This window comes from Chaetodon trifascialis, chromosome 1, assembly GCF_039877785.1.
Source record: "Chaetodon trifascialis isolate fChaTrf1 chromosome 1, fChaTrf1.hap1, whole genome shotgun sequence".
Taxonomy (NCBI): Eukaryota; Metazoa; Chordata; class Actinopteri; order Chaetodontiformes; family Chaetodontidae; genus Chaetodon; species Chaetodon trifascialis.
In genome coordinates this window covers 11,506,636-11,793,389 of record NC_092056.1, presented here as the reverse complement: position 1 = coordinate 11,793,389, position 286,754 = coordinate 11,506,636, and the positions used below count along the sequence as shown (strand labels likewise).

General features: G+C 42.6%; 15 protein-coding genes across 23 annotated transcripts; 9 read left to right on the top strand and 6 right to left on the bottom strand.

Moving 5' to 3' along the window:
* The first annotated feature begins 57,374 nt into the window (after positions 1 to 57,374).
* On the top strand, positions 57,375 to 93,369 carry cbfa2t3 (CBFA2/RUNX1 partner transcriptional co-repressor 3). 7 transcript variants are annotated; one of them, XM_070959597.1, is made up of 13 exons: positions 57,375 to 57,645; positions 80,041 to 80,196; positions 82,490 to 82,731; positions 83,060 to 83,149; positions 83,923 to 84,104; positions 86,501 to 86,784; positions 87,396 to 87,481; positions 88,607 to 88,742; positions 88,827 to 88,895; positions 89,367 to 89,435; positions 90,254 to 90,307; positions 92,052 to 92,242; positions 92,786 to 93,369. In XM_070959597.1, the coding sequence occupies exons 1-13, from the start codon at positions 57,441 to 57,443 to the stop codon at positions 93,161 to 93,163; spliced, it is 2,142 nt and encodes a 713-aa protein (XP_070815698.1). In that variant the 5' UTR covers positions 57,375 to 57,440; the 3' UTR covers positions 93,164 to 93,369. The 7 variants fall into 7 exon arrangements, with proteins under 7 accessions (XP_070815698.1, XP_070815689.1, XP_070815706.1 ...); XM_070959588.1 differs by having other exon boundaries at positions 87,399 to 87,481; positions 88,607 to 88,895; XM_070959605.1 differs by lacking the exon at positions 88,827 to 88,895.
* Positions 93,370 to 103,626: 10,257 nt separating this feature from the next.
* Positions 103,627 to 107,797, top strand: pabpn1l (PABPN1 like, cytoplasmic). Its single transcript, XM_070966900.1, has 6 exons — positions 103,627 to 103,954; positions 104,903 to 105,029; positions 105,561 to 105,628; positions 105,715 to 105,821; positions 105,946 to 106,033; positions 107,008 to 107,797. Exons 1-6 carry the CDS (start codon positions 103,883 to 103,885, stop codon positions 107,335 to 107,337), a joined length of 792 nt encoding a protein of 263 aa, XP_070823001.1. The 5' UTR covers positions 103,627 to 103,882; the 3' UTR covers positions 107,338 to 107,797.
* On the bottom strand, positions 107,745 to 109,797 carry trappc2l (trafficking protein particle complex subunit 2L). Its single transcript, XM_070966911.1, has 5 exons — positions 109,733 to 109,797; positions 109,258 to 109,430; positions 108,749 to 108,836; positions 108,001 to 108,080; positions 107,745 to 107,911 (listed from the first exon to the last, which is right to left on the bottom strand). The coding sequence occupies exons 1-5, from the start codon at positions 109,763 to 109,765 to the stop codon at positions 107,866 to 107,868; spliced, it is 420 nt and encodes a 139-aa protein (XP_070823012.1). The 5' UTR covers positions 109,766 to 109,797; the 3' UTR covers positions 107,745 to 107,865.
* Positions 109,798 to 110,286: 489 nt separating this feature from the next.
* Positions 110,287 to 130,395, top strand: galns (galactosamine (N-acetyl)-6-sulfatase). Its single transcript, XM_070966889.1, has 14 exons — positions 110,287 to 110,418; positions 110,713 to 110,836; positions 112,173 to 112,247; positions 112,394 to 112,496; positions 113,434 to 113,577; positions 114,349 to 114,415; positions 115,872 to 115,999; positions 116,099 to 116,238; positions 116,346 to 116,449; positions 120,113 to 120,255; positions 121,312 to 121,414; positions 124,778 to 124,899; positions 128,827 to 128,944; positions 129,884 to 130,395. The coding sequence occupies exons 1-14, from the start codon at positions 110,311 to 110,313 to the stop codon at positions 129,968 to 129,970; spliced, it is 1,566 nt and encodes a 521-aa protein (XP_070822990.1). The 5' UTR covers positions 110,287 to 110,310; the 3' UTR covers positions 129,971 to 130,395.
* A 497-nt stretch (positions 130,396 to 130,892) lies between these two features.
* Positions 130,893 to 132,283, top strand: LOC139335100 (chemokine-like factor). Its single transcript, XM_070968544.1, has 4 exons — positions 130,893 to 131,016; positions 131,445 to 131,600; positions 131,703 to 131,798; positions 132,107 to 132,283. The coding sequence occupies exons 1-4, from the start codon at positions 130,927 to 130,929 to the stop codon at positions 132,212 to 132,214; spliced, it is 450 nt and encodes a 149-aa protein (XP_070824645.1). The 5' UTR covers positions 130,893 to 130,926; the 3' UTR covers positions 132,215 to 132,283.
* An 804-nt stretch (positions 132,284 to 133,087) lies between these two features.
* Positions 133,088 to 141,370, top strand: cmtm3 (CKLF-like MARVEL transmembrane domain containing 3). The gene is made up of 5 exons (XM_070966734.1): positions 133,088 to 133,299; positions 137,117 to 137,272; positions 137,411 to 137,506; positions 137,605 to 137,722; positions 139,449 to 141,370. The coding sequence occupies exons 1-5, from the start codon at positions 133,186 to 133,188 to the stop codon at positions 139,475 to 139,477; spliced, it is 513 nt and encodes a 170-aa protein (XP_070822835.1). The 5' UTR covers positions 133,088 to 133,185; the 3' UTR covers positions 139,478 to 141,370.
* Positions 141,371 to 142,627: 1,257 nt separating this feature from the next.
* On the bottom strand, positions 142,628 to 159,061 carry cmtm4 (CKLF-like MARVEL transmembrane domain containing 4). Its single transcript, XM_070966723.1, has 4 exons — positions 158,016 to 159,061; positions 151,299 to 151,475; positions 144,317 to 144,415; positions 142,628 to 143,951 (listed from the first exon to the last, which is right to left on the bottom strand). Exons 1-4 carry the CDS (start codon positions 158,199 to 158,201, stop codon positions 143,787 to 143,789), a joined length of 627 nt encoding a protein of 208 aa, XP_070822824.1. The 5' UTR covers positions 158,202 to 159,061; the 3' UTR covers positions 142,628 to 143,786.
* Positions 159,062 to 160,340: 1,279 nt separating this feature from the next.
* dync1li2 (dynein, cytoplasmic 1, light intermediate chain 2) lies at positions 160,341 to 176,875 on the bottom strand. Of its 3 annotated transcripts, none has more exons than XM_070990873.1 (13): positions 176,738 to 176,875; positions 175,839 to 175,912; positions 175,192 to 175,308; positions 174,864 to 175,094; positions 169,910 to 170,073; positions 167,579 to 167,672; positions 167,264 to 167,399; positions 167,014 to 167,125; positions 166,857 to 166,916; positions 166,172 to 166,216; positions 165,925 to 166,042; positions 164,730 to 164,858; positions 160,341 to 163,833 (listed from the first exon to the last, which is right to left on the bottom strand). In XM_070990873.1, exons 1-13 carry the CDS (start codon positions 176,821 to 176,823, stop codon positions 163,721 to 163,723), a joined length of 1,479 nt encoding a protein of 492 aa, XP_070846974.1. In that variant the 5' UTR covers positions 176,824 to 176,875; the 3' UTR covers positions 160,341 to 163,720. The 3 variants fall into 3 exon arrangements, 2 of the variants coding, with proteins under 2 accessions (XP_070846974.1, XP_070847100.1); XM_070990999.1 differs by having other exon boundaries at positions 160,341 to 163,828; XR_011603483.1 differs by having other exon boundaries at positions 163,655 to 163,828; positions 164,400 to 164,858.
* A 4,667-nt stretch (positions 176,876 to 181,542) lies between these two features.
* Positions 181,543 to 186,125, top strand: LOC139336063 (fibrous sheath CABYR-binding protein). The gene is made up of 2 exons (XM_070969936.1): positions 181,543 to 181,764; positions 183,778 to 186,125. Exon 2 carries the CDS (start codon positions 183,786 to 183,788, stop codon positions 185,472 to 185,474), a length of 1,689 nt encoding a protein of 562 aa, XP_070826037.1. The 5' UTR covers positions 181,543 to 181,764; positions 183,778 to 183,785; the 3' UTR covers positions 185,475 to 186,125.
* A 20,169-nt stretch (positions 186,126 to 206,294) lies between these two features.
* nae1 (nedd8 activating enzyme E1 subunit 1) lies at positions 206,295 to 212,032 on the bottom strand. Its single transcript, XM_070967803.1, has 20 exons — positions 211,932 to 212,032; positions 211,392 to 211,495; positions 211,249 to 211,309; positions 211,120 to 211,150; positions 210,857 to 210,928; positions 210,648 to 210,727; positions 210,309 to 210,418; positions 209,894 to 210,003; positions 209,722 to 209,784; positions 209,537 to 209,600; positions 209,353 to 209,444; positions 209,187 to 209,246; positions 208,949 to 209,082; positions 208,685 to 208,760; positions 208,529 to 208,568; positions 207,995 to 208,081; positions 207,761 to 207,853; positions 207,200 to 207,314; positions 207,056 to 207,105; positions 206,295 to 206,941 (listed from the first exon to the last, which is right to left on the bottom strand). The coding sequence occupies exons 1-20, from the start codon at positions 211,979 to 211,981 to the stop codon at positions 206,832 to 206,834; spliced, it is 1,602 nt and encodes a 533-aa protein (XP_070823904.1). The 5' UTR covers positions 211,982 to 212,032; the 3' UTR covers positions 206,295 to 206,831.
* A 1,079-nt stretch (positions 212,033 to 213,111) lies between these two features.
* Positions 213,112 to 221,090, top strand: ca7 (carbonic anhydrase VII). Its single transcript, XM_070959823.1, has 7 exons — positions 213,112 to 213,270; positions 213,836 to 214,033; positions 215,976 to 216,094; positions 216,555 to 216,650; positions 217,209 to 217,271; positions 217,381 to 217,536; positions 219,693 to 221,090. Exons 1-7 carry the CDS (start codon positions 213,234 to 213,236, stop codon positions 219,810 to 219,812), a joined length of 789 nt encoding a protein of 262 aa, XP_070815924.1. The 5' UTR covers positions 213,112 to 213,233; the 3' UTR covers positions 219,813 to 221,090.
* Positions 221,091 to 237,337: 16,247 nt separating this feature from the next.
* Positions 237,338 to 262,293, bottom strand: cdh16 (cadherin 16, KSP-cadherin). The gene is made up of 17 exons (XM_070968429.1): positions 262,228 to 262,293; positions 262,024 to 262,122; positions 260,282 to 260,416; positions 259,876 to 260,005; positions 258,644 to 258,802; positions 257,038 to 257,234; positions 252,600 to 252,725; positions 250,691 to 250,841; positions 249,598 to 249,810; positions 248,530 to 248,606; positions 245,774 to 245,965; positions 242,255 to 242,496; positions 242,042 to 242,172; positions 241,313 to 241,552; positions 238,659 to 238,775; positions 237,929 to 238,045; positions 237,338 to 237,713 (listed from the first exon to the last, which is right to left on the bottom strand). Exons 1-17 carry the CDS (start codon positions 262,291 to 262,293, stop codon positions 237,613 to 237,615), a joined length of 2,493 nt encoding a protein of 830 aa, XP_070824530.1. The 3' UTR covers positions 237,338 to 237,612.
* A 799-nt stretch (positions 262,294 to 263,092) lies between these two features.
* On the bottom strand, positions 263,093 to 266,321 carry rrad (Ras-related associated with diabetes). Its single transcript, XM_070970528.1, has 5 exons — positions 266,231 to 266,321; positions 265,582 to 265,971; positions 264,808 to 264,881; positions 264,486 to 264,690; positions 263,093 to 264,074 (listed from the first exon to the last, which is right to left on the bottom strand). Exons 2-5 carry the CDS (start codon positions 265,952 to 265,954, stop codon positions 263,797 to 263,799), a joined length of 930 nt encoding a protein of 309 aa, XP_070826629.1. The 5' UTR covers positions 265,955 to 265,971; positions 266,231 to 266,321; the 3' UTR covers positions 263,093 to 263,796.
* Positions 266,322 to 269,398: 3,077 nt separating this feature from the next.
* Positions 269,399 to 271,618, top strand: LOC139329686 (ATP synthase F(0) complex subunit C3, mitochondrial-like). The gene is made up of 4 exons (XM_070960006.1): positions 269,399 to 269,787; positions 270,322 to 270,393; positions 270,801 to 271,000; positions 271,241 to 271,618. The coding sequence occupies exons 1-4, from the start codon at positions 269,749 to 269,751 to the stop codon at positions 271,353 to 271,355; spliced, it is 426 nt and encodes a 141-aa protein (XP_070816107.1). The 5' UTR covers positions 269,399 to 269,748; the 3' UTR covers positions 271,356 to 271,618.
* Positions 271,619 to 272,249: 631 nt separating this feature from the next.
* nsun3 (NOP2/Sun RNA methyltransferase 3) lies at positions 272,250 to 277,755 on the top strand. Its single transcript, XM_070962049.1, has 6 exons — positions 272,250 to 272,570; positions 273,496 to 273,599; positions 273,686 to 274,206; positions 275,098 to 275,252; positions 275,921 to 276,042; positions 276,389 to 277,755. Exons 1-6 carry the CDS (start codon positions 272,388 to 272,390, stop codon positions 276,726 to 276,728), a joined length of 1,425 nt encoding a protein of 474 aa, XP_070818150.1. The 5' UTR covers positions 272,250 to 272,387; the 3' UTR covers positions 276,729 to 277,755.
* The last annotated feature ends 8,999 nt before the right edge of the window (positions 277,756 to 286,754 follow it).

Genomic DNA, 286,754 nt, shown 5'->3' with positions numbered 1-286,754 from the left:
GCCACAACCAAATCTGTCCCCTAATGACAGGCAAGAGAGTGGGAACAAAATTTGCACTGAGTATTTAGAGAAACCAACAAACTAAATATCTCACATTACACACCGGTTTGAGTTACCCAAGGACAACACAATCTCCCTGTGATGGTTCATTTTGTCCAAAAGTTGAATTTACTGCACAGGCCCTAAAACCTCACTTCCTATGGTGATAAAGCTTTTGCCAGTCAGCCATGTCTCCTGTGTACCATCACTCTTATATAAGCAATTAAATAAACATCAGTAAACTAACGAGCATACGGCTGCACACAGTATAGCTCTGTGGTAGAGCACAAACAACTACAACAAACTCGAGATTATGAGTAAATGAAAACAGAACAAAAGGCCCACTCATAGAATCCATATTCATTCTTTGCCAGTTCGCGACAATCCAAGGCCATACAATACATGCTAATGAGGTGTCATTGTTTGAAGCCTGAGCCATGGAAATGAGCACACACTGAGCTGCGATGTGCGAGATGAGTGTGAAATCTGATAGAGGAAACAGAGGAGACTGAGCCCCAGGGCCCAGAGATCTCACTGCAGCAGACATGCAGAACAGGGAGGAAAAGGTGTTGCTGCAAACTACTCTGTGCCACTGTGTACAATACGTGTGTGTGTATGTGTGTGTGTGAGGGGTTAGCTGTGGATGGCAGATGTCAGACCTCTCAGCCCCACCCCCACCACAGGACCACCTGTTGGACTGAGGCCATCTGGAGGGTGGGCCATCTCTGCGGATTGATACTGCAAGGGTCTGACCCAGCATGCTGACCAATGACATATGATCACACCACATGACAGGAAACGTCCTGCGCGTCTAGTGCCCGTCTGTCTGTCTGTCTGTCTGTCTGTCTGTCTGTCTGTCTGTCTGTCTGTCTGTCTGTCTGTCTGTCTGTCTGTCTGTCTGTTTTGACTTTATCGTTCTCTGCTGCAGTCTCTCTCCCTCTGACTGTTTTTCTGTCAGCTGAATGCGTGGAATAAGAAGCATGAAAACCAAAATCTGTACTGTCAAAAATCCCAAAAAATATTACCTGTGGCAAGTCTAAAGTAGGGCTGCATAGTGGTGCAGCAGGTAGTGCGCGTGCCTCACAGCAAGAAGGTCACCGGTTCAATTCCCGAAGTTTGCATGTTCTTCCCGTGCATGCGTGGGTTCTCTCCGGGTACTCCAGCTTCCTCCCACAGACCAAAAACATGCTCAGTAGGTTAATTGGTGACTCTAAATTGCCCCTAGGTGTGAGTGTGAGTGTGAGCGCGTCTTTGCATGTTGCCCAGCGACTGGTCCACGGTGTACCCCGCCTCCCCCCCGTGACCCCGAAAGGGATAAGTGACATAGAAAATGGATGGATGGAAGTATAAAGTAAGCATCGAGGAAGTGATAGAACATAAAAATTGTAATTGTTGTCTCAGTAGTTTGAATGATGCATGATTGTGTGCATCACAGCAAAATATTTTTTTTTACATGTACCTGTTCCACCCCTCACTGGAGGATAAATTACTTTTCTCTAATTCTGCTTTGAAATTATTTTACTGATAGCTAAACGTAAGCAGTTAAAATAATCAAAGACTACCCAGAAAGAATGGCCCATATTAATGTAGAAGAAAGAGCAAACGTCCAAGTGTTTGAGTTGTTTTAATCAGTTCATCGCTGTCATCCTCTGCCAGTCTGACTTTGTCCTCAATAAACCTTTTTCGCGGAAGACTTTTCAAAGTGTGCCAGTCGGAAAAGTGCGTGTGTAAATCGTCTAATTATCAATGGTATTGTGTGTTCTGGCTCATGGTTACACTGTCATTGTTTAGCAGGACACTTGAACAAAACTTAAGCCTCCCTAATGGCATTAGTAACATGTGAAAACCTCACTGTGAAAAAGGCTTCATTGCACAAGTCCTCTATAGTCACTGATTTGTGCAGTTAATGTCTCCATCTTACCACTGCATGATGTTTTACCAAATGTCGAATGTGTAACCAGTAACTAACGCAGTGTAGTGTAAATAATGTAGTGGAGTAAAAAGAACAATATTCCCACCTGAAATGATATGCAGTATAAGTAGAAAGCATCAGAAACTGTAGTAATGTAAAGTTCAAGTACTTCAAATTCCTACTTGCACAATACTTGAGTAAATGTACTTAATTACATTCTACCGCTTGTTTGTTAGCCCCCACAGACATCAACGTGACCACAAGCCATACACTCTTTATCATTATTTTAATGTTATTTCTTTGGTTCAGAGTTTTATGACATTGAAATATTAAACTGTTTCTTCTACTAAAAGAAGCATTGACCTGTAGATGGTTTCTTTAACCTTGACATTTAAAGGGAGGATGGAGACATTCATATTCTTTTTTATGGTGTCACGGTCATCCACTTTTGTAGGTTGCTGTTTTCTGGCACTAAACCTTCACACCCCATATTGGAGGGAAGGAATACTGACAGGCTGTGGAGATTACAGAGACATCACACAGGCAGAAGGATCTGCTGTGATTCTGACACAGTCTGTCTTACTGGGTGAAAGAGAAGTGTTAAAAAAGAAGGAGGTGCGTATTTTCCAAACAACTGTAGCACTGTATTGGTGCTCAGGTGGAAAGGTGGTAGATGAGCTTTGAGAACTCCACCTGTCAACATCAAACCTCTGCGGTAGCACCCTGTTGCTGCAAATGCATCCCTGTAGAAAACACTGGATTCATGTGTTGACTCAGTGTCTGCAGGCAGCACAGAGAGAAACACTTCTGAGCAGGTTCTTGCTTTACTTCAAACTTTCAACCTTATGTGTAAGAACACACTCTGCTTTCCTTATGCAGAGGTCTTGGGGTGTAGAGCCGATCGCCTTCTTCCTGCAAGGCTGATGTTTCTCCAAGTTCCTCTCATCCACATGTCAGCGTCTTTGAGAAAGACTTAGAAATTCCTCTCAATGTATCTTTATGTAAATGTAAAATACATGTGGTTGCCATGTTAGTGTCATGTAAAACTTTACTGCAATTCCTCCAATTTCAAAAGACATTACATTGGTTCTTTGTGCCTCTTGTTCAAGTGACAGCTAGAAGGTCCCCGGTTCGAATCTCGCTGTGGGCTGGGTGTGTCCTCCACCATGCCTTGGTGCCTGCTGCTTGAGGAAAAATAAGGGGCCTTTCTGTGTGGAGTTTGCATGTTCTCCCCGTGTTCACCTGGGGTATCATCCGTTTTCATTTTTATCCTCCATAAAAATACCCCCACTAAAAACATGCAAGAAGATCACCACCTGACCAATGGTGACGAAAAGGAACTGGTCCCCGGGCGCTGGTCGACTGGCAGCCCACCGCTCCTGGTCTGCCGTGGAGGAAGGACTGACCATGGATGGGTCAAATAGCGGGATGGAATTTCACATATGCATGGCGTGTACAGTTTCCTCCTCAACTGCATGTTGTGTGTAAAAAATGTGACGAATAAAGGAAATTCTTCTTCTTCTTCTTCTTCTTCTTCTTCTTCTTCTTCTTCTGCTTCTACAAATTAACCTCTCTCTATTTGCAAGTTGTAATTCTGAAGAGAGAACAGTAACTTCACATTTACATTGTCATCATGCACCTTTTCTTTGGTCACTGGTTATGTGCATCATATACAGAAGAGTGTAAAAAAATATGTCTGTTTAATATGAAGCTATAACCAGAAGACAGTTTGCTGAAAACAGGGGGAGGCAGCTAGCCTGGATCTGTCTGAATGTAACAAAATCCACCTCTAAATCTAATTTACATGTTAAATCTTCTCTAATTTATACAAAAATTTAAATGTAAAAACAATACTTTACGGTTTTGCAGTGTCTCCTTTCTTCCTTCCTTCCTTCCTTCCTTCCTTCCTTCCTTCCTTCCTTCCTTCCTTCCTTCCTGTTTCCTCTGTTTTCTGTCTTTACGCCAAGCTAAGCAAGGCTAGCTGTAGCTTACGATTTAGCACAAAGAATATGAAAATGTCTTAGATCATCTCATCTATTTTACTGAGAAGAAGTGAATATTTTTTATTTTTATTTTCCAAAATGTCAAACCATTTCAAGAAGGAAGTGTGTAAAAATCATATAATTATTATGGTCTTTCTCCAGATATCTGTAATCTTTTCATTGTTATGTATTTCCTCTACTAAAATTGTACTTTTGTAGTGTATTTATGGTGCATTTATAACAACTACAGTGCATATTCATTTACTCAGTTTCCGATATTGTGTCCTATGTTAATGATTTGTATTCATAAATGGGTCACTTGTTCTTCTATCCTATTTTGATATCTGTGGCCTTCCCTCTTGGAGTCCTTCCCCAAGGATATCACTGAAATTTTAACTCATCAAGTCTGTTACTGTAATATTGCCAGACTGCTGGGGACTCAGTTGAGTTAAAACTCTTTTTGGTCAAGTGGTGCTTTTCATTTGGCTTCCCTGCTGAGTAAGTTTAAATACCATTCACATCACTGTCAAAAATAAAGGCTACATGAATACCTTGTGAACAATGGCGAGCAGTTTAAGTGAACGTGCCAGACAATTGGCATGGCTCTATTTTTATAAAACAGTGAATGTTTCATAAAGTGGGTTTTAAGTGAAGTGGTGCCAAAGAGTCAGCCATTAAGGGCATATTTAGAGGGCTTTACTATGCAATAGGCTTTCGATTATGTGACAAACATCTTTAGATTTATTACAGGAGAGGTTATCATCTTGTATGATTTTATTCTGCCCTATTTATCTGCACAGTAAATCATTCCCCCATCAGATGTGCAATAATAGGACATTAATGTTCCAGAGCAATAATAGAGCTGAAGATCCTGATCAGGGAGAAATGGGCCTGCTGAAAATTGTTTTTATATATTTTTGGTTACACAATACTATCATGCAGTTGATCTCCCTTGGACACTGAGGCTGAGGAAAAACAATAATAAGAGTTTCTATAAACACACTGCTGAGCTTCGCCATGACTTCAAGGCTTATTGCTGTACCCACTGATTTCCTCTGAACGTGCCTGAGTGTCATAACATTCGCACACACATGCACTTAAGTGTTAGAGTGGGCAAGCATATGTCTGTGTGTACCCTGCCTGCAACTGTACTGTACTTTTTTTAATGTGTGTGTGTGTTTACATATGTCCAAGTGTGCACGTGTGTGTATTATCGCTTGTCTATTTTGGGGTCATATTTGATAAGCCCTTGAGTGATGTGGCAAGATGAAGTGACAGTTTGTCAGAAAGCGGGTCATGGGGCAGTCACTGCGTAGGCGGCCCTCTGCGCCTGTGTACCGGGTATAATTAGGCACTCATTACCATATCAGTCAATTACCAACAACCACTCTGGGTGCTTTCTCTCAGGAATCTGCCCTTCTGGACACCAGCTCTGAAGATTTTAGATCCTGGCTGCAGAAGTAATTATTTTTCTTGTCTTTCTCCCTCCATCTCCTTATTATGATTGCTACTGGTAAAACAATGGCTTAGGTTTTGTTGTGTTGTGCTGCTGCGGGCACCATCTGTGGTGGTGAGGGGGAGGCACAACAATACCCCTCCATATGGTCAGGGCATCAGCAGCGGGCTATATCTGCTCATCAAGTCCTGTCATTGTCATCAGCCTCTCTGCTCATACACTAGTCCATGTTCATCTGTCACACATGCACACAGACACTGGACTGACACAGCAAGATATGGTTGTATACTTATTTATGAGGGCAAGATGAGGTTGGATGAGCAGCTGTCTTGTTGAAGCATATATAAACATTCAGACACTTAATTTCAAGAAACATCGCACAGAGATTCAAATGTTTTGCCGGATGGTGAGCCATTTAGTTTTCAAGGGACACTGCCATCAAGTCTTGCTTTTTGTTCAGAATTGTATCACTTGTCAGAAACAGACACTAATGCGATGTGATTTTGATATCTAATAATCAGTTTTCGTCTGCACCAATGAAATAATTTGCCACCTCAACATCAATCCCAACCAACAATCGCTGATTGGTGTTGGGAGCTTGGGGCTTTTTTAGACATACCCATCTGCTGTCTCGCACCTCCTAATCTGCAACATAGTGTGCACGCACACACACCCAGAAACATACACACACAAAGCCATTACTGCTGCCACCATTCTGTCCTACATTATTTTACTCCAGCAATATGCTTTTTTACTTTTAACTTTTCATTTGTATACATCCGTCCGGGATTGTGAGACAACAAAGACTGATAGAAATTGCATGAAATCTGTTTTCATTTTTATTCATTTGCATCATGGACCTGCCTTACTGTAAGGGACCAAGTCCTTGTAATTCTTCCAGGTGAGAGGCAGGGCTGTGGCTGTGCTTGGTCGAGATAACCAGAAGATGTAGACAGTATGGAGGAGGACAAGGGGAAAGAAAGAAAAGAAAGCAACTTTATACATACACTGCATAGAAAGGAGGTGTGAGGAGATGCTGAGATATGGGTATTAGATGCAACGTACCTAAATAAGCATGTTATATTGAAAGAGGACATGAGGACATGGGCTTGAGGAAAAACAGATTACTTGTGAGAGATCTAAAAGCGATAGAAAGGCAGAGATAGAGAGCAGGAAGGAGGGTAAGGGAAGGACAAAGCTGAAGGCATGTGAAAGCTGAGATAACCGGTTATCCCTGCGTCATCTCAGTCTACGTTTATCTCCGTCTGCCTCGCGCCATATCTTTCCCCATCTTCCAGTCCCACCAAATAATAGAAACCTTGAAACAAAGCCCAGTGTGACTGTGGTTTTTAATTGGTCTTCAGAATCCATAATTAACACAGCGCCTTAACGTGCAGAAAACAATCTGCCTGCCATTACCTGCAGATTGCTCTCGTATTTTCACGTTTAACACTTCGCATTGAAGAAAATTATAAATGTTGCATTAATTCCCCTCCCCGTTAGATTTAAGCATGATTCATTTGTCGGCCTGTCGGATTAAACGTCTAGTTTGGAATCCGTTTTCTAAAAAGAAAACAAATCAATCAGAGTAAAGGAAGTATGAAAATGAATGCAGTGGTATCAGGACATGAAGGGAGAGAGGTCCAGAAGTTGAATGTCACTGTTATGGGAAAATAAGGTTTTTTTTTAATAAATGTGGCCTGTTTATTTTGTCTGCTTTGTGTTGCTGCTAAGCGGGGAGACCCGTATGGACAGGCTAATACTCAGAAGATCACAGGGATTGGGATATTGTTTATAGGATCAGCTGAACAATAGGCAGGGGAGCTCTCTCCTCTGCTCTCTATCTCTGTTTTGCCTCAGGCAGTGTAGAAGACTGCCCTACCCACTTCTCTCCCTCCACTCCTTTAAACCAACACTTCTCGTCATCTTGACCTCTCCCATTCCTGCCTTTCACCCTCTGTCCCTGTCCTCTAGTGCCCTCTCCAATCTCTCCCCTTCTCCTCTGCAGTCAGGGACAATTACAGGGGCTGCTTGTCCTGATTGTTGTTGCAGACCAATCATCCTCCAGTTCTGTTTGCCCTCTGGTCACCTGGTCCCACACCACAGCAGAGGGGATTTTGGGCTGACAGTTGCCCCTGGCGAAGCAAAAACAGACTGAGGGACAAAGTGGGTGATGGGATAGGAGGGAGGAGCATCAGGGTGGGGGTGGGCGGGTGTTTGCATGGCTGTTTCAGTCAGTTCCAGCCCTGGGAGACAGCTGGACTCCCTCTAACCTCCTGGCTTGTGGGGGTCAGCCCTCTTACCACAGCCAGAAGGACCAAATCCTTGGCCTGGAACATGTCTATGGGATTTGGCCAGGAGAGAGTCCCACTACCACAGTCCAATTAAAGTGGATCAGAAAACAGTCCTACAGGTCATTAGCTTATCTACAACGATTAGCATTTGGTTGTTTACAATGGCGATAATCAATATCTAACTGTTACATAATGAAAAAACAACAGGCATGATTTTCTTGTCATTATCTAGACAAAGTGTTAAATGTCCAGAGAGATTATACAAAGAAGACAAAAGACTTTCAACTTGGAGGGAAGAGAGAAAAAAAGAACACAAAGCCCGCAATCAAGACCCCATAAAACTTCTCTTTCTCACAGTATCTAACTTTCTAAGTGCGTAGCTCACACTTGGCAGCTGTGTTTTGCATCTCTGATTGTCTTACACATATTTCCTTTTTATCAAATTTCGTGAAAGGTGTAATTATGTCGGCCCCCTTGAAATATCCCCGGCGTGTTCACTCGTGTTCGTGTGGTGCTCAGCACATATAATTTAATTTGAATTCATTACTCCCCCTCCTGTCAGTTAATATATTCATGACTTCCAATTCCCTCAGAGCTGTCCCACCACCTGGAGTGTCCTCCCTCATCTGTGTCACTCCTCCCCCCTCCTCCCCCACCATCCTTCCTCCTCCTCACCCCTCCTGGCCCTGCGGGATCCCTGGGGGCCCATGAAGGGGTGTTAGGGCCAGGGTCACAGAGACTGGGGGGCCCGCTGTCATTAGGGTGCAGTGGAATGTGTTAGCAGGGACCAGCTGGGACCAGCCAGCTCTGCCCCGGCCCTTTCTCTGCTGGTGCTGCTGGTGTTGGTGTGTGTGTCTACTCTGTGTGTGTGATGGTAGGGGAGAGACGGTGACGCCTGCAAATAACAGTGATGATATGGCAGAGGTGGGTGTTCACACTGCTGAACTCAATATTGTTTTGCTTTTGTTCAGCTTTGGAAAAAGTTCAGCTGAGAACAGCAGAGTGCTGATGTGTGAGTGGAAGTTGCTTTGTTCATATTTCTATTTCTGAGTCAATTTTGACAGATCCAGGGTCAGAGTCTCAAGATTAAGCCTCATATTCATATTTGATGCTTGAATTTAACCACAAAAGAAGCTCACAGCACCAGTCTGTGTATTGTTGGAGTGATTTGATGGTGTGAAGCGTATTTCAATAGCAAACATGCAAGGTGGCAGAGTGAAAGACTGTGGGCCTTATTTGGATGACAGTGAGAACACTTTCATGTTTCATCTGTTTGACTTTTTCCTCCTCTTCCTCCCCTCTTTGGGAATAAAATGCATTATTTATCCTCCACCAAAATATTACATCATGCAATAAAATGCTAACAGAGTAGTCGTGTTTCTTTGCAGTTTCATGGTAGAAAGCACCGAGCTTCAGCTTCAAAATGCTCCTCTCCTCCTTTCATATTCTCTCTGTCTTTCATGTTGCACCTTTGTACCAGCCTCTCGACCAACACTGACTGAATATGTCCCTTCTGTGTGGTAAATATTTCATGGCGGGGAGCAGCTCAAAGTTTGATCGTTGCAGGGTGCCGGTGTAGGAGTTCAAAGGAGACGGTGGGTCTTCTGACAGCCAGCCAGAACAGAGTGGAGGAGGAGGAGAGACTGGGGTAAGACAGAAGGTGGGGGGAGAGAAGAAGAGGCGAGTGGGGAAGGGGGAGAGATGGAGGGAGACGCTGCTGTGTGCTCAGTTTAAATTCAGCACCACCGATTTCCTGGACAGCTCCCTCAGCCTTCAACACAGTGGAAAACAAGAAGTTGTGAAGCTTTTTGTGGGAATAACATCTATGCTGAGACAAAATGTATTTTTATCCATACATATGAATGATTATATAATTGAGGGAGTGAGAGCGACAGACAGATTCTTCATGCCACTCATTAGATTTAGATTAGCACATGTGTACGTGTGTGCGTTACCCATACATGTGCATGCTCATCTTGCAGTGTGTGTCTGTGCGCACATGTCTTAGCATATCTGTGTGTGTGTGTGTGTGTATTAGAGGGAGGGGAGGGGGGGCGCTTCATTATTAATCAGGGCCCTTCCCTTAGTGTGAGAGCTGCTCACACTCCATGGCTTAATGACTGAAAATGAGACGTAATTATGGGCTGTCAGTCCAGCCCCTGGCACCCCCTCTGCTCCTCCATCTCATGGGTCCATGTCCTCCCCTCTGCTGCACCACACCCAGGCTGCCATCACTTACCACCATCACTTATCACGTATATCTGAGTTACATACCTACCCTTACAAGACCCCCAATCCACAATTAGACCCATCTAAAATAGTTGTCACTGGAACTAATTTTAGGGCAGGATTAAGAAATAAATGTCAGCCCGTTTATTCAAATAGTGCCTTCTATCTGGCCTCCAGCACCCTAAACACACCTCACATTATTAGACATGGAGTAGTAGATTGCTAATTAGAATTTCTTTTTCCACCATTCAGCACATAATCCATAAACCCCCTTATTCAGACACAAAGTTTTGCATGACAACATACCTGCTGTCATTTTGCAACGCCTGGGCTGCAATGATACCAACAAATTAAGGATTTGTGCATGATGTTTACCACTGTTTGGTATATTCTGTATGTATACCTCCTGTTTTCCTGCTATCCATCCCGTGTCTCTTTCTTTTTCTCACACCTCCTTCCTCTTGTTCTGTGCACTTAAGCTCATCGTTATGCGGCGTGTGGTTTGTCAGGGCTGATGATGAATCTGTTTATGAGTGGAGAGAGCTGATTTCCCCTGAGTGGTCTCTCACCCTCTCTCTCTCTCTCTCTCTCTCTCTCTTACTCTTTTTCTTTTTCGCCTTTTCTTTGCATCAGTCCATCCAATCAAAGCAAACCTCTTTGCCCTCACTACCCCCTCCAGCCCTTTCCACCCCTGCAGGGTGCTTCAGCCGTCTGACATTAGGATTTAATTCCAACCAATCCTGAGCTGGAGGGGTTACTGACCACTGGACTGTACAAAGGCACATGCAGATACAGCAGATATCCTCATCTCTTTGTAATGTTTAAAGTGTGGAGAATTGCTTGCACAACCTGTCATTTGAATCCATTTAATCAAGTTCAGTAGTTGTGTTAACGTCATGTTTTCTCTCCTGCAGCAGCAGCCGTGAGAGAAAGCACCAGGTTGTACAATGAATGGTCTGTAGGCTACACACAAACACAAACAAGGACAAACAGCACCAGTCAAAGAAACCCACATTCAACAATAGAATCCAACAGTGCCCTGAAAGCTCTCATGCATGAGTAATGTGTTGCTTGTTTAAGTCTTTAGCATCTCTTACAAGCTGGCAAGTTTAAAAATGTAGGCATGTTGATGCTACAGACAATACAAACCATTTTGTCTGACAGGTCCCCCTCCTGGGCCTTTCAATATAAGCATGCTGTTTGAAATCTGCCTGCATACACACATGTAGGCTACTGCATGCATACACTCAGGCGCCTTCACACACACGCATACGCACACTAACATCCCTGTTGGAGGTGGTGGAAGTGCCAGCTATTATCAATTAATCTTTGCTGTGTTTTTTCTCTTGCAGAGAGTGGTACCATATGGTTCTCTGTCAGCCACTGCTTTTAATTTACTCCTTGCGTCTGCTGTGAAAACAGACCAACATCCTATCTAAATATCTGTTTGATAGAGGGAGTACAGGGAGATGCAAGGGAGAGTACTGTGCTGTACACACATAATGTATAATACATGTTGCAACAAGTCTTATGAGTTTGCACACTAAATCTTGTAGTTCCTGATGTGCAGATGCTCATGCACGAATTAAGGAAAGAAAATTCAAACATTCGTAACGTTTATTTGGAAATTATGCAAATGTATTAACAGGAAAAACTGAGCTGAGAACAGAATGGACATAGAACCTCTCAAGACAAAAAAAATTTGCAAAGACGATAAGAACAGAGGTTAGAAGTGAATATTAGTAACTTAATTAACATAATATTTGGAACAAATTCAGCGAAACTCAAACCCGTTGTCCCGTGTCTTAAATAAGCTGCTCTTTCACAACATGTAATGTTCCCGCTTGAACAAGAGTACACTTGAAGCTGTAAATGTTGTAAACTAACACTATTTTATCAAAATTATTGTATATGGCCAAGACTGTAATATATTTGGTTGGCAGCTAAAGCAATGCCAAAATCATCACAAGGTCCTGTGTATTTCCTGAGAGCTTGGTGTTGGGAGGACATCTCTGAATGCATCTTTTGATAAATATCGCTTATTCAAACACATCTACTTGACTGTAAGTATTCCTTTAGCTTCTATAAACATTCAACATTAAGATCCAAAATAAAAGCATTGGATATGTTTTGGATTTTTATAAAATTTTCATATCCAATTAAAATCAGCTTTATGGCCTTTCTGTTCAAATTCACAGTTTTTGTCACTATCACAGCTTGTCATAATTAGTAGAGCTAGATGTGAATAGCTCAAGGTTACATACTTACAACTGCACTGGAGTGCCATACACTGCTTAGACACTTTATGAAGCACTGGCAAAGCCATAGGGGGTGGGGGGCAGAGCTATTCTCCCTGCCCTACTGTGTGTGGGTGTAAAAGGAGTAGAGGTGAAGATGGAGAGGTCATCTCTGCTGTGGAGGAGGGGTAAAGGACAGATGCATGTGTTGTTTTTTTTTTTTTTGTTCTGAATGTGAAGGTCTCAGGTGGAAAAGGAAATATGTGGGTTGGAGTGATAGTAAGGTGATTTTTGTGTGTGTGCGCGCCTGTGTGTGCCTGTGTGTCTGTGTGTGATGGATGAGGTGTGCTCATGTGGTCTCTCACCACAGATATTATGGTCAAACAGACAATCCATCAGTGCATATTGGACCAGAGGATTCCTCCGCTCCCATCAGTCCTGTGCACTGCAGAGCAGATGGGTAGTCTTCTCTCCATACACTCTCTAAGAATTATCAAAACTGGAATGTGTGCCAAATGCTTCGCTCGTAATGGAAACATTTATTGCCTGTAGACGTTTAGCTAATGTTCTTAAAGTTGCAATGAATATAAAAAAAAGCTTAAATCTGATAACAGCAATATATAATGAACCAACAGTGAGCATCACCATGCCTCAAAACAAGCTGCAAAGAAATATTCTTGTTTCTCATGTCAGGGAGAGATGAAAAAGAAAAGAGTGCATTAAGCCAGTAAAGCTATGAATGAGTGTATTTTTGATGTGCATTCCTTATAATTATCAAGGCATTTTAAGCCCATTTCAAGAGGAAGATAATTATTTTTAAGTAGACCAAGTTAGTCCAAAGAAATGAAAGGATTCCCCTTTTTTTAAAAAAACATTTAAATTTGTTTTATTTTTGCACATTTCGATCAGTCAAACACGCTAATTGTGAATACAGCAACAGTACTTCTACCTTCTGTCTGTATTTTATGATAAATGCAACAACATGAAGTGGTACCAACACCTATCAGTCACGGCGGACACACTGGGTAAGATCATTCATGAATCATTCACAGCAGAGGTCAAACCTGGCCGACATCATGAGTGGGTCAGCTGGGAACTCAACTGTCACATAGGAGAACTCCAAGTGGTGCAGTGAGATTAAATACTTGTGAATTCAGCCCGAGGATTTCACATGTACATAGTCTTTGATATTAACCAGGAGATCCTGAGAGGTTTATGTGAATGAACCGAGCTACAGTACATTTTGACATGGCGGTGAGATGGGAAACATATAGTGCACAATGGAGTACATAAGCTAGTGTGACTAAAGGCATGATGATGCTGTTAGACGATGCTCTGCTTCGCAGTTAAATCAACCTAACGCTGAGGATCACACCCTCGCTTCACAGATACAAAACTGTGTGTTTTATGTGTTTGTGTGTGAACTAGCAGAGAGAGACAGATCAGTGCAGATGAGAATAAAAACTAAAATTCTTTCCTCCTAGAAAAACAAGACCACTGTCTTTCACTCTGTAATCTGGATTTAGATTAATATTCAATTTAGATAATCCACAGACATGGCTGCCATAAAATATATTCTCATGAGGAGCAAGTGCTTTTAACATGTATGTTGCTTTATTATGTTCTTCGGCTGATACATCTATTATCTCTCAATAGAATGCATTTACAACTCTTTCAATGACTTTATGTGCTAGTCTTGGATGGGACTCGAGGAAAAGAGATATTGCAACTCCAGAGACAAAACTTTTGAAAGATGAGTCAAAAAAAATAACAATAAAATAATTTCTCAGTTATTTTGTTTTGGTTTCTCAGTTAAAGATGCAGTCAGCAATTTTAATTAAATCTACCTTTTGTCAAATTTAGTGAATATCTCCTGAAATTGTTGCTTCTAAAAAATTAAATATCTGGTGTTACACAGTCCTGGCTCTGTAAATGGGAAACAAACAAACTGACAGCCAGTCATCAACAGGGGAAGCAACTGCACTCTGACCTTCCATATTTTGAAAAACACATTCCACATTAAAGATTTTAATATCACAGATGATGTTTTGATTACAAAGATGTCGAGATTTAAAGATTACTCTGTAATAGTTATCCCTAACAGACTTTAATACCAACCAGCATTTTGCTAGACGTGATGTCATTTTTTGCAAATGGTGCAAAATATTTGGAAAGATTCGTTTTATACTGTATATACAGATAACTAAAGCATACCTGCAACAAACATGCAAGTAATGTACAACTGTCATGATGAAGCCTTCTGACAGAGCATGGCAGGCAGCCGAAACAGTTTTGTTAGGAGCAGTGAGCAGTGCTCAGGTGCTCAGTGGTGAAGGCCAATTATCGCAGGGTTGGCTCTGCCTAATGAGTGGATCTCCATGATTCAGTATCCAGGACTGGGTACCCTGACCCCCATCCACCAGTCCTCTGAGCTCAGTGCTCCAGCTGCCACTACGCCCTCCTGGCGCAGAATGAAAATTGAGGAGGACACATACTCAAGTACCGTCATGTTGACCTTACCTCCTATCATCTCTTAGGAGCTAGAAATTTGATTTTGATAGTAATTTTAATCTGAGTGTTTTTAATTTCAGAGTAGCTGGATATTTGAGGCCTCACGTCTGGAAAAAGCAATTTGTTGCTAAATTTGCTAAATATTCTTACACTAAATATGACCTAATTATCATCATGCATCGGAACAAACATATCCTTAAGTTGATTTTGTGAAAGGTTCTCTTTTGTAAAGGGTTCACTCTCTGAAGTGCTTTCCTATCAGTGCATTAAGAAATCACCAGAAAAGAGTGAAAACATGAATCTATGTCCAAACAGAAAGATGCAGTAATTCTAATTAATGTAAGTCTAATTGATCTTTTGTATGTCCACTGTGACGATCAGGTCTTATGCTCCTTTCTTCTGTTAAACTAAAATTCAATTTTTAAAAAAGAAAAGCGAACATTCACACAAATAAACAGATTTACAAGACCTGAAAACAAACATAGTTTTTACTTTCACTGAAAGTCACAGGTGGAATCACAATGAGTCAGACAAATTCATTAATTTCAGCGCGCTATGTTTCGATTCTTAGACAGTTGCTTTCAACACACAGACATTCTGTCCAGAGTTTTATAACTAACCTTGCAACTACTATATTGCAAAAAGCGTTGGTATTTTTGTTCTTAATGTCAGATGTTTTCAAAAGCAGAAAACCTTGAGGTGTTTCAGTGGAGGGAACTTCATTATACCATTCTGAGCGTTCTCTTCCACTCTGAAAGTTACCATTCACTGCTTTCTCTTTTAATCAAAAACACTGAAATTGCTGCAGAAAATAAGAACTTTTTACCACACAACAGCTGTGTGTGTGTGTGTGTGTGTGTGAGAGAGAGAGAGAGAGAGAGAGAGAGAGAGAGAGAGAGAGAGAGAGAGAGAGAGTCCATGCATTATTTTCATGATCTATTCTTCCATTCTTTTCCCTCAAAAACTAATATTAGAGTTTTCTGATCTTTCACAATTAAGGTTTCTTTAAGATTAAGAAAATAACACTTAACGTATGCTAACAGGTGATGGTTGCTTTCTTAGTATCCATTGACAAAAAATTGGAAAGCTCAGCACACACTGACCTCCTCCCTGAGACTTTTTGTAGCAGTTTAACATCCATCCCATTTTCTGGCATGTCAGTCAGGAAAATGTAATTACAAGCATCTGAAAAAATAACCAGTACTCTCATTTTTCTGGTGGAAATAGTGGCAAAAGATGTATCGAACCCCCTGGTTAAGGTCAGGAAAAGATACTCCTCATAGTTAAAGAAAAGTAACACTGGCTGTTAGTCGAAGAGAAGATATGTCCATCTGTTGTAATCAATTCATCAATATTTGATAACTTTTCACCCAATAACACCCTTTGATTTTCCTGAAAGTTCAAATGAAGACAAAAGGAACATTATATACTTCCTGGTCTGCTGCTGGACAAAATCTATCTACTATAAGTAGCTTTATGCTATTTGAAGAAATGGCCAGCGCAGTTGTTTCAGTGGAAAGGATAGTCAAGATTTGTAGTATTCTAGGAATTACTGTATGCCTGCATCGCTCGATTCCACACTTTGCAATTTATGTCCAAAACCAATGTTCAATGTCAACACAGGAACTGTTGTGTCCTTCACTGAGGCAGAAATGTTAGGGGTGTAATTCAGGTTGTAGCACATTTGACTTTCATCAAGGAGACCACAGTTTGCATCTCATCACAGACGTGCCTTCCAAGTATTTCATTTGCCAAATTAACTCCTTTCAAACTTTCCCTAATTGAACCATACCACAGTTGTCGTGCACATGTTAGACCATGACTGACTGTCTTGTCTAGCAATAGGGTTGATGCTGGTGTGGTCTCTCACATTCTGATCTAGCTAAAGTGTTCCCACCACTCCAGTAATAAAGTTGCAGGAACAAGGCCACAGCCATTGTTCCACTTTGCATTCTGCCATATGCATTACGCTGATGACAGTCCCTCTTTGCCTCGCTTGGCTATTCACCACCTTCACATTTCTATCCTCGCAGGTTTCTTCTCATCATCACTATTGAATCACAGCTTTACATGTTCAACCTCCAACTCCCCCTTGCATACATGCTCATATAATATGGAGGTGGACAACTCAGAGAGTACCAACATAATGACACATGTCATGCACTCATTCAGAGCGGTTTCTGAATAACAGCAAGACAAACAGCTCCTGCACACTGGACATCTACCTATAGCACTGCCAGTTTGAATGCAAATTTATTAGGATTCAAACAAGTGCCTTGTACATAAATTTCAATCTGAAATCCATATTTGATCACGCACAAAGTCAAAGCAGAAAAAAGATGATCCTGATTACATTGGGCAGGATTTATTTTGAAGACTGAATTCATTCATTTGGTTTGTTTTGTACTGGCTGGGGCCGTTGGTCTTAAAATCAAATTAGCAAAACAAATCAACCATATGATGCGCAGGCTTGCTGATTGCTGCTGTTTTTTTTTTCTTCCTTCATTTTATTGGCATTTTTTCCCTCCTTCCCTCCTTTCCTCCTGAAGTTGCAGCTTTCTCGCCACGAGGGTCCCTGTGGACCGGACCAGATGTTCCAGGCAGCACACTTCCCCACTCTCTGCCTCATGGAATATTCATGGGCAACCAGGCACCGCAGCACAGCACAGCACAGCACCGCGCCGCACAGACCAGAGACCACTTATTTATTTATTTCATCACCCTGCTGCCTGGCTGTCTGATGCACAACAACAGTTCAACATACAAGAGCATCTTCTCACCTTCCTGTTTCTCTGAGTCACTCACCACATCCTTTTTCTTTTATAGTGTTTCTTTTCATTGCAACGGTTCCCCTGGATACATAAACATGCCAAACTCCATATCTGTGGGTATTTTGATGGATCATTCCATGTCTTGCCCCTCCTTCCTTCCTTTCTTTTACCCTGCTCTTGATTTCTCTCTCTTTCTCTTGCACTGTTTTTCTCTCTCTCCCTCTCTTTTATTAGGCAGATGGGTGGGGCGTGAATGGAGTGTTGAATAACTGATGTTTGTCTGTGAAGCCTAATGGTAGTGCTTAAATACAATGCCATTATTTACAACCCTGCCTAATGCATTGGGACACTTAAATTCTTTGTTTGGTGGTGATAATTGGGCTAAATGCTCTACAGTAATGCATCCTGTTGGGCTGTTAGTGGCATGTTTTCCATGATGGATCGGCTTGTTGTTTGGACAAAGGTTTGGAGGCCATTACTTATCAGCAGATGCCCAAGTAACATTTATGATTTGCCTCACTGGCCAAATAGTGGCACTCCAAATCCTGGGAGGAGGAACCTGCAGCGGACATGCTGTTTTCTGAACCTGGATCTGTATTTAAGAGAGTCAGCGTTAAGAGCAAAAAGTGAGAGGAGGGCTGAGGGAAGGAGAAGGAGCTCATTTTCAGAGCAGTGGAAATACAAACCAGCTTTCTGGGTACAAAGGAGGCCGGGAGGCAGGGAGCCAGGCGGTACCTCTGCTCCACTTGACTGCGGTCCAAAATGACAGCTGACGGCTGCCGCGCAGACATCATGGACGAGCAGATGTGGCGGCAGCTTTCCAAGTGCAGCAACACTTAATCCCTCCGTTCTTAGTTTCTGTTCCTCTCTTCTTCTCCTTCTCCCGCTTGTTGTTGTTCTTCTTCTGCCTACAAGTAGATGCTCTTCCTACCTGTCTGTCCATTCTTCGATATATCCTTCCACCCATCACTCTTTGCCTGTCTCCTCATCTGTCTGTCACTCAGCAGTTTGCTTACTGATTCAATAGCAAACCATTTTTCCCTTTGACTTTTCTCTTGCCTGCCCTGTACACTGGAATTTCTGGAACAGGCACCAGGAATAGGCTTGTGCCTGTAAAAGAAGCTGTTCTGATGCCAAGCGGTTGTTTAGCTGCAGACACTGATCCCCCTGCAGTCTCCCAGCATGCACCTGTGGTAAAGAGGTTATTCAGCTCTCTCTCAGCTGAGGCACAGCTGACTACTCTCTGGCCCACATCCGGCACTATTCCCACTCTAGCTAATCAAATTGCTTTTACATCATCAGCTAATTAGCAGCTAATATAATTCTTCTATTAGCTACTCTAAACATTTCATTTCTAACATTTGGCTATGAATGTTATCCTGAATGTCCTTCTCTTTCCCCTCATTTCTTATTTTCATTTTTTCTGCAAGTGTGTGTATCTGTATCTGTATCTATCATCTCTTCCCTGGTAGACTTTATTTCGATCACTCAATGTTTATGGTCTCCTCTGGTCCAGGAGATAGTAATCCCCCATGCAGCAGCAGGGAAAGAAAAGCAGGGATCCTCAGTGGGATAAGTTTATCAGGAGTGTAGGTCAACTAGGCCAGTTAATAATGCTGTTATCTTTGAGACGAGTAGGAGGAGGGAGCAAAGGAGAGCGATGTGGGGTAAGAGAGAGAGGGAGCAAAGGGTGAAGAGAGAAAATAAAAGAAAATAAAAGAAGAAGAAGGGGCGAGAGGGAGGGAGGTTCAGTAGAGGGAGGACAAGAAGTGCAAGAGGGAATTAGCCCATGGTTCAAAAGGAGCTGTGCCCACAGAGAGAGAGCCCTGCTGGGCTTATGGGGGGGGGGGGGGGGGGGGGGGACTGTGTATATGTGTTTTGTGTATATGTGTGTGTATCTGTGCATGTGGCTGTGTTTCTTTGTGTGCAGTATGCAAAACCGGGTTTGCCATATTCAATATTCCTGTCAGCCTGGACTTAGAATACCAAAACAACCTGTCTGGGAGTATACAGATGCTCCTGCCTCTCCGCACCTTCCCCCCCCCCACCTTTCCCCCTCCACCTCCTCTGCTCTGCTTTCTCCCTTCGCTCTCCTCACACATATGGTCCACCGTTTCAACTGCTATTCCTCTGACAAAACTGATATTTGCTTCTAATGGGGGTTTAAAGTTTGAATAAAACATTTGTTTGGAGAGATCGCTGATGTGTGCTAATAGATAAATAGTACTGCTGCAGCATTTTGTCTAAGGCGACATAGATCTCAGCAGTTGCACAGATGCTGGCTGTTGTAACAGAGACAATTTACACATTTTGATCTCTGTCAGTGCGGGTGAGTAGAGGCAAAAGACCGTCTGTTGCTGAAGGCACAACTTTGCAGAGATAAGAAAGTAACAAGGTTTGCAATCTCTTGTGTAAAAAATGAAAAAAATACTGAGATGCGTTTTGGGCTTGTATCTGCTGTGGATTTGAATAGAGGGGGAAAAAAACAACAACAACATCGTAACATTTCTGTGGATTTCTCTTTCTTGCTCCCTCTCACATTTAGACAAACCTCATAAGATATGCTTGTAGTGTTGAGAAGAAGGCATGCTCCGCAGAACAAATGGTGTTAATTTGCCGCGCCTCTCTGAAGCTGCACATTAGAGAGAAGCCTTCAGGGAGAGAGGGAGGGAGGAGGAGACGTGGGGTTGAGGGGGTGGCGGAGGGAGGTGGGGAGAGGATGGAGGGAGGAGGAGGAGGAGGAGGCAGCAGCTGTGCTGGAATTAATGTCTGCATGCCAAATTAGAAACACCATGCATCTCCGTCAGAGATTCACAGAAAAAAATTAGGGAGGGAATGGAAGGAAAGGGAAGGAAACAGAAAAAGAGTGAGATACAGACAGACATAAACATAAATGATAGATAGATAGATAGATAGATAGATAGATAGATAGATAGATAGATAGATAGATAGATAGATAGATAGATAGATAGATACTGTACATGCATGAATACTGTGCAAAGATTGATGGATCCCATAAGCAACCTTTAATCCTCTTTCATCACTTTGTCTCACCTATGTATGTTATTTAGGTATGTGTATCACGTGCCTCTGTGCTGGCAGGTTGGAAAGACCAGTATATATGGATGTGTATGCATGTTCATGTGTGTACTGATGTGTCATTGATGGAACACCCTTACAACAGCAATGCAGGGCTGGTGGGGTGCACCGGTTCCAGTGGTGGCCCCTAGGGACAGAGCATGCATAGCATTATCAGGCAGGGGATCAATAATGAGAGTACAGGCCCTCTCTAATGATAGCTGCAGGCCACAGGGCCAGAGGCCTCAGGGTACCGAGCTGGCAGGACAGCCCTCATGAATACAGGATAAGAGTGGAGGAAACTGTGTGTGTGTGTGTGTGTGTGTGTGTGTGTGTGTGTGTGTGTGTGTGTGTGTGTGTGTGTGTGTGTGTGTGTGTGTGTGTTGTGTACAGGTCGAGTGTGTCTTTGTGCATGTGCATGCGCCTGTATGGGCCAATATGGGTGAGAAGTATGTCAGATGAAGGACACAGAGAGCAGATGGCTGGTTGGAGCTGTATGAACACCTCACCTCGTCTCTCTCTGCCTCTGTGCATCACCCAGCCTGCACTCTTTCCTCTGCAGCATGACTTCATGTACCTCACTGCTCACTCACTTCAATGCCACACCAGCTAAATTCTGTAGTAAACACACAGAGATCATATTCTGTGCTTTCCATAACAATTTTGGTACCCGGAGACTCTAAGTAAGGTTCAATATTTGCACCTTTTCACTCAGCAATAAAGTCCAGCGATGTCTATGCACAGATGCATGCCTGGTTAACAGTTTTCAGTACCGTTTGAGTGCAGGTGTGTAGTCAGAGTTCTATTAGCCAGAATTAGTATCATTGTCACCCCCTTCACGTGATTCCTCACAGACGCAAGCTGCATCAGGTCACATAGCAGAGCGACCATATAGAGCGACAACAAGAACAACAACAACATGCTCATTAGCTCATTTCTGTTTTTTTCTCTCTTTCTCTGCTGAGCTAAATTAACCATCCCATTTCTCTTCTTTGTGTGTCCTCTGCAGAAACAAAGCCACGCATCCCCCCACCCCTTCTCCACATCACCTCTTCCTCCCTCCCTGCCTCGCTTCCCCTCCCTGCTTCCCACCCATCCTGTCATTGTAAAGTGTGCGTCTCCTGTCTGACCGTGCTCACCCCCTCCTTACCCCCACCTCACACCTCCCTCTATACATCCCCCTCTTCCCCCTACAACCATTGCCTTCCTACCTTACCCCAACCCCCTTCCTCCCTGAGCACCCCCCCCCCTCCCACCCTGCCTTCCAATCACCCCCCGGGAGGTGACATCTGCCGGGATGTGCTCGGCTGGTTCCAGATGCACCACCGCCTCTTCCACCACCGCCACCCGAACGAGTGAGCGAGCGAACGACACCCCAGCACTCATTTCAATTCCATCACCCTCTCCCAATCATCTTGCCTCTCCCCAGTGCAACATTAACGAGCCTCTTTCATTTGAATACATAATTAGCCGCCCGAGCACTCTGCTTCACTAATTTTGAGACAAAAGGATGGAGGAGACGAGGGGGGTGGGCGGTTGGGGTGGAGGGCGAAAGGGTGGGGGGTGGCATGTGGGATGAAGAGGATGAGGCAAATAATGATAACAAAAAAAGAAAAACATTTGCATTTTAATTTGGAAGCAGAGGAGGGACTATATTTTTTTCAATCAGGGTCTTTTTTTTCTTTGTCTTTGTCTCCTTTCTCTTGCCCTTGCTCTCCACATCATATCTGAGTTTGGGATTTTACAGTTTATTTTGTTCTGTATGCTGTATGCCAGTATTTCAGTGTGACTACATCTGCCTTCAAGTTGCCCTTTGTGTGTGTGTGTACATATCTCTAAATGACAATGCATGCGTGTGTGTGTGTGAGTGAATCCATCACCAGCCCTTGGGGCATGCAATGCTCCCAAGCCAAAATAAACCCCACTTACTCCTGCACAATAAATCATTCTTCTCAATGAGTCGAAACCAGCTGAGACGCTCCTTAGTGCATTACAATATCATCTACATTCAATAAACATCGCTCCCATTGCCCTCACTGTGGGTGATTTCAGTTTGCTGAAATAACGGCCTTGAGGCTCTTCCAGTGGACTGATGGAAAAGTCAAACACAAATGAACATGCATCATGCGTAAATCATATTCTCGACTTACATTCCCATAATGAACTGGAGTTCCATTAGCTCTTTTGTGTGTTTTGTCAGTATATGTGTCTTATAAAAAAAGAGGGAAGGACAGAGCTACAGAAAAGGAAGAACAGAGATCAAAAGCAACAAAGTAGGCAGGGCCAGTGCCAAAGAGAGAGAGCGAGACAGAGAAACACAGCCAAAAGAAAAGAGGCTGTGTTTGACGATGTGTACTTACGTTGCCTGCGAAAGTGATGTCGTCGCTCTTCCTTCTTGGTGGTGTGCCAGGCCTGGCCTCCTGTCAGCCATCGGGGGAGCCAAATGACAGCTTTGATCCTATTAGGATCAGCGCCAAATCAACACTTTGCTCATTAAGGGCCTGCACACGCCAGCTAACAACGTGCCCGCCTTCCATGGCGACCCTCTGTGCCAACCAGCCATGCCCTGTGAGCGCCAGACTCACCTGTCGTCACTGTGTGAGCACAGCAGTACACAGGAAACACTTTGCTGAGTCAGTGCTGACTCAACAGACTTTGAATTATTTCACTTCATTTTTATGCATTATATGAAGCACATCATTTGTGATGAAAAAGTCTTTAATAGCTACACAACATTGACCAGGTTACTTTTTCCCCATCAGCAGACACCACCAGGAAAAATGCAGAGGGGCAGCCTATAGCACATATATGATAACACAAAGCCTTTAGTTTGTGTTCTGAATTAGACAAAGGCTCACATCGCCTACCATATTGCAAAAGAAAACTGATGCAGGACACAGTATCCTGCAATCATTCTTTGTTCAGCATTAATGTTCAACAAATCCTTCTGCACCACCCGCTGACAAACTTCCATGCATCACCTCACACCAGCTCACACTGTTCCTGTTTCACCCTGACAGTAACTGTACCTCCTCTTCATATGATGCAGAACTTCGCCCCAAGCTGTCCTTGCCCTAGGAACATACAGAGCACGAATGTGAGGAGGACCCACAATGATACTAGAATGAATAGCCGTGGGTTTGGGGACAGGTATATCCAGAAGGCCTAGCTACAAGGTCCAGAATTTTGTGCTACACCCCCGCCTCAGTCAACCAAAACCCCATCCATCCAAAAACACAAGGTTGTTGCTTTTAGATTTTCCTCATTGTTTTGGAAAAGTTTGGTAAAAATACCTGCAGATGCAGACTGACCATCAAAACTAGCATCAAAAGAACCATTTTCACATTAGCCGACACTTAGCCGAGTCTTTGTCTTAAATTTGCTTTACGCTCACTGATGTATTTGACTCCCGTGTATCAGTGCTCACAGATGCTTACACAGATACACTCACTCCACTGCCACCTATCCACCAACTCCCCCCCCCCCCCCCCCCAATGGAACACTCCAGGTGACTGTCATTTTATTGACATGTTATTTGCTATTGACGGGCTGGGGGCTGAGTCAAGGAGGTCAGAGCTCAGGGTTCAGGTTGAGCCGACACACTCTTGGGAGACACACAAACACACACACACACACACACACACACACACACACACACACACACACACACACACACACACACACACACACACACACACACACACACACACACACACACAAGAGATGAAAGCTCAGTTCCATCTTATTTACTGCTTGACCCCAGTCTTTGTCTCTCACCTCTGACCTCTACCTGGGGAATATTTGTATAGATCCTCACTGCTTCACTGGCTTATTGAGCTGTACATACTCCAAACTCTCCACACTTACATATGCGGGCATACACCCATGCACGCACACCCACGTGTGCATAATACACACTCACACATGTCTGTAATACAGACCTTTACTTTTAAGACAGATGTAAAGCATTAGCTCAGGCATCAGATAAGCACAAACAAACAATGCCTAGTTTTGTTGTTGGTGGTGACATTACTGATAATTAACTGTTATAATAAGCTTACATTTTTGTATGATCCAGCAAACACTTGATACACAACAGATTTTTGTCAAGGTGTGTAAGTGTGTCACTGCAGCCACATTGTAATTTCAGTTTCTGATTTGGAGATTCCTTTGTTTATGATTTTGACTTAAGGATTCCCCATATTGTTATGAAAGGGTTAAGTCCATTTTCAGTGTGTTGTCTGCTCCGCATCGATGTACATTATGTACTCCTAATTTGCATACTGCAGCGCGAGCTCAATTAAAATGAACTTTTAATTTCTTACAAGTAAATTAGTTTTGCATGCGATGCGTGCAAATGTCGGGATAATGGGTGCTTTTTAATGAGCTCACAAGCTGAGTGCACCCGATCAACTCCTGGGGTGGAGGAGAATGACGCAAGGGACACAGCACCCAACCAACTTACCTCGCTGTCACCACCCACCCGTCCAATGTCTTTCCCCTTTTCACCACCACCCACTCTAACTCTATTTTAAACCCAATTTTTGCTAACTAGCAAACCCAACCCTGCTCTCACAAACTTTCCTCTCCCTGCATCCCTCTGTCTCCACATGACCAGCCTTTCAACATCCCTCTGGAGACTCTCATTCATTCTTACCTCCCTCTCCTATCATTGCATGCACTTTCCCTCCCTCCTGTCTGCTCCTCCCGAAGCCCTAATTCATCCTCCCCTCCTGCTTCTCCCCTCTGGGGTGCAGAGGTGGTCTTTGTGTGCTGAGTGCTGCTGATGTCAGGGCTGCTGAACAGGTGTGCAGACAGAAAGAGCCCCGTTGTTGTGGCGGGACGGCTGGGTAAACAAACGCACCAGAGGTCTGTGCCACATTGTCGCATGCACACCCACACACAGACACACGCACACACACACACACACATAGGCACACAAACACACACACAAACACACACATAAACACACACACACAGATTCACCAATCAGATGCACACTCACAGATATCTAACATCTCAGTTCAGAGGAGTAGCAGTGCAGAATGGAGTTTAACATGGCTGGGGGGCACACACAAAGCTGCATTACAATGATGAAGGGACACACACACACACACACACACACACACACACACACACACACACACACACACACACACACACACACACACACACACACACCTGTGAGCACACACGCTATTAGAGCAGAAAGTGTGTCACCACAGTGTGACCCTCGCTGTGCTGCAGGTGCTCTCTGTATGAACTGCTACAGGCCAAGAAGCCTCTGAGAGCGGAATGCATTATCTGACAGCCACTGCCCGCACCACACACGCAATCTCACGCACACAAACTTTGTGCCTTCAGTGTTACTGGATGAAAGGTTTCTCTTTTACTCCATTCATTTTTCTATCTTAAGCTCCTCTCGCCACCTCTTTGTTTCCCTCTCCTCTGTCCACATCTGCTTTTCTTCAGTCTTCCCTTTGTCCCTCCAGTGTGTCTCTCCAGGCCACCCTCTAGCTCTCTGTCTCACCCTTCTCCCTCCATCTCCCCTCTCCATCTCTTTCCTCATCCCTCCCAGCCTTTCTCCATTTTTCCATTCTGCCCTTGCTCTCTTGCTGTTTTCCTCTCCTCCCTCCTCCACCGCCACTGCACAGCTGTGCAGAGGCAGATTAGTGTGTTAGTACCTGTGAGGCAGAGGCACGGCAAGCTGCATGCTAAAACCCAATCAGCTAATGCTGATAAAGGAGGCGGGGTGCGGACATCTGTTCACACAAAACACCAAACTCATTTGAATCACAAGATGAAATGACTCACATCTGCTGAATTGGAAAATATCTTTTTGCCCTCCTTGTTTTAATTTGGTTGGAGGTGGGTATACTCCAGATGCCAAGGTGACGTTCTGAGTGACAGGCCTCGAGGATAGCAGAGGAGTATGCCTGTGGGGATTTGTGTTTGTATTCCTGTGTAGAAATGTGCTTTTTGATAAGATAAGATAAGATAAGATAAGATAAGATAAGATAAGATAAGATAAGATAAGATAAGATAAGATGGACTTTATTTATCCCACAATGGGGGAAATTCACGTGTTACAGCAGCAACAAGACGGAGTGCAAGAAGTCAGAGGACAAGAAGACAAAAATAAAAAAAATAACAAGAATAAAAAATATTGCACAAATGTTATATACCTTACGGTAATTTACAATATATACAATACATACACACTGATTTAAAAATGACAATTGCACATGAAAACAGAGGTTATCAGTACAAGTTGCATTTGAGTGGATGTTTATTGTGCACTGTTATACAGTCTGCCCTGTGGGCAGGAATGACCTGTGGTAGCGCTCCTTCCTGCACTGGGGATGTAAAAGTCTTGTGCTGAAGGAGCTGCCCAGGGTCCTCACAGTGTGGTGCAGGGGGTGGGAGGACTCACTGCAGAGGCCACCACAGTGTCATAGAAAGTCCGTAGTAGAGCCCTGCTCACAACAAAGGACCTCAGTCTCCTCAGCAGGTGTAGGGGACTCTGGCCCTTCCTATACAGGGCGTTAGTATTGTCCAGTCCAGTTTATTGTTAAGGTGAACATCGAGGTACTTAAATGAGTCCACCATGTCCACCATATGAACATATTTGTTGTATGTACCACTCTAAATTTCTAAATCCAAAAATGGATGTAATTACACATTTTAGCAGGATGACCATGCTTCCATGTTGAGAGGTGTTTTGTATTGTAAATGTGCTGTTATGTGGAGTGTAGTCATAAAGCAAAGTGAAACAAGACCAAAAGAGTGCTCACCGATTTAGCATTGCACTCCTATAACACTGAAAGATTCACAATAGAATAACATTTTTTTTATTCCATGCATTCCTCTTCTTTGCTGATAGTGTCTAATGTAGCCTTGAGACAGACAGAGTTGACCAGCTTTGCTTGTATAGCTTTTTCACAGAGGCAGTGGAACTCCCCAAGACCTGTGAACTGGTGGAATACCCCTTCACAGCAAGTGAAGCAAGTGAAAACTCATGTGATTACTATCCTCTCAGGAGCTCTCCACCTTTCTACGCAAGCACATACACAACATGTGTTTTTGGCACAACACATACATGCAAGCACGTTTCTATATGCATGTGTTATCTGATATAACATATCCACATGCCACAGAAATAGTCACAACTCAGAACGAAGGAAAAACTCCCTCATCTTCTCTCTATGTCTTTTCCATCTTCTTGCTCTCTTTACTTTCTCTTCCTTCTCCTTGTTCACTATATATTGAGGAACAACACACACCCAAACACTCCCTCTCTGGCCCCTTACCCTTTGACCTGATCGCCACTTACAGGCACTAAACACTCACCACATGTGTCTATGGGCCAAACACTGAGGGACCAGTGGAAAAGGAGGAGCTATTAACAAACTCTGGATGTAGCTGAAAGACAGGCTGCTTGCTTCCTGGAAGGGTGAAACAAGGCTGTCACTAAAGACTTCAAATAGAAATTCAGTCTTAAGTCTCTGATTCTTGTGTGTAAAGATTTGCACTCAGATGTGTTGCAGTAAATCAGAAGAGTATGAAACATAATCAGAACTAAATTAAAAATAACCCTTTGAATTTGATCCATAGATTAATGTTTTTTCTCCCTTGATTAATCTGACTACAAGTCAAAACATTTACAAAAAAAAATGTCAGTTTCTAGTGTATTTCAGCAGCTTTCTGTGAGTGTTTTCCAAATAGAAAACGATCAACAGTTGTCATAACAGTTGTGAGAAATGCTTTACAATAGCATCATCTGAATGGGATGATTTTGTTTGATGTGTGCAATGAGTCGGACCTGCTCAAGAAGGCAGAATCTGTGGGTTGGTGGGTGTTTCACTGCAGTTGTAGCAGATGCTAGCATAAAATGTGTCTGCAGATGTTTTGAAAATCTTTCAAAGACATTTGTTCACTAGACGTTTTTATTGACACTGAATAAAACTGAATGTCTTCAGTGTTTTATTGTCAATTAAATCAAACACACACATGCACATACACAGGCTGAAAGAAGTCAGTAAGTTTCAACTTCTGAAATGAAACTTTTAGCCTTTATGTATTTCACTTGTAAGACATGTGCAGAGCCATTTTCACTCCATTGCAAATAACTCCATTGCTCCCTTCAGAGAATAAAGCATAATAAATTTGTCTCACAAAATTAAGTTGATGTGCAGCCAGTAATAACCAAAGCAATTAGGTATGTTAACAAAATAAATTGATAGTGACAATCACAAATAAGACAGAAAAAACAAAATAACTGTGAAACAATAGCACTGTAAAAACAGAGACTTTATTGAAAACCCTTACATTTAACATTAATAAGCTGTACCTAAACATTGATATAAGTCGTTTTCAGTCTCTATCAATGTATGTTTCACATATGTCATATTTGAAGCACCGATACCTGTGTGATGCCATACAAACACAAAATAAATTAATTTAATATACTCTATAGAGCAGGACAAGAGTTTGATAAGCCCTTAAAGCAACTGATAGAAAAGCAACTCAGAAACACAAAGTAATTCTCTAGAAAGCAATTAAATTGTTTTCTGTGACGTAAGAACAAACAAAAATAACACGCTCTTTGGAGGTCCCTGAACGCACCATGCACGTAGCGGTTACGCTGATTTTGCGTCGACGTCAACAAGCGTCATGGCGACTGTCAAAAGGAGCGGAATGCAGAATGTTGCGGTTTCCAAGAGAAACGGACAAACGGTTATTTATTTATTATTATTTTTGTTGAAGTAAAAGTTCAGCAGTGTGTCGGAGTTAGTGAGGGGACGAGCTCGCAGTAATGAAAAAGGCTAATTTCAGGGACATTACAGCTTCGAACATGCTAAACTATGAGCTAAAGGGACAGACGCGCCTGGATAAAGTTAACGCTCTTCGGTGGGGTTTGGAGGCCCAACAAGCTTTCACAGACCACATCCTGACAGAGACAGTGTTATACAGGCAAGATTTATGGCGAACGAGCTAATAGCTAAGAAGCAGAAACCTTATACAGAAGGAGAATTTATGAAGGAGAGCCTGTGAAGGAGAGCCTCGTTGTTGCTGTGGAGCTGCTAGCATCACACTAAGTAAAATTGTACTTGTTTGTCTGGAATAATTCACGAAGATGAAGGAAAACCTGATGTGGAAGTGCCAGAGTGATTTGTAATTTGAACCAGCTCAAGCTCCAGCCAGCTTCTCAGCTCTCTGCTGTCAAATGTGAAACGATTTAGAGTGAAATTAAAGCTGCAGCTGAAAAGCGATAACGCTACGCATTTTCCTGCACTGTAAGAACAAAAGCCTGCTGTGACATCTGAAAATGGTGGTGAATGTCAAGTCAACCAAAGGAATTGAACATTTTGCTATGTTGCTTAATGTGGAAGCTGCTGATGGTCCTGACAACCCACAACACGAAATCATTGAGCTGAAAAGCAACAACGAGCTCAGATTTACAGTAGATACAGCATCCTCCCTCTGCTTGACTAAACTGAGTCTAAATCCTGAGGATTTTCCCATTCTCAGGAGACGTGCACAGACGTTTCCAACTCTGTTTGGGACAACCTACTACTGTGAACAGCTCTTTTCAAACACTGACTCATGCAAAGATCTGCTTCCACCAAGGACTAATTGACAAAAAACCTGGAAAACCAACTGTGAGCATCGTCGTCATCACTCCCATCTGACGTCAGACGCCTCACCAGAGAGAAGCAGTTCCTGACATCACATTAGAGGTTAGTGTGATATATTGTTCAATAATTTAGTGTGGCCTTTGAGGGATGTTATAGGAAAACGTTTATGTATTCCAAGGAGAAGCTACAATTATTGAAAATACTGTATATTGCTAAACACGTATGTGCTTATACTTACATTATAATGTAGGCAATAAACAATTCATGTACATTCACTGCTTACAGATGTGACTTGTGCAGGTTAAAGTAGCGTAAACAAATTCAAGAAAAATAAGGAGTATAAATGAATCTGAAACTATTTCAGAAAATACTATGAATTATAAATAATGCAACACTTTAAATATAGAAATATATTGGCCCTTGCCTAAATCCTAAAAATAAATGATAGATGAAAATTTAAGCCAAAATTGAGGCCACATGAAAGGCCAAAAGTATGTGGTATGGGCTTCAAATTAAAATAACATGAAAGTATCGTATCGTAATGAACTTAATGGTATTTTACGCTGTTTTATTGTTGGAGTGATCAGTGCTACTGCTTGCTGCTGCTTCACTATTTCTCTGTCGCTCAAGGACTTGCATGTTTGTTCATGCGTTTTACATTCATCTTTGTGCATGCCTGTATCTGTCCATTTTCTGATGGTCTGTTTATCTGAGCTGCTCCCTGTGCACTCGCACAAGCTCGAGGCATGCATATTTTCTTTGTACATGAATGGCGATTAGCGCAGCTCTGCCAATCACGATAATTTACATTAAATTTGAAATTAATTTCACACTTTTTTCTCTCTGTAATTATGTCAACAGCTGCTGTGAAACCAAGCTGCACACATGAATTTTAATAGCTGTTTCTTTTAAATCCCTCTGAACTTTGGAGAGAAAAACACAACATTATGGCAATATTTCTGTTATAAGCTCGCAAGGATTTAGTGTTATGGAGGGAAGAAGAAATTGATCATTAAGTATGCCCTGCTTCAGTCTCACAAAAAACACAGAACTGTCCCTCGATCCATCTGTTCATCCATCTGTCTGTCAACCACTGAACATTGGAAGTTATGATTTGACTTTTTTGAATATACAAATGAATTTTAAATGGCAGCGAGGGCTTAAGAGTCAGCTTGAGTCATAATGTCATGGCATAGCGTTCGCTGACTGTTGTTTTTAATGTAAAAGAGGCCAACTTTATGTTTATAATAGGACTTAAAAATGACAGTGAATTGGATCAAAGGGCAAATGTATAAATGAAAATGGTCTCTCCACCATTTCAAAGCTATTCTTTGCTGCTGCACTGTATTAGATGGTGGAGGAGCCCCATGCAGTGACAATGGATTCAGTCTGCTGTATTTGTCTGCTTCGCTCTTTATCTCCATGTCACTGTTAAGGCTTTAGAGATTGCACCTGCTAGTGCCCCCACGCTCCTGTGCATTAACAAACCTGGCTGATCCCTGCGTGCGTCCACCTCCCTGCTGGGCCGGACGTTATTTACCACAGATACAAATGTATCTGTGCAGTCAGTACGCATATTTCAATGTGCCTGTGTGTGTGAGAGAGAGACGGGGAGACGTGGCAGAGAGAATTAAAGGGATGGGAATTAAGAGAGAGACAGAAAAAGATGGAGACAGGGTGAAAGAGACAGGACGAGACGTTGGATCAAGGGGTCAGGATTGAAGTAGTCAACCTCTCATCTCCACACAGCAGGGACCCACGACCAGCAGCCCTGCAATTACATAGCCATTTAGGACAGGCCCAGAGGGAGGGAGGCCCCAACCCCTTACAGCTCTCAAACAAGATCTTTATGGAGCCAAATGGGCTCCTTTGTTAATTTGGAAGACAAAAATTGTAAATGAAAAGGTACACACAGAAAGCTGAAGTATTGATGTTGAACTCTGAAAAAGACAACAAGACCAAGAAACGTTTCTCACTTCAGGTGTAATTTTGATTCATGTCTCAGAATAATTTATTTATTGTTATTTACATTACATTTTCAAATTTCAGATGCTTTTTTTCAGTTTCAAATCTTATTTGTTGACAGTTTCAGATCTAATTTTTTCAAAATTACATTTGAGGTGAAAAACTTTTGGGATTCCCTGTCAGCAGTTTTGCAGATGTCTCTTTTGTAATAAGTCGCAGTCCTTTGGGAAAACGCTTTCTGGGCTGCAGGGGACTTTTTTGTAACAGAGCTGCAGTTGGTCACGGGGACAAACTGGCATCAAAGTTGGCTCACTGTGCAGCATTCAGTGCTCTGACAATAACTGTATGACTGTCATGTGGTTAAACCTTCTCATACATGTCCAACGTGATCGTACCGGTCAGGTAAAGTGGTTCACGTTTTCCATTGAAGATGTCAGATAACAACAACATTTGACATTGTTCTCTTGATCAAAGGCGTTAATTCAGCATGTTAGCAAAACCATTAGCTTCCTGACATTATTTATGACCCTCACTCATATTGTGGGGATGAGGTGATATGGGATCTGATACCACTCAGAAAAACATGCTATCATTGATTACCAACACAGTCAAATAAGAATTAGAGAGAGAAGATCAACAGATCTAAATCATGTGTCTTGGTGTCTTCATCTCACACAAACACTCACTCAGCCCCTTTTTCTTCTTCATGTGTGCATGTGTGTGTGTGAGTGCAAAGCTGGAGGGGGAGGGATATCGATGTTAAGTCAGTTGATGAAACGAGCAGGTCATCAACTTCTTCACAGACGCCTGCTCCTCTTGAAGAGTCAGTGGTAACCAATCAGACCAAAGATCTATTGATTAGCAGGGTAAGAAAATGAGGTGCTGGTGGTGGTCGTGTGCAGAGATGCCTCGCAGGAGCAAAGCCCAGGTGATAATGACTGCGGCCTCCTCTGCCCTCCCTCCTTGTCTCGCTTCATCTCAATCACACTGGCCCTAAACATCTTCTCCAGGCCTCCCGCTGTTTTCTCACTCAATCGCGCGCTCTGTCTCAGATAAACACACATGCACACGCACGCACAAGACACACTCTTCATGTCTCTCAAAATTAGTCACACTTACTTTCACAGAAATAAGGCACAGAGAACAATGGCCGTCTCCCTTCTTCATCATCAGATTGCTGTGTTTTCAGATCACATCATGATCTCCACCAGAAAGTTAATGAATAGAATAAAGGTACAAATTAGCAGCCACAGACCAAAACAACACATGCCTTCACGTCTTTTCCACATGAAACTGACCCACATTTTCTCATTGTTATATGTATCGCAGTTATTGTATTAAACCTAAACCCCCCATCCAGAGACAGCCTTAATATTAACTGGCACTTGGGCTGTTGTTAATACATCAGACATCACCTGCACCACTCTTATTTCGCCAGGAAAAAGCATTTGTTTGTATCTGTCACTGCATGCCAGGTGAGTTTGCGTGCAAAAAGCCACAAGAAACAAGTTGAACCAGTGTGTTTGTTGTGTTCTCTCTCTCTCTCTCCCCCGGTGCCTTTTAAATTTATTATGAAAAATAAGTAAAAGTTTGATGCAAGCAAGCATAACCTCTCCAGCCTGGTGACATCATGAAAAACAGCCCACGTGAAGTATAAAGTTTTATGGAATTCATAACAAGAAAAAAAGGCTCAGTGGATAAGATCAGAGATTAAAACTATAAAACTAATTAGGGATGTAACTAATGAGCATTTTTCTTAAAACTAATCTGTTAATTATTTTGTCATTTGATTGTTTGAGCTATGAAAGAGCTGTAAAAAAAATACCCATCACACTTTCTTAAAGCCCAGTGCGTCATCTTAAAATTGCTTGTTTTGCCGATCAGCAGTCCAAAACCCAAAGTTATTCAATTTAGTTTTACATTAGATCCAAAACAAGCAGAATATCTTCACAGCTGAGCGGCTGCAACAAAAGAATATTTGGCATTTTTGCTTCAGAAATTACTTAAAGGATTAATCAATTATCAGAGTACTTGCTGATTAATTTTCTGTTGATCTGCGAATCAATCATTTGACTAATTGTTGCAATGACTTTAAATTAGAAAATAAAATAAATCGTCTGATCATTAGATAATAGAAATAGTCTTTGGCTGCAGCCTTACCTTAACTCACAGAGTGAAGAGCATGGCTGGAAGAGGCCAAAACTTTGGTCTAACCATCAATCAAATAGAGCCAGTTGAGTTTGTTTTGGCCTCTAAACAAGATGCCTCGTGGAATTCTCCATGCTGAGGTATTCTGGGCATGTCCGACTTGGAGGAGACCCAGAGTCCACTGGAGGGATTCCACATTATTCCTGGCCTGGAAGCAAGTATCCTGCAGGAGAAGATGGAGGATGTGGCTGGGAAAAGGATATGTAGGCTAGTCTGGAAAATCAGAGGAAATGGAAATTTGTTTTAAATTTGGGATCATCAACTCGACAGGAAGAGGGGGGCAGCCGTCTCTCTCTGTCTGAGTTCTTTCAGCTGAATCCTTTGGCCTTTTCACTCCTGCCTGTCCCCTTGTCCTCACGCCCCCATTGTCATTTTGCGCTTAACTGTATCTGTGTGTTTGTGTATTACTCATATTGTGAAGAGATAAATCTGTTTGTGGGGACTCATCTTCCTTATAGGGACAAAACACAAGTCCCCATAATGTAAATCATTGGCAAAGACTTGGGTGAAGGTTATGGTTAGATTAAGTCCCCAGGAAATGAATTAAATCTACGTAGTGTCCCCAAAAGGGATGGTATATGTATTTGTCCCTCTGTGTGTGTGTGTGTGTGTGTGTGTGTGTGTGTGTGTGTGTGCGTGTGTGTGTGTGTGTGTGTGCGTGCCTGTGTCCTATTGTAGTCTCCCAAATGGTGCTCTGCACAGCAATGGATCCTGAAGGAGTCAGCTCTTTGTTACAGACAATTAAACTGAGCCTTGGTCTGTGCCCCCTGCTAGACAAACACACACTCACACACACACACACACACACACACACACACACACACACACACACACACACACACACACACACACACAAAGAACAAGCAGAGGTGCACAATCCACCTACACACACATACACACAAACAACAGCGAACAGACATTGTACCCACAAAAGTGAGGTTCAAATACCACTCAACCTCACAGAGGAGACTGGTGACCTTTACCACCGCCGCACAGCCTGTCCCTCTCCTCCCGCCGCTCTATAGCGCTTTCCTTCCCTCCCTCCTCCCTTTTTACTTTTTCCTCCATCACTCCTCTTATCCACATCCACCTTATCATGCCTCCTCATCCCTCTCTCTCCCCAGAGAGCTGTGCTCCTCCCTCTGTTCCACCAAACCCGCCCCTTCCCCTTCACATCTCTCTTTTATACCTTGAACCTCTCTGACAGCAAGGGCAAGTTTTCATCTATCCATCCGTCATATCTGTCACAGTCACTTTACGCCCACTACCCCCAATGTAGAGAAAAGGAGAAGCTGGACAAAAATAGAGGCGTCTCAGTATATTTTAAACAACAAGTGCAGCAACAAAGCAATGGAAACAACACGTAACAAGACTTAAGTTTGGGATTGAACATGGCTCTGATAGAAAAAATGAGAGTGGTGCGTCAAGTTTAGTCATTGACAAGTCGATCAGGATTGCATGTTGCCCTCTGGTACTCAACAGAAAACATCTCACCTGCTTCCAAACACCTCCATCATCCCAATTAGTTTGTGAAATCTGGGGGTGCAGGTGCACAAGAAAGCACCATAAGTCAAGGGTAGACAAGTGAGTCTGCACTTTTAACCTTAAGTATTTTGGACAAAAATAAAACAAGACATACTCAAGCTGCTGGCTTACCTGGTTCAAGGAGTATTCAAATCTGACCAACATGATTTCCATTCTGAGCTCAATGGAAATTGGCATATAAGGTAAAAAAACAAAACAAAAACCTATTCATGTGCAATGTGCAATACAAGGCTTTGCTTTAGAAAATGTGAAGTTCGTTTATAAAGAATACTGTAGGGGTGAAACAGTTTAAAAAAATCAAGGACATCTCTGTGGAGGATGCATGCAATTTCTTTTTTAATATGCTTCTGAATAATATTGAACAAGTGGAGAAACAAATATTTCTAGACAGCACATTATTTTTGCATTACTGAGGATCATATTCAGAATTTTTAATGTCTATACTTCGGGCAAAAATTATTCAGGCTCATGGATCACCTGGTTCAAGGCTGTTTCACATCAGTGCAAGTTGACTGTCATTCAGAAATGTAATTTAATGTAAATAAATAAATAAAAATAATTCTAGTAGTGTTGTTATGATTTCCACTAGTCACTACCTTGACAGATGTTGCACACCAAGCACAGCATGGTTATGGTGGTGTACGTGAATCATGTAAATCAAACACTGAGAAACCTTATTTGTATGACAATAAACTTCTCAATCTTCTACTTAAATTTCTAGATAGTTGACTGAGAAAGTTGGTACAACAAACACCCCCGGTGGGCCAAATCCATGCAGGCATTTCCCTATGTGAATCCTTTTGGAAGACTACCCTCCAAGCTTCCCTCTCTGGTTTGCTTTACTAGTCTCTTGTTGTCTGCATATACCTGTAATGCGCCCTGCTCATGATGAGCTGAAAAGAGAGGAGGCCACTGGGGAAGAGAGGGAAGAGGCAATGAGAGAAACTGAAAAAAACAGGCTGAGAGACGATGACAAGGACTCAGACGGAGAGGGAGAGCGAGGGACAGGGTGCACAGAAGAGGAAACGGGAGGGAGGAAGGAGGAGGAGTTGATAGTTTGAGGGGTCGAGCACCACCTGGTATTCCTTTACAACCAAGGAAAATGCCTAGAGAAATGATAATAAAATAGAGAGAAGTCGCAGAGCCTTCTGTTGCTGACAGGAGCTGTGTATGTGCCCTGCGAGAGGCGTGTGTGTGTGCGTGTGTGTGCAAGTGTGCGTGATGAATAATTCATGGCTGTTCATTAAGGAGAGAAAGTGTGAGTGAGTGATTGAGTATGAGTGTGTGTGTGTGCGCGTGTGTCTGTGCACACTTCGTTGCTCTGCGCCACGTCGCCTGCCTTGTGGCTGCCATCTGGCTTCACGCCATCAGAGTGCCACCCTCCAAAGCCCTCGCTCTTGCAAACATGGCAGGAGAGGAGAGGGGGAGAGGGGGGTTGGTAGGTGGTGTGTAGGGTGAGGGTGAAGGGGGGGGGGGGGGGCAGCATGTATGGAGGGGAGGGACGGGGACAGAGCCTCGAGTTAACTTCTCCATTTCACTGATACCATGTGACGTCCACAGTCTGGTAAAGAGAGACGTGCAGTTTGGATGTGAAGCGTAATGACAGTCCATCACATATGATGCAAAGTGATGCACTGTCATATCAGTTAACACGGAGCTCTTCCTCTGTTTCCCTCCTCTTCTGCCTCTATTCACTTTAACATAGGCTTTGACGCTTTTGATATGAAACTGCTGTTGTTTTGTGGCCAGTCTCTGTGTAGCACTGACACACAAACAAGACTGCAGGGTTGGTTGAAATGGCTGAACCAAATACACAAATACTGACTTTTAGATTCTTCACTTTAATATGTTTGGCCCTTGTTGCAACGTTATTCTTGTAAGGAACAGAATGTTGATTTATATTGTGACAATTGTACCTTGACATTAAGAATTAGACCTTGTTTTCATGGATCAGGTGTTTTGCTTTTGTCATGCTGATGAGAGCACCTGTGTGCAGTGTCTCACCTGTGTTAATTAGCTCAACGTGGAAAAGAAGTCATCTCTGACTCTGGTGAGAGCCACAGAGCTGACGATGTTTCCTCATAAGTGGTATTGACAGAAGTATTAATCAAATATTGTTCAAAGCTGTTTTCAGTGTGTTTGGTCATTATTTCTGTTGGTAATGACAACCCACAGAAGGACAAGCACAGGTGTAACTAACAAAATTAACGATAGCTGAATTCCATTTGTGATGCTGGCTCAGTAACTACGTTTACATGCAGTCAGTATTCGGGTTATTGTCAATATTCCGGTTTCTGAAACATTGGGAATAACCTGTTTACATGCGTGAGCAAACAGGGCTAATCAATTGGGATATCCCGATCAAAACATTGACGCACGGACAACGTGTTGACGCACGGAGAACGTCATGATGCAATGCGCGTCATTTCAGCTTCTTCTTCCTTTATCCAACAACAACAGCAGCAGCACGGCGGATAATGAACAGCCTGGGGCTGGTGATGACCCACCACCAGTACTTGACACTATTCTGTCTCACTTTCTTCATTAATGGAAGGCGAGAACGTGAAGAAATAGGAAATGGACCCGGAGCTGTGCCATCCGTATCCATGCTACCTGCACTCAAAAGACCAAGATTCCTTGCGAATAGAACATAGAACAAATTAATGTTCTGTTTGATGGGGATATTCCGATGTGTATACATGACCAAAAATTTGGGTTTGAAAAGGAGTAACCCAGGGGTCATATTTGGGTTTTTAAAACCCTTTTCAAAAGGGTTATTGGTGTTAACATGGCCGTGCGCAACCGGGTTATTGCTGATATTCTAGTTGGGAAAGGGTTGCTTGACTGCATGTAAACGTATTGATTGTCACACTGTCAGAGCACTTATTCATTGTTTTGTAACACCTGTGATTCTCCTGCATGACAAGTCAAAATGTCTGTAGTGAAAATGGCATGTGCAGCATTATTAAATAAATGGAAGCTTGGCTGGAAGGCCATCAGTCAGACGATCATGTTTTAATCAAAGTCCAACCAGGTCACCCCAACTTGGTGGAGGAGAGCACGACAGTTTACAGCCTAATAGCCATGTTGTAACTCTGACCTACTGTACTGGGTGGAGATGTGTTCCCCTAATATTAATATTATCTGTCCCCTCCAATATGCACTAGAAAATATGTTAAATATCTCCTCCTTTTATGAACCTGGTGAACAGGTTTTGTGTATGTGTACATACATACACCTTTCAGTACAAAGAGACAGTGAAGGCAAACAAGGCAGACAGAAAGCAGACTGATAAGAGGTGGGTTCAAGGTGAGCACTAAGATGCTGCATTACTCAAACAGCACTCTCATAATTGATGGCAGCATGTCACATGTTGCATTGAAGTTAATTGTTTCAGAGTTGCAAAGAAGAAAGGTTTGTAGAACATTGGTGATCCATTGGCGATTTCCCCTCCCCCATTTGGCCTCCCTCCTTTACGTTGTGGTCCCACCAGCATTGGTTCCCATATTGCTGCATCCTATGCCAACACATTGCCCTCTGCTCATGCACATGGCGAGTGGCCATGACCAATGATTGAGTATTTGTAAGTATGTACCGTAAGCAATGTGTGTGTAATCAACACAAGCGGCTATGGTTGCAAGATAGTGTCCTAAAATGAGATGCCAGGTGTTTGTGTGCGTGTGTGTGTGTATGTCTGGGTCCATCTGGAGGGGTCCTTGGGGTCACAGTAATCTGGCACAGCAATCTCGCACTGTAATCATCTCAGTGCTCAGCAGGTGGTCTGGCAGAAGGCCGGGGAGAAAAGTTTCTGCACATTTTCTCTCAGCTAGCTAAGGCCATTCTGCTGTATAGAACTACAGGCATAGGCCGGACGTGTACAGTAAGCATGCGTTATATTGCCCCTCGTGAAACCAAACTGAACTTGAATTTACTCTGTGTGTCTGTAAAGAGAGATGAAGAAAATCAAAATCTCAACCAGGTTGAACAGGAAAGAATTGTGCACATCTAAAGATAGATGAGGAATTTTCATATCACATCACTATCTGCAGCAGTGAGATGGCCGTGTTGACAGTGCTGTCCCCAGCTTTGGTGCACTTGACACATTCCCTACGGCTGGTCTACATGTGGAAACTGCAGGGACAGCTCAGCCTGCTCAGGGAATACAGCGGGAGGTGCTTGTAAGCAGGGACAACAGCATCATTATGGCACCAAGTACAACAGTGTGTCCTCGCTACATCAGAAAACATATTTCCCGATAGCTGTTTACCTCTGGGACGAAAGCGCCTTATACTTCTGTAATGGAAGGTGACAGATAACAGAGCAGAGAGGATAATGATATATATTCTACCCCAGGTTCCTTTTTTTCCATTTAGCAGTGGAGGGTCTTAGCTCAATAGCATAGCTATTTCAGGAGATCTAGGCCTTATCATGCCACCACACACAGGGATAATGAACTTGTCCTATTCTGGTACATTATATATGTGTGTGTGCGCATGCGCGTGCATGTGTGCACGCTCTGTTTTAATGCAAGAGGACAGCCTGTGTGTTGTTACATAGTGATGAAGGGCGCTTGGTTATCTCTACCTGGCACCCTTATCACATCTGCACATGTGACACCTTTCAATAACCCTCAGTCCACACCTTTCTCTCCACTGCTCGCTAAAAATGGGGCCCAGACAGATAAAGTGAGAGAGTGTGTGTGTGTGTGTGTGTGTGTGTGTGTGTGTGTGTGTGTGTGTGTGTGTGTGTGTGTGTGTGTGTGTGTGTGTGAGTGTGTGAGTGTGTGTGTGTGTGTGTGTCTATGCTTGTACCTAGTTGTGTGCCTGAGAGAAGAGCGGAGAAAGTGATTAGAAGAAAGAAGGAGGAAAGCCTTCAAAGATTTGAGATGATGTGAAAGACAGGATAGCAGAGCAGTGGTGGAAAGTGAAGTATATTTGCCAAAATAGCTACTGTGTACGAGTAGAGTTTTGATTATCTTGCTGCACTTCAGCATGTCCATTTTATGCATATATATTCTTCAGTTTCCTTGCATTTCAGAGAGAAAAGTTGTACAAAGATGATCTCTGCACATCAGCTGGTACCTCAACAAAGTTCACTGAGACAAATCTGAGTGATGACGTTTGCAGTGCAATGTGCAATGTACCAAAATTACAGGTTAACTCACTTTTATTTAAACCTCCAAATGAAGTGGTTTTGATGATCTGGCAAAAGGGATCACGATTTTGTTGCAGTAACACAGTGCACCCAAATCTAAGCTATGACTTTGGTGAGTGTAATGTTATTTCTTATCAATAGGTGTGGTGGGAAAAACTCCTCTAAATGCAGGAATTTTACTTGTTTACTTTTACTTGTTTGCATGGTGGCATTGCTACTTTTACTTGCAGTCAGTAAATGATCTGATTGCTTCCTTTAGCGCTGTAGTAGAGGACAAGAGCAAGAGAGATGGGGCAGAGAGAGAGAAAGAGAGAGAGAGAGAGAGGAAGAGACAGTGAAATGTAAGAGCAGGAAGTTGGAGGACTGTCAGGAGTGTGAATGGGCAGAGTGTAGAGCAGAGAGCCAGGCCTGTTGGCCAGTCTCCAGTGAGGATAGTGGGTGTCCCTGTGCCAGCTGGCAGCCTGTCTCTCCCATCTGTGGAGCCTAGGAGAGTGTGCAGTAATCTCCTGGAGACAGCAGCTCAGCCCAGGCCAGATTTAAAGGGATATGGCCAGCTGGCCAGGCATGGACAGGTCTGTACCAGGGAGAGAAAGGAAGGGCAGGAGAAGGCCACAAAGAAGGGAGGGGATAAGTGAGGGGGGTTGTGATGAAGCAGGTCAGGTGTATAATGGCGAGGATGATTGGGGAGCTGAGGATTGGTGGTCAGGGAGCAATAAATAGCACTGATAAGAATGATTATAGTCCATCTGCCAGCAAATATATGAATGATAGGCTGAATGTAATATTCCTACCTTTAACAGTGAAAACTATGACGTGTCCGTGCCAGCTGGGTTAATGAAGCTAACCTGTGTCACTCCTGGTTTATGAAAGGCACTCTGCTGCCTTTTCTCACCGCTCTGTCAAAAAACTAATGCAGCTCATTGAAGAGAGAGCTCTCTGCTTACTCCAGCAAAAGAAATAACACAAGCTGTAGGCCAAGTAGCTCTGCTTAGCTTGGTTTACTCCTCTCTGTGATTGTTGCAGATGGTAATCAGAGCCCAGCTGGCCTGTCGGCTGTAGCTTAAGGCCTGCATTTCAAAATAATATCAACCTTAGCGAGACATTTAATCCAGTATTCAACTTTACTTTTAGTGGGAAAATTTCCAGAAGAAAAGGATAATCTCCAACTCAGTGCAATTGGTTTCAGGAATTTCTTAAAATCCTTTTTTGGCCTTATTCTTCTTACGATTATTTGTTTGTGAAATCTTGCTTTCTTGGTGAAATATTATTTCCAAGTGAACCTATGTGGGAAGCAATTTTCCTTGTATTTCGCCGTGGAACTGCTGACTGTTTTGTGATTGAATACCAGCGTCAGTGACTTTTTCTTGCAGTGTGGGTGCCAGGTGAGAGAAGGGGAATGTTAAGAGGGAGACGGGGAGGCATTTAAGTGTACAGCTGGGGCCTGACTCCGTATGTTAACATGCAAGTACAGAAACACCGCTCGCAAAAATGCATAAAACACACGTACCGCAGCAGTCAAAGAAAGAAGTCATACATGCACATCTTGGCACACTCGTCTCTGAAAGACGTCTGGGGACAATATCATATACACATGCATAGACAGGTGTGCTCAACTCGCACACAAATACAGAGACACACACGCCCGCGGCTGTTGCAGAAGAATAAGTGAAGCCGCCATGCAAATCCCCAGATGTGCAGGAAGATGAGGGAGAGGGGATTGGGAGGAGGAGGAGTGGAGTGCCTGGAAGGAGGGGGGGGGTGCTGATGGAGGGGGAGGGGGTGTGTTGGGGACGGCTGGGTGTTTACCACTGTTTAAAAGGCAGTGGGTGCTGTGTGCAGATTAATAAACAGGAGGTAATAGTAGAAGGACTCTATATTTATTTTTTATCTTAAATGTTGCTTGTTTGTCGGGCTGGATGAATATTGACTGTGAAATTGGGATCAGGGGCGACACATGCCAGTGCTCGGCCTTATCTCTGGGATGCAGGCAGGCCTGGGGCCGTTATCGCCGTGCCACAGTGGCGTGCCGGCACTCCAGCGCTCTCAAAGCCGCCACATTCCCTTTGTATCTGCCTGGAGAAGCCTGTTTACCTTTCACTGGCTTGATATTCCTATTAGAGCCGCTGACTATTTACTCACTGCCTCCTCCTCTCCCTCCACCGGGCACTGCGCTGTCTCTCATCTCTTCCTCTTTCTGTTTCCCCCTCTCTGTTTGGCTATGCCCATCTAACTCTTTTTTACTGTTTGTCTCCTTACTGTATATCTTTTTGTCCTGCTTCTGCCTCTGACCTTCCCCATGACATAAAGTTGTGGACACGGCTTTGCCTACCAAGAAGTTAATAGCTAAGAACTATGGGAGTACTTTCATACAGATATTACGTCTATAATGAGGTGGACTGCTTGACACCATGCACAGCAGGAGACTGTCGTCACTAGAGAAAGGACAACACAGGTCATGTGTTCATACACTTACTAAACTATAAAAATGTTTGACTTTAACATCAGAGTTTGTTTCTTTTAATCATGATATGATCAATGGATTTCTAAGCTTGATGAGTAAGTTTTATTGGCTGCACATAAACGAACCTCAGACACAGATCAGAAAACACTCATGATTTTTGAAATAGTTTTGGAAGAAACTAACTAGACGCTGATTCTGTTGTCTAGGTGTGAGAGCTTGCTGCACGGAGTGAACGATAACGTGCTTCAAACTGTATTTTAATGTATTTTTCTCTTGCTGAGACACACACACACACACAAACCAAAATCAATTAGGCACCTAGCATTTCATTGAGAAGGTAAGCCTGTTAAGACAAGCAAATTAACCCATGCAAAAGACAGATCTGGCACTGTGTTCATTTTCTGCTAGTTTGTTTCCATTAAGAAAGGCCTTGCATCGGAAGGCAGGCATGTTGCAAAAGGCATAAGAAGATCACACAGTGGCACACTACAGGCTCTGGTATTCACTCTGGATGCAGTTCAATGAGACACTTCAGTCTATGAATTGGCCATTTGTAGCAAAATCTTATAGTGCACAGTTAGATTTGGCAGAATAGACTCTGAGCAACAGGATTCTGCTCTTTTGCGAACTCATACATGAACATTAAAGGACCAGTGTGTAAGATTAAAGGTGATCAATTGGCAGAATGTGGCAGAAATGTTCTCAATATTCATATTCATTATGTTTTCATTAGCGTATAATCACCTGAAAATAAGAATCATTGTGGGTTTTTTTTAACCTTAGAATGAGTTCTTTATATCTACAGAGGGAGCAGGTCGTCTTCCATGGAGTCTGCCATGTTGCACTGCCATGTTTTCTACAGTAGCACACTCTCTTAGAATTTTTTTGTGCACCACCGTCGATTCTCGCACACACTTGGAATGGGAGGGGTGAGGCAGATTGTTGCAATCCGCAACCTCAATGCCAAATGCTCCTACATCCTTTGCGCCAGTCCTTTAAATTTTACAATTTACAATACCAAAAGCTGAGCATGTAAGGAGGGGGGTGGGGATGCCACAGAGGTATAAGCAGCATATAAAAGTTAAAAGCTAAACAGCTGTGTACAGCTGTGTGAATATAATTGGATGTCACTAGTCAGCTGTAGCCGAGCAGTTGATGAATGACCCAGTGACGGTGACGTATGACTCGAGGAGCTGATACCAATCAGCTAACTTCAGTGCCCTGCCAGAAGTAACACCAGCCTCCGCCCCTTCATCAGTGATTATATACAGTATATCTTTAGCTATTTCTAAAATATATACAGGACAGGGATTTTTTTGAAAAAAAAAATCAGTTTCTGGGATTGCATTATGTTATTGAACTTATTTTTCAGCACTGGTAATAAAAAGGCTGCACGGTGGCGCAGCAGGTAGTGCGCGTGCCTCACAGCAAGAAGGTTGCCGGTTCGATCCACGGGTCAGACGGGGCCTTTCTGTGTGAAGTTTGCATGTTCTTCCCGTGCATGCGTGGGTTCTCTCCGGGTACTCAACCATGACAACCATGCTCATTAGGTTGTCTAAATTGTCTGTAGGTGTGAGTGTGAGTGTGAGTGTGAGTGTGAGTGTGAGTGTGAGTGTGAGGGCATGTGGCCCTGCATTCGGCTGGCGACCGGTTCAGGGTGTACCCCTGTAGCTGGGATAGGCTCCAGCCCCCCGCAACCCCGAAAGGGATAGGCGGTATAGATAATGGATGAATGGATGGTAATAAAAACTGTGTGAGATAAGAATCTCAAACAGGATGGACACATAGTGTATATGCACAAATACTAATACTGTAAGTACTGCATGTGAACTTTGCACAAGAAACCAAACATGACAAGGTTAAAATAATGAAGTAATTCAATAATTCTGGTTTACTCGATCATATCTTTACATTGCCACAAATAGACTCAGACAACAGAAACTCTGATCAGTGCTTACTGTTACATGTTCAACACTCTGACAACACCTGTTTTAGGGCGCTTAGAAATATAAGTTTCTTGCAAAAGCGTTTTAACAATGAAGTGCAACATCAGGCAACGACGAATTTAAGAGAAATCAAATTGCTGAAATTTCACCAGCCAAAAAGCACCAGATGTGGTGCAAGCCCCAAAGGGACGATTCCTTTAAACAAGTCACTCCCTCTACAGCTACAGTACCTACTCTTACCAGGCAGCTGTGTACGCCAGCATTTAACTGCACCGCAACCTGCAGGCAAATACAACTAAAACAAAAATGAAATGGCTTTGGCAGCCAATCCGTCAGTTAAAGCTCTCAGACAATAAACTGGCACACCTGTGACAGGAATATCACTGACATAGCTAAACTCGACTTTTGTGTGTGACATTCAAGTGTCTAGCAGTCTCCTCTCCTAAGGGAAGGGCACTCAGATTCCCCCAGTGATGACTGCCTCCTCTCTGACTGCAATCTTCTTGGCAGTTTTTTTTTTTGTTTTATCTCCCTCCTCCATGCAGGGTACAGTGAGGGGCTCGAGGCGCACTGTGCTGCATGCCATGCCACGAGGTGGGATAAGGAGCAAACAAACATACGGGCAATGCTTAGCAACCCTGATCAGAGTGTCTGCCAGGCTCCTGATAAGCTGACAGGGAGGAGAGGACAGCGAGAGGTGGAAGGAAAGGGTTGCGGTTATGGTGATGTAAGGCTGTTGACATCGGAGGGTGCTTCCCCTCTCCGAACACTCAGGGTCATGAATTTCATGACGGACCCTAAGAATTATTTTTGAAAACGGGATGTCCTGAAGAACACAGATGGAAATAAATAATTCTGACACACGGTCTCAGAGGAAAGTCTGTTTTTGAGTTATTCGAGATTGAATGATAAGCAGATTGTCGCCTTGCTTCATTTGCACAGATTTGACCATCAGAGTGTTTTGCAGTCTGTGTTTATTGCCAATAATTACTGTACAATAGCTGACATTAGATGTAGCTAGCTAACAATATGTGTGTAGGACCATAAGTTGTATTTTTTGTTGAGGGGTGCTCCACACTATAAATCTGGTCAAAATTTCATATTTACTGCATATATTATTCCCATGTGTACTTCTAATATATTAACTGTCTATAAAGTGTGATCTGTCTGATCTCATCCCCTGTCTTATGTGCAGGTCAGTTCGCAGGTCAGTTTGACCTTTGGTGTGCCGAGACCATTAAATCAACAGCATCCCCCGTTCTATGAGAAAGAAGAAATCCTTTTATTCGTCACATTAACACAGCCATGCATATGTGAAATTCTTTCTCCGCATTTAACCCATCCTTGGTAAGTCTTTCCTCCGCGGCAGACCAGGAGCGGTGGGCTGCCAGCCGACCAGCGCCCGGGGACCAGTCCCTTTTGTCGTCACCATTGGTCAGGTGGTGATCTTCTTGCATGTTTTTAGCGGGGGTATTTTTATGGAGGATACCCCAGGTGAACATGGGGAGAACATGCAAACTCCACACAGAAAGGCCCTTTTTCCTCAAGCAGCAGGCACCGAAGGTATAGTGGAGGACACGCCCCCAGCGCCCACAGCGGGAATCGAACCGGGACCTGCTAGCTGTGAGGCGACAGTGTTTCCACCGTACCACCGTGCCACCTAGCCTTATCTCTTCACTCTCACACACGTAAATGAGAAAGGAGGAAAGATAAGACTCGTTATGAGTGCTTGTTTTGGTTAAGCAGATAAAATTGAAAGGATGTCTGCTCTAACTGTTTTCTCTTTGTTTTGTCACTGCTGAGAGGAGGATGAGAGATGGATTTCTCTATAAAAGTTTAAAGCGCTCCTTTTTGGGCTTATGAAGGCATGAACCCCATATGCATAAAAAAGCTGCGATAAAACTCTGAAAGAACTGCTGTTTTGAATTCACTTCATTACAGAAAAAATAGTGGCAACAGCACTTCCAGCCTGTCTACTGTGGCTGCTGCCGGTGAGATGCATGGATGTGTAATTCATCATGCATCTGCCGGTGTGTGTGCCACTGCAGGCACTAGGCAGTTTGAAGGATAATGTTTTGAAATACTCACCTGAATGATTCTAAATTACGTCATGTTCACATAGTGTTCACAAAGTGGAAACGTAGGCACTCAATGTGTGATTTTTTCACTCTAGTTGTAGTCTCTGGGAATTGATCAGCACTAAGCCTTGCAGCTATGACACTACAGGCCCTAACATATAGTGAGTGCCATCAGTTGCTGATACCAAAGCAAGGATGTGGGCCTCACCTGCACCCAGGTGAGCGTGACTCATCTCCCATGGTGTTGCCTCCCTTGTGTGAGTGGTGGAGCCAGCTGGCATCCTCTTGCAACACCAGCCACCCGCTGACGACTCACAGCTCGGCGTTGGTTCCAGTTAATTTGGGTTTTAACATATAAATGCAGACAGACAGTAAACCAAAATACTTCAGGGACATGGTTTTGAGAAAAAAGTTTCTCACTATTCTGCAGCATGCCAACTTTCTTCCGCTTTTACCATCTGCCTCCAGGAGGCTCATATTGGATAAGACCCACCTTCTTTAACATTAGCTGTTTTGTCTTCTTGACATTTGGCATCCAATAAATAAGACAATGACAACCATGTTACCACACATCCTCCATGTTTTGACTTTACGCTGAACTGCATTACATGTTGCATCTGCTCCATAATCTTTTGCAAATAAACCATAACTGATCAAATTTCCTGACCAGGTGAAGCCAGGTGAGATTACTCAGTGCCCTCTTGTAGATACACCCACTAGCCACAGAGTGATAAACATCATGTAGTGTATCTCTCTGAGATATTACAGGATGTGTTTATGTTTTCTGTTCTGGGTCCTCGATGACCCTAAAGTGTATTTTCATCTCACTTTCTAACTATCTGAACATCTGCCTGTCTTTTGATGGTTGGTCAATCCATCTGTCTGCTGATTAGTACACATCTGTCCATCTATCCATCTGCCAGTTTTTGGAGCCAACGTGTGGGGAACATGGGTGATATTACTGCCCTGTTGTACAGATTGGAGAGAGAAGCTAGAGAAAGCAAATAAAAAGCACTAGATGGGCCTGAACAGTATGTTTAACAGATTTAATCAAAGAGGACAGACAGCAACCAGTCAGTGCGCACACACACACACACACACACACACACACACACACACACACACACACACACACACACACACTCATGTAGCCTGACATTTTATCTTGCTGTTGCCAGAAAAAATATGGATTCTGACAGGCATTGATGAAATGTTATTAGTGGATAATTACCATTTTTCACTAATCAAATCTCATCTGGATGCTCCAAACATTTATGATGTTTTTATGAGTTAACTGTCAGTCACAGATGAGTGGGACAGTGACGCTTTACTGAGTAACATCTTACAATAATGCCTTTTGTAACCTTTTGTAATTATTATGTTGAAAAATAATAGCGGCACGGTGGGGCAGCAGGTAGTGCGCATGCCTCATGTGTTTTCATCTTTGCATGTTCTTCCAGTGCATGCGTGGGTTCTCTCCGGGTACGCTCATTGGGTTAATTGGTGACTCTAAAATTGCCCCTAGGTGTGAGTGTGAATGGTTGTTTGTCTTGTCTGTTGCCCTGCGATGGACTGGCAACCGGTCCAGGGTGTACCCCACCTCTCGCCCGTTGACAGCTGGGTTAGGCTCCAGCCCCCCCGCAACCCCAAAAGGGATAGGCAGTATAGAAAATGGATGGATGGGTGGATGGATGTTGAAAAATAAAACACATAACCTGTAGCTGTAGTGACTTTGGATTTTGGAGGCACTTTTGATGGAGGGTGGATTGAGAAGCAAACAAGGCTTTACGTGGCTTTACGATGAAATACCTGCAAAACTAAGCTGTGCTTTGTGTTTGGTGCGAATTAGCAGATATTCGCATACTAACATGCTAAACTAAGAATAACATTTCAGGCAGCGATAAAGTCATAACAAGTTATTCTAAGAAGAACATGACTGTCTGAGCCAAATTAAATACCGATCCGTCTAATAGATGTTGAGAAATGTAACTTAAAAACACAAATGTGAACCTCATGTTGCTGCAGTGGCCATAAATGTCTGTCCAAAATTTCATGGCAGTCCATCCAATAGATGCTGCGATATTCAGTCCAGATCAAAGTGTTGGACCAACTGTCAGACCTTAAGACTGACATTGTTGAAAAATGTACAACTAATTAATCCTGCTTTTGAATAATTGGCAAGGTAATGTGATAACTTTTTCCATGAGTATTAAATGGTTATTAATTGGTGGTATTACGTATTACTTGCCTACACTGCAGGTGAGTTTCCTAGAAGTGTCGAATACTGTGGTTGTCTGAACCTGCATCTGTACTTTACTACCTCCACCATACGGTTCATAAGAAGAATAAACAAAGCATAGAAAGTACTTGCAAATACTATTTGACCCAGGTCTGTTTACAGATCAGTGAACCTTAATTGGTGCTGTCAGCCCATGCTCACTTCCAACCTATCCATTTCAATACTGAGACAATAACAACATTATGGAGCTCAATAGCTCATATTCCTATGTGGCAATAATATCTCGATCCCTCCTCCTCTCAGTGCAAATCAATGGAGTGAGATGGCCTTTGGCTTCATTTTTCATCTTTAATATTGATTGCTGTTCTACTTTGGAGTGCACTGTCAGTCCAATTACAGAGACTTTAATTGATTTTTCCTCACAAGCTGGGTTAGATTGGATTGGTTTATGCAAAGCAGATCAAACAGAAGTACTCCCTGGACTCCCTTCTATGTGTAAAATACAGCTCTAATGAGCAGGAGCACCCTGACGCTGTCTTCATCTCACCCCGTTCTCCGCCTGTTTCTCTCTCTCAGCATAAAAGTGACACACGTGGGCACTCCCACACAGAAAAAAAAAAAAACAATTCAATGTATCATCGTTAGCAGTAATTATTATAAAAAACATTTTCATAATTCCAGCAGCGCTCCATGAATAACCATCTTCAGCTCGCTGAGACTTATTGTGCTCAGTGGAGTGGCTAGCTCCACTGTTGTATTTGAAACTTGGGCAAAGAGTTGATAATTCATACAATTATATGTAATGAATAAAGCAGGTGTCTCTTCATTTGAAAATTCCACAATGACCTTTACAGGAAGCCTCCTCTCATGAAATATACATGACCCTGCACACAATATGTCAGACAGCTAGACAAGGCTAATTAGCTGCAGGTAAATTCTGAAGGCCTCGCTCCCTCTTTTGCTCTCTCTCTGATGCACACGCATACACGCGCACACACATCTTGGTCAAAGCATTTGGTTCTTCTGCACCAAGTGTCACACCTCTCTCACAGGTCTGGTTTGTTTTGGCTGTTGGCTAATCTCACTTTTCTAATAATTTGTCTAACCCTAAGGCAGAAGTTTAGTGTCATATTTAGTTAGCAATAACTATGAAACTTAGTGATACTGGAAAACATATTTGAATCTTTTTGGACATCTTGGATGGATAAAAAAGATTTTGATCAGCAAAGGAAGCTGTGGTCAAGAAATAGTCCAGGACATAACTCCCTGCAAAATGAGAAAATGTCATTTTTATTCTTCAGGAATAAAAAAAAACATGATGTAGATGTTAATAAATGAACTTTGGGGGGCTGACCAGTAGTTTTTGTTGCTTTTGGACAGAGCCAGACGAACTGTTTCTCCTTGTTTGTAGTCTTAATGCTAAGCTAAGCTAACTGGCTGCTGCCTGTAGTTTGAAGTGGTATCAATCCTTTCATCTAATTGTAGCCAAGAAAGTGTATTCATGTGATATCGCATATTTCCCAAAATCTCAAACTGCTGCTTTAAATGCTGACTGAGATGGAGGGTTTTAGCAACCTTGTAAGCATGCAAATAATTGTTGGGAACTTCTACTAATGCCAACATTACTGCTATATGGTCACAATGGGATGGTCCTATAGTGGCCAGCACTTTACGCTTCATTTCCCATTTAATTATTTGCTGGAGGGCAGTGAGCTAATGTTTAATGTATGAGTCTTTAGGCATGTGTTAGTGTCCCTGTTTGTTTGCAGTCTATCACTTGTCTCCTCACTTAAATCTCCACTTTCACATTCCTGCAGGCTGCTATTGGAGCTAACACCCCTCCTCTTTGCACCTTTGCACAGCCTGTGAGTGTGTTTGAGCGTGTGTGTGTGTGTGAGGAAGAGAGTGAGACGGAGATGGTGCTGTCTTCTATGTCTCTGGGTGCCCCCTTGCTGAGCTGTCATCACTCCCTGGCACCGGGTACACAGCACAGCTGCAGGGGAACCACTCCGCGGGGAACCTTCGTTTCCATCTGTCTCCAATTCACAGTGGCACCTATTTAGAGCAGCTCAGCGGCTGTGCATGCCACGAGCCACAAGAGAGGGGGAGAGGCTGGATTTAGGGGGGTCAAGAGAGGTGGGCATCAACAGATCACATGTTTGAGTTTAGGGCAGTGAGCTTATGTGGTAAGTGTGTTTGACAGATGCATGATAAACCTGTCACATATGTCTTTATCATATTAATACATCGGCTTCAGTGGACACATTTGCATTTTTCACTCTATGTAATGATTAGTTTGTCGTCACATTTCTTTTTCCAGAGAGGCATGAAAGAAAAACAACCCAAACACATTAGGTTCACACTTTTCTGTAGTCAAACAGCCAGTAGAGTTTAAAAAACATAACAAATAACAAACACAAAACACGTACGCAGTAACATTATCTGTGACGAAATTATAACATCAATGAGTGCATACGCTGTACAGACAAAACTTTCTGAGTACTGCTACTTTCTACTAAATATAGCCCCAGAAATTGCTATATTTAATGCTCTTTTCAAAAACATGAATATGAATGAACATATTTTTAGAGATTTGTTGGGCTTTAAATACACACACACGCCATGGATAATGGAATACATCTTTAAACAGCATCACCAATAACCCGATCATTCAATATCAGTTTAATATCACCGTGAGCACATATCAGCATCTGCGTGTGTGCTTTCATGATTATGTGTGTCCATTTGTGCATGTGTGTACACACTGTGCATTCCTGAACTCGTGTCTGTGTCGGTGCAAGTATGAGAACGGGCTTAATTTAGCAGGTGTGCTTTGACAGTTCTTGAATGAGCGCCAAGTCTGCTGTATGAAGGATAAGAGAGAGGAGGCGCTCAGTGTGCATCTGTGTGGAGCTCGACTGCGACAGATGGGGACGGTTTAACTTATAGAGTTCTGTTAAGATCTGGAGGTTTTTCTGACGCTGTCTGTGCCAAACAGGTGCATAGTCTAAAAACACCACAGAGAGAGAAGGTGAACAAGCCTCGACTGGCTTATTTGTCTGGTTGTGGTGTTTTTCCCGATAGAAGGAGGTTGCTGGTGTGTGCTGTGTTTTTTTTCTTCTTCTTTGCGTGGGTCCAAATTCGTTGCAGTTACTCCCTACGGAAGAGACGCGACCTTGGAGTGTTTTCATTCATCCTGTCTCACTGTGGCCAAATGGAAACATATCCCCAGTTACATCCATATTCTTCGCTGAAGTCTCCCATTACTTGTTGCTGTTGAAAAAATTGGTTAAGTGGGGCTTTAACTAATTTAATTTAGTTCTGGGGACTGCAAAATCATATTTTGCATCATTCAAACAGGAACACAAAGGAGAATTTTAGCTTCATGTGTGAAAAGGGCCTGTCCATTATTCATGTATTATTGTAGTGTACAAAATAATAGTTCTAAATGTTTCTGAGACATGAGCTTATCAAGTGGATTTGATTTATTTAGGTTATGGTAGGAAAACATTTGTGAGACTTGAACTGGAGTAAAATGTAAATCACCCTCTCAGTTATCGAAGGCATTGTTAGTTTCAAGCTTCAAGCTATTAGCTGTGACTTCTGAGATTTATAGAGCCAGCAAATGTGCACAGTGCAATCATTTCAGCTGCATTAGAAGCAAAACCTTTCAAAACCTTCAAGCGGTGAGCAGCATTGGAGTGTGTGTTGGCTCAAAGTGCTATAACGACTGCTGCAGGGTTGAAAAGTTCAGCCGGTTAGTGGTGGCCAGGTGTCTCACAGGCAGGCACGACACTTCGCCATATGGCCGCTTCTCGCCACCAGACGCCAGCCGTCCCAGCCGCTGACTTTCACATGCTTTACTTGTGCTTTACAAGGTGAAAAGTTGCATCTTGTCTAGACCCTGACCAACATGCTGAAAGAACTCTGTGTGTGTTTATAATCCTGAAGGACAGAAACTTGTTCCGGGAAATTGTGCCGGTATGACAATGAGACAATTAATAACCTGGCTGGAAAACAAGAAAGACAGATTTTCTGCATTTCGTCTGGATTTCTGATACACTAACAAAGTTGCAGATTATTTTGCTTCTCTCTTGCATGCTGATTGGAGTTTTAAAGAGGTAATGAAGTCCTGGTGTGTCCTCCTGCTGGGTTTGTATTTGGCGAGGGGTGCCTGTATGTCGCTGATAGAGGGATCTCTCTGACACGGCTGCTCTGGCCCGCTGCATCTGGGAGCCAGTAGCGGCAGCCGCTGGGGGGAGATAAGGCAAGGCTAGCCGCTCGCCTGTAACACACGTTTTGGCCCCCCCTCTGCCCTGTTCTCCTCTCCTCCCCTGCTCCTCTCTCCACCCATCCTTCCTCCCGTCATCCCCCTGACCTTATCTCAGGGGAGAAGGCACCACTGGGTCGCTACTGTGATAGCACCTGCCAGAACCAGAGCTGGCCTCTGGTGATTATGGGGGAATCATTATCTCTCTCTCCCCAAAAACTCATTTTATACCTGCCAACATCTGAGGGGAGGGGAGCAAAGGAGCAAAGGCTTCTATAACAGGTAACACAGAGAAAATTGTGTGTGTGTGTGTGTGTGTGTGTGTGTGTGTGTGTGTGTGTGTGTGTGTGTGTGTGTGTGTGTGTGTGTGTGTGTATGGAGTGTAGGTTGTACACAGGCAAAAATATGTGTAGCAAAACACATTTGCTTTTTGCCCTGTGGGATTTGGGTTTGATATAAACACGATAAGATAAAGATGATTTGTCATGTGATGAGATGTGATGTGATGGCTGCTCATCTGTTTTCAGCCTGTGACTGAATTACGGTTTTGTACATACGCATGGGGTTACATCATCGGTGCAAACTAGATTAAGTAAGTATAGTGAGGGTTAACTCACTCTTACAAGATCAGATGTTCTTCTGCTTGAAGCCATGTTGGATGTAACTGAAAGAAGTTCCTTGTTTGTATGGGGCTTAACATGCATTTAATAACTCCATTCCCAAATCTGTCGCTTTTACTCTGCTCCCTTTAATTAGTTTAACTACAATTCTTTGCTCTTTCCATCCCTATTTCTTTCCTCTTCTCACAATTATCTGATTAAAACTGAGACAAATCCCTCTTCACATCATCCAGTCAAGTGAGGTTGAAACTTTCCATCCTTCATGCAACCTTAACTTTTTTAACCCCTTTTCTGACCTAACCCTTTATCTGCTCCTTCATCTTGTTTGTTTCTTAACGTGTCATCAACATCCACTCTCCACCTGTCCGTCCACCTGTTATCTTCTCATGGCAGTTCACTAAGTTTTCTTCTTCATTTTACCGACTACTGTTGGTAAAAGTCGTCGATTTCATCCCAGAGGGTGCCGAAATTTAGTCAGTTGCTCCGGGAATCTAAATCGTAAATAGAAATGTTAATTTGATTTCACTGTTACTGAGATTTCTATTGACTTTACCACGAAATGTGAATCTATGCACACAAATGCGGGAAATTGCATAGGTTTAGCCAGTGAAAATAAGAAAGTACCTAACTTTCATGTGCTGTATTTACTGTGGGTTTATAGAGGAATCAGTTCTCTCTCTCTCTGTCTGTCTTTCTGTCCCCCCACACCCAAAGACAGAAAGCAACGCAAGTTTCTCTCACTTCCTCTCTGCTGATGACCATATGTGTGCTGGTTTCAGCCAGGCGCTTGGCACATCTGTGTTCTCACATCCCCTCTCACTTCTCTCATCAGCACACTTCTTGATCCAACAAAAATATGCGGTGGTGCGTGTGCATGTGTATGCGTTGGGGTTAGGGGTTAATGAGTCCTGGGGGGTCAAAGGTCATGGAGGTGACAGCTACAACGTTGCTAGAGTTTCACATGAGAGTCCCTTTCAGCTGTCCGAGCTTTGTAAAGTTTGCTTTGGCATCTTTAAGTCTGAATGCGAGGCAGCAGTGTTTCAGCGTATGTCTGTCTCCAGAACAAGTCCTGTGTGCGTTTTCTCTATTTACAGGGTGTCGCTTGTTTCATCCACATGGTGCAGTGTGGTGGGGATGAGTGACCACACAAATTCCCACCAAGTCACCATCTATGAAGCATGTTTACCTACAGACAGCAAGGTAAGACAGAATAAGCCCTCTTGATAGCGTTCGCATCGTTCTACATTTTGAAATGTGTTACAGCAGATGATAAATAATACATTTTTATAATGAGTAAGTGACTGATGTATGTGTCCACAGAGAAACTAGCTTGTCACCTTATTGAACGGCTTTCAAGTGAAAAACCTCATTCGACATATAAAAATATGATAACACTTTATTAATCCCCTGCAGGGGAAATTTGGGAAACAGTAAAGTAAACAGTGCGAGAATAGGTGCCCACGTCAAACTGGAACAAAACAAAAATTGTGGTGTGAATTTCTGATGAAATGGTAAGCATCATTCAGTATTATTCAACCGCGAAACCACAATAGCTTTACATCCTGTTACGTTTCGCTGTGAGCTATTTTGCACACTCAAAATGCCCCAAAAAAGAAAATGAAAATGAAGAAGAGCTGATTAAAGAAATCATGACAACATGGTAGAAAAAGCCTAAAGTTGGAGCAACTAGTTAGATAGTAAGAAAGACAAGTTTCACACACAAACCCTAAGGATCGGCCCACAGTCCATAAGAAAGATGAGTTTTTAGACGTGGGACAACAGACATCATGTCTTATGTCATGTTGTGTCATTATGGCCACTGAGCAAGGTGCACAGAAGCAAAGGATGCTGGGAAACTTAGAACGGAGGATGCAAGGAGGGAAGGAGTGGCTGCTGGCCGCAGACACAGCTGGTTCCTGAGAGAGGAAGCCCAGACGGAGGCCCAGGTCCTGCTGCCTGCTGCTGTCTGCTGCTATCACCACAGCCAGGACTGCTGCCTGGCCTCCCCTGGGACTGCAGCCCTGCTACACACAGAAACTCACATACGCGTGCACACACACGCACACAAACACTATAACATACTAACACGCACGCACTTCTCCTTTGAGCTGCGGTGGCAGGCAGGGCAGGAGGAGGGTTCAGCTGAGAGCACAGCCTCTCAGCCAGAGCCACGAGACAAACTGACCTGCCGCTGACATACACACAGACCGTCACACACACTGTGCTGGAGGGGAAGGGAGAGAGATCGAGAGACTCAGGAAAACAGAAAAGAAGAAAGAGAGGAAGATATACAGAAAAGATTTGTCAACTACATGTAAAGGAGACAGCAGAAGAGACTGCTGGCTGAAGACTGTTCATCGTGGGACATCTTTCTAATGCAAAGTTGTATCCTGACAATAACACAACAAGGACCGAAACCTTAGACGAGGAGGTGGAAGGAAGAAAAGGAAGCAACTCTTGGCTGTTTTTTGCTTTTTCTCTGTTTGGAGCTTTAACTTCAGCAAAGTCCTTGCCCTTGTGTGGCACTTCAGTGGGTCATACAGTGATCCACTGGGGCCTCAAAGGCAAACTGGCTGAATATTATGAGGAAAAACATGCAAAGCCTCAAGGACACATGGAAGAGAAGGTCCAGCAGGAAAGCCTTCTAGCATTTTGGCACTTGTAGAGATTTTTAACATTGCGTCTGTTTGTCTTTGCTACGCTGCTTGGGTCTAGAGACACTAACAGCGTGTCACCTAACCTTGAAACCCCTCACCTCACAAAGAAAAGTTGAGCTTTTACCAGGTGTGATTTTCTAACATCCAAACATGTCTGCTGAGGTCTACTTGGAGCGCCAGAAGAAGGCTGACCTGAGAGCCGGGACTTCCTCTGCTCCAGTCTTTGTTCCACGTGTCCCCACGGTCACACTGATCAGCCACAGAGAGCTGAGGGATAAACACACTGCCCACAGGCTCCAGCCTGGAAACCTTGATCCAAACCTGGCAACCAGCAGCCTCTACAGATGTAGTGAAGGTAGGAGCTTGTCATCTTACAGGACCTGTTTTTTGAAATCTTTTGGCAGCGTGTTACAGTGATGAGTGATTGAGGGTCCCGCAGCTGTCAGGTCTCCTCATTAAGTTGGAGTGATTGACGGATAATCAGTTTGTGTTGACTTAGCGCCACATGCTATAAGGGCAATGTGAGGTTTTTTCATCTTGCTGTTAGACCTGTTATTTGATGATTGAAATTGGCCTTTCAAGGTTAGAAGGACATGAGACATTACCATCTAAATTACTTTTATGTGTACAATAACCTGTTTCCCTGTGCATTTAGCATGAATCAGGATTACACTGGCCAGCAAGTGCAATTTAACTTTGCAGCATCCTCTCAATGTCATGTATTATGGTCTTCACATGAACTGTCAAGCACAGGTCATGAGCGTTAACAAGCCCGGTGGAGCACTTTCGTCCTGTGGCACTGAGAAGGAAAGGGAAGGAGGGTTTTAGAGCACGGGGTGGTGGGGAGGTCTTCCTCTGGGCTTCCCCATATAGCTGAAGGGAACAGAGGTCGACTCTGGAGTTTTGCTGCTCAACCTCGGTGGCTTCATAACACAAATGTGGGTCATGAGAGCCACAGAGAGCAACCGAGGGAAAACTTTAAGGGAGCATTTTGCAGACAGATGAGGGATACTTGAAAGACATCCTGGAAAAAAGGGAAGGGAATAAAAAAAAAATGTAATTGATTCTTAAAGCTCTGAAAACACTGAAGAAGTGCCTTTAGGTAAAAATGAAAACCTTCACTTAAATCAGCAAAGGGTTCGAGGAAAGAGAGATGCATTAAGAATCAGACATTAAAGGCCCAATTTTATAGACTCTAAATATGTAGAAACTGTAAGCCAGAGCAAGGACTAATACCCAACGGAGTGAATTACCTGCAGCGCCTGCCGTCTCTTGGCAGTAATGAGCTTTGTGAACGTCGCAGCGATAAGGCCTCTATAATTAGGCTTAGTCATAAGCATCCCCCCCTGTAATTCTGTGATAAAAACCCAGTAGAACTCTGGTGTCAATGCTCCAACCCTTTCGACACACACACACGCGCATGCACACACACACACACACACACACACACACACACACACACACACACACACACACACACACACACACAAATACATACACTGAGGAAATCAAAATGTGAACACAGCTCTTTGTCTCAAGTAGTTTACCTGATATAACTGTGTGTGTGTGTGTGTGTGTGTGTGTGTGTGTGTGTGCGCGCGCGCATGTGTGCGTGTGTGTGTGTATGTGTGTGAACGTGGGTGAAGTCCACCAATATGTTCACACTATATGGAGAAGCAGTAGCAATGTATGGGTTCATGCATGTGTGTGTGTGTGTCTGTGTGTCTGCGTGTGTGTGCGTGCAAGGTGTTGTGAGCTGCAGCATAGGCTTCCTGTGAGGGAGCAGATGTCGCAGAGCTCAGGCACAGCTGCGACGGGCGATAACCGCGGTGGCAAGAATATGTCGGCACGCTGGCTCTTCTCCCTGGGTCTTATCAGCCGCACACAGCATACAGACAGACACACACACGCGCGCGCGTGCGCGCGCACACACACACACACACACACACACACACACACACACACACACACACACACACACACACACACACACACACACACACACACACACACACACACACACACACACACACACACACACACGCTCTCATATAGACACTCTACAATAAGGAACTGCCACCCAGCACCAGCACACCCTCACAGCAGGCCCAGATAGAGGGAGGAAGGCAATGAGAGAGATGGAGAGAGGAAGAAAAGGAGCAAGGACTAAATCAAGGGACTTTGAGAGAGAAGGTGCTGTGAATCCCTAACAAAGCCTTGGCTCATGTCTGCTGTATCATAGACTTCATAATTTTGTGCCAATGCTAATCCTCCATACCTATGAATAGGCTATTCTTTACAGTTTTCTCTCACAAAAAGAGATAACTTTTATAGAACCACATAAGTACACAACTTTGTCACTTGATGTCACTTTTTGATTTGTCGTCCAGGTCTGTTGACGATTTTAAGATCCAAAGTGTTTTGTTGCCAGTGTCCATTTAATCTTTGAAGTCTTTTTTACTTATTTATATAGTGATATCGGAGGTAATTTGTCCATCTGAGGTTGGAATAGCTGCCATACATACTGTTTTAAGATTCTCTAGACATTTCATCTTTTATCCCAGCTCTACATATCAGTGGTTTGTCTTGCAATTTTGCCATGTCACCATATCTCAGCAGGTGGCTAAGCTGATGAACAACATTAACACAACCAGAATGACCAACCGGAAATGAGACACATTTTGTACTAAAACTTTACAACCTTAATCTAGATATGAAACTCCAACGTCCTCTTTTTCATTGATCCATTGTGTAATGATGACATTCCTGTATCTCTGGCACATGCACAAGCGAATAATTTAAAAATGTGGGAAAAGATGGATGTTGATGATGATGATGATGCAAGAAGAGGAAGAAAAACTGAGTAAATAAGGAAGGAAAAATAAGGTAAGGGGCATGTGTGGGAGGAGAGGCAAAGTGGTGATGAGAGAGAAGGAGAGAGAAGTTACCCTGTCTATTTCCTCCGCACCAGCTTTGTGGTTTCTATGAGGAACAGATGTTCACAACTTGATTCAGTGCCTCATCCCCCTCTACTCACTATCTCCAGTGCCAGCACCACCAACTGTCTGCAAACACACAAACACACACACAAGCGCGCACACACATATTGTCTCTTGGGAAAGAGAGTCATATATAGCAGTGACTTTCTCATGTAAATGCATGGGGGCGTACTCACCTGCATGCTGAGGAGTTTTTACTGTCCGTTTCCCTCTGCGCTCATGCTGCATATCCTGTTCTTGAGTCAACACTTGATATAATCAGGTGTCACTTCCTCCTTTGTCAGTTTGCACTTCTCTGGGTCAGCTGTGACCCTACGCTCAGCGCTCTCATCCAGTCTGGCCAAAGAAAAGACGCAGATGCACGTGCTTACTGTACATGCATGCAAGTCCAAACACGGGTCATCCTAAAATCCTCCTACAGATAAAAATAACCAGTCTTTTGATATTTTTTGCTTCCTCTCTACTTCCAGATTCGTTTTGGTAGTAAGAACATGAATGCCTTTCATATAATGAAGGAATTTCACTGGAATTTAGCCTCAATTTCCTCATCTCTCAGGAAACAATGTTTTGCTTGGCTCAGAAAATAAAACTTGTAAGCTTATGAAATATTTAAGATGTGAAATATGATTTAGGCACTATATACATTGGTATTAAAAAAAAAAATCTGAACAGACAAATAGTCCTACCTGCTGGAATAGCTACAGTAATGCATTGTGTAGTGCTCTTACTGGAGTTGTTCTGTGGCAGAAACAACCCTGGAAGTCAAGTACCTCAAAGCATATTATTTTTTCCAAAGAGCATGGATTGAATTTTGAATTCCCATCATGTCTGGATGATTCAAACAACTGACGCTTTGCTGCTCAATTGCAACCAAAATGTCAGGGGGTCTATGGGTGCAATTTGTAAAAGCAGCATTCCAGCGTACGTGCTTGAGTGGGTGGGTCAATGATCCGTTACACCACGGCGTATTACAGAAAGACTCTCTGTCTCATCCTCTTTCATAACATTATGGAGCGGCTCGAGGACAAGCGAAGATGTTAACACACAAAGTGAGAGAAAAACATCCTCTTCAGCACGCTATCAGAGACAGGCGCAGAGTTTAAATTACAAAACCCATGTTCACAGAGCGTGCGTGTGACTCAAAGAGAAACCCAACCATTTCTATCAGCCTTTCAATCAGCTTAACACAACTTTTTTTACCCTGTTTTGATCAACTGACATGCGCTCTTTTCTTTTTCTGCCTGGAACCTACACTTTAATGACAACTAACTTAAGCGTGTGGTCTGTTGAAGGTGGAGAGAGGAGACGATAGGAGAAGAGAGAAGAGCGCAGGAACACAATGGTCCCGCGTTCCTTTCAGTCGGCTCACAGCCTTATCTCATTTCAACACACTAGCCTGTGTCTGCCACTATAGGAAAGGATTTACAATGTGTGAGTGGAGGAAATGCTGCAAACTTCTCCCTTTCTCTCTGCTTTTACCCTGACAGACACACACAGAAATAATCATTTCCATAGCAGCACAATGACCAAACCTGGTTCTTGGAGCTCAGATAGTGCTCAACCATCCAGGAGATGCTGTCAAGAGGTGGTGATGGTGGTGGTCGGGGTGTGCTTGTGAGGTGACAGAGAGATAGAGGAGTGAAAGAAAGACAAAGCTTTTTTGTCATTAATGCCATGAAAGAGACTTCCAGTCGCCGTATTATGGCACTGAGAGTTCATCGAGGCGAGTTCCTACCGCGTGTGTGTGTTTCATTGTGCAGTTTATCAGGATGGCCACATGGAGTGTCAGAGCTAACCCAGTGACCGCTCAACAAAAGGCCAAATTAAGAGGCGAGAGAGGCTGTCGTACAGGGAGGCTGACAGGTTGACTGACGCCGTTCCCGAGGAGAATAGCATCCTGTCAATCTTGGAGCCGTCACCTTGACAGGAATCCTTTCTTTGGATGCAACCCCCATCGCCAACCTTTCTGTCACTCAAGGCCACACACACTCACACTCACACACCTCTCGCCTTTTCAGTATGCTGCACAGTAAACAAATAAGCCACCTACTGTAACATACTGAGGAGGCACACACACACACACATACACATACACACACACACACAACCTGCTGCATGTGTATAGGGCCACCGAGGGCCATAACAGAAAAATATAGAGTGAGTTTCATAAACACTCCATCCATCTCTGTGACAACCGTGCTTCTACCACGGTACACTACACACGCTGCCTCTGACAGACCCAGCATGTAATGGCCTGTGCATCTGTTTATGTGTGTAATGTCAGTGTGTTTCAGTGTGTGTGTGACTTTGACCATGTTTACAGCAGCAGCTGTACAGTAAATCAGCATATTGTGGTTTGAACCAGGACCACAGGTTACCTGAAGTTATCCCTTCTCATGGGTCGTGCAGGGATACGCTCCAATGAAAGAGCGCTCGGGCTTCCCCCTGCACGCTCGTTCGCATTATTTAATCAGTAGTGGAGCGTATATAAAAAAAGTCCTCCCAGCTCCATGTGAAGGCAGCATTTGTGTTTGGGGCTGGTGAGGCTGGTGAGACTGGAGTTAGGGCAGAGCAGCTGTCTGTGTGTACTTTACAAGCTGGTTCTGTTTGTTCTGCAGACACAGGAGGGGTCAGGAGGGTGTCAGCTTTGTCTTCTGTCCACCTCTATGGCTATGTGCGTGCGTTTGTGTGTGTGTGTGTGTTGGGGGGGGCGTGTGTGTCCGCCAGAGGGAGAGAGAGGGCAGGTGAGTGGGGCAAAAAGTCCAGTGTGGACAGGTGGAGGATTCTCACTATAGACGAACCAGATGTACCTGCCTCGCTCTCTGTAGACACTGTATGTCTGTCTGTTTTAGTGGTGGCACATTAATAAAGATTACCGGAGAGCTGAAATGGTTAGTCAATTGATAGAAAGTTAATCTGCAACAGTTTTTCTCTTTTTGCCACTTTTCTCTGTTTGGCTTTGGACTGTTGGTCAGTCAAATTAAGCAATTCAAACACGTCCCCTTGTCTTCGGAAACATGTGATGGCCTTTTTACAGTATTTTCTAAGACACTAAGAGACAGATTAACCAATAAATATAGCGGTTGTTATTTGGAGCCTAATTTGTAGTCCTTGGACAAATGTTCCATAGCCACCTTTAAAAGAATGAAAGATTGAAACAGTCAATGAAATAGGATATAAATGCGCAGCAATAATGAAATGGGAATTTTGATATTGATAAAGGTAATATGTTGAATGCACAGAAGGACAACACGATGTGCTACATAGTCAGGGTCTAATTAAAACAAGCAACACAGACGCACATGCGGAGCAATTCAAAGGGAACATCAATGATACTGCTGTATAGTTACTATACAACTGTACTATCTCCCATCCATCCGTCCGTCCGTCCGTCCGTCCGTCCGTCCGTCCGTCCGTCCGTTCGTCCGTCCGTCCTTCCATCCGTCTGCCTTTTGACTGACACTGACACATTCACAGTGATCTTGATCAATGTGCATTGTTCCTGAAAATAAATAAATAAATAAATAAATCAGTCCACCCAGCTGACTGTTTCCTGTATGACACCCAGAAAGCTTTACACATTTTACAAGCTATGTAGTTTTTACTGGTGTGTGTTCACATGCATTCATTCAGCTTTCAGAAAGCTAGTTTTGTATGTTTTGTTTTTTCAAGTGCTAAATAAAATAAATGAAGTCTGCAGTCTGATGGACTCAAGTCTGCTTTCCTGGTCGTCCTGAAATGAGGAAACAGCGGCCCCCACGGGCAGACAGCGGGACAGTGAGACAGTTGGGTTTACCTCAGCTCCCACTGCTTTCTGATTTGACCGTTTTGGTATGTGAAATAATTACACAGGATAAAAATACACTTGAAGCTACATTTTGCAAGCCATGCATGCACACAGTATATTATTTACGCGTTTTTCAGTGCATTTTGAGTGTAAAAATAGACATGTTTAGCCAAGTATATCCATCGCAGCACTGATTAAGTCCCGTAAACATTCATGCATGTATTTTTTTGTAATACAGTGCAGTCTGCTCAGCCTTCTGTGGCAAAACAATCCCCATGATTTTGTATCAGTGTGACATTTTGTACTCTTCACTTTGGATACTGTTCAGTTTTGAGAGGATTCCTGTACAATAGCTGCCAGCTCCTGCGTCTGATGGTGCCCGAGAGAAGGAGGGAGAGAGAGAGAGAGAGAGAGAGAGAGAGAGAGAGAGAGAGAGAGAGAGAGAGAGAGAGAGAGAGAGAGAGAGAGAGAGAGAGAGAGAGAGGTTAGGAGCTCCAGATGGTGTTTAAACGCAGACAGAAGGCTACAGCGAGGACAGAGAGAGAGAGGAGGAGGAGGAGAGAGCCGCGGTTACTGCGTACAGTGTGGGCCCGTTCGCTCCACTCATCAGTGAAGACAAAACAGCAAGTCCGAAAACCCCAAATTGTTCATTGACGGGAAAAGAAAGCTCGAAATGCGCTCAGCTGACTGCGATTTTCCTCGGGAGAAGTGAATCTTGTATCAGCACCATCTGAGGGCAGGTCGGCGGAGGATCGGTGCGTCGGAGGAGGAGACGGACCGTACAGAGAAGCGTGGCGGTAGAGTAGCAGACTGCCCACAGGCTGCAAAGAAACAGTTTTAAAAGAGGAAAAGGGGGCCGAATTGATCCCAGCGGATGTATGAGGACTTGCTCCTGACAGCACGGACCGTGGTTAACCTGTGAACTAAAGAAGAGCGTTTTAAAGTTGCCACAGAGGGAATAATAGACGCACCCTGCAGACAGGAGGAGCCGCATCTTGATCATTTGCGTTTTTCTATGGGAGACGCGTGGATTTGTGGACTTCAGCACACACCGGAGACCGGTGAATAGTTTGGTCTGAAAAAAGGACTGCGAGCAGAAGGGACGTTTTTCGCGGCTGAAACTGTATTTTTGTTCTTTTATGTCTTCTGTCTGGGATGATTAAAATGAGCAGGAGAGCGGATTTTCGTGCCTGGGACAAGTTGTGATTTTTTTTCCACGTAAACACAAGAAGCTGTTTGCTTTAAAAAAAAAAAAAACAAACAAACTGCAAAACCAAAGACATCAGTGTGTTTAAGGACCCCAGAGCCCTGGCTTTGATTTTATTTCTTCCTTTTTCGATTTAAGTGAGAAGAGAAATACCTCATAATTTATTGAACCTGGAAAGTCAAGACCCTTTTGAACTCCCAAAGGAAAGTTAAACGTTTTCTTTTGTGTTCGGCTTCTGCCTCTCTTTCCTCTCAAAACAGAACTAAAAGAAAAAGGGGGATAACACCTGAATAGTTTCCCGCACTGTCTAGTAAAGGCTTTACCATTTTTTGTATCCAAATGATGAGGATTGAGACGCTATACAACCTGGTTTAGAAACTATTAGGTGTGGATTATCACCGCTACAATTACCTCAGCCTGACCTCGACCTTCACTAAGTAAGTGCGACCTGCAAACTCGACTGTATTGAAGCAAATCATGGGGGAACATTTCATTTGTTATTGTTGTGAATTGCCTTTAAAAGCACTCTAAGAGCGAAGGCCTGGTTTCGGTTTTTGTAACAGTCTCGATCGTTTGTTCTAATGGAAGAAGTGTTTCATATTTAAGGGCTTTGGTTGTTGAAATATGTCAAGTTCAAACACATTTTAACCAGCGTGATGTTTGCAGCCCTGTTAGAGCGGCGAGTTAATGTGAAGGTTACTGTTTCTAGACCCTTTAAAATGCTTTCCCCCGTATTCATCTTTATATTTATCCACTTCAGTTTCATCCTGTGACATTAAATTATCAAAAAATGCTTTAGGATATTAAATACATGGAAATGCGTGCTCTGCAAGTGAAGTAGCACATTTCTTATGATTTGTTGTTGAACTGTAGCATTACCCCATTTCTGATGCTGCCAGGCATCTATTAGAGAGGGCAGAAAAGTCAGTCTATAATAATCTTAATATTACTACTATTATTTTCACAACACGTGCACTTATCTCCTTTCATTTGCCTTTTTGTTACTTAGCAGTGAAAGAAATGTGGCGAGACGCCTGAGGTGGAGAGAGAGACTTAGGGGGTTCATGAGTTGTTTGCCTCATCCGTCTGTGCTGCACATCAAAGTGACGCTGAGACAGAGTGATGACACAAAATCTTTGGTCCCTATGAACTTTGTGTCCACCTGGACTGGATGAAGGTGATGGTTGTGAAGGGATGCATTTAGACGTTTATCCGAGCTGAACTCCACCAAGCCTCAGACTTCCACCTTTTGTTGATGATACTGGAGCGCATCACCAGAAACAAGAGAGCGGAAGACCGATCCTCTCCTGTGAGTGCAGGGCGTTTGTGTTACTGTAGTGATTATCAACTTGTGGAGGCATTAAAGGAGGAGGCAGGGGGAGGGTTCAACAGAATACTATGGCAACTGCAGGAAATAAACACAAGCTGAAAAGTGAGTACGAAAGCTGGAATCACAGTGGATAATTTATAGCAACCCTTGTGAGTGTGGGGACACTCCCTGAGAAGAAACAAGTCCAGCCAAAGGTTTCTACCCCCACTTGAACAGCCTCAGCAGCGCACTCTCCTGCCTGTGAGTGCAACAGTAAAACACTCAGGCCATTTTCTCTGCAGGACACGGCCCTGTATAATTGGCCCTGGTAAATATCATCTGAATAATTGAACAGTTGATAATAGTCTTGAACAATGGATGGGTGGTTGCAGAGGTGAAACCGCAGTGCAGACACCCTGCCTCACCGCACATTATACTTCCATCACCACCAAGCGAGCGTCCCTGCCTCTCTCCTTCCAGCGCTGGCCGCCCCATCGCTCAGCTGGGCCCGGCCAGCCGCCTGCTCGGGCAGATGTCCCCACTTCATCATTAAGTAGCTCTCTTAAAAGGCAGACCATTCATTATGACCCCAGCCTGCAGAGTGTTTATTCAGTTCCCATCTACCACAGGTGCATGGATGGGATGTCTTCTGTTTTGTACACAGAAAGAAACATACCACAGGACTTTAAAAGAAAACAAGAGCGCCTGTTTTCCCCCGAAGAAACAGCATCAGGCAAAGCCATGAGCCAGCAGAGAGTCAGCATAGAGTCTCTGTTATTTACTTCCCTTTGCTTCATGTTGGGTTTTTATCATCTTGTTCTGGTATTCTGTGACTCTTTGCTGCTAGTTCAGCCACATCACGACTAATGTTTTACCATCAAGGTATCAAAGGCAATGGTTTCTGTACTCTTACATGTGCCAGTGTTCACTAGACGGTTTATCACTGAGCCACATATCAGGCGTTTGATGGCAAAAATGCAGGAGATGGTCAAAGTCATTCCTGTTTTCCATCATCTCCGTCTAACAGCGCCCATGTCATCTGGTGCAGGTAAAAAAAAAAAAGACGATGCAGCAGGATCTGGGTACTGTGTTTATGTGTTTACTGTATGAGTGTGTGGGCTTGTTGAGTGTGCTTTGTGTGTGTGGTAATTATTGTAATCTAAATGCGGGCAGTGCAGGTGAAACTGGCTCTCTCCTAATTAATGAGTGGAGCAGATGGCCTCGGGTGGGCGGTGAGCTGCGAGCGCACAGCGAGCCGGTCAGGTGGTCAGCACAACACAGACACCTGGGCCATCACAAACAAGGCGAGCCAAGCGGGCGACACAAGCGAAAGACATCAGGCCCGAGTGTGTTCGTGGCTGTGTATGTATGGCTTCTGTGAAAGTTGGCCAACAGATTTATACAGCGTTACTTCAGATGTGTGAAAAAGAGCAGCATCAACTTGATATGGTAGTGGTCAACAGTTGAACCAAAGAGGTTTCAGAGGTAAAACTAAACAGGAAAGAGAAAAGGGAAATATTGGAGAAAAATAGAGTCTTTAGTGAAGCAGATTTTCTTCTTCTTCTTCTTCTGCTTCTTCTTCTGCTTCTTCGTCTTGTTCTTCTTCTGCTTCTTCGTCTTGTTCTTCTTCTTCTATCTATCCAGACATGATTCTTCAGGTTCACTGATGAACACTTAAGGGAAACCGAGCCCCAAGTTAGACATCAGGGTGTTTATAGCAACACAACAACACAGTGTGTGTGTGTGTGTGTGTGTGTGTGTGTGTGTGTGTGTGTGTGTGTGTGTGTGTGTGTGTGTGTGTGTGTGTGTGTGTGTGTGTGTGTGTGTCCTATTTATTTTTATGTTTGTGTATGAGCGACCTCTTCACGGTGCTGCCGTCCTAAATAGAGACTCTGTGTATATATCATATTAAGGAGTGAGCCCAATTTCCTCCTCTAATAACGCTCTATTCTTATAGAAACAGTACACCAAATGACTCAAAATAAGGTGATTTGTGCCTTTTTACATGTGTAAATATGTTTCCGGGATCAGTTCTAAGTGTCGTGTCTCTGCACTCCAAGTATTTATTTGTGTTACTAAAGAATAGGGGACTATTTTTCTCAGATTGGCTGATTGCAGGCAGTCGCACAGCTTCACCTCCAGGTTGAGAACATTAGCCTCTAATAGATAAAGATAGTTTCAAAAGGAGAGAGGAAAGTAGGACCTCTGTTTAGTTTGTGTTGTGGAGAACAAATAGCTACAGAGAGATGAAAAACTGCAGAATCTGAGGAAGCCACAATTGCTGGCAGTATGTGTTCTTGCCATTGCCGCCCTGCGAGCGTGTCTTCATGACAGCAGCAAGAAATGGCAGACCACTACATTGGGATGAGAGGAGAGAGTTGCAGTTGTAGTACTGTGAGGGTTGGTAGTAGTTTTTTGATATTTCTGTTTTCGGGATGACAAATTAACATCAGTCTTTTGCAGCAGAAACGTAGTGCACTGACCGTACAGTTGAAGTGAGTTTAATGAGATCACTGTGTAAATGTGTGCGTTTTTGTGTAAATGTGGGAGCAAGTGAGCGATTTCAGGAGTGATGAAGTTACTTTCCCCGCGCTGCATCTCTATGGTTTCCCTGCTGTTTACCCTAATACAGAGTGGGAAAGACCAGCGTGGTTCTGGCCGCCTCCTGCCCTGTGTGTGTGTGTGTGTGTGTGTGTGTGTCTCTGCTTTGCCCCGGTCTGTTCCACATGTGTTTGACATTACTGTGACAAGGCTGCCCAGCCTCTCAGGGGAGATGGAGAATGTCAGAGACTAGAGCGGAGAAGCGAACAGCTTCCCAACATCTTGATGGAATGAGAAACACACTCGCTGTATGGCTGGCCCGCTGACGCCACAGCGTGGGAGCAGAGCAGAGGGTGGAGGCCAAGTAAAACCCCAAATGTGTGTGTGTGTGTGTGTGTGTGTGTGTGAAATATCACTCTTTCGCTCCTCATCATGCGCACATATCCTCTCACATTCTCAGTAGTAACATATAGTTACACACAAACTTCGTAACGCTGTTTTGCATCCACTTGAATTTTTAGGTTTCTTTTCTCTCGATTCCCGCGCATGCAGAGCAGGTGAAATGCTCCTTATCTGTGACATTTATGGCTGAGCATTTCTAGAAATTATTTGTTGAATTGACTCTTCATTTTACTAAAATTACTTCAACATATGCAGCACTGACAAATTGCATGCTCAATTACGCCTTTCAAAAGGGAGACACATTTCCAGTGCACAGAAATGCTCAACCTTGAATGCAGTTGTAAACATGTCACAACATTGATGATTTCACATGTACCATTCCTATAGCTGAATTGCTGGCTGCTTCACCCAAGAAAAAAAACCCCTTCCTCCTCCTCCCTTCCTTGCCAAGTGCCTGTTTCACCTCCTGCACTCCCTCCTCACCTTTTACTTCCCCACTTACTCACTGACCCCCGACCTTCTGTTGACCTTCTTCTCTTTCTTGTCCCATTCTCCTGGAAGCACCCCCTCACCTCCCACCACAGCTACTTCATGGTAGGAAGTGTGTTCAGATCAGAGTCAGACACAGGAAACAGCTGGGCTAATCTGCAGTAGCGCTGAGCTCTGTTTTAATCAAGCCAAATGGACAGGCCAACAGAGAAAATGGGAAGTCCATATCGCCACCGCTACCTGATATAATGATTCCCTCCCTTTCCCTTTGCCCCACGCTGAGGCCTTTATCACAGGCAGGGAGTAAACAAGCACAAAGGAACACAGGCTGAAGTTATTAAGGTCTCCACTCCAAAGCAGTCCTCTCTGGACGTCTGAGGAAGTGCTGCAACGGAGGAGCATGCATGCAGAGATTGGGAAGGAAGGCACGTCTCTCACATTCGCTCCCTCTCTCTCTCTCTCCATGTACAGTATTTGTGAAATTAAAAAAGCCGTTATCTCCTGGAAACAGATCCTGTGCCACACAGATGGTTCCGTCTCTCTTCAAATGGGAGGCTGAGCCATTGAGTGCCGTTGTGTTACCAGTTAGTTGTACAGACCTTAATCTCGGCTCCAGCCTTCCTTCCTCTGCCTCGCTGTGTCCCCCTACACACACAGACGCACAGACACACGCACACACACACACGTAAACAAACTCTGATAAAATTCAGATAAAGTATGTACATTTTTTCACTATAGGAAATGGACATTTTAGCTTCTCGGAGGTATTTGAAGTGCAGAGAGGGGAAGGTCAGAGACCTTATTGATGTGTCGAAGAGCAGCGGTCACTTTGACGAGCCAGTTATCGGCTGGCATTTAAAGTCACCAGGAGCCTCGGCAGGGTGGAGGGGGTGCGTTTGATGGTTCCCACTCTGCCTTTCAAGTACTGCATCAGAGAGAGATCATCCCATTAGCGATGTGTCTTGACCTCTGTGAGCTATCATTTATTGAGAGGTTTCTACGTGTATCTGTAGACTTCCACATAAACGGGTGTCGTGGTTATGCTTCAGCCTATGGACTTACCTTTCACAGGATCCCCTTCTGGACAGATGACAGGCTTGTCACGGACCTCCTTATCATGTGAGAGTACGCTGCCGACGTTTAAGAGGATGGTGGTAAAGTAAGAACATTGTCCTGCCCTTTGGTCATTTAGCCCCTGCTGTTACAAGATCTCATTTCACAAGCAAGTACATATCATGATAGTGAAACAAAATGCAACAGATGAACGAGGATTGATAGAATTATCATCAAACACATTATGAGTCTTTTGAAGAAAATCAAAACCAGAAACTTGCTTGAGTACATTAACCTTAAGTTTCCTGTCACCAATTGACCTTTTAATTAGTAGCAATATTAATGTATTAAACTGAAGAATGACTGGAACTGTTTATACACTGACTTGTTCAAGTAGACTTCCTCAAACTTCTTATGATTCACAGAACAGTTCCTTCATACCCGCGGCACTGTTTGCTGTCCACGTACTTTGACCACGACTTGACAGCGGGTCAGCTTAATTTGCCAATTAGCTCACATAATAACCATGCTATTGGCACCACAGTCACTCTCTTTCCTCCAGCCGCTTGCTCTGTTTTTGTGACGGCGTCCTGTAGTCAGCTCGTGTCCCAGAGGAGTAGCTGGTATTTATTTCAGCAGCTTCCAGCATGAGCTGGCTGTAGGCTAAATGGAGAAACTGTCAAAGCTTCTCTCTAACCTGTCACATGAACACCCTCCCCCTCCGCCACATTCTGCTTCCCAGTAGTTTGTGTGTGCGTGTGGCAATTTGTGTGTATGTGTGAAACGTATGGGGTCCTGCAGGATAATGCAGAACACCCTGCCCATGCCTGGCTAATGTCAGGAGCTATTGTTACCGTGCCTGCAGGCCAAATGAAGAGGCATGAGAGTGCCGGCTGGCTGGGGAGCAGTTCAGGCTACAGACAGTTTTGTCAGCGCTGACAGCTCCATAGTGACAGAGCAGACATTTAACACAGAATGAAATGAAATACATGACATCAAGCGGGAGAATGACTAATCTGCTGTTTGTTTTCCTATCTCAGCTGTAAGTGACAGCTCAGTGTCAGGTTTCTAACGGTGCACAAAGCATAAGACTGAGAGCCGTGGAGAAAAATAGGCAGCCACAATTCACACATTCCGTTTAACACACACTCACGTGTAAAGAGTGAGGGTTTTTGAGGAGGAAGGACAGAGATGCTGCAGTGTGTGTGTGTGTGTGTGTGTGTGTGTGTGTGTGTGTGTGTGTGTTGCCAGGGTCAAATCTAAGTCTTTTGTGCTCCATAAATCAGCAGGCAGCAGCGGTGACGTAAGAACAAACAGAGCTGCTCTCTGCTGCAGCTGGCTGGAAAGAGGGAGAAAGAGGAGAGAGGAATACAGAGAGGGAAAGAGAGAGCAGGACAGCAGCTGTCAGGCCTCCATCGCACACCTGTCACACAGGAAGTGAGCGCCGGCCACTGTTTCCTGGATACACCTCCTCAAACACTGCTCCTGGAAGAAACGGAGGGAGGACATCTGCTGCGAGGGAGAGACAGACAGGCGGCCAGACTGACACACTGAAAAGATCAATAGATGCAGACATTTGCTATGGATTGAGAGCGATCGCCAAATAACACGAGGTGAAAAGAAAAATGGAAGTTCTCATGCCCGTGTTGCCGTTCTCATGTCAGCTGCCTCGCGGTCCTGCTTGCATGTGTGTGCGTCCAGTTAAGAGGATGTTTGTGTTATCGCAGAGCTCTTTGACAGACAGGTCACTCTGTGGAGACTCCAGCCTAACTCTCCCACAAATGCAGCAAGCCCACATGCCCTAAACTTAACAGTGGGACATTCCCACGCTTGCTCCTCTCACCCACCCCTCCAACCACAACCTCCCCCACCCCACCTCCTTTCCTCCTATGACCAGTATGAACTAATCCAGATGCAGTGTAGCTGCTCACAGATGTACGCATAAATCTCTTTACATGGCCCCACTCCTTTCTCCCCTCAACTTCTTCTCCTCCTCCGTGTCTCTCCATTCCCCTGCCTCTCTCATCACTCCATTCACAGCCTCGACCTGACTGATCAGAACAGGAAGTGATATCACTTGGTGCTGTGGTGCTGCTGATGAAGCACTTGGAGCTGTTGTCTCCTGTTTTGCTTCTCCTCCCAGCCTCCAGAGCTGCTCTGTTGTGGCTGCTGTTGGTAGAAAACCTCCTCTTTGTTTGTCAGGCTTGTCAGATTTGGTCCTCAGGAGGCCCCCCTTGCCCTATTCCCAGGCTGCCCTTCATGCTGCCTGTATGCAATTAACAGAGTAATTAAAAGCCTGATGAGCTAATTGGTGCTGGGTGAGGCTGCAGGTGTTTGGTCGGGGAGCTTATTTATGTAAGTGCACTCATTGTGAACATCCTCTGACAGAGGGACAGAGGGTTTTTTTTTGTTTTTATTGCTATTTAAATATGTATTTATGACTTATTGATCATTATTGGTTATTGAGTAAAGCAGTCAATGCCAGAGATTTGAGACAGTCAAATGTAGTAACTTCCTGTGATTTAGAATGATTTTTTCATACTATAGATTGTTTGGGTTTATAATGCTAAAGTTCTGCTATCAGCAACTTTCGACAAAGCCTGTTGTGCTCAGGTCAGACCGCAGAACTCTAAAACCAAACACTTTGATTGTTCACAACTGTAATTAATTAGAAATTCATTGTTCTCATGCTCGCTGTGCCAAACATGCATCTACCCATGCCAAGTAAATATGCAGTCTTAAGTGAGAAGAAGGAAATAGACAAAGTGTATCTAAAACATTGCATTGCCTGTTGAGCTCATTAATAGATGAAATAAAACAAAACCATACTTGAAGGGTTGGACTCAGGTCTCAAATTTGGCAATACCAGCTGGGTTTTGGTCAGGTCAGATCTTGAAAACGTAGGCAAAGTTTTCTTGTGCAGAATCTTTTTCTCACAGCAGTGTACTGGATATTAAAATGAACTGTGTCATGTCTTATGGAGCCCACTAACTGAGCTCATCTGAGAGAGAAATGACAAAAGAAAGTCTGATCTGATGTTGAAACGTGGCAGCCTGAGGCAGAGCTCTCAGCTGGCAAAATTAGGCACATGGCTGACAGGACGAGGAAAAGAAGATGTCGATGAGAGGGAACAAAGGAGAGTTATCGTGCAGAGCAGAAGCTTCATGCAAATCCTCCTCTCTGCTCGGCTCTGTCTGCCTCTCTGTCTCTCTGACCCGTTCCCAGATGCATATGCACAGTCGCCTCTCCTCATATAGCCGTGCGTGTGTCTCCTTCTTGTCCCCCACTTCCTCCCCCATATCTCCCTCCTCTCTCTCTCTGTCTGTGGCAGCTGTGCTGGTGATGGCTGTGTGCCCATGGTGCAAGCTGGCTGTGGGGTCCCAGGTGGCGCACATGACAGTTATTGATGTTCAGGTGTTCAACTCCTCTCACACAGAGACCCTGGAGCCACACACAAACACAAACACACACATGCAGATACAGATACACACAGAAGCACAATGCACATGCATGCACTCCAATGTAGTTCACATGCATACGCAGAATACCTACAAGTAGTCATGTACTTGCACAATTATGCGTTTAAACTCTGTATTCCTCTGTTGCTGCTGAGGAAGTTTATTCAACACAGAAACAAGTACTACAGAGAATTTGTGCATACAGCTGCCGGCTGCCTGGCAAGCAGCAAGAATTACAGTTCTCAATGTGAAAACAACAAGCTAGCCATTGTGAAAATGTATGCCGTTTAGTTTGTATATGATTCTTATGGTCAAGTATTAGTGACCATTTTCTGTGTATATACATGTGGTGGGATAGCCAGTGTTGGTACTGGTGCCCAGTGCAGTTCTAACACACTCCAGATGTGTCTGGCTAGCCAGGGAGTTGTTCTTGGCACAGCTGCCTCGGCCGAATGTCACAAATACTTTCCTTTATTTAGGAATGGCTCTGGGTTAGTGGCTGGAGAGTTAGAAGGAGGCGAGGATGGATGGATCCAGGGGGAGATGGGAGGGAGCGAAAAGGGGAAAGGTAGATGAAAAGAGCAAAATAAATGATTAGCAATGGAGAGGGACAGGAGAATAGGAGGAGGAGGGGGGACTGAGAGAAGAGATGTAGAAAGACAGAAGATAGAGAGGGAGAAGGAGGAGGGAACGGTGAGGGAGCGAGGCAGAAACAGCTCCAGTCTAGCATCTGGATTTTATTAGCAGCCGTTGGGAAAATCTGAAAAGGAAGTTTTTTCTCTGCGAGCACGTCGGCAGCAGTGATATGCTGCACATAACCACTTCACTGCCGACGAGAGGAGCCAGGCCCTCCCAAAGGAGAACAGATGGTCGCTAGAACTTCAATACAATTACATCAATAACAGCTTTCACAGATATAAGCACTGTATGACAGGATCCCTGCAGCTCAGAGAGACAGAAGTACAACTCCTCTACCCTTAACACCTCTGGCTCTGGATAAATTGCCTTCAATCCATCCTCACTCCCTGCCTGTCTTCAAGTTATCCTTGTGTTTTTTGCCAGTTTACCCATTGTAAAGAAGGTGTTTGAAGCTTTTGACTTGGAAAAACTGGTGACTTGTCATTGATTTGCTCATGGTAATCTGATCAAAGACAGGAGGGCTTTTGTCAGTGCTTAGTAAGGAGAACCCCTCCACCCCCCCACCCCGAGTTTTTTTTTTTTTTTTCAAAGTGTTTGCTCAGCCGGCACTGCATGTGTATTATCACAGGGAATCTCACGTAACATAGGGGAAAATATGTGTTTGTGTCTGCAGCCTGAGCATATGCATCCAGCAAACATATGAGCATGTGTGCATACATCTGTGTATTTGTGTGTGTGTGTGTGTGTGTGTGTGTGTGTGTGTGTGTGTGTGTGTGTGTGTGTGTGTGTGTGTGTGTGTGTGTGTGTGTGTGTGTGTGTGTGTGTGTGTGTGTGTGTGTGTGTGTGTGTGTGTGTGTGTGCACGCATGCACTGTACAGGCCTGTCTCCCACCCTGTCATTAGTGAGGGCTTTAAAGCCTCTGAACTCTAAATCAGCTCAAGATGAAGTGGAGTCTGGGATCTGTCTGCAGAAGCAGCCCATGTGCTGACACACAAATATACACACACGCACACACACACTCCCATGTTACCTGTGACATAGTTGAGACTTCACACTGATAACAAGGCATATATCAAAATATAGACCAGACACACAGAAAGCACTTTTTGTACGTTGCTCTAGGTCACAGGAAGATGACATATTATTCTTGTGCTACTGATCTCAGCAGCTGTTGTCTTTTTAATGGCAGTTGGGCAGGTAGTGTGAGAATGGAGGGTGCTCTAGGTGCTGCACCCCTAAGCCTTAGGTCCAGGGCACAAGGCTACAATCCCTATGTTTTGATATGAAGGCCTGGTGGGAGGCTGGGGGCCTGAGGCTCAGGCTCTGTTTGTGTGGACTCCTCAGCGGCCTGATAGGGAACAGATGTGGGAAGGCAGGCGGCCGGGCAGCCAGCCAGAGCAGCTGGGAGAAATTAAAAACAACAGCATTCCTGGAGACTGGGGGAATTACAGTGGGAGGGAGGGGGGGAGGGAGGGAGGGAGGGAGGGAGGGAGGGAGGGATGTAAGGAGCAAGAGACAGAGGGAGAGTTTTAGGGCTATGTGGTCACTGACAAGAGTCTCTGTGGAGCACGAGAGATTGAATATACAGGGGCGATTTAAAGGGGACTGTTCTGCAGTGGTTAGCTAAAGCTAATAAGTTGCAGCTGTATTTCCAGTGGAAGCATGAACACACATACACACACATGCATGCAGTTAACACAGAGCCGATGCGACCAGAATGCATCTGAATGACATTCTAATGGCATGTCATTACACGATAGTATTTATTTGTATGAGTATGTGTTTCTTTTTAAGGGCTACAGTGAAGGCATATGTCATGAAATCTATAATGAAAGCTCATAATGGCTTTAGAAAGCTAGAAGAAGCACTGTGCACTGCGCGCGTGTGTGCAGTTGTACAGTGCATGATCTGTGGTTTTGTGTGCTTCACAGGGAATTGTTTTTCATCTTGTTTCATCATGGCACAAGGGAAGAGTAAAAGCAGAGAACATTTTTAGAACTCCGACTGCAAACTGTTTCTTTGGTGAGCAATCTTTAAGCCCCAATTACGTCAAATGTGCAGACATACAGCTGTTCAGAGAGTCAGAGAAACAGACACAGCAGCGGCAGAGAGGTAGGTAATGATTGTATCGTAGTGTTTTATTTTCAGCATGATATTCAATAGTGAGTGTTAGGGACAAACAGCAACGTGTATCCTGAGCAGATCTCCTCTCAGCTGTATTGATCACAAAGTGGCTCCTCTCAGAGAGCCAGATAAAAACCTGTGGAGCTATGCAGCCAGGAGCGTGAGCACAACCCAGCCCTGGACCTTAACCACAGCTCTGTTTTACCTGCTATACCAGTGTCTCTCTCTTCCTGCTTTTCACCGTTTGAATGTTTTGTCCTCCAGCACAAAGCACAATGGGAGCACAAATGGCCACAGATGGGGCGGCAGACCGAGCAGACTTCCTAATGTATTAAAAGTGAAATTCAGAGCCTGGTGTGTATGTGTGTGCCCTGTTCCTGGAGCTGGTCAGATTAAACAGCTGTCTATAATCCCACAGTGGGAGCAGTCACAGACAGGACAGTCCCCTTATCCTCCTCCTCTCCTCTCCTCTTGAGGAAGTGACAAAAATAGCTGTGTTGTAAACAGAGAGTAATGAAAGCATTTTGATTTCATGTCACCCACCTTTTGATCTCCGTGTCCAGCACTTGTGCCTTTGAGCGTAGCTTCAGACACCCATATATCAATATGGGGACAAGTGTATCTGGATGCATGCTTTGTCTAAGTCCCACAGTACGCACTGCATACAGTGGCACACTAAATTTGATCAAAGAGGTTGTTTACTGAAACATATGGCCGCTTCCCTGCAGGAAGCAGCCGACCAATTCAGCGGCACAGAGAGCTTGTTTGTGTGTTTAGGGTTCTTCAGGAGAGAATAGCTGCATCTATTTATACCAGCCATCCCCGTCTGCCTCGATCCGCAACCTTGTGTGTTTGTGTTCAGAGCGTCTTGCATGGGGCAAACAGCGGAGGGCCCCTCCTGTTCTTGAGGATCACTGTGTCAGTGGCCCTCGTGCAGCAGTGGCACTCTTTAAATACAGACACCAGCTGTTGAACGCATCTACACGAGCTTCCAGAAATGGGCTAACACCACCGACTGAGGCCAACTGTGGCGAGAGTTTGTGGAGGAAAACACTGGATTCGTAGTCGGCTGGAATTAAAAGCATATTATTTGAAAGTGATGTAATATGTTAGTTTCATGAGTGCAGTACATTTGCAGCTGTATGGGAGGTGTCCAAAAAGTTCAGATGTATTAACTGTGATCTTTGGCTATTTGGTTTGAAGAGTGATGGCAGCATTGTATTTATTATTTTAACAAGGGTTAATCACTTACTAATAACCCCTTTCCCTGTGTCATTTGCAGAAGCCCAGTGTCATGAGTGGGCCACTCCAGCAGCGACCTCTCCTCTGTATACAGTACATGAGGAGTTGTATTAACACTTTTGATTGGCTTATGTTTGGGTTCCATGTTTGAGAGAGCAAATGTCTGTCTCCTCTTCTCTTGTAATCCATTAAGAGTCGACTAAAAGCGAGAAAAAGAAAAACAGAAGAGAGTTACTGAGAATCAATGAATGCCACATTAAGTCTACGATGCGGTTTACATCTGCGTTGCTAGAGCATAGAAGAGGGCCCTCTCTCTTTACGCTTTCATTATGAATGCATATGTTTACTACACTTAATAGCAGTGTGTAGTACTAGTGCAAAAAGACACACATTTCTGTACAAATACATAAACCGCGGCACATATTGATTTAATTGTTTTTCATTGCGCAGTGCACATTTATTGCGCTCTTTGCCAGTTGTACACATGTACACATACTCTAAAGCTATCTCCTCACAGGCTGCGAAAATCATCACACCTCTCAGCTCAGGTTTACATTGCAGAAAGATCTGGTTCCAGCAGCTGCACCGGCAGACGAACACACAGACAGAAAGACAACACTCTCAGCTCACTGAATAATAGCTGCTTATTTATACAATATATATATATTTATAGTCTGCTTTAGTGTGTACAGTTTGGTGCATGGCAGTGTTTTTCGAAAAGACATGTTGTGTGTATAATACAGATTACAGAATACTAATACAGAATGTAAGGCAACAGTCCTGCAACATGCTTGTGGCCATGGACCATCCACCCAGTGTCATGTTTTCTTCTCATGTCCCTTGCTGTACCATCCATCCCCTTCACACCACAGAGTCTGGCCTTGCCTTGTTTGGTCCTGGCAGGGTCTCTGGCAGAGGACAGCGGAGCTCCTGGTAGCAGGACGGAGCTCTTCTGAAAGCCAGTCCACAATGATGGACAGCAGCAGATCCAGCTGCACTTGTCACTGGCTGTCAAGGCGGCTGTCTGAACTCAGGGACGAGAGGGGACAGGCGGGGAGGAGTGTGTGCGTGTGAATTTGTGTGTGTGTGTCAGGGGGTTGGAGGTTACAGTGGAGGGGCACTGATTGGGATGTCAGAGCTACATGGAGTGTGTGTGCGTGAAGGAGAAAGAAGGAGGAGAAGGGGTGGGAGGGGGGCTCTCAGTCAGCAGCAGCTGAGCGAGTGAGCAGGTGTTACTGTATGTCTCCCAGGCCCACGAATATCCAACAAGAGAGACACAATACAAGTTTGGATTCATTTCCACTCCCTGCATTGATTTGTTTTGGTTCTTTTTATGGGGCTGTGGGTTTAAGGAAACAATCGATGTCTCCCAGGTGAAAATACCACTGCTGTCCTCCTAACCCAACTGCCTCCACTTTGAAAGTATGAATTTTTATGTTTCATCCTGAGCTCCATCTTGATGTCTGTTTTTCTCTTTCTTTTCCTCCTGTCATATCACAGGTAGCAGAGTGCAGAAGGTTGGAACAATGCCAGATTCACCTGCGGATGTGAAAACCCAGCCCAGGTCCACCCCACCCACCATGCCTCCTCCACCCCCGGCTGTCAGCCAAGCAACCAATCGCAATGCTTCATTCACCCCCACTACCAGTAAATCAAGTGAGCTACATCTATGTTTGACACTTAGAGTCAACTCTGTAGAGTGAAGGCACATCAACTATAGTTCATACCATAAACTACTTAGCATGATCTATAGTTATTTAGCTTGTATGCTTTTAGATATTTTTTTTTAATTGAAGATGATCGTTTTGTGCTGGAGTCATGTCAGCAGGAAGTAAACCAGGCAGGTGTGAGAAAAACAGTGAGCTGGTAGGCGTGCTGGACCAGCGACCCATCGCTGGAACAGCTCTAACTCTTCATTTCACAGTGAGCGCTGGAGAAGATGACCATAGTTACATGAGCTGGTACCTACATCTTTGCAAATGGTGCTTCTCTACAGCGCTGACATGCATATCTAAGCATCATTTGTAGGTCAGATGCCATTTTGGCAGCCAGATTAAAACTGTACTAAATTGGGGCAACCAGTGGCCTTGAGGTTAAGATGCATCATGTACTATGATCGCAATGTCCGCGGTTTGACTCTGGTCAGGGACCTTTGTTTGCGTGTCATCCCCTGTCTCTCTCTCTGTTTGTTTCCTGTCCACTGTCAAATGAAAGACAGTGGATTCCAAAGTTAAAGTGTAGATTACTCAAAACTCTTGCCACACCAGTATTTCAGTGCATTGTTAAGACCTGCTACATGTTTAAAGAAAAACTATTCACCTATCAATCTGTAATAAATTAGACAAATTAACACACTTCTGCAGTACCTCACAAGCCATCTGCAGCGGACTACACAGTCATTTGTGCCTTTTAAGCCAACTGTCGTGAACACTTTATATGCTTGTCTAAAGGGAGAGAAATTCCAAATATGTGTTTCTTCCTCTTTCTGGTTAACAAGTGTCGAAGCCACTGGTGTGTGTGTGTGTCTCTGCAAGCATTACATGTGTGTGTGTATGTGTGTTTTGAACAGAATGCCCTTGCAAGTGTGACAAGTGTCTCTGAGCGCATGTGCAAGTGCGGCTGTGGCATTGTGTGTGCATGTGTGTCTGTGTTGTTTACCAGCTGGTTGGGCGGCAGTGGCTGGGGTGGCGATGTGGTGTGTAGACTACTTTCTTCCCTATATAGCAATGACAGGCCATGTTGTTTCACCTGTTGTGGCTGGCGGTCAGCAGTGTAGCCCTCTCCTCGCACCTCTCCCTCTCTCTAAAACCAGAACACAAGTGCTGCCTGTTGGGATCACATGGGTCAGCCCATATGTGTTCAGGCCCTCGTCTGAGCAGCGAGCGTGCCTAAGAGGAACCACGGAAACTGGACTGTTGAACAAATAATCCGTTTAGAGTCTCGTTTTCAAGTATGAGCACAAGTATTTTATTTAATTTTATTTTTAAGGGACCATGCACTATATTAAACATAGACGTGAGCATTTGGTGTATTGTGTGATGTATGTGTTGCATAGTTTTACGTTCCACAATGGCTCACTGCAGAGTCCTGTAAATAATAGAGTTGCTGCAGCGGAAATAAATTTAGAGTTTCGATGCCATGCTCAGTGCAAGTGCTTGCATATGCTGTTATAATGAAATACAATTATTTTATTACAGGTGCGTACAAAAAAAGACCATTATATGTTTAAGCTGAGAGAAAACTAGGTTACATTTTGCCATAATTTCTTATTTAAAAACAGATATAATGCACATAAATGTTAAAAAATGACACTGTGATGACAGAGATAGAAAAACTGAGTTTGTTTGTGCCTTCATTATGAAGAATATGGCAGTGATTGTATATGTGCCTGAATGCTCTGTGTATTCTGAACCTTAAAGCTGCAAATCTACTTTCAGCTGGTGGACATGTGTAGAGCCAGATTTAGCTACACACCTGCTATTGGAATAAAAGTAACACAGGCCTCAGGACTATTTTTGGCACCTCTTTAACAAGTTCCTCTTATAGTTGTGTCCTAGTGAGTTAGGGGGAGAGGGTGAGGAGCAGGGTGGAATAGACTGATACAGGGGGAGATAGAGGGGGAGGGGGGTCAAATGGTACCACTTGTGAGACAGCTGAAGTTACTGCAAACACACACACACAAACACACACGCGCAGCTCTCAGTCAAACCGGCTGAAAATTGCACCACGGAAGTCACTTGGTGCATGATATACTGTAGGAGTAGTGTCAAAATTTGAATGCAATGTTTGCGTTACTCGTGTTTAATCTTAACCACACACTCTTCAATCAGCAGGATTTAAGTGCTTCTGCCCTCATCATGCTCCCAGATCTGTCATATGCCCCCCCAGGCCCCTCAAAAACTACTGACCCAGTTCACGTTGCGTCTTCCTTCTGTCTGTTTATCTGCAGTGCTGAATGGGAGCAGCCACTCTCCCACATCGCTGAACGGTGCTCCGTCCACTCCTAACGGCTTCAGTAATGGGCCGGCCATGTCCTCGACGGCCTCGCTTTCCAACCAGCAGCTCCCGCCCGCGTGCGGTGCCCGGCAACTCTGCAAACTGAAGCGCTTCCTGACCACGCTGCAGCAGTTTGGCAACGACATATCGCCCGAGATTGGAGAGAGAGTGCGCAGCCTCGTGCTGGGGCTGGTGGTAAGTACTCATTATATTCATGCAGACTTATTTTGATGGCTCTTTCCAACAGTACTACCCATGAAATCATTCAACAATTTATTTCCTTTAACTTTGTATCTTCTTGTTATTTGATGATAGCATACAGTTAATTAATGTGTTTTACTTACAGTTCCGAAAGCTAATACTTTTTCTCTTGTGCACAAAAGATAACTTGTGGGCACAACATATTATCTTGTTTGCATAAGATATGGACGTTGTCCAGACAGTAATGTTTTTGGGGACTGGTTATTAAAGTTCTTAGTGGCTCTTGCCTCCACACATTGTCTAACTCCACTCTCTTGGGCAGAACTCCACTCTCACCATCGAAGAGTTTCACTCCAAACTTCACGAGGCCACCAACTTCCCTCTGAGGCCGTTCGTCATTCCCTTCCTGAAGGTAAGTACTCACGCACAGATTTTATGGGCGCTAAATCAAGTCTGATGTCTTCAGTTGACAAGTTCAGAGCTCTCTGCTGCTGTCCATATGGCCAGTATTCAGGACTTTGTGTTAGTCAGTGTGCGGATATCATACTGCTCCTTTTCCGCTTCCAAACAGAAAGGGCTCACAGAGAGGCAGGGAGGGAAACCTTGTCTTGATTGGAAACCTCTAGGTGTACTTGTACTTGTAGTACTATGTAGGAAACGGTGGGATGTGCTTTTGAATGCCTGTTAAAAGTGGTGTGTGTGTGTGTGTGTGTGTATGTGTATGTGTGTGTGTCAGACCTCCTGGAGTGCGATGATCCTCCACATCTGGGACATTGCAGCAATGACTGCATTATATCAACCAGACAGGTCTGAGAGAGCTATTTGACAGCAGTGACACACACATACACACACATACACACACACAATATACACATCAGCACACCCTGTAGAGAGAGAGACACATGGCAGGCGAAGGTGTCAAGGGGCCTGTCTTATCTCGTCCTGTCTCTTCATCTATCACTTTCTTTTTTCACGCCCTAATCTGGCATTTTTTCACTCTCACCCCATCTATCTGTTGTTCCCCCATGAGTTTCAATCTCACCTCTACCTCTACCCCTCCTCTCTACATTTACATCAGTTCAAGGAATCTATATCCTCCCTACAACAACTTATTTCCTTCTTAATGCCGACATGTCTGTCTTCCTTGTTTTTTTTTTTGTTTTTGTTTTTTTTTTACCACTGAAGGCAAACCTGCCCCTGCTGCAGAGAGAGCTGCTCCACTGTGCCAGGTTGGCCAAGCAGACTCCAGCTCAGTATCTGGCCCAACACGAGCAGCTTCTCCTGGATGCCAATGCCAGCTCACCGCTCGACTCCTCCGAGATCATGCTGGAGATGAATGAGCATGGCAAGAGAAGGACCCCTGACAGGTAGCGGCTCTCCATTAAAGACAAGCACACGCATAAACACAGACATCAGAGGCGCACATACATTGGCAGACTCTCACACAGCCGGTGTTGTATATGAATTATTTCAGGGTATTTCAGAATGCCAAGCGACAAGGGGAGCCTATAAATCCTCTGTGCGGGAGGTGGAAGTCTGGACAGCCCTGATGCCAGGCCAGCTCTGGGAGGGAGGGGTGAGATAAATGCAGAGTAGGAAACGAGAGAGAGAGAGCCAGAGAAGAGGGTGTAAAATACAGTAGATGTCCTCAGCACAACCCAAAGACCAACTGTGAGCTGTGGTGTGCAATTGTCCCACATTTCTCCTGAGTGCTCTACTTAATGCACCCAGCTAAGAAGATGACACGAGAGAGAATTAGCTGGCATTTCCTTTTCTTCCACTTTCTGCCTTCGTCTCTTGCTGGCCCTTCACTTCTTCACCTCTCTCACTCTCTCTCTCTCTCTCTCTGTCTCTCTCCCTCTCACTTTCTCGGACTGCCTGACCTGCGGGCTCCCAGCAGCTGTCCATATGTCAGGGTTGTGTCCAGATGGTGATGTGCTGACCATAACACAGAGCACATCCTGGGAGGGGTGTGGGGAGGTTGGTGGTGGTGGGACGAGGGGTTGGAGCCGAACGTGCAATCCCACTGTAATCCGCACACCTCCGCCTCCCGACCTGTGGCTTATACACAGCAGGCAGGGCCCAGTGGAGGGGGGGTGGGGGTGGTTTCAGGCTGAGGCAGGGCCTACGTCCTGCCAGCTGTTCCTCTGATTTGTCAGATATTAAAGCAAGGGATGTGTACGAGTGTGTACAGCCGACATGCACAAATATACACAATGTTAACTGTGAGCACACACACACGCCCGCACACATACATAAACACACATCATCTTCATGGTGCTGCATTACATTTATTCTCCTTTGATCCCCAGGATGATAAAGAGAGACTTCCATCCGAATGGGTGGCTATTGCCATCCAGCTAAACAGATTAATATCAACACTCCCATTTAAACTGTCCAGATGGCTTGAAAACACAACCGCTCACACACACATACACACACACACACACACACTCACTTCAAGTACGCAGACACAAATGAGAGTCACCAAACATCTGCCAAACACACAGCATTCAGCCCATATTGCCCCTTAAGCCCGAGAGCAGGGTGGGAGGGAGAGGGGAGAAATACTTGCAATCTAAGTGTGGGCTGAGGGATATTCAGATTAAGAGCTCGAGATGCAGGGTGTACAGTTGGACTTGGCTTTGTTTGGTACATATGGCGTACAGCTGTGCAAAAGCTTTGGAGTGCCGCTGCCGTACTGTAACTGAACAACAAGCAGCTCTCAGCAGGGATACATGTGTGAGAATGTGTGTTTATATACACCATGTGGGAGTTGTTGAAATATAAAAAAACAAGTTTGTGTTTCTTGCCAGAGCTCCTCAAACAGGTACGGTCCTCAGTACTAAATGCTCTAGCCTTTGGAATTAAATTGTTATGACGGTTTATAGGAAATTGTGATTTGTCACTTGACAGATTATCTGTTCACACAAAGATACAAGGCTTCTTTTGCTCAAAACTCATGATTTTTGTCTTCATTTGTTTTAATAGACTAACACCATCCGACGTCCTGAAAATAATTAGCTCTGTCAATTTGTTCTACATGTTTTTACAGCTTTTTTTTGCTCCTTTATCTGATTTCAGGGCATTCTGGTCCTCGCTTGGGCATGTTTTCCTGAGCTATGAAGTAATACGCTGGCATTGTTTTTTTAGCCTGGCAAAGCCATCCCACAGTTTTCACATTACTCATTGTGGTCTGGCCAGGTCATAGATGGGCTAGCTGGTTAATTCTCTCCCTTCAGACTTTAACGTGGTGTCAAATATCTGTTTCTCAATAAAACTGAGAGAGAAATGAGCCGTGCGGCTGCAGATTTTTTTGGAAACGAGGGTAGCCACGTTAGCATCAAAACAAATTCTGATTGGTCCAGCTTTTATATGAAGCAGCTGAATAGATTCTTGGGCGAACATTTGTGGAATAATGGTAAATGTGGTAGTGGAAACAGAGCTTAAGAGATGAAGTCTGACCATTGCATATTTGCAAATAAGCATGATTTGTATGACACAGATCTGTTTTCTTGTAGATCATCACATACCACACATCCCACAGCTGGAACACCGCTGCAGGCCTTGTTTCATGTCCTACCAGCTCAGCTTTCATCCCACGAAGTTCTTCTTGGGATGTTTCATGTTTCATGTCTTTCGATCTACTTTTTCATATTGTATACTGCTAACTGCGGGTTGCTGACATTATGCCTGGTTTTAATTTCTGTTTCTGTGTAACATTCGCTCATGTTTTAACGTACTCCCCTGTCCTCCTCTACAGGACCAAAGACAGCTCAGAGAGAGATGGATTGCACCCGGAGCACCTGGCTAAGAGGCCCTGCACCATCAGCCCCAGCCAACGCTTCAGCCCCAGCACGGGTCTTCCTGCTCACCCACCTCCCAACGGCCTCCCCACACACCCTCCCAACGGCCTATCCCACCCACCCAACCCCCAAATGGGACCCCAGCACTATCGCTTAGAAGACATGGCCCTGGCACACCAATACAGAGACGCTTACAGACATAATGAGCACCGCGATGCCAGAGACAGGCACCGGCAGACAGGTAGAACAGCTGCAGAGCACTCACAGCATCAGATAAATCTACAGGTCTGCAGTCAGATATATGGTCAAGACTGTGGGCTTGTGCATGTGAAAGTGGGGTGCATGTGGAGAACAAAGGCCAGTTGTCTGTCCAGTGTGATAATCCATGTGGCAGGGTGTCTATATAAAGACCACAGCCATACATGCCCATGTGCTACCGCTGTGGCAACCATATATGCCTTCCTTCTGCTTTCCCAAAAGGAAAGAGATGAATTCTTAGCCAAACTGCCTCACTGATTAGACATGAGGCTCTAGCATAGCTGCACAAGTGCCTGCCACCGGTCATTTTCTTTGATATTAAACTTTGATGACTGGATACAACGCTGCATCGTAGACAGTCTGGTGCTCCTACCTGTCTTGTTATAAGGAAGGGTAATTGAATAAACAAGCAAATAATACAATACAAGAAAAAAAAAACAGTAACAAGGAGAGAAAAGAGCAAATGAATCCTTAAAAAAAATGAATAAACCGTCACAGATGCTACACAGACTGTTGTAGAATTCTCTGTTTAGAGTCAGAAACACAGTATACTGTCTATGTGCTCAATCTAACAGAGACCCTTGTGTGTTTTAGCAGTGCATGGAGCCCGCCAAGAGGAGGTGATCGACCACCGTCTTACAGATCGAGAGTGGGCAGAGGAATGGAAGCACCTTGATAATGTACGTATGAGCGTAATAGCTACGCTTAATGTCCTCCACCTCTCTGTTTCATTTCAAAAATAGAGCTAGTGAGTGATTAAAGTTGGTTTGAGTGCTAAAGGTTTTATAAAGGTGACAGGGACAAGAACTGTTGACAGACAGAACAGCCTCCGTCCTTTCTGAGTTAGCAGTTGACGGACAGCTGACCTTAGGAGGTCTGTGCCAGTGTCGTGAATTAACAACAGACAGACACCTATCTGGCTTCCTGGCACCCAGCTCCATGAAGACAAAATCATGTGCGCTAGACACACATACACACATACTGTAGACATGCACACACAGAAATAGGGCCCCAGATGGAGCTCAGGACCCAGCAGAGAGCAGCTCCAGCTGGGGAGAGCAGCTGAGACAAGAGCTGCAGTCATGGAGAGAACCGGCCAGGCCTGGACTCATGCCAAATTAGAAACACTTCACTGAAATAAATATAGCTAACTCAGAGGGGAGGGAGCGGAGCGACAGAGGAAAGGAGGCAGAGACCGAGGGAGGGAAAGATGAATGGGAATAATGATATGGACTGAATGTCAAACATGCTAAACCCATTTAGCAGGCCTGGCTGGGTCTGGAATCGTAGAGCTCTGTGGAAAAAAAGTGACACTGTTTATAACAGTACAGGGGAAAGCAGAGAGAAGAGAGGAAATCTGGTGAGTTGGCAGAGAATGGAGCAGAAGGGTGGAAGGAATTGGCTCAACTTTTTCATCAGCAGCCCAGCTGTTACGTTAGCGTTGTGATGCTCTTAGACGTCGAAATTCACTGACGAGCACACAGCCCATGAGCAGATAGTCCAAGACAGAAACACGCAGCCACACACAAACGCACACATCTGCTGGGAGGTAGATTTACAGCTCAGTGGCTCCCAAACTTTCCTTTTTAAGGGGCTTTGTTTCGATGACCTGTGGAGTTTTATTTATGGATTTATCAATGATCATTTCAAAAACTGGTGTGAAAATAGTCATTTTGGGCGGACCTACGCATGCGTTTTGGAGGAAGGAGTAATGACATTTTCAACTGCATAGAGTACTGTCAGACTTCTCTTCCCGTTCATTCATCATTTGAACTAAATGTTTTAACCCATCCTCAACCCTGCAGCTCTTGAACTGCATCATGGACATGGTGGAGAAGACGCGCCGCTCTCTGACAGTGCTGCGCCGCTGCCAGGAGGCCGACCGGGAGGAGATGAATCACTGGATTCGGCGCTACAGCGACGTGGAGGAGATGAAAAAAGGTGGGAGCAACGGACAGCACTGCCTTCCTCCTCCTCCTCCTCTTCCTCCTCCTACTCCTCACCACAACTCCTCCTCCAACACAGCTAGCAGCAGCGAGTCACTGCCCATAGGAACTTCCTCGGCCGCCGAAAGGCAGACAGGCAGACAGACAGGTAGACAAACACACACAGGGTATGTTTGGCAAAGCAAAACACTCACAGCAAGGTAGGGCTTATTTGAAATGCCGTAATATATCAATTTAGACACCAAAAGTAATTTATATTATCTTATTTTCCTGCAAATTCACAAATTTGGCTCACACTGTGAGGCAATACAAATCTAGTTGCAACATCCTGCATCTGATTGCACCCTTATGCCGCCAGCATGATCATTCATAATTAAGATTTGTATTCACTTCTAACTCCCGTGCTCCCATTCCTTCCCAGAAATGTCTGATAAAAAGTTGATGACGGCTTATTTGCTGCTGTTGCCATACACATAGCTTGAATTGGTCCCAGCTCGTATAGAATTGGAAACTATAGGGGAGACTTGTGGATGAGTGTTTGTGCAAATCAAGAGTCTTATAGCTGTGTGTTTGTGTGTGTAATTGAGACTGAATGTGTGTTTGTGCTTGTGTGTTTCAGAGATCCACAGAGACTTCTTACACAGGCCTCCTTCAGGATACCTGCCAGAAGAAATCTGGAGGAAAGCTGGTAAGAGCCAAGCATCCCCCTCCTCTCTATTGTCTTCATGATTGACCTCACACAGACTAACAAAACATGTACACACACACACACACACACACACACACACACACACACACACACACACACACACACACACACACACACACACACACACACACCATCATCACTCTTCAGGGCCCTCACCCTGGCTACAGAGACAGGCAGAGTAGACAGAGTAGAGGCCTTACAGCAGTAGGTCCGTCAGGGCAGAGGATTGGAGGTCTTCTGTGTCATTAGGGCTAAATGCCCTCCATCTGTCACCACTATGAAAGGCCACTGCAGTTAAAGCTGCAGTGAAAATGCAGTCACCTGGCCCAAGGCAGGCCGCAGCAGCGCAGCACAGGTTGGAGATTAACTGGTCTCCACTGTCTTAAGAACCACACGTGCTGAAGTTTTACACCTCTTTTTTCATCATTATTGTTTTCCAGCCTCATGCACAGCGCACAAACTTATTACTGAGGTGAATCATATACAGACATTCAGATGTACAAACAAAAGAAAATCTTGACCGTTTTTTTAATTCTTGGCTCAGTTTGTAGATAAATGGAAGCAGGTGGGAGTGTTGCATTCCGCTGGCCCTTCTTGTATACTGCATGTTAGATAGAGTCCATCCCAGGAGTCACCTGGCTCAGCCCCTGTTCCACCCCAGTCCCAGCACTATTATGTTGCCGTCATACTCCAATACCCTGCGGAGAAAAGATGCTGCTGCTGTCGGCAAAATACTGTGCTGCATTTTCACCAGCAGAAAAAAAAAGCTATTTTAATTGCAGTTGTTTTTCATACAGGTACTACAAGCATCCCGCTCTCCCCAGCATTAAAGCACCTCCAAAACAGGCAGGGTGAGTAACATATCTCACTCACAACATCTCACCTCCGTGTGTGTGTGTGTGTGTGTGCGCGTACATGTCAGCATGTGTCACCTCTATCTCAGCAGCCAGGTAGTCTGCCTGATGTAGCTGCAGCACCTCTTGCTTTTAATTAAAACCAGACACGTATTCTCTGGTCTGGTTCAGGTTGAGAGACTGCAGTGCTTTTGAAAAACAAGATCTGAAGTGTGAAAAAGCAGACAGAAATAACACGTCTCAGGGACTTGCCAAATCCCTGTGGAATTAAAACGTTAATATTGCTGCCCCCGTGTTTTCCATTAAGTGCTAATTGCCCCAGCATCTGCTATGCAGTCTCCTTGATAAGAATTAATTAAATTTGCAAACTAATCTTAGTGGTGCATGCATTAGGCCAGATAATTGAGAAGCTCGGGATAATGCAGATAGTGTTTGCAAGGGAGAGAAGAAAGAGGAAGAGGAGTGGTGGAAGAGAAAGGAAAAAAGGAGAAGAAATGAAATGAAGGATAGAGAAAGAGAAGGGATGAGAGAAAAGCATTGAGATGTGTCATTAAGTGTGACTGTATGTTGACAGGACTTACAGAACTTTTTAGCCTGTGAGCATAGGAATCAAGCTCAGCCATGCACACACAAACATACATGCACAAGCAGGCAGGCGCATATGCACAGCCCCCCCCCCCCCCCCCACTGCCTATCTTTTTGCACAGTAGTTTGAAACAAGTGGAGTGGAGCGGCGAGGAAAAGTGACAGTTATTTATGAGTTCTCCCTCAAACAAACACTGACTGGAGGAAACAAGGAGCAGTGGAGAGAACGGTATCAGTCTCACCTTCTACTTGGCTGGCATAGCACACCTGGAGAGCCACTCGTGTGTGTGTTTATCATTTGTGTCTCGCTGTGTGTGTGTGTCTACATCTGGGGCAGGAGGCAGAAAAATGTTTGATTTTTAAATGCCTTTAATTGTCTTTAATGGCAGAAGAAAATGCCATTTGTAGAGGAATTCGTATCTTGTGATTACAGCATACCACGTTAGCATTTGATTAATAAAATGTGCATATTTGGGAAGTTATTTCTCAGGTGTGTAAAGCCCTACGAGGAATCATGTACTGTACATTTGTTTTGCACCGTGAGGCCAATAATGAAAGATGGCAAAATGTAATCACTCCTTGCCTCTTACTGAGAAGGGACTGCGGGAAGTTTCTATTTTAGACTGCCATCTGGAAAGGAGTCTACACACCTGCCTGTTGTAAAAACACAACCTCCTCACTCATGTAGTTTGTGTTCGTGCTGGATGAACAAAAGCCCCATGATAAAATCTACATGGTAGGAAGCCCTGCAGCGGAGATTTTCATACCCACCGGTGGGGAAATTATTCACTCTTCATTGTAAACTCTCTCTGTGGCAGTTTCTATTAAAATTATTATTATGACAAGATGACAATCTTGCAAACAGGGAATCCCACCATGTTAGATGAACAAAACTTCATCACATCTGCTGTTGTCAGCACTGGGAATGATTGTGACCAGACGTGTTTGAATTAATTATTGAAGTCTGGCTGTTTCCCTTTTCTGGCAGAAAGTTTTAAATCTTGGATGATGTACATCTGTTCGCTGAAATACAACAAGATGGCAGCTTAAAGAGCCTCAATAAAGGATGATAGAGTGGGCAGGATGGGACGATGGTCACAGGCAGTAACACCTCTCTCTCTCTCTCTCTCTCTCTCTCTCTCTCTCTCTCTCTCAGAGGAGGCGGTGAATGAGGTGAAGCGGCAGGCGATGTCAGAGCTGCAGAAGGCGGTGTCAGACGCTGAGAGGAAGGCTCATGAGATGATTTCAGCCGAACGCTCTAAAATGGAGAGGGCGCTGGCCGAGGCCAAGAGGCAAGCCTCTGAGGATGCACTAACGGTCATCAACCAGCAGGAGGACTCCAGTGAAGTGAGTATCACAGACCCCCCACTCACATTCTGCCTCACTCCCCCTAATTCCTCATTCAGTCACTCACTCTTCTCGCTCCTTTTCAGCGCTCTTTTGCTCCATCCATCACCCTTGGCTTTGTTCCCCTTACCCTCTAAGTCATCCTTTGTTGTGTAATCCACACAGCTGGCTGCACTTGGTTCGGTGCTGCACCATGTTGTCATGATTATTGCAGGAGCAGTCCAGTTGTCTGCGTTCATAAAAGCAGTCAGACCCAGATGGTTTGAGCAGAGTGCCAGGCCGAGGCCATTACAGAGCAGTTGACCACCACCTGCTGGTAACACAAACCAGTGGTGCCAGACCAGGTCTTGAAGCCTTAACATCAAATCACTGCGAAAAGAGAGAGCGAACAAGAGCAGGATCATACAAATATACTAGATTATAGGAATGACTTTTTTTAGGTTTCAACGTGTATTTGTGTAAGAAAGAGAAAACTCTGTGCTGCCCTGGGACAAAAAAGAGACTTATTTTTATCGACCCACTCTCTCCCCACTGTCTCACCAGAGCTGCTGGAACTGCGGGAGGAAAGCAAGTGAGACGTGCAGCGGCTGCAACACGGCCCGCTACTGCGGCTCCTTCTGCCAACACAAAGACTGGGAGAAGCACCACCACGTCTGTGGTCAAGGCCTGCAGGGGCTGCCAGGGGGCAGCAGTGTCCCTCTTGGCACCCCGTCCTCCACCTCCTCAGCCTCGTCCAGTGCGCCCCCCACCCACTCAGAGAGCACTCCTCCAGGACCCCTGTCCCTGGCAGGCCAGAGCAGTATTGCGGGAGGGGCTGGCAGCGGAAGTGTCTCTGCCAGCCCCAAGGAGAGCAGTTCCAGCAGTGCCTCTCGCTCCACAACTCCAGCTACCCCCGCCCTACTGGATGCCACCTCTCGCTGACGTCTGACCCTTGTCCCATCCCTGCATACTGATGCGACAGTGCCCACACTCCACATAAAACCAAACTGAGGAATCTTCATCGCACACTGCTCCCTTTCCTCCTCCCCTACTTACATCCTTATTTCCCCTCTTATCCTAACCTCTTCTTTAAATCTTCTTACTACCTGATGATAGACTTGTTTTCTCAACTTGTCACCCCCCCCCCTAAAAAAAAAACAAAACAAAACAAAAAAAACAACTTTTTCTGTCTTTGTCTCTTTCACAACCACAGCCACAAATACAAAGATTCCAGCTGGGGGTTCAGTATAGTGGAAAGCATGAAAAGTGTCTCCTATCTCTGTGTTCAGTCACAGAAACATATCAGATGTGTTTGCTGAAAACATGAGCTTTGACCTGAAGGTGTGATGTGCCCTCAGTAACGTAAGCACGTTAAATGCTGTCCACATAAGGACACAAGACAAGGGCTGTGGAAAGGCAACATCCATGGGGGGATGACTAGGACGATTAGCACTTGGATTGGATTTCCCTTTAATTTAGCACCAATGAGAGAACAGTGCCCAGCCCTGACGTGTGCACTACCAGTCCAAACAGTTCACTGATGTGACATTCATTCTACAGCGTCCAAATGGAGACACATAATATCTTCTTTCAAATGGATAAGGGAAAGGGACGTGATTAATTCCTCAGAAAAACAGCTTAGTATTTATTAAATGTTTCTTTCTGGCTTTAAGGGAAAATACAGAAAAGTCCAAATATCCTAAATAAGAATAATAGTGATGATGCTGATGATAACGATAATGATATGAAAATAAATTAATTTTAAACTGCTAACTACCTTGCTAGCGAGCCAAGAAAATCTACACCGGACTCACCTCTCTGCACCATTGTGAACCCAAATGAATTCAAAGATGAAAAATAACATGATCCAAACCTTTGTATTACACTGCCAAAGTGAGTAAGTAAGCGATAAGGAGAAGCACTCATAACCAAACGCAAAGCAACATCACCTCCTCAGCAGATAAGCCAGCCCTGAGAGGACCAGGCTACAGAGAAGCTGCAGAACGGGACCCAGAGACAGTCAGACATTTAAAAAGAAAACAAAAACTGTGACCTGCTTTTGCTCTGCAGCTGCCTCCTGCAGTCTGGACGAAACTACAGCAATTCCTCAATGATGGCCCAGACTAGTGAATATGGACAATGCTGTGAACTTGCCTACAAGAAAGACTTAAATGAAAAGGATGGAAACCCTGCCACAGTGTGATTTTTATTTTTTATTTTTTTGTTGTTGTTATTGTGAATGGTAACAGAGAGAAAAAAAAAGAGGAAAGGAAAAGCTACACAGCCTCAAAGGAGATGAAGATACATACACGGCAACGGAGCTGCCAAAAACCTCAAAACAAGCTTGAAAACATCGTCCAAGACGGCATTGCGTACTGCAGAGACATGTGGAAGGTTGTTTGTAAGTCCTTTCTTTAAAGCTCCACAACAAGGCGATATTTCAAGGAATTGCTGTTACCTTTACATTCACTCCCTCCTTTTCCAAAGCATGATAAACAGATGAAAGAGCCTAGTGAAGGGCGGTGTAGACTTGGTTCTCCTCTCTCTTTCTACCTCCCCTCACCCCACACCTCCCTTCTGCGCTCTTCCCCGACTACTTGACTTCAAGTCTGCCCCTGACCCCAGCCCGCTCTGGACAGAGCCTCAGAGCAGTCGCGTGGGAAGGGTTCGAACCTGCTTGTAGATATTGTTCCTCTTTTCAAATTTCAATAATGTCTCTTGTCGCTGATGTCCATTTGTGCTGCCCTTGTGTATATCCAGAAAGACGGACTTTGTTTTAGTTTTGTTCCCTTTTATTTTTCCTCATTTGAGTTTGGGCTGAGCAGTGAGGTCAGAGCAAGGACACTCGTTTATGAGAGGAAGCCCCACATTTCACTTATTGTTTGATTTGTTGTATCTATATTGATGAGATGAAACCCCTCTTGTAGAATATTTTGTACTGCTCGCATTGTAAGACAGTGAGAGGACGGAGGTGCAATATGAAGAGAATTCAGCTACTGAATGGAACCTCAGCAACTGCCCATAGGGTGTCATATAATATAGATACATATAAATATATTTAAAGTAACATCAGTAACTTAATGTGAATGTACATAGTATTTAAAGAGGTCCAAAAATGTGTTTGCCAAATAACAGAAACCTTTAAAGATTAATGTCCAGAATATGATTTTCTCACAGTTTCTTTCTCAAATTTATCAATTTTCCTTTTTTTTTTCTCACATAAAAGTTAAACACTTTCAATTTTCACTCAAATCAAAGTGTCATGTGACCCTGAGTGGAGGACACTGTTGGTAGCAGAGGTAAAGTGGCTCCATACAGGACCACGGTGCATGTAGCTGAAAATGGGTAAAAACAGATTAAGGGTGGATGGACACTACAAGATTTCCAGAACATTTTCTCAATTCATTCATTTTGTTTATGTTTCACTTTAATCTTCTTCATTTGTGTGGGGTGGCACAACTGGGACTAAATGACGTCATTGTCATGTGTTTCATTCATCCCTGGCCAGTTTACATCCTGCAGGAGGGGGCTCAACGGTGTATATTGACAAAAAATATAGTCCAAATATAGTCAACTGTTAGGAGGAAAAAAGAAGTGGTGGCTCAGTTTAGTTGCTTCACACCAAACAATTAGGAATTGTTAAACTTGATATATCACGTCAAGTGTTCTGTTTCTTACCATCCTTTCGGCTCAAGCGCCACTGTAGTGACCCTCTCTCCTGGTCCTCATCAACCTGCGTGTGTGTGTGTGCGTGTTTGTGTGTGTGTTCCCCCGAGATGCAGGACAAGCCATTACTGTAGGTTGAAGTGATATGCCAGTGTTAAGCTACAGTAAACCTCAAACCTAATTTTGATACCCAATCTTTGAAATGTTTCTCTTTTTTAATGATTATCGTTTATTTGTAAAGATGCAGTTTTGAGCATAAGCTGAAGATCTGGGACTGGTCCTCATTTCCAGGCCGAGAGGGAAGCAGCCTCTTTAGGGTTTAGTTTGTGTTGTTCAGCCCTTCCCAGATGCCCCAGCAATATGATCACCTCTGGTAAACACGTTAAACAGGCTCACGGCTTTTACTGAAAGCAACAGCGGGCCTCCAGCAGCCACGCTCACACAAAGCACATTTAGATCTTTGCAAACCTACATAATTGGCCTCATACACACTTGGACCACATTTAGAAAAATGCTGAATCATTTTTTGGACTATCTGAGACTTATAATTCAAATGGGATAAGCTACAAGGTACCCCTGCATTTGTGTTGTAGCATTTGTATGTGTTATAATTACCGTGATATGGTGTTGACCTCAGCCTTTTTGTGCCCTTTTCCCCATTGTCTGATTCCTACTTCTACCACAGACCGCTCTTCAAAACCCCACTCACACTAGCTACCTCCTGTGACCATACAGCTAACCACCAGGAGAGGTTGACCTGGACTTTGAAAAGCTGGGCTGAGAGCAGACACGGCAGCGCACATTCAAAAGCAAAACTAAAGCACTGAAAGGAACTGCCATTACTCCTGATGCAGAAGAATATTTATTCAGACCTCGCCTTTCTGATCACACCCCACCAACCAGACTAATACTGCTGGAATTTTAATAACAGGTACACATGCAGTCAAACCTGCATGTTAAATAACTGAACACAGAATCAACCATGACATGCCATTTGTTGTCCAAAACCAATAAAAGCACAGACCAAAGTACTCCTGCATTGCCATAGTAGGCTTTGACACAGTGTGTATTGACAGACCAGAAATAATGAGGTTGGAGCTCCACTACACCAGTTAACCAAAGTGTCTGAAATACACAAAATCAGGGCACAAGAACAAAGAGCACGCTCGAAGAACCGGCTTAGTCAGATGTGTAGAATCCGCATTCAAGCAATCAAAGCGCTTGTTGTCTACATATTGAATAGTGCTTCTGTAAAAATAATGGAAGCATCTCCTTTGGAAAGGCCTGCTGATTGCGTGTTCTTACAATAACAAAGCCTTGCAGAGATAAAATGAATACATGGTGGGTGGATGTGTTTGCGTGTGAGCCGTGGTGTGTGTGTGTGTGTGTGTGTGTGTGTGTGTGTGTGTGTGTGTGTGTGTGTGTGTGTGTGTGTGTGTGTGTGTGTGTGTGTGTGTGTGTGTGTGTGTGTGTTATTTTTTTTTTTAAATCAATTTTTTCGTGTGTCTATACAAACTACTTGAAACCTTCAGAGCTTTAATGAAACATCCCAGACAGACTATAGTGGCAGATCGATTCACAATACGTAGCAACAGCTAATGTGCAGTAAAATACAGTGTTTGCATCCGCATCAGCACAACCCTGTAATGACAGTTCCTTTCAACTACAAGTGCTTTTGTGTGCCTCCTTGTCTGCGAGTAAGCCCTCACATAACAAAGCCAAACCCAACAGACCTTGTCATAAACGACCAAAATGCAACCAAAAGCTACAACTTTCCTCTTCAGATTTCACTTTGGTTAAGGTGTTTTTTTGTGTTATGTGGGACACGAGGCTGCGGTCCTACGAAAACGGGAGCTGCAGAGGAAAGAGCGAACTTTCCACTTCACTGAGACTCTCCCTCCTGATTTCACCAGACTGGATACAAAAGATCAGATACACGTTCTGTTCAGCTGGCTGTACGCTTCATTAACTCATGAAACGAACGAGATCCGCGTCGAGGTGTCATATGCTTTTCTCTGTGAAGATGTTATAGATGGAAATGTATAAAAGGGCTCTGTGGGGAGAATACCATCCAAGGGTCTCTGAACACTTTACATCAGCCACTTTTCTATTTGTTCAACTATGTACATGATATGGGCAAAACGCATGTTTAGAAAAGACAAATATTAGCAGGTTGGCATTTGTCTCTCCCTACCCCAACCAGTAACTCTACCAATGAAGTTTCAAGGCTCATCTGATGTGATGGTGACACGTCCTTCCTGTGAAACGGGCACTGATGAATAGCTACAGTAGAAAGCTAAAGTGGCAAACAGTGGATACAGCACTTGTTTCCCCAAAACCCATGGCTCAGGATGGTCCTGTTTTTACCTTTACATAAACTGAAAAAAGGTTTATGGTTTTATATGTGTAGGGAAGCATTCTATACTGTATTGTGCAATACATTATTACAGAAAAAACATGTTTCTGTAGGAAAGGTTGGCGCTTTGAAGATCTTTCTCCTTTTCTTTTGTTTCCCTCTTCAAAAGGTCCTGTTGCCGTTTTTAGATGAAGTTAACTGTGCCAGAAGAATTAAATTCTGATTTGTATTTATTTCTTGCATGCTTTCCTCCCTGTTGCTAATACCGCTCTTTAACTGTTCGCTCTGTTGGATGTGTGAAGCTGTAAAACATTCTAATTCAGGTTATTGTCTGTGTTGAACAATGTAACTGTGTAATTAAAACATGAAATGGAATATTCATCACTATTGTTGCTTTTCTTCTTTACATATGGTACAATGAGACAACACCCTCAGAAGAGGAAAATGATCCATTATTACTGAATCATAGCTATTGTGTAAACTTCAGGAGTCATGCGATCGTATTCTCTCTCTACAGAAATATGATAGTAGCACAGCTAAATAACATGCTGGCAAAACAACATATCTATTAAATATCATATTTAAATGTATTCTAGCAGTCCTGTACACTCAAGTATTTATCATCAAATCAAATCAAACTTTATTTATATGGCACTTTTCATACTTAAAAGCAACACAAAGTGCCTCACAGAGGCTAAAAACAACAAAGAAGAAAACCCAGCGTTCCTGCTCCCATAAATACATACAGAGACGCGCACACACCCCTATGGACAAGGCAAGGAATAAGCCACCTTTGGGGGCCATCCACACTGAGAGGACCCTTGGCCCATGAATAGGGAGTGCCGCCCGAGACCACCCTGACCCAATCAATCAATCAATCAATCACACTTTATTTCTATAGCACCTTTCATACATAAAAATGCAGCACAAGGTGCTTGACAAAAGATAAAAACATAACATAGCAATATAAAAGCAACTACCCCTCCCAACACACCCGCAGACATACGTCATGCACACACCCACCCGCACACAACCACACACATACACATACCCACACACACCCACCCCAACGAAAATGGCAGGGCACTGAGGCATCATGAGAGGAAAAAGGAAAAGTAAACCACCTACGGGGAGCTCATCCGCACTGCGAAGGATCACCGGCCGTGGCCACAGGGAGCGCCGCCACAACGGAGACCCCCAACCCAGACAAACCGGGGTGGACTCCACACGCAGTGCAGAGCCCCCCAGTCCTCTGGGCCTGAGGGGTCCCCAGGACGACGCCCCGGCGGGCAGACCAGACACCCCTCCCAGTGTGGATGCCCCCCTTGAGGAAGCACTGGAGCTAAAACCTAAAAGACAATAGAATTATAAGACCTAGAACCTAAAAGACAATAGAATAAAGGACCTTAAACCTAAAATTGAATAAAATAAAAGGACCTAAGAGCTAAAAGACAAAGTACTGGGATAAAACATGTCTGAGTTAAAAGAGTATAAGAAATCAATTGAAAGCTAAACTAAAAAGGTGAGTCTTGAGCCTTCTTTTAAAAATATCAACAGTCTCTGCTGTCCTGATGCACTCTGGCAGGCTGTTCCAAAGCTTCGGACCATAATGGCTGAATGCTGCTTCCCCGTGGGCTTTGGTCCGAACCCTTGGAACAATCAAAAGTCCGGTGCCAGAGGACCTCAGGATCCGCGAGGGCTGGTATGATAAAAACAGGTCAGATAAATAAGATGGCCCAAGACCGTTAAGACACTTAAAAACTAATAAAAGCACCTTAAAGTCGATCCTGAAACACACGGAGCCAATGCAGCGATTCTAAAACCGGTGTAATGTCCTCTCGTCCTCGTCAGCACACGTGCAGCTGAGTTCTGTAGTAATTGTAAGTTATAGATAGTCTTTTTGGGAAGACCAGAGAGCAGGACATTACAATAATCTAGACGGCAGGAGATAAAAGCATGCATCAGCACCTCCGTGTTAGCCTGAGAGAGAAACGGGCGGACTCTGGCTATATTTTTAAGATGGTAAAAACCAATCTTTGTTATATTTTTAATATGAGGAATAAAACTAAGCTCTAAAATGACGCCCAGGTTCTTAACAGATTGTGATGGTATAAAACCTTGTAGTTTTGGTAAAAGTGTCTCTCTCTTGCCTTCAGGACCAATAACTAAAACCTCTGTTTTAGCCTGGTTGAGCTGTAGGAAGTTTTCTGCCATCCATGACTTAATGTCTAAAATACAGTTTAAAAGGTTATCAATAGGCCCCATGTCATCAGGAGACACGGCAATGTAAAGCTGTGTATCATCAGCGTGGCTATGGAAACTGATGCCGTGTCTCCTGATGACATCCCCAAGGGGAAGCATGTAAAGATTAAAAAGTACTGGACCTAAAATTGACCCTTGGGGTACCCCACATTTCATTTCACGGGTTCCGGAGGAACATGTATCCAAACTTACATAGAAACAACGGTCTGTGAGATAGGAGTAAAACCATTTAAAAACAGTACCAGAGAGGACCCAGGCAGACAGGAGGCCCCACACCAAGGTGCAGAGGCCTCCAGCCATCCAGGCCAGAGCCGTCCCCTCGGCAGCGCCCCCATCAGTACACCAAAATCAGCTCCCAGTGTGGTGGGCCCCCATGAGGAAACACTGCAGCTAAAAACCAAGGGACTAAGGCATAAACATAAAATAAAACAAAATGAACGAATAAATGAAATAAATAGTAATTAAACATGTCATTAAAACATACAACTAAAATAAGATACAAATAAAGATTAAATATGATAAGAAGCCTGATTAAAGGAATAAGATAAATCAAACAAATCAATTGAAAGCCTGGTTTAAAAGGTGGGTATTGAGCCTCTTTTTAAAAACGTCAACAGTCTCTGCGGCACTGAGGCTGTTCCACAATGGGGGGCCATAATAACTAAAAGCCGCCTCCCATGTGTTTTAGTTCTTACTTGTGGTATGGTTAAGAGGCCAGAGCTGGAGGACCTCAGGGTCCGCGAGGGTTGATAGGGTAAAAGTAGGTCCGATAAATAAGAAGGCACAAGTTTTAAAAATTAATAAAAGAACCTTAAAATCTATCCTGAAACACACGGGGAGCCAATGCAGCGATTTTAAAACTGGTGTAATGTGCTCCCGCCCTCTGGTCCTCGTCAGCACTCATGCAGCTGAATTCTGTAGTAATTGAAGATTGGAGATACTCTTTTTGGGAAGACCAGAGAGCAGGGCATTACAATAATCTAAGCGACAAGAGATAAAAGCGTGCATCAAAACCTCCGTGCTGGCCTGAGAGAGAAACGGGCGGACTCTGGCTATATTCTTAAGATGGTAAAAACCTATCTTTGTTATGTTTTTGATGTGTGGAATAAACGTAAGCTCAGAGTCAAAAATCACGCCCAGATTTTTTTTACAGAATGTGTTTGTTTAAGATCTTTTAGTTTTGGTAAAAGTTTCTCTCTCTGGCCTTCAGGACCAATTACTAAGACCTCTGTTTTGTCCTGGTTGAGCTGAATGAAATTTTCTGCAATCCATGACTTGATGTCTAAAATGCAGTTAAAAAGGGCATCAATTGGCCCTGTGTCATCAGGAGACATGGCAATGTACAGTTGCGTATCATCAGCATAACTATGGAAGCTGATGCCGTGCCTCCTGATGATGTCCCGCGGGGTAGCATGTAAAGATTAAAAAGAGTTGGGCCTAAAATTGACCCCTGGGGAACCCCACACTTGATCTCATGGGTTCCTGAGGAGCATGCATCCCAACTTACAAAGAAGTGTCAGTCAGTGAGGTATGAGACGAACCAGTTAAAAGCAGCAGCTTGAAAGATGCTTAAAGACTTATATTCATACAGTGTCTCTCAAAGGAGTTCACACAATAAATAAATTTGATACAATTTAATCTATTGAACACTCTGGCCAGGTTATTTATCCTCTCAAACCCCATGAGCTGCTGGTGATTTAGTCATTACAGACTCGAGGTGTGCAGAAAAACCTAAAATTTAAAACTTATTTCTACTTCTTGTGGAGATCCCAGTTTCCATTGATAGTGAACATGTCAGAATGAATTTGCACAAAGTGTCTAGAACAGTGGTTTGGCTTCGGGACCCACCATCATCCCTTAATGACAAGCCCTGACCCAAATCCAGGAAAAAAGACGGCACTCTGCAGCATAAAAAATCCCCTTCAAAATAAAAGCACAACATTTTTTATTAATTTTTTTTGTCCAGGGAAAGGGCCCCGACCCCTCTGAAAACGGGTCCCACCACATGAAAATGACTGCTTTATATGCCCATTCGATGGAACAGTGCAATCATAAAAGTGTTGTGGGTTTTGAGAGTCAATTCACTCACATAAATGTCACATAACTTCAATGATGAGTCGGAACAACTGAATATATGCAATACTGCCTCACACAGTAACCCTGAAGTTAGCAATACTTACTTAATGCAATACTTCTCCCTACATGTTTTTGAATTGGGTTATTTCTTCTTTGTATACACAACGCTCCACCCGTTTACTCAGAGGAGCTGGTTGTCACCAGTTGTGAATTATTGGGACACATAAACAGAGCCACAGTTAATGTTATTAGCAACACCCTTTACTTTTCCTTCAAAAGTCAAACTGTCCCCTGCATGAGACAGTACAGTGCTTAAACAGCTCCTTCGGTAGCAGACTGCTGCATCCAAAAGAATTTCCCAAACTGGGATCAATGAAGTTCAGTCTACTGTAAGTCTAATCCAGTGTACAAGAAAGAACGCCAGGTCCTTCATCCCAACAGCTGTCAGACTGTTTAATGCCATCATCCTGTGATGTAGCACTGTGTTGATGCTGTCTTTTCTCAATTCTACATCATAAACCCACTTTCTTTTTCACTACTGTTATCAGTGCTAATATATGCTCACATTATCCATTCTTTTTTAATACTTGCTGGCTGTAACGACTTCATTTCCTCAGTGTGCGATTAATAAAGTCCTATCTTATCTTATCTTATCTTATCTTATCTTATCTTATCTTATCTTATCTTATCTTATCTTATCTTATCTTATCTTATTGTCTATTTGTTCTTTTTCTACATCTCCTTTTTATTCTTGCTCTCTGTAACAACTACATTTCCCCAGTGTGGGATGAATAAAGCTGATCTTATCTTATCTTATCTTATCTTATCTTATCTTATCTTATCGTATCTTATCTTATCTTATCTTATCTTATGACATCTAAGGATTACTAGAATTTTCCTTTTTTTTGTACCACCATACTACCAAATTTACCAAAGACGTTGTATTTTAATGAATTAAACCATTTACAATAAAAGAATGTATGGTATTATTTATTTTCGTAGTTTTATCATGGGGTGAGGTGTGGGTGCCAGGGGCAGAGGAGGGGATGGACCCCTTGTTGATGCGCCACTGGGACGTGGACACCCTCCTCCAGCGTCTGTCTCACGTGCGCGCTACTGTCAATCAACGGAGCGCGTCGTGAGCCTCATTCACAGGTGTTATCTATTAGCTTAGCTCATATGCTGTCAGGTGTCGCGTCTGTGGACCATCAACCCGTCTCCTTACTGTGAGGAACATTTTCTGTGGCGGTTTCTTGGCAGGCTGCAGTCGGCTTTGCAGATGCCATGTTTGAGCAGTGAGCATGGCGGAAAATCATCTGGAGTACGGCTACCTGGAGGGCGAGTCCATCGGGGAACATTTCGCCGAGGACCCGGTGGGTATCGTTATGTTTGTAGTGGATCGAAAGGCGGCCGTCACGTTTGTTGGTCTGTACGCACGCCAGCAGGGCGAGCAGCGATGGTCACGTTGGACAAACAAGCGCAGAAATAAGCTATGCTATGTGGGATCGTTGTATCACCGATACACGTTATGTGCAAAAAACGACATCAGTGAGTCACATCCCGTTATAACATGCTGAGTGAGTTGTTCGGCATGGAGCCAAGCAGGTGCACTGCATGTCCAGGCTGAGGAACACACAGAGAGGATCTAAGTGATGATTCAGCCTCTGAAATAATGGAAAAAGCCTGTTTTACGCACAGACATGGTGCTAAAATCACAGGCCAGCTACATGACCGTTTACCTGAGCAAAATAAAACGTGTCATTCACATTTGCATATATATTTTTGATTGAACAAGCGTATTTTTTTTTTGGAAGCATTTGGTGCTTTCACGTGTTGTTTGCATAGAGAACTTTTGTTCAGAAATAAATAACATGTTGGCCAAGCAGTTCATTCATTCTGGTTGTTTCACGCTATCACTCTCTATCTTTTTTTATATCAAAATCAATACACAGATGGGTGACATATTAACGGAAAAGCCAGCAGTACATTAAGATGCTGGGCCACTAACAGCTTTTAATGCTTCTCTTCACTGAACACTGTTCATCAAAAATATATTGTCTTATTTAGTGTTTTTTGATCAGAATCAGAATTCTGATGATCCAGAATATCCTATAGGTGTTAAATCGGGTTGAGATCTTCTACTCTGGACAGCATGTGATTGACTTGATTTTCATTGTCAGCCCATTCAGTGACCCCTTACGCACTTAATCCAATATGTTTCTGCACTCATTTCCTTTTAATTTGTCACCAGTCTGGTTTTCAGACCCTGCTTTAGTCCATAGTGACTTCATGCTCTGGTTTCCATGTTTGTTTTTTCTCAGGAGCTGGCAGCCATCAAGGCCAGGGTTCAGGAGCTGGAGATGGAAGAGGAGACGGAGAGACTGAAGGAGGAGGAGGAGAGGTGTGAGGCAGGAGACATGCAGCTCCTGACCAGCAGCCCTCGACCTGGTGAGACAGCCCACGGGTCTTATCCACCTCGTGGGTTGTTATTGTGTCACATTGCTGTGCAGCTGAATGCTGATTATGCATTTTGGAAGCCTGGACAGTGTATTGTTAGCCAGGTGTGTAGCACTGCAGCCTCCAGGCAGGTGAGGTAGCCACATTTCCACCATCTGGCTAACACCTGGGACACTTCACATGTGCCTCATCACTGCCCAATGAGACGGAGCAGTGAGCCCCAGAGAACCAGAAGGGTCCTCCACTCTGCCTGTGGCGATTTTCTGCCTCTGTGCATCTCATCCCTTTCGCTCTCCCCTTCCTCCCTTTGGTTCCTCCTCACAACAGACATGCAATCAGACAGGAGCCAGATTCTTAGATATATATTGTCAAAGGTGGTGCAAGAAATAGATACATCAGTGAAAGTAATCATTATCTTATGTGACCTGCAGTGGCCCCCTGTGTAGACGGTACATTCTTTACATTGCATGCACAAAAGCAATGTATACAATTGTGCAATTACAATTGTTGTATCCTCCACAGGACCTTTCTACAATATGACTCCTGAGGAGAGGATAGACGCAGACAACAGATCAGTCTATGTAGGAAATGTAAGACTTTTATATCTGTCTTTTCTTCATACTCAGCATGTGTTTTTCACACCTCTGATCTGACACTCTGTTGAATAAAATCCCAGGTAGACTACGGAGCCACTGCAGATGAGCTGGAGATCCATTTCAACGGCTGCGGTCCTGTCAACCGAGTTACCATCCTGTGTGACAGGTTCTCCGGCCATCCCAAGGGGTGCGTTCAACCCGTGCATGTGCCTTATACTTGCATCTATCTGATGACGTTCGACTGGAGAATACAACTGTTAGCATGTTGGCAGAGTTTATTTATCGTTGGTCTTTGCTCTCCCCTTTCACAGCTTCGCTTACATTGAGTTCTCTGATCGAGACTCTGTGAATAGCGCTATTGGTTTGCATGAGACCTTGTTCAGAGGAAGAGTCCTTAAGGTGAGGTGCATTGCACTACATGTTAGTCTTGAAGGAAACCGCTCAAACTGCAACTCCGATTCCAAAAAAGTTGGGACGTTGTGTAAAACGTAACTAGAACAGAATGTTTGCTAATTCTTTTTGACATATACTCAATTGAAAACAGTACAAAGACAGTATATCTAATGTTTTACCTCATCGGACATGAGCAGCTAAAGACTGGGAAAGATGTGGAATGCTCCAAAAACACCTGTTTGGAACATTCCACAGGTAAACAGGTTCACTGGTAACAGGTGATAGTATCATGATTGGGTATGAAAGGGGCATCCTGGAAAGGCTCAGTCATTCACAAGCGAGGATGGAGCGAGGTTCACCGTTCACTGCACGGACTCAGGAACACTGTAAAACCTTTTTCAGTAAACACAGTTTATTTGCAAATGATTGCATTGTTTCTATTTATGTCCCACCTTTTTTGGAATCAGGGTTGTGGTTAGCTACTCACAACTGTCAGTCAAATCTCAGAGCACACACACACACACACACGGTTTATAGCACCCTGAATACTACTACTGGAACACTAGATTTTAGGATAGACAGTCAGGTCCAGCCGTTTGATTTGGTCAGGGGAAGGATGTGGGAGGGTGTGTTTAAACTGAATTTTTGTCTGGTGGCGCTCAAGTGATGCCCATAAATAGCTTGCAATTCAGCACTTCCTCTGACCATGATTCATCATCCGTCCTGTTGAATTGAGAAATACCAATTGGGCTTGTGTGACTTGACGTTCATTTTTAAAGCAAACCAGTTACAGCACTCACTTAGTTTATTTTCCTCAGTTTGAGCAGCTCTCATAGATGTGAGTAAATTGCACTCTTTCTGTGCATCACATTTTGGGTTTTCTGTTCCATCACTGTTGAATAACAAACATGCTGGTTCTTTTAAACAATAATCAATAATCCCACACAGTGAAGTAAAAACCAGTGTTCTTTGGCTTGCAGGTAATGCCCAAGAGGACCAACATGCCAGGCATCAGCACCACAGACAGGGGAGGACACAGAGGTGGCCACTCCAGAGGCAGAGGCCGCGGTTTCCGTCCGCCCCGATACCAGAACAGTTCTCGAGGCAGGTTCAGGTACCAGTCAACCAGACCACAACATCAAACACCCCACCCTTACTACGGAGGCCCCTCAGTGGGGAAGAGACAGTGGGGACACATGGACTACCATGAACAGATGCCTAAACGTTACCCGTGTCTTCTTCTCATCACCCCACCATCAGAGGAGTTGGGGGCAGGGTCGAGTGGACAGCACTACCCTCAGCAGCGCTAGCAGTACCCACGGTATACATACTGAAGTGGGCGAATAGAACTGATCATTTTAAATAGGTGTTTCCAGGCATTACTGAGTTGAACATCGTGCAAGAGATAGCAGAGATGACTTAGCATCCCTTCATCATTCCTTCAGTAGGTAGATGTGAAGAATGTAGACTGGGTCAGAGGTGTTGCATTATAAGCTTATGTTGCCGTGAATGCATGGGACAATCCTGAAATTGTTATGCAGTTTTTGTCTCAACATTTTTACAAATCGATGCGAATGTATTGTGTTACTGCCTGCAGTGTTATGTATAAGCCCTCCCTAAGTATAACTTATAAGTTATTTGCTATGTAAGTGAATGAATAAATAAAACAATGATCCGGTGCTCCCTTTGTTGTAAAATGACGATGCATGCAGTGATATGCAACAGCATCAAAGATTTATTACTTATGCATTTCAATAATGAAGGCAACATGTAAACAAACAAATAGGATCGGAGGTGTTCTGTACAGTGGAAGCTCAGGAAAGGGGGTGGATGGGACATCAGCCAGTTTGCACCATCATCCCAGATACAATGCCATCAAAAGCCCTGGAGAATGATTTGTCAACAATTAAATACTGCTGGTTTAGGAAAATGGTGACGAAAATCTTTTTGCAGTTTCAAAAGAATAAACTCACTTGGACTGAATGGGGTCCCCGGGATTGTGGAATGGGTTGCACATTACGTCGGTGAAAGAGTTGTGTATTTTTCTGAACATCTGCGATAGAACAAGTAAGTACATTAAAGCATTCACAAAAATTATAACAAACATCACAGATTGTATTGCGGTTTCATGTATGTGTGAATGCTCATCATAAATTCAGTTTTCTTAATAGAACAGTGTGTGTGGAAAGGATTCTACTCTAGTTGCCCAGATAATGCACTGTGAAAATGTATAGCAGCTTTTCTGGAATTACATAAATGTCATTGTTAATTTTCAAGATCATTACAAGCAGATCTATCTGTGAGTCGACAGTACTGCAGGACAGGCCAACTACATGACACACCCTCCAAACTGTCACAGTTTGGTTAAGTTTAGGCACAAAAACTACTCGGCTAGCTTTAGGAAAAGATCGTGGTTTGGGTTCAAATGAGTGCATTAATCCAGGACATTATCTCAGAAGGTGTGCAGTGGGTGTTGTGTAGTCTGCGAGACTGCAGATAGACCCTTCTCAATCATTAAGTAAAAGATATTGGGGATGACTGAGGTATGACTTTTCTATTTGCTCAGTAAGCTGAGCTGAGGTTTACGGCAACATGGCCGAATCTCACGTACACACATACTGTATAACCAGATCAACATCCTGACAAAAAAACAGTTTGTAGATGTGTATTAAGCAATGCAAAAAAGGCTTGTGGAGAATCATCCCTGTTAGCTCAACTTACACTTCTAATTTCATTGTCTCGTAAAGATGTATTTGAAGAGTCCACAACAATGACAAACTTCACCTTGGAGTTGGTTACATACCCATATCTAGTTTAGCAGTTCAGGATTTTTGGTTTCCATGCAAGAGACTATACACAGTATTGCTCACTCAAATACTTATTTTACAGCAAGTCTCATACACTCAATATAAGGACTTAAACCATTCTACAACAATATTAAAAGAAATGCAATGGTCTACACATCTAGGAATATGGCCATAGACTGTATTAGGATTTCAGCATCTTTCTTGATTAGCAGAGGTGTGTATATTTAGTTCTTCAGATGTAATAAAGATGTGATGGACAATCTTGTTAAAAATATAATTAACCTTAGATCACACTCTAAACCGTGCAAAAGAAAGATGATCTAATTAAAAGATAAGTCAAGTGCTTGGAGCACTGTCTTGAGGGTTTTCCTAGCCCTAAACCTTAAAGGGAGAGAGAGAAAAAAGAAGAAAAAACAAGGATACACTTTGTAGTCTTCAGTGGGATAGAGCAGACCCAGGTAGAGCTCTCTCTGGTCTCCCAAAGATTTGCCCACTGCTGAGATCTTCTCCTCCACAACATCCAGAGACGTGTGCACTGTGTAGTGAAACTTCAGCTCATTTTGAGTGGGCACGCTGCGGATGTACAGCGGGTAGTTCTGGGGAAAGGACATAAAAGAACGCAAACACCCAATAACGAACCTGTTCAGAGCAACACGTTTAAACTATTGGCACAAAACCTCATCAACGATGTGGCAAACAGCCAGTCCAACAAAATGCTAATGTTGTTAGCTGTTAACGTTAGCTCCGTTTGCGTATTTCAACCTGCTGGACCTTCTGGCAAACACAGAAAGCTGACATTTGCTTAGAGACGATTAGAAGAATAAGGGAAATATTTTAGATTTTAAAAAAAAAACAGGCCAAGGGTGTAACCTGGGACATTCTCAACAGGAATCATTACCTCTTTCGCGATCACCGCTATGCACACCGCCATGTTTGTGCTCCTCCTCCTCCGACCTGTCAGATGTTGTCACGTGAGACGCTGCATTCATATGCTGTAGGAAAAGTCGGGATGCAAAAGAGTATCGTATTTTTATATATTATACACATAGTGTTTTATAACTGCCTTATTCATTTAAGTTACTTATATAGTACCCTTTTAATTCTATTGACCAAAAGTGTTTTGTGACTCGGTCATTTCTTTATTCTTTCCTTCAGCATCCGAACCAGCCACAGATTCAAAATTAATCAGAAGTCCCTGAATGCACCTAAAATCAAGGAACAATTTTACGGTTATAAGTTTAACGATTTAATCCTAATGTAAAGCGTTGCCACTTTCATAAATCAACGGAATTAAAATCAATTTTGCACAAATGTATTCCAAAACCGAATTATTAATAATAAAAAAAAACATTGTTGAAAACGGTTGTTTTATTGTGTATGCGCAAGTGTTGCGCTGAAAACCCGCACGAAGGCACACAAGTAATTTCCTCGAAGTTCAAGCTGACGCTCATGTGACTCCAGCACAGCAATGCGAGGATGTACACGGAAACTGTGACTCTCTTCTGTGCAATAATATGTTGTACGTGGGCAAGAACGTCTCCAAATGTTTTTCCTCCAAACATTATCATCATGCTCATGGATGACGTAAGTTACTTTCTCTTTCTCACCTGTTCTCGTGACTTCGGTCCATCACAGCTGCAGCACAGCTCTGTTTGGGAGCCCTAAGTATGTTTCTATGTCTCCTTCCTCCTCTCTGTGTTAGATTTCTCTTTGCCTGTGGGTTGGGAGAAGTCCCCTCTTTCTATACATGTCATTGAACGTTGCAGCCTGTAAATATTGTCTTTGTCTGTGCATAAATGTGTGCTGCACCTTTCTGGGTGAGAATATAAAAGGCAGGAGTTTTGAATATATTGTCAATTCTTTCCCTCTGCTCTTCAGATGGGCTGGGGGGACTTGGGGGTGTTTGGCCAGCCCTCTAAAGAGACCCCCAACCTGGATGCCATGGCCGCTCAGGGCATGCTGCTTCCAAATTTCTACACCGCCAATCCGCTCTGTTCTCCGTGTGAGTGTGAGAAACTGTACCTGACGTTCCTGTTTTGAAAGATGTTAGTTTGCTGACGCCTCATTCAAATGCAGCATGCAAAGTAGAGCACACTCTGTTGCAGTAATTCTATGCAGAAAAGTATGTGTGTATGGCAACATCACTGTTGTTAGAAACCTTTGAACTCCACCTTTATATTTTTCATGGTTGTAGATAATTTAACTGAAGGTATCGATATAAAATCTGCTTTTCTTCTTTTTGAGTTGAAATATGGAGATACAGGTTATTACCTGACTACAAAGATTAGATTAGATAATGGTAAATTAGGCACATATAGGAGATGAACCACAACCATTAAACGCAGCTGCTGAAGAAAGAGTGTTGGTCGTGGTAGTTACAGAGAACAAACTCTCAAAAAGTTGCACAAAGAAATTTAGATTCGATTCAATTCACTTTTATTTATATAGCGCCAAATCACAACAGAAGTTGTCTCAGGACACTTTCCATATAGAGCTGGCACAGACCAAACTCTTTTTATCTACAGAGACCCAACAATTCCTTCATGAGCAAGCACTTAGCGACAGTGGCGAGGAAAAAACGTCCTTTTAACAGGCAGAAACCTCAGGCAGAACCAGGCTCTGGTTCAGAAGAGCTCAGTGTATCTTTGGAGGTCCCCCAACAGTCCAATCCCATAACAGCATATCTAGGGGCTGGAGTTAAAGGACATAAACTGATCAAAGATAACTCCCAGATTCTTTACAGTGGTGAAGAAGAAGAAGAGGTTTTATCAGAGCTACTTTAAAGGACCGTGGTGTGTAGCCTGTTGATGAAGACAGATTGATTATGTCTAATAAAAAAGAGCCAATTAAGGGTAAAACGTCTTTAATCAGCTTAGTTGGGATGGGGTCTAAAATACAGGTTGATGATTTTGCTGATGAAATTAGTTGGTGAAGGTCGACAGGTGAAAAACAGTCTAAAACTGTGACAGGTTTAATGACAATTTCTATGGTTTCTGTGTTTGAAGAAAAAGCATGGCTACAGTGCTGAAGAGAAACCTGGGATTGTTCTTATTTTCCTCTATTAGTGCAGATGAATGGCTGCTCTAGCACTGCGGAGGGCTTTCCTGTATCAATTTTTGTTTATTATGATAGTTAAGTACACATGTTATTTTTTTATTTATTTTTTATTAATTTAACCAAAGTATTTTACGAGGTGGACAAATTAATTTGGATTCTCCGATGAATGTGACGTTGGGTTTAGAGAGGGAACTACAATACATCTGAGTCTTTTTGTCGGTACAAAAAGAAGACCAACATACAGAAATCCTATTAACTTTTTTCTGTCGTTTTATCGACAGCCAGAGCGGCACTTCTCACCGGGAGGCTGCCTGTCAGAAACGGTTTCTACACCACTAATGGCCACGCCAGAAACGGTACAGTCTCAGGAAATCCTTACTGTGCAAATTACCCAGCTGTACATAATTTCTTGCAGGTTTTCTCGTTACTTACACTATAATGTACAGTGTGCAGTTAAGTAATGAAAAGTTTTGTACACTAAATTTTGACCTTTTTTTTATAGCATACACACCGCAGGAGATAGTGGGAGGAATCTCCAAAGATGAGATTTTGTTACCCCAGATGCTGAAGAAAAAGGGCTACGTCAGCAAGATAGTTGGCAAGTGGTAAGCTCTTTATCTTTCTTTAATCCAAGCGTTTTAGAGGTCTCTGAAGTTTTAGAGGTTATGCTGATGATGGCTGGTGATGGTGGCTGTGACTCAGGATGTCATAAACTTTATTTATACAGCACTTCTTAAAACAGAGTTACGAAGTGCTTCATGTGGTTGAACCAGGGTGGAAAAGGCAGAGCAGCTTGTTCACTAATCGTAATCCTCCAGCAAGGCAAGGCGCCCCGCCTCGCTCATGATAGCCAGGCCAGTGCCTTGAATGTGTATGCAGGTGTGTGTGAATGGGTGAATTAGAGACAAATTGTGAAGCGATTAACATAAAAACTAAGTTCTATAAAAGCCCAATGTCCATGAATCAACATTGAATGAGGCGAATGATGCGGATCACCATTATCCACTTGTCTTTCTGAGTCGGTGGAAAAGTAAAACGAATAAATGGAATCTTTACTCACAATCTTTCTAAAAGTATCCATCAATTACCAATGCACTATATTTGCATGTTTTGTCCAATTTATCACAAGTCATATGTACTTAACATTACTGATGATCATTTTCCACAGTATGCAATAATCTTACATACATCTTTCCTATTCCCTGAGCCACCCATTGATTTGCATTCATTTCAGTATGGTATGAAAATCTTCATGCAAAGCTCAGATTTAGGTAACACATCACCCAGAGGATAATCTGCCTTTTTGTTTTGCTCTGTAATAATGCACCAAGGAATGCTCTGCAAGTCAATTTGCTTACTGTGCAAAGTGAATGAGAGCCAATGACAGACTAAAGTAGTCACAGCAATTGAACATGAAAATAAGTATGTTGCGCTTTAGAAAATAGTGTGTATTAGCACAAGTATATGTGATTTGTAGTAATGGTCTTAATTCAAACATGCAAAAACACAGTGTGTTTGAGTGTACTTTGTTTGCCACTACAGGCATCTGGGCCACAGACCAATGAACCTGCCTCTGGAAAATGGTTTTGATGAATGGTTTGGTGCACCAAACTGCCACTTTGGCCCCTACAACAACAGCATCAGACCCAACATCCCTGTCTACAACAACTCTGAGATGGCTGGCAGGTAGTATCACACTCCAGCACTCAGATATACATAACAGCAGGCAGAAACGCTGGCTGAGAATCTATAAAAATCTTCTTCCCCCATGACTCAGAGGAATAGTTTGGCTGGCTGCTCCTCTGGATGAGTTGAGTGTCTCCCCTCCTCTTCCTTCCCTGTACCAGCTGTGCTTGTGTATTCCATTTTCCGCCCATTTGTTTTCCCCAAAACAGCCATATGTGTATTCAGGGTCATTGGAACTGGCAGCCGGGCGTGTTTTTCGCTTAGCCGTGGGTTTAATCAGCGGTGCATACCTGGGCCCTGGACAGACATGCACACACACATAGACACGTATACACACAGACACGCACACACCCTCAAGAGACGGCAGGTTGCGTTGGCTGTATGCGGAGACACCTGGAGGAAGTGAAGCGTAAGAAAGAGAGATGCCTGTCACTGCTTCTCTACTCGCTGCGCCACGCTTCAGCAACACCTCATAACAGTTCCCTCTGCTCAGCTCTGCTGCGACTTCCAAATATGTCTTTCACCAAAATCTCCTGCAAACACAGTCCGCAAGAGGGAAATTTGCTTTCATTGTCTTGATGATATTGTCTGCAGTAGTTTCACTCAATTTAGAGGCAGATTGAAAGCCCTGACAATGCAATCAGGTCATTGGGAATGATTTCCTCTGGTTGAATAAGCAAAGGAGAGGTGGCACGGTGTGGCCTCTGCAGGTATTCCGATGAGAGGTCGGCTATATAATAATGGAAGTTTGTCAACTCACTTGTTTTCTAGATACTATGAGGAGTTCATGATTGACAGGCATACTGGAGAATCCAACCTCACACAGATCTACTTGATGGTAAGTTAAGGCTTGCCTGTCCTTTCTAAGGCTGTTTCTCAGGTGATACAACACTGTCAGTGAGGCCGAGTATGTCAGGTACAGCCAGTTGAGTTTCACAGTTGCCTTGGTGAAGCAATTAATGGAGTAGAGTACTATAGAGGGCTGCACGGTGGCGCAGCAGGTAGTGTGCGTGCCTCACAGCAAGAAGGTTGCCTGTTCGATCCCCGGGTCAGGCGGGGCCTTTCTGTGTGAAGTTTGCATGTTCTTCCCGTGCATGTGTGGGTTCTCTCTGGGTACTCCGGCTTCCTCCCACAGACCAAAAACATGCTCATTAGGTTAATTGATGACTCTAAATTGTCCGTAGGTGTGAGTGTGAATGTTTGTTTGTCCTTGCATGTGGCAACTGGTTCAGGGTGTACCCCGCCTCTCGCCCATTGTAGCTGGGATAGGCTCCAGCCCCCCGCAACCCTGAAAGGGATAGGCGGTATAGATAATGGATAGATGGATGGAGTACTATAGAATACAACTTCATTGTTCATCTTTGCCCCACCAAAACATAAAAGCACAAGAACATAAATCATCTATTTAACAAATTAAAAATGCAATTAAAGCCTGATTTTGATCATTACTCCTGCTTTTCACCAGCAGAAGTGGATTGTTGACTTCTGCGCACACTCGTCTTGATTGCTATATCTCTGCTGCTTACGTCACTCCCTCCCATTCTGTTCCTAAAGGGATCAAAAGCAGCCTGCAGAGACACACTGCATGCTTGAGAGGTGTAATGTGTCATCACAAGAAGAGGCCGGATCTGTCAAGTAGAGCTTTGTTAAGCTCATATCAGCATGTCTAATGGGACTGGTTTCCAGAGCGCACTTATTAATGTGGCTGATTGTTTTAAAAAATGAAACAAAACTTTGAAATACTATCTTATATTTCTGGTGTTAAGTTTGATTTTGCCAGCAGCAGAAATACAGAAATTTGACACTAGTCTACATATGGCATGCAAAAATCCAGTTTCAGTACTATATCCAATACTAAAAGATAAAAGGCGACACAATAAAGTCATTTTTGTTCATCACTGTTTTGACGGTTAGTGTGCAAAGTTAATATAAGGTGCACACCAGCAGATCAACTGAGCTGCTACTTTTGAAACATCGAATCTGAGTTGAAAATAGAAAATGTCACATATAGCCAGTTTAAGTGCTTTTCCATTTCTAAGTATATAAATGTGTCTTTTAAAAGTAAATTTCATTGTCATTTTTCAGATGGACATACACTCAATGCAGTCTTGCACAACTAGTGTACCTAATAAACTGGCAACTGGCTGTGCTGCATGCTCAAAATATGAATTAGTATGTGGTATTCAAGTGACAAAGAGGTTATTACTTTATGCAGCTTGACAGCAGCACTGCGAATGGAGCTGCAGTAAGTCGTTTGACACTGGCAGTGTGGTCACTCTCTCCCACCCCTACAGGAAGGTCAGGACTTCATACGCCGTCAGACTGAGGCCCAGCAGCCCTTCCTCCTCTACTGGGCAGCCGACGCCACTCACGCCCCCGTCTATGCCTCCAAAAAATTCCTAGGGAAGAGCCAGCGAGGCCGGTACATTATGTCGTACCTCACTGTCTCTTTTATTGCACATGCGTATGATTACCAGTGAACGGATCTCCACGGGGGAATGTAATTGTCTCTGTTCTGTAGGTACGGTGATGCTGTGATGGAATTGGACTACAGCGTCGGTCAGATCTTGTCACAGCTGCAGAGTCTGGGCATAGAAAAGAATACCTTTGTCTTCTTCACCTCAGACAACGGAGCTGCTCTAACTTCAGGTCCACGGCAGAGTAGGCACAGCTCAAATGCACATCACCGGCTTGGATTCACAAAGCGAGTTTCTTCCTTGCATATGTGTGTGATTTGATACATGTTTTTTGTGCTTGTGCTTCCTCAGGTGGCAGCAATGGGCCTTTCCTCTGCGGGAAGGAGACCACCTTTGAAGGGGGCATGAGGGAGCCGGCCATTGCCTGGTGGCCTGGACACATCAAAGAGGGCACGGTAAGAACACCCCTGTGATTTGAAGCTTTTACCAAATAAATGCCTCCCTCCAAAAAAAAAAAACCCAAGATGATCATTCACTTAATCCCTGCCATCTTCTCCGGAGAATAGACTGGACTTAGACCCAGGATCCAGTGCCAGTTTTTTTTTCTTCTTCTAAGCATTGTTGCTCCCTAATGTTCTGCCTATCAACAGGTTCCAGGAGCTGAAATGTTCTCTGTAAAGCTGCAGGCGATGTATGGGATTGTAAAGCAGGTTGAGAGCAAGGGAATAATTATTTCACTAATCCTCTCTTTTGAATGATTGTTGCTTTTTGTTTCATCTGTGTATCATTTACCACCGTACTTGTGCACGCTCTACTCGTGCCGTTAACCAGTTAATCTTGACCACGCTCGCCTTCTATTGAGCGTTTGAACCCCAGAAACAGTAAAGACAAACTGCGCACTGTGGCCGCGAAGCGTGTGGGCGCTTTTTTCCACTGTTTCCTCAAATATGTTTGGCTTGAAATAATGCCCCAAACTCTCTCTCTCTTTCCTCCTTCCCCCTCCCCATTTTAACCCCCCACCCACACCGTGATCCTCTAAGCCTGTGCGTTCTGCAAATGACTTTTAATTGTATTAGGGGCAGCTGTGACACGGGGCTGTGACGCAGAGGGATTTGGTGGAGGAGCGAGCGGAGGCTGCAGTCTGCAGTAAGCCTTGCCCCTGGCTCATCTCACAGGGGTGTGCTGGGGCCTGATAGCACAGCAGAGTAGCGAGGGAGAGGGGGATTGGGAGCGTCTTAAGCGGCTAATCTGTTTGTGTGTTTGCTGAGGTTGGATTGAGCTGTAATGAGGACTTCAGTATCTGAATATGCCAGGCGCTCAGGATAAAGGAACGGAGGGGTGGAGTGTGGTGGTGGAGAGTCGGGGGGGGGGGGATACAGGGAAGGAAGCAAGGAAGAAGTAAAAGAGGTGGCTGTGTAGAAAAGAGAAAAGGAAGAAGAGTGCTGCTAAAGACGCTTGTGCTGCCACCGGGCTTTGCTGCACCTGTGCCACATTATTATTGACCGCCGCGTCCGCCCGTGTATACATGTCTGAGTCACTTTTGTTTGATTCTACAAGGCCACATATATATGCATGCTTTCATATGTGTGTTGGATTAGTTGTATACGTGGCAGATAACTTTGTAGACCAGTGGAAGAGACACAGATGTAAGTAATACTACTACCGAAGCAGGACATCACAAAACACCTACTGTGTGTGTGTGTGTGTGTGTGTGTGTGTGTGTGTGCGTGTGCGTGTGCGTGTATTTGCAGTTGAGGGTCAATAGATCCTCCCTGAAGCTCTCTGGGGTTGTGATGACAAAGCTGCTTTGTTGGAGCTACTGTACTCCACAGCTCTGGATTTATCACTCTGTGCTGCTTGGGAGGGAGGACAGACCAGGCACAGGGTTGCCCCCCTTTCTTATTTGTAGTCTTCTGGAAATCTCTGTTGATCTGTGCATTGAAAAGTCCATAAGCTCTTGGAGCAAAATGCTGGAGAAAACAAACAGCCATGCATGCCTTTGTTAAAGGGGGATTTCAGCAGGTTTATTGTACTGACTGAGCGCCGATGTGTCTTTACAGTATTTGAGATCAAGAGACAAGTTTTGGGGGATGGGGGGACAGAAAAACCACTGTGTTTCCCCGCATGTCTTAAACAGACAAAAAGACCTTAATCTGTCAATGCCTCTGAATGATGAAACTTAGTCATTTGCTCATATTTAGCAGGATGGACGGAGATGTACTGGAATGAAGAAGCATAGTTGGTATGAAGCAGGTGCAGATTCAGCATTCTCCCAGTGCCTCAGGGGGAGATGCCATGGTGAGGGGCTTGGTGATGAGGGGTGGTGGCTGTAAGAACAAAAATCGGGAGGCGGGCGGGGGTGTCTGCCCCACAGTGTTGTCGAGCGTCACAATCCCTTTTGTTGGGTTTTATCAGGCGGCGGACACACAGGCAGAGTGGCAGAGACGGGGATGGAAGCCCCTGCCTCCCCAGATAACCAACATCACCACTCACGACACAGAATGAAATAAGAGAAAGAGAGGGAAGGAGAATGTGACATTAATAGAGAGTGATGAGTCAGTCAAAAAAAGAAAAAAACAAAGGCTGAAGAAAGACTGAAGTTCAGTGTAGACTGCGAAAGAGGCCAAAGCTAATAAAGGAAGGAAGTAAAAGATGGCAACTCGTGAGATAAATTCCTCCGTCAGAGCGGCCTGAGTCTGAAAGTTTGAGGTTTTGGCCGTGCGAGTTATTACCAACTAAATGTCAGTTTTGCTTCTTCTTGTGTCCTTTTGTCCTGTCTTCTTTAATGGTTTGTGTGTGTCTGCGAAAGGGGGACTTAAAAAAAAAAGAAAAATGGAGTGAAGGACTAAATCTGTGAGTGTGTGTGTGTGTGTGCGTGTGTGTGTGGATGTGCAGATAGATCATGGAATGCATTGCAAAGCCTTTTCTGTGGCTAGTTCTGTGGATACAGAAGAAAAGGGAATTCATTTCAGTGCTTAGGAGCTTGTGTGTGTGAGTGCGCGTGTGTGTCTGTGCCTGCATGTGTGCTGTCTGCCGATAGGAGCACAGCGGCACATGGCGGTGCAGCTGCACAGGCCTGATAGCGCTATCTGATTGTGAGCGTGCCGTCTCCCTCTAAGGCTCGCTCAGGAGAGAATGGAACGGAAGATCAAGGATGACAGCGAAAAATGGCATTTTATCTGAAAATAGTTCAAAGTTTATAAATAAAATAAAGCTTTTCACTGGGACTGGGAGAAGGAGATAAAACACCAGCTCGCTTCAGCTCCAGCCGCCTGCTTGCCCGGGCCTTGTCCTCTCCCTACTTCCTCTTCTCTTTTTCTTCGCTCCTCCCCCCCCCCCCCCCCCTACAAAAAACTCATTTAGAAAGAGAAGCATTTTGGAGGTTTTTATAATAAACCTGCAAGCAGAGATTAGAGAGGAGACTGAAGAAATGCACCTCTTTCCGACGTGTACACACAACCACACATTCAAACATCCTCATGACTCATGAATGTGCGTTGTCACCTTATCTGCAAGAAAATCCAGCGTAAAAGAGATCATTCTAGATTTGTGAACGCTTGATTATTTGCCAGAAACAAGAAGCAAAATCATCATGAAATACTGCCATGAAAGTGTGTGTGTGTGTGTGTGTGTGTGTGTGTGTGTGTGTGTGTGTGTGTGTGTGTGTGTGCGCGCGTGTGTGCGTGCGTGTGCGTGTGTGACACCGTGGGGATGCACCTTCCTTATGAGGACAAAAATGCTAGTCCCCATAAGGTACCTTGGTTAAGTTAAGAGTAAGTGTTAGGATTAGGCAAATTATGCTTATGGTAAGTCTCCAAGAAATTAATGTAAGTCTATATAATTTCCCCAAAAGTGATGAAAACATGTCTGTGTGTGGCTTTGTTTTTTTGTGTGTGTGTGTGTGTGTGTGTGTGTGTGTGTGTGTGTGTGTGTGTGTGTGTGTGTGTGTGTGTGTGTGTGCTCAGTTTGTTTTTTAGTCCTTGAGACGACACTTGGGAAGTCTTCATTTCTTCAAGGCTCTTCGCTTTTTCCTATCTTAGCTCGCAGGTTGTGTGAAGCAGCTTCTCGTACTGCAGATAGTGGCTGTGCTTTATTTCATTTCTTTGCCATTTTTGCAGGTGAATTTCCAGTTGGCCAACGTGATGGACCTGTTCACCACCAGTCTGGCTCTGGCCGGCATCAGCCCCCCTGATGACAGACCCCTCGATGGACTGGACCTGACACCAGTGCTCCTGAACAACTCAGACAAACTCCAAAACAGGCGAGTACACACACTGCTGTGTTCATGTTCACATCCCTGAGTGGGAGAGCAGTGTCAGTTTTGTCATGAACGGCAGCGTTTTAGCAGCAGTGTCGACTCGACTGAAATCTCAGCTCTTGGAGGGATTGCCTTGAAATTTTGTACAGATTTCCATGGTTTCGAGGCGATGAATCCCAATGACTTCAGTGATCCTGTGACTCTTTCGTGACGTGGTTTTGAGTGAAACACCTTAACAACAATTTCATGGATTACAATTAAGCATTCATGTCTCCACTGGGATGCACTTAACCAATTTTGCCGATCCCATGACTTGTGCTCTCATCATCATCATCATTGTCATTATCAAGTCAAAATTTTATTTTATTTATTACATTTCAAGTGCTTTGGTTAATGCCCAAATACCTGCAAAACTAAAGATATTGTCATCTACCTCAGCTGTACTTTTCATTCAGCGCCAATTAGCAAATGCTAGAATGCTAACACAGCACACTAAGACGATGAATTTAGCAAACACTAAACCTGCTTAACATCAGCATGTTAACATTGTTTTGTGGGCATGTGAGCGTGCTGATGTTAGCATTTATCTCAAGGCGCCGCTGTAAGCCTGATGCTGCAATCCATGGAAAGTCAGAGGTTGGTAGTTCCGAGTCAGTATTCCCAACTTCCAATCTAAATGTGTCAAAGTGGATCTACGCAGGAAAACATGGACACCTGCAGCAAAGTAAGGTTTGTCTGACTGAACTTCACAAGCATATGAGCGCACTGTAAAAGAGACGGGAGGAGTAGGCTAGGACCTCACGCTCAAAGAAGTCTATCAAGCACAAACTGAATGGACATGGCCATTATGAAGTTTTCAGGCTTAGCATTTACCTTGTTTTGGGTAAGTGAGGAGAGTTCAACATTTGAATTTCTGAGTAAAAATCAGTGAGTGGACTGTCAGTGTGAACATGCAAGGAGGAAAGATGCTTTTTAAAACAGAAGCATCCAATGTGTCGCAAATCCACCTGAGAATAAACTTCTCTCAGCATTAGTTGTCCCTCTTCTCATCCTCAACAGGCCAATCTTCTATTACCGTGGGAATGAGCTGATGGCTGTGAGGCTTGGACAATACAAAGCGCACTACTGGACCTGGAGCAACTCCTGGAGGGAGTTCAAAAGCGTAAGACTTCCTGTTAACACACCAACTCTGTCCCATCTCTGTCTCTTCAGTTCCTGATTTACAACGCCACATCCTCCCTCTTTGTCTTTCCTAATCTTACTCAAACACACAAACACTTTCACTGTTGGTGTTATCTTGAAAATGGCTCATCAGTTGACTGCTGTGTACATCAGAGCGTAATGAATATTAATGAGGAGCCCCCACATCAGTGAACTTACATCATTTATCAACCAGTTGACTTGTTTGCTCTAACTCCAGTGGAGATTTTCTTTCCTCGTCGTTTACATACTGACATTGCCGGCTGTGGACTTGTTTTTTTTTGGCGTCACAGAAAGAAAGAAAGAAAGAAAGAAAGAAAGAAAGAAAGAAAGAAAGAAAGAAAGAAAGAAAGAAAGAAAGAAAGAAAGGCAGATGCCAGCAGTGTCTCGGTGGTGATTAAACATATCAGGAGGAATGTGAAATGTGGCACAGAAGCAGGATAGTGCAGCTCTTCTCTCACCCCTCCGTCCATAAAAACATGTCCTCCTGTCCTCCCTCCACAGCTCTGCTTTTCCTGTGATCCAGTTTGTTTTATGCCCCATCGGTCGCTTAAATTGCTCTCTCCTTCAGGGCCGCTGAATCAATAGCAGCCTCCTTTATCAACTCATGTGAACTGAAGTGGAACTTCACAAATAATGGCGTCTGATTGCCTGTGAGTTGCGTATCGATTGGTGCGTACGTGTGTGTATATGAGAGAGAGAGAGAGAGAGAGAGAGAGAGAGAGAGAGAGAGAGAGAGAGAGAGAGAGAGAGGAGGACCAGAGAAAACATGTACACGTATGTTCAGTACTCCAAAGAGATGTGCGTGTCCGTGTTTTATGGAGCAACTGTTGAGCTCTGACAAGATGATGTTCAATTCCCGACATGTTTCTCACCGTTATGGCTGAATCCTTAAACTCTCCATCTCATGTAACCCATAGTGTGTTTCTAAACATGAAAAATGTAAACAAAGTGACTCATGCACTCATATCGAGCTGTTTCACACAGTCAGACAGCGCATGAAATGTTTGGAATAACGCGGTTTAATGATCATACAGGCTTCAGTTTAACCTGTCCTGCAGCAGAATTCCCCATTCAAACCTAAAAAAAACCCTGTTTTTCAGCTTGCTCTTCAGCTGTGGTAATACTTTAAAAATATAATTTGGTTTTCTTGGTCCATTGTGAGAAATAAACAAGGGAAGATGTGTGTCTGTGCAGAAGAGCGAAATTACAGGTTAATAGCTGGGAGACGTATTGCTCTGTCCTGGCGTTCACGCAGCTCAGCCATGAGGAAAATGAGAAATTTCACAGGCTTAAATGGCTCTCATCAAACTCTCTTGAGGCAGCGCAGTGATGTTAATATTGCAGAATATAGTTTGTCATGACTGTGGCTGCTTTGTATCTGGATTGCTGAGTAACCTGTGCTACAGTAGGAGCTCTGTGGCAGCTGTGATAGCTTTTTTTTGTAACCTTGTTGAATACTTCACCTGGTGATAAAAGAAAACTGAAAAATGACCTGTTTCCCAAACACCTGTTAGTTCTACACTGGTTATTTATTTCTGCATCAATTCTACCTTTAGTAACCTTTAGTTAAGTGACTTTATGCTGCTGAGCGTGCAGCTCAGACCTCCTGGAACTGATCAACATTTAGCAAATGGTCCATAGATAAATGCAATTTTTGCACATATTCTATACAATATGTTAGATATACTCATCAAAGTAATGAGATGTGTTGAAAGTATATATTCTTTGAAGTATTCAGCAACAATCAACATAAAATAATTGTTCTCCTTTCCCTTTGGCTCAAAATAGGCACCAAATATTTCCTTTTCCAAAATTCTTCCTGCTACGCCTGGATGCTCCTGCACCTTATCTTGTAATAGCGACTGCTCTGCTCCAGTTTGAAAGCAGCCTGTATCCATAGCATTAATGTCAGAGGAGATATGGATTTCTTGCTGTTATGTCTTCGGTACAAGAGGCAGAGTCAGAGAGATACACACAGCAGGCCTTTCTTGCTGCTCCTCTGGGATGAGTTTTTTTTTTTTTTCTTCTTTCATTCTTTTCTGCATTTCTAAGCCGTTGGCTTCAAAAGACAGGACAAGTCTGGATGAGAGGAGCCTCTGCGGGTTGGGGGGGGGTCTATCCTTCTCAGTCTCTCTCTCTTTCTGTCTCCTCTATATGTATTTTGAGGTGCTCCGTCGAGTGATCTCAGAGGGGGGGCAGCAGCAGTTCCTTACAGATGAATGCTTTCTCAATATTAGTTGTGCTCATCAAAACGTGTCTGTTTGTGTGTGTGTGTGTGCGTGCGTGCTGAAGAAGGAGGCAGATCTCCACGGGGTTCTGGAGGAGCGAGTGTGACTCAATCAGGCTGCGATCTCTGCCAGGCTCATGAGAATGGAGTCAGCGAGCAGGAGAGAAGGCAGGGAGAGATGAAGGCGAGGCAGCACCAAGAAGAAAAGTCCTCTATTTTGCCAGTGACTTGAAGCCCTTTATAATGTGCCAACAATAGATGCATAAATAACACAACATTTTGGTAGACAGTATGCATAAAGGCCATACTACAACAAGATTAAGCACTGAGCTTAGAGTAGCAGGTGGCTGCGAGCCTAAATCCAAACCTCCAGATCTCTTTAGTGGAGCTGATAATACACACTGAGAAATGTCATTGTGTGGATGTGCTTGAACTAAAACATCTAAAAGAATCATATATAGAGCACGGGATATGACCAAATTGGACACACAGTGTGGCAAAAGAAAAACAGAAAGTTAAAGAAAAGTCATTATAGAGAGCGATTATGGAGAAAATGGGATGTAAGGATCGAATTCTTTAATTTTTATTTTAAGTTTCACTCGTGGTGCGTAAAGAGTGAAAGCAAATATCTTGTTTTTAGCAGAGGGACTGAGCTCAAATATAGTGTGAGGTTGTGCTAGAGAAAAGCTGATCGTCATACTCAGCTTGCGGTCAAAGCTCTTCTGCTCTTTCCTGTTTTGGATTGCGGTCTCACTCCAGCATACATACAGATATTCAGTAAAATATGAATGAATGAATGAATGAATGCAAAATTACATCAAATGCTTTCGAAACCATCTGTTTATAACTGATGAGACAACTAATCTAACCCATACGCTGCTTGAGTTATATTATGAGACATATGCAAAGATCTCATACATCTGTATTGTGCAATGGAGGCAGAGTCATTTGTGTGTGAATAAAATTCAACTGGGAGGCGTCAACTTTTCTGAGATTAGCTTCAAATGAACAAAATATGTTCACATCAATATGCAGCCAGTCTGGTAAAAAGCAAAAAATAAAGGTTGCGTCTTTTTCGTGTGTTCTCTCTTGCAGGGCATTAACTTCTGTCCAGGTCAAGAGGTCCCGGGTGTGACCACTCATGACCAGAAAGATCACACAATGCAGCCCATCATTTTCCACCTGGGACGGGATCCTGGGGAAAAGTTCCCGATCAGGTTAGTGCTCCGAAAACTTCAACTCTGCTCACAGCTGATTTCCAGTAGGGGGGTGTAGAAGAGGAGAGGAGAAGGGAGTCAACCAAGAGCAAGTCTTAGTCTAGACGATGGAAAATGAACCTAAGAGAGGTGAGAATCGGAGGGCAGTTTGCCTGTTGGAGGCGCAGAATGTGCATGAGATCAATACTGATTCAGTGCCATGAAAAAGAAGGCGGCGATTGATCCGCTCAGCCAGAGCGCGCCTGATTACACCCTTCTCTTTGTGATTGTAAACAGCTCCTTAAAGATCACTATCAGGCCCTCAACCCTCCGCTGCACCGCTGCAGGTTAAAATTGCAAGATAAATTGTTCAGGTCTAAATTGAGAGCAAATGCTGTTTAATGGAGTTTTGTGTGTCTCTGCCTCAGCTCAGAGGAGAGTTAAGAATCGCAGAGAGGATCGAGCGACGCCAGAGGACACAGACAGCCGAGGCTGAACTAAGACTGTTACTAAATAAGGATGCAAAAATAGAGAAGCATCTTCTTCCTCTGCGTACTGTCAGTGTAGAATATTTAAGTGATCCTTTAGAAAAAAAACGGCGCAAGCTGACGCCATGACTAATATGTTAAGATAATCTCTAAATTGCTTTGATGAGAGAATATTCCTTTTGTTCACTGCGGCTGCCCCCTGCCAGAAAACCTCGTGGGCTGACCTTTCTTTTCTGCCTTCTGCAGTTCAGCCTCTCATATTTTGCTCTGGCCTCCTCATCTCTTTACCTCTTGCTCAGTTCTGAAGTGAGATTGGATGATAAAACATTAATGTTGTTTTTCAATTGGCTACCTTTTAGCCCTGCGATTCACTTGGAAGAATGAAAAAAAAAAAAAAAAAAAAGAAAGAAACAAAAACCAATCAATACGCAGCCATGTGTTGTGCTGAGTGCAAGGTGTGAGCGCGGGCACACACACACGAAACAAAAGTGCACACTCATTTTTCACTGGGGTCATTGAGTTCGTCTGCAAGGTCACCCCCCTCCCAACACCCATCTGCCTGACCCCTTCACTGTTCAGGCTTCTTCTTCTATCCGCTCTAATCTGCACCATCCAGTCCCCTTCCTCTTCAAACTTTTTTCTTACTTTTTCCCTCGTTACTTCTGCTGCTCCACCCACTGCTGTGCAGCTCGGCTCACTCCTCACCGCTCAGCTGCTGTCCCTCTGCATCCACTGGGACCGTTCTCCTCCATCCTAGTTAAGTGTGTGTATCTGTGTGTACACACACGTGTATGTGTGCATTTTGTCCGTGTGCTCCTCGGTCCCCCAGCTGGACTGGCTGCCTGGCCATCATTAATCTCTGTCTGCACCTAAAGAGCCACTTAAGATGATGTAGGGCCTGTCTGCAGACATACCTTCACTACTGTCGCAGCCTGTGATATAGCAAAGAGCATACACACACACACACACACACACACACACACACACACACACACACACACACACACACACACACACACACACACACACACACACAATCCCAAATCCAGAACAGTCACCCAGGAAAACAGCATAGATTCTAATTATGCAATCTAGGAAAACATTTGGGAGCAAAAATACGGTAGTGTTTAGTTTGTAGATGTTGGAGGACGGCAGCGTCCGTGTTGGTGGTCCATCTGTCCACGACAAAACACGGACCCAGCCAGGTGTGCATCTGCCCGACTCTGTGAGTTTGACTCCCCACTGGATTTGTTCGAAGCCTTCCCCTCTGTGACCCCAGACCCTCAGGTTAACACATCCTACTTTCTCACCACCTACCTCAGCTCACGGTCCCAGAGCCCCGGCCGTCCAGCACGTAGTCCCAGCCCTACCACTGCAGCCAGCCCTGCACAGTCTGGCCTCATCTGCTGCCTGCCACCAAGCTCTTGTGTCCCCAATCAATAGTCCTTACTGAAGTGCTCAATTTCCACCAGGGTGGAGAAGATGGTGGAGGGGAGGGGTAGGCAGGACAGATGTATTCGATTGTCTCCTCAATTCCCCCACCTTCTGCCACTGTGTGCTTGTTTGTGTGTGTGTGTGTGTTCCAGCAATAGCGTTATGAATCAGTAATCAGAGTGGTGACACACCTGAGCAATGCCCCCATCCCCCTTGGGTGCCATACATTATAAATCAAAAGACTCCATTTGCATACAGCCTGCTTATTATTCCAGAATTTGCCTCTCCACCAGTAGGCTAAGGGTTGTAATCATGATAATGAGCTGTGCTGACTGTGGGCTTTTTATTATTTGTTTGCAGAGGGGGCATAAACAAATGATATTATTAGTTTTTGATTTAGAGGTCTGTACTGTAAGATTTTCAGTGCATAAACAAAACAATAGAAAACTTAGTGTCCTACACAAGTTTCTCAGTGTATGGCATGCTTCGCTTGCAGACTCCTATGGAGAAACTGAATGCTCAAAGCGGTCTGATACATCTCCCTCACATTTACTTCTATTAAGTTGCTTCATCGCTTATCACAAAATGAATCGCAACAATGAGTAGCGAGTGCAGATAGGAGGGGATTGAAATATCCCTCTTGCTGATCGAAATCTGGCCAGAGCAGAATTTGTGATTTCAGATAGCTGAAGCAATTTAATCTGAATGTCTGATTTGTAACCGAGGGGAGTAATCCGGGTTTTCCCCCTATCAACTGGGGTCACAATGCACAGATAGTTAGCTTATGACGAATGTGGCACACCAAGAGAGAGACTAATTGCAGCCAGCGCGCTACCAGTCGAGTAATTGTTGGGCAAAGTAAAGACTGGGAGTATCAAGGAAAGGAGCAGGTGCTGGCTGATGGAGGAAGCCTTGCTGCCCTGTGGGAGATCTAAGAGGGGAGGGTAGGTGTGAGCTGGACAGGGCCTGGGGTTATTACTCTAATTGACACTTCACCTCACACACATGCACATGGTCTCCAGGGGCCAATCAGAGGGTTGGGTCTGCAGTGGAGGGAGGATGGAAGGCTGGCACAGGTGCTGCTGGCGAGTGTATCAGGGGTGTAATTGCACTGCTGATATTTATCTGTCCGTGTGTCACGCCACCAGACGCCCACTCCCCCAACACACACACACACACGTGCACACACAACCCATTAACCCTACAGGTCCTATTGAGAGCAGCGTTCCTTTGAAAGCCTTCAGGGCCCCTGTGTTTTACACACTGAATATAATAATGCGCAGAGGTGCTCGGGCTCACTGGTGTCCAACAACAGTAATTGAGAGACAGGGGATGAGATGGAGGTTACATAGTTCACCCTGCTGAGTGAGCGTTCCCGAAGGGTGCCCAAGTGGATGGCCTGCATGTGTGTGTCTGTGTGTGTGCGTGTGTGTGTGTGTTGCTGTTTTTGTTGATGAAAGCTATAGCATGTCCCCACTCTGATATAATGAGTAAAGCTTGGACTGGATGCACTACAGTCATTCACTGCAGCACACAAATTTAGGGATTATGTTCATCAGTGTGGTTGTGTGTTAGGTTTTTAGTTTGGAGTGAAACAACTGCAACAAATACACAAAACAGATTGAGAACAAAGACAGATGCTGTGGGTTATCCTCTGTGCACTAACATATAGAGAAAGAACAATTCTGTTTGCATGTGTGTGCATGTATATTTACATATGTCACCAGCAGATTGATTTAAACTCCTTTAGTGTCGTCTTTATGGATGTTCAAGGTGGCTCTTCACATTGAAATGGATAAAAAATAATCAACCATTTTTAATTGTCTTAGTCATTTTATCTCTTTTAATCCGTTCTGGACTTTTGGTCAGACAAAACAAGACATCTGAAGATGTCATCTCAGGCTCTGGGAATTTGTGATGTGTGTTTTTTGACGCCTCATTTTTTCTAAAAAAAAAATCAGATCACAGATAGTGAAAGTTATTGTTCACTGCAGCCTTATTGACATTGTGTGTTGTGTGTCTGCAGTGTTTTGACTGCGGAGTACCAGGACGCATTGAGCAGGATCTCTCCAGTTGTGGAGAAGCATCAGGAGTCTCTGGTGCCCGGTATTCCCCAGCTCAACATGTGTGATTTGGCCGTCATGGTAAGATTTGCATAACATAAATAAGCATATGTTACTTTCACGCAAAAAGCTAATAGTTAAGTTCGTCGTGTGCAGCAGCTACCTCTTTTCCCTCTATAGGCGGGGACATTGGACCAGAGCCACATCAGTTTTCACAGCAGATAATGTGTGTTTCTTTTAGACCAGCAGCCCTCAAAGCCAGCACCTTATCTCTCTGTTCTCTCCAACACTTGTACATCAGATAAATGAAGGCATAAGAGAAATGGATAAAACCTTTATGAAAAAACTGAGAATCAGTAAAAGTCTCTGAACAGAGATCTTTTTTCTGTCTGTTTTCAGGCTGCATCGAGCCTGCAGACTTTCACTGTTCCGCGCGACAGATTTAGCTTTTATTTTCATGTTTATCACCGTTACTAACTTGCTCCAGAATGTGTCATGTTATCACCTTAATTATGACTTTTCCACCAGTGATCCGGTGTCTGTATTATGCTTTTGTCAGAAAGAAAGAAAAAAAAAAGTCTTTTAGGGTTATTTTTAAGTAGCTACATTTTGCAGTGACTTTGTGAACTGCACTGCTGGGGATTCATCTGTGGCATAGCACTGCCCCCTTGTGGTGAAGAAAACAAACACAAACACACGTCCCAAGCATTTATCCGTGAATTATTGTCCTACCTTTGCTTATTCCATCTTTTCTTGTGATAAATCTGAAACACGATGGGACAGTATTTATCTAATGACACGGGATACAGGTTATAACTAAGAAAGGGACAAAGAACCATACATTAAGGACACGGGATGGCAAACTGTGACCACTGAATAGCCCAAGACCCTCATGGCACAGGACAAGGCAGAAACCAGCTCCGCTTTTACAAGACGGTTTTAGATCTTTCTTTAAATGGAATAAGTGTTTTTATAACTTCATATTCTTGTGCTTACTGTGCTGGCCGCTCTCTGTTACAGAATTGGGCCCCTGCAGGCTGTGAGAAGTTGGGAAAGTGTCTCAAAGGGCCCAAGTCTGAGCCCTGGAAGTGTGACTGGCCACACTGAGAGCAAGAAATGAGGAAGCAAAATGTGAAGATGTGCCTTTCTACAGAACAACAAGCAACCATATTATTTATTGGGATATGTCTTTGAACTCTGTGCGTTAATGTTGAAGAGAAAGATGGTTGTGGTGTACAATTAAGGGAATTGTATGGAAATAACATTACATTGATAATGCAAATAGCCTTTACAGCTATGGTTTTAATGAGCCAACACAACTTTTACCCGTTGTGAAAAAATGCTGCATCATTAGTCAGTGGTTTAAGTCGTGTTAGCGATGCAGAGCAGATAGGGGAATGTACTCATTTTGATCATGCCTGAATTATTCAAGTGTACTGTGCCATGCTGGATTATGGGATTAATTCTGTCTCCTTTTTACATGCATACTGCAAAATGTTTGCTTCTTAATAAAAAGTTTTATTACACACTTTATATCATGACTAGTCTTGGGACTGTTAGACCATAGATCCGGTACATTCATAATGCATGCACACATGCAAATGTACTGTACTTCTCCTCATTGGTCTTAAAATACCTGACAGTCAACATGTAATTTCTCTATTAATTCAGTGGGTTAATTCCAAAACCTCTAATGCTTTATTGTTGTCAAACACCTAGTGATATTGCTGCAGCTGATTTGTTCATCACGATGCAACAGAAAGGCTAACAGTATCTTAAATGTGCAGGCTCAGTTTCACAAATGAAATGAATTCTCACAGCTCAGCTCAAGCCACCTGCAGACCCTGACAAATTCTTCTAGGACTCCATCTCTTCCTGTAAAACTCAGAGCACATATCTGTTTATATATGTGTTGCTTAGCTTTTTCAGCAGTGGCAAGTAGCTGCTGGCGTCAAAATATTGCACATATTCTTACTAACAGTCATTTCCTATGCAGAAGGGAAATTGCTTGTTTCAGGAAACAGACAGAGTGAGCTGTCATTTGCAAATGAAATCGTACCATCATGTCAGAGGATCAGAATAAAAATCCACCCGTGGACGTGAACACGACTTTTCTCAAATCCAAGAGGGGAATCCTTAAAGTAGCAGAGTTGGTGAGAGTATTTGCACATCTTCTTAAGTTTGAGCGTGTTTCAGTTTGTAGGAGTGGTTCTGTGACAGCTGAGGAGAGAGCTGCAGGCACCGTACACGAAGAAAGAACGAAGCAGCGTCACAACGCTGCTCTGCAATCTAGTTAACAGTGTTTGTGGAACTAGTTTGTTCATAGCAGTGACCTACATTAACGTACCAAAAGCTTTTTAGAGGCTAAAGGAGCAGCTGGATCAGTTGATTGTGTAAAAAAAATGTGATGTGGAAAACTCAGTTCCTCTTTCTCTGGAATGTGCAGTATGAAGGAAAGAAGGGAGTGAATCAGAAAAACCGGTGTGCTGGACGCACAGTGAAAACTCAAGTCATCTGACGTTTGAGAGCTTTTCCATTCCTGCAGTGACGACTTTTCTGTGTCTCCTTTTTCCTGCTTCAGGTGACCCTGCTTGTAGCATTTGTGTGTTTCACTGTGGCATCCAGACCAACCTACATTGCGGCCACGGCGCTGGAGTTTCTGATCACATTACTTCTGGTGTTGCTGTATGCGCTCAGACTCAACAAGAGGCTGACTTTCTTCATCTGGCCTCTCATTGTGGGTGAACTTTCACAGCACTGCAGGTTTCAGAGGCCTTGTGCTGAAGAGAATAGCCCGCTGACCATGTTTTACTTAAGCTCTTTTTTTTTTCCTCTTCAGGATGTTTTCAATTCAGTGTTCGCAGCAGCCTACTTTATTATCTTGAGCCTGATGGCTGTGAGTACATACGCTGTCACGGGCACACTGGTTGGAGGGGTGAGAAATATTTCTTTAATCTATAATTGCAATCTCAGTTGTGTGGGCCAATTTTGATAAACATCCAAACAATGCTTTCATCTGTGTGCATGTGCTGTGGCCCAACAATATGAAGTCCTCTTGGAGATGAAGCTTTTGTCTCTCTTTCCACGCACACACACACACACACACACACACACACACACACACACACACACACACACACACACACACACACACACACACACACACACACACACACACACACACTGGACCCCGGATGTGTCGACATGCAGGGTGATGCATTTATTTTGTTGCTCTTTTTGCAGATTGTTGGCTTGATGTCAGCCGGGCTGCTGTGTGTGGACAGCTACACCCTTTTCAAGAACATCACCTTCAACAAGTCAAGAAGTGAAACCCAGAATCAGGACAACTAATGAATTAATCAGCATTAAATGAATCCAGTGTGTTAATGTGTGTGCGCATTAACAAATTCAGATCACACACAACTGCAGGGCTGTGTTGGGCAATGTGTCTTGAAACTTTCCTACCAAAAATATGTGCTCGTTTTCTGCATATTTGAGATTCCACTTGTAATTCAGATTGATGCCGCTGCATTTTAAAGAGAGTTTTCAACGTTGTCATAAATATCATGGAAACAAATATCAGTTGTTCTGGCAATTTTGTGTTTTAAAGCACGAAGTCGTTCGGTGTCTTTCTGGGAGTTTATTCTTACACCAGCAGACGGACTCCTCCTTGCCGCCTCGAGTGAGATGGCAAGAAGAGAGCCCAGAACAGGGCAAGTTGTCTGGTTATGTACAATACAATATCTTGTAAATAGGATCATAAATAGGATTCAGTCAGGGCAATCAGCAGCTTTGACCATGCAGGATGTTCCCTTCATCAGTAGACGAGAGTACATCCGTGGTGTCATGGTCAGAAGATGAACGCATACACTGAATCAAATGACATTGTTAATAATTTGGCTTTAAGGTATAGAATACTTACGACTGAGTAAAGAGAAGATGAAATATTTGGTTCACGGTTGAGGAACAGAGAAGATGAATAGTAAGAAATGCCATTACACAATAAAGAGCTTTAATTGTGTTGTGACAGTATGAGTTAGATATTTCCACTGAGCAGCTCAGGACTGTGTTGTGTGCAGCTGGGGGGAGGATTTTTTTTTTTTTCTTGGGGGGGCATCACATTTCACATCTGGAGAAAGCAGATGTTGCGCTTTTTAAGGCTCGCGCTGCGTTTCCGCGCTGTCAATTGTTTCCGTTTCCACCCCCGAGAAGCCTCACGCCCCCACATATCTTTCATCTGTTTTGTTTTGCACTAAACTCGTCACCTTCCGTGAAGTTTGTACTATCTGAAGTTTGAGGACAATTCAATTCTTTTTTTAAGCATGGGGGACATCGAGACTCCCGACTCGAATCGGCCGCGCCAGACTGTCTTGCTGTCTGTTCTTCCAAAAGAGTTCGCCACCTCAAGGAAAGGCATGCTGCTCATAGCCGAAGTGGTAAGAAATGACCAGAGAAGTCTCCTCTGAAACAAATGAATCTGTTACTGTGCCATTGTTTCGTCTGATGCGCAACTAAAGTCAAAGCGCGCTGCGTTTTGGACACCAGTCTTTGCTGTTTTCTACTCGTCGTGGCAGCGATGGAAATGTGCTGCTTTAGTGCACATTTAGAAATATCTTTAACACACTGTTTTAACTGACATTTTGAATATAGGTCAGTCACTTCCCGTCACAAGGTTTCCATTAGTAAAGGGAGGAGCAGTGCGGATTTATAGCAACTATGAGGCACCCTTCTGAAAGCGGCAATAAACGGGGACGCACGGAGACAGTCATTGTTAGGAGTCCTCTGGACTACAATGGTCAAGCTACATAACGGTCTCAGCTTCTCTCAGCCTCTCAGTGATGTGTCAGTGTGTGCTTAATCAGTTTCATCAGTCATCATAGAGGAGCAGTTGCTGTTTCAGACAGTTTTCAAGTGGACTTCAACAAACCAGGAACTGAAAGACTGTCCGAGTGTTTGTGCGGTGGTGTGGGCGGGGGTGCTCTGTAGATCACCAGCATAATGCATGACTTGTACAGATGAGTTTTCTTGCAGTGACTGTGTTAAGACTGATGTATGACCCCTCACATTTGTATCATGTGGCGTTCAGCTCATGTTGGGATGTGAGAGAGCAGTCATCTCGCCCTCAGTCACATCCTTCACTCTGTTGCCATAATGTGTAGCCTGGAGCTCAGTCCTCTCAACAACCCCCTGCACTCACACACACACTCACACACAATACAGCCTCTTTACTGCCTCTTAACAATGTGACTATGGTCCTCAGCCCTAAGCAAAGACACTTCCGTGGAACTGAAGTGAGAACGCACTGGCCTCTACTCACACTGAGCAGCAGAGGTGCATACTGCTATGTACACAGAGGTGAGGGTGCACACCTGGGCTAAACTTGGCACAGGGTGGTGTGCTGATACACTGTGCAGGGTTTCTGAGTAGAAGTAGAGTAGAGGTAAGATTTCACACAGACAATTGCAGCATTTGAAATAAATGTAGCTGCTGTTTAAGTCACACTCTTCTAACTAAGTTGCTCATGAGGCGAGATGTGTCAGCAGCTGCATCTTACCTCCTCTGCTAATGTGATTTCTGGGCAAAACCCTGCTGTGTGTGCGTGTGTGTGTGTGGTCAGAGTGTGAGGTAGCACAGAATTTACTGTGCCATAATGTATGTGGGTTGTGTGGTTGAACTTCCTTTTTCTTTGACCTTTAAAATGTCTGTTTAAATGCAAAATTTTCCAGTATTTACCTACTGTAGTATGCAGCCATGCAAGTTTTGGTTTTATTCCTCCATGTGTTGAGCGATCCATCTCAGAGATTCCTGCCTCCGCTTTATGGAGGTGAATGGAAGTTCATTTGTGGTGCTTACATCATTTAGAAATTGTATTTAACAAGTTCAACTGAATCTGAAATCAACAGAATGGATCAACTTCTCTAATAATCCAGCAAATTCATACCTGATGAATAAAAGTACTTCATCACACTGATGCAAAAATCAAATAAAAATTCAGTTTTGCTATGAAACCATCTCATAGATTTGAAACTTTGCCCACAATGATGCACTAACACAACCACTGTTAGGAGGATTGTTACCACTTGTGTCAGTGTATTGTCATTTCATCCAGCCCTGGGGAACTGCTTTTTACAGAAGAAATAGTCCCTTAAAAACAGCTGACAGCACACGAGATGTGTGAGATAATGTTTGTCTTGTTTTGTTTTTGAGTGAACTGTCCCTTTACAATGCTAACCGGCACACTCAGAAACTAAAGTTGAAGTTTTACTGGTGGTGCGGTACAGTAGTAAATTGGGAGTAATTTGCTTTTCGCTTTGAATTCACTGTAGGGTTAACCACGGTATTATTATGATTATTCATATTCCTGGTATTTCCTGCATATGCACTGTGCATGCGCAGCCTATTCGCTGTGGCTGTGACGCTCTTCTTCTTCTTGGAATATCCATAGTTTTATTGTCTTGATATAATTTAAAGCTTACAGGCAGTGTTATATCAGCCTGATGTTAGATGTGAGTCTAACAGCCTGTAGCTTTGCCATTCTTGGGAGCATTAGTCAGACACATATCCTGCTGAGCATGCGTTATTATACACAGTGTGTCAGACCTCCATGTATTTCTCGTTAGGATTCTCAGTCTCAGACAGCAACAGGCCCTGCTAGGAATGTGAAATCAAAGCATGCCGAATGTGCTGTAAAAAGCAGATTTTTTGTAGTGTTTGAAATGTTTTCAAAAATGCAAACAAGCTGTTAATACACAGTGCGGTAAATGTGCGCAAAGTGTGCCCCCTCCCTCGCTGGTATAACTTGAAAAACTAAGGACGGTCAGAATTCTTAGCACAGTGTGTCGTGTGCTTCTGGCTTTTTATGAGTTTAAAAGCCCACCCAAGTCAAGAAGTAGGATACTTTAGTCTACCAGAAACATAATGTAAGTACAGAAAAGTCATTTACACAAGTACACTTTTACTTTTTGGTCTTAATTTAAGGTATGCTTGACTTCTAAATAGATGTCATTAAATTCTACTTAAATACATTAAAAAGTAATACACTAATTCTGTAGTATTATGTGCAATAGTATTTCAAAGTACCTGAAAGCTGCACTTTCTCATAAGTGTATTATAAATTGTGCTCACGTGTACTTCTAAAAAAGTGTCCTAAATTACAAATACCTTTAGTAGTAGTGATGTGTACTTATTAAAGGTATACTTATTATCGAGTTTCAAGCCTACTTTAATGTCACTTTATTTTGCGTGTTTTGAACGCTCATGAATCATGATTTTCAATGGTGTACTTTAGAATTAGCATTTACACTTCAAGTATATTCTCAAGTATTAGTCAAGTGGTACTCAAGGACCACTTGAGAGCACTTACGTATCCTTGAAGGTGACAAAAATAGTACAACGTGAAGTTAGTTTATTCTTCGCAAAGTATAATTTAAGTATAATATTTCTTCACCTGGGCGCCTGTGCTACCTTCGATACCTTTTCACTGTTTGCCATCAACCAAACGATTAAATGATCAGCAGCTTAAGCAAATGTGTGAGGATCTGCTGAGAAGCTCTGAGAAAAGGGAAAAATCTCATGGATGCCTGACAGGATGCTGCTCAGCAGCGGCATTTTTGAAGAACAGCAGCTGCAGCAGTTTGGGTTCAGTCAGGGGGAGTTCCTAACCTCAGGCCAGTGTAGGATGACTGACTGAGCCAAAGACAAGATGGCCGGGCCTGTGTGAGATTACATTGTCTGGACTTGCCTTCATTCGCCCTGATACGGTGCGTCCGGCCCTTCTAGTGCAGGCCGTCAAACACAGGGCAGCCTCACTTACTTGCATTGTAACTACTCAGCACTTGCAAACACAGAGCTCAGTTTAAAGTCTCCTTTCATTATTACAGCTTTGTGTTTGTGGGTGTTTGCAGAAGTGTTTGTGTGCGAGAGAGGACGAGAAGATTCACTTTGACAGTGTGAATACACGGTGACTTTAACAGGCTGTATCTCCTTACAGGAAGTGGGCCTGGAGCTGCACTTCACACAGACTTACAGCTTCAGGGCTGTGTAACAGTATCTAAAAGGGAGAAGAAAAACTTGCCTTTGGCCTCTAGCATCTCTCTTAGAAATAAATAAATAAATACATAAATAAAGTGGCTTCCTCAGTGTCTCTTAGTTGCCTTCGCTCGAGCATTCTTGTCTCAAAGTTTTCATTGATTTCAACGCATGCTACATGTTCCACTTATTTCTCTCTCTTTCTCTTTTTAATTGCGTCTGTAGGTTCTGTCCTTCGTGTCGTTTGTGTGTTTCGCCGCATCCACAGCAGCAGCCTTCGTGACAGTTCCCCTGCTGGAGTTCCTGGCTGCTCTCTTCTTGTTTTTTGCTTACGCCACCAAGTTCAATGAGAGGTTCAAAGGCTTCCTCTGGCCACTTATGGTGAGGGCAGTTTTCCAATAAAAAAAAATTAAACTTTGCAGTGGATATTCATGCTCTTCCAGTGCTAAAAGAAGAAAATGGTAATATAAAGTTTGACCTTTCCTCTGAATCATGGTGCTTCTTTCTTTTCTCTCCAAGGATTTCATGAGATGTGTGACTGCCTCCATTATCTTTTTCATCGTCTCCATAATTGCAGTGTCCAAATATATAGATGGTGCCTCCAAGGCTGCTGGGGTAAAGCTGAAAATCTCATCACAGCCCTCACCTACTCCAACAACCTTGTTTCACCTGCAGGTTTTCACTGTATTGATATCACGTCTTTCTTTTCACAGATATTTGGCTTCATTGCCACCATTGTTTTCGCTTTAGATTTTTACCTCATATTTAATGAGCTGGCCAATTTCCTAAAGCAAGGAGGGGAGTCCAACGAGGAGACATCCAGACAGCAAGGTAATACCCAGAATCGAAATATGATGTATGGCAATATAGGAACATGTACTTTATGTTAAATAATAAATGTTTGTATGTATGGACGTGTACTTTGATCCAAAATGCATTTTAAGATAAGACAAGGTAAGACTTTATTAATCCCAGGCCGTTGAAACTACAACAGCAAGAATAAAAAGAAGAAAAAAGAACAAATAGATAAAAAAAAAAGATAATACAATTATAGAGGCAATGTTCATAAAAAATATTGCCTTGTTCTCTGTTTTCATATATTAAAAAGTATATCAGCTAATATGTAGCAGAAATAGTTTAGTCTTTCTCTATTTTATGGATAGATATATGCTAATGAATGATGTCTGAATGTAAACTGTACACCCAGACATTCAGTGTAGAAACATACAATTGGCTTATGTGATTTTCATATGTTCATATTATAAAAAAAACAATAATATGAATTACATTTTAAAAATGAAATCCACACACGACAATTCCATATATTGGGATATTTGTCTTCTTTAACTACATATGTTGGCGAACTTATGTGATGAATACACACACACACACACACACACACACACACACACACACACACACACACGTATATATGTGTATATATATATATCATATTTGTGTATATATCGAAAAGCATGTGGAGCATATATGAAACTTATATGAAATATATGAAACCATTTCTGCTACATATTGAGATCTGTGTAACATATAAGTCAGATTCTTTGTACTGTAAGAATCCTCTGCCCTTTGCTGAGGTTGACTTGTTGGCTTGTGCACATTACAAAAAACACTTCTTCTTACTTAACCTCGAGCAGAATGTAGCCCTGCAGATCGTTCTCGTCTTGCTTGACCAGGTTCTGAGATATCTGACTGTGAAATGGAAATTAATTTGTGGTGTTCCTGTAAGTCTGAATAATCAGCACAACATACCGCATGTTTTTCTTTTGTTTTCTTTTTATGGGAAAAGCCACCTTTTAAATGTTGCTTTACACATTTGGGCTGTATTTTTATGCACTGTGGGAAAATGCAAATAAAATTACTGAGGTATGTTGTGTTGATGCTGCAGAGTCATTTAGACCTGACATTGGGTTTGTGTTTTTAGCCCTCTTCTACCTACTTTTGACTATCAAATAAAGTGTACAAGTGACAGCATAGACAGGCATCTAGAACCTTAAATAAACACTACAATTAGCCTCTTTCACTTTGTTGTAGCTGTTTGTACACAGCTGAACCTCTAAATTAACTTTGGGCAGGAAAATTCAATTAAATTCTCATAAAGTTCTCATCCTCAGCACTTTGAGTGCCACAGACGAAACATTTTTGCATTGCAGAGGTTGCGCAAGTTTCCGAGATGGATATTTTAAGAGCTCAGTCATTAAAATTGAAACTACCCGCACTGTTTGATACCACAGGGGTGAAGTGAATATGCTTTTTTGTGATGTGGGTGAACCGACCCTTTAAACAACAAAGTTTATGTGTCATAGTTTGTGTAGTTTTCTGAAAATATAACCCATAAAACTTAGGAGATATCATGACTCAGATACTTTAATCCATCATGTCCTCTCATTGTTTGTGCACCATGTTTTTTGATTTGCTGAAGTGTGTCGCCACATGCCCCAAAGTTTAACTCATTTATGTGACTGGTCTGCAGAAAGCCCACATGGAGAACTAACACTCAGTCTGATACCAAAGGTGTTTTTTCACTTTTGTTTTCTAGATGATTTTTCAGACTCTGATTCGGACTGAGACCAGGGGGATTTTCACCAGCGGACATGTTTGATGATACGAAATCAGCCCTTGCAGGAGGATTTGAGGTGCGACCTGCAAAGATCTGCAAAGATGTTCCAATATGCCACCAGGTTACGTTAACACTGTTTATAATAGAAATCACATCGTTCATGGACTCTCCATACAGTCTTCTCAATGTGTAAAGAGGTCGAACCAGATCCTCTTCACTTGTCCTTCTGTATTATTTCCAGTGAAGACATTCAGGAAACAAGTCTAACTCGGTCTTTTTTTAATACAGGCAGTTCATAAAAACTCTTCTCTGTCATGCCCAAAACTCATATCCAGTGTCTCAGATGATTGGGAATATAAATGCCAACATAAACCTGATGCCTAAAAGATCATGAAGCTGTGAAACTGTTCGGTCTCTTGAATTCTTAGTAATTGATTGTACGATCGACATGTGGAAGCATATGTCTAAATCTGAACTAACTGGGGATGCACAGTGACCCTGTTTATAGACATTAAGCAACAACACTAAATTAACGTCCTTAGTGAACACATTTTTTGGAGTAGTAATAATTAAGTTTTATTGTAAGAATGTTTTGAATGGAGGCGCTTCATGCTGAATCAACATCATTTATAAACTTACAGTTTTACTAAAAAACCATATGTACTGTATACAGAAGAACAGATTGCAGGTTGGCTGGTTTCAACCTCTGTCCAACTGTCTTAACTCTACGGGAGTGCAGAGTTATTGTAATTATAATTATAATTTGAGGAACTCCTTCCAGAGTTCCTGCGGCGTGCTGCACTGCATGCCGTCCTTTTCTGGGTCGTTACATTGTTTATACGTCCCAAACGTTTTATGTTTGAGAGCTGTCGTGAATCTAATCAACAGAAATGATGAGGCATTTTCAAAGCTATTCAATTAACCCAAAGATTGAGAGACTCTTATGTTTCATTCTGTCTGCTGTATGTGCTTCTTATAGCCTGTGTGTCTGAATTACCGTGCGTTGAAGCCACTCCTTGCATTATTGTATTGTTAAATGCTAAATATCCTATATGTGAATGTTTTTTTTTTGTATTGAAAAGCATTTTGCTTTTATTTTGGTCAATTCTGCATGTTTGATTCTTCAGCTCCTCCTCGGCCACTACTGAGAAATGAGATGCACTCGAACGCCACAGTGACTGTTCATGTATTATACACTGCACTACATGAGTGTTACAACAGCACTGCGACCTGGAAATGAATGACTGAAAACTGGTATCAGTGGCCTCTGATTTCTATGTGCAACTTCAACTGGTGTGTTAATATTTACTTCCAATATTGCGACTGCATCCAATAATTACTCACCGCTGCTCCTTTAATGGGATTGTTTTGACTGTTTGTTACTTCTGTGGCTTCATTTATTTATATTAAGATTTTGTTTGAATGGCAGAAATGTGCAGGAAGTTATTTGCCTTGAAGCTAAAATTGAGGAAAAAACCAGATCTGTGCCAGCTGAGAGCTGCGTGTGCTCACGTCAGCGGAGAGTAAATGTTATATAGTGTGACTTAGCTGCCCTGTGAAAACCACGTATCTCCAAAACAGGAGCTTTTCACAAAGCTTTCACAAGATGGGTTTTAAAAGATTTATTTATCCAAAGACGCAGGAGAAATATCACACATAGAGGAGCCGTAAATCCTTCGCGTTATCAGAAAAAACCTGGAGATACGAGGTTTTCGCTGGACGGCAACATAGCCCTTTCCTGTGCACACACAGGTTGGAAAATACTGTTACAATCAAGATGAACGGAACAAAACCATTTTATACACGAGGCCCCTTTCTGAACTATCATGTTAGTGTTTTTTACTGTTTTGCCCTTTTGTGCAAAAAAAAAAAAAGTTTGAATAAAAACCTGAGCTTTTTTCAGCCCTGTCCAAATCACTTTATTTCAATTGTCACTATAAACTAATGTGAAGCCTTTTGTCAATGTTTTAAATACAAAAATACAGCAAAGTGCGGCTCCGTGCTGTTCAAGACAGACCCCGTTGTGATCATTAACAAAGCACACAGAATTAAAAGGAAGCAGAAGAACATCTCAGTCACGCTGATCACGGCTGCTGTTCATAGCACAATCTGGAAACTGGTGGAAAGCATTTCCTCTCTTCCCCATAAATACATAGAGTTCATAACATATGGTAGCATAAACTATATAGAGAGCTGCAGCTTGATAGTTTGTGATGGTTAGTTTATATTATCAAATAGCATAATGATTGCATGATTGTGCGGCAAAGTTTGCTGTACAATTGTTAATGTGAACATTTTTACATCAATCCAAAAACAAACCCATCAATGTAAGCGACAGACAGAACAACAAATATGATTGTCTATTCATAAACCGACTTCCAAATCGCATTGTGCATGATGTAAGTTACAAAGAAGATGAGAAAAGCCTGATTAATCAAGCATGCTGGATAGTGTGGGAACTCCTCAGGCTGCTTAAGAAGCCGTACAGTTTTATTTTCCATTTTAACCCACAGTCCTTCCATTAAACACACACTGCCGTCGGTATCTGGCTGTACAGTCAGTCCACTGAAGTCACGAGGAATACATTTCAGGTGAAGACCAGGAGATGGAGCCATAGAGTCGGTTCAGACCCTGCACAAACTCGCCAGAGCCTGACCATCAGAAAAAGGTGTCAAACAACAACGGAAACACATGTGTGTGAATGTTTTGAGGATTTAATACATTACAACAATATAAAACAGCTAAAATGTAATTTTTTCCATCATCCTAAAAAGAAAATTTGATTTTCAAGATTAAGTGTCTGTTGAGAACACCGGTCGGACAGAAACACATTAAAGGAGTGACTCTGCACTCTGTAAGTGTGAGCTTTGTAAAAGCTGCGGTGTGGAATGATAGAGATTTCATAATACATGAAGTGTGTGATAACATACTGTAGATACTTACACAGACATCTGAATTCAACCAAATACAGAGTGACAATAACGCCAAATGTACCGAATCTCCATCACACCTGCCACCACCTTCACGTGACTCTCCATCATTTTTATCTTAAAGTGTCATTTGCTCGTTTCATGTCTGCTAATTAGGAAGGCGTTAAGAAATACAGCGTTCAGGTCGAGGCACCCTGTGATTTCACTTCAATTTTTTATTTTTTTTTTAAAGAGTCAAAGTTGGAAAGGAGTGTGTCAATACCTGAGATACAGTGTATAGGCTACGGGCATTGATTCTGACCAGGCCGCCCGCTGACGTTTGTTCCAAAATGAATCTTGCTGATGTACCGTCGTCATTGCTGTGACCTGAAGCCTTCGACATGTGCAAAAAGTAACAAGATACCAATTATCATCGCCTGATCTCACCTACAGCTGGCTCGCGGCGCTGACCGAACACAAATTTCAAGGTGAAATTAAAGCTGTAGGAATTCTAGCGTGGATGTTTTTTGGATCACTTACAGGCAAACTGGGGAAAAAGAGATGGAATTAAATACATAGTAATATATAGTAAATGTTTTTCACTCATTTCAAATATTTTTGTCGTACTGCCCGTCTTTATTGCAGTTAAGAATTACCCTGTGCTGTTATAATTATGCATAATTGCTGGTGGGAAATATTTTAGTAGCGGCTAATGGTCACAAAGATTTGTGAAGTTGTAAAGGAGAGACAAACTCTTCCAATCAGCACGTGTTATTTTTAGAGGAACATATCTAATGCTTGTTCACAGGTAGAAGGCTGATGAACGGTAACGTCGCGGTGCTTCTGTTGTGCTGCAGGTTGCCGCGTGTTGCAGGTCCAGTGGCTTCCTGGACCAATGATGGTATAACTCACCACAGACGTCACAGAAAGCAGCGTGATAGAAGCAAACTGTACAAAAGCTGACCTTCTCTTTAACTTCATTCACAGTGAAACACAAAACTTTCTAAAAAGTCAACGCTGACTCCAGAACAGGAGTTGGTGCACAGCTGGGGTGAAGTCAGCCTCTTTTCTTTCCTTTTTTTTTTTTTTTTGGGCTCTTCGTGAAAGTCATCCTTCATGCTGATTAAGAAAGATTCTTCTCTTTAGTGTCTTCATGTGAGGCCTGATACAACAAAGCCGCATAGGGAGCTCCTCTGTGGCTATGGAATGAAGATTTATTCAGCGGCCGGGCAGGCGGAAAGCACAGCTGAGGTGTTGCGATGAGAAGTCAAAAGCATGTGGTGAGCTCGAGACGGCCCTTCCACTCCAGACTTGAATGAAATACCGTTCCGGAGGCGGAGCAGCGTCCGTCTCGTTCAGCTGCCGGTAGTTTGGCTTTCCCTTAGTCCGTCTGCTTGTCCGCCAGCACTCATGCGAGCTCTGGTCTTGCCTCCATTTCTCCGCGAGATGCTGTGCGTGCTCGCATATACTCGCTGGTCTGAGGCGCCCCCTGGCAGCCATTGCCAAGACGCCACCTCCGTACCGCCAGGAAGGTGTTTACTCCATAAACACCTGTCACCAGGAAGCCAAAGATCTGCACACGAGTGGAAACAGGAAGCAGAATAACAATGTCTCAGTTTAAATGGGAACCAAAGGATTAAACGCGGCATGGGCACACAGTTCCTGAAATGTGTCCTTGCAGATATATCGATGTTGATCTGTGCAGACTAATCATATTGGGCTTAAAGGCTAACATGTTTTAAAGTGCAGGATTAGACATGTACAGATAAATGGCTTTAATCACACTATACACACAAACTCTTCTATAGCATCAGTATATTTACACACAAGTATAAATCCTTCGCCTTAATGGCTGAGAAGAGGAGGAGGCACATGAAGATGTCTGCTATGTTTTGTATCTGTGTATTTTGGCAAAAGAGGACAGTCCGGACCACTCACCACTGCTGCTATTTCAGCTCCAGTGTTGTGGTTGATGCAGGCCAGCACAACAGACGACAAGAAGAAGAAGAAGGTGCTGGCAGCAGTGTTAACCAGGTCCTGCAGGAAGACGCAAGAACACACATCATGACACCGAGACTGTTTTTCAGGAGGAGGCAGCTGATGCAGAGTTTTGACATTTATGTTGGTGTCAGCATGAAAAGAAACGGCTACTGTACATGAATGTGTGTGTCAGTCTACTGAGTGCTTACAGTTAGGGCATCATTTGAATCTGATACTACATATGAGTTTTGGGACCAATACCAAAAGTAATACTTTTTTTTAGATACCTTGCCTTACTTTGAATAAAAACAAATCACAGTCTAAAGGTAAAAATCAGGATTTAAATCAGGAATTATCTACAGCTCTCAGGACTTGATGCTCTATACACATTTTGGACAATACCAAAAAAAAATATCCAGTATCCAACCCCAACACTAATGCGCACACACACACACACACACACACACACACACACACACACACACACACACACACACACACACACACACACACACACACACACACACACACACACACACACACACGTTGTGTTTATATCACTTGTGGGGACATTACATAGACTTACATTATTTCCTGGAGCCTTACCCTAACCATAACCACTATCTGCCTATTCCTAACCCTGTACCTAACCTAACCTTACCTAACCTGTAACCCTATCCTCAGTCTGCACCCTAAAATTTAATGATTTACATTGAGGGGACCTGCATTTTGTCCCCATAAGGGAGGTCAGTCCCCACAATGTGACTGTGTAAAAAGATTTTTGTCCCCACAACGTGATAAATACCTGAAAATACTCACTCACACACACACACACACACACACACACACACACACACACACACACACACACACACACACACACACACATTATATTATTATTTAATACTGTTATCAACATGGAAAAGTGGATAGGCTTGCTTTGTGCAAATGTTTTTTATTGAAAACAGTAACGTGTAGTGTTATATTTCACACTAACATTCTCACTTTGAGCAGTCATTCACATTTGAATGAATCAAATCTCACACAATTTAACACTATCAATAAACAGATGACAAAAAAATAAATACTTGGTTACAAAAAAGCCCTTCAACAACCCTTTCTAAGGGATCAAAACAGGGTGATCCAAAATAAAGCTACAAAGTGCACATCATTGTAAACTAGGACTCAGGCTACAGTGCAGTTAAACCATGGCTTAAACTTTCCTTTCATAAGTTTCCTTTGAACATAATAGCATCCATATTATGGATGCTATTGTGTTATGGTATATGACCATGCTATGGCTTTTGACAGAGGCATATTATTCTTCTGTCGAAAGCCATCCATTGTCACCTGGTTTTGACGAGGGGGTGGCGGAGAATTCACGTTCGCAGTGTGTTTGGACAAGTGGCATTTCAGACTGGATGTGCTATGTTGATAATTCACTTCACACCAACAATACACATCAACCCATCTGGCAACTTTTTGAAACTAAACTTTCCATTCAGAATCTTGTTCGCATCCATTTTGCTGTTTCGCGCCACACAAACCGGTAGCCTACTCTTTTACAAGCAGGCAAGACCAAACACGTGCGCGGGGCGTGCCTATTGTTTTGTTTCCGGATCCTGTAGCTTTTCTTACGTTACTAGCAGTGGCCACAGCTTAGAAAAAACTACAAGTTCACTAGGTCACAAAGAGCGTTAATCTCGCAATAAAAAAAATGACGCTGTTAAAATTGATTAGCGCTAACGCGTTAATTTGGACAGCACTAATATCTATCTATCTATCTATCTATCTATCTATCTATCTATCTATCTATCTATCTATCTATCTATCTATCTATCTATCTATCTATCTATCTATCTTATATAGATAGATATAGATACCAACTAGACACCAACTTTACAGATAATTTGAGATATGAGGCCTTTCTGACACAATCCAGGTCTGATGTCTGATGCAACATGCTTCTAGGACATGGAGGATGAGTTTTGCTCCACTCATCTAACCAGCCAGACTGCCTCCTGGTGCTTCACTGTGAGTTTAAAACTACAGGAGGGCAAGAGAGAGCCGACAGCACATACTCACAAGCCACCTAGCACCTCATATTACACACAAACACACCCTCTCCACACACAGCACTCTCTCCATCCCCCACCTTGTTACGCATGAGAAGGAGAATGAAAGAGATACTTCCCTTTGATGTTTTACTCTCCTGTTTGCAGCTGCACAGACAGTTAGTGAAGGGTTAATAATGAATGCTCAGCGTGACTGGGGCACAGCCCTCGTGATCAGATGCGTGATTGTGATCATGGCAGACATGGTCTCTCATATGACACACAACGCTCAGCAGACACACACACACACACACATGTGCACACATACGACAGAGGAAGCAGACAACTCAGCAGCAGAGCATAAAAACTGACAATCCGCCTCGGATGCTGCAGTTTAATCAGTAACATGTTAATATGTAATCGTAACACCTAATGCTAACTGCCACAGTCAGTGTACACAAGGGTTATTATCCTGACCTTCAAACATCATAACCCCGTCCACCGCACACAGCAAACATCCCAGCACACACCGCAGGCACACAGTACACACACACACTCCCATCTATCTTGCCCAACCGGTTAAACAGGAAATACTGCAAATTCAGTGTCCAGATCTCGTGTGCACAAAAGCTTTTCTACAGCTTTCAGATCCCATATTCTCTCCAGATCCAGTCAGTTCAGTCCCTGCGCTTCCCTCTTTTCCACATTCCACGTTTTCACCAGGCCAGCACTCTGTAAAACCTTAAATAACACAAGCACAGACTGGACCAAACCACTGGCTCTCTGGCTTATTATTGGCTCCTATCATTGTTTTACAGTCCTCTCTCTATCTGCTGAGATCCAGAGCATTGAAGAAAACCAGTATGCTTTAAAAATATATGAATTAGATGAGTTTGTTCTGTCTCTTGGAACTATAAATTAATTGTACAGAGGGCCTTACTATGAAGTTACAGTTTCCAGCTGAATCCTCGGGGCACCATAACCAGCTATGCATACACTTCGAAAGCACAAAGCCCATGTTTCTGTGTGTGTAACCCATTTTAAGAAAACACTGTGACACCAGCCTATTTTGTTGCAATACTGCATGTGCAACACAACAGTAAACATAAAGCAATAAAAAAAAGTAAAAACAGATGAGAAAAAACAACATTTTTACTGTGTTTGCGCCTCTGAAAACATGCATCTGTATCACTAATGCAGTCTTTTTGATACTAAACTACAAAGAATGAGGACTCTATGTAAAATCTGTAATGATTTTATTTAGCATTTGTTCACAAAAAGTGGGTTAATCACATGTAAACACATAATGCTCCATGTAACTGAACGCAGTTCTGGGTTCCGGCTCTGCTAGAGATAGAAGCTGGAAATATTCACTGGACTGCAGCTATGGAAACCATAACGGACGCAGCAGAAGACTAATTATGAAATCTCTTGACAGTCCCAGCAAGTCACATGGGGCCAGAAAGCCTCATGCAAGAATAGAAAACATCTCTCTGGCTTTCACATCTAGGCCTCATTCTTTCTGAAAGACAAATAAAGATAGGAAACGAGTCTTTCATGTCTTTTGTCTGCCTGGGTGGCAAACGTCAGCTGTCAAAACCAAGAAAGCTTTAATTGGATTCCACTTACAGGTAAAGTAAATACAACATGAGTTAAGTGCTCTCTGGTCTGAACTGATGACAGATTCATGACTACAGCTAATAATAACCACAAACCTCAGCTGTGTGTGTTTGTGGATTCAGCAGAGAGACGTTACATGAAGTCAAACAGAGAAACAAGGATACTGTACAAAGAGACAACACACTGGTACATGAAGTTCAGGGGGTGAATTCTGTTGAAACCCATCTGGGATTCTAGCAAATTCTAGCTACTTCATTAATGCAGCCATTTGATGTCGTCAACAGACACAGACAGTCGCTTTGTGTTATGCCCTAAGTGTGTAAGGCTGCGACGGGTCCAGTCAGCGCACACCAACGGTCTTCCCTCTCAAGCACCCATTTCATTCATGCATTAACTGTGATGAGATACTGTCTGCTCCCAGAACAAAGCAACCTGAATGTATTGAGCACACTGGATCCAAACAGTTAGTCTCCTTTCAAATAACATCCCTCTCTCCCTCTACCTCCCCCTCAGGCTGTGAATGATCTTCCCTCTGTGTCCTCACGGTCGCCCCATTTCTGTCCCACAACCCCTCAGCGTGGCCGGCAGTCATTTGGCTGTGGGAATTAGGAAAACAATGGACCGAGTGCTCTGCCTTTAACTCTAGCTCTGCAAAGCCCATTCACCCAAACTAAACCCTGAATTTCAACTTCACAACTGAAAATCACCAAGTGGCTTTACAACAAGGTCCCAGAACTGAGTTCGTTTTTGGTGGAGGAAGTGGGGGTCCGGGCCTGTATTTCCCCCTCTGCGCTGCCAAAGTCATCATAGAGGGTGAATTGGAGGAGATGGGATCACGTAGCACATAATTGTATGATCATAACCCTCCTTCTGAGACTCTCGGCCGCATTATAAAACAGCTCGCTCCAGAGAGGGGGAACGGCAGCGTCAGTCCATGGTTAAGAGTTTGGAAACGGAGGAATGCAGCAGAGGGGTTAACAGTTGGTTAATACTCTGACTGAAATGCTTACTCATGGTGAAATTCCCAGGGGTTAGATGTGAGTGGAGCAGATTTGAGCTTGATAGACGTAAACAGCGTGGGGTGCAGCATACAACTGTGGAGTGGAACTGAGCATCGTGGGCTTGTTAGCTACTACAGTTTGGAGTCTGAGCAGAGACTGTGAAATCTGGAAAGCAACACCTCCTGTAAGTCTTTCTTTACTAACCACAAGTGAACAGCAGACGGTTTCTGAGTCGTAAACACAGAATTTGCTGTCCTGCGAATTCTTTTTATTCGACAAAATCCGAAAGACTCAATATCTTTGTGCTTAGCAACGTATTTCCAGCAATACCAGCAAACCAAAGCCACAGGCCATCTGTGCGCACAAACACATAAACAATACATGTAAATTCCGCATTTCTAGACTATTAATCACCTGAGTGGAAAATAATTAACTAGTCAGACCGGACGTGAGGAAGGCCAGTGAGCTTCAGTAAGAGAGAAGAAACAGAACGTCGAACAGGAGGATTTTACATTATACGAACCGCCTCTCAGAGACTGTAAAAAGCTTTCATTTGGTGTTGCACTGCCAAAAGTAGAAGCCAAAGGCACACCCTTTCTCCATGTTTGAGGTGGGATATTGTACCAAGGATAAAGCAATCTGATAGCTATGGTTGGATTTGGACATCTGGCTTAACGTCCACTGCTTACTACGATATGTACGCTGTGTGGCCTCTGGAAATACTGCTTTTTTCCACTCTCCTCTGTAAAGGATCCTTGGCTACAGCTCAGAACACACCAACGTGTGTAGTATGTAGGCAAATATCAGGATCTGCTGGAGAACACCCACCAGCTCATTTGCTTACAGCTGACAATGCAGATCCCAGTAGGCGAACACTGAAACTCTGTGCCATCCCAACCTGCTCCACACTCACAGAAGTTTCACAGCTTCACTGACATAATGAGTCAGACAAGGATTTGGTCTAATTGACAGTAATAGATTCATAATTTAATATTACATTGATGAGAATTGTGGCATGAAAAGTGCGACAACTATGACTGTGATACGTCATGCTAATGGCTGCATTCATACGTTCAGTGCTGCTTTGAGAAAAATGCGAACGTCAGCACGGTGGCACAAGTGGTAACACTGTCGCCTCACAGCTAGAGGGTCCTGGTTTGAATCCTGCTGTGGGCGCTGGTGGCGTGTCCTCCACCATGCCTTCAGTGCCTGCTGCTCGAGGAAAGGGGCCTTTCTGTGTGGAGTTTGAATGTTCTCCCCATGCTCACCTGGGGTATCCTCCATAAAATACCCCCACTAAAAACATGCAAGAAGATCACCACCTGACCAATGGTGACGAAGAGAGTTGGTTCCCGGGCGCTGCTGTCGCTGTCAGCTGGCAGCCCACTGCTCTGCCACGGAGGAAGGGCGACCAGGATGGGTCAAATGTGGAGGAATTAATTTCACGGGAAGCATGGCGTGAAGCATGTAGTGTGCAACATGTAGTGTGACGTGATAATACAAAACACGATTCTTCCTCTTCTTCTTCTTCTTCTTCTTCTTCTTCTTCTTCTTCTTCTTCTTCTAACATGCTCTCAGTGACAATGCTAAGGAGCTGATGTTTAGCAGGTTCAGTGTTTACCATGTTCATTATCTTAGTGTTCCATGTTAGCATGCTAGAAGTTGCTAATTAGCACTAAATACAAAGTGCCGCTGAGGTAGATGGGAATGTCATTAGTTTTGACAAAACAAAATTTTTGGACAAAATGAAATCTGACCCGAGGAAAAGTGATGGGATCTCCAAAGTTCATCCTGATAGAGACATGAATGTCTGTACTAAGTTTAATTCATGAAATTCTTGATCATTAGCGGGTACAATGTTCACTATGTTCACCTTCGTCATTTACTGCATGCTACTGTCGCATGCTAACATTTGTTTAATTAGCAGTAGTTGCTAACTCTCACACTACCACTGTGTGACACACGCTTTCACCTTCAGTCTCACGCTCTCATGCTGTCCAAACAAGTCACACGCCAGAGCACTGCAACAGCAACAGAGACGGACAGGCGAGAAAACTTTGGTTACCTACCATAACCCCTGATTCTGTGAGTACAGGCTCTTAAATTATTCTCTGATTGGGGCACAATGCTTACAGTGCTGTCTTTTTCTTGTGTGTGTGTGTGTGTGTGTGTGTGTGTGTGTGTGTGTCACTAACCACAGATTCCAGTCATGTTAACTTGAGGCATGCAATGGTCTTTGGTTTAAATGTATAAATTTGTACATACCGTTAGGCTCCAGTTGACGTGGGGCACCTTGGTGTGCAGGTTGAGGCTGAAGATCAGGAGGAGGACTCCCGTCACCACGAAGGCACTGCAGCTGACAAACTCGAAGAAGTAGACCCCTCCACAGGGAGAACACATCATGATGGTCTCTATGCAGATGAATCCAATAAGTGATAGGACCTGAAGCCCACAGAGACAGGAGAAGAAGAACAGCAGAAGGAGATGTTGAGCATACTGGACACTGTATTTTATATGTCACACCCACTAAATGATGTAATGTAATTTCAAAATAAATGCTTGCACTGCTCTTAACCATAAAGGGTACTGCAGGTCAAGCCCTTTCTGTAGCTCTATGTGAGTGTTTGTTAGTGCTGAAATTCCAAGTTTTCCAGATGATGAAGTGATTGTCCCAGAGGCCACGAGCCCATCTCATGAGTCCCACTCCTGGCAGCCTGTGAAGATGCCTCCATCCAGCCAACATCCATCAACAAACCACAGTATGGGAAGAATTCTGCTATTTAGGTGTTCTCTTGCCATCTAGACCCCGACAAAACCACACACAGATTACCGATTGGCTCGGAGCGGTCCAAGACCCAGAGACATAACAGATCTAAAGAAAATGCCACTGCGACGTATTAAGACCTGCAGCAACCGAATTCAAACCGGTTCAGACCAGATCTGCTTGGTGCATTAAATGTTGATATAATAAATTGTATAATGATGGGTTTTGAGTTGAGGGATGATTGGAGGTTTAACTGTATGAAAAAAGTCCATGGCAAAGTTTTCAGCTTTTCAAAATGGCACGACCACTCACAGCCATATTCAGCGAGCTTTTCACTCTCTGTATCTGACTCATTGTACACTTGTGTCTGGAAAAGCAGTCTGATTGTCAATGAAGGCATGCCTGTTGTGTTTGTCTGTCCTTTATGCTCTTATTGTACGGCATCACAACAGTGTTTGATTGCATGGGATTTGTGAATGTTCACGCAAAGCAGATCCAATTTTACACAGGTGTAAAGGATAAGGATGGGGTTTTTTTTGTCTTCCTCCCTCATTTGCAGAAGGAAAAACATAGAAGTGCATGAAATAACTGCCAGTGTCTTTTCATGCAAAGTAAATCGTAAGTGTCATGGCTGATTTAGAGAGTGCCTCAGCAGACACAAAAACAACAAATGGCACGCAGTCACAGCCTGAGTGGGAACGTTTGAGCAAAACATTTTGTTGACACATGCTTTCTCTGAAGACCGGGTGAACGGGAGTAGAAAAAAACTAACAGATATTTGTCACGGCTCGCCAAGTCCGTTACAACACTGAGAGTGCAAAAAACACTTGAAAAGAGTCAAAGGCAGAGAGCAGTTTTTAATAAGCTGAGGGAGCCACTCATCGCTTCCATGAGCTGATGAAGTTCTGCTTCATTAGCAGCGTCGTCCTGATCAACAAGACACTGAACATCTCACTGCTGCAGGTTGCTTTGAAGACTCAGTACAAGGTTGCGCGGTAATCATCTGGTCTCTACTTATATTGATTCTTTTAATAAACTCATTAGCAGAGAAGCTAATGAACAGGAGTGGCTGTGTGGTAAGTTTTGCTACAGTCTCAAACAAGAAGTTGGGGTTGATTTTATTCTCACACATTAGTTTGGACAAATGAGAATCCCCGGCTGCAGAGAGGTTATATAATGCAGAGCTATTATTCCAGGCAATGCAGGCAACCTTGAGTTTGGATGAGCACCATTTACACTCAAGCTTAAGGCAAGTGGGCCTCACAAATCATCATTAAACCAGGGCGCCAAGCCCTTTGAAAACCGCTTCCTGTGTGTCGTCAGGGCAACAAAGTCAAAGGAATTGAGCGGGCATGATTCGAAGGATGTGGTGAGATTATCTAAAGAATTCTGGTGGGCAGTGAAAGAAGGAGGGACATTAGAGAGCTGGTCACATGGCTGCTACAAGCATCAGCGTAAGAGACATGAGAACAAGAAAGAAGGGCGACTGAAAAGCAAAATGGTTGCATAAGACAGAACGGACGATTGAGAAGCATCGAGGCCGTGGACTAAAACTGTGCCATGCACCAACTGTTTCAAACCCAAGGCATCGACAGAGTGCATCAGAGACACATGATTCCATTAATCCCCCTACTTGTCCCATTAATACCTGACAAACACTGCTATAATCCGTATCCACATGGAGCTTCTGATGCCTCCACCATCAAAAGAATCTTTAAATCTTGACAAAGGTTTTGCCTCCACGACAAAACACTTGAAGAGAATAGATGGATGCCTTAAAATAAGCAAGAACAAGCAGACTCATATATGACTGGCAAATATGCTCTCCATGTAACGCTGTCACCTGCTGTTTGCATCTGTGCATGTGGGTGCGTGTGTGTGCTAAATAAGCCTCCTTTTTAGAGGTGTAAGAGTAAGTATTGTCTGTGAAGCACAGTGCAGATTAGCATCTGGTCAGAATCACACTAGCCAGTTGGATCTCATTGCTCGACACTGTTGAACAAATGCATTTGAGAACAAACGCAAACAGCCTCATTAGAAGAAGACCCCGCCTCCTCTTCCCGGGCTCCCAGCAGCGAAAGAGCCAACCCTGTTTGTCCAGTTTAATGAGCATGGTGTGCTGTTTCTGACAAGTCAAGTGTTGCTGCGCGATGACTGGCAATGGTGAGCCGTCAGAGGAGAACTCTCCTGTTTGTGACAGACTCTTTCTCCAAGCTTCCAACTCTTTGGGATGTCACCACACAGGAAACACTTCAAGGTCCACAGATAGCAATGCATGTCTGCCAGTCACATGACCACCAGTGACGCACCAAAGCAAAGACAGAAGAAAGCAAAGCCACTCGACCAGCATCATTAAGGCAAAAGTTTCGTTTTGTGCTGCTGCTGGAGCCTCATTAGAGCACATAGTTGGATAGCAGTGCATCTGTGACTGTAACACAACCAAAACGGTTACACCCAAACAGGAGTGGAGGGCTGCCTGGGCTGGGGGATGATGTCATGTCTCTCGAAGAAAACATACTGCGTTCCCCGAGTCCCTGTGTAGCAGGTGTCGGGCAGCCACGGGGGACGAGGCGGGGATCACAGAGCACCATACTGGATAATCTCTTAAGTAATGATTTTATGTCAAACTTCACCCCTGTGCAACCTGTTCACCGCGAATGCACAATCACGCACATCTGCCCTCTTCCTCGCCTCCCTCCTGCTTGCACAGACATCCTTATCTATGGGATTATGCACATTATTAGTTGCCTTTGCAGACCTCTTACACTCAGATCCCCTTCTTATACACCATCTGTTGTGGACAGCAAATTAATGGAGTAGAAAAGGGGCCTCGCCGTGGAGACTGCGCAACATTATATGCTGCACTCCTCGTGCTGTGGGACCTTGTGCACATGAAAAAACCCCCCAAAATGTTGAATATGCTTCAGCAGCAGCCCCCAGTCTATGTGATGGAAAACGTGCCCTGAATGCAGGTTATATTTCACTCCAGAGGATAAGGTGTGTGTAGGCAAAGGCACTCATGTCTCCCCACATGCGTGCACAACATTCTTGTTGTCTTTATGGCTCCCTACAACCTCCGAATAAGTAATGTTTCAACCAGAAGAGAGTGGAGCATGTGGTGTCTCTCTCAGGGCAGGAAGTGCTCGCTGACATTTGGGAGCATCTGGTAACTTCATTACACAACGTCCACAAACTGACAAAAAACCCCACCATGAGATAATATCTAATTAGTACTTGTTAGAATAGTACTTTAAAAAGACAAAGTGGGTTCACACACCATCCTGTGTGAAGCCATAAGGCTTGTGTGGAAACAAATAAGGTTTGATTGGTGTACTATCAGGCCGCACAAGGTATCAAATTGCTGTCAGGGTAGAGGGATGTGAGTTGGATATCGGTTGGACTTTGTTGACCCAGTCACAGCAAAGAGACAAAGACAAGCCGGCTGTCAGGGCGGACACACCTCACTCAGGTTACACCTTACTGGGGGTTGTTTCTGATCAGCGCAGGGTCAGCAGCAGCCTGCGTATCCTCCCATTCATTCAAGGAATGACAAGTTGACTATGGAGCTTCAGTGCGAAACAACTACAAGCAACAACCAAGCACTTGGCGCCCTGGTCTGTGCAGAGGAAAAAACAGCGAATTTCTCAGTAAACATGGGTCAGTGCAAAGGTCAGAGCCGTTTCTAACCGCTCTCTTAGTGCAAACAAGGCCTGGGTGTGGAAGTGATATGGCAAACATTGCCTTGGCAAAGTCATAAGGACATTGCCAGAGGGGCTGTGTGAGGCTTTTTGGGCCAACTAATGTTTGACTGATGACTGGCAAAACAGACATCATCATAAAAGCTTAACATTCAACCAGCAGAGCAGACATTCCTCCTGGATCGCTGAATAAAGCGTGTCCACCATGCAGCATGTAGTGTCCTGGGCGGGTCCACTTTGCACTGATGCTAATCATTACTCCATATAACTGATGTCTGCCCAAAGATGATCCATTAACAATACATGACTGCTGCCCTTTCAGCCACACAACAGCTCTCCGTAGACACAGTGATATAAATAACAGGCACTTGTACAGCACATCACATGCAGTCAGCTTTGCATGATCGTCTATTAGTTCTAAAAGATCATCACGCAGCCTCTGCTGGCACAGAGTTAAACGCTTAGAGGACAGAGCAGTAAAAAACCCCGCCAGTGAAGCTATTACATTTGGCAGCCAGCCTTGCAGGCCTCCTCTAAGATACTGAATGTAAACTTGGATGACTTTCACAGGTCCTGTCATTGCTGGTGATAGAGATATGAAGAGCTCAAACTGGAAAGTCAGTATCAGCCCTGGACAAATAAGCAAATAGAAGGAGAAGATTAGTAATGGTAACTAAGATCATGTTTACACACTGGAACTGAAATTGGCCTTTGTTTTATCCATCCTTCAACAAAGTAATACCTGCACCTTTGCAAGAGTTTCATGGCATTTCTGTCTTACAATGAGATTTTTTTTTTTTTTTTTTGAAAAAAGTAAATATTGTCTGTAAGCCTTATTTACGTTTTCTTTGCACCTGGTGGTAAATGTTCCGAAACTGAAGCTCACCCGTGGAGCCGGTTATTCAATCTAAATACTTTTTTGGCGTTGACACTGTCAAAAGCTGGAATGAAACGTCTCATCAGTGTTTTTGTACAGTTGCTTGTGTTCAGTCAACCTTAAAGAACTTAAACTCAGGTTTCTTAATGTAAGGTATTGAAAAGTATCAGTACTGACATTCAGGTACTGCATTGGTTCAGGTATCAAAACATTTGAAATGAGTATCCAGCCCATTCTTGTCAATACTACTACCAATATGGTGCTGCAGGACTGCATTCCCAGCTAAAGGAATGTTAAAGAAATGCATAAATAAAATTAATTTTTGTGCTGCCATTGAGCAGCCGAGTCTATATTTCATTGCTTGCAGTGAAACAGATGAAGACTACAAATATGAATCTTCTTCGTCAACGCCTCCTCCAAACGTCTCCCACGCTGATGACAGATGGCGTCCTATCCGAACTTCCCACCTACAGAGGCAAACATCACAGGTGTGTGCAACAGCACGAGCTGACTGTGCTCTTCTGTGAGGCCAGCGGGACGCTCAGCCACCCACAAAAAATGGGAAAATCGCCTTCAAACGCTGCTTTTTCTGCAGTTAGACAAAGTTCTTCAAGTAAAGCAGCAGAGAAGCCAGAACTATGCAGTATTATCTTCAACAGTTTGGACATTTTGTTTGCTTGTGCTATCCACAAACATTGTTAGAGGTAATTGCTAGTTTCCTCAACGCCATGGTTTCTCCTTCATGTGAGTGTGCAGGCCTGTGTCTGAGTTTTTTGGCAGCAGAAGAAGAGAAATTGCTCTGACTTGATAGATATTTCCTCTGGTGAATTGTCAGTGCTTTGGGAGTCTTCGTTTCGCTTTGTTGTTGCCTCTGTCTCAGTTCAGACATCTGGTTTAGGTGCACTGATGTGAGTGCAAATATGTTTTTCCAGAGGCCGCTACATCCCGACAGAGAAATTGTGTTAATAATTATTCTCACTCTAAGATTCTCTAACTTGATCAAATATGCAGGTACCGCCGGTGGCACTGCTGAGTTGACCCACAGTTGTTAAACGCATTTAAGGACAAAGCCGTCTCGCAAACGTGCAAACCAAAGGTTCCTTAAGAAATATCAGCTCATCACAAGAGACAGAATATATTACAAAACACTATCAGATAACTATGAAGGGGATGACATCAAGATTTACAACTGGAATACCACCATTTTGTTGGAACCAATGCGTGTCCTTCAAAATAAAAGTCTACTGTAAAATGCACATTCAAGTATTGGGCAAGATGTGCAAAGCATGGCTGAATTGAGGATTCTGGTCCTTAGCATCCTCACTCCAATACCTTATGGCGTAAAGGCAGTGGCTGACCACTGGGGATGCAGTGCAGGGTAAACCAGGACCTGGATCACCACAATTGAATTAACATTTTCCTTTTTGGGCTCATCACTTCGGGGACAGGAGTAATAAGTGAGGTATTAATACTTAGAGTACAGTACAGTAGTTTCAGCTTCGACAAAGAACAGTTATTCGAGTTATTCTGTCCATATGTTAGTGGATGTTGTCCACCAATGGTGCGTCATAGTTTGTTTTACTCGCTTTAATGTGGCTGTGCGTCTACAAACATGGCAGCAACGCGCTCGTGCTCAAACTTACCACTTCAACCACCTTTAAAATCCCAAAGTACGACCTGAGGTACTCCAAGTCGCACCTCATGCCCCCTAAAACGTTCCTCGCGTGGACGGGCTCGGTGGTGGGCTGGTACGGACTGCTGGCCCCGGAGATCATGGAAGTGTTGGAGGCCTCGCCGTCAAAGCCCTCTGGCTCCTCGGTGGTCCTCATGATGGTTTCGTGAGAGACGCTGGACTCTTGGGCGTCAAATGTTACGACACACAAGCCCGCGCTGACAAACCGCCTGGTTCCACCTCAGGGCGCAGGTTATGTTTCATAAAGCACACTTTGTTCCATGCAGGCTGGAAGTGGATGGAGAAAAGAAAGCAGACGGTCCGGTCAGAGGCAGCCCACAGGGAAACGGCCGCGGTAGGCGCTCTTTCACATTACGCGCAGGAAAATCCGGCTGCTCTCCGCCTCATGAAGCCCTGCGGTGTTTCCTCCTGCTCACACTGTTGCGTCTCTCTACAATAGCCGCACTTCTAACTCTGCCAGGCGGGTCACTTGTTCGAGTCCCAGTGTCACTTCACCATGGACGATTCTGGGTAGTTCAGCTGCACCGAAAACAATGCCTACCGGGCTGTGCGGCTCCCCTGTGCGGTGGAAAAACACGCACCCATTATGGCCCAGAAGAACCGAGAGAGAACCGTCTTTTCCCTATTGTAAACTTGGGCTATTCGCTGCTGCAGCCTACAGTGAGGCTGCCGATACGCCGCTTTTACTCGCTATGGATGCAAGGCAAGCTTGTCTCCGCCCCTCTGAAAAGTGCACATTCTTGTGCAGCTCTGCGCCCGTTTCAAGTATTCCCAAACAGCCTGCAAAACGAATCCAGGCGGAACCACGCCAACAGGACCGAGCTCTGCTGCGTCTTTTCCTGCCTCTTCTGTCGCTTCGACCGGTCCTTTGTCACCGTCGATATGCCTCTGCAGCCCGCAAGTTCTCTCCTACCAGGCCTGATGAAATTATTTCTGTATTCTCCAGAGGATTACAGTGTGGCCGCAGCTCTTTTCATGGACTTTATGCTGTACTTTGTCTTCCGGTCTCGCATATCCCTGTGATGATCTTAATAGCTTCTGGTATATTATATGTAAAAGCCCATTATCAATCTAAAACAAAGGCTTAATTAAGAAAAAGTGAGTTTGAATTAACAGAATTTTTGTCCCACCAAGTTATTAAAACTGAAGACTGTGCATCTTAGGGTTTCAACAGTGATCTGTGAGGCATCATACAGTCATATTGGCTTTTTTCCAAACTGATTGATGCAGATGTGACATCCAAACATCCTGCACTTTCAGCAGATGTCATTTCAATCATGTTAAGTCAGAATTCAGGGATAAGCCTGATTTCATGAAAGAAATTAAACTGTGCTTTCCTGTATATCACTGCCCCCCTGTGGCATTCAGTGGTATTACAAGGTTGCCTAGGTGATAGCAGACCGCGAGAGATGCTGGAAAGTCTATCTGATGCCGAGATGTTGCATCCAAGAGCTATTATGCTTTAATGTGAGGGTATAAATCTCTGCTGATGATGCCAGTGGATTTTCAGTATTTTCAGTTTTGTCCTCCTTTGGGTTCCTAAAGTGACCTGACTGAGTTCACACAGTGATTATCTGCTCAATTGTGCAATATGAATGGGCAGATTCACTTTGACAAAGTGTTTGCCTTGCCAACAAAATGTTGCAAACTGGCATGGCTTCCACATGGGGACTCTGGGACAGTAGGATGGATAAAGCAGAAAATGTGTTTGAGATTACTGGATACAGAACAAGAATGGAAAAAAAAAAAAGACTAAATAAATTCAGTAAGTTGAGCAACTTCAGATATGAGAAATCATCTGTTTAGGATATGAAGAGTTTTACATAGTGTGATTTTGGCAGAAAGTGCACATCGAATATTGAATATTACTTCCACCTTTCGTAATATTTGGCTCCAAAGCAAAGGTGGGCTTCTTCTGGCTGTCAGCGCATTTGTTACCGTATGAATATCTATTTTAAATCTGTTCATCTTTAGCAGTGCTCGTGATCTTTCAGGGTTTCACTGAGAGCGCAACGGTACACAGTCTGTCATTTTTCAATCAACATTTCTATTTTTAAGTAAGCCATCAGCACCAAAGCCGTAATTCATTAGTAATGTCACTATTAATTATTGTTTTGTGCTTTAGTGTATGGGTGGAGTTCAGGGTTGTGGAGTAATTAAAGTGGTGAAATGTTAACTTCTGGCAATCCTCAGTGTTGTCATTACAATAAAAAAAAAAAAAAAAAATCAATAAAAGTGGTACAAATAGACGTAAAAATGCAAAAGTCAACCAAAGTTTGGATTTCTTGGTTTTATTGAAGCCAGGGGTCTGATAAACATTTTCCTTATCTTTGTCAGCGTAAGAAGCTAGAGTCCACATGGCAGCTTAGAGGCTACAGAATTGTGTTAAAGTCATACAATCAAACTTCTGAATAATTCAGGACACAAAAATGCAGCCAGCCATGTGCTTACAATGTCTTGATATCCTGAATACAAAAGGACTGGAAGCAGAAGCTCAAAGCCTCGTATACAGTAGATGTAGACTGTCGATAGTGGTCGAAGGCAATTCAGTAAGGATGTGAAGAGGCAGCTGCTTTCAACTGACGTCTGAGTACAAAAGTCACAACATCTGTTCATTATTCCATATTGGGAGCAACGTCTAATCTTTACAAAGAGCGAGTGCAACTTTGAGACCAAGCAGCATGAGAGCACTTCATTCCACTCAGCTAAATGCCAAATTTGAACGAGTGTGGCCATGTTTGATGAAGAAATAACAGTGTGGTCAATCAGGTTCGGGTGACACTTCAAAGCTCTTTCAACAGAAAATGTCTATGGTCAAAACCATACTTGACAACAAAAACAAAACATGCCTAGGTAGGATGTAAAGAAACAAGGGGACGTTTCATGGGAAAAAGGGACAAACCTGATAATGAATGGAAATTTATTTGGTTTATCTACTTCAAGATGGATGTCCCAAAAAACATCCCTAGCAAAGGTGTAATGACAATGACTTCTAGAGGATTGATCTTAAATGTTCAATATCACCAGCAGAGTTATTCCGTAGTTAACCACCGGGGCACCTTCCATAACTTAAGCAGCAAAGGCGGATAAATAATAAAGTTTAGGTTAACTTCTAGGTTCATTGCTAAATGTTCTAAAAAGGCAAGGCAATAAGCAAAATATGCATTCTGTATCTTTAACTGTACCAACAGGGAGGTGATACAAGTGTCCGAGGGAAAAGTGCTCGTTTCAACATGTGGCGGTTCTGCTCCTGGCCGTTCTGTAAAATTGTGCTTCATCCACTTCGGCAACAGACCCTCAGGTGCACATTCCACCCAGTCGCAATAAAAATAAAGGAAAAATACAAACAATAAGAGCTTCATTTTGATCAAAAGTAAATCCAGAACAGATGTGTAGCATCATTTTGACAACAAATCAAGCATAAAGCACACTGTACATCAAACGGTCTTGTGGTTATTCCCTTACAATTTAAAAAAAAAAAAAAAAAAATGAAGCTAAATTGAAGACCAGTTTAGAGAATTTACCATAATCTACTGTACATAATTATTTTTCCTTTGACTCCTGAAACCCCAGACTCGGTCGAGTGGGGTAAGGCATTATTACCATTTATAGGGTGTTATTCACAACAAGTGTTCAAAGGCAGGTCTGATGTTTGGAATGCAAGCGCTCCATGCAAGAATAGAATAAAAATGGCCACTGGTTAATCTTATGGATGATTAGCAACTATAGAAGAAGAAAATAGTGACTAATATGCATCTTTGGTTCCATGTTCCAATTCAGTCCAGTTTTTCCTTTTATTTGCTATTATTTTAATAGCAAATTGCTGCTCTCTTCACACTTGCCATTAATTCTGTGAAAGCTACTGATGTACACTATCCATAGGATTAAGTAGGGCCTGGCATACAGACTTAATGATAATGTACACTTAGTTCATTTTGATTAGATTATGGTGTCATGAAACCATAATTGTCATCACAGATTATCTGATATGGTACAGTATAATTGCTTTGATAAAAAAAAGAGAGAAATTACATAACACAATTAAGCAACCCCTTAAGGACACACAAATTAATTAGGAGCATTCCTGTGAAGGCAGGGTGCTCAGTGTGACAAACTGTTAGCTGTGCATTGAAGGCAAAGGTTGTCATTTTAAATGGGCACTGAAAGAGAGCGAACAAAAAGACTCAAAACTGGACAGGTTTCCTACAGGGATGTGTTTCTACAGCTACTTCATGTAGAAACCGGGAATGTTTTAACTGACATGCGAAGTACAGTGTGAATAAAACACGTGAAACCACGATGGACAGTGCTGTCAGGACACAATATCTCGTTTTGTTCAAACCACAACAAACCATTGTGTCTTTTGGCTGCAAAGCGAGTGGTTTCAACTACAGCAAGTGTTCGTTTGGGGGACCCAGAAGTTCCATCATGTGGTTTTCTTCTTAATATCAGCAGCCTTTACAGTTTGTATGAAGGCATTCGATCTATTGCTCTATTGAACACTATCAGCTAGGCCACAGAAATCTTAATTCTGAAAAATAACAGAGACCACAGGCTTGTTGTACATTAAAAAAAATGTAAAATGAAATAAATTATTTGGATGACAAGAAATGGACAAAAACCTTTTAACCGATGGTGCTACAGTGCATTTCCTCGTATGTAGACAAGCACCTCTACTATGACACAAACAGCTAACTGTGCGAGGCACTTAGGAGTTATAGTAGGAAAGATGCTGCCCAACCCCCACCCCAAATATACACACCTGTAGCTAAAGAAGCGATTCTGCTGCGACCTCTAAGCCTGTCAAATCCCAACCAGTCTCATTTAGTCAAAGAAGCTATTTTCAGAATTTGGACAGAATTGCATTTTATACAAAATCAAAGTTAACCTGAATAGATTTGTTTGTACTTATATTTACAGAATCCTTCGAGATGATTAGGGCTAATGATATGATATGCTATCAGCTATGTGGACTTGTCGTGTTAGTGTCATGACGTCAGTGGCATTTTAACATGTGATACAGATGAATGTTTCCTCAGACTGATAAATGGTGCACAAAATAAAATAAAAAGGAGGAACTTTGTATAAATACATCAGTATCATATCCAACATTTTTTACATACTACATATGTTCGCAAGTATTTTAATTACTTTTCTCAATGAATATATTTAAAGTTTAAATACCTTTCCAATCGCAACCAAATTCCTTCCATGAGATAAGCTGAACCAGATGCCACAGGACCAGTAATATTTCCACTCTTTAAACCCATGAGGAGGGTGTTCAACCCCAGGAACTGGGGGGCCTGCAGCCCAGCACATCAAGCTGGCTGCCAGGGAGTGTGCACGCATTTCCATGAACTGACATCCCTCACAAAATAACATTTACAGTGGAAGAGAGGACAGAAATAAAGCCAAGCCTTCAGCACTTATCATCTCATTAACACCTCCATCCTCTCTCTCTCTCTCTCTCTCTTCCCGTCTCACCAGAACACCAAAATATCTGATAGCATCTGAAACTCATTTTGGTGAAACCACTGTGTGCTGACTGATATAGACATTGGGAATTTGGTCAATTTTTTTTTTCTTTTTGCTCACATGTACATGTATTCTTCCAGAGTATTAATGCAGTGGACGATGCAGCTGTTTTTGTTGCCTTCACGCTTCGTTCTCTGTCGGCGGTGGTATGTTGTTAGCTGAAACCATGGAGTCTTGTTTGCGAGTCATCCTGTCCAACTCGGCCTGGACATCAGTCAAACCCGGCTTCTGCCCTTGGAAACAACGGGAGACAAAGTCCAAAAGTAATCTCCTGTAGCGTCTGTACGTATTCACAAATAACAGTTTTCTATGACCAGCAAGCGGATGGACGGGGGTTGGATGGTGACGCGGTCCCATGCTGGAGATTGGCGACTCGCTGCACACGGTTAACACACATGCGAAACTAATCATCAGACAAAGGGAACATGTACTCATGCATTATCCTTTCAGCTGGGTCTCACAAAGATGTTAACACTGCTCAGCGCTGGAACAAAAAGTACATGTCAGTGGTCCCAGACAGAGAGATGAGTTATGCAATGTTTCCCTCAATGTTTCACTGGGAACATTCAGCCATTTCACAAACACTACTTAACTTTGTTATATTTCAGTAATATAACAAAGCTTAAAAAAGAAGTGCTGTAGCTGAAAATAAGAACTGCTGACATGCAGAACAGCTGAGGTTACACAAGTAAAAATAACAGGTATATACATTAGTAGAGCAAGACAGCAGTGGGATATGACATGGAGTGAGTGACATTAGTTTCCTGGGGGCACTTATGATTGGAGGTTTGGTGCATACAGGCCTGTCACAAGTTTCCTCAGGAGTCAGAAGGTCAGTCAAAGAGGACAACTTTTCTTTTTCTCCTGTTTTAACCTTCTCTCTCAGGCTGTAGAGATAAAACTCCAGACAGCAAAATGGTCCACAGGCTCTATCAACAAAAGGCCCTGTTTCTAACGCCTCTAGACGTAAGTGTGCATGCAGTCCATGCTGAGATGGATCTAAACGCACAGGATGCTATAAGTCAACATTAATGCTTTTATAACTGACAGACAACTGCTAACCTGTAAGGAGGAAGGTTTGAAAGTAGAAAGCGATCAGTGGTGAGAGCGCTGGAACGAGAGGCTGTACCTGTTTTCTTGGCGGACCCTTGCACTCCAGCTCCAACTGCGCCACTTCCTGGGCTCCCTGGGGATCCAGTCTTTTTACTCAACAGGCTGTTGAAGAAGTTGGCCAGCACTCCTTCATTGGCAGCCCCAGCTGCACGAGAAAACATGGAACTTAAAATCACTTCTCTATGCATGAAACCTCCCTTTCTTGTGAAAACTGTCAACAATAAGATTAGAAACACAAGTTTTTATTGGTTGTACATATTGTTACTTGATAATAGCCAACACCCACTACACTTAATGATTGAGATGCTAGTTACCATCTCAACGCTGAGGCTTCTGAAAAAACACAGGCTGACTATTGATCGATTATCTTGCTGAATCCTTCTTTTCAAATACATATCTATTGTTTCTGCTGCATACAGGGGAATCATCTTTTTGCAAAATAAGGCTATGTCTTCATCTTGTTAAGTTGAGGACAAAAGCTCTTTTGACCATATCAACAGTCGGTGTATGTGCACCACCCTCAAACCACATGTTTGTCTCAGAGGGCTTTACAATCTGAACAGCATATGACATCCTCTATCTTAGGATCCTTGATTTGGATAAGAAAATACTCCACAAAGCCTCCTTTATCAGGAGAAAACTGTGGTGATACAGTTGAAATGTGTTGATAAAGTTGCTCCAACCACCTTTTTGAGATTTGCTTTCACACAGAGCAAAGAAAGTATACAAAAATCAGATGCAATGAAAGTATACAGATGAAAGTATACATATGCAATTTCAACTCCGCAAACAACACTGCAATTCAAAACCACAACAGGCGACAGTTAACAGACCTCTATTTAATATAGTTAAATCCAGCATTCAGGTTTTAAGCTGGAATGCATTACCCCCCCACTGTACTTACTGAAGAGGAAAAAGTCAATCTTCCTGCTTAAGGAATCTAGTGTTATGAGAATTATTTCAGTTCTTACCTCTTGGGGGCAATATTGCAGCACTTCAGGAAAAACTCATTACAGCCAAAAGATCGAAAATGAATGTGAAGGACTGCAATCAAAGCAGTTTTTCGTTGGTACTTAAAAAGAATCCTGAATTAAATAGAAAAGACTGTGCAAGGCCCTGTACAAACTATGTAAAGTAGGAAGCACTGAAGTGCAAAGAATGGTTCTGTGTGTGTTTGTATGACAATAACGGAGCACTCATAGAGCTCCTACCTTTCATGTTAGGGTCAGGCTTTTTGACAGCAGCCATTGGTGAGCCACTGGACACTGTGGGTTGGCCGGCGCGACCTGCAGGCCTGGGAGACCCCGAGGCTGTCCGTCCTGGAGACTCCTGCGACATAGAAACCAGAGCTAGACTGTAATCCCAAACAAAGAGCTTAGTTTGTCTGCAAATGTAAAGACAAATAACAAATCCAGCCATTTCTATGATTCCACATTTGAGGGATGTTAAGACACTCACTGTTGCACCTCTTGTTGGCGTGGCTGGCTGCTTTGCTAACAATGACTGGAGAGACAGAAAAGGTACAAAGTGAACGGCTTAATTCAGAGGCGGTGTATGATTGCAACGATTCATTTCTATGCAGGCTCAAAAGAAAAGCACCGCGTCAAAATGGATACTGCAAACAGACATGGTTGACCAATTTGGGATTTTCTGGAAAACTAATTTCAAGCAGACGTATTTACACAATTCATCTAATTTTGAAAGTCTGCCCAGTGGTATACAAGAATATAGAAAACAATTGCCATCTAACTCCTGCACCAGCTTTGATTTAGATGTGCACAAACAGAAGAGCAGTCAGTGGAGATAAAGGTAAAGGGAGTTCTGTTGAAAAGACGCCTCAACTAACACTGAACATTTCTCTAACCTGCAAAACTGAAGCCTCAGCTGAGTGTTTTATTTAGACTGCCTTCCTGATTTATCTGTCTATAAAACAGGAAGTGATGGCAATGTTATGAGGAAGTTTAAGATGTCACCAGCACATGAGTACAGTACACAAATTTGTGTAATCATGAAAATGTCAGTTCAGGATTAGAGGACACTGATAGGGGGGTGACTTTTCTTGAAAGCTTGCTGACACACTGACAGTGTGTCTTGTTGGCAGGTGACACAAATCATTTAATATGCAAGAAAGACTGACACATACCTGTTGCTTCATCAGGAATACCTGCTCATCCTCTGCATTTATCTCTTTGTCATGAACCAGCTGTGAAGAAGAGCACAAGAAGAAAGCATGGGCTTATCTGAATGGACCTTTAAGCTGCACTGTAAACCTTAAAGCGTCAGTACTTGCGTTGCCATACCTTTCGTACTGGAGGCTTTGTGATAAAATCTTCAAATGGATCTTCGGGTCTGACACTTGTGAGGTTTTCATGCAAAATCCCAATTTTCTTCTCATTATCCCATCCAGATGGACTGAAAGAAAGGAAGAGACGATTGTTGACAATTATGACTATTATGTTTCCTTGGAATAAAAATGAGAATTTGCTTTTCGGTATGTCCTATTAAACACTGATATACTAAATAAACATGTGCATCTCTAGCTTCACTTACATGAACACTGCATCCTTCTCCACCACTAAGGCAGGTGTGGTGAACTGGAAGTCATACATCTTATGTACTATATATTTGTAAAGCAGGTCCAGGTTCTTCTCCTCTTTGACTGAAGTATAGATCAGCCCAGCTCCATCTGTTTAATTCAGTTAAGGCAGCAGTCGTTGGGGTAATGAAAGACAGTAGGTGATGATAATCAATAAGACATCACGGGCCACACAAAAAAACAGATGAATGGCCCATTTCTGTCTGAACAGTCAAAGCTACAGTGATCATTGTGACTAATTACAAACACATCGTGTATTAAAAGGATACAGTGTAAGGAAAATCGCCTGATGTGGGACTGGATGAAATCGAAGTGCTCCTCTCTGTAGTCGTGCTCCTTCTCTAGTATGCTGACTGCGTCACACTGAAGAATGAACAATTGAGGGAGTGAGATGAACATTTTAATTACACAGGCAATACAATGTTAGTGTTTACACACAGCGCTCTCTGCGTCTTCAGCCAATTACACAATGAGAGTGTTTTCTGTTGTGATTCTAGACAGAACAAGATTTTTATTTCTAAAAATCTGTCAGTCCACAAGGACAGGGAGAGACGCTGCTGTAATGCATCAATATGTCCTCCTCCGATGCTTTTATGTTCCAAGTGTTGTTTGTACCTAGTAAAGACGTCATAAGAAGTCATTCACAGCAGAGAAATTTAAACAAAACTGGTGAGAGCAAACAGCTGAGGTCGAAGCTGGTGTGGACTTGTTCAGAGGACGTTGGTGCAAACTTGTCTTTGGAGGCTCTGGGCAGATTTTTGGTGTGCTGCCTGCGGAACCTCTGCCACAACCAGACATGACTTCTGCTTTCACCTCTGTGGGGCTGATCAGCAACTAGACATGGTGGCGATGTGGCAGTGGATGCAGTGAAATACAATACTTCCTGCCAGTGGCGTGTACAGACTTTTTTTTTGACTCGGGTGGCCAATTGGGGCACTGACTTTTGCAGGGGTGGCATGAAGTGTGTACACACACACACACACACACACACACACACACACACACACACACACACACACACACACACACACACACACACACACACACACACACACACACACACACACACAGTAGCCTTAATTTACCATTTACTTCTTCATCTACTTTAACTACTAACATGACAGTATCGTCCAGTTCCTTACATATACTTCATACTTTGACATAATGGGATGGTACTTTGGCGGCCAATCAGATTACAGGGGTGGCCAGTGCCATCCCAGGCCCCCCTTCTGGACGAACCCCTGCTTCCTGCCCCTGGGTCTCTGGTGTAGGTCCTATCATTAGTCATAACAAAAGGGGTGAGGTTCAAAACAAAGCTTATAGCAGAGTTTGATGACAAGAAATGAAACGATTTCCTTTCTTTTTGGCATCTATTGCTAACATACAATAATAAACAACAAATAATGGTCTTGAATAATGAGATTCTCTGCCAAGAGGAAAACCTTTTCTCTGACAAGGGCTAGACAGAGACACCAAAGACAAAAAGGCGTATGCCCGATTTTTTCTGTCATAGTTAGCATGTGAAGCTCTGCTGATGGCTACACTGTGTTCTTCAGCACTAATCTTTGCCTGGAGGGTTAGCAAGCAAGCATAATGGCAGCTTTTCATTAGACAACACTGTCTCACAAAGCACAACATAAAACTGGTTCATCTGATACACACATGTACCAGTGCAGAATGGGCAGACTCTACATATGGTCTGTGCTTGTCGTGGTGGCAATTCAAGACATCAGAACCACGAAGTGAGGGTGGCTGTCAAGGTGTCGCAGGGCGCTTTCTGTGCTTGTCTATCTCAGGCTACTCTGAACTAAGTAGAGAGAGATACCTACAGGCTAACAGGGCTGAGGCTGCAGAAGTGTAACAGCAGAGCCCACAAAGTAATGGCAGAGAAGAGAAGAGATAGACCATGACCACAGGTGGCCTAAAACAGATGGCCCAAAAGAGGTTCTGGAAAACCATTCTGCAACTAAAAAGAGGGTGGCAGGACATTACTTAGGGAGTGTACCAAGTTACATTATCCTAAATCAGAATCCCCAGACTCTTCTGAGAGCACTATTAAGTTAAGAGCACTTTGAGGAACTCCTAAACCCAGTGGATACACCCTCTCAACAGAAGGCAATGGCTCATTTGGGGGAAATAGATGATATAATAGGTATCATTTCTAAAAACAAACTTGTTGAGGCTACGTATATGAAATATGGGAAGCTGCATCTATTACAGTGGCGAAATAGTTAACTAAGTAGTGAAAAGTAGTTAACCAATCTTATGACGCCTGTCATAAGGATTAGGAGTGGACACCATATTCGAATGGACACTAGACATACATACAAAAACAGCGATCTTTTGCAGTTAAGCACAGGTTTTTCTCTTTTGCAGCAAATGGAACTAAATCACTGCACTGCATCGTTGTGATTAAGTATGCTGTTAGATTTTATGTGGCATCGATCATTTGGTTCTTTCATCTCAAGGAGTTTGTATCAGGTCAGAGAAGCTTGGATAGATTGGTAATACCTCTCACAACACCAAAACATTAGCTGTCTCTAGAGACTGTCTGGTTTCATACACTTCATAAGGCTTTTGGGACTATAGGAATTACTTACCTTTGTGCAAACTATTAGCACTGGAATGCCCAGGTTGTGTGTGAGTGTGTTGTCCCCAAGTGGTAGCACAACAGCCTCGTCTTCCCCTGCTGGCGCGGCCCGTCTCTGTGGGGAGGATGGTGTGGCATCCTCTGGTTCTACGTACTCTTGAAACGCTTTCACCACTAGTGGAAAGACAAAGGGAATAAAAGATGAGAATTCAGACCATTACTGGACAGAACATACAGCTCTGGGTGAGACCGGTAACGCTGAAGATTAGCTCAGTCCAATACCTTTATCTGCCTAACCATTTCTTAATGAAAAGCTTGGCCTCACACACTCTCCTGTAAAAAAAAAAAAAAAAAATAATGCCAATCATAGACAAAAGCTTTTTCACCTTGTTTTCCATCTCATAGTTGACCTGTTTTAAAAAAAAAAAACAAGACACATACTCGTATTTTTGTAAGAAAATTTAAATCCAAAAGGAGATCTCATTAAGTACCAGTAGGTATAAATAAAAAATTGAAATATCAGCAGCCATGTGGCTCTGCCCTCTGTTCACATGAACGAATAAAATATCTTTCTTTCCCTGACTCATACCCAACATGGTTTGCACCTTTGGATGTTCTCTCTCTGCATTATGACCCATTCTAACATACATTTAATAGGGGTGTTGTGACAAGATAACACAAAATAACACTGTCAGGAGACAACAGGCACATTTAACATGTTAACTGAGCCACTTTGCTCTATGGTGTCCGTAATAACAACATCTCTCAACTCTGGAAAAAAAAGACACAAAAACATCAAGCTGACCGGTAAAGGTTTGTTCATTTCAGTACATAGCAGGGACCCCAGATGTTAATTTTCAGGGCAATTCAATCTTATTCACTAATTCACTTCAGGTTATTCATTTCTATGAAGATAATATTTAGGTTGCAAAATTAATGGATGTACACATCCTTTCCAGGATCCATAGTTCATTTTTAAAAGTTTATATATTCTTAATGTTTGACCATGTGTTGTTGGCTTCCGCCGCCAGGCTGTGCCTTTGAAAGGCGAGAGTTTTGAAGCACAAGCAGAAGAACAACTTCCTCTGTTGCTGATGCATGTTGCAGTAGTTAGCACAAAGCTAGCCAGTTTTAGCCGCAGAAAATATGTTGGCTGAGTATAAGCAATATATACTGCTAAGAAACTGAAAGTTTTATTACAGCCCAGAGTCTCTGGCTGCAACACGGAAATATTTTCGTACAAACATCAAAGCCAGTGTGACAGATAACCCAACAACATTTACCAGCCAAATGGAAAACCTACCTGCATTTTGTGCTTGGCGGGTACTTTCGGACCCTGTCTGTAGCCTAAACAGGTCATTATTTAAGGTGCACATCATCTTTGGTGGCATCGTTGGTAAAGCTACAGAGCAACTCGTAACCTTGGCAACACCCTGACACAGAACTATAAACCTGGTTTTACAGCTCACGGTTAAGTGTTGTGCTCAGCCTCAAACTATGCCACTGAGCTGAGATCATTGGCTACATTTAACTGGCTTATTAAAATATACCCACCCCTGCCCAATGACTGATGCACAAATGTAAATGCACAAACAAGTTGTTACTGTTAACATACTGTATAGTTTAGTATCATTGGTGTTAATCACACTAAATTTCCACCTTTACATTATAAGCCTTGGGTGAAAGGTAGAAAAAGATAAATGGCATCCTTCGTTTTCCTATTGTGCTGCCCCAGCTGTCAAGACATTTACAAAGCTGCGGTGTGAGGTGGTGGTGTTGGGGGGGGGGGGGGTATGTGCAGGAAGCTTTGGCCTACTTCCTCAGGAGCTTCGGGAATGCAGTTGGGGACAGCCCACAAAGCCAGACCGACTTGCTGTTTTGCGCCTCCTTTCCTTTCAAATGCAGGATTTCGTATATGGGGCAAGAACTGGTGTTATAGGCAATCTAAAAGGGAACCCTTCTTGGACACAGGATTACACAAATCCAGCACATATGCACAAATGGGGATGGGGAGTGTACATTAGGGCTTAAGAGACGTCTGAATTTAATTGGACAAACATTTAACAGATTGCTAAAAGAAGTCCAACTTTCACTGAATCCTCTCCGGTGCAGACCTCATGTGTGTCTGATCGGCCTTGACATGGAGCACAACTAAGATCTAATAAATGAAACAGGCACCCAATCAGCAAGGCATTGATCAAAACCTGACAATATTTACTGATCTTCTTTTCAGATATTGTCAATATCTTCTGACTAGTCGGAAAATAATATAATGATGGGTAATGTATGGGCAAGGGGCTGACTGATATGCAATGACAAAAATCACATATTGACAGATATGTGATTGCCATGTGAGTCACAGCTTTAGTGAGAGTTGTACTAATGTGTGTTCCATTACATCTGGAGAATATGATTAATAGGCCAGGGCATCTGTGTATCACGGCAGTGTTTCAATTATGATGGTATGCTGTGGCACATTTTACCTTTCTCTGAAATCTGGATATCGTGCTTGGCCTACTGCAATTTGGATATTCTTTTTGATTAATTGTTCAGCCCTATGTGGGCATTTTGATACTTTATTTTAACCATAAAAACTTAATTCTGTGTGATTTCAAGCCTACATGAGCTAAGTAAGTGATGATAAAAGGAGTGCTTGAGAGGAGTATCACTTTAAGATGCAAAGTGAAAGAGACAAGGACAGACAGACTTTGACCCACTAAGTCCCGTTTATCTGTTCCACAAACAAAGGTGAGGTCATAATGCATTGGCACACATAATTGAGGACTTATTAGGTATATTCAGGTCTTGAAAGGTGTCCCTAAAAGACAAAGCTCAAGTTCAGCTATGATTAAACAAATAAGGTCTCACTGTGTATTGTAAGACATAACCACCATTTGCATCAGTCGTAAACTGTTTACCACTCCATGCTGCTGGCTCATGGCTAAAGCATTTTTATAGCTGTTAGGTTGCTGGTTTCCTTTAATTTAAGTGAAACCAACCTAGAGTCAAAACAAAATACCCAAGATATTTGCCTGCACACCATTGGCAGCGACTTTAGCTAAAAAGGAATTCTTGTCACATCACCACCACAGAAGTCTCTAACTGAAATATTTCTCATTTCAATGTGTGGTCCCAGCAGCAGTGGGTCGATCCTGTAATTTAACTTGAGACGACTCCAGCAACCAGCCTACTTCAGTTACAGCGGAGCAGGAGTCAGAACGTCCAGTCAACTGACAGTATTCAGACCCACTCAGTTTACGGCCCTTCCTTTCCCCGACACTGCTGCTGGGAGGGGAGGGAACCATGATGCAAGACGGCTGCAAGACTCGTTGGACAGAAGCCAATGACACACACACACACATGCACACACACACACTTCCAGTCTGCCTGTCAGCCTGTCTCTCTCACTCACACACTCATATCCACAAATTCGTAAGCTGACTTGGTCTCACCAATCTGCTACTGACATCACAACTGACATGCTGAAAGATGCTTTATCTGGATGACATGCCGCAACTAAAGTGGAAATCTGACCATGTCAGTGGGTGGGGTCAAAATGTTTTGGCCAAAGACCGAAAGCAGGAGGAACCCTACAGAAATCTGACAAACAGAGTTAAAGGTAAGCCTCAAAAATTGACAAAATTGTTGGGACTGAAGAAAAAAAACATCTGCACAGTACAGACAAACTCTACGGCTGCACATGAGCTGAAATAAATGCTCAAGCCTCTCTCCACTGAGCACAAGATAGAACGTATACGTTCCAGGAGGTACTTCCTTTCTGCTGCATTGCATAAATCAACAATGCTATACAGCTACTTGAACTGAAATAAGCCAGTAAACAACTTTCAAATGTGGAATCCATTAAAAGTCATTTTATCCACTTCAAGTGTTGGAATTTACAATGTGCTTTAGTCATCACTTGGCTACCAACTTCCCTTTTCTTTTTCACATGTTTGCCAGCAGATTAAACTTGCTATTACCACTTGCCACTACTTGCCACTATATTAGCATGTCATATGTCAAGACCTGTTCACACAAACTGACCTGCAATGAATAAATAATTTGACTTCTTTGTCATAAGTCATTTCAGACTTGTAAGAGCAACAGCAGCAAGCAAACTTTGCAGTCAGACAAGAACTCCCTTTAAAACCCTGCAGGCTGGGCAAACGTATCCGAAAAGCAAGAAATCTGCCCAAACACAAAAGAACTATTCATAAGCGAGAGATGATTAGCTCTAAAATTAACAGAAGAACATAGGAGTGCATCACACTCATTGATCTGCAGAACTTGCCTCTAGCCAGAACACACAGCTGAGGATCATGGGCCTCTCTGATGATGACCTAGAAACATCCATGACAATGTGTAATGTTATACAGTCCTTGGCTTCCATGCTACTTAGCGACCAATCTCTCCTTTTTTCCAGCAGCCAGTTATAAAGGACCCTGGCAGTTATTATGTAAGACACTCATTGCTTCCATCCTAGGATGCTTCAGGCATCTTTTCTGAGTGCTGTCTCTTTTTAGCCCTTTTCTGAGATATACCAATCTTAATTAACGGTCTACTTTAACAAATTTGTAGCATTTTAAGTTACAGTCACCACTTGACTGATCAAATTATAGTCAATCTTCACTCTTATTATTTCTGCATTCACTTTACATTGTCCGAATTCTCAACCAGGGAACGGGCCAGATATATGATAAAAAGGTACACGTTCTGATTTGGGGTACTGTTGGACAATATAGCAAAATCTGAGATTTTATCTACAACCACACCTATAGAAAAGGTGGTGCATGGTTTTGAGTGTTTAACTATGTTCAGTGTTGGAAAATAAAACCTTTCAAAATAAAAGTTTGAGTTAATTATCAGAGCACATATTATTGAAGATTTACTAAATTGAAGGTGTCATTTTGAAACCATCCATAATGTGTGTAACACATGCGTAGATAGAGGCAAGCATTACTTACTCTTCTGCTCCATTTCTCTCATTTCCTCAGGTGGGATCTTGAGCTTGTCCACATGGTCACGAAGCACACTGGCCCACTTCTGCAGTGACTCCATAATGGTCCAGGGCCGTGACATATCCACAACAAACAAAGCTAGACAGTCAGGTAGTGACTGAGCCGAAACAGCAAACTTAAGTAGGCCTTTGTGGTATAGGTCTCCATCCAGGATCCACACATTACAGCGAGTAAGATCTGCCAAGGAAAAGCAAAATACTAGTTAAATACAACCCAAACAATTACCGCCACTGCTGTAAAACAACCGCAGAAAAGCTACAGCAGGTAAACTCACCATCTCTGTCCTCATCATGGACATTTAAGTACAGATACTCAAGTCCCCTCCCCTTCTTGTTGTGATCAGCTCCTTGAAGTTTGGCCACAAGTGTTGTCTTTCCTGATCCGTCCTCACCTGCAATATATTTTATTCATTGGCTTACATGTGACATTTTTCATTATTATTACTAGCAGTCGTAATATTGGTCAGTACATACAAATTAGAATAATAGCGGATATGCTGAAGCAAAGTCTTTTAAACTCACTGCCTATAAGAAAACGTATCGAGACTTTACAGCCTTTCCTCCTCATATGCAATGACCACACATGTTCCCATGGCAGTCAGAGGGTCACACTAATCTCTCTGTTCCATAGCGGTATTTCTCACATTTTTGGAAGTCCGACTCATGCAAGTATGTCCCCAGCTGCAAAGACTTCTCTGTATGTTGCGTTTGTTAAGTCTTCCTTTCAAGAGTGTGGGAAAAAAGACAGCTGAAAGTGCATGCCTTTTCAAAAGTCAGAAAGGTTTTAATGTGCAACCATTAGCTTTTGTGACTTCAGTGTGGTTTTGCAGTTTGCGGGCCCTCCGCTCCCCCTCAGGGTTGACAATCACAAACACACTGCAAACACTGCAGAAGCACAAACGTTCACACAAGTAATACTTACCAAATACCAGGATATTTTTTCCCGATGGCAACTTTGAACTTGATCTTGTTGAAACTTCACTCAGTATTGAGGACCTACAAGAAATAACAAGACACACAGATGGCGTAGAGAAGTGAGACTGACAGTCCAGTGGCACACTGACAGCTCCCTGGCTCGAAACTTAGCTAAGTTGATACTAAAACAGTACTTAGTCAGCCACCGTCACATAACTTAACCGTTACTTGTAACGATCGACAGTATTACTCCGGTGTTTCAGCTAATCCATTAATATATCTACGTTTACGCGAAAAAAGCAGGAAATGATATGTCATCTCCTCTGACCGGTAGCGGCTGAGTTAGGAGTCGCTTAAGCAGCTAAGGATCTGCATCCATGAACTAAAGCCTCCAAGCAGTAAAAATGAGTAATTTAGGAAAATATTAAAGGCTCGCTAAAACCAATATTACATCCCTGCATAAATCGTTTGGTCGGTCATGGTAACGTAACAGCCTGTTAACGTTTACGCTCCTGTTAGCTTGTTGTATCCTGCATAAAGGAGCGAGTTAGTATTTAGGTGTTGTCTTGGCATGAACTACCAAAGCCCCTGACAGTATGAATGGCTTTCTCAAACTTTACTTGTCAATTCAACATTTCTTGTAATAGTAAAACTCGCTGCCGGTGAGCCACAATTTAGCTAATCAGCAGTAACATTAGTTCACTTAGCATTGCTGACGTTAGCTGAGCTGCTAGCACAACGTTAGCACACTGACCGCCCAGCTTCAGTTAGTGCTAATGTTACTGCTAGCCGGGCCGGTGTCTGATTCAGAGCAACCGGCAGTGACAAAGCAGAACCACTGCGGTTGTGCTTCTCCAAGAAGGGACACGACACTCATGAAGTCGTTAACAGAATAGCAGAACTTGCCAGAGGTTTTGTCCTTCTTCATCTTCGTTGTTATTGTCGCCTGCCCCGGCTGCGCCCGGGAGCTGTTTCTCCAGAACGGGAGCCATCTTCTCTTTCTACAACCACAAAGGCAAGGCCCTGCTTCTTGGGCACCACAAGCACCGCCTTCATCCAAGTGGCCAAGGGTGCGTTACTTTCATTGACTGCTACGTCGCGCCGGGACCCCAGGTCTACTTCGCCATATCCGACGTTCAGTGAAGTCGTTATTGATTGCTTCAGTATTTATTATAAGAAATTAAAGGTTTATTTGTACGAAGTATGATAATAATATATGCAAACAGTAACAGTACACAGATGGACTATGTTTGCGGTTCAAATCCGGGTTCAAACAATCAAGCACTACATCTGGCCACATTCCAATAAGTGATGTCATAGCAGCTGATGGAGAACAGTGTGTGATACCAACAAGTTCATTGTGGCCTGTAACCTTTGCAGTTTGCTGTCTTGTTTCATCCAATGTGGATTTGACCCTTAAATTTACCGGCTAAGTTCCACTGGTCAAGATGGGTCTACTGTCAATTTAAGTCAATCAATTCTGGTATGACTTTGAGTTTCCTTAGATCAAGCACATGTAAGAATAAGCAAGACAGTGGGCTTTGTCTGGTCACCCAGCAGTCCAATAAACACATACCATGAAGGTATCCATAGATACAGTTGAACACAAGTCGCTGGTTCAAGAGCTGCTCTCTGTTAAAGGATGATGATTTGTAAAAGGTCACTTTTATGGGGTCAAGAATAATGCCCCTGTGAAATTTGTTTCATGTCTCTTCACCTCTTGCCTTTAACTCTGGATCCTGGTCATGTTTTCAATAAACAGCTTTAGTGTCTAGTGTAAATTGAACCTATTATTTTGACAGCCATGATACATTTTGTCAAATCCAATCCAATCTTCACTACAAACCTTCAGCATCCTCAAAGAAGCCATTGTGTGATGCCTTTTTGTGTGACACACATATATGAAACACATATGACAATGACATGCAAATAGATTACATTAGAAGTAAAATAATGTATGATGATGAGGATGATGATGATAAAAAAAACATCATCAACATCATTATCAAAACAGCGGGAGGGGAGGGGCAGACAGTCTTCACTTAATGGGCCAGACACATATAGCCAGTATTTAATGTTTGCTGTAAAGATGACTACAGCTTGAAGGTTTTCTAAACATCAATTATTTGCTTCTTCTACAAAGTCGACCAGCTCAAGCATAAATAAGGGGATACTATGAGTCAAGCTGCCAGCTAATTAAGCAAATACTTGTCAACACAGAAATGTTCTTTAACAAAGTGTTTTACATGAGAGACCGTGAGAGGCACAGCTCCTTCAAGTGGAAAAATAACTGCAAAGAAAGTATCCACTTCACATTTTGTGTAATTAAACTTAATTTGAACCCTTAAGCTCATGATATACAACATTGTTGAAAGTCATTGTTTTGCATTATCTATAATTGCACACTCGTTGTAAATCACTAAATGTCCAGTAGAGGGTGCTATTCATCTTCCTCTGAAGCTGAACGTGTAGAAACCTTAACCAACCATTTTAGTGCACCTCTCTTATTTTTCCCACTAAGACTAAATATTGTACCAATTTAAACAGACGTCATATTTACAAAGCGAATGCATTAATTCACTTCGGTTGAGATTTTTATGGCATTTATTTATCTTTAAATCTGACAAATTATCCACAAATTGTATTTAACCATTTAACCATCCATTACCAGTGGATTTGTGTTGGTGTGCAGCAACACTTTGACTTCTTGTAACCTGGCACCTATTGTGTATACTGGTAGCCATGCTCTTGTTGACACTTGATGACTATTTCAGCTAGTGAAAGACAGAATGCCTTTGGCCGGGTAAAGCCCAGACAAACTGAGCCAGACTGCATCACAGTCATCAGCTAACTCTCCCAAAGTATGGCTTTCGACAACTTTCACATCATATTTAATGTGTTTGCTGCACCCTGCAAAAAACAAAGCTATATACTCAAAACTAGTCAGTGTTTTGAGGGTTGTAGTGAAAACAGTGTGTTAGTTCCCTCTATTGGATGACTTTTGGAAACTGGATGCAACTTCTGACGGGAACATTAGATATCAAGCATAAACATTTTTGGATGAAGTCTAGTTATTGTCAGTTCATTAATATATTAAAAATAGCTTGTTCTGGCAATTTTGTGTCAAAAGGCACAAAGTCATTTGTTGTCTTTCTGGGAGTTTATTCTTACGCCTGCAGACGGACTCCTCGCTGTCAGAACAATGTCAGCACAATAGGCACGTCATAATGTGTAGTTCAGTGAGGACAATGATCAATCAGGGGCTTTGATCATGCCACATACATGGTGTCATGGTCAGCAGATAAACACATACATCAAATCAAATGGCACGGTTAATCATTTGGCTTTAAGGTAGTAAATGCTTATACGACTGAGTAAAGAGAAGATGAAATCATTTGGTTCACAACTGAGGAAGATGAATAGTAAGAATACCCACTACAATATCAACCTGTCCTCTGTATAAACACCCACACACTCTGAAAGCTTCCACACAAGCCCAGCAGAATGACACATTCCTGCACACAGTCTACCACTCTGCTGGTGAGCTATTGACTCACAGTGTGTGGCAACACCCAACACCTGTTCCTTTATTTCTCCTCCTCTTCAGTCTTCGTGTCAGTCTAGGTCAACAGGACCAGAACTTGCAGACAGATGAGCTTTGGACCTCCACATGATAAGTCTGGGGGCTTTTCCAAGGCCTCCCCATATGCCTGCGAGTCCCCTGTCTGTGCGGAGCAGAGGGGTTGGCTGGTTATTCTCCTGGGAATGCATTCCAGAGCCTTTGCATCATGTGAAACTCAGCCTTTGCTGCCCCAGTGTCACTGTTTTGCTCTGCTGCCAGCAGGGAAAACAAACAAGACTGATCGTATTCTCTTGGTTTCTTTATCAGATAGAAACTAGAACTCTGTGGCATCTGGAAAGCAGGAAAAGTAGAAAGCAGAGCGCCGTAAAAAAATTCAAGATTTATAGGCTTAATGAGATAAACTAACAGATATCGGATTTTCCCAACATTCATATGACACCCATTGTTTGTTTTGTTACATATTTTCTTAAAGTTTTGTCTGTTATTTTTTCTTTTTTTGTGGTGATGAACACTTGAAGAATCAGGAATATTTAATTGGTCATCGACAGAAATCTATACACACATTTATCAACCATGTGCGATGTAGCAAGACACTTGAGTAAAACATTGCAATTATGTAAATGTTAAATCTGAAGTTTTTGTCGTGTGTCTAATAAGGTTTCTCCATAGACGCTGTGTTGCACTGTGAGCTCTTGTAACAGGAGAGGGTGCTGTCTCCTCAGTTATACAGTCAATGGCATTAACTCTGTGAAACATAAGTGATAAATGCATTTATGGAAATATTCCTACATGGGAAAAACACAAGAGGAGGGGGGAAAACAAGAAAGGAAAATAAATTTTACCCCAAAGTATCAAAATCATTGGGATGCATTACATCCAGCAAGGAAGATGTACTGACAAGTCTGACTTTAAGATCTGATATATTAAGCGAAACAATATAATACATCATAAAACATGTATTTCATAAAATATGACTCCGACTTGAACATCCTTGTTAAATACACTGAGACTCATTTCTTGTTTACGCACATATCTCTACTACCCACTCTCTTTTTAATTGTATGAAAATAAAACAATAAAATTCACTCTCAGGACAAAATGTCATCTTTCCAAAGACAATTCTAATCAAATACCAGTTTGGTGAGTATTGAGTGATGCAATCAGCTTGTTGTTGTGTGATTTGCTTTGTCTTTCTTCCAGTTTCACCGAGAGAAACTGTGAAGAAAAGAACATGTTTGTGTGAAACGCCAGGGAAAGACCCAATCTCACCTTCCTTTTCACAGGAAAGCTGTGCGAGTTGAAACAAGACTGCTGAAACGAGAGATATGAGGCCACTGAAAAATTAAATCCCAGCACTTTAAATGAGATTACAGGGGGTGATTCACTGATAGCAGCACTTACTTCCTATATATTATTATTAAAATCGACGGAGAAAGATTAAATATACATTTTATCTGATAGTCATTTATTCAGATACTTCAACCCACAGCGTGTCAGTGACATGCTGCTTGGGTCTTACCCGGACTCACCCTGTCCCATTAACACATGGAAGGCAAATAACAAAGAGGCGCAATGCATGAGAATATCTCGCAATAGATGAACTTTTGGTCCTCTTTATGTCCCTAACAAGAACAGTGACCTCATATTAACTGAAGGCCAAGGCACGCAGGAGCTCCAGGCACCCTGTTCCTGTATGTGTTTATAATATTACATGATTCAGAGGATTTATTCAGTAACCCAAACACTGATGTCAACATATCAACAGTTTACCACAGCTCAAGAAGAAATCACATTTTGTAATCATGTCAAATTTGCATTTTTAACCCAAATAAAATCAGTTTGTTTGATGTTTGACTTTGAAACTCCTTCTGCTGCTTTACACGATTACAGTGTATATGTCACTTTTTATGTTAGCTGTACAAATAAGGATGGACGTGCATGTTATCTTGCTTACAAATAACACCAAGAGAAAAAAAAACCCATCCTGAATCACTCTAATTTTCAAAAGAGTAGATAATAGGAGAAATGGACATTTAACAGCGCGCTCATAATCACCTTCAGTCCGCAGATGCGTTTTTACAACCGAGAAATACGCACCGGAGTGGGTGTGTGCGGGGGAGGAGGGGTTAGAGATTGGGAGGGTATAGATTGCAGACGGAGCAGTAGTTGGGTAGGCTGGATTGTGATAGCGACAGATGTCTAGAAAACTGCGAGGGGCACTCCTCAGTTCCACCACAGTCCGGAGAGCAAGGGCGGAATCTGCAGCTGTCACTCCAAAGGGTTACCTCCATTATCACATCCAGCCGGAGCCTGGAAAAGAAGCCCAAGTGATCACTCTCTGGAAACACAGGTTGGTCTCATCACAGCTTTGTTTTACTGGTTTTGCTCTTTTGTTTCTCACTTGCAACAAGAAAGAAAGAAAGAAAGAAAGAAAGAAAGAAAGAAAGAAAGAAAGAAAGAAAGAAAGAAAGAAAGAAAGATGCCTGTGAGGTGCAGTTACCCATTGTTGCCTTTCTCTCTTTGCATTTCTCATTTACACATTACAAGGTTGGATTTTTTTTTTCTTTTTTCTTTTTCCCATTTTCAGGGGGCTCAGTTTGATTTAGTGCGTGCCTCTGGGCAGCAGCGCTGCTTTCTTTCTTTCTTTCTTTCTTTCTTCTTCTTCTTCTTTTTTTTCAAAGTAGGCCAGGCGATTAAAACCCTGCCATAAAGAAAGCACATAACAAAGTTATGAAGTTGCGGCACTCATCAGGCAGCCTCTTAACACGTTATTGTGGTGAATTTCATTTTCTCTCCCATGTGAGTACGACATTTTCAAATGCCCGTGAACAAAAAGGGCAGAGCCGCTGAGAGAGGCAGCGGTGGGTGGGTTGAAATGGGGGATGGAGACCCCTCTACAGCTTTTATCACTCAAGTGTTTGTGGCCAGTGTATAGTGAATTTCTTCTGTATAGCAGCCTTGGCCTAAACTCTACACCATATTACAGATTAGCGTCAGTGCTTTCTGCCGATTTTGCCCAACCCATTACTTCAGTCAGTAAGCAGCCTCGCTGCTGCTGAGGAATCCTCATCCTTTGTTACCGGCCGGCACATGCTGCTGTAGCCTGTTCTCCTTTATCTTACTGATTGTGCATAAAGCTTCATGTCTACTGTACGTTTGACTTTCGTGGTCACTCAGTTTGGCTTGGGAAAAAATGTCAGTGCAAATTCACAATGATTGGATGTCAGAATATTAGGTTTTCTCCTCAAACTGCACGTTTTTTTTTTTGCTTTGTCTGATTTGGAGGCCGGTGATGCCAAGAGGCAAAAAAAGATGCAAATAAGTACAGTATGATGAATGTAAGTACAATCAGTTAGAAGTAAGCTCAAAAGTGGAATCAGGCTGGTGCTGGTGTAAGAGCAGATAAATTGACTTATTTTTACTGCCGGACAGCTCATTAGACTGTTAATTGCTCTAATGGCTGCAGCCTATTCTGGTTTGTGGCATCCTGTCTTGATTGCTGCGTTGTAGCACTATGGACAGTTCCCACGTCGTTCATATGCTGTCCTGCAGGGTAAAAGTCCTTTAGGAAAAAAAAAAACATGTTGTATTATATTCCCAAGAATAGCATCTGTCAAGCTAAAAAGTGCTGATCAGACTGTGGCATTCAAAAATCTAAACCAGCAACCTCAATTCTGCAGAACCATGCCTTTAAGGGATCTCATATGTTGATTTATTCAGGGTCAGCTGAAATATAGTCAGTAACATAAAGTTGAACTTGCAGTTCTCTATTCTGTCCCTGAAAGGAAGTCACATTCTGTGGCAATCACAAACTCTTCCTCTGCAGCCACAACAGTCTTGTGACAGTAACACAAAGAGCTACATGCCCGTTGTAGCCTACATGTTTGCTCCATTCACAGAATGTGTCAGTTAGACTATTGGGGTTTACACTGATCTGGAAATCCATACAGAATCATGTATGTGAATGTAACTGCTGGCTCTAGATTACCTCTGTCTATGCAGCCATAGAGACTCACTACATATTATGGTTTTTAGCTTGTCATGCTGAGTGAAGAATAGTGGTATGTCTACATCATAGATGAGTTGTGGGCTCTTTTGGCAATGAGCCTTTCCCCCCAACATTCCTGAAAGGGTAGAGAGTATGTGGGGTTGTCTGATCACAGCAAGGTTCCCATGCATTTCCACTTGTTTTGTAGCCTAACTATGTTTGGCAGCAAGCAGTTTCCTAATTGAACTTCTAGTTCACCCCAAGACAATAATATTCTCTCCAACCTCCTTTCCTAATGAACTCTGTTGTAACATATCTATTCATGATTAAACTGATGGCTCATATTAAAAGACACCTTCATCCGTTTGTTCGTAGGAGACACCATGGGAGGCAAACTAAGCAAGAAAAGGAAGGGGTATGATGTGAGTGACCCCAAAGGGACAAAGGATGAGACCACAGTGACAGCTGCAGGTGCAGAGTCTGCTAAAGCTGAGGCCGGAGCCCCTCCCACAGAAGTTGTGTTGACAGCTGAGGCAAACAATGTGGCAGCAGTAACTGAAGCTGTAAAAGCTCCAGAAGAGCCCAAATCTGCACCTCCAGAGGATCCAGCTGCAGGAGCAGAGGAGGCAGCTCCAGTGGCAGAAGAACCCATTGCAGCAGCAGAAAAGGTAGTTCCAGTAGCAGAAGAACCAGTTGCAGCAGCAGAGAAACCAGCTCCAGCAGCAGAGGAACCAGCTGCAGCAGCAGAGGAAGTAGGCCTAGCAGCGAAGGAGGCGGCTCCAGTAGCAGAAGAACCAGCTGCTGCTGCAGCAGCAGAGGAACCAGCTCCAGTCGAGGTGCCACTTGCAGCAGCAAAGGAACAAGATAGAGTAGAGGAACCAGTTGCAACAGCAGAGGAGTCAGCTCCAGTAGAGGTGCCAGTTGGAACAGAAGAGGAATCTGCTCCAGTAGAGAAACTAGCTGAAGCAGCAGATGAACCAGCTCCAACAGCAGATGATTCAGCCCCAGTTGTAGAAGAACAAACTCCAGTAGAGCTCCCAGAGGCCACTGCTGCTTCATCAGAAGAACTTGTGCCTGAACCTGAGTCTGCAGATCCACCTAAAGAGCTGCCTGTAGACGAACCTGCTGCAACTGTAGAATCTGTGCCAGAGCCAGAGGTTGTTTTTGCCAGCACCGAGGAAGCACCCAAGGACCAAGAACCAGAGCCCATCACAAAGACTGTTACTGAGCCGGATGCCACTGTGGAGGAGACAGTGCTGCCTGCTGCTGTCCCTGAACCTGAGCCAGTGTCTGAGCCAGCTGCAGAGCCAGTGCTGGAACAAGCCCCAGAACCAGAGCAAACCCTTGAGCCAGAGCATGCAGCAGAGCCAGAGCAGGAACCAGAGCCAGAACCTGAACCAGAGCAAGCCCCAGAACCAGAACTTGTACAATCACCAGAGCCAGAACCAGAGCAAGTGCTAAAGCCAGAGCCAGAGCAAAAGGCTGATGCAGAAGAATCTGCAGTGGAGGAACAAGTTGAGCAAGAACCAATTGTAGCCACGTCTGACATTACTGAACCTCAGCCTGTGGAGAATGCAACAGAGGAGGTCCCCACTGAGCAGCCTGTAGAGGAGGAACCTGTTGCAACAGAAGCATCCAGCACTGAGGCAGCACCTGGGCCTGAAGCAGCAGAACCTGTCCCTGAGATTGTCATCTCAGAGTCCGTCTCTGCCAGCGAAATTACTGCTGAGTCCAACAAGGTACCCGAAGCATCTATGGAAGAGGTGCCTTCCCAGGAGCCTGAGGCAGAAAGCAAGATGGAAAATGGGAATTTAGAGAGCCCTTCTGTTACAGAGGATGTGGCAGAAGTAGATGCGCCTCCAGCCGTGAATGGAGAGTGCACAAATTCTGCTGCCATGCAAACAGTGGAATGTGTTAATGGTAATGAAAAGCCAGAGGAGACGCCTATCAAGGAACAGAGTGACTTTGAACTGAAAAAGGATGTGACCCTGAGTGGGGATGTCCAGGAAGTTCCCGAAGCAGTCTCCGACATGGTGGAGGGTGTTGGCACTGAGGTCATCCAGGCGGTCTGAAAAGAATCATCTTTCAAATCAGAGTGCATTCAGCTTAATCTTGTGACGCGAGAAAGCCTTTAAGGTATCACAAAAAACAGCTAGGCTTTCTGGAATGCTGTAACCACCGCAATGTCTGTAGTGGTAACTCAGGCAAAAGGATGTTTTCTTTTGAGTAACCAAAAATGAAATGCAACCACTTTGGGATAAAACAAGAGACAGACAGACAGACAGACAGACAGACAGATGACAGACAGACAGACAGACAGACAGACAGACAGACAGACAGACAGACAGACAGACAGACAGACAGACAGACAGAGAAAAAGATAGGAAGTGCAGAGAGGAGTTTGGAATTTGAGGTTCAATGCAGACAGGTGGTGAAACTGGACAGCAGAGCAAAAATACTGGACAGTAAATGTGATATTAATGAATGAAATGAATAAATCTGTCTTGGTGTGTGAGTCTGATGAATATTACAAAGTGGTTTATTGGAACAGCATCCATTATTAGTATGTTATCTGATTTAGAATGTCATATATCCTTTCTATTACTATATGCAGAGACCTGACATAAATGTTTTGGCCTTTTATAATAATGGTACCTGCGAGGACTGTTCATTTTGAATTGATTGTTCGGAATAGAGAATAAAAAGAGATTGTTATAGCCTACAGTGATCTTCTTTTCTTTTCACGCATTTATTGTACTTTAAGCTATGGGTCAGATGTTGCTATTAATGGAAACCATAGAATGAGGGAATGAGTTTTTGTCGCTATAGTTGCAAGAGAAGCAGAGCAAGGCTATTTGCACAAAATCTAGCCTCTGTTAATATCAAACCACTTGTTGACATCCACTGCTACCACAGCTCATATCAGCCTGAGTGGGTTAGAGTTTGACTGATTATTCATATCTACGAAGAGCAATGTCCTTTCGGTCACTGGCCATGTTACAAATATTTTGGTTGGTGGAACATGGCAGCCTGTGCGCCATGATTAGGCGAACAAAAGGACTTCCCTGTAATCCAAGAAATCAGTCAGTTTTCAGGGGTTTTCTCATTGTCCTCACCTTTTTCTCTCTCACATCGCTATGCCCATTGCTGATGCCATAGCAGCACACCCTGCCAACATTTCACAGATCCATACCAGCAAGGGGAGCTGAAGGGGGGAGGGGCAGGAATGCTTGTGGGAGGCAGAGAAAAGGAAGAGGGGGAAGGGAAGGGTGTTCTGGGATGATGGCAAGTGCTATGATGCTGCACAGAGGAAATGAGGATGTCAGAATAAGATACTCTCGCCTCTGGTTACAGAGAACTACAGAACATTTTACAGTCTGAAATTGGACAAGCTATGGGGATTAGTACAGTTTGCTGGTAATTGTTTTGACACCTATCTGATGCCTCCTTGTAGAATGCTGCCACGCCTGCTGCTCATGCTAATGTCTCAGAGTAGAGGGGTTTTGTCACGCAGGTGCTAAGGTGCTATCATTAACAAGAGGGAGTAAAGTAATATTTGTGTGTCTGTGCGTTTGCGTACATGCATGGACAGCGGGGAGGTGGGTATGCGAGTCATGTGTGTGAGGTGGAGGGTGGACCTGAGTAGGGTATGGTCATCCAACCTTGAAACAACTACTGGACCATGGGTCAGAGCACAAGAGGAGATCTGATAGTGATAACAGGAACCTCCTACAGAAGTAACTCCATAATGGGCCCATCCACATACCAGCTCTTTCCAGTTTCTTAAAAAAATACTCCAGCACCGCACATTTATGAAAGGAATGTTGTGGAGAGGGTTTGGGGGCCAGCAGGATGAACTCGTTGGCATGTTTTCATCTTGCTGAACAGTTTTGTCAAAATGACTTTGTAGGCATGTGGGTTGCTGCCTTAAGTCGCTGGTTTGGAAACTATTTTATTGGAAAAAACAACATCAGCTTTCCAGAGAGATACTTATCTGATCTGAAGGTGCAGTACATGGTGCTCTAAAGTAATTTTTAAGAATGATGACAGCAGTTGGCTTTGGTTTGACACAAAATCATTTTATATAAGGAGCAAAGTCTTACACTTTAATATGTATATGCCATCTTTGTCTGATAATCACAGCAACCCTGTATTGGGTACAAGCTTTAATTTCAAATCTCTAATAGGATAAACTTACAGGCCACCATTATTTATAGAACCATACTTCTCAAAAAAAAAAAGTCAGTTTGGCAGCAACATGACCTGCTAACATTCAGTGAACAATAGATATATAGGGGTAGCACAATAAAAAGGGAGACCCTTTGAATGCAGCATGGTTGCATTTGTAGGTGTTGCAATGGCAGAAACTTCATGATGAAATATCAGCACTGTTTAAAACAAAGAAATGTGTTGCTACAGCTATTTATTTTTGCCAAAATTGCATGAATATAGCCATTACTGAAATCCTACTGGAGGCTCACCATTTCCCTGTTTCACTTTCCATCACATTTGTTCCCTTTTATGTGTGTGTTAGTGTCGGAGAACAGGCTCCTTGTCTTTCGCATCTTGATTTAAACACTGCCTTAAAGTTGCATAGTTGTGAAAGGCCAGCTGCACTGCCTGGTTACCCCACACTATGCGCTCTATATGCAAGCTCCTGCACAAAGCTCAGACTGTGTTCCAGCTTCTTTTTTCCCTGTGTGAAGACCAGCCTGCAGGCTTTAGCTATCCCCAACTGATGCCTCTGAGAAGCCAAAGGAAAAAGAAAACGTGAAGTAAATCCAAAGGCTATGTTATGAGGAAATTCATGAGGCCCTGACCTACTAGGTCAAGTTTTTTTTTCTTGCTTGCTTTTGGTAGAGTATTGAAGACAGGGTCTAGAATTCACTGCTGATGGCTTTTTAACAATCTCATTCACATTCTGTGGGTTCTTTAATGGCTGAATCATTGTTAATGTGTAAAATATGGGGGAAGACCAACATTAACAAATGACAAAGTCACACAATATCTTCAATGCAATAAACACAGCTCATTATTGATTATTTCAAGTCCTTAAAAACTTAACTTCTTAATTATTTCCCTATTGTGGCTCAAATGTGTGCCTATGCGATAATATATGGAACCCTCAAAACATAACCAAAACTAAAAAAGTAATGTCTAGGACATGTGATCTACTTTCAATCCCAGTGCAATGCTTTACATTTCAGATGCAGAAATTACCGCTGTGCGACTCAAAATGATGATAATCAGTAAGTGTCCAAAATTTCAATTGACCTTTTTCACCTTTTTAAATCTGAGCCACTTCAAACCAGTGAGATTCAAACACAAAAATACCTCATGTGAAAAAAACAAAATAATTCTAGCTGAGGCATCTCACTCTGCACTGAACAGACTCTACCTCTTGACAAACCTTCTTAAGGCAATATTTAACATGACTGTATTTACACACCTTTCCCTATCTAGAGGGCCATTAGATTAAACGAATTCAATGTCCCATGTACTTCTGGGAAGGAATCTTTTAGAACTGTCTTGGTTATTAACCTGATAACAAACAGGGAGGATGTGAGTGTATGAGGGAAGACTGCCCAGACTTTCTGATATAAGAGATGCTCTTTCCATTGCTCCATCCACTCAGCTGGCTGAGAAAAGAGTAAGAGTCAGGTGGCCAAATTACAGCAACAGCTGATCGCTATTTATTATTCGAGCAAGAGGGTGTCAGAGCAGAAGTACAGACGGGAAAACACACTCAATTCTGGGCTAAAAACAAGCAAGTCACTCTTCCCTTTTCACTTTTCCTCATCTCGGACACAGACAAGCACGCACGCACGCACGCATGCACACACACACACACACACACACACACACACACACACACACACACACACACACACACACACACACACACACATATTTAATGCTTTTATTATGATGGCTGTACAGAGACTTCCTCTTTTTCCCTTTATGTTCTCCAAAATGGTCAATCAGAGAAGATGCACTAAGTAACTGTAAAGCTGAACGAGTATGAGCCTTTTTTATGGATTCATCTCCTGGTTTAAACTGTGCCTGCACAAGTAAACTAGGACTTTTCTATTTTTCTGTGTGGGGTTAAATCTCTCTCTGTCTTTCCCTTTTGCTATTGGTGTCTGTCTTGCACACATTATCCGCATTAGTCCCCTCGCCTTTCTCCTCTGGACCTATAAATCTTTTTAGCCTCTTTATCGCTCTCTCTCTCTCTCTCTCTCTCTCTCTCTCTCTCTCTTGTTCTGGTTGTGGTTCACCCTCCCATCCCTGAATCCATCCATCTGGACGTGTGTGCTAATGCTGTCATTGTATCAGGACAGGCAGAAGCCTATTAGACAGAGCTCAGTGGTAGTAAGAATCAATACTGATCCATAGGGTTAGTCTAATGGATGCTGAGAGTCGCAGTGATTCCCTTTTGTCTGCCCAAGGATCCCATCATCCTTAACTCCTCACACATGCGCACTCTCTCTCTCAACCACACACACACGCACGCACGCACGCACGCACACACAAAATGGGCAGCTGTAAAGTGCTCACTCAGCACAGCAGCTGCGTCAGCAGAGTGAAACCAAATAGAAATCAGTGTCTTTGTGTGTGTGTGTGTGTGTGTGTGTGTGTGTGTGTGTGTGTGTGTCTGTGTGTGTGTGTCTGTGTGATAGGCAAATGTGAACATTAGTATCTGTGTAAACACAATCTACACAAATATGTAAGGGTTTGCATCCAAATCTATTAAGACAGGAACAACCAGAAGATTCACACACACACACACACACACACACACACACACACACACACACACACACACACACACACACACACACACACACACACACACACACACACACACACACACACCTAGTACAGTTTCAACAGTCTCACCTAAAACACAAAACACTAAACACAAAATTGTATTTACGTTTTCACAAAAGGAAGCAGGTAGCAGTGTGGATGTCATCTCAGTTTTCATTTTGGCTCAGCACCTGCTGAGATTTTCTCTACCCAGGCTGTTGCATCAGCAGCTATTCAATGTCACAGTGTTTGCTGGGTAAAACCAAAATGAAAGTTGGATAATATCTACAACGACTACATCCATCATTCTTTGAAACTCAGACACAGTGGTTCTTTTTCAGAGCAGACATTTTGACTTGACATAGCAGGAAGAGCACAGGTGTCGCTAAAGACATTAACAATGGCTCTGTTCTGTTAAAGTGTCACAATAAGCCTTGACAGCGTGCCTCGCAACTACAAAATGCAGGACATTGCATTATGAGATTGTTAGCAATATATTCATTCAAATAGTACAATGTACAAAGTGCAAAGTAAAAACAAAGAATGCATGTAAACAAACACCAAAACATAAAATGACAGACACAAATATTTTAACAAGATCAACAAATGCCATAAGATGAAACTGAGTTTTAAGATGAGCTGAGGGGACCAGAGAACAAAGGCTTGGTCACCTTTACTGACAATCATTAGAAGGACCCTGCTCAAGCAGCAGTCAGAGTCTGGGCAGGAGCCTGGCTGTTCAGGGCTTTACAAGCAATAAAATCCTAAAATCCAATTTAAAACTCACAGGTAATCAGTGAAGGGCAGCAGGGATTGGTGTGATATGGTTGCCTCTAATATAGCAAATAAAAAGGGACCCAGAATAGATCCCTGGGAGACCCCACAAAAGGGAGTGTAGATGTGTTATTGTAAGCCTCTTCAGCAGCATACTTTATATTATGTTCCTCAAATGTTGAGTTGGCCAGTTTCTGCATGTCACCATATATCAAATGCTCATTTGCTTAACAACATAGAGTTGTTGGTAAAAACCTACATACACACAAATATATGTTAAGTCAAGGATTCTTTGATATTCACTGTCTCAAATCAAAAACCAAGGGGAGGGGTATATAACCTGAAGAGCATAAAACGCCCTCTTTCCTCAGTTAAGATTTTTCCCATTATGGGTTTCCAAAAACCCCTTTAATTTGAAAATAACTAAATAATCACATGTATTAATAACACAGATAATATGGCAATCATGTGCTACCAGTGCTCTTTCGAAACCATCCTCACAGCAAAGCAACAGTGAATCCATACACAAAGTTTTACACTGAACGCTCACCTGTTATCTCAGCTTAGTCACTGAAAGAGAGGTTACCTAGGGAGTGCATGAGCACAGAGTGTGTGTTTTAGATTAGAGATGGAAACTCATTCTGTGTGCAGTCACCTTGGTCAAGCCTCCGGGCCCATAAGCTCCAAGGAAACACGCAAGGAGGAGTTCATTTCTCTCGGACTCCTTTAGCCTTCCTCTGGTGTAAGGTATACTACGCTGTGTTTGACTCAAGCACTCACCTTAGTCCTTGTCATTTCACGTCAATGAAGGAATGGTGACACAACCGAACTCAGAAACAACAGAGCACTTCATACTTGTTCATGGACATTAACGGGGGCGATTCAGACAGCTGACAGAAACATTTGGAACAGCGTTACTTAGACGACAAGATAAAGTTTACTGAAAAAGCAAACACTTCAGAGGAGAGCATAAAACACTGCTTTTCTGTGAGTCAACTGAGCACAAAGACGAGGAGGCAGAATTCAGTTTACAACAAATACAATCAGAATGATAACGAAAAAACATATGAAATGAAATGGTTATGAAACCTGAATAGGCTCTGTTTGCTTTAAATGAGAGCTGGAGCTATGGGAAATGCGTTTCATATCACACAAACTACTTTGTAAAAAAAAGAAAATCAAGACAGAAAGCACTTTTGGCTGTGCTATTTTTATAAAAAGCATATACTAATACAGTATCTGTGCCCTTGTAATACAATTTCAATTGTAAATTATTTCAGGCCCAGCCACCATGGCTGCAGAGGATTGTCCACTGGGGAGAGATGACCTTCGCTGTGCCTCTGGTGACAGAGCTAAATCAAAGCTGCTTGTTTAAGACAGCCACTGTACACTGGCTGTATGGCCCCTGGTGAATTATTTATGCATGAAATGAAATGACCTCTGGCACTTCGAAGACAGAAGGGATAGGGCAAGGACAAAACAGAGGGAGCAAATGGTCGGGGGGTGGCGGAGAGAAGGCAATAGAGACAATGGAGGGTTTTCCTGTATGTTTTTACAGACATGAGATTTAAAGATAAAGACAGGGGAAGGTAGAAAAGGATGGAGAGAGAGAAACTGACAGTGGAACTCTCAGGAAAAGCCTGCGGGGGTTCATGTTTGACATCTTTCTCAACCTGTTGGAGCAGCAACTTGCTCTCAGAGTCTCAATTTCTAGTCCATCTTAGTCCAAGTCAGTATGACTTTTTGGAAAGTCAGGACATCTTGTGTTTCAACATCATGGCTTTGTTTTAAGTTTGAGGTTAAAATTAGGCACAGAGGTACAAACATGTATGTGCGTTTGTGTGTGTTTATGTGTGTATGTTTGCTTACTTACAAGCAGAGTAGTCAACTCTGCTAACATCCGTTTGAAAGCTTTTCAAGCAGGATATTCTGTTATGCAGCACGCACACGTACACACAAATACAGTGTCCTTCGTCTTGCAAACTCTGTTCATACATGAATGCATTAGTGTTTAATGCTGAATGTCAGCCTTCAGTCAGTGCCAGTGCAAGAAGTTCATATAGCTCAGTAAAAAGTAAGGTAATGGGTCAGGCTGCCGGATGAGTGTGTAAGTACCATAGACTGTATAAAACAATGGACGTAGTCTCAGGGACACCACCCAGTTTTCTGAGTCATTGTGAAGCTCAGTGTTGGTGGCTCTGGCCGTCGCAATCTGAGCACCACCCAACTCTGCCATATCCTGGCTTATCAAAAAACGGCCAAAGAGGTGGTGTCTGTGGGGATTAACTTGCAATTGGAGCCAGCCTCAAGTGGTCATTCAAGGAACTGCAGTTTTTGGCACTTTCACATTGGCTTCATTTTCCAGCCCTGGAGGTTGCTGTTTTGATATTTCCCTTTGGCTCCAGATTCCGTCATTTGTGTCCCATATTGCCAGCCAACATTGACATTTTTATTATTTCACCTTGGCCATGATCTTCCCCTTACCATGCAGTCAAGTAAATTGAGTGATACAGCAAATGCTGTTCATAAACATTTTAAGAATATCCTGTAGGCACAGATCATGAAGCCCGATGTCCCAGGTTCATAACCTTTGTCACATGTCGTTCACCATCTAATCTTTTCTTGTTGTATTGTCAACAAAGGCATTAAGATAATTAAATAATGTTGGCAGTAAAGATATTGCAGATAAGATAAATATTAGAGTTCTGCTGAGCTTTGACAGGTTATCTTTGATGGGTCAAACACACATTACTAAACTGTAACCGTTTCACAACATTAGCCACATGTTGTTGTTTTTTTAATTGTTCTCAGCAAGCTTTATTACAGAGGGCCACTGACTAAGCGTCCGTATGTCAAGCTGAGAGTGAGAGCATGTTGGAATTTTACATGTGAAGTGTTTGACGGGGCAGATGGTTTTAAAGACAACAAGCACCAAACACATTATTAAAGGACAGTTAAGAGGTAGACTGACTCGTATGACAGCTTGAAATGCTAAATTCTTTGACAACACACTCACATACATGGACACACAAATGTTTGTGGGTTCAAAATGTGGTAAAAATATATGTTTAATGATGCAGAAAGCTACAGAAATTTTCTCGGAAATTAGGGGCACTTAATATTACACTCCAGCAGAGGCTATAGTATATTGGACACCGATGATTGTTTTATGGCAGGTAGATGCAATAAGTGCTTTTCTTAGCAGCCCGCTGGAAATAGCAGCTTTAAGCATCTGTCACCTACAGTCCAGCTGCTGCAGGCACGTGGGCAGCGGTCACAGACCTACACGAACATACCAGAAGGCCTAAAATTTTGGAAACATTTTATAAAATGCTGTATTTTGTTTGATTTACTCAACCAATTTCTTCACATTTTTGGCAAAAGCTCACAAAGACACAGCAGCCCACACAATTGCACAACAGTGTGTTTGACCATACTGGTTGAGAAATGCCAGCACTGCTTCAAAACTCCAGAAAGGCTCCATAAATGCATTCCAGAAAAGTTAGAACTGAATTGGCAAAAAAAAACTTATGACTTAATATTTCTTCAACTGAATCCATGCATATCCTAATAAACCCAAATATTGTTTTACATCGGCTGCGGAGTGTTCTTTGTGTTCCTTTTGTCTTGGCCTGTCAACATTTGTTTAACCGTGGAGGAGTCTAAAGTGCTCTGGCAGATCGTCATCCCAGCTTTTCACGTCCAGTTATGTCAACAGAGAGGGAGAAGAGGAGAGAGAATAACTGGGATTTTTTTCTATTCAAGTTAGTAACAAGTAAGCATTTAGAACCCATTTAAACCATTAACCATTTCTGCATGTGGGGGAATTACATGTTTTAACGTCATAACCATAAACAGGAACATTGCAGACATTTTTGTCTTACAGAGCACAATGATCATTTGTGAAATAACGCTAGTTCTCCTATCCAGCAAGTAACCATGTGCATTATACCATGTTAAGACAATGGGATTTCCCACATATACCATTTACTGGCTTTTTCATTTGCTAAAGATGAGCAATCTGTGTACACTTTGTATACAAGACGAAATTCCAGCTATGTTTTCAGAATGAGGCAGGCAGGACTCATAAAAAAGGAATCCCACCAGCTTGGATACACAGCGGATACACTCATAAACACAACCCACCCCCAACACACACAACGAAATTGAGTTCACAGTCTTTTCAGCCTCACATTGCTTGATATTATTCTAAATTTTATATGTTAAATTGTGTGTGCTCTTACACATACTTTATAATACGCTTATAAACGTTTTGCCTGCTGTTGCGCATGTGTTCATGAAAGAGAACCTGAAGTGAAGGCAGTGGACAAAAGGACTGAGATGGAAAGTGTGGGAAGGGAGGGGTCTTATTGTATTAGAGTAACAAGGACTTCAAACTGGCCCCTCCTTCAGATGCGCTCACAGAGAATCACTGGGCGAGTGCCGGGACCTCCTTCTGTCGCTGACCCTCTGCACGCCTCATTAAATCCTTTAACTTTGTCAGATTCATCCCAACGCACACATGCACATATGCACGAATACATGCACATATAATACACACATTGCCCTGTGCCTCCACCCACCATGATGCCCCTGGCCCACGGCACTGCCATATGTCCACCACAGAGGCCCTGGCAGCTCCTCTCTGCTTTGTACTGTCTGCGCACACACATTGCAGCCTAATGTAAGCTGTGAGAAAGACCCTGCAGAATGACTGGCAGGCGAGTACAAAACACCCCGGGCTTTTGTGAAAGATGGTGATTCGGTTGATCCCACTGTTGCCTTACAGAAATGTTGCTCTAATAGGAATAGACATTATCAAGTGCAATCTGATAAAACACTGCTGTCCACTGAAAAACAACATTTCATGTCAGTAATGGCAATTTAGATTTTTCCACTTACGTTAATGGATTACATATTCCCTTTCGGTTGGGACATACCTACAAGTTCTTATTTTCAATCCAGTGCTTATTGCAAATAAAAGCTTTGTTTAAAAGACAAAAATTGGATGGTGAACAAAATAACAGCCCAGTTTTTCTTTTATTAAATCTACTTTTAACCTGACAGCCCATCAAGCACACATTTTGTTTGTACTTGATGTTGTACTTTGATGTAATCTACGTCCAATTTCACCCTGTAAAAGGTGAGCTAACTTCTCACAATGCAGCTCGCTTTTGTGTTACATAGAGTGAAATCAATAAACTTCCATATGTGGAATAGAAATGCTTGACAAGCCCTTGGTGTTGCTGTAATGTGTAAGCCTCTGCCCCTCACTGAACCAGTTCTGCTGCCCTCTAATGTTACACGTTACACCTTACGTGCAAGCTGTCTCTGCTGGGTTAGTGCGTGCAGCAGGTAATCATTTCACAGTGTTGATTTTCCATCAGAGCAACCATTGACAAGCGCAGTAATGTATATTCCACTCAGGAGCTTGTTTTAAAGTGGCATGAAATTACTTTTTTTTTTAACAGTAACTTCATTCCACCTTAAACCCTGTGATCGGTTCAGGTTAATGGTTAGAAGCCAGGAGTCCGAAACAAATGGCGGCAGTGTCAGATTTCACAGTTGACCGTAAAATCTCAAATTGCAGACGCAGTTGCGATGCATGTATAACTTGCACATATGGTGTTTGTTTTGATAAATGCATGCTGCAAACTTGGTGAAGCTTTACCTGGATAATAACAGAAAATGATCTGGCTTCTACGATTCAATGATTTGGAAATCACACTTGATTTGACTGTACACAAAAATTTGAGATCGTAGCTTTCACTTTTAGGAACGTTATGCCTTCTTTTTACACAACTGGATGAGTACCTCTATGTTGACTCTGTGCGTTATAGAAACATTGAGTTTTACTCTAATAAACTCATCAGGTCAATGATATCATTTTCCCCGTGAAGTGAGAAGAAAAGAAGCAAGAGGACAGAAATAAAACAATGAAAAAAAAGAACTGCTCGATATCTTCTCCACAGAGATGAAAACTGACAGACTAGCTGTGAACATTTTGACAGCATAGTCAGCATGACCATGTCAAATGAAGACAGACCGCTAACATACATGAATAAATCTGAGATTGAACACTAACTTCCTCCCATAAACACTGATTAAAACAACACACTGGCAGTGAAAGAGGAGATTTTCTAGGCAGATAAGATGGATGCACACAAAGAGGGATGTCAGGAGGAGAGGAAGGATTAAGTAAACAATAAAGATGGGTCTCCCTCCCCTTTGCCGGGCAGCTCTGTCTTCTGGCAAACCAGCCTGGCAAGCGGCCGAAACAGGTAGAGCCAGCAAAGTGACTCAGCACCGAGCACTGGAACGTGACCCAGATCCACCACCGCTGTGTGTTTCTGATAGAGAAGTGTCATCTGACCTGTCAGGACCCACCATCACTCCAAATTCTTACTGACGTTCAGAGGCAGCGAAGGAACAGCCTCCCTGGCACTACTTAGCAAGAAAGCCAACTCAGCTGATGCTCAAGGGAAGGGAGAGAGGGAGTGAGGTGGGAGGAGGGCTCCACTGTGTGTGTGTGTGTGTGTGTGTGTGTGTGTGTGTGTGTGTGTGTGTGTGTGTGTGTGTGTGTGTGTGTGTGTGTGTGTGTGTGTGCAACTCTAAAGAGGTAACCTCCCAGAAAGGTTCCCAATAAGGTTCTTTCTAAAAAACAACAATGAGTTATCCTTCATAATTTTGCTGCACGGCTACAGGCACAAGCTGCTGACTTTCTCCTGACCCTTACTGCATTGCTTATTGAACGCAGAGGCTTAAGGAGAATGATAAGCTTACATGCGTGCATGTGCAAAAGAAGCGGGCAAGCAGCATTATACACAGCACGCATACATTGTTTAAGTTCACACTAATATGAGATTACAACTCATTAACATTCTGAACCGGTAATCAGATCTCATTGTAGAAAACTCCAACAACAATGTTCTATTATGGAGAGCAGTGGATGCAGCGTGCTGCTGAACATGGAATGTAAAACACTCCTTTGAGATGAGACGTCCTGTGTTTTTCTTCAAAGCGTGTCTGCAAGAGGGGAAGGGGTGAGGAGGGGGAGGCTTGGAGTGGGAGAGTGAGGGCAGGAGACTGAAGAGAGCAGAGGTGGACAGAGAACTCGAGTGGGACTGTTACTTGATGATTTCTTGTGTTGAAAACAACTCGCAAAAGCGCAAATGTGGCTCTTTTGAAGGCTACTGGAGGACAGCTGCATGTCTGTACGAAAGGGCCCAAAGCAGCGTTCTGATACTAATCATTTTAAGACATTTTGAGAATACGCTTGGCATGGGTTATGTCAAAATCTGATACCACTCTCATGTCTGTATGTTAGCTATTAAGTTTCATCAAGCAGCTGGTTAGCTTAGCTGAGCATAAAGATGGGTAACAGGGGGAAACAGCTAGCCTGCTGACAAAATCTGCCAATCAGTAATAATCTTTCATTACATTACACAGAAAATGAACACAATGAGTACTGCAGACCAAAGCTAAAACAGAGAGCAGGTCTGTAAACTGTGCTGGATGCTAACGATGTGCTGTGTCAAAGTCTGTTTCCCCATAAATTTGTGTTTCTCCTTATCTTAACCTGACCCCAACCTAACCCCAACCAGTTATCTCTGCAATGTCTAACCATACCCTAACCTAAGCCCAAACCACGACCGTGAAGGGCAGCGGTGCAGGCAGGGAATCACCATTCGATTTGGGTGATAGAGTCATCATTTGTTGTTCCTTTTATCTTCCAGTTCAGTTTGACTGATTTGAGGGTTCGTTTCCAACCTGTGTGATCATCTGACCACTCGTGCCTCTTGCCCCATTTGATGACTTTTAGGCGTTGTTGCTGTTTTTCAAGATTTAAAGCATTAACCTAATGAGTGCAGTGTTATTATCAGCAGGAATGATGACAAAACCAAAATATTTTGGCAAATGCACCTCTTTGCTTTCTTGCAGAGAGTCAGATGAGAAGATTGATAACACTCTTGTGGCAGCAATATGAAGCTACGGCCAGCAGCCTGTTAGCATAGCTTGGCTCTGTTTGAAAGTAATAAAACCCACTGAACCAGCAACTCTAAAGCTCACTAATTAACATATTTTAATTTGTTTAATCCGTACAAACACAGCGTGAAAAACAACATGTGTTTTAGCTGGGACTTTATGTGTTGGACTTGACAAACTCTCTAATACGTGGCTGAATGCATTCCTTCATGAAGCATTTCTAATTTTGTGAAAATATATTCCTGATTTTAGACCGTTCTAAAATGCTATTTCAGCATAATAAGTATTTTTTCAACCTTGAGAGGCAAATAGAAAGTAACTCAGCAGCTCAGATTCCCTCATCAGCCTTTGTGTGTTTGAATGTTTTCAGTTCTGTATCTGATGTTTCCCTGTGTGATGTATTACTGCGTGCTTTCAGTCTGAACTGATGTGTGTTTTTGCATGTCTCTGTGTTAGATAACACTCTTACAGCCACAGACATCTTCCCCAGCACTCTGCCAGGCTTCCGTCTCCCATCATGGCAGCGCATCTCTCCGCTTGAATCTGATTGCACCACACACCCCCTGCTGTCTAATGAGAGGATTAGACACTACATATTTGTTACAATCCCCCGTTGAAGTTACCCCTTCCTCTCCCTCTCTGTCTGTCTCCTCCTCCTCCATTCTGTCAGGCGCACTGCTGCGTTTATGGGTCTCTGTGGTTTAATAGAGTATCTCCTGGCCTGCTGACACATGGAAAGCGCAAACATTCATGCACGCGCAAATACAGCCTCTAAACGCCTACATACACCCCCACATGTGGGCACATAAACCCATGTAGACACACACACACACACACACACACACACACACACACACACACACACACACACACACACACACACACACACACACACACACACACAAACATAGCTTACACAAAGCAGAGAGGATTTTTATGCTAGAAGTCTTTTGGTTTTAAAAGCCCACAGTGCAGTAAATGGGGGGGCCTCTGTTTCCCTCTCACAAGCCGATTGTTCTCTGTAGTCTCTGGTGAGTGCGTACGTGATTGCGTGGTGGGCAGAGAAGGATCTGAGGATGATCACCACCATCCTCCCAGTTTGCAGATAAAGGCTATAAAGCTGAATCAGACCTGCCAGTATAATTACAGGCAGGAATCTGAAGAATGCTGTGATCTGAAATGAGCCTGACACCACGTATAGGGCCCTATGCAGCTGATTTACCCACTCCCAGTGTGTGTGTGTGTGAGTGTGTGAGATTTTGACCTCGGTGGTAGGGGTGTCATTTGCTATAAATGACACCTTTTCCACAGTTTAACTCATCATAGCATACACAGGGTAGATTGCAGTCGTGGGTCTGAAATACTTTTATAACCCACTTTCTCCCGAACCCATGAGCTCCAGCTTATGTGTACATGTGTTTCTGAGGTTTACCATATACAGCCTGGGGTGTGCTGTGCTCTCCTTCATCCAGAACAGAGAGGGGCCATGTCACTTATCTGAGGAATTCACCCTGAACATCTCCTCTTCATAAACACTCTCCTGTGGAGCACACCCCTCCTCCCCCACCTCCCATGGTGTGCTATGTGTTAGCTATACGAATAGCAGACACCAAATCGTATACAAAAGGGTATATAGCTAAAAGCAATATCCATCATGCAAATCCTACACGGTCCACATTTGCCACCTGGAACTCCACAAACTGCTCACATTGCTCACATAGCTCTCTGTCCTCGTGTTTTCAATGTCATGGCTTCACCAAACAGGTGGTCCTCATTAATGCTTGTCTCGAAAAATGAGCCGAGACAAAGAGTAACACATGCAAGCATCTCTCATGACCTGTTTGTGTGTTTCATATCGGTGGATTTTTTTTTTTTAAAGCTCCATTTTCGGGGTAATGAGAAAGACATCAGATCTGCAGAAATTCCCAGCGGAGCAGTTCAAACCTCTTCTCCAGCTGCGACACATCTCCCCTTGTGTCTGGATTCGCAGGAACTGACAATGGTCTGTTGAGGTAGGGAAATGATTTGTCTCTACCTCACAAGGGCAGATCTGTATCTGACTGAAGCATAAAACATACACAGACATGGCGGCACAGAGAAAGGTTGTGTTACTCCTGAATGGAATTCCAGCTGCCTTGTTTCCGACTGATCTCAGCGATGAGGAGAATGTCAGAGTGCGACGACGGAGATAAGAATGGCACCTGGAGAATGCGCTGGAGAGTATGTTTGTGCTCTTCTGAAGATATGCGTGATATGAGCAAACATACAGTACTGTTACAGAGCTTTCTACCCAGCCCTGTGAAAGGTAGATAAGAAGAGACAAGCATCAGCTGAATGTCTAAAATGTGAATATTTGTGTTTTCCTGTCCAACTTGGACCAGGAAGTTGGAAAGACTGCAGATTAATCATTCAAATATTCTACATACTGTATATCTGAGTAACTTGTGAGTGTGTGCCTCTAAGTGTGCATTTCAGGAGTGTAATGTGACACCAGGGTCTCGCAGGGGGGGGACCGAATCTCTGACCCCATCTGATGCCGACTTCCAGACTCTCTAAAGGCCTCGCTGCTAATGGAACATGAATCCAGATGAATAGACGCTGGATGTACAGACAATAAGCCAATTAACCCCCCCGCCTCCAAATACTAGACGATCAGAGAAGACGGCGAACCAAAGTGCGCGTAGAGAGCTGTATGACAAAAGATATTCTGGATCTAGGTAAGACATTTTGACTCCGCTATGAGAACTCATACTGTGACATGTCAAAAAATCTTAAATGAAAAAGGCTAACAATCCCACAGTGCTTTAAGCCTCGGACGGCTGAAGAAATGTTGACACAAGCTCAAAAACATTGCTTTCTGTCTCGGCCCCTGCTGTAACTCATTCAAAATACCAGCGCACTTTATCTCATTATGTCACGGTTGTCTCACGTGGCCCGCGTGTCAGATATGTTGTACATTTTACACGCACACACAGGTGCACATCGGACACACACACACACAGCCACACATGCTTGGCTCAGTTATGTGAAAGCATTGTTGTCAATGATTTCCACGTTGTCTGTTTTGTGTTGTTATTTCATACACACAGTACTTATCCACAAAAAAGTTGATCACAAACACACGATATCTGACAGCGCCCCTTTTTATCAGCGTGAATCATTATCTGTGTCATGTTTAGACGACTGCGTGTCACAAAATACGAGCTGTTTTCTCAGCTCTTGACTCAACATCAACAATGTCCATCTAAGTCTTTAAAAAGCAGAATATTTGGATGAGAGTAAGCGGAGAAACCTGGAATTAATTACGCAGTGTGCAGATTTACAACTTTCTGTGTCATTGCTGACGTTTTCACAATGTCAACAATTCCAGCTCAGATAATCTGACCCCACTGTAAATTGTGAGTTTGTTTTAGGCCAGCCTGGGAAAGCAGCACAGACACACACCCCTTCTCTCCCCTGCTTGCTTGCTTGTGTTGCATTGTATACTGTATTTATATTGAACATAACCGGGAGATTTGGATTGGTCTTCAAATACCCTCCAGTTTTGGCAAAGGTCATGTTTTTATCTCCACTTCATATCGGTAGATTGGACACTAACTGTCCAATCCATCTTTGTGTTACGTGAGCTCATTAACAATGCATCTGGAAAGCATATAACCATTAAGGCCTGGCAGCCGGGACAGCTCCACCCTCACAGACTCTAGCTGGCTTCAACTGCACTGCTGTAAAGTGTGCAGCACATATCACAGAGCCTATAGACGCAGCTCATGGTTTATCCATTTCACATGTGCGGTGGTACATCTATTATTTCTAAACACTAATCGAGTACTAATGCCATACTGTTGCATTGGTCATGTCTTTCCTTCATTTCCACAAGGCTCTGTATGTATTGTACATTCCTCAGTCACAGCTCCATCTGTTTGTCGGAAGAATGGAGAGGCCCTCAGCATACCCCTGAGAGGTTTAAAGTATGCCGGCCTCCTGCAGTCTCCCAGCAAACACACGGAATACTCCAATCTGCTCTGGCAGGCCGTTTTTAATTCAGCCTGGGCCTCATGAGGAGGTGAACCAGCTGGACCCCAGCCAGGTAAATGGCTCAAACTAACAGCCATGAGCCATCAGAAGACATCACCCTCACCGCCCTCGGTCCTCTCTCCGACACTGTTCATGATGTGTTTGTAAAATGCCACCTTGTATCCAGTGGCAGGCGTGCATTCAATCCTCGTCTTTGTGGGAGATATGACCACCAATCTGCCACCTTTAGTCTGCAGTTTCTTTCATTTCCCTTGGATGACTCATCCATTTCCCTCGCCCTTTTCTCCCCCTTTATTGCTTGAAGCTTTCACTGAGAACCATCGCTGGCAGTGTGGCCCTTCTGCAGGCGGTGCCTCTGATTTACTGATTGATTTTAGCATTAACGACCAGCCCCTCCTCCCAACTCTCCCAAACACACACAAGTGGACACCCACACATTTATTGACGGGCCTCTCCTGTGGCTTTAAGATAAAGCAGCTACAAGCTGAGCCTGAAAGATGGAGTCTTGATAATGCATGGATGCAGGTAGAGTACAGTTGTGTGCATGGAGGAGTGGAAAAGGTGAATTTCTATCTTGTTGCTGTTGGCAGAATTTCCTCTCCAAACTCATGCCAATACAGATTTGTAAAGTAAGTCTGGACATCACATGTGGAGTTGTCTGTAGACCTTTTTTTTTAGGCTAAAATCAGTCTAACAATGACATATTTAGCAAAGTCAGTGAGTTGGATTGGTTGCATGCCTGGCATTATCTGAAGTTAAAGATTACAAAGATTACCTCTCCTTAAAGAGGCTGTAAGAGATATTTTTATCATGACAACATACAAGATGACTAAGTGAAAACTGTCTCACAATGTGAAAGGGGTCGATCTTAGCATCGTTTTTGGCAGCAGTAGCCAGTTTTCAGAGGAAAACCACTGAAAACACAGTGTATACTATCTGCTCATCACCAATCAGCACAGCGTTTAGCAGCTAAAGAGCCAGATATTTCCCTCAGGAACATTGGACTTAGATTCACCAGGTTGCCAGAAGCACTCCGAATAAAATGATAGTGTTCCTCCTCAACAGCTGGGCATGTAAAGTTCGCCATATCAACTGAGAAGCTAAGCTAATCAATGTTGTGTTCATAGCTTGTTTCTGCTGCCTCCATGTGGCCAAATACATCAGTTATTAGAGGTTTAAAGTGAAACTGCAGAACATTTAAAATAAGTAAAAGCACACTTATTCTCCTACATTTGAAAAGTAGAGCTCCTAAGCAATGAAGCTAACCCTTAGAGCCATAATAAAGGACATCGATCCGATCGATTTGAAATAAATAAATCGGTAAATTCAGTATCACATGGCGAAACTGAGTAAAGAAATGAGGAGTTAAATAGCAGTTCTCTCTGCCATCTTTTTCAGTTGGGTCCACTGGGTCAAAGTGGAAAATAGCAACCACAAGCTAACAAACCATTAACCTGCTGCTAACTGAAACATGACACACATACAGACCCCTGCCAAATTCCATAATATCAACACATCTCTCATAGTAATACTTCATCGTGTTATATTATACAGGTCCTTTACTGTAGTCCCTGTCACAGGAGAGTATTTAACCATTCCACCAATAGGCAAAAACACCATTTCAGTTCTTCTACAAGGAACAATCAGATTGCCAGGCGGATTTTAGTTTTAGGATTTTAGTTAACCTTACTGCAAGAAAGGACTGTTTGTTGTAACTGCTGACACGACTACACTGAGCAACTACAGGGAGACACACCAGCTACTGTCAGGCCTGATAGTATAAAGCAGCTACTGTGCAATAACTGAAGCCATCCTGGTGAGCTGAAAATGGTCAGTACTGAAGTGAGGATGCTGACACAGCTGTATAGAAACTGGCTTGACACACACTAATCAAAATTTGTGAGTGTGACCTTGTGTGTCCTCTGCAGTGCCTTGAAGTTTCATTGTTAGGAAGAACTACAGAGGGAGCTGATGTTGAATAACATAAAGGTTTATGACATGATGTCTGGGGGCATGAAATGGGCTCCGAAGGAGCAAAAATTCAGAACTTTGCTTCAACACACCAGAGAAAAAAAGTGCAAATAATCAAGACAACGCTTTTCCCTCGTAGATGTCCCCTACAACCAAGGGATAAGACAACCAATAACACACACTATTCAAATAATGCACGTTTTTATTCTGCTTGTGGACTAAGCTTAAACCTTTTTTTCATTGAGAAATTAATGGGTTGCATCTCAAACTCTACATAAAGGAAAACCGTCTACTTTGGCCTCATAAACCTGGCACTGCTACGACATGATAATCTTAAAGAGGCAGTGGGTGGACGGATGGACACAAGATAATCTTTTAGGCAGTGGACGAAATCTTCATTTAGGAAATGGCCAGAGTACTTCTTGGCAACCTGCTCTATCCTTCTCAGACAGAGGGAGACAGTGCGTGTGTGTGTGTGTGTGTGTGTGTGAGAGAGAGAGAGAATGTGAGACAGATCACTGCATGGGGAGAGCTGGGGGGGAAGGATGGAGTCTTACAAGGAAAAGATCTGCTGAGGGCAAATTTCCATTCTGCCAAAGTCTGAGAAAAAAAAAAAAAAACAAATGAAAAACTTCACCCTGCCCAGCAGTTACATCACAATGACCCTAAGAACACAGCTCTCCAGCAGGTCTCTGTGCTGCATTGGACCATACTCATTACCAAGACCAGCGTCTTCTACACTTTAAGGCACCTCCGACAGAGCTAATGAGAAACAACATATTGGTTGATATTTAACACTGCAAGTTTTAGCCGGTTGCGTCAAACGCTGCCTGCACCCAACGGTCAGCATTCAGGAATTAGTCAATGAACAGGTATGTAAAACTTGAACTCCACACGCTGACCTACGAATAGCAACAAATGGAAGGGTGCCCTCTAGTGGTGGAAAAAAAAAAACTGCCATGACTCACAGCAAAACTTATCTCAACCTGGGTCGCATGTGAATCCTGCCAGGGGGCAAGTCACATTACAGGCCTCTCAAGAAGCTCACATGCTTGTCATCTAACATTTATTCTGGCTAAAAAACTGTGTAATCCTTGTTTCAACTACTAAAGTCAACAAGTCACGGTCTCTTAAATGTGTTTACCAGATTGCATTTGAAGAGAGGTTAAAAGTTGTCAGAGGAGTGAGGGACACACACAAAACGTGTGTGCTGAATATGCATCAACTTCGCCTTTGACATGAAAATGAACAAATTCAGATGAAATATTGAATGTTTTTATAGCAATACAGAAGAGTTCAACACTACATACAATGTCTTTTTCCATTTAAACCAAAAATCTTCCACCTTGTTCCAAACACAGTACAATAAGAGCCAGTTGTAACTTAAGTACACAAAGTGCTGCTACGCTGTACAAAGGTAATATATCATCCATTGAGTTTCACAGATGAAAATACCACATGAAGGTTTTGAATGTGCTAGTTTCATTTCCAGCTTCGTTTAATGATGTCCGCCACAAAAAAAAAAAAACTTTGAAAAAATCCTGTGTGTGCTATCCTGATTTCTTACCCTTCAAGAACTTTAAAGAAGAAGGCGAGGCTCTATGGCTGACAGAGCCTTCAGTTTAAAAAGTCCTGCCCTTCCATCTTCTGCATAAGAAGTATTTTTAGCTTGAAGTGAACACATTTGGAGAATTAGCTCATTCCAGTGTGATGAAAATGCAATCTTTCTTCCTTCTTTCAAAAGACTGATGTGCAGTTGACAGTTCAGATTTAATAAAGTGAGTAGTTATATGCCTCTTTTGATCTATCTTCTCAGATACCTCTGCAAGCAAACTCAGGTTCAGTGACTGTATTCACAACTGAAAGGTGGCGGAGGTCTGTGACATTGCGTTGTAAATGAAAGTGTTGCTCAAAGGCACAAACTGGTGGCTGATGATCTTGATGGCCTCTTGAGCAGCAGATCCTATAGAAACACATTGAAAAATAAGATACATGGATGTATTAGCAGTGGCTGTAGGTGTTGGATATACTGTGCATTAGCTTTTCAATCAATTTAATAAGAGCGCTACATTATTACCTCCCAAAAACGCAGCAACTGTGTGTGGCTCCGCTGCACCATATCGACAGCTGTGGGTTATGACAAGGGTAAAAAAGTTATTTGGCACAGTCTCTGTATGAAGAATCGGTCCGATCAGTAAATCAAGCAGCGACCGTGACTTACAACTCATGGATGTAATCGTCTTTGATGTTGACATTGAGGCTGTACTCCTGCAGAAGGCTGTTCACACAGAGCTTCAGTTTGCTGATATCTTCCTCCACCTGGTAGTTATAAACTCCTGGTAAGACCCCCCCCCAAAAAAAAATAAGAAATGAGAAATATTTTCTTCCATCTACTGGCATCAGGAGAAATTAGCAACATGCATTCTGCAGGGTAAAAACAGACTCTGATGTGTACAGTAGTAGTTTCTCTGTGTGATAGTATGGAAGTTATTCTCTTGATACACCTGCCAGCCTCTTTCAAAATCACTGCAGGGTCGCCCCAGAGCTTTCAGGATGATGCCCATATTTAAGTGTTGAAAAGAAATATGCAGCTGCAATGCTCACTGCCTACAGTAGTATTTTTAAATTCTAGCAGTTACAACTTCCTCTTTTCACTTTTAGGTGGCCACATTGACAAAGTACCAAATGATTTCCCTTTTGGAAACATCTGCAACTTACCAAACACACACACACACACGAAAAAACAATTAGTATGTATGATGCGTATAACCCTTAGCTTTACCTGGGTAGCGGGAGTGCTGCTGATAGAAGCGATCAACACCGCGGAGCATGAGGTAGAAGACCATCTCACTATCTGGATTGTCCATGCATGACGCTGAGGACGCACAGCTATTGTTAATAAGTGAACAAGCTTTATGCTTATCAGAGGAGAAAACAGTAGTGAGAGTTGGCTCGAATGCAGGAAATGAACAAGACTGAAGAGTTTGATCAGAAAGAAAATGAATCTCCAACTTACTGATTTCATCTTTATTTACTGAATCCACACTGTATTCTTCAGCCAAAGATCTGCAGCGCACCACCCTCAGAAAGGATGAATTCTTACCTAGACACCGACATCAGTGCCTACAGTTAGGAGTAAACTTACACTACACTTGTATGCAGGCTGAGTTCTCATGCAGTGACAGTTGGTGCAAACAAGACAGAGACGATGCTTTCAAGTGCTTCTGATTAGTAACAATATTTAACTGAGGAATGAATAGCGTCAGGTAGCTTTGAGTCACACCTTTCACCATGTGTGTCTACATACATGGATGTCTAAAAAGATCCTCAGTGGCTTGTTTACACAGATTATACACTAATTACCATTAATTACTGGATCAGACAGTGCAATTAAAGGCTGCATTATTTCAACTAGAGACACTTAACCAACTCTCAGGCGTTACATAATGAAACCCAATCTCTGTGCAAACTTAATCAGCTACACACACTGCTCATGACTGAATATAAAATGTGAGGCTAATGCTTGTTAGTTAAAGAACGGGTTACTTACAGAACAGCTTAATGTCCTTTTCAGAGATGCTCTCCGGTGGCTGGCAGAAAGTAAAAGTAATTTCAGTGAAAAAGCATTTTTAAGGATCACTGTTAAGGAGCAGTGTGTGCATCTTTAAGGATCAATATGATCAGTGTACATGGGTTTACAACATACCTTTCCAACAGACTGCAGTAGACATTCTACATGCTTAGCAACAGCTGCTGCATCCTGCATGGCCTTTTCCCTGTAACTGAAATAAAACAAAAAATGAATGACAACACCACCACAAACCCACATTATGAAATCATACGCAATTAGAAAGAGAGGCATACAGCTGGATTTTCTGTTGCATCAGACAAACTTTCTAGTACGTTTCAGTTGCTCGTTTCCTTTATAAATGTATCCAAACAGCTTGCACCCATTATAATCCCCACTTACACATTTTGAAGGTTGATGAATTTCTGGGAGTCTGCGATCATATCTGGGATGGTCCCCCGCACAGGGAGGCTTCCATTGCCTTCGTTGAGAACAAACTCCTTCAAAGCTCGCAGCATCACCCAGAAGGACAGACTCTGTTGAACACACAACAGAAAGCATTCACCAGTTTGAAAAAGAAATAATCACACTTCAACTATGAAACTATGTTTGTATTTTTAGTATAAAGACTTGTGAGGACCTGTGATGTGATATTATTACACTGCTCACAATTGAAGAGGTCTTCAACAGCACTAGGAATCTGCAGAAATACAGACACATTACTAGAGTCTCACAAGACATAACTGTGACACTACAGAAAACACACTGATTAAAGGGTGATATATGTTGTATTTGAGATTTGGCACCTTGGTTGGATTCAAAGCAGTATTGACATTCTTAATAGCTTCCTCAAAGTTTTCTTCATCCTCTGTGACACCGTTCTCTTTCTTCAGGATCCCTGAAGGAACCCAAAATAAGAGACAGGAGGTAAGTTTGACTTACACAACACAGTCGCTGAATTTCTGAATAACTACAGATATTCACAGATACCTTCCCGAATAACCTGCTTGAAGGCCTCTTTCTCCTTGTAGTTTTTCGGTGGCTGATAGTTGTGCTACAACAAAAACAGCAGCAGAGTGACATTTTATTGGACAGCAAAACTGACAAAAACCATCAAGAATAAATATCAGTGTTGCAGTATTTGTCACAGAGGAGGTCACAGAAATGCATCATACCTCACTGAGCCATTTCTCCAAGAATTTAGCAACGATGATAACCCACGGTGTGTGACTGTGATCCTACGGGTGAAATAAAGAACGGGAAGGCGTGCTATGAGTTGTGTAAAGCTTGGATGTTTTTAAACTGATGAATGTGCATACACAGGTGTGCTGACACCAAAGCACACACCTTCTTGTCCATGCTGTCAAGGTCGTAGGACTCAATGTGGTTCTTGAATTCGGCGAAAGGCTGGTCCAACCTCAGGTCTTCCAAGGCATTGTCTGGGTGAGATTCAATCACTGGAGAGAGAGGTGGTAAAATATTAAAGTATATTATATACAAATCTAATTATATGTGTAAACTATGAGCCTCAGTGAAATAACCATAGTACCAAAAAATGTGAATACTGGCAGATATCAAGTACCTCATGCAAACACTATAGAGGCTAATTTCTGACATGTTATCCCACACAGTTCCATGAGTTTGTAAACTCAAAGCATTAGACACATATACATATAATACCAATTAAAAATCAAAATTAAAAGTTGTTAAGTGTCATAATAAGAAAACATTAGGAATCACAGTGAAATGCTGGGGAACTGACCTGTATGCTCCTGCACCACTAGCCTCATGTAGCCAATCAGGCCGTAGCTTTTACAGACGAGGAAAGGTACAGAGGCGCTGCACAGAACCGAACCGAGCCTCAAACACGTGCTGTTGAATTTTAGAGAAAATTTGAAGTTAATTGGACAGAAAATAAAACAGTAACAAATCAAGCCAATTATTATTATTATATGCGATTCATTTAGATTAATTCGTCAGAAAGCATGTCATTAATTTGATTCACCTTTTAATTGCTTGACAGTCCAATTTCCTATACATTTTCTCATTAACTCTTCTAATACAATAAAATGCCAGAGTAAAAAATAACTGTACTTCATACCTTTCTGGCAACTGGACACCGATGACGATGGTAAACCTGTGGAAAAACTCTGGATCATTGTCCAGAAGCTTGTCTGGACTCTGCAAGAGTAACAGAGAATATAAGAGGGATGAGTGTCACTATCAATGTGATGATGCTGATGAATACATTTACATATTTACACACACAAAACATCTGTGGTGCCGAGTCAAAACTTGAATAACACCAACCTCCTCGACAAAGTTTCCAGAGACATCGCTGTTCAGCTCTTGTAGCAGCTCAGTGGCGGCCTGTGCTCTGTTCTGCAACATAAAAAACTAAGGTCACACAAATATGCAAATTCTTCCTGATAGAATATTAAAGGTTTTGAGTTACCAAGGAGGAGAGATGGAGATGCAGGGGGCAGGCGGAAAATAGGAAAATGTGCATCTATGTGATTATGAAAGAAGAAAGGCATATAAAACATACATTCATCCATTCTGGCATAGCATACCTTTCCAATACCGGTGCTGCTTAGGAAAAAGCTGCAAAGCAAGATCAAGAGGTCAACTATGAACACACAAGCAAACTAACACATCTCATTTTTAGTTTACATCAACACTCAAAACAACTGCAGTCTTACTTGTTTCCAACATCTTCCCCGGAAACTGTGTGCCCATCAACTATGGTAAATGCTCCAATACCTGGCAATGAGATCAGCTGATTCATTCAGTAAGATGCTTTCATCAACACCTGCAGCACCAACACAGAGCCACATCTGTTTACCTGGAAGTACTAAGTTCTTCAGTATCTCTGTCCCAGTCGCTGTGGCGTTGACCAGACAAACATGTGCGTTCTCCAGTGCCTCCTGACCATGGTCACCCCAAAGCCTGAAAGCATGACATGGACATGTGTTGCCATCTAGTGACACCATTCATTCTCAACCACAATACGGCACTTTGCCAGAATGACTTGGCTAGTGTTATGACTGCTAATTGACTGCCTTGTATTATTACACTCGTTTAACCATCAAACGCAGTCAATACAAAATATGCAAGGCTAGCGGCAGTCACTACTTAGACAAGATGGCAATTTTGATAGTCTAACAAACGCCAAACAGAAAAAGATCAACCCAATTAACCTTACAGCTATTGTGCTAGCTTGCCGATGCTGTTTTAACTATAACGTACAGAGTAAGCTAACGCTAGCTAACGTTAGCACTGCTGTCCCACCAGTGTTTCCGCTGTGACCTCTCAGACTAAGCAGAACATTTAGCTCAGGGAAAATCTGATTTTTTGTGAAATCTAAGATATAGTTTAAGTCTACCTGAGTTGCCTGTCGTATTTCTGCTCTTTTGAGGTTTTGGTGGCTGCCATGGTTATCTTCCCAGTGAGTGACGTCTATAGACGCATTTTAACGTCCTCATCCACAGATTCGACACAGACATGGCGGCGGGAAAATTCAGTTGCGCACTTTCGACACAAAAACTCACCGTGTTTACCAAACATGGAGACTTGAAGTGGCATACGATGCTGTTAGATTATGATTTAAATATTGTGTTAGCACCACTGTCAGAGAGGCTTCCTCCTTGCACTGAATGTACACAAAAAAACGTTTTTGGGATAGTGGCGTGCAGAGTCCCTGAGGGGCAGGGGCAACAACAAAGATGGGGCATGTGACCCACGACAAAGATGGTGATCTTTAATAATAATTAAATAATGATAATTTAATAATAATAATAATAATAATAATAATAATAATAATAATTTAGTAAATATTCCACCATCAGCACCACATGTGGGTCACATTGTAGGACTTCTATTAACAATTGTTTATATAATTGATTTATCTGGAAATTATTTTCTTATTATTAATACATGCTCTAAAAAAATCTCAGAAAAAAGTGAAAGCATTCTTAAAGTCATCAAGTTTTGAATTTTATCTTAATAACACTTCAAAACTTAAATATGTGATTTGAACATTTTATTACTGTCCACTCACCGATTAATTTTCTTGGTTGACTAATAATTTAATCCAATTTCAATTGTGTCATCTTGACCATACCTTTACCATACATACACTGGGTAAACCAAAGTGCTTTATGTAACACTCTGACAATAAAACAACAAAATAGCAAAAATCCATCTGTCTGTATCTTCAGAATGAAACCAAAAAATATCATTAAATGGTGATTTCCAAGGGGCGTAGGCTATTTCTCAAAAGTCTGTTTTGTCTAATTGGCAGGGAATGGCAACCAACACGAACCACTGATCATAAATGACATTCATTATTATTTTGTTTAGAATAAATAAAAACACGTATGTAGGATGATATAGTCGCATATCTTACTGCAATCATTATCCGAGGAGGGCTAACCTGATGCAGTGACAGTAAGTAAGATTAGCTGTAAAACCTCGGACAGGTGGACAGGAGGCGTGTGTGTGATGGCAGGGGGCGTGAAGGGGCGTGTCAAGAAAGGCATAATTTGCCTTCCCCTTTGGCCACCGCATAAATTTCATCAATAGCTTCACCGGCTGATGTCCGTGTCCGTCCTCCACGTGCGCCCCGGAGAGCAGAGGAGACAGATCCCGATCAGCTCGATCAGCCGCGGATCCTCTAACAGGGACAATGACAGGGAATCACTGGGGTTATGGAAAAGAGGACGGTAAGATCTCACAGCATCCTATCTCCAGGCTGAGTTTTGACTGAAATCCAGTCCACAGTGGAGACAATTAACCTCCTGTGCTACAATGCATGTTCAGTGTTATTTCGGGTTGCTGGGGCTGTGCGTGTTTCAGCCACTTCTGAGGGAATAACGCACAGGAGCAACGCCGTTAATGCGAGATTAGCCACATGCTTAAAGGGATGACTGCTGTCACCTGAACCTGACTTTCCGCTCGATTTGTCCTGGAGTCGTGAGTGAGAGACATTGCATTGCATCAGTGTCATGGATATATGTTTTCAAGACAAGTTGCTCTGTTTTCTGCGTTGCATTGTTTAGTGTGGATGAGACAGTCAGTGTTTCTAACTAATTTAGCTGTGTTAGATAAAAAACTGAAGCTTTTTTCTATTGCTTTGCTTTGGAAAGTGTTTAGTATTTTTCTTTGCAGGTTACTCAGTGAAAGCAATCATCACTCCATCAATTAGATCTGAAATTTTGAGTGCAGCATTGGGTGTATTCATCCTTAAAAATGATCTGTGTGTGTGTGATTTTCTTCTAATATCACAAGGTCCTACTATATGGCACAAAAACTACCCCATCGCCCAGGGGGACCGGCAGTCTCCCATTGACATTGTCCCTCATCAGGCTTCACATGACCCCAATCTGGGCCCGATTGTACTGAACTACGACCAGTGCACCTCCATCAACATCTCTAACAATGGGCACTCTGTAGTTGTGGAGTTTGATGACTCAGATGACCGTTCAGGTGAGAGAAATGTGGTCTTCATTTGGCTTTACTCGTAAATTCTGCCGTGATTTCTTCAGTTACTTGAGCTCAAAATCACACCTAAGAACAAAACCAACCAATTACGTTGTGGTTTTAAACCAGTGTAACCTGCAAGTCAAAGGTCACACTTCTAGGTGTGGTGAAAATAAAATAAAAGGAAGTGTCAATAGATAGTGTCAATAATACTTTAAGCACTGATATGTGATCTTTGACTTAATTAGATTGTTGACTGCTTTGCAACTATTGACAGGTCACAGTCTGAGGATAATCTTGGCTCTAATATCTGTTTGTCAGCCGCATGCAGTGGAAATCTGTGCTAAAAGTCGTCTTTCAGTAAACATATGCTTGAAAGGTGGGATTACCTTGATTTTTAGAAAGTGCAAACCATGCGTATAACTGACCATAATCAAAGGTTACAAATAAACCCCTGATTATGCTGCAGGGAAGTGCAGCCAGCAGTTAACTGTATGAGTATCTGTCTGCTGGACAAGAGATATAATAACCTCAGGTGATCTCAGTGGTTATTATGACCCCATTTGCTTTTATCACTGGGTGGATCCGTGTTAACCAGCCAGTCATTACCATGAATGATAAGCTCAGTGATGTGGGGCTGTTTGGCTCAGACAGTTTCCACAGAGCGTCCAAGTAGCTACCAGTGAAAATAATTAATGAACGAGGAGATCTGTAGGAAGACTAATGCACCTCCTCAGCATTTCTCTGCAGACAGTTCAAAGCACATAAACCTGCCATTTTTAGCTTGAACACACGTGTATATACGTGCACGACAGCACTCTGTGTCACTGTTGTTTTGGTAAGAAAATTAAGATGGATTAAAATAAAGTATTCTATTACGACCAAGGTAAACTATAAAAAATGATATCAAAGATCTGACTCAGGATGTCAGAACAACAAACATGACAGGAGTTATTTAATTTAACTGGAATTAATTAATGTGTTTATTTCCTCTGGCAGTCATCGTTGGTGTTACCAAAGTCAGGATTTATATTATTATCACCTTTTAAAGACCTGATTCAGCAAATCAGATATTCATAATTGGCTATCAACAAATTACCTCTTTGAGAGTCTGGAAAGAATTCCTCATATCTGTTACTATCCCATTCATGTAGCTGACAGATTTTCTGAACAGATCATGTCGTTTTTGTTGTTTTCCTGCATCTATGTTGTACTGTAAGATGGTAAAGATAAGTGTTGCGCTCTCTTTGCTATTCATGCCTAGCTAAGCTGACCTGGACTGGAGTGACCCGTTTGTCAGAAGGATGTCAGCAGCATCACAATGAATAACAGTCAGATGAGACTAGCATCCATTCCCGGCGGTGCAAGCCATAGGCTCTTAAAACACGATTGTCCTGAAGATGAGTTTAATGGCATTATGACATGCATTCAAGTTTCTATTCACCCTTGGTGAATGGAAAACTAAACCTGCCTAAAAGTAGCTTTAACATTGCTTTATTTAGCATAGGATTGGCTATTTGTGTCTTAAACCTAAGCTTGTGCCACAGAGCTCTAATGACAAACTTGCTGGTAAAGCAGGCTGGCAGCCTGTTAGTGCTCATATCTCAGCTTTCAGTTAGAAATGTAATAAAGTCTGCTGGGTGTTACCAGGTTGACTCATCCCTGTGTGTGTGTGTGTGTGTGTGTGTGTGTGTGTGTGTGTGTGTGTGTGTGTGTGTGTGTGTGTGTGTGTGTGTGTGTGTGTGTGTGTGTGTGTGTGTGTGTGTGTGTGTGTGTGTGTGTGTGTGGCACCAGGCTGTGTTTGCATGATGCTACCCACAGGATGCTCTGTGCAGAGTTGTATTGGAAAACAGTTTGTCGACACCCACAGAGAGTAAGGCTGTGGGTGTCTGCATTATTTATTTATTTATTTATTTATTTATTTACCATCTCTTCTTATCGTCTACAGTGATTCAGGGAGGCCCTCTTGACAACCCCTACAGACTGAAACAGTTTCATTTCCACTGGGGCGGAAAGGGCTGCCATGGCTCTGAGCACACTGTTGCAGGAAAAGGCTATGCATCTGAGGTCAGTGTTTGTCATCTGAGTATTTCACTGTGTCTGTGTCTAATTACTCAAACATGGAAAGTACATTTTTGGCTCAGGTGTGTGTGGTAAGGTGTATGAGGTAACATATTTTGCTATAAAATTAAATGAAATCATAATACAGCTTTAATGCTATTGGGTGTAAACTTTGTTTTTACACCAGTGTCAAGATCAGATATCTTATTTTTTACACCAGTGTCAAATTAATGAACATCCCAATAACATTAATTCATTCGTATTTTTGATCTGACTTTAAAAAGATAATATCTTCCATGGCTGAGAGCAGGATGTAGATTTACTCACATGGAAAATATTGCTACAGGATGATGTCATCAGTACACAGGCATGACTATAAAGTAGTATACATGACTTGACTTCATTTAATTAACTATAAAAGCCACTTTTCATTCCCATTCTGATGTTACTTTCCTCATTCCTCTAGCTTCATCTAGTGCACTGGAATGCTGTCAAGTACAAGACGTATGGGGAGGCTGCAGCAGCTCCCGATGGCCTCGCTGTCCTCGGCATCTTTTTGGAAGTAAGATATTTCTCTTAAGTGCAATCCCATTTTCTGTCCCAGTGCCCCCTTTTCTCCTCATTTTGTATTAATGTAACACTTTTACAGTTGTTTTTAGGTCTACATTAGGTCACGGTAACTTGAACAGAAGCAAAGGCAGCATTTTTTGTCTGCGTACAGCAGTTTATGCGTAGCATGATAGTCATACTGATTTATCGTGTCGTTTATCTTCCTAATTTGACTCTCTGACAAAAAAATCTAAGATGTGGGAAGTTGTTTCAAAAGGTTGTAAAAGTTGTTAGAGAAGCAAGTGGGAAAAGCTGTTAGTCACAAAGCTGTGTACATGACATCACTTGTGTAAAGCTGAGAAACCAGTGCTTCAAAATGTTACAACAGTGAGTAAAATCGTAACATTTTATCAGGAAAACGCTTTCTTAATGGTCAGTTTTCTAATATTTACAGTAATTCATCCCTTCACCAGTGTTGTGGTGCTTTAGCCACAACACTGCAAATGTTTTTGAAATGTGCCAGCTCCAACAAAAGTGACATTTTCACAAATCTGCTTGTGTGTTACTGAAGACAGGTGACGACCACAGATGGCTCCACATGATAACAGACGCTCTGTACATGGTGAAGTTTAAGGCGAGTGCTATGACTGATACTGGATTTTACTACGTGTCTATGTGGTTTTTGACCTCCTCAGTATTATTGCAGCTCTATAAAAGCTGTCGTCTCTGTATTTCCATTGCAGGCTAGTCTCACAGATTTCAAACGCTTCAACCCCAAGTGCCTCCTGCCCAGCAGCCTCCACTACTGGACCTACCTGGGATCACTGACCACACCCCCCCTACATGAAAGCGTGACCTGGATCGTCCTGAAGGAGCCAATCACAGTGTCGGAAAAGCAGGTGTGTGCTGCAGAATGTTCATTTTGATCACAATGCATGCCAGATTTCTAACAACCGTACATACTTTTTGAAGCTTCAGTACATCTTGAAGCATTGATGATTGGTGTTTTTTTTTGTTTTTTAGTCCTCTGAAAACTCTGCAAAATGCAAACTAATACAGTGACGGTAAAGTGATGTTTATCATGCATCAGAAATAAGAATCCCAGGCTTTTTATTAATAATGTGAATGATGGCTAATAGAAACATGTTTTCAACGTTTTAGTGTGTTTAAAGTTCTGCGAGGAATCATCTACAGCATAATACTTCCATATTTTTTTTATTGCCGAGATAGAAAATGAGAGAGGCCTGGTTACTTTTCTCACTTAACACTTAGCTTCTCTCTTAGTATTGTTATGGAACATTTGCAGTAAACCAGATTATACACCACCAAAACACTGACCTGCAGCAGATATTTATCCCTGCAAACACACCATTAACCCCAATCCAGCTACCAATGGGCAACACCTCTGCCACAAGATCTGTATTTTCCTTGACTACAACCAGATCTTCCATTGCTGCCTAAAAAGAGGCAATTACAGCCACATGCATGCAAACCAAACATCTCTCATGTCAAGGAGAAAAATCTTTGCTCAAACTTGTATCTAAAACAACAAACTGACATGTTTATGTATTACTTTCAATTATTACTATATTTCTTTCAACTCAAGTGCGGTCTTTTCTAGAATGTGCCGTTTGTAACATCCATGTTTCTGGCCTGCGTGATTTTAGGCTATTCTCCACAAGGCTCTAAGGATCCTCTGCCTCCTTTGTTGTCAAACCAACATTCAGCATTGCTGGATCAGTGTGGCAAGCGTCGGTAGTTGTGGGGGTGGGTGGTGCTGGGGTTTACCTCTGTGCTGTAGCATGTAGAAAAATACTGTTTGGCCTAAGTATGATGCTATATTTGGAGGCCAGAAGGGTGAGCATCATTCATGGGTTTTTCGGGTTGACTTGTTTTTATCCGCCCCTCTTAGGACTGAATTTAATCAGAAAGTGTAGGTCTGATAACCCCAGGTTGTTGACAAGTTAAGCTGACTAACTGGATGTCTGCAGCACATGCCTTCCAGGTCCCCCTGTGAGCTGGCCCTGTGGCGACTGCTGCCAGCCTCTGGATTATACGCTTACACGTTGCTGATCTTTTTGAGTCGACTTCCCCATTTTTATCTCCAGGACTGTGCATGAGGAATCAGGAGTTTTAGTGACGGCGGCACCTTGGGTGTAGTCATGAACGATCTGTCTGTAAACCCATGTGTGTACCATAGCTGGGGGTGAGGTGTAAGTTGGGCCCCACAACCTATGACTCCAGGCCTCAAGCCTTTGATCCCCTCCAGCTGATTATCCTGATGGATGGATGACTGGATGGGTTCAAGGCTTTAATTGAAAAATGCTTGCATGGAGACCCAGCGGGGAAAAGCCCTTATATAACAGGGTATTATTTTGTTTTTCATTTCCCCTCATAATGGTAGACATGGAGCTTACGGGTAAAGACCAAAAAGAAGGTGGAATATGTGGGTGGATTTTAAGGTGAGGTAATATTCAAGTCTTTTCTTGTCAACAAATGCAATTAAAAGAACGTGACCACAATGAACAGATGCAACTGGAATTATAGTCTGTTATCAAAGCCTGATACAGCTTATTCATCTGTGCAATAATCCAAAAACTATCACAACACATCAGTGATTCACACGTGTTTCTCATAACAAAGAATATGTGCAGCGTGATTTGTCCTGAGTCGATCCCACATACTGTACACCTCCTGCTGCCATAAATACTCACAAGCGCACCAGAACTGCGCCTGAAAATGGTCTACAAGAAAAGCCAATACAATACATAGATGAACAAATACAGTGCCCAGCTGTTTAAAGGAAATAATTTGTACATTTGTTATCTGTTTCTTTAATGAAATTCATCAGAACCTATTCAGAAAAGGAGAAATGTATTGTTGGTTTTGGTCTTTTAATGGGATTTGTTGACAATAACATATAGAATATCACCAAATGTATCTGCTAATGTGCTTGTAGCATCTAGTTTGTAGCCAAAAAAAGTCAATTTCTTTGCAAGAGTATTAAGGGAAAATTGTGTCTTTTGTCTCTCTCTCTCTCTTTCTCTCAATGCAGCTGGGCAAGTTTAGAATGCTTCTGTTCACTGGAGAGGAAGAGGATCAGAGGACACGCATGGAAAACAACTTCAGGCCTCCCCAGCCTCTCAAAGGCCGGGAAGTGCGCTCCTCCAATTAATGTGACCTCTAGAGACTTGAGGTCATAGATAGCCAAGCCTCTTTTAGACAACAGTGAATGCATTAATTTAAGTGTACTTTTTACCTCATGATAGTAAGTCCTGAGGACAGACAGAAGGACAAAGTTCAGGGAGTAATTCTCATCGCTGCCAGCACATCGAGATATGCATGCTTCCCTCTGTTGGTCAGAGGCTTCAGTGGCAGAGGGAGGAATCTGTTTTTGAATGAATTTTAGGGGAAAATAAAAGGAGATATTAATATTGACTCTTAACAAGTTTGACTACTATGTGCTATTTGGTGATATTGGCTATTTTTTATTGAGGATTCAAAGGTTGGATGTGTCCCTTTACCTCCACTGCTGTTCAAGGAAAACAAATGTTGCTGGGGCAACAAGGTGCTACATCAACTGGCAGCACTCTCTTGAAAGGTGCTATTACGTGTACATGAATTGGTAAATCTGCATACCGGTGCAGTCTGTTGCTGTTTGCAGACTGGTATTGCTCCACTCTGCCGTCAGCAGGGTCACAGCCTTTGGCTCCTTACTGATCCCGACTGATTCCCAGTTGATCCGACCTGTTGCTGGTGGATTCGCAGTCCTTGTGGCCATAGATCCCTTCCAGTCCAACAGTCCCAACTGGAGGTGGGATTGGATTAGTGCTGCGCTTGCTTGAACTGCTCTGTATGGGCATGACGGAGGGCATGAAAGTCTCATGTTCTTTTAGACCTCAAGATGAAATATCCACCTAGAGAGGGGTCATTTATTGTTTTTGCTCTCCAGATTTAACAAAATGTTGGATGTATTACGCTCCAGCAGGCCTAACAAGGACCCAATGAATCAAATATTCCAGTCAAACTTATGTCCTCTTCATTTTGAGATCAAACTGCATCCTGCCTGAGGTGTCACATTTCCTGATCCAGTGTTTCTACTATGCAGAAAGTAATGCACACTGTTATTAACAGCTCCCCTCTGAAGCGACACTGAGCAGCCCAGTATGTCGATGCCTGACAGAGGTGTTTCACTTGGGTGAGTTATGGCAGCTTTGTGTAATGCTGGTCCTTATTTAGATGGACTTGGGTTTAGCTAATTCAGAGGAATTAACTTATTTTGTTCCCACACAACAGAACGTATACAGGAAGAATGGCACCGCAGTTACGATTGTTTTGTGTTGTTGATGTGAAAGAACATTAAAAATGTAATTTATGGGTGGTTTGGATATTTTTGTAATGCATTCAAAATCTTGCCATCTTTGCTGAATGAAATAAAATTCAAAATATCTTTGTTTGGCAGTCTTTTGAAGATTTGTAGACTGACTTTTGCATATGGAGTATTTCTGTACTTTAATCAACAAATAATTTGGCATGTTTTAACTTTTGCTTCTGCTTTCAGCCAAAAACTGCACATTTATGGGCATGTGTTTTATGGAGGTCGCTGGTGTTTCAAAGCCAGGCGAATGGCAGACAGCAGGTTGTCGACAGAAGAGCGCAAGCAGGCATTTACACTCCTGAAATACAGTTTCTGTTCTCACCAAAAAGCATTGATCGCCTTCTCTCTTGAAGTCAATAACTGAACCTTATACTTGGTATCTGCAATCTGTTGATAGAGGATAGAGGAGCCATTCAAGCAAATGTTTAAACTCACTCTCAGTGATCAGAAATGGCAATACTGGATTCAAGGTAATTAGTAGCCAGGTTGTGGCCTAGAGGGCTGAGGGACATGGACTGTGATCACAGTCAATTATTTACCAGCTGTGTTCATTTAACGGGTTTTATTTGGCCCTTGAAATTCAACACTGTGGAGTGTTTGTAGTAAATACTGTCAATAAGCTAATAGTAAGAGATGCCCACTGGTGGAGCTATAATGTGGATTAATGCTGAAGGAGGCCGTCACACCTGTTTGCTTCTATTTGTGTGTTTCTGTCTTGGCTCTCTGAACGGGTCAAATAAAGAAATTCCTCATGCATAGCAATAAAATATATCATATTGAAATTAAGTAGATAAGGTGATGCTCATGTACAACTGACTTTCTTGCCATCCAACCATCAGACAAATACCCTCTTCAATAAGATACTGTGGGTTTGTTCATCCAAACATATACAAAAATAAGCAACCAGTGAATTCAGTGAACGAACGTGTTAATACTACTTACATTTATTCAGAAAAACACTTTCTTATTCACACTGGGATATGGATTTGATGAGGAAATCAAGGCTGAACGGATTTTCCAAGATGAAGATTTGTACACTAAGGATCAGGATCATGAGGAAGCAGCAAACACACTGTAAACCAGAGTACACATAGAATTAATCTTAAAATTTGTATTTTAAGAATGATTATTGGATTAATGAAAGCACAATTTCTAACAAATATTTTAGGTAATTTTTGTCATTCTGAAACTTTATCCAGTGAAGTCTGTGGCTTCAATATGTGGTTACAGTATTTGTCCAGCAGATGGCAGGAGCTATGTTTGGAAACTGAAAATCGAGATTGTTTGCTTGTTTGTGGTATTTGGATTACATGTACATCATGGTGATTGCACAAAATCTTGTACAGTAATTCCGATTGTGTCGTTTAATTAACAGATTTAAGATCAGCAAAACAGAATACAGATTTGCATGTGCATAAGACACAGTAAGACACAATTTGTCTGATAACAGTTCAAACATATTCGATTTGAAGAGTCAGCTGACGCTTCTATGCGCAGGTCTTCCTGTAGATGGCAGCATCTGCTTTGTTTTGTATCACATTCAGCAAGAACTCTGGTTTGCCTTTAGCAGACACAAGATTCAGTTTAAAAAGTAAAAATAAACCACATACAGCTGGAAAACATCCTGGATACAGAGGAATGGCTTCACATGGAAATTTACTAATGACTGACTACAGCAGAAGCACATTTTTAATCCAATGACATATTTTCTTTTTTGCTATCAGTAACACTTGACCTTGTCTTTGTCCACCCCCCTTGCCACTGTGTTTGACACTAGCGGTTGCATTACCCCATCTGGTTTCATTTTCACGTAACTGCTGATGGCTGTGGAAAAATTCAGTTTGCAGGTTAATGAATAAAGAATGAAAGTGGGTGTGTGTGAAGTATATTTAACACATATTCTCAAATAATCCATCCAAAATAGCCTCTGGGAGCTTTATTGAGACAGAGAATACCTGAGCGGGCACATCATCCTCAGCCACAATCGATGTGCCATGTAATAAGATATTACAGTCAGGCCTCAGAAATAGAGTCAGTCATATGTATTTTTAGTATCTGGATATCTACTTGCTTGTTGTAGTGATTTTTTCCAGACGCAGCAACATCTGAGCAACTTGTGAAATACAAACCTGCGGGACAAATGGGCAGCAGGAAAAGTTGCTGGTCAGACAGAGCAATGAACTTTGTTTTTGGAGAGAAAAGCTGAATGCCCTTTATGTCCTGTCACTGTTATATCATTATCCACACACGAATCATTGGATTATCATTAGAGAGTAAGCCACATTTTAAATGGAGCTAATGTTTCATTTATATACCGCTGAGAAGATGAACCAATTGTAATTTTTAAGCTTAGCAGAGTGTAGGTTTTGTATTTGATGCCTTAATCAGCAAATATAGCTGTTAGATAAATGTAATGGAGTAAAAAGTAGAATGTTTCTTCTGAGAGAAACTGGACCCAAGTGTTGAACTCAGACATGGAGACAAGAGTAGAGTAAAAAAAAAAAAGGGTCAACGGCTTAATGAAGAGTTCAGGAACGTGCAACAAACAGACGAATCTTAAAGATCCACACCCAAAGGGCTGATGAGATGAATGAGCGAACAGATGTGGACAGGAAACAAACAGGGAAGGCACCTGGGCGCAAAAACAGGAGTCAGTGAAGAAGACAAATATTAACAAAGCAAAAATACTCAAGGTTTGATGAAGGAGTCTCACTCTTTACCACATGGATGAACAAACAATTTGACAAATACTGGGTGGAAAGACGGTCTTTAAATACTGTGGTGGCAGGTGAGTCTGATTGCATGATTAAGAGCAGGTGTGCTCAGGACAGGAGGAGGCCGGAGCACAGACACACAACAGACAGGGGACAGACAGACAGGAAACAGAACTTAAATACCTCAAAACCGTTATTTAAAAAACATTACTTTAGTAAACGTACTTAGTTACATTTCACCACTGTGGGCACGAAGTTTGACAGATATTGATATGTACTGAATAAAAAGACATTAATATAAATGCTGTTGATCTGCATTATGTAGAATCCAGTCTTTTTGGAGCTTGGCCAACATAAAAGACTATAAATCAAAATATGCTGACCTCTGCTGCTTTGACTTTGACCATTATGTTTTTGATTTGTCTCTTTTGAATTGTCCAACCGCTAATGCTAAAATGCTGTAGAGCCCCTTGGAAGTGAAGTCGAAGTATTTGATGTCATGCTCACATAATAACTGATAAATGACCTCGGATTGAACAAACCCTGATATGTCTGACGAAGCCACAAAGGCTCAAACCACGTGTGCCACTAAACCGCAATCACTACTTTATCTGAACCAAACTATCGTATCTAACCTCCTAATCTCATAGTTTTTATGACACCACAGTCTGCACGGACAGAACTACTCCTTCTATTTCCGCTATAAAGGCAAAAACACTCCTAAATCATTTTAAGCTCCTCAGTACTGTCAAGGACAGCGACTCTATCTGGCAATCAGAGGACATGGCCGTGGTGCAGTTGCCATGGATACAAGCGGCACATGTACCACAACACAAATGTTTGGCCAGCTCGTATCTCCCCTACTTGTCTATGAGCCAGTGATTCATCGCCATCACCTTGTCGGAAAATAAAACCATACTGCAAAAATATCTGATGCTCCCTTTGCCCTAAAGACCCCTCTGGTGACACGTGTATGTTTCTGTATTCATTAGGGAGCTTTATTTAGCAGCATGTTATCTGTCTTGTTAAGTGAACGGGCCCGTGATGGCCACCTTATTACAGCCAAACCATCCACACACACACACCTGTCTTTCCCTGGATGTTTGGCCTTCACCCAGGTTCAGGGTCGAGTTTAAGGTTCAACCGTAACAACCTGGCAAACAATATCCACCTTTTACAGGGTGTGCATGTACACCGAATAACATTAAGGCTGACAGGCAGTGGCCTTGGTTCACAGAGTGGATTAGAAATCACAGCAGAAGAGAGGAGATGAGGTTCCCTCTCTTGGGCACTCTGTTGGTGGTCTGTTATGATAATTAAAGAAAACAGAGATTCACTGTCATGGCGGAGAGGTCATGATCTGTAATTCTACACTTGGCTGTCAGCTCATATACCGTGAAGGCTTTGATCTATGGACTATTTGGCAGAAAATATAGCAAACATCCTCCAGCCTCGGTATTTGATTTTGGGGCTTATATCTCAGTTAGCTGCAGTAAATGTTGACTGAGACGCTGATACTCAGGGACTGTCACACCCTGACCCCTGCATCTGATCTCGACAGTGTGAGGTTACCCAGCAATGAGCCATGACATATTCCGAGTGGGCAACAGACACCTACATGGTCTTCAGGGAACTGACTTTACTCAGTGACCCTTACAGTCAATCCAAGATTCACTGTTTGCACTGGGTGTCTATAGCAACACACACAGTCAGCGCTGCATCACGGCTCAGTCAACCCCTATTTATTTCGTGCACGGCTGTTTAAAATCATCGTCGGATAGGCGTCATTTGGTTTGAGTAGATTCACGAAACTAAGTCCAGGAGACGTAAGAGTCAGAGATTTACATTTGGAGCAATTTCAGTCAAGGTTGATGAGAGTTGAGATAAACCAGTGGTCACAGAAGCCCATTATTATAATGAACAGGACTTAAATAAACAAGAGATAAAAACTGGGAAGACAGTGTTTTTTTTCTTTATTGGTGTCCTTTTAATTTTTCTTGGAGTATTGCCAGGATATATTTTAGAGGCATCTTTTTTGGCACCTTTGCAGATGCTTTTATGATGTCAAGATGACACACCATGCAAACTTTAGGATCATATAATCTCATTTTATAAGGGGCTGCAGAATTCTTCCATTTGATTTGAATGACTGTTGCTCATTAGACAACATTCGTATAAGTAAGTGTGACCTAAGTGACTTTTGAAGCAGTAACAAGACAAACAGTGTACAGCTTTGTTAGCAGCTCAGGACCAGCAATGCTTTGAGCCAAATGCTAATGTTAGCATGATAATATGCTCACAGTGACATAGCAGCTGATATTTACCAGATTTTCCATCTTAATTTAGCTTTCTTTTTGAAATAGAGTGAAATGTAATAGATGGTAATGATGAATTAATTGAGGTTAACAGTGTAGACTACTTCATCCTTGAAATTCAGAACAAATTGTACATTTGATTTCAATCGCACTGAAGCAGAGTGGATAAAAGCTTTATTTGAATTCCATCCTCAGACAGAGCAGCTAAAGAGTGATCTGATAACTTAATGGGTCTGACTGGGATAGACCCATGTGATCATCTGTCTGTCTGTCTGTCTGGATTGTCTCCAAAAACATCACAGGCCTTTGGCTGGTCTGATCCATCCACCATATGCTATCTGCTACAACTCCCACAACCAACCACCGCCAACACGTTCAAGTCAGAGGGGTCAGTCATGCACCCAGAAGCGTCACAAGTTTCCAAGATCCCTATCCCCCAAGCCCACTGGGTCAAAAATAGACCCTGTTAGCCTTTTATAAATCAGAGTGTTTCTATAAAAAGCCTTTGGCTGACCAGAAACCTGGGCTGAGGCCACATCACCCTATCTTTAGCTTTATTTAGGTCCTGGTGTTGACAACACCACTTGCAAAGCTTTCCAGTCACTGTTCAATGGGTCACATGTGTGCCGAGCCCTCGGCCGATGTTGGAAAGCACCGTTGAGTAAAAACGGTAATGAGTAGGCCTACAATGCTGGTCAGCCTGCATCCCTTACAGAAACACACCGCCTAACAGCTGCTGAGTTAACGGCTTGATGATTCTTGGCCTCAGATTCTTTCCATCCACTTAGTGTTTATGGAGCTCTCTTCTGATGACAGATAAGCATGTCAACTATCGTGAAATGATGATTGGCGTTATTACAGCAGTCACATGACGAGAACTATTGTTACATGAGAGCCGTAAAAATAGAAAGAATCTGCGGCTTTATTCGATTAAAGTAGGTCAGGCTTTACTGTATTTTGTTTGACTGTTTTCATCTACTGCATATTAACGCTCACTCCCAGCTTTTTCAGAGCGCCTCAGTCCCTCTGCTTTGCGGCCTTATCATGGGAATAACTTCTTATTCAGGAGGTCAAAAATGTAGACAGCATTATCTGAAAGCTTGCTTTCTGTCAAAACACAACATATAAAAATAAGAGCAGATGTAGGTCAGATCACCTCAGACAAAGAGGAAATATAGATGAATGTAGGTTGAGTACAAAGCAGTATGCTTCATTTGAGGTGCAGTAAGTATTATGTATGGCTGTGCAGCTTAAGTGAATGCACATTTTTTTGTTGATGTTGTTGTTCTGTTTGTGTGGCTGGAAAAGAAAGGATGGAAATAGTTGCATTATTGCATTAATTATTTACTTATTTTGTCATTTCATAACCTTTATTGTAGACTTGGACGTATCTCGCCTCTTATCCAGTGCATGCTGGGATAGGCTCAAGTTCTGACCATCCATCCATCCATCCATCCATCCATCCATCCATCCATCCATCCATCCATCCATCCATCCATCCATCCAGCCAGCCAGCCAGCCAGCCAGCCAGCCAGCCAGCCAGCCAGCCAGCCAGCCAGTAATGGATGAAAGGCAGCAAAACAAACCACTGGACAAGTTCTATCTATTAAATTGTATTATACAGCACCACACCGCATCACATAAGCATCTGTAATAAAAACCCCACATATATACCAGCAGCTATATCTGCAGATCCAAACTCAGAAATGAGCCATAAAAAGAAATCTTCATGATAATGGCTCCAGCATGGAGGTGTTTTTACATCTTTGCAGTCGGCTTTCAGAGTTCTGTTCTGGACAACCTGACACTGACTTTCATTAAATGTGGTCATGTCATGTGATCACAACATCCTGATCTTCTGTCCAAATGGAGTAATATGATGGCTTTCAAACAGTAGTAAAGTGTTCAATACAATAGCATTTTTGGTGCAAGCTCTCAAAAGAATACTAAGCGGACTAGTTTCATCTTTAGCTCATGCATTTAGAATCTGCATGTTTGACTCCCTTTCCATCCATTATGTCTGATAAACTACTGTAGTACAGTAGTAAAGTACTGTAATTAAGTACAATTTTTAGGTGCTTTTACTTTGCTTGAGTATTTCAATTTTGTGCTACTTCATACTTGTTCGCCAATACATTTCAGAGGTAAATGTTGTACTTTTTCCTCAACTGCATTTATCTGACATCTGAAACTATTTTATGGGCTAAAGATTTTACAAACAAAACATGTGATCACTGTACAAAATAAGATACTGTGCTACAGATCCAACCATCCAACGGTATATAAAGTAGTTAAAATGTGCTTTATCTCCATTGGCTGTACCATTAAAATACAGTTAACGTGTTAAATCATCAGGAATAATAGTCCAGTAATGTGATATGTGTAATATGTATCTATGAAAGGGGCCATTGAATGACCAACAACAATCTTTATTGGCCTAGACTAGGCTTAATGAGGCATACCATGCTTGTTATTATTCTTCCTCTTGTTTCTGGAGTTTTCTGGGCTACCTCTAATTTTCCATTGTGTGGATCAGATGATGGGGATGTAACTTGTTTTTTGTATTCAGTACCACATATGTGTGGGATGTAGTGTAGAAACAAGAATATACCAAGAAGTATGTGTACTTAGGGGGGACAAAAGCGGAAGACGCTCAAAATATGTGAGTTCAGTAAGTTCAGCGCCTGATCTGGAAGGCTTAAAATCTGACTTGCAGAAGAGGCACTTGGAAACAGATTGTGTATAGACACAGAATGGCAGATCAAACAGCATACAGTTTCTGAATGTGAATGAGTGAAATTGTGATGCAGCACTCTAGTGTCTGTCTAGGTTTGATTAAAACTGCTAGAAGTCTAACTCTTTTGAGAGTCTGGGATCAGTCAGGCCTGCGCGCTTCACATCTGAGCAGACCTTCATGGACAAACTGAGTGTCTTACTCGTCCTCCTCAACCTTTTCTCTTCTTCCTCTCTATATCCCCTACTCTAATGCGTTTCGTCGAGAATATTTCAGAGCACGTTTGCCCACACAAGGACAGTAGGTCTCATCCCACTCAAGCTTCAGTTCATGAATGATGGCAGAGGCCACATTCACAGTGAACAGAGCTGGCGTAGGTGGACTGTGTGTATGTGTGTCTGCATCTGTGTCTGTGTCTGTGTGTGTGGGCTTGCTACTCTCCTCTCAAGACTGCCGCAATTGTTACACCAAAGCTTAGAGCATCCAAATGTGGAGGCTGCTGCGCCTTAATGTCCGAGTGCCTGTTGCTCTTTCACTGTCTGAAATGCTTGTTGCTGCCGCTGAGACCCCCTGTCTCAATGACATGACCCGCCCGAATAAAAGTCAAATAAATACATTTTCAAAATGGTCATTTGAACACAGTGAAAAGATGGTCATTATTTCTATTTATAATCCATTATTGAACCCTGATCTGTGTTGAGTCTGAAGAGTGCAATCATGCAAATGCTTGTGCCAAGACGGAGATGTGTCAGCGCTTGTAGATGTTGTGCGTGGGATGAGTGAGTCTGAGAGGAATGAATGGTTGGGACACTTTCATCATGTAATTGTTTTACTGCTAATTTGCAGTTTATGCTGCAGTCACGTGTCAGGAGATGGAGGACTTTCGATGCTATATAATGCCTTTCCTCTTTATTACAAATATGAAATGAATAAACATCTTATATATGATGACTACTTCCTCCTCAACGTGACTTAATTAAAAACAAAAAACTAAATGGCATAAAGATTATTTAGTCAGATGTTTTTAAGATTGAGAGGGAACTTTAAATCTCAAATTTTAAGCCGACATGGACAAGAAATCCTCAGGGTGCTCAGAATAAATGAAAATTTGAACATCTGTAATTCATTGGCAGCTGTGCAAACTCCACGTTGATGAAGATCATGTGGTAAGGTAGGCATCTCCAGAACTGCTTCTGATTCTTTTTTGAATAAAAAAATATAGTATTCCTAATGAATGTAGTTGAATATTCAGCAACAGGTAACATTAAATCATACGACGTGGAGCGCAGCTCTGCCCATGTGATAAGACACACGTAAGCCTTTTTTGTTACCATAGAAACAGGTTGCTGGGTAATAAAGAGAGGGAAGTATGTGGTAAAAAGGAATAAAGATGATGATGGTAAAGCTGATTTTGCGTGTCATCTCCTTTGTTTCCTCTGTTTCATTTTCTCATTTACTGTTCTTCACATGCGCTGCCACTGATCTCACATGAGCTGCCGAGAATGACATGTACAGTGGATACAGTGCCACACGAGAGTCCACACAATGCTTTCATCAGCACCTTCTGTCCTGATCCCCGATGTGAATCCTTTGTGATCCTCTCTTTCATGGTGCTCTCCAGCAGCAGAGCACACTTTGCTCAGTGCCTCCATCACTCACACGTGGCTGCATGGAATATATTAAAGCAATAATCACACATAATGTGTTTTTTTTTCCTGCAGGTTGATGGATTGAGTTGGATGAATGAAATGATAATTCTGGGGATATGTTATGTAATTCCTTTTGACAACAAATCCCACAAAATGACTTGAACCAAAAATTGATATGTGTGGTTTCTCTGTGCCACAGACCTTCACTGGCAAATACAAATCATTGAGCCTCACAGCTACACTGGCTGACATGTTTCTTGACTGTAATAAACATGGACATTGGACTTTATTTAGGATCAGCCACACACTACTTCTGTATTTATGTTGACATTTTCCAATATCCATTACATCTATACAAAAATTACATTTTTTTTTTTACTGTGCTATATGGTTTCAAACATGCAAATATACAAAAACACAGTATTTTATTATCCATATTTTTCTCATGTGCAATTCAAAATTTTCCACTGAGAAATGAAGCCATCCCTCTCAAGGCTCTTCCTTTATATAATGTACATAAATATAAATATATTGATTTTATTTTGTACCTTTTTTTAGCATTGTGGTCTGTAATAACTTATTTCACCAGCGTGGGATCAATAAAGTTTTATCTTGCTTGCTGCTGTACATAGTACAACAAAACTGGGCTATTTGAGTTGCAAAAACTGATAAAAACTACAAAATTTTAGTATCCAGCTGTTTACTTATTAGTGAAAATGAGAGTTTTGTGACTTATTTTATTATTTTGAATCATTTTAGCTCTTCATTAGGAATTCACGGTCTTTGGGTTCATCTAAAATAACATAAATATACATGGCCAACCTCATACTTTAAGCAACTTTAGATTTACCTTTCTACACAATACAATATAGGATATATAGGAATATTTCTGATGATAGTTTATTATGCAATAAATGTTTCTATTGCCATGTTATATAAGTTTTCTGGGATGGATTGTTGCAGGGTGGGTGACTTCTGTTAAACAAATAAATGTGTTTATTAATACTAAATATCCATAATTGTAGATATAAGGGAGGGGGGGCAGGTGGGGCTGTATTGTCCACTCAATAATTAGTTGTGTTTAAATGAGTGAAATTATTAGATATTCTCATTATTATTTATTTCCATTTTTAACTAAGCTTCCTGTTTGTGTTTGATGGTGACTTGGAGCTTTTTTGTCTATGTTTTGAATTTGGCTACATTGTGAATAAAATCTCTACCTCAATGTTTTTCAGAGTTAAATAAAGGTTGAATGAATGAAAATGAAGAGGAACAAATCTGATGATTCTAAACACCTCATAAACTGATTTTGTTTGATTTTGTTTGTTTGTGTGAACACCTAATCCCTCATGTCTTTAAGAAGAAATCTAATCAGATGAGGCATGAATAACAATTTGTCATTCGGTAATAATTGACTGTGCGGCTGCTCTAACACTGAGCACTTCTGAAGCCCCACACAGAGGACAAGGGACAGCATTTTCACCGTGCACTGTGGTGGAGTCTGGTTTGCTTTTAAGTGCATATATTCCATCTGCTTCTTGAATCAAATTGTTGATTTCCAGCTTCCTGTCTTGATAGTCTGAAATTTAAGAGTGATTACAGTCTCTGAAGTGCTATAAATAGCAGGAGTGACGCACATACTCTGTCAAATGTCCATTTCATGGGACAAGCAGTTTAAACTGTTTTTCCTGTTCAGAACATCAAATTACTGTATTGACTGAATAATGGAAAGACAGAGCTGACCCGTTTTCTCTTAGGCCTTTCTATCTAAACATCTGAACAATTCTCATGTGTCTTCTGCTGCACACAGAAACCTCTTTATTTGGTGGCTGTCATGAGAATGTAAATAAGTTAAGAATCTGCTTTCGTTTTAAGTCTGCAGCTCAGTGGTGGATGAAATATTCAGATTCTTATAATGCAGGAAAATGGCTTCTGTACTTTGACATAATATATTATATCATTGGATTATTATTACTGATTGCTTCAATGTGTAAGTAGCATTTGACCATTGAAGCTGGTTGATGCTAAGCTAATTGTAACTACTTTATATAGCCTTTGTTCATTTAATCTATAAAACTTTTAAAGTCATCAAATGTCTTATAATTACAAGCTGATAAATAAATGTAGTGCAGTAAAAATTATAATATAGTGGAAGTACAATGTACCTCAAATTTGCAGTCAAGTACAGTACTTGAATAAAAGTACTTCCATTCCAGCACTGCTGGAGCAGAGCTGGAGCAAACAGGATTAAAAACGCATCTCACGTTGCCAGTGACAGTGTTATGTGAAACAACACAGCCTTGCAGCCTCCTGCAATCACAGGTCAAACTCAACCCAGTTTTAAAGTTGAAGGAAGGCTGGGTCATGCAAAGAGTTTATTTTTCAGTGTTTTCATTCATGATGAGCAGAGACAAACAGCATCGGTTAAAACTCCACAGTGAACGTCAAAGTTTCTGCCAGATCTGTTAAAGTGAGGTTACAGTAAGAGCGGCCAGCTGGAGCACATCAGTCACAGTGATGCAACATAACGCACTGGTGAGTTGTGTCACTGTAATGCAGCACCATTCCTGTCAGTGAATCAATTTATTGTGCAAATGGAAAACCCTAACAGCCCCTGACCTTTCTCAACGGCCAGTAATTGCAGGCAATTTATATTAGTCAAACATAATTTACTGAAAGAGCTGGAGATGCTGAAACAACTAAGAGCAAGTTTATTCCCACACTCTGCTGGCCATTTATTGCAGCATGTCTCGAGGTCAGTTCAAAGGGAGAGTGTTCATGTTTTTAAGCTTTAAGATTTAATTTTCCTTCAGTAAAATATTAACAGGAAGCAGACATCCCACATGCGCTGCTACCTTCGTTGGTGGGAGCTTTTATTGCACAGATATTCAAATGAAAGCCTGTATGCTCTGAATGCAATCAGTGGTAATAAATATGCTAAAACGGTATTTGCCTCCCAACAAAATGTCATCAAACATATTGCAATCAAAATGGAAATGAGCACTGTATATGAGTCTGTGCCTAATCTCCACACTTCTGTAATGCATGGAGATACGACAACTCACTCAAATGAACAGGTCTCTCACAAAGACATCTTCCTCAGACTCAGAGGAGATCCGTATCATTACAAATACAAATTGGATTTTGTGCCTAAAGTCTCTCAAACCCACAAGAGATGGAGATGCCCCAACTGATTAAATATGAATCACATCAGGACGGTGAACTTTCTAATACTGGAACAGAGATGTAGGCACTCTTGTTTTTCTTAATTAAACTCAACCTCTGCCAAATGAACACTGGACAAAAACTTTAAAGCATTGGGTGGTTATTATTATTATTATTATTATTATTATTATTATTATTATGTCGTAAGATTTTTGATAAAGAAAACAGAGGTTAGCATCAGATATTACCCCAACATTCTCTGCAGTCTGCGTTAAATTATTTGAGAGACCACCAAAAGAGCTGAAGGAATTTGGGAGATCAAACAGATTGACCTTAAATTTAAGGAAATGTTGGGACATCCAGGAGGCTGCTAGGATCTATGGGGTATTAACGACAAGTACAACTGAGTGTTGCCGGCATAAAAATGATGAAACACATCATGATTTTGAACAACCTGGCCAAGAGGCAGCATGGATAAGGAAAACAGAAGGGGGGCAATGACTGAGCCTTGAGGAACGCCACAATTTATCTGAGTGCTGGACAATGAAGAGTTATCCAGAGTGACAAAAAAGTCACTTAAATCTAAAAGAACTAAAATCAAGCAGTCTCCTCTGTCTGCAGTCCACAGAAGGTCATTAGTTACCTTAACAAGGGCTGTTTCAGTGCTATGAAGTGCTCTAAAACCAGACGCTGATGAGAGAGCGAGATACTGAACCAAAACAATGTGCTAAAACATGATCTGTGACACTGAGGGGAACTGTAGAGACGATCATTTGTAGGTTCATCAGTACGAGCAGCGACTGTCACCTACAAGTAGTTGTGATCTACGTTAATACAAATGTTTCAAACTGTTTTTTAAAAAAATGCTATTCCCACTGTTTTGGCTGGAAACGAGTTATGTGTAATATTTACATTAATAGACGACTTATCAGAAGTGACTTGCAGCAGTACTCAGACAGAACAAGCCTCTCACAGCTACAGATGGGAAAACTGTCAAGTTTGGAGATTAAGCAAAACTACTGGATGTTAAAACAAGCTTAAAATAGCCAAAGCTGTGGGGAAACTCAGAACAGAGGAAGGAGGGATTAGGAAACACCCCTCTGTGCCGGTAACAGAGCAATGGAAAACCGACTGGCCTCCTGGGGAAAACCAGCCAATGCTCCACTGTTCCTGTCCCCAAGTGTCCATCCATATGTGGTGAATTATCTCTCATTTCCCAAGCTACTTCATGTATTAGGAAATCTCACCCCCCATTTCTCTCTGTGGCCTTGCACCCCAAAGTTGGCCAGCTGAACCTTCCCTGTGCTTGGAGGATCTGTTGGGACGCATCAGGACTAAAGCTGGAGGCTCATTACCTCCCAAACGTAACGCTTGGCCCCATGTCACAAGCTAATCCCTTCCCTTCTGCTCTCTCATTTCCCTCAGGGTCCTCCTCAGTGTACTTTTCTTTTACTTGGAGCTATATTGTGCTTTGATTGGAACAGTTAGCTGGAGATATAAATAACCTAATATAAATGGGCAGTGGGTGCTATCAGCAGCATTGTCTGTGTATTTGGTGAGTCACTGCACATTGGAAATGTCCAGTTGAGGGGGCATCTAGTCTTTACGCATGAACATGTAAATGTGCTTATTTTTAGATATTTCCATTTCGTTTCTGCTTCATTGTTGCTGTATTTTTCCTCCATTTCATGCATCCTGGAACAGTACAGATGATGAGCAGCTGAAAATGTGTTTGTTTGTTTTACTTCATAACAGTCTACTAACTCCAACCTGGGAGAAAAGAACAAAATACAGCTGCTAACCTTCACACAGATGAGGCCTGTTCCTGCGTAAGTTTGAACATCGTCTTCATTTCCATGACTCTATTTTTAAAAATGCCTAAATATTTATTCGCACTGCGCTAAAAGTTATGTAGAAAACATGAGCACACTTTGAACTGTCTATTACGGATGCTATCCGTATGTACTGACATAGTACAATGTCTACCTAAACATCTTAACATGTTAAGATGCTATCACCAATAAAAACAATAATATATTAACACATTAATACAGCTGGCTTCATATATTTGATGGGCTTTTTTCATGGAGCACTCATGTTCTTATCAGAAAAACACAGATGTAATCAATAAAATTAATGATGGCTATGTTCCATTTAGCTGCTTCCTGGTATTATGCATGCTGACTCACTGTCACACTGTCATGACTTACTGGGACACTTGAATAACAGAGCCATCATTCATGTTAATAGTAACACCTGTGCTTTCTCTTGTCTAACGTCTGCAATGAAAAATAATCGAATCTGAATTAGGATCAGCTTTGCCTTAAACTCAGTTACTCAGTTTAAGGGCTTTGATATTGCACTTCAACCTGCATTGATTGATTTTGAGGGACTGCAAGAAGTGGAAAAACACTAACATACACACAGCTGTCATGTAATCATGTTATCAAGTTGTTATGGCTAATGTGTTAGCACACTGTTACATCCAGTAGGCATGAAGGGCCCTAGCTCCTAGAAATTCTGTTTGTATACAGCTAATTAACTTTAGAAAATACACTTGAAGGACACGTAATGACTAAACTGTGAACATATTCACTCATCTTTTAGCTTTGGTTTGGTCTCCACCAACTCCTGAGAAACACTTCTTGGTCTTTAAACTGCTACTTGTTCAACTTTCTTCACTAGCTTGTTGGTAAATATGCTGGTTTGCCCTCTCGTGCCGATAATGTAGTGTATAGTCAGTCTACTGTAGATCACATCTGTCAAAAACAACGTGTCAAACTAATTTTTAGCCCAGAATTTCGTTATTGATATAGCTTTTAGCCTCTGACCTTTTAGTTTCAAATATGGTGTCTGTGAGTGGTACAATTAAAAATTAATTAAGCTTTTTTCACAGCAGGGTAAAGGATGAGTATGTAGCATCTATTCAATTTGTAAAGCTTTGTCTTTTTAGAATTGGAGGTGATTAGTTCGTTGGACACTGCAGTGTGAGTGTCATTCAGCAGACCTTCAGTTGTTGAGCTATTCATAGCAACACTTTGGTCTGAATATAGCTTTGCTTGCCTGTTAGGTTGTCAGGGTCAGCATTTATAGAGCTTTAATCACAGAGACTGCAGCGTGCTGCTAATGCAGTTACAAACACAGGACAATTTCAGGTTGTCTCATTAGATTAAAAGTGTTTTGGTTTATAATGTGGAATCTGGCAGGTAGTAAAACAAGATATCATGCAGCGAATGAGTGATGATCAGTTCTATTTTTACAGTTATGAGATGTCCAGACTGACACTATAGCTCACTCATACTTGGAACAAACAGAACAAAAGTACAGACAGGAAAATTAGATGACATTATGCAGGTGCGTGTTTTAATTCTTTTGATGTGTCAAGTTCGATTAAATCACAGCTCAGCATTTACAGGCTTGTTTCTGGTTTTGCAACAATCGTTTTGTACATTTTTATCATAATTAGGAATCAAGGTGATAGCATCGTGGCACAATGACCAGATGTGTTTAACATGAATGAAAAACAGGTGCATGCAGTGTAAATTACAACAGGGTATTGGGGCCCTGGTAAAAAAAAAAGATTCTGAGTATAAGTTGCCATATTTTGAGAATAAATACTCAAAAGTCAGCTTTTGTAAAGCTCTGACTTGAAACTTGAAATATTACGACTTTAATTTTAAAATATCACAACATTCTTCTTAAAAATTATGAGATTTTCCTGTAAAGTTACAACTTCTTCCTCAAAGTCTCGAATCCTGTTGTAACAAATAGGTACCATTATGAAACAAATTAACACATCTACAGCAATAAAAAAAATGACAAACTTAAAGCCAACACCATTTCCCAGGCACTTAATATACATCAGACTAACCTTGACTAATCTACAGTATCTTGTAATTGTGCTCTGAGGTCAGTGTACATGTGAACTTTGGTCCAATAACTGAACTATACATTCACTGTTAGACATTCACAGCCAGCAACATTGTCACATTAGTCCAGCTGGTCAGATCAATACAGCAATCAGATTGCAATCTTCAGGGGAACTCTCTCCTGGTTAGCTTTGCTCGGCTGTTTGGGGTTCTGGTAGGACAGTCTAACAAACACAACGGTGAGGATAGTTCCTGGAATAAAAAAACAAAGAAAAACACTGAGATATCCATCACTAGTTAGTGCTGATATATATCTGTCAAATACAGTGAATAGGCACAGTATCATCAAGTCAGTACAATGACCCTGCAATAGCCAAATACTACTTTTGTACTGTAAAGCTTGTAAAGGAGCTTATCATCATCATCATGGTGGTGTTAAAACCGTTGGTCTTAGCCTCTGTGCTTACCTATGACTGCAAAGGTGCCAAGAAGGATGCCCACTGCAGACTGAATAGTTGGCATGCCCTGCAACTGCTTGGCAGCCATTTTGCAGTTTCCTCTGACGTTGCAGGTACACACTGTCACTAATGGGAGAGGAGAGAGGGAAACCAAAACAACTCACAGATTAGGGCTTTTTGACATCGCACAGCACAGCAGTTCTGACTAAACAGGAAATAAAACTAATTGAAAGAATGATGTTAGATGTTCTTTCACTCCAGCCAAAAACAATGGAAGATTCATCAGGGGATTCCAGAGAATAAGTCATCTACATGCTGTATGGTGACTTGTGCAAGGCATACAATTTTTACCCGCATGTACATATGACTATATTTGTTATAAATGATGTATGAAAACTGCATTTCATACAGAAGTTAACTTAATTTAAGCTGCAAAAACTGCAGCACTGTCACCCCCTATTCCAATAACCATATAGTTTATCATAAGCTGTGAATTGAGAATTAAGTCATGTATTTAAGGTGTCAGCAGGCTGCACTGGGCAGAACACAGTCTTAAGAGTGCTGTATAATCACCAGCCTGGAAAAATCATTTGTAAAGCCCCATTGCTTCATTGTCAAACAAGAGCAGCGCGAGGACAAGCCGGCACACGGGGGTTGATCTTTATTGATTGTTCCTGCACTCGTGTCCCATCGTCTCTCTGTGCTTGTTTTGGCTCTCCAGCAGGAGAGACGGCATTACCTGGCAAGTTTATGAAGGTGCTCCTGGGGGGAGAGCTGCTGTCAGAGATGGTGAAGGGCACAGTGTAGACCTCAGGGGCCAGGTATGGGATGTTTAAGGACAGGTTGGTGTGAGTATCTGAAGGACAAAACCCTTGTTGGTTAAGAAAAATTACACATAAAAATATACTGTTTAAATGTTTGTTATAAAATTATACATTAGACAGAAGCATTCTGTCATTTTGCTTGAATGAGCAGGTGTATATAATTTTATTGTATATAAAAGTGTGTGCTGCCTGGTACTTGTATTTGGGGGATTCAGGAACACCTGCAGAAAGGTGAGAACATTGTAACATCTGCTAGTGTTAAAGGTGTTAAACTAAGCTAAATGCATTGTTGTATCCTATAGGAGTGAACAATTAAGCAAAAACACAGCCAAACAACTGCATTACTACGCAACACACAGGATGAAAGAGACCGATCTGTGTATGGAGGTCTGGAGTGTGTGACTCTTTATCTTATCTCTGTGAATCAGTCTAAAATACACGCCTGGCGGCATGACGTAAAAGCCCTGTCCTGTAAAGAGAAGTGTTTTATCAAGCCGTTTGAACCTTATCTGAGGGTCTTAAACTCCACGCTTGCACCTCACCAGCATTCCCCTTCATGTTGCATTTGTCAGTGAGGAAAACAAGCTGTGCAGCGCTTCTGTCAAGGCTGCCAATGTATTTTGTCCTATATCTCCACTGAGGTGACATTTTCACAGGTTGGATCTGTGATTACCTGCCTTCCCAGAACTGTTCTGGATCATTGAGCAACCAAAAGGTATTTTTTGCATTAGAGTGCCATTTAAATGTGTTACAGGAAGAATGGATGTTTGACCTTTCTCTCCTTACTGCTATGAACAGCCATTCAGAGTGGACGAAAAAGGAGAAAGTGTGTGCTGCCTCGTTAATTGAACATCTGCATGGAAAAGAACTGTCGCTTTTTTGAACTTGGTGCATTTGAGAGCCTCTGAAAGACTTGAGATGAATGGCCATGATGCACGCACACACGCACGCACACGCACACACATGGTAACACACACATGCACACACTCATTGACACACACATGCACACACACAGGTGTTCTTCTTTTCATGAGAGGTGGTTATTTGTGTCATGCAAACTCCGCAAACTCTACAGCAGACATTATACTGGCACAAGTGAACATCATTGGTACGACCATTACTGGCTGTGACCAGGTGCAAAGCATTCTGGGAGATTCCTTTTTTTAGCCTCCATTAGCTGGCAGGAACCCAGTGGTGACGCCAAAGAAATTACACAGAAGATATAATTACAGCTGGGCTCAATCAATACCAACAGGAACAGGGGAGTGAAAGAGGGAGATAAAAAAAAGCTGAGAGGGAAGTGGTTGAACTGTTTGAATGGCTAAATGACAGACGTCATGGCAGCAAATTGTTTGCATTAAATGAGCCCAACACTAGCAGTTTACGACTGCAAAAAGAGGATAATTATATTATACCACCCATCCCAGATAGAACTGAAGAAATTATGCAGGAAGAAAATAGAACAGGGCAATTTACGCATCCTTGGGGCCAGATCAGTCTGTTTTCTGTGACTATCTGAACTCAGGCTTGGCATATCGCCTATTTTAATTCATATAAGTCAAAGTGACTCAAAACATTTAACACCGTGGCAAAGTCATATCCACTGGCTGTACATAAAAATCCATTTATCAGTGATGTCACATTGCACGGTCTTGTGTCTGGATGACATCAACCTGTCAGCTCCGCTAATTAACTTCCTTACTTACTCTCTACATTATTCAGGGGTGGGCGGCACACTGGAAGACACAACATTCACACATCCATCTTAAACCATCTCAAACTACAGGGTAAGATGTAAATGTGTCCATATCAAAGCAATAAAACAAATAGGTGTGTGCCACATAGTATAGCATGGCCAGATTTGGGCGGATAAATTTAGCTGCACTCTGGCTGACTTTAAAACCATGCTGGCACACAGAATTATACCAGAGTACTTAAGCTTAAATGATACGTGATACCTGAAAAACCCAAAACTCAGCTCTGAAAAAGAAGAGGGAAAAGCAATAAAATGGGGAAAATATTACTTGAAAAATTATCTGGCAACAGAACATGACAATTCAACTTACCAAGATATTTATAACGAATAAAAATATCTAGTCTCAAAGAGCCCACGGTTACCTTATAGGTAGTGCAGCCAGGCTAAAAACAAGCACATTGGTCTGGATACAAAGACATTCTGACTTCGACAAAGCAGTCTTATACGAGCCAATGTTGATCAAACAGCTTTACAATTTGGAAATTGTAGTTTTAAGCATTAAATTACTCAGAAAGAATAATAAAATCCCAATTATTAAGACAATTAAAGACATAGAAGCTAGAAGGACATAGAAATAGGTGAATAGCTCTCACATAAAAACTGCATAATAACTATATAAAAGTTGTTTTGACTGTGATTGGCTCCAATTAATCACAGCTTGTAACCTGAGACATCAATGTCAAAAAGCAGCTTAAGATCGCTTCTCCTGACATTGTGGTCTAACTTCACTGTCCTCTCTTTTCATTGTGATTCATTAGGCTAATACTCTATGCTGTGGGTTTACTCGGTTCACCTAGTCCACGTTCACCTCACCATTAATAGGTGTTAACTTCCAGTTACGTCGGACCGTGGCATCACTGCGCAGGGAGAAGTTGAGTCGTCCTCCGTGCTGTGGCCCGTCACTGTCCCGTGAGGCCAGCACCAGAGCCTGGTCCTCCCAGCGAGGTGTGCACAGGTACTTCCAGGAATAGTCTCCAACCAGCACGGGGCTGTTGTCATTCACGTCCAGGATCTGGACAGTCACCAGGGTGGAGGCAGATAAGGAAGAATTTCCTGAGAGGAGCACAAGAGACAAACACAAATAGAGATAAGATGTTTTGTTTTGTTTCAGAGATCTGAAAGCTGTTTTTTAATTTTTTTCTAGATGATGATTCACCACCTCAATGCACTGCGACACAATTCGTCACCCTGCTGAACCTTCTCTGCTCTGTGTTTTTCTGTTGTCTTGCACTCACACTGCTTTCTCTTGATCTCACTCGTCCTTGTCTTGTGTCTCTCGCTCTCTGATGGTTTGTATAGATGTGCAGGGACTTACTACATGTATGTAAGTGTATGTATGTGCTTTTTTCCCTGTGTTTGGTCAGTTATTAGCCTAAATGTGTGAGATTTGGAGTAAAGATTATTCAGTTGAAAGAAAAACAAACTGGGAAAAATAACTTCACGTTTAAGAGCACATGTCTTAAATCCACAGATTAAATCATTAATCAAATTATTAATATTTGAATCTTTAGTACTCATAAAACCATGAAAAAACTATCTTACGTCCATCCACTGCAATGACCTCCATGGTGTATGTGCTGTTCTCCTCTCTGTCCAAGGCCTGCACAGTCTTTAGTTCACCAGAATACTTCCCAATTGAAAAGTATTTCTTGGTGTCGCCTTGAAGAGAATATCTGCAAAACACGATTCAGCAAAGTCAGAACTGCGATCTTTCGTGAAGTTATTCTGACAGCATTCATCAGCTCTGCAGCTTACCTGATTGGGTGAGAATCAGGGTCGTACCCTCGGATGGTGGCTATAACCCGCCCCGGCTCCTCGCCCTCTCTGACGGTCACCTCATAATGGCTTTGAGACAGGATTGGACCTTCATTCACGTCGTCAACATAGATGGAGACGGTTGCTGTGGATGCGGGTCCGTATCGGCCACGGACCAGAGCCACCGGGTTCTGAGCGCTGAGCACGAGGATGTACTCACTCTCACGCTCAAAGTCCAAGACCTGTGATAACATGCACACACACAGACACACACACAGACACACACACAGACACACACACGAGTAGCTGAATTTCTCTGGATTCAGATACAGTTTATGGGCACTGTGACAGATGGTCAAACACCAGCATGGTAATAGAGATGGAGAAACCACATGTTGTCTTTATCGGCAGGGGATGGACACAGTACGGTCCCCTGTGTCCAGTCCCTTCATCTTACTCCCAAGGAAACTAGATTTACTGGCAGAGCTCAGCTGTATTTCCAATATGAACCAGACACTGGTCACAGGGAAATGAGCCAATTGATTCATTGTGTCACCAGTGAAACATTTTCCATGATGATGCACTGAGAACATCTGCTGTGTGACAATGCAATAATTACTCCTGTACAGGCTGGACACATTGTTAAGCACATTTGTCTGACCATTAAACATTCGATGTTGACATCGCAGGGTATTCAATATATAAATTCTTCATTGTACAAACACCATTTAAACACTGTAATTTCTCTGGGCTGCTCAGTATGAACTACAGTATATTTGGGCCCAAAGTTCTGCAACAAAATTGGGAGTATCAGATTTAAAGTGATGGGATTACTGTAATCTGGACACTAAAAATAGTTACTGAGACTTGTTGACATTTTTTGAGGGATTACAAATGGAGTCTCACAGTGAAGGAACAATTAAGTACAGTTATGATGTGTTACATTGCAGTCAGTGTTGTAAATACTTAAAGATTTCACAGATTTTAGAGACAAAAGAGTCCAACTGAAGGCAAATGTATCATTTTATCTTAATCTTTAATGTGTTTGATTTTCCAAATCCTGGCATGAACTTGTGTCTGCTGTCAGGTTTTACCGTCAAACGTGTTCTGAATGCTGATGAAACAAGACATTATTAACCCAGCGATGCCTGACATCATGCTGCTCAGGCTGAGTGCGTCTCTGTTGCCAGGGAGAGGAAACGCAGACCTTGGAGGGTGTATGAGTACTGCTGCTCGCTGGAAATGACACATCTAACTACTCAGTGTGTTGTCAGTGCACCAGAACATGTGCATGGACTCTCTCGAGGCCACCTGAGCCACGATATAACTCAAAGTCTTCACATGATCACATGACTTTTGATTTTTTCTGGAAATCTTTTGCCTTATGATATTAATTAGGCATCAGTGAAACCTTATTATCAACCTTCACCTTCACTGTTACAACCTAATAGCAAACAGTTAGCAAATAGTTCCTTATGTGCACATCCAGCAGATATGGAGCAACATTAGCATTCATTGGAGTCTTGTTTCTGGCCACCTGGCCAAGATTCACTCTCTCCTTTAGCTCTGTTTTTGGTCGCCACCAACTCCAGAGGGAAATATGTGGCTCTTCAGCTGCTGAATGCTTCGGTATGTTCACCAGGGAGTTGCTAACTTTGTGTGCTGTTTGGTGGTAAGAACAGCGTACTGTAGGGTTTAGTACAGAGCTTTTTCTCTGCTGCCTCTTAAAACAACACTATGACTGTGAACCAGAACTGTAAAGTTTGTAGGCCAGAAAACAAAAAATAATGTACTTAATGAAAGACAATAAGAAACTTAAACATCGAAATAACTGTGCAACCATTATATGAGATACTTCATTTCAACACAGGTGCCAATTCTGCATTTCAACGTCCTATTAAACCAGACTTTTCTTTTCATATACTGCACAATGTTTTAGCCTCCTGATGATAATGAATACACCTATTTCTAAATATATTAATCTATGAAAGTGAATGTCTCCAGTCTTGCTATTGTTGTCTATGGGCAGATTCATGGCGATTAATCCCAGTTACATTCACAAACTCAAGAAAACCTTTTGTTTTGTTGAATCTTTGCTTACCTGTCTTCACAGCTTGTCCATGTTCCGGCTCATCCGTTATAAATGCAGCTGCTCCGTTGCTTCTCTCACTGCATTATCACGTGAGCCATATTACAGCTTTACGGCATTTAAAATGAAGCATATCACAAGTGTCTTTGCAAAAAATATCCCATTCATGTGATTAAAGGTACCTGCCGTATGCCATCATTCTCGTATGATTCAACTGTCGTAACAAGATTACAAGATCTGCACTTTAAACTGATGACGCACACATTCAGTTAGTAATGGATGAATATGAATGAAGGATTTAACTGCTGATAACTTCCAGTAAATTAATTAATGGGAAATATTACATTAACAGGATAAATTGAACTGTTAGAACAAGCTCCAATTCGACTTTCATTTAATTTGTTTCTTTAACAAAAAGCTTTTCAGCTTGATGTAATGTCTCCTGTTCTCTTCATGCTGATTAGATTCTCCTCACTCCCCCTGTTTCATTATACATTTACCTCCATCGGCAGCCTCTAGTCTGTGTGGTAAACTGCCATTAGTGTCTGCTCACACAATCTAATTATTCACTTGGGCTGTGAGCAGTGTGTAATTTCTAATAATGAAATGTGTCTGCCTTCTGGCGCTGACCTCACACTGTAGTGCGGTGAATTAGAGGATTTGCTCAAGTGCATTTTAATCCAGTGGGGCTTTACTTGTGAAGGATTTAAGCTTCACTTTTTACTAAGGTAAGCTAAACAAACAACAGTATCTCTTCTAACAATACAAACTTAGTTACAGTGATATCTCACAAGGTCAATACAAGAGCATTAAAAACAGCTGCTCGACGAGGCCAGAACTTAATCTGCATAACATCGTTTTTAAAAAACAGAAGTCATCGTGTGTTAATCTGAAATAAAACTGGATCTATTTTTAGATTTTTGACATCTCCTGCTTCATCTCAGCAGAGTGTGTGCAGCTCACGGTTCAGTCACATTCATCAGCTCCCAGAGAGAGGTTGAAAATAATAGACTGTCTCCTGCCTGGCCCACTTACAGAGAGCAGACCATTAGAGCACACACACATAGACAAACACTCATTCCGCGACACATCCCTAAAACACCCTGCTGGATTATACGAGGCAGGCGAAGGGTGATGCGCCCCGGGGACAGCAGAGATTATTGGGCTAAAACATTCCATTGTCATCTGGACTCTTTTGTTTGAGGCGTGTGGGACTGAAGTATTGACATATTGGTATATTCTTTTCCAACCTTTCTGTCGGTGCCTCGCACGTACAAACTGTTATATTAAAATCGTGTACTCATAAAAACAACTTGAATTACATGTGACTGCTACTGAATGATCTCTTAGGACAGACAACATGTCATTTGACAAGAACTTTCTCATCTCAACCAAATCAATAAGGTTGCGGGACGGTTTGTGTTCTCTACCTTTGAAAGGACGAGCGAGACCTCATTGGTCTGCTTGTCTGTCACCAACGTGAAGACCTCCTCCTCGTTTCCGGACTCTAAATGGTAGTCCACCTGCCAGCTGTCTCCTCCTCGAACATCTGCATCTCCTGCCAGCACAGCTGTTACTGTGGTGCCCACTGGAGCGTTCTCTGGGATGTGAAAGGGTCCATACTGATGGGGGGTAGATGGAAAAGGTGTGATTACCGGGCAGAAACCATTCATTTGTTGACAGGATGCTCCTTTGTAAAAATAAATGAAGTGGGCCCATGTAGATTAAATAACAACATTTAATCTAATTCGCTATTATTCAATAGAAGTCCTCTTATGTGAAGTGCTAATGACTGGACTGACTATGTGAATATATGTTTGGCCCTCTTGGCCTCCTGGTGTTAGCTAACCTTTATTCACACACCTCTGTGTGTTTAGACAGCCGTTTAATCTTCCACTCACAGATGTCCTCCAGTGAAGCAGCCATGCCTCTGATCTGGCTGCCCCATCCACAGGCCCGCTGAACCCAGCCCTGTCACCACTCGCCTCCCACATCACCCCCTATAGCGCTGCCTTCGCATGGCCATGGAAAAAGCTGCACTTCTAAGGCGTGACCTGCTCAAGAGCATTTTCCACCTCTGTGTTTGTGTTTGTGTGTGTGCATGTGTGTGTGTGTGTGGTGGCCATTATCTGTGGACATTTGTTTGTAACAGCTTGAAAATGAGCATTCAGCAGTGTTTGAAGGACAGACAGTGTCAACTAAATGGAGCAAGGACATGAATAACAGCAAGACGACAGATGTTACATCAAAAAAATACACTGCACAATCTTTTCTTCAGTCTCTATTCAGCAATGCTGTCTCCTGTTATCGGTGTGGATATTAATGCCAAAGCTCTCCAGCCAGCTTCCTCTGTTAAATTCAAAGGGAGCTCCTTCTCCCCATGCTCAAAATAAAATGTTCCTTCACAGCTCACAATGTCCGCACAGACTTTAAGTGTCAGCGTGGTCTGACAGAGAGACTGGATGCCCATTATCACAGCATGATGGCTCTCCCACGTATCTCCCAACCCTCATGACTTTTCTGTCTTCTATCATGTGGCACATGTGGGTGAAAATTGAGGGATTTTTCTGTCACAGCCTATTTTTAGCCTATTTTGCTTTCATAGCAGCATCTACACCAAAATGAGGGAAACCACTGTCCTGTTTTGTGCTGGGCCTGTGACTGCAGCATGACGGCGCTTCGTACAACTGGAGCTCTACAAGATGAAAACAGACATCAAAAGAAGGTCCCAAAGATGTTTTATTATCGCAAATATATGTATAATATCTTTTCTAAGTATTGGAATCACCTGTCAGATAGCTCAGAGGACTACTCCATAAGAAATCACCAGTTATTGCTAAAAGAAAGTGGGAGCTCAGCACCAAAATCTGTGCAGGTTTAAATAGCAACAGTTTCCTGTTTCACTGTCAAATGCTCAATAATGGCCATAGCGAGCTGGAATTAACGGGTGCTTTGCTTTACCAAAGCTATTCTTAAAACTTCAAAACAGAAGGTTAGTCTCGGGTTAGCGCTGTTGGAACTGGATCACAGAATATCAGCTAGACGGACGAATCACAGTTTAAAGCTATTCAGTCTAAACACTGACTAGACTGCAGAAAGCCGTTGTGGTTCAGTAATGATCTAGAGCCACTTATGCTTTGTTTACACATGACAGTATTCTCCCCTGCCGTGCTACACTGTGGGGACATCAACCAAACAGAAGCATGAAACATTTCATCCCTCCTCTTTTGGGTCCACATTCACATGTGAATAATACTGAATTATACTGATCTGGCTCTACACTTTTGCTTATCATTTGTATGTTTTTGTGCATTCTATGCCTTTATTAGGCAAGTGCAACACTGAGACAACAGGACATGAGCGAGAGAAAGATGGAGCGGAGGGCCGTGATCGGCGCCTTAGCCCAAAACCGCTCATCTTAAACACCTACAATAACTTTTTCAAAGGTATACCTCAGCTCATGTAGGCTTCAGTGGTGGCTGTAAGCAAGAAGTGAAGAAAGTGAGACATTTCTGTGGTTTTGATTTGGATTTCTTTTTCACAGAGAAGCTTCTGTCGATGTTTTGCTTTGTTTTTGCCCTTTGTCTGCTACGACAATCTGTCAGTGTTGGAATCTATTTTAACCAACATGAATACACTCTGACTGCAGCTCATGAAAAAAAGAAAAATCTATTAACTTTTTAAGCACTGATGTATGTTCATAACATTTTGGCTGGAGAGTCACTTTAAATCCCGTAAGACATTTCTGTAACGCCTATGACAACACTGATTCTTACATCATCTCTAACGCATTATGGCATCAGCATGTGGTCATGATGTAGATCGGACTATAAATAAGTGAGTGGAAACTTCTCTCCAAAGAAAGCTTTATCAGATTAAACTCTAAAAACACACTCCACTTAGAGTACAAAGAGCAGAATAAAACTCCTCCAGTAACATGGTGCCATCGCTATAAGCCTGAGATTAGAGGGCATATCTAGTTCCCCGCCAGGAAAATTAGATCAGTGACCTGCAGAGCGGATTCACAGTCCACAGTCCAGTAGCCACTGATGATGCCTGTGATGTTTGGCCTGTCTTTTTCCAGAGGTATTGCTTATCATGTCATGTGCAGACCGCTGCATCAGAAGTGTGTGTGTGTGTGTGTGTGTGTGTGTGTGTGTGTCCGTTTGAACATGTGCTCTAGTACCTCATGTTGGGAGAAGACCGGTGGGTTGTTGTTCTCATCCTGAACTGTCACGACCACAGTGCAGGAGCTGTTTAGACCTGCCAGGGACATCATCACAGCTCCTGTTAGTGACTCAGGGTCAGCCCATCACACAAATAAAGTATGCCGAAGGAACGGCAAGTACCTCTTCTTGCCTTCATCACACCCTGATCAATGAGTCATGAAAACCACATCATCCGTCATCCCCAGGGGCTAGCATACAGACGTCCCCTGGATGCCACAGTGGTAACGAAGCTACTGACGCACTAGCTCTAGCTTGCAAACCAAACGTCATGTTACTTCCTGTCCGTCCTTTTTTTGCTTCCTTTTCACTCCTCTAGATTGGCAATTCAAACATGATGGCCTTACAGCATCTTGTATCTTGATTGCTACCTGTATCTTCATTGTGACTAACACTGTGATTCACCATGTAGTGTACACATAACAACAGGGATAGAAATGGGAAACCGGGTCCTGCAAAGTACATTTTTGTACTGGAACACTTCATTTCGCTTTCTTCAACAAATTAGATTTGTCTCATTTTTGTTTGCTCCACAAGTGAACCAGGAGGACCAAAGCACAGCGCTCTCTGTCTATAGAATGTGTCTGTACTTGTATTATCATAATGAGAGGAAGCAGGAGAAATAAGTAGAAATAAATAAGCTTTCAACCTTTTTTGTTCGTCTATGAAGATATCATCCAGTCAAAATCTGTCAGAGTAAAAATGTGTATGAAGGTAAACAAGTAGTCAGTAAAAAATCATTTTACTGGCTATTTTTCCAGGATATAAAGTACAGATATACTACAATCTATGAATTTATCTTTATTATCAATAGTTGTGTTAGTGTGCGTGCTTCTGAATAGCTTGTATTTTTACTGAGCTGTCCATTGACTTTTTCTCCCTAAAAGTCAATAAAAACAATATTGCCTTGCTGCCATTTGATCAAATTATCTTTATCTCTAATATTCTATTCCTCCTGACACTTCAGCAGCAGGAAAAAGCAGCAGCAGATCTCTTTGTTCCTTAAAGAACAAGGAGTCCAAACTCACCTTTGGCATCCTCAGCAGTGATGGTGAGGGTGTACTGAGGAGCTGTGCCCTCCATACTGTCGGCTTGGACTGAGATGACCCCTGAGTCACGGTCCACTCTGAAGAGGGCACGAGGACTCTCTGGAATTTGTCCGACTAAACGGTAGAAGATCCGCACGTTGTCTGTTTTGGGGTCGTCGTTGTCGGCCGCCTGCACTGTCAGGATTTCTGCCCCTGGGAAGAGATGCAGCAGTTAGGAACAGTTTTTTTTATTTGTATTTATTCTGTATTGTTTATTTTTCTGAATTAATCTAATTCTGTGACACATTTTTTTTCTCTTTTTTCTGAGGTTCTGTAACAGCAGAAGAAGCTAAATATGTTTTTGTATCTGCAGTAAGCTATGGTCACGTAGCACACTGAATGGGAATAAGGGGGAGGAAGGTTAAAACAATAGCTTTCTCATTTAATCCTCACTCAGTGATCCCATTTAGATTAACAGATTGTCCTGTCTAATTCATTTCCCAGAATCAACCGTTTTAAAGCATCAACAAAAAAGCTTTTATGCCGTGTCGCTACACACCATGTGCTTTTTATGAGCACGGGTAGAAGTGAGAGTGCTTTCCCCCACGTGTCCTGGCAAAAATCCCAATCTGCTTTCACAAAAGGTATCTGGCTCTCTCAGGCCTTTCATCACTGCAAAATCCCTTCCAGACAGTGTTTCCTCTACCCTGCTGTGAGACAGTATTCCCATTATAGTGTAAATGTGACAAAGGATTATTCAGAGGTCTCATTGAGTTGTTTTATAATGATCCCAAACTTCAACAGAGATTAAAAATAAAAAAAGGTGTTTAAAATATGTATTACTAGTATTTTGAGTATATACAGTTGAATCTATTAATGTTCTTACATGGAAAACATGTTCGTCTTGCTGTGTATTTAAATTAAAAACATCACCTCTGCGATGCAATGAAATATTATCCTACTGTGAACCGATAAGTCAGGGCAGTTTTGGACAGTATTTTCTAACACATGTTGGACTAGCAAGACTCATATCAACTCATGTTTGTACAAAAAGTTTCCTAAATATTCTCTAAGACCACTAAAAATCTGTTACCTCGAGCTGCCAGTTCCTTGACCACAGTATGGTACTGTGCCTGTGGAAAGGTGGGTCTGTTATCATTGGCATCGCCCACCATCACCCTCAGCTCCACAGGCTTGGCGATCTCTCTGCCATCTGGACGCTCAACCACAATGCTGATCTGGAACTAACAAGGCAAAAAGAGGAACACAAGGTTTGCTTCTGGTGTATTAAAGGAGCAGAGTGGTTCGACATATCTGGCACTGCAGGGGGTCGATAGATCAGCGTGTGTGTGACTGGATAGGATGCTGCAATAGTGGTACTGATGGATGGATGGATGGGTGGATGGATGGATGGATGGATGGATGGAAAGGAGAAACAAGCTGGCTGAATGAGCATCTTTACATTCATCATTCTGCACCTCTGGCAGGTGGGGGCACAATACTTACAATGAGAAAAGGCTCCATCAGGACCATCAGTCATGAAGAGTACAGAGCTGTATTCAGACAAGCAACGTTTGGCATTTAGTGGCTCATTAACGCGTCCACAGCTTAAAGATAATTTTTGAAGCGATGGTAATTATGCATCTTCACCCTTTCAATCACTAAGGGGAGCAACAGCAAAAACCTTATGTCTGCTCCACCTCTTCTTCACCTCAGCCTACTTCAATTAACACCGCGTACCTTTTAAGACTTCAACACATTGAAATGTCCTGAAAAGTGACATCTATTTCTTATTCCTGCCAACTGCAGACTAAACTAAAAGCTTGAGGCGATTCATCATTTTCAGCCTTCCATTAAATGATCAGTACAAAAGACAGAAAACGCACAAAGCCTGAAGCATGTGTTTAAACAGTAATCACATCCAGTGATGTAGCTCAGTCTCTCTGTGTTGTTCTTTGGCCGCTTGAGCTTTTGTGCCAGAATATACTGTTCAGTGAGCTGTTCAAAGCTCCCTGGAGCTTATGTTGTGTGCAGAACTCAGGAGTAAACTGCAAACAAATGATCTTTAATTTATAATCGTACCCCAACTAAAGATCCTGAAGTGAACAAGATCTGAAGTGAAGCTTTAGCTTTATCGTCCTTGTCATAATACAGTAATTATTTTTACCACAGGCAGGATATGTTCAAGGTACATAGCTGCGCTTTTCAGGTTTTGGGCTGTTTCCTTAATTATGTCTGTTGGGTTTAAAAATAGACTCCTCTGTGCTCAGCGCTGTTGCAATAATGTGTACCAGGGTCCCTTTAATTAAAAGATAATGGAACTGTAAGTAATTGGGATTTTTTTTAATTGGGAAATTGAATTTAAATAAACGTTTTCTTTTGAATGAACAACATGATAAGTTGTTTAGTGCCATCACAACACACTCACGCCTGTCATTCTGATGGTTTTAATAGAATCTTGTGAGAACCAGAACTTAATGAGCTTTTAAATTGGAGCAACAAGTGAAACAAACACAAACAAAGAAATCAAGGCTTCTTTACTTCATAAAGGAACGGTGTAGCATCCATACCCTGAATGTTTAGATGCTTTAAACAGAATGTGATAACTTGTGTACCCTTTTTGACATATACTCAATTGAAAACAGTATGAAGACAATATATCTAATGTTTCACCTCATCAGCTTCATTGATTTTTGTAAATATATGCTCATTCTGCAGCACCAGGAGCAACTAAAGACTGGGAAAGTTAATGAATGCTCCAAAAACACCTGTTTGGAACATTCCACAGGTAAACAGGTTCATTGGTAACAGGCGATAGTATGATTGGATATGAAAGGGGCATCCTGGAAAGGCTCGGTCGTTCACAAGCGAGGATGGAGCAAATATCACCACTGACTGGATAAATGACTGCACTCTGTTGAGGTCTTACACAGTGTCTCTCTTTTTGAAATCAGTGCTGTATTATTAGGTGCTGGAGATGTTTATCTTGCAGTTACACAGACCTGGTCCTGTGTCTCTCTGTCCAGTGGAGCGTTGAGATAAATGACTCCTTCTCTGCTGATGGTGAAGAGCATCTCTGGAAACTCCCCCTCCAGACTGTACTCCGCCTGACTTCCACTCCATTTCACCTACGTAAACACACATATAGGCACGCATTCACAACAAAATGACAAATTAAATATTTGCAAACCAAAACATGACTAACATTTCAATGCCTTATTTTGTTTATTTACAACACAAATTTTTATCTGGGCGCAACAGGAAAACTATCATGCATCATATAAACCTTGAAAGCTATTCAGCAGGACCTGCATAATGTATAAGTACAAAGCCAAGCTACCATTTATTTACAAGATAAGGAGCTAACCCAATGCACTGACAATGATGTAGAACAGAGAGCAGAGCCAAAACTATGCAGGCTGAAGGGGATTTTCCACTCTGCTTTACAGCCCTTGACAGAGGGCTGTGCATTGGGGCTGAAAGGGCCCTAGAAGCCATCAAACAGCACCCAACAAGGATAGGGGCCCAGCCGCAGCACAGCTGATGCACACCCAGGGCATGTGTATCTCCTCAACACACTGTCACACACTCCTCCCTTGTTTTGGAGATGGCTGCCCAAACACTATGCCTTTGTATACACAAAGCCGCTTCACACAGCTGGCTGCCGCTCAGTGTTATGGTCAGCTTGCAGACCTCAGAACTTTAAGGAGATATGTTTAAAGGGCTGATTAATGATCACAGACCAGTCTATATAAAGTTCTATGCAAAACACAGATGAAGTCATTTGTTTTGCTTCTGTCAGGGTTTGCAGAGCATGTTCTGTCCTGGCACCTCTTGTTTGTGTGTCCTTTCCTCCTGTGGGCTGAATAACAGGAAAGAGTACGATGTCCTGCTTTGAATGCAAAATTTGCTGGTTACAGATTCTTAAATGTGTTTTATTTTTCACTAATAATGGTCAACTAAAAAATCTTTTCGTTTTGGAGTGTTGGTTGGACAAAACGAGCAATTTGAATATATGACATTGGGCTCTGGAACATTACAATCGGCTTTGTTATTAAAAATCAGTTGCATCATTAGAACTTTGATAGTGATATGGTAAATACTGGATATGTTAGAGGGAGCAGTGGCGTTCTTATTGTTTGTAAAATCATGAGTATGCAAATAGAAATAACAGTTATGTTGAAGAGCCGGCGACAGTTACAATTACAGTGTATTTTGCATGGAAGGCACAGCAAAAGTATGACAGAGTATGACAAACAACAGGAGATAACGATAATTGGTGGCCACTAGGGGGCAGCGTAAGCAAGCTGCAAACACGACATGCAAAAAAGTGAGATGGTGATGAAGTTAGCAAACACTTGCTTGTTTACACATCAAGCAGACACGGAGCAACACTAGCATTTATGTGCAGCCTGGCCACCTTGTGCTTCACTCCCATTTAAGTCATGTTTCTTTTTGGCTCTTTAGCTGCTAAATGCTACACTTTCATCACTAGCAAATTATCAACTTTGTCTGAAGTTTGGTCCTGGGCAGGTAGCATAGAGTGAGATTTTAGAGGTGGAAATACAAAAATGCAAGAAGCTAAAAGCCTGAAAACAGCTGAGAAGATCTGAGTCAGGTGACAATTCTGCTAATTGTTAACATAAAAATATTATTGTTATTATAACACAAGATCACCTCTGATGACTTACGTCAGCTGAAGCACCGTGTTAATACAAGTCTAATTTGCAATATTGAACAATGATTACGATGAAAGTCCAGTGGGGCTCAAACTAATTCTGCAACAAAAAATCAGATTTCTTTTGACTGTGAGAACGGACAGTTCAATGCAGCTAAGAGCGCTGACTCATTCATTCACAGGCTCTGAGGCCTCTCCTCCACTCCAAAGTCTCAATAGATTGCATTACTGAGTTCAAGTATTTCTACTGATTGCATTACATAATCAAAGTTTTAGGCAGGCAATCAGAAACATGCAATAGATAACAGTTTGAAATTAACCTCCCTCGCCCCAGTGACGCAAAAGTACTGATAACAAATGCCTGGATTTCATGTTTTAAATTCCAGCCAGAGCTTGTTTTGATCTGATTGCAGAATCAGTCAAATTGATCACAAAAGCAATCCCGATTTAGTTTTATAACTGCCTTTTACTGAGATGATGGCAAAAACTACTAAAACACGCTAAGCAGTGGATTCATTTCAGAGTCTGTCAAAATGCCATCAGACGGTGGACAGTGGCAAATATAAGCAAAAGACAGGGTTTGTTACAGATGAGTGAATGTGGACATCACTGCTCCATTCATCTGAGACAGTCCGGGAGTGGAGATCCACAGAGTGGGCCCTTGAACATGACTACCTCTCTATGTGTCATAACAGCGGTTAGTCCCACCACCCACTGAGCACAGCAGTACAATCATTTAGCGTGGGAGAAATGAGGCTTCCCCAAAGTAAACGTCCATGTTAAACTAATCCAGTTTTGTGTGATTTAGATTCTGGATGGGAACAAACGGGACACTGTAACTAAATGACTTTCACGATGGCTTCATTTCTCACTCTCTTAACACATTTTTCAGTTGACATTAAAGCGGAAAAAATGAGGAAATCTGCTCAGGGAAATATTTTCACATTTACTCATTTACATATAGAGGCACAGATGCTATTTGTTGCAAATTATAAAAATGAATTATCCTTTTAAATTTGCCAAGCTGTGTGTTATAGCAATGGTCATCAGGTATTAAATGTATAAGAGAAAAAGATTTTATTGCAGATTTGAAGTGGCCTTTGAAAATATGGCCAAAAAAAAAAAAAATCAAATGTGCCTACACTTGTGAATCCACACGTTTTCAGTGGGTGGAAGGGGCTGTTATAACAGGAGAGATGAGAGGCTGAGGGCGAGTGTGGGGGAGGTGGGAGAAAACAGGAGGAGGGGGGAGGTATTGTGATGTACCTACCAGCCACAGCAACTCTCAGAACCCGCACAATGCATGTAATTCAACATCAGAATCAGATAAACATGCCTCTTTGTCTACACAGATCTCAGTAGTGAATCAATAAAGTTCTTTTTTTTCCTCACAAATGATAACAGCCTTGCTGGTTTACTGGCTGATTTTTTTTTCCATGTGTTACAAAACCTCTGAGAGCTTTTCAGTTATTTATAGACATGTGGCTGTTATGGCTAATATTATAACAACTAAAAGGTTAGACAAGTCCAGGGACAGTGATATGTTACGAGAGCCATTACAGTAATGCAATCATGTAGGACAGTAGTGTTAACTTAATTAAAAATGTCTCTTTTAACCTGAACTCGGCGTTCAGCATTGATTGATGATTGGATATTATTAGGTGAGTCAGTCCCCAGTGGAATACTGGCTGACTCTGTGAGGCAGAGACGACATCCAGCCTTTTAATTTGAACACAAGATTTCCAGCTTTAGATCTGAAAATGTGCTCAGAACCTCTTAGAACCTAGAAGCTGTTCTCTTATTCAGTTCCAAAATTCAGTCTCAACAAACTTTATTGGCATGTAAGGCCTCAACTAACAGTCTGTTTCATAATTAACTAATCTATTGATTTTTTCTTGATTAATTGATTTTTCATTTGGTCTGTAAAAAGCCTCAGGTGTCTTGTTTTGTCCATCAAATGATTCAAAACCCAAAGATATTCAGTTTAGATTGATGAAAAGAGGGGCAATGAATCCAACTGGAAGCTGAGAAAGTTTGGCAACTTTGCTTGAAAAATAACAGAAATTTTTTTGATTGATTATCAACAGCTGCAGATTAATTTTGTGCAAATGGATTAATCAGTGAATTTGCCAAGCAGACTTCAAGGTTGCAAAACAGTTGAGATATTAAGTAGACAAAAAAACAAATAAATAAGAATACTATTGAGTCAATGGAGTTGGTCCAGGATGTTTCTCTGTCTGACGTGAAACACTAAAATATTCACACTGAGCTGTGCAATATGATTAAAATATCATGTGTAAAGGCTATTTTAGAGTGGATTTTGCCTTTAAGCTGTTAGGTTTGTATAATATCCCTCAGAGCAGTGGTGGTGGTGGTTGGTGGGTGGGAGAGTGAGTGAGTGAGTGATTATGGGAGTTAAAGTGACTCAGTCAGGAGGTAGCCTGAAAGGATCCATGGCATTTGAACAGCATGAACAGCATCAATAATTCAGGATTTGGTCACTTAGGAGGACCTAAGAGGCACTAAAAACAGCTACTGGAAATACGATGCCACTTTACTCTATTGACAGATTGTTTTATTGTAATATGATAGCTGACGGTTGCAAACATAACAATAAAGTCAGCAACTAGCCCAAGCTGTTTGCATGATTTATGGTTCAAATAATGAATTATGGTCAGAAAAGTAAAAACAGTTTTAATGTAGGCTAAACCACTGAACGTGCAACAGTAAATAACATGCTGATCAGGATTTTGCTCCCTCACCTGTGAGATGGGGATGGGGTAGGGGCCTGGGAGGTTCTCCTGAAGTCGGACAGGGTCAGGCGATGCCCAGGTGTTTCCAGTCACCTCAACAGTAACGATACCGGTGGTGAAGAAAGCGTTCGCCTTCCCAGCCATGTCCTTCACCATCACTGACAGCTTATAGCGGCCGCACATCTCTGGGTCCAGAGTCGAGGCTCCTGGTGGTCACGGTGGGATGAATGACACACAAACACATTAATTCAAAATTAACCTCCTTTCTAAAGACATCTACATCTATATTTAATGATACTGTATGTGTGCAATGCATATGAGGAGGAAGTCAAGCAAAGGAAAATAACAAATTCAAAGAGATATAAAAAGGAGAAATACATGCAAACACCATATAATTACATGATGGCACCTGGAAACACATAATGGACTAATGGACTAATTTTCCCTCAAATAGCTGAGACATTACAGACACTGCCTGCTAAATCTAACATGTCCACACTTTTCTAAGCCAGCTGAGTGATGCATTCATCAATCAATTTTCAATTTCTTCCTAAAATGGAAAAGAAATAACATAAACAGCCCACTAGAAAGGTAATCATAACCATCAGTTCTGGCCAAACTGGAAATAAAGTAGAAAATGGAAGAGGTAATTGTCAATTTTCAGTGCTGTTATGAAGCTTTGTGGAGACCAGCAGCAGCAGTGTGGGCTGGAAGGGACAGGCAAGCGTGAAAGTCATCCAGCTCCTGCCGAGCCGTAACAAAGGGCAATACCAGAGCTACAGAAATAGCACCAGCACACAGGACTGCATCGAAGGAAAAGAATGGGTGTATGTCTGCGTACTCTATGTGTGTGTCTCTTTGCCTAAAAGAAGTATGACTGCATCACTTTTGTGTCATAGCTTCATACATTATTTGTATTTAATTCCATTGATAACACGCAGTGAAGCACAATGTTAAGTGACTCTAAAGCAAACAAAATAAATGAAGGATGTCATTGAAATTTTCAGGGTATATTTGTGAGTCTTTTTTCTTCTCATGAATTCAAGCTTTTCTCATATTTTAACAACTGCACTGTAACTAACAATTATTAGACTTTTTAAAGATGGGTTCACATGTCTGCATGACTTCTCTCTCTGAAAAACTTTATACAGCTAAGATGGATTTTTTAAACAGAAGCCAATAACATTATTTTGGATTTTTAAAATTCCGATACTGATATATTAGCTGATATCCACTTCATCTTTATATCAACATATCAACAAACACGATTTTTGATTAGAGTCCATTTTTGTTTGTAGAATTCTAAACTTTCTGCATTTCTGTACTGTAATTTCTTGTTATTGGCTGATGTCAATATATGTGCAAAAGGCAAATGAACTGTATTTATTACTGTGGCAATGTTAGTGGAAACTAATAGGATATGAACACTATAGGTTCCATAGATAAGTGGCTTGTTCAAACAACACGAAACAAAGAAACGAGAAAGCATTCTTAAGTGTGTGAAAAGAAGTGTAACTGGAGGCAACGTTATGGTGGAGCACAGTGTGTTCCTGTATAAAAACCAAAGAATGACATTGACTTGATACTTTCCCCGGAGTCACTGGTTGGGACTGACCTTCCTCAGTGAGGGAAACCTCTCCGGTGATGGAGTCGATGAAAAACATTTGGCTGGAGGGAATCCTGGGTGTCTGTTCCATGAGCCTGAACCGCAGCTCGGCGTGGGCAGTGTTGCGGTCATCACGATCCAGTGCCTCCACCTGCATGAATGGGATCCCTGAGACACAGGAGGTGCACAGGCTAAAACATTACCGTCAGTATCACAGACATCTCTCCACAAACTCAAAGCACACTCAATTTCTAGAACAGAAAATGATATAGACCAGGAGGCATTTGAAGCATGTGTTAAATATCAGTAAAAGCATGTTGGTACCCGACTTGAAAGATGATACAGCTACAAAATACCTGATTTGCACATAAGAGAACGTGATGTAATAACATTGTGAGCAATGATTAAATCGTGTGAGACCTGGTTCAAGGAAGTGACCCTTATGAACAATCAATCATTATTTCATGAGAGATAAGTCGCCCGCAAAAACATGACAAAGTTGTTCATGTCAGCTAAAATGAGCTAGCAGTACAGTACTGTACTATCAAGAACTTCACTTCAGATGACATTTCATTTGGTGGCACGGTGGATCGGTGGTAACACTGTTGCCTCACAGAAAGTCCCCGGTTCGAATCCCGCTGTGGGAGATGGGGGCATGTCCTCTACCACGCCTCGAGGAAAAATAAGGGCCTTTCTGTGTGGAGTTTGCATGTTCTCCCTGTGTTCACCTGGGGTATCCTCCATAAAAATACCCCCACTAAAAACATGCAAGAAGATCACCACCTGATCAATGGTGACAAATGAGAGCTGGGTCCCCGGGCGCCGGTCGACCGGCCCACCGCTACCGCCGTGGAGGAAGGACGACCATGGATGGGTCAAAAAAGTGGGAAAGAATTTCACAAAATGCATGGTGTGTGCAGTTTCCCCCTGTGTGTAAAACAATTTGTGACGAATAAAGGAATTCTTCTTCTTCTTCTCTTGACAAAGAAAGCACACATAGAAGGCTGTATAGAGGTGTGTGTTTCTGCAGCTCCAGTTTTTCTGCTTTTCTGACAACGGTTTCATTGTCTGCCAAATCATTCAGTCTATCAATACTGAGGTTAAGGGTAAATTGCCTTTTCCAGCACTCCATTCGGCATTTTAGTGGGTTTTTGTATTCCATGTAGCAGAAATGACAAATGCGATCCAGACCGCAAAAAGGTTGTGCAACACGTTGACATCAGATCTGGGGGTTCTTGTACCTTTGAGAAGCCCGAGCTGCACGCTGCCTCTCATGCTCTCCTCTATGAAAGTGGGCACATTGTCATTCTTGTCGATGACACACACTTCAACGGTGAAGCTCTGTCGGTGCACTGATGTTCTGAAGGACACCTGCGGCACACACATATACACACTCTGTGGGTATCTTCAAATAACACACTCTTGGAATCAGCATGCAGCCTTCCCATTCACAATCTAAAAAGTGATTCATTTTTCGTTCATTATTGAACACGAGCACATGAATCTCACATGACGAACCAGTAAGAAAAGAAAAAACTAACCTTGTTGAATTTGATTCACCTTCAGTAAATAAACTATTCATTTGCTAAGTGTGTGGTAAATTTCTATCACCACCATGGCTTGACATGACATAATGTTATATACTACCTGCAAAGAGTAAGATGGCTGTTTCTCCCTGTCCAGTGGTTTCAGAGCATACAGAAACTGAGCGTCGACTCCGAATATCCCCTCATCGTCCCCTGTTACCACCAGGTCACTGTAATTGCCTGGCAGGCTATGGAGCTGTACAGAGCAGAACAAAATTCATAAAACGTCCGTTTGTTAGCTTGTTCAAAAGCACAAACAACAAAGTGTAAGAGTGCTGGAGCTGCAGGGTAGTTACTGCAGCCATCAGTGATTTGATTTCAACCTGTTTTTACACAGGAAGTCCAGTTGAGATTTGAGGAGAACAATCATGTAAAACAGTTACTAATTACAGCACGATGAAAACATGAGGTAAGATGATTGATGTATTGTGTGTGTTTTCAGAGCTATACAGCTTGTCCTCCGTTGTCTAAAAACTGTTTAAAACACATCATGTTCCCTTACTGCCATGAACGTGGGCACTGATTTCCACATACAACATCCTGCTGCTTCAAAAACTTGTCAGCACACTGATTGTGTATTATTCCGCTGCTGGAAATAGTCCCCAACATATATATTATGTACTGCTCTTTAAATAATGCTTGATAAAAACAGCACCCAGTTATTTTAGGAAATGATCCAGCGGTTTATGAGTTCGAATAAATCGTTATGACTTGCTTTTAAAGGCTTATGTCTTCAGTGGAAATGTATTAAAAAGTATTAATACATGGATCAATACATTGTTGGTTTTAGCCTTTTTCTTGACAACAATAAAAATACAGAATCATGCCATCTTCATCCCTTAAATCCTGCCAGCAGCCTGCCCTTCAACTTGTCTGATCACTGAATTACTGTTAGAACCATCATACAATTTAATACTTTGCAGAAAGTCTCAGTGTAGAAACGTGGGCACAAGCTTCAAGCTTCGTTTTGAATTCCCTAAATGAAGGTCCTCTTACAAGAAAAACATCCCAGGATTCAAAGGTCTACATTTAGAGACAGTGGTGTGTTGGGGCTGGTCATTCAAAGTAGACTACAAGATGATTAAAAACATTTTTAGAGCCTTTGTACTTTGCAGGGTTTGCAAAATTGAACATTCAAGATATTAAAGCAGAAGAACTGAGAAGTGTAGCCTTCTGATGGTTTCAGATGATCACAAAGAACTTTTACCTTGAGCAAACTCTCAAGCAATCACAGCCTGCTTTTCATTCATATTACAAAGTGTGGTTATTATCCAACTTCTCCATTCTGGCCATTAACATGCTATTTCAAGAGTGTTAATGGCACTCACTCCGACACAAAGACTGAAAGTACGACTATGTGTCATACAAGATGTGTTGACGTCACAATACGACCGATTAAAATGCCAGATACTCAGGCTGTTGCACAATCCAGACGATGTTTGAGTGACATGCATGAACAAAGCACCCTGCCTGCCACCCAGCTGGACTGAATGCAGAGGCTGGGTCTGATGCATGAAGAGCATTGTGAACGCTCCAATTATAGTCTAGTGGCAAGATGACGACAGCAAATTCATATAGCTTAAACCTTAAGTGGGAGAGAAAAAAAGAGAGATGCAATTCTGGCGCATTAACTACCTCCATTTTCTACCTATAGAGCAATCAGGGTCTTTTCACCACATTCCTCACCGCTAAAAGAAACTCTGAAGGCTGGCATGACATGTTTTCTTTAACCCTGTGTAATTTCTTACCAGTATGAGCACAAGAAGAACATTCATTTGGTGAATTCAAGTTAAAATGCAGTACCTTGGCAAGATACCATGGAAAAATACCATCGTAGTTTTCAGGGACGCCAATTTTCACATTTGCCCCAGAGCATGGTGCAAATGTGTTAAGTATCTCCAACTGCAAAACAAGACATTAAGCGTGTCTGAATGACATTGTGTATGCTATAATGAGCTACTGTACATAAAGAGAGTATAGAGAAATTCAAATTAAACATCATCTTACTGTGAGAGCTGTGATGAGCATTCGAATAGCTCCTCTGTCAGCCATGAGTCTCTGTAAATGTGGCATATTCACAGCATTGCACAAATCACATGGCTTCAGCCCAACAATCAACACAATTTCTGTCTTGTTACTGATTCACCACCATGGAATTCTTTCATACGCGCACATTTTACAGTTTTTACATGTCCGACAGCGTGAAATTTAATGCATAACCACCCCCAAAGCCGTCTAGAGCAACATCAGCTCCCACTGTAGTCTGTAGCACAAAAGAGCAATAAAACCACATTTAATTTGGAGGTAAAACTGTTGTTTGTATAAATCAGGTTGGAGGCAAAGATTATGTCATTTCACTGGAGCCTGAATGTCAAATATAGTGAAGTTAATGCTGCTTTTTTTTAGCAGTAGTAAATCACAGGCTATGGCACAGTGCACAAGCGACAGTAATGCTCTGTATACTCCACTAAATCCAATTGAATTTAGTACAACAAATTTTGGATATACTGTTGCTCAACAGCAGATGATGCAGACGATAGAAGATGGCGAAAGAGTTCCATCAGTTAAGCAGCAAAACCCTTTTAAACAAAATGTCTTACCTTCTCCAAATGATGTGTGTGCTCCCTGTGAGAACTGCGAGAGGAGTTTAAATTGGGTGGAAAAATTGCGCACTTGTACTCCTTTGGTGGATTAATGGTTAACACCTTCAGATAAACATGCTTAACTACCTTGTTTCCTTCCTGTAAAAACCAATGGCCAGTGTGGTTCCATTTCACCGATGCGATCAAATGAATATTCATGAGGATGGATATCGTCTCAGCAACATCCACTTCTTTTGTGCGAAAACTTTACTTTTGGAAGCAAGACAGAGAAGGTTTAATGATTTTGATTTAGATTTTATTGAAAAAAGAAATCAACGTAAACAAAGAATTTCCAAATAATGTCAAGGTTCACAAGACTAATATAACTTATTGCTTTACTCTTACATTCACAACCTGAATTCAATGTTATTGAACAACATAGAATGACAGATGTTTTCTCTCGTTTTGGACTAATCCTCAGTAACTTGGCCGAGGCACGAACCTGCGTACCGCGTTTCAAGTAAATATGACCCCAGATGACCAAGTATTGTTATCCTGTACCGTGTCTTTTAGGATAATGAGATGTATGTTGCGTTCAGCATCATTCATGTTTTAATATATACATCAATCCCCTCCTAAAAAGGAGCACAACAATAACCCAACAGCAAAGCAATCTTTGCAACTCATCAGAAATAACAAGCCTTTGTGGATTTTTCGTACATACTGATCACATTATGACAGCAACATGTTTTAAGGCAAACAAAAACAAATGAAATAAAATAAATGTTTGCAAAGCTTCATGCAGGTTATCACCATTATCGTGATAATGATATCAGTTTTATTAATCAAGTCCTTTCTTTGCTTGGTTGGTGTCTAAAAAATAAAAATATATTTCTGTACATCTCCATTAGTCCTTTAGGGTTAGTGTTAAAACACACACAGCGTCTGGTCTTCAGAGGCTAAAGAAAAACTGTCCGTCTGTCCCATCCGGTCCTCAGAGTACTGTTAGGTCATGGCAGGACTTTGACTTCTGCCTGAAAGCCATCTTCTTGTTCTTGCGTGCAACCATGCGGCCCAGAAACCGTTTGGCCTTCTTGCCGATGCTCTCCCTACGCCTGCAGTTGGCCATGCGTCGTGCGTTCTCCTCCTTGCTGTCTTTCCTCAAGCGGATCTGTCTGACGATGCCCTCGAACAGGTCCTGCACATTGTGGTGAAGGGACGCAGATGTCTCAATGAACTTGCAGTCGAATACCACTGCACAGGCACTTCCCTCTGCAACAAAGGAGCATGTGGAGAAAGGAAAATTAGCACATTGAGTCGATTAAGAGAACATTAAGGTGGAAGCTCGAGTAGACTGAGGCTGAAAACTGAAAACGGTAATGGCATAAATTCACCCTGAATGATAGTAGTTTTAAAACTTTGCAGATAGTTTAGTTTACAGTGGTACTTGGAAGTACGCCCGGCCTGAACCTGAGCAGCCATGTGAGAAATGCGGCCTGACCCCACCAAAGTCGTGAAAAGCTTTCAGAAGAGCTTTTAAGCTTCAAATGATAAATATTAGATTTTAGAAAGTAACCAAAGTTCATAACCCACTTCCCCTGAGATTAAAACTTATATTAGTGTAACACATCACACATCTGTGAGATTTTCAGGGTCAAAAGTAAGCCAATCATACTGACTTACCGTCTACAGACACCTCTCTGGACCGCACCAGGTCACTCTTGTTGCCCACAAGGATGATGGGAATGTTCTCTGACTGCCTGGCACGACGCAGCTGAATACGCAGCTCTGACGCCTTCTCAAAGCTTGACTTGTCTGTCACTGAATACACAATGATGTAGGCGTCTCCCATCCTCATGCACTGCTCCTTCAGCCACTGGCTGTTATCCTTCAAGAAAGAAACAGACACCGAGATTAGCATCAAACATGTCTGATCCCATCCTTTTGCTGATGTAATACCCATGAATCAGTGTAAAGGGACAAGCATAAATAACATTTAACTCACCTGTTCCCAGATGTCGTACAACACAATGGATGCCTCCTCTTCATCCACCACGATAGCTCTGTCATACATGTTTCCTGGAGGAGGGAAAAAAAGAAATACTGTGTTAAACACTGAGAGAGAGGAGCAAAGCATCTCTTATCTGAGCAGTCGTGTTTGTTGTCAGTGTGTGTTGCTGCTTTTCTTCACACTGGTTTTAGCCCTTTTTTTCTTTGGAAGCAGAAAGTTGATCACAGCCTGTGATCAAGACATGGTTGGCCTTTTATATTTTCCCTTCACATTATGCTGTTGGATGTGTTTCTGACAGCTGGACTACTGAGGGCAGGGCTGGTGCCTCGCCGTGGATGGAAATAGCAATAATCAATGCATGCACACGCTTGCGTGCAAAAATAAGAACACTGTTTTATTTTTTTCTAATCAATCAGCTTATCTTTATAACCGGCCTCACAGATAAACATAATTCTGTTTTAGGGGGTTTACAAGGCTTTGTGTGGCTTTTATGCAATTCTAAAAAATCCACATCTTCATTGATGCTGTTTCATTTTTTTAAAGTCCAAAATATTTCATGCTTAAGATCTCAGAACTGGGCTTCCCTCCTTGAACCTCGTATCTCCAGACATTAGACTGTACTTCTTAGACTGATTGTTCATTAAGTTGACTAAATAATCCTCTGACAGTCCTAATTATCACGTGCAACTTCAAAGACAATGGACATCCTCAATGTATGTGTATGTGGCTTGTCTGGGTTGATGACTCATCCTCAGCATCACCATTTACCTGCTTCATCGCAGTCGTGACCAGCATCCTCAACTCCTCCAAAGACACGCGCCAGGCTGGACTTGCCGACGCCGTGCTCCCCGAGGAGAACCACCTTGTACACCTGCGACTCCGCCTCGCTGCCGGTGGAGATCACGGAGTCGGAGGAGTCCGACGCGCAGCTGCCCCGGTGCTGCTCGTTCGGGGAGTAGGACGTACAGCGCAGGAGGTTGGACAGCTCGTCGGTTTGCCCCGTCTGTGGCATCGTGGAGCGCAGGTCCCGGTCGTCCACGGGCATGCTTCTCCTATGTAGGTTTGGTAGATTCATGGGGAAGGGCATGCTTCCTCTTCTCTTGTCCATGTTCCGCAATTTGTCACCCTTGTTCAGAGTCATTGTGCTCTTACCGAGGTCTGCAGAAAGATGTGACACGCGTAAATCTGCGTTCTAATGTTCTTTTACTTTTAAGGAAATGCGCAAAAGTCTGTACAGTGGAGGAAAATCCTACAATTTAACATCATTGTAAAGCAAGTTGTAAAATGAAAACATATATTAGGTTGAGTGCAAATATATCAAATATTTTTTCTGACCATGTTCATTCAACTCTACTCCAACATAAAAACACTATAAAACTAAAGCTTAACATGCCTCATAGGTATTAAAGACACTTACTCGGGGCTGGCAATTAAATCCAACGAAGACAATCCAATAATCCTTGGTTTGAAGAGATGTTGTAGCCGAATATGTAGTTTTACTTCAGTGTGATCAGAGTCGCTGTTCAGCCTATTTATATGGGCCTGGGAGTGACGTCGGCAGGGATTCGCCCCAGAGAGTCACGTCTCCGCTTATTATAGCGGTGCGTAACGGTAACATCATAGAGAGGAGGGGGTGTATGACTGGAAGAGCTGAGGAATCTCCCTTCCGCATCGCCAAATGGAGAGCTTACCTCTGAGGGGGCGGCCAGAGATGAATCCTTGATGAGGGAAAGCCCGCTTAAAGCGAGAGTGATATAAATATTTAATATTAATTTAGGAGATAGAATTAGAGATGTTGGAAGGGTGTCCACGTGATGAGAGGTGTTCAGGTGTGTTATATGGCACAATCGATGAATGCTTTTATGCAAACATGATCGCTTCTCTTGGTTAATTTATCAGCTTTGAGCTTCATGGTCACTGCAAGGTGGAGGTCATTGCTACAATTCTGCAGTATCATAGGAATTTCATGTTGATGTGAGGCAGCTGCTCTATGACAAATGCATGGGGGTGTCTGGTTATAGCAGACCTGCAAGTCATCCTCACGCTTGAATTCAGTTTTGTGCATATATGCAAAATATGAAATCTGTTGCTGAAAATGCTCTAAACACATAAAAATTCTACACACGGTGACATTCATTTATCATGCATCCCCAGCTTTCCACCCACCACCTTGCTATCTGAGAAATGAAGGCTGCAGCCACAAAAACATAATTCCTTGCACTTGCAGTTGTAATTCCTCACAGCTGACAGGCCTGACCTGTGCCTGTAATGTGTGCTGTTACTGATCTATGCCTGAGCTGAATAATGCAAACTGCTTTCCATTTAAAATATGTTGGCTTTGTGACACATTAATAGAGGCAAATCTCGTTACGGTCCTGCTAGGCCTCAAATTACTTATGTGTATTCTACTTCTGTATGTTGATTTATATTTAATGTTATATCCGGATAATTTTAAATGCATATTTTTTTCGGACACTATAGCCTCCATCACAATGCGCGATAGAGACAGAATTTCATGTTTATATCCGAGTATCATAGGCTGGATCATGATGTCTTGCTGCCCCCTTGTGGCTTTAGATCTTCCATTACGGTTGAACCTTTTGATCTCGTTGCATCAAGCTTGTCCAACACAAAAATGCATTTTCTGCTTTGTCTCCATGTGGTAAATGTGACTAGATGAACAATACAATAATTAACAAACAGACAAACAAACAATCATGATATAAAATGCGATGTTTTTTTTTTATTCTTTTTTTAAATATACTTATCAGAGTATATGTATAATGTATACAATGTTTGTCTCAGGTGGTCTTAGATTAAGCTGTTTTTTTCTTAGTTGTTCTAGTTTTTGGTGCAAATCTGGATCAAGTGCAAATTCCATTTTCTTGAGGATTCCTTAACCTTTACACAACAGGCATTTTTGCTCTATTCTGTCTTTGCTTGAATTTCACTAAAATAATACAACACATGCATGTCATGATTATCTCTGAATGTGTGTGGTTTAATTTAATTTTATTCTGTATTTGGATAGCTTCCACATGCTGGTTTTCACTGATTCGTATCTGTATTCACATAAAATAGCAAAGTTAATAATTGTGTGGTCATGTGGTAACAGTTTGTAGAAATACTTTGGTAAATGTTAAACAGCCAGTGAGAATTGTGATGACACACTTTCAGCCAAAGGTCAGATCAGATTTTGGTCACTTGATTTCACCACAGATCAGAAATGTTTGCATAAAAGGTGCTTGCCAATGTAACGTGACATGAAAAATATATCTAACTCCCTGCTGTACCCCTTGTACACGTGACTGTGTGTTTACATCACTCCACCAGCATCATCACGTTTGCTGATGACAGAGTGGTGGTGGGCTTGATCTCTGATAATCAAGACAGCGCCGACCTAGAGGAAGTGACTCACCTGGAGAACTGGCACCAGGAGAACATCCTCATTGTGAATGCCATCTCTGATTGTGGGCTTTGTGAAGAAGCAGGAGAGGAACTACCATCCTCTCAGGATCAGCAGGGCCCAGGTGGAGAGGGTGGACACATACCTCGGTATCTGCATCACAGGACTTATCATGGCCCTGCCAGGTCGACACCTTGGTGAAGAAACCCCGTCAGCATCTGCCACCTCAGATGCCTAAGGGACTTCAGACTGCGCCTCAAGGGAAAACAGACTCTTCCCTCTGGTGCAGTCAGGGAGGCGTTACTGCTGCCTGAAGGCCAAAACAGAGAGGATGAGGAGTTTCTTCCCTTAGACCATTCAAGCCCTGAGGTAGTGACTTTACACACACATATAATTCATAATTCATCCACCTGCCATACATCACTGTCACCTATATTGTCAATATGTTCTGGAACTAGCCACAGAAGAAAATCACTATACATTGTATTGTGTATGATTGTGTGTGTGACAGCTCAGGCGCATCACAGCTAATATTCACATTCAGTTTGAGTAAATTATTCTGTAATAAGAATTTCTGATTACTTATCAGATGACAAATACAATAACAACCGGCGGTAGACTAATATCCGCCTATCTATCAGCCTGGCCGATTAAGTAACTTCTAATATAGATATCATATCCAGACTGAAAAAGTTGTTTACATTTGGTGATATCAATTTCTACTTATATTTAGCTACCAGTCCCACTGACTACTGCCCCTTTCTGTATTGCAAATACAATGATATACAGTAAATTACCTCTGTGATGCTTATGCATATTTTCTGTAAGACTTTGTCTCAGGTGCAACATTTGTCAGTAAATTTGGAGGCTGTAATTTGTAGTCTTGTAGTCTATACTAGATTCAATTCTAATACATTCTGTTTGCATTACAGGCACTTGTACTATTTCAAATAGGCTCTCTTTGTGTAAATCTGCAGGTGTAGAATAGAGAACCTTTAGCAAACAGCGCCTCTGTGCACTCTGCACCGTCTCAGTTTAACCTTACACGCACTTCAACATGCCGTACTGGCATGATGGTACGGCTGGACTGGATAGTAGCTCCCACACCAGGAAACCGGAAGTCTACCCTTTAATGTGACATTGCGCATGCGCATCCTTCTCGCATCTTCGACCTCTACTACAAACCGGTAAGAGCTAACCTCCTGTGACAAACTGTGTTAGAGTTAACTATATAATTGTGACACGTCCGTGTAAGTCTGTGTCCTTGTATCTCTATCGACCACAGCACTGCGCAGCTCTTTTGCTTTTCCAGCTAGCTCGTTTTTAGCGACATTGTTCGGTTTGCAGCTAATCTTGACCTTACATGCGCGTCCACTTAACTTTGCACACTGTGTCCTTTCTTATTTAGCGAGCCAGTTACAGAGCCAGCACACTGAAGTTGTTCGCTGTTATGTTTCGTGCATTGCTTTCCACAGACACTGAATCAACGCCAGCTCCTTTGGCTGACCTGATCACCGCGTCCCTTCGTTATGTATGCCTGTGCTAAGTTCGTCTCCACGCCCTCTCTGGTGAGTCTATGTGAATGAATGGAGTCAACAGCTACATGTCATTTGCCAGTGTGCTTAACCGTACCTGTTGATATCAGGTTAGGTTACAAAAAGCTACCTGTCTGTGTTCAGCTATAATGTAGCCTGCTAACAGTGGCGGTCCGATATGGAGCCGTCTTTGACCCTCTGTCAAAGTCAGCGCCTGCTCACACCTGCAAGGACGTCCCAGCTTTGCACATTATCAGGGCAAAACTCAGCCGATCTGCTATATCTTAGTATGAAACATTGATTTCAACCTTTGAACATCAAATGAATGAGTATCATTTAAATCGTTGGAGCAGAATCCAGCAACACTATAAGGACTCACTGCTGGATTTTACCATATTGTCTACAAGTCAAATATCACTTCAGGTGAAACCACATGCTCGTTGCCTCGAGCAGAGCTGATGTATTTTGAATTCAAAGACAGACAGATGTCAATAACATGCTGGTAAAGCATCTCATCAGAGCGTGATTGTCTCAAATAAATGTCTTTTTTTTTTTTGTTTGATACAGGTCCGTGCTGGATCTCGGGCTCTGTGCAGACCACTCTCTGCAGCAGTAGTCTCAGATGCCAGGAAAGCAGACGTAAGCAGCTATCTGTTCTTCTTTTTATTTTTTAAGCTGTTATTTAATAAGGTGAATCCCACCCGGTTCAATAGAATCTGAAATCTCTTTTTTTTTTTTTGAGGGAGCCCTGGCCAAGATGGCAGCAATACAGTGTTTCAGACAGCATACACGCAAACATTATAAACACTTAAAACAAAATGTACAGTATCGACTCATGGCATCACATGGCTAAGAAGATGACACAGAGGAGAAGAGGCACTCTGAAGCTATCACAGCTCCATTAACCTACTATGTTATTCTCATTGCGTTGTTGCTCACATACAAAGAGGGACAAGACAAAGAAAAACGTTGAAAAAAATATCTCTTTTGTGATCCTGTACTGCTTTGTTTTGTGCTAACTTTTTTTTTGGATTACTGCTTTTCAGACTGCTTCACTCCTGGCACCGCAGAGTATTGTGTCCTCCCAGCAACAGCTGGCAGTGCGGGGGTTCCAGACTAGCGCTTTGACCCGCGACATCGACACTGCTGCAAAGTTCATTGGAGCAGGAGCTGCCACTGTTGGAGTGGCTGGATCTGGTGCTGGAATTGGCACAGTGTTCGGTAGCCTTATTATTGGATATGCCAGGTACGTTAAACACTGTCCATCAAGGAGGGAATGTAAAGTAAAAGGAATGATGTCTTGATGTCAACATTGTTAAGAGTTTGTGCTGCCTTAATGCCTTCCAGTTGTTGATAGGGTTATTTGGTCACATGCATACAGTTCTTCAGGTTATGGCAGTGTCCGCTCACTGAAATGTCTCTGCTACTGTACTTTGAACGCTTTGTACCTCCAGCTCGTCTCAGCTGCCTCTCTCTGTCTCTACAGGAACCCCTCTCTGAAGCAGCAGCTGTTCTCTTACGCCATCCTGGGCTTCGCTCTGTCTGAAGCTATGGGTCTTTTTTGTCTGATGGTTGCATTCCTTATCCTGTTTGCCATGTAAACCACTTTGGCATTTGCTGTAAAGGAATACATCACAGTGCTAACAAGAATTAGCATTTTGAGATACCATTGAATGGTACAATGATTTCATCTTATGTTGCCTATTCTTGTTCATTGGTGTTTCTTAAAAGATTGTGAACCCACTGATATGAAACTCTGGTAAACCCAGTTCATTTTAATGAGGGGTTTACCATTATGTTGTATATTTAATCAAATGTTTTTGTTAACAAACATGCAACCAACAGAAGTAAAAAGTTTAATTCATTGTGTGTCTTTGTATATTTGTGAATGGTAGGTTGGTTTTCTGTTTTATTTTTTTGTGATGATTCAGATTGAAAAAGCAGTTCTGCATTGCTCAAGTTTTAACATCAGCCGTTTTCATTAACCTATTTACTGTTGAAAACTTAAGCAGACCCAAAGTAACTGTCAAAAACTCTGTTTGCTAATTTAACGTTGTTTCAAAGTCCTGGCTAGCTAGCTAGCTAAATTAGAGTTAATATTAGCCCTGTCGTGTCCTCAGCAATGTGTACGTTGAAATACAAACTTTCTTTTACTTGTACCTTCAAACGGTATTTTCGTGATCTCAGAGGTGTGCTCTATCTACCTGAAAGCATTAAAGTTTTGCCTCGGGCGAAATCAAAGTTTATATCCAACTTTTCCAGCGGATTTTAGGGAAAAAGAAGCAACTCTGGGCAACATTTTAATCGTTCCGGGCAGAGTATCTAACCCAAAAGCGTATTTCAAGATGTTGAATAACGGGTGTAAAATTTATTTGAAGATGAATCGATGAATGCTGAGCGTTTTATACACAAGCCACCTGAATAATATCCCAATACTGACACTGTGACGAAAAAAGGTAATCTGTCAGGTGGAACTGAAGTAACAGTCAGTTGAGGGGGGACGGATTTGAGTAACGTACGTGTTCGAGACGGCGAAGAAAGCAAAGATGCCCTGCAATAAACTTTCTAAACCTTTTCTTAAGGAACTCCACAGTTATGAAAATATATTCGGACATGTAGGTTAGGTAGTGAACATGGACAAACGAATGTCTAAATATTTGGTTTTAATACAGTTTTACAGGACGTGGAGGATAATTTCTTTGAGAACTCAGACGCTGATGCTGACACCTCTGTGGCGGTTGCGGTCGTATAACTGTCACACGGGCTCCGAGCTTGTTTTACAACTGAACCAGCAAAAAGGACCCAAGAGTAACCAGGTAATCAAACGGTAGGGGACACTTTCTGGGAGGGAGCATTGCTTGTATATTGTCTCCTTGTTTTGAAAGCAGTTGACGGGCTTTATTATCAGCTAACGTGCGGTCACAGCGCCTGTCAAATCACACATTTTACACCTGACTTACATTATCTTGCTAACGTTAACAACTGCCCCTCCTTCAACAGCCTGTCTTTACTCTCTCAGATAAAGGTCAGTACTTACCGACCGGATATTAACTTGATAAAACCTCTAGTAGTTCAATATAGTTTTATCAACTGTGTTCGTCGGGGGAAAGCAGCTCACTTGATTGCTCACTAGATGGGGTAATATGGGTAACTTGAGGGGCATTTTGTATGTTATTTTGTCTCAATATATATTTATAAATTGATGAATACCAATTTGGATGATATATAGCACAGCTACCCACAACAGATGCCTGAGTGTGGTCCCTCAAAACACAGCCTAATGGCCAGCTGGCTCTCTTTGAGCCCAATAGTCCATTTAGTCTCGCATAGTTTATGGATCTGCTATATACATTTAGCCGTTTAAGCTCTATAATCAAATATACATGCAGTCATTCCTAACAGGACTGATTTTACACTCAATATCCACCAGGGGGAGTGAGTGTACCAAACACTAGACATTTCAATTCAACCCAAATTCAGGAGTTTAAGGGGAAAATCCAGCTTAAACTTCAGCTGGAAAGTAAAATATCAAGACTTGAATCGATCATTTCAATAGGTGATACTTTTTGGATTTGGTCATCATTTACTTGATGTTTAGGTCCAGATGATTTTTACATGAATATGACTCACAGCTTTGAATTGGCAAATGTTCTAACCGAAAAGTTGGAAGAGTTTACTTTAAGGATGCTGCATAATTTTTATCTCGAGGTTACAATTTTCACTACGGTCTGTTTGTAACAGGTACCGAAAAGACACAAAAAAGAAAGATCATCATGTCAGCAAGTGCTGGATCGGTTTGACTGTCAGTACAGTCAGGAACTTGGAGACTTGTGGACATCTGTAAGGTAAAGTTTGTCTGAAATGATTACTGCAGCTTACACAGGGACAGCGTTTATACCCTTACTTCACTGGGATTGCTTTTCTCCTGCAGAGCAGTGCTCCTGGACCCTCCCTCTTGGCAGTATGGGGTCATGCTCAACCGTTTCAGCACTGTGACAGACATCACACAGATTCTCCAATCACAGGGCTTTTCCATATTGCTGCCACAAACGGATGCATCCACATTGCTTTGTAATGGCCCCTCAAAAGTGTCAAATTCTAAACACCAAGCAGGAAAAGACTCTCTTTTGCCACCTCACTACATCTCCAAGTGCCCCCCTAATGACTCCCATCTCCAACCTGACAGCACCTCTCATGCACTCAGTCAGGACATTCAATCAGAGCCTCCCCCCACTTTGCACCGTCCTTCATTACAATGTTACATCCACCCATATCCACTGCGGTTTCCCTCTCAGGCCCACAGGCCTGGCCAGCTGAAGCAGTACTACCTCCTGAATGCCGCCTCCCTTCTTCCAGTGCTCGCTTTGCAAGTCAAGGATGGGGAGAAGGTTTTGGATCTTTGCTCTGCTCCTGGGGGCAAAGCCTTGGCCATAATGCAGTGTGCCACCCCAGGTAAAACAAGTATTTTAAATTGAAATTTGTGGATTTTGTACCGTTTTTAAAATAAGGCAGTAAAAAAGGTTAATGAATCTTACATACTGCTGAGTACAACCCTGATTCCAAAAAAGTTGGGATGCTGTCTAAAACAAACAAAGGAGAATGTGATAATTTGCTAATCCTTTCTGACATATACTCAATTGAAAACAGTACAAAGCAATATATTTAATGTTTAAACATCATCAACTTCATTGATTTCTCTAAATATCTGCTTATTCTGGCGCTGATGTCAGCAAGACCTTTCAAACAAGTTGGGACAGGAGCAACTAAAGACTGGCAAAGTTGTGGAATGCTCCAAAAACACCTGTTTGGAACTTTCCACAGGTGAACAGGTTCACTGGTAACAGGTGATAGTATCATGACTGGGTATGAAAAGGGCATCATTGAAAGGCTCAGGTTGTTGTTGATTGTTTAAAGGATAGTACTGCATGGACTAAAAAACTGTTGTCGGCTTGATTGCAAATGATTGCATTCTGCTTTTATTTAAGTTTCACACAGCAGCCCAACTTTTTTGGAGTCTGGGTTGTACATACATCAAGTTATGACTTTGCAATAAAGTGTGAAATATACTTGATATTAAAATTAATTTATCAACTCATATAGTTAATAAATATTTATGGTTATATTTAATAAGAAATGACCCCAGATCATAACTTACTGTACACCAAATGAGTTCTTCAAGGATATCTGGTGCCTTTTCACTGAAACCTCTGGCTGTTAATATTAAAAGCATACTTTGCATGGAAGTTGCTGCAGTTGAATCTAAAGAATATTTTAGTCTGCTGGGAATAGCCTATTTGCATTGAACACTGGTAATAAGTAATGCAGCCCTGTATTGTGTTCCAGCACTTCTCTGCTGTAATGAACCAGACCCTCACAGGCGGGACTGGCTGGGAAAAACCCTGGAGTCTTTTCTGCCTCTCTCACTAAACAGCAGAGTGATTGTGTCTGCACAGGACGGACGGTCTTTTGGGCAAAGTGAAGCAGGGACATATGACAAGGTGGGGAGATGTTTATTGGCAGCATGTGGATGAAATTTGCTGCAGTGTCCCAACAAATTGAGGTGTCACGCTTCTTTTTCAAGGCCATGGTTAGACATGAATGAGAACAGCAAGCCTTTGAACAAAAGCTAATAAGCCCAGCAGAAAAGAAGAAAACCATTTATTCAAAACAGGAGCCAAGAAGAGGCAGACAAATGGCTGGGAGGAATCAAAGTGACTGATAATGGAGGAAAATATTGAAAAAAGGGAAAGCACAGAATGAAAATATTGAGAGTAAGACACAGTGTGAACAAAGACTGAAGGGTAATAGAGTAGTACAGACAGCACAGATTCAAGCTCTGTTGTGGCTGTGATATGGTTGTATAGAATGTGCACAGAGGACAGATTTGTAGGAAGATTCTCCACTGAGGTGTAAAGGTTCAGAGGGAGTTACCGTTCTTCTACACTAACCATAATGTGTCACATGTGCTGTGGAGAACATATACCATGTGCTTTGACTATTTTGCAAGGCTCCAGCATTTCTCTTTTCATCCACTTTTACCTTCATTAACTGTTTAAATGTTTCCTTTCTTCACTTGTGCTTTTCTTCTTTGACCTTACTGTCTCTCACTGCCACGACGCTCTCAAACTCTCTGACTCTGAATGCGTCACATTTCTTTCTGGTGCAGGTTTTAGTCGACGCTCCATGTTCTAATGACAGGAGCTGGTTGTATTCTTGCAGCAGCCAGCTGGGGGAACAGAGACTGATGGAAAGAGCCAAGCTGCCTGCGCTCCAGGCTCAGCTGCTTAGGTAAGCCCAATCCCCAACCTGAAGCTGTGTGTCCACACATTCAAATGAGGAGCAGATCCAAACAAAATGATAGCATCGTTTTCCCTCTGTGTTTTAAGTGGTACACAAAATAATCTAAACAGTGTATGAACAGGGACTTAATCACAATTACAAACAGTGCTACAGAATAGAATTACATTGCACTGACGGGCAATTAGTGCATTTTGTCAGGATCAAAAAAGGTCTGGCAATCACCTCTTTACCATGTGATTTTTCAAAGCAACAGAAAAGAACTCAGTTCCATGGAGGCTTGAAATGGTCATTTAGTCCCCTGTCATGAAGTGCAGAATATGTATTGTCCCTGCAGGTCTGCGCTATCAGCAGTGCGTCCAGGGGGCATCGTGGTCTATTCAACCTGCACACTGTCCAACTCTGAGAACTACGCTGTGGTCGAGACGGCGCTGAAAGACTGTCCTGAGGCTGAACCTGAAGACCTGTGGGAGGAGATTGCCATTCCTTTTTCGAAATACTTTGCATTTAGTCCTGCTCACCCTGGTTATGGAGGAGAGACGCTTCACAAGCCATCCCTGCAGCCACACAACGGCAGTGTGTCCTCTTATCGCCACACACTCGGCATTTTAGTGGTTCCTCAGCCCAGCAAGACCTGGGGACCCATGTTTCTGTCGCGGATTAGAAGGAGGAAATAGTGTGTATCCTCATGTGCTGAAAAGATAAGTGGAAACAAATGGCTTAACATATACATTTCCCTGCTACAGCGCCTGTTACCTGGAACCGGCTCAATAACTCACTCACACAAACTGACTAATTACCATTAGCACACACAACGCCAAGTTTGGCAGACAGGCAGATGGAAACAGGTTGATGTCACCACATGCAGGCAATGAATGACCCTTGCTCTCATCATTCATACTGTCACATTAATTAAAGCGGCTATAATCAGTACATTTCTAATAATGAACCAGATGACGATGTGAAAACAATGTGAAAGGCGTCTCAATCTGCAGCACCCAACAAACGTTTTTTCTCTTTTAATTTATTGTTTTGTTATCATTATTTCTTATTGATTTTTTTTCTTTTTTGGAAATTAGCGACACAGCAGATGTACAGTTAGATGCTGCTGACTGATTTTAAGTGCTTCACGCAACGCCGTGTGTCCGCGTTGTTCTGTATAATAAAATTAATAATACAACAAGACTGCAATATTCTCTCAGATTGTAACATTAAAAATTCATTCACAGTTCATTCTGTTATAAGTGAGTGCTTATGCTGTGGATTTTATTTGATTTTATGTGAGCGTTACTGTCTAAATACTCTTTGAGTGGCAGTTTGACAGTAGAAGAGGTAGCACCGCAGACGCTCACGTTCAGAATCTCCGTCTTTTGAGCCTGAAGTCAGTAAATCAGGTTTCGCTCATTAAATTTTGATTACCTCCTGACTGAAGTCATCACTGAATTTTTTAAAAGTTTGAACACCCATGACTGATATGTTTACTGGCCTGTTGTTTGTTTTTTAATGTCTAAGTGCCACAACGCTACTGCAAATGTCTTCACACATGACATACTCAACAGGAGGCTAAAAGTTTCCTGTCTGAGAGATTAGTTTAATAACCGAGAAGAGTGGTTCTGATATAATTAACACACAGTTTCTCTTTCTTCACTCCTGCTCCTCCTCCTGCATTGTCCTACTCTGAATAAAGTCCTGCTGTTAAATCTCACTGGAAGTAATCTTACATCTGCCATCACACACCCCTTTGGTGTGATGGAGAAGGCAGTATCATCTCTTATAGTGGCTCATTACCTGGGTGCACTGTTCCCGTGTCATGCTTGAGTGAAAAGTAGACTATTTCATGGCAGTGTTGTAGCTTTTCATCAGTCTGTGATTGCTCAGACCAGAAGCCGAAGGTGTTTTGAAAGAGACCGTAGACAATAACGCACAACAATTCTCACATTTTCACCTTTTGAACATAACAGGCTGACAAAGTGCACTGTTGCAAAGGCAGTTATGTGTGGAAACCCTTATTTCTTTCTCCCAAATATATAAGGCTGGTGGTTCTGAGCGAGCGTATGAGACACCGTCAAGGATATGGTTGCTGAAGTATGAAAGCTACAAGAGCCTCGCGCCGGTTTCGCCCAACTACTCTGCGCGGCCATAGACACAAGCATTATAGGGTGCATTTATATGGCTATTTTTATTGGCTGTCCTACTTTTGCTCCACTTCTGTGAGTCTTTGAAAAGTAGCTCCAGCCTCTGATAGGAGTGCATCGCTATACCGCCACAACATCCCGCAACCTCAAATTAGCAAGATGTGGAGATGAAGTGGGGCTTCAGTGGGGTTAACCATGTTGCTGACCTTTGTGTGAACTCTGGTTTGTTGATGTTCCCCATATTGCAGTGTTTCCTCAAGGGGAGAATCTCTAAGCAGCTTTTCCTCCACTTCAAAGGGAGAGAATGTAGGCCTGCTTTGCATAATCAGGTGGGGAACAGCTTTTTGCCAGAGAGGCAGGAATTAATTTGTGCCACCGCCAGATGTAATCATTAAAACTCTAGTCATTGACAATAAAGAGGGAGGAGGAAGAGGGGGAGGGGGAGTGGTGGAATTGTAGAACAGTAGATAAAATGAGAAAGAGATATGGAGCATAGGATGGTCCTGAATGCCAGAGGACTCTGTAGCTAAGCAGGCTAATCTGGCCTGCGCTCTGTTAAGCCAGAATGACATTTTTTCAGTCTGCTAACATTCAGCTATGTCAGTCCATGTTTGGACATGATGGCATGAAGTTAATCCTAACTTCTCATAACCCTTTATTTTACATGTCCTTTCCGATTTTAGTGGCATACAAAGTGCTGAACGTCAGGAGAAAGGATTTGATATGTAGAAAATCACAGTAATTTAGGCAGCTATATGTGTCACTCATACTGAAAGCCATTTAGCAGTATGTGTGGGCTTTATAGCTCCACTCACAGTCTATAAATGTACTGTATGGTTCAGTTCCGCTGCTCTCGTTAACCCTGTTCAGAGCAGCATGCAGCTGTTTTCAAACCCGCTGCACTGTAACAGCAGACAGACAAAGCCACTAACAGATGAAGAATATCTAGTGTCTGTGGGTTCATTTTGGGTTAGAACATTATACTGCTCATTCATTAACATTACACTGCATAGAGCTTCACTGACTTAAAAGCTTCGTTATTTGCACTTCTAAAATCCAATCAGATTCAGTCACACACATCTGATATTTCCCCACTTATGAAAAGTGTTTGACTTGAAGCATTTGACACTGAGTGTGCCGGACAGTTAACAAGTGGGTCTATAGATTTAGCACCGTTAGGGGTATCCATCATTCATTTCAAATGTCATCATTTGTCAATATTCCATCAGTGGAAGTGAGTGACCATGATTGCTGCTCGAATGATGGATTGTTACACAACTAATTTCAGTGGGGAAAAACGTGTGCAAAGAATGAATCCTTAAAGAGCTCAAGTCGAGCCGTTTGCCTACAGTATATGCACCAAGGTTATTGTACTTCATTAAAACTGAAAAGCTTAAACTAGGTGTGAAAAGATATTTTAGTCAACTGAACCAACATTGTGTACCTTCAACGCTGACAATGTCAATTTGGCCAAATTTACCAGCAGAACAAGCATGAAGAGGCACCGAGAGACGGGATGTCTTCATGACTGTGAATCAGTTGCCTTCACAAAATTCTCTGTAATTGTAATGTATTGTATTGCTATGCACAAACACTGGGCCTGCATGATCCCGAAAAGACAGGTTGTGTAATCCAAATGCAGTACATAACAGGGAAAAAATTATGTGATGATTTACGTGAGGACTGACTGGATACAGAACAAAATTTCCTCTCATGTGTTTTATGGCCTGGGGAGACATCAGGCACCATCAATGTCAGCGCAGACAGACAATGCCGCAGGAAAATGAATGGGACCGGAGTGAAAGTGAGGGGGTAACTGAAACTACTTCAAGATAAAAGAAAGGAACACAGACATTTTCATGCTTTCATCTCCTCTTTGTCTATCATACACACCAAATGCAAAAGAAACTTGAGAGCAAAGAGAAGTAAAAGTGTTTTTGTGTGTGTGTGTGTGTGTGTGTGTGTGTGTGTGTGTGTGTGTGTGTGTGTGTGTGTGTGTGTGTGTGTGTGTGTGTGTGGTTGTCTAGAGATTCAGCAGAGAGGGCAGTGATCCCGGGCTGTTTCAGAGGACGTATACCGGAGTGACAGGCGTCTTAGAGGACAGCAGAACTTAAGCGTCTTCAAGTTCACCATTTCTTCAAAACTTCTCAACAGTTTTATTTCAAAGGGGACTCGTGGGCAAAAGAAAGAAAACCAAGAGCACTTCAAGACTAAGTGCACCATGGCCCTTGATAAACTACACAGAGAAGAGATGTGTTGTTGTTCCTACTGTAGACCTGTGTGAGCCTCAGCAGCTGCAGGGAAAGAGACATCCATAACAGCTGCAAGAGAAGACAAAGCACAGGCTTAAGAGACTGAAGGCAGGACAGATTACCCTGGCTCGGACATTCATTCATCCTTTCAGGGAAAGACAGAATTGATCGGGAGATATAAAACTAAAGCCTTGGACAGTCTTGCAGCAAAATTGGATTTGGGAGAGAACTACTGGGTCTCTTCAGTTTTAAGTATCAAGTCATCATTTCCCCACAAATTAAATGCAAATTGGAACAGCAGATCCATAAAACTGGACATGAATTATGCCAATTTAGGATGTGAGTTTAGATTACTGACTGCTTAAATAGTAACTGCTCCGACAGTGGTTCACAGTCTTTTCCACTTGGGATCCCCCGTGTCGGGCTACAGGGGCAGAATGGTGAAGAGCAAAAGCAAAAGCATTCAGTATTAGAAAACAAAATGAAAGATGAATAAGGATGATTGAAAATGACCCAGACTGTTTTCTGATAAATGGACCCGAGTTTGATGAGAAATCTACTGAATTTGTGCTTATAAGGCAAACTTTATGCAGCCCTTTTTACAGCTTAACTAATGCACATGATTTGCAAGGTTAGGATCCTTCTGACAGACAAGGACCACGTGGATTTCAGTCAGACTTTAATCAAAAAAATTAGGCCTGGAGGCTTGACTTGACTGCTGTAACACTTGACTCCCTGAAGACATGATGTAATTTGAGGCTTGAAGGCAAAAATATTCCAGTCTAAGGTTTTGTTCTTGGTCCCGAGACAATAACAAATAAATAAGACCTTGACGAAAAGGCCTTCCATAGCCACATCTTGGGAATTTCAATTTCTAGGCATATATATTAAAACTACTTAAATTTAGCACCACCAAACTAATGCAGCTTTATTTGTCACCCACAACAACAACAACAACAACAAAGATTTTGTGTTCCATAGATGCGGTTCATGTCGCCTAAAGAAACATACACTGTGCTGTTAACACTTGTTTGACCCCTGCATGGATCCCTGCAGTAGCTGAGCCCAGGAATAAAATGTTCATCCAGAAAAGGTGTACCCAGATTGAGTTGCCTCATCTCAATTTTTACTTCACTTCTGTTCAGCTTCCTGACTTCAAACCTTGTTGAAGTGGACACTCCCCGAGTGAAGGGAAAGCATGAATAATAAATTCTTCACCCAAAGGAAAAAAGGGGAAATGAAGTCAGAGGGAAGAGGTATGAAGGGGCTGATTAAAACCGATAGATTTCATACCAATACTTTCAGTTTAAAATTTCATAAAAACATTAGTGGGGGGTGTTATTCAAAGGATCGACTGAATGACACTTCCACAAAATAAGAGCATATTTGCAGAGTGGTTTGAGGTAATTCAGAAATAATGGAGCCCTCCTGGAGCTTACCTTTAACATTCTTAAATTGGACATTCAGCAGTCTATTCATCACCTTTTAAGCACGCACACAAGTGCTTGCGTACATTTTTATTATTCATATTCGGCCAGTTGTAGTGGAATGTGTGCAGCTGTAATGTGCTGCAGGATGCCATCTCTCTCAAATCTTTTCACATCATTTATTTCCATTTTCCCAAACTTGGGCTGTTTGCCTTTGAAATCCAGCACTAATAAAACTAGAAGAGTGCACTCACTGGAGCGCAGATACCCCGCCAGGTGTGTCGGGGGCATGTGGGTGGAGAACAGGGAGTGCAGGGCAGACTGAAAATATGCAGGTTCCAAAATACCAGTGAAGTAAAATGTCAATTTCAAAATTAAAAGTACCAACAAAAGAATCTTCCAACACTAACATGAGCTCCACATACACTGTCCCTGCTGATCACCTGCAGCTCCGACCGGCCGCTTACCAATGAGTGTAGTCAGCAGTCAATATAAAACAGAACACTCAATATAATAGAAATAGGCTCTTCAGAAAGTGTGGTTCACTGCAACCACAAGAGGTCCTTGAGCAAACAATCATAAAAGTGCACAAAATATCAGGCTGATGGCTCCAGTAGTACATTAGATGAGCTTAGCAGATACACACATGAATATAAGTACACACGCAACCCAATGCATGATCCCCTTCAGGTGGTAATTACACTGAGTACCTGCTCTTCAGCTGTGAACTGATTGTGCTCCTTTGGCAAGTTTGATCTATCCCAGTGATACAGTTTGGTACATTTCTTTTCTTACAAATAGATGTGAATGTTTCATGCCTTAGACTTTCATCTGATACATCATAGAACAAGACTGTGAGGTTGCAAGTAGGCACAATGGGGCTTTGAGTGAAATGCTAACAACATCATGCAAATATGCTCACAGTAACAATGCTAACATGGCGTATCATGTTTGGCATGTTCAGCGCCTTAGTCTGGTGTGTTAGCATGCTAATTAGCACTGAACAAAGAGTAAAACAAAGAGTAGCTGAGACTGATGAACGTCTTTAGTTTTTCAGATTTTTGGTCCAAAAGCTGAAGGTTGAAATTGAAATGCTGTCCAGATGGTGGTGCTACATGAAAAGTCAGAGGCTTACTGGAGTTATTAGAATTCCTTCTGAGGGGAACATGAATGTCCAACCACACTTAAAACCACAAAATCTGAACCAAAATCTTTAGGATTTATCATCTGGGAAACATGGATGTCTGCAGAAACTTTCATGGCGTGGAGACATTTCCATCTGGAACAAAGCGGTGAACTGACTGACTGACCAACAGATTGACATTTCCCTCCACAGAGCCGTGCAGTGGCCAAAAAATGAGTCTCTGCCGCACCATTCCTCTATAAAAACATGTTCACTGCAGGCTTATTTCCAATTAGCATGACTCAGTAGTCAGGGTGCTGACCAGACAAGTGCAACGCCTGCCTTGTTTCAAGGGTTTCACAAGCCATGCAGAAGGTGACACAGAGGCCAATGCAGTGCATAATCTGAAGTCAGCAATAAGGCAGGTGGCAGAAGGGAAATGTCTTCTATTTATCCTCCCTGTCGATTTTTTCTTTACCTGCCTCCCTGTCCCTTCTGTGCTTTCAGAACTTGCTATTCTCTCTGTCTCCTTGTCACTGGATGACTTTTTCTCTCCCTTCCACTGTGTCTATGTATCTGGCTGTCTTTCTCTACCCCCCCTCCTCTCTCTCCCTCTCAGAGTCAGCCTTTGATCTTGCCAGTCCTAGCACAGAGGTAGACAGTGATGCTGTATAGCTTTTCTCTGCCTATTAATGTCTTAACTCTTGCTCTGCCTTTTGCAGGAGGTCTACTGAGACATCATTTCCCCACACCGCACGCTCTAATGACAGGCCTGGACACCCTTAATCACAAGCATACTGTGCTGTGTGTGTGTGTGTGTGTGTGTGTGTGTGTGTGTGTGTGTGTGTGTGTGTGTGTGTGTGTGTGTGTGTGTGTGTGTGTGAGGAACAGGTTTAACATTCATATAAACTGAAATACTGTAAATGTAGTAACTGCAATAAAACTCCAGCGTCCTTATCAATGACAAACACACCAAACCAAATCCTGCTGTTTGTGTCCATAGATAATACACAGCACACACTGATCAGTTACAATCTGATGCAAATAATCATTTTATGACATAAGATATATAAAAATATGACACTGAAATGAAATACATTGGGGGACAAACAGTATGTAGATTCAATTATAACTTCACATCATAAGGGATTTTAGTGTATACGGGATAAATGAACATATGAAGGTATCTGATAAATCTTGGGTTGATATTTCATCCTAAATGTTGCATCAACCAGGGATCATTTCATCCTCCTCTGATCCTAAATTTTGAATCATTATTGCTCAGGGAAAATGGGAAGAAACAATTTTCTCTGAGGCAATAAAGAAAACTGGTAAATTAAGATAAATATCCATTGTGGCTAAGATTGCTTTCTCAATGTCACACACAAAATAAATATCAGGAATGCACAATCCTCAGAAGTTAGAGAGTTGAAGGTTTACTGAACTGCTATGAAATGACACGTTTACCCTTGCACTGGCTGCATGCAAACGGCAAAGTTGAACTTGTCCAAAGCAAAAACACCTTCGAATATGGTGCTGCATACAAATGCGCACACGTTCCAGGCAGCAGTTTAGTTTTTCTCTGTTTGTTTCATTAACACTTAAGAAGAGTACTCAAATCAGTGCGATAGAACCAAACACATTTTTTTAATTCTACACATTCTTCTTCCGGGCTGCACGGTGGCGCAGCAGGTAGTGCGCGTGCCTCACAGCAAGAAGGTCGCAGGTTCGATTCCCGGGTCGGGCCTTTCTGTGTGAAGTTTGCATGTTCTTCCCGTGCATGCGTGGGTTCTCTCCAGGCACTCCGGCTTCCTCCAACAGGCCAAAAACATGCTCATTAGGTTGATTGGTGACTCTAAAATTGCCCCTAGGTGTGAGTGTGAGTGTGAATGGTTGTGTGTATGTGCCCTGCGATCGGCTGGCGACCGGTCCAGGGTGTACCCCGCCTCTCGCCCGTTGACAGCCGAGATAGGCTCCCGCCCCCCCACGACCCCAAAAGGGATAAGCAGCATAGAAAATGAATGGATGGATGGATTCTTCTTCCTCATCCAAACCTTGCACATACGTTACCCACAATGCTACTAGCGGCTAATGTAACCTCGGGCCATAGAGGTCTGGATTTTTGTCATTTGTAAACTTGTAGTTTTTCAGCCTCAAACGACACCGACTTAAGTGACATCACTCAGGGCAAATTATCAAATTATCTGAAAACAGCCCTATGCCTTTCATCACAGTGTGACACACTGCGAGGATCAGTCAATAAATATCGTGGAGACTGTTTATTATTCATGTCATTCAACTAACTCACTGATAAGGCGGAAATGCATGAGCACGTCATGTGTTCAGAGGTGCGTCATCCTGTTGTTTCATGGGTGACTTTATATGGTTATGCACAGCTCTGCAGCTCTGTGTGAATGAGTATAAGTATACAGTACAGACATCTTTATATATATATATATATATATATATATATATATATATATATATATATATATATATATATATATATATATATATATATTGATACCTGTGTATCAATATACATTCATATGATCATTCATATGATCATTCGTATGATCCGTAACTGGATCACAGCGAAACTCTTTAATTGAACTCTTAGCTGCACAGTAAACGAACCCCTGCTGTGTCTAATGTTACCCTAAACAAAACAATCTGCAACTTCTGAACCCAAATTTAACCATCTCCCATCTCACCTCCAACCTCACCACTGGTGTTTTTACAATTTCACCATGACCACAATGTTACCTAAGCTTGACCGAAGGACTATACAGTAGTAGCTTCACCTTCGCCACGCTTGTGCTACCACGATAAGATATTGAACAAAAAAGCTATCAACTGTTGGCAGCGAGGATTTTGCAGACGAGCTCAATAATCAGTAATAATCTTAGCATCATTGCATGGATTTGCTGATACAAACACAGTTGCAAATGAAGAATATTCAAAGGAGATGAGCTTCCTTTCCTCTGTGAGACGATCTTATGTCACCCCCCCCCCCCCCCACACACTTCTCTCTCCCCCTGCTGTCTATTCATCTTTCCCTCTTTCGTGGAGTGATGGCTCAATTACCATTCCTCACACTCGGGCTTCAAAAGTGAACAAAATGGAGCGGGTTTTCTTGACCATGTAAAAAAGAAGAAAGACTTTTAATTTTCCATTACTCCCCCTCTCTGGCTGTCGGAGTTCACTCAGCTCAGTAGTGAATTGTGACACCTGCAATTTAAGAGGTTTCTGGGCTGGAGCTGAGCTTTGGATCAATTCAGTGAACTAAGTACTTAATGACAGAGGAGGGTAAAAACTTCTGAATGAATGTATGAGGGAATCAATTAGTCATAAACTCGGCTTCATATAAGGACTGAAATGAACCACGAAATATCACCTGATTCAGGTTTTGTATTAAAATGTCTTATCATCTGGCTTCAACAATATGAAATGTTGGAAAGTCATTTATCCCAACCTTTACAGTCATCTATTTTCCAACTGCACAGCTGCTTCCCTTCCCCTTCATATCTTCATCTCCCTGTTCCTGAAGTCCCATTTCCCTCCCCCCTTAATCCTCTCTTTCCCTAAGTGCTAGCTTCCAGCCTCGAGCCTCAGGGATCCACACGACTTGATTGTGTTTTGATGTTCTTGTGAAACTTACAAGTGCACTCAGGACTCAAGACCCATAACATACATTTTCAAGACCGTTCACCCAGGAGGAAAAGAGCTGGAGGAGAGAGGAAGAGTGCTTACTATTACCGCTGTC

What these genes read in the sequence shown, in the direction of transcription:
- cdh16 (XM_070968429.1), bottom strand. Translation starts at nt 262,293, where the DNA reads ATGCCACATTTACAGAGACTCATGGCTGACAGAGGAGCTATTCGAATG. An exon ending in TTCCATGGTATCTTGCCAAG is followed by an intron (nt 260,417 to 262,023) that starts GTACTGCATTTT and finishes TGCTCTGTACAG; the next exon opens with CTCCATAGCCTGCCAGGCAA. An exon ending in CCTGATTCTCACCCAATCAG is followed by an intron (nt 242,173 to 242,254) that starts GTAAGCTGCAGA and finishes CGTGTTTTGCAG; the next exon opens with ATATTCTCTTCAAGGCGACA.
- ca7 (XM_070959823.1), top strand. Translation starts at nt 213,234, where the DNA reads ATGACAGGGAATCACTGGGGTTATGGAAAAGAGGACG. An exon ending in TGACTCAGATGACCGTTCAG is followed by an intron (nt 214,034 to 215,975) that starts GTGAGAGAAATG and finishes TATCGTCTACAG; the next exon opens with TGATTCAGGGAGGCCCTCTT. An exon ending in GAAAAGGCTATGCATCTGAG is followed by an intron (nt 216,095 to 216,554) that starts GTCAGTGTTTGT and finishes TCATTCCTCTAG; the next exon opens with CTTCATCTAGTGCACTGGAA.
- cbfa2t3 (XM_070959578.1), top strand. Translation starts at nt 57,441, where the DNA reads ATGTCTGCTGAGGTCTACTTGGAGCGCCAGAAGAAGGCTGACCTGAGA. An exon ending in AGACAGGCACCGGCAGACAG is followed by an intron (nt 86,785 to 87,395) that starts GTAGAACAGCTG and finishes TGTGTGTTTTAG; the next exon opens with CAGTGCATGGAGCCCGCCAA. An exon ending in AGCAGGAGGACTCCAGTGAA is followed by an intron (nt 92,243 to 92,785) that starts GTGAGTATCACA and finishes CTGTCTCACCAG; the next exon opens with AGCTGCTGGAACTGCGGGAG.
- LOC139336063 (XM_070969936.1), top strand. Translation starts at nt 183,786, where the DNA reads ATGGGAGGCAAACTAAGCAAGAAAAGGAAGGGGTATGATGTGAGTGAC.
- nsun3 (XM_070962049.1), top strand. Translation starts at nt 272,388, where the DNA reads ATGGACAAACGAATGTCTAAATATTTGGTTTTAATACAGTTTTACAGG. An exon ending in AAGGACCCAAGAGTAACCAG is followed by an intron (nt 272,571 to 273,495) that starts GTAATCAAACGG and finishes TGTTTGTAACAG; the next exon opens with GTACCGAAAAGACACAAAAA. An exon ending in CTCCAGGCTCAGCTGCTTAG is followed by an intron (nt 276,043 to 276,388) that starts GTAAGCCCAATC and finishes TTGTCCCTGCAG; the next exon opens with GTCTGCGCTATCAGCAGTGC.
- dync1li2 (XM_070990873.1), bottom strand. Translation starts at nt 176,823, where the DNA reads ATGGCTCCCGTTCTGGAGAAACAGCTCCCGGGCGCAGCCGGGGCAGGC. An exon ending in AAAAAATATCCTGGTATTTG is followed by an intron (nt 175,309 to 175,838) that starts GTAAGTATTACT and finishes AATATATTGCAG; the next exon opens with GTGAGGACGGATCAGGAAAG. An exon ending in TATTCCTGATGAAGCAACAG is followed by an intron (nt 166,217 to 166,856) that starts GTATGTGTCAGT and finishes CTGTCTCTCCAG; the next exon opens with TCATTGTTAGCAAAGCAGCC.
- pabpn1l (XM_070966900.1), top strand. Translation starts at nt 103,883, where the DNA reads ATGGCGGAAAATCATCTGGAGTACGGCTACCTGGAGGGCGAGTCCATC. An exon ending in TTCTCCGGCCATCCCAAGGG is followed by an intron (nt 105,822 to 105,945) that starts GTGCGTTCAACC and finishes CCCCTTTCACAG; the next exon opens with CTTCGCTTACATTGAGTTCT. An exon ending in TCAGAGGAAGAGTCCTTAAG is followed by an intron (nt 106,034 to 107,007) that starts GTGAGGTGCATT and finishes TTTGGCTTGCAG; the next exon opens with GTAATGCCCAAGAGGACCAA.
- galns (XM_070966889.1), top strand. Translation starts at nt 110,311, where the DNA reads ATGTACACGGAAACTGTGACTCTCTTCTGTGCAATAATATGTTGTACG. An exon ending in TAATGGCCACGCCAGAAACG is followed by an intron (nt 112,248 to 112,393) that starts GTACAGTCTCAG and finishes TTTTTTTTATAG; the next exon opens with CATACACACCGCAGGAGATA. An exon ending in GGGGAAAAGTTCCCGATCAG is followed by an intron (nt 124,900 to 128,826) that starts GTTAGTGCTCCG and finishes GTGTGTCTGCAG; the next exon opens with TGTTTTGACTGCGGAGTACC.
- cmtm3 (XM_070966734.1), top strand. Translation starts at nt 133,186, where the DNA reads ATGGGGGACATCGAGACTCCCGACTCGAATCGGCCGCGCCAGACTGTC. An exon ending in GCTTCCTCTGGCCACTTATG is followed by an intron (nt 137,273 to 137,410) that starts GTGAGGGCAGTT and finishes TTTCTCTCCAAG; the next exon opens with GATTTCATGAGATGTGTGAC. An exon ending in GGAGACATCCAGACAGCAAG is followed by an intron (nt 137,723 to 139,448) that starts GTAATACCCAGA and finishes TTTGTTTTCTAG; the next exon opens with ATGATTTTTCAGACTCTGAT.
- LOC139335100 (XM_070968544.1), top strand. Translation starts at nt 130,927, where the DNA reads ATGTCAGAGGATCAGAATAAAAATCCACCCGTGGACGTGAACACGACT. An exon ending in TCCTTAAAGTAGCAGAGTTG is followed by an intron (nt 131,017 to 131,444) that starts GTGAGAGTATTT and finishes TTCCTGCTTCAG; the next exon opens with GTGACCCTGCTTGTAGCATT. An exon ending in TCTTCATCTGGCCTCTCATT is followed by an intron (nt 131,601 to 131,702) that starts GTGGGTGAACTT and finishes TTTCCTCTTCAG; the next exon opens with GATGTTTTCAATTCAGTGTT.
- cmtm4 (XM_070966723.1), bottom strand. Translation starts at nt 158,201, where the DNA reads ATGAGGACCACCGAGGAGCCAGAGGGCTTTGACGGCGAGGCCTCCAAC. An exon ending in TTTTAAAGGTGGTTGAAGTG is followed by an intron (nt 151,476 to 158,015) that starts GTAAGTTTGAGC and finishes TGTGGGCTTCAG; the next exon opens with GTCCTATCACTTATTGGATT. An exon ending in GAGCTGAAATAGCAGCAGTG is followed by an intron (nt 143,952 to 144,316) that starts GTGAGTGGTCCG and finishes ACTCGTGTGCAG; the next exon opens with ATCTTTGGCTTCCTGGTGAC.
- nae1 (XM_070967803.1), bottom strand. Translation starts at nt 211,981, where the DNA reads ATGGCAGCCACCAAAACCTCAAAAGAGCAGAAATACGACAGGCAACTC. An exon ending in GCAGCACCGGTATTGGAAAG is followed by an intron (nt 210,929 to 211,119) that starts GTATGCTATGCC and finishes TTTATGTTGCAG; the next exon opens with AACAGAGCACAGGCCGCCAC. An exon ending in AGTTGCTGCGTTTTTGGGAG is followed by an intron (nt 206,942 to 207,055) that starts GTAATAATGTAG and finishes GTGTTTCTATAG; the next exon opens with GATCTGCTGCTCAAGAGGCC.
- LOC139329686 (XM_070960006.1), top strand. Translation starts at nt 269,749, where the DNA reads ATGTATGCCTGTGCTAAGTTCGTCTCCACGCCCTCTCTG. An exon ending in TCGTCTCCACGCCCTCTCTG is followed by an intron (nt 269,788 to 270,321) that starts GTGAGTCTATGT and finishes TGTTTGATACAG; the next exon opens with GTCCGTGCTGGATCTCGGGC. An exon ending in CAGATGCCAGGAAAGCAGAC is followed by an intron (nt 270,394 to 270,800) that starts GTAAGCAGCTAT and finishes ACTGCTTTTCAG; the next exon opens with ACTGCTTCACTCCTGGCACC.
- rrad (XM_070970528.1), bottom strand. Translation starts at nt 265,954, where the DNA reads ATGACTCTGAACAAGGGTGACAAATTGCGGAACATGGACAAGAGAAGA. An exon ending in TGTACGACATCTGGGAACAG is followed by an intron (nt 264,691 to 264,807) that starts GTGAGTTAAATG and finishes TCTTTCTTGAAG; the next exon opens with GATAACAGCCAGTGGCTGAA. An exon ending in CAGAGAGGTGTCTGTAGACG is followed by an intron (nt 264,075 to 264,485) that starts GTAAGTCAGTAT and finishes CCTTTGTTGCAG; the next exon opens with AGGGAAGTGCCTGTGCAGTG.
- trappc2l (XM_070966911.1), bottom strand. Translation starts at nt 109,765, where the DNA reads ATGGCGGTGTGCATAGCGGTGATCGCGAAAGAG. An exon ending in TAGCGGTGATCGCGAAAGAG is followed by an intron (nt 109,431 to 109,732) that starts GTAATGATTCCT and finishes TCCTTTCCCCAG; the next exon opens with AACTACCCGCTGTACATCCG. An exon ending in CCCACTGAAGACTACAAAGT is followed by an intron (nt 108,837 to 109,257) that starts GTATCCTTGTTT and finishes CTGCTAAACTAG; the next exon opens with ATATGGGTATGTAACCAACT.